This window comes from Ornithodoros turicata, chromosome 6, assembly GCF_037126465.1.
Source record: "Ornithodoros turicata isolate Travis chromosome 6, ASM3712646v1, whole genome shotgun sequence".
NCBI lineage: Eukaryota > Metazoa > Arthropoda > Arachnida > Ixodida > Argasidae > Ornithodoros > Ornithodoros turicata.
Window position 1 is genome coordinate 72,711,553 of NC_088206.1, and position 273,006 is coordinate 72,984,558.

Sequence of the window (273,006 nt, forward strand, 5' to 3'; positions counted from 1 at the left end):
GTGTATTGTTTTGGCTAACGTTCTTGCGCTGAGATAGGAAGACGTCCGGCAATGCGACGAGGGAAACCGGGATGGAGGGGGGGGAGGGGGGGTTGCGACAGGGTCGTCTATATTTTTATGGGGCGCGGGACGGCGAAGTTTGGGAACCACTGGCGTAGCGGATAAGGCTGGCAGACAATGAACAACAGCAGCAAAATATACGCCTTTTATCCGCTCCTCATCCGCCACGGGTTTTAGAGTGTATAGCACTTCGCGGTGCCCAACACGGAAACCAAGAAAAATTCTTCCTCGATCGTTGCTTCCTTCCGACAACGAACGCAATCTCCGAGGGACGTTCCCGAAAGCACCGATTCGTCTTGCCGTATTTCCCTTTCTGTCTCCTCGTAAGTCCCTGACCTTCCCTACATCCCGAATTCCACAGTTGTTACCGGAACTGCCTCGTGACGTACCGTTCGAGAAAGTAAACTGCCACTATTGCCTTTTCCCCAATCGGCATAAGCAAAGCGTGCTTTCTCCTTATATGACATACCCCCGGCCAGACTGTAATCCCTCTTTCGTTTTCTTTCTCCTCGCGTCTTCCCGAAAATACAGAGGCAGTGTTGCCAAACCCTCAATCAAAATTTTTGTTGTTGACGCGGGGCAGAAATAGTTTTTTTCCAGAACGCCCTCGAGAAACAACAAAAGAACATAGTACTCGTGGCAGATCGCATTCCATGCGTCTCCCATCTGTTCCCTTGCAGTATCCCCGAAAGAACCTACTTCCCGTTCTCCTCGACTTCAATAAGGAACCTCCCCGTGGTCGCATTCAGCAGAAACACACATCTCCTTGTGCAATAGCGCTGTAGCGTATATATTGGCCCCCCGCCAATACAACTTTGAAATTGCGATTTTTATAAGACCCGTTTTCGCTTTATTCGCACCAAGTCGCCGTGTCATTCCTGAGCCGTACCGGTCTGAAGCGGTTCCTGTCCGGTTGAAACCGACCAACAGCTGCCTGTCTGCTGGAAATTCAATGTGACACGGGATGTGAAGGGATCCCCCGGCGGGGCTTTGACCTTCAGGACGGCGGTAAAATTTTATTGCTCCTCCTTTCTAATAAGGCGCTGGCGGGGTTAGGGAGCTCGTTAATGGCGGTCGTGTTTATTGGAGCCGAGTAAACGTTTGATTAGGATCTCGTCAAATGTGGGTCAATTTGTAATCTATGTCGCCAGAAAACCCTCGGTGGTTTGCTTACGTGCTTTATCTTTTCGTGTGTATTGAACTGGGCTGATACTGCAGTTTTACCGGACATGGTGCAATGCTTTGTGTTCTTCGTGCAATATCAGTTGTTGCTTCTTTAGGAGTGTGTGAAGGCGGGGTAGTTGGTGTACATTCATCGTGATAAAGCAGCACAAAGACGCGGACAAAGAAGGAAGACAGGACGACTGCTAACTCTCAACTGGCAGTTTTTACTAAACAAAGCATGTTTATATACACAAAAGAAAGGTTGGTGCCTGCTCCTAGTCACATGACACCATCGGGTTACGCTGCAACGTGTTCCCGAGATAACTTATCTCCGCGGGGGAGAGGCTCAGTGACGGAGCGCTTATGCATTCATCATCGTCGTGTTTCGTAATAAAATTTCGTTCGTTTCGTTTCGTTTCATAAATAAAATTCGTCGTTGCTTCTTTAATAAAGTTTCTGGTATGATAGATACGTACCTTGCGGAAACAGGAAACACACACACATCTTTCACTTCTTATATCTCCCTCTCTTCATACTTGGATACTTATCTTTATTTTCCCTCAGAAGTATGTCTTTATTCCATACACTTTATTCTTTATATTTTTGTATATTCTGCTGGGAAACAGGTGCTCTCATCTACAAGTCATTTCCATAGCTTTTTTTTGCCTCACGTTATAGATGGTCATAATTGTTGACAAGCGTACAGTAAGGTGCACGGGTCAAGATGAGACGTCGGGCAAAACGCGACATTGTTTGAGTTGACGCCATCTGTCTCAAGAACGCAGAGCTTGATGAACTTGACGCTTTACTGAGAGGTGTCTTTACATGCGCACCTTATTTGGCTTGGGAATTGTCGTGATCGGCGCATGCGTTGAAGAGAGAGAAAATCTTCTTTTCATGGCGGGAGGGTGAAGTCTCACGAAAAAGGCGCCAGTTCCTGTGGCTCTTTTACAGCGTCAGCTGTATAGTGGACACTTTCCCGAGATCGCCCAAGCAGCACAATGTACTGAAATTCGAGTGCAATAGGGGTGGACGGGTAGGTGGGAGGCCTTGAACAGAATTCTGAAACTAAAGAACTTTGATAAGACACATACCGGCCACCCCTATTGCACTTGACTTTCAGTACATTGTGCTGCTTGGGCGCGTCGGCGGCGGCGGCATTCGCATGTCCGCACAAAACCCTTATCGCATGTGCGCTAGGAGTAAGGAGGAGAATCCCGCCAACCGCTATATCGATGGAAAGTGAGATAAAAACCAAAGTACGCAGCAAAGCTTGCCGATGGCGTGGGAAATGTTGCGCGGCGCTTTATCGTGTATGTTACTCGCGCCTTACCGCACGCACAAGCTTCTCGTCGTCGGAGACTTCAACGTGGCCGTTTCGCTGACCAAGAACACCACTTTCCGATGTCCGAACGTCTGGACCTTACGCTGTGCACCGACATCCGCTAACCCACAACTATAGACATGACTCGTGCATAGGCTTGGTGTTCCAGAACAGCTCCCTCGTTCAGGACACCACTCACCTCGCCAACCATTTCAGCGACCACAAATCAATACTCATCACGCTTAAATAAATTTGTCTACACACTTTCATCCGGCCTCATTTCACCACACGCACAGCTGTCGCTGAATTTCGCGTTACACGAGTCGTAACCGTGCTGTAATTTATTTTATTTTTATTTTCGTGAGTGCAGCGGTTGTAACGCGGCAGTGCTTCATTCCGAAAGGCAAAAGCCGACCATCAAGTGGCTTCCTGAGGTGTTTCTTATTCACTCATTGTCTGCGATATTTCGAACATACGAAAACAAACAAACAAAACAAAAAAAGATTTTGCGGAGCGAAATATGAGGATGAAGCAAACCAAAAGCACCAGCTCCCGTGGCGTAGTAGTTAGGATGACTGCTTTCCACGCCGAGAGAGTTAAATGAGGCAGGTTCGAATCCCCGCACCGGGTTTTGGGGTCCCTGGGTTTTCCGCCAGACCTTCTAGACGAATGCCGGCACACTTCCCCCGAAGTCGGTCCAGGGCGCGCACTAACCTCCCACTCCTCCTTTGCTGTCTTCTCTCCATCTGTGCATGTCTGTACGCCGCACATAGCCACAGTTGCTTCGCGGCGCTAACACAGAATACCAATAAAAAGCCAAAGGCGCCCAGCTCGCGGAGAATGGGTTCATCAAGGTTGCGTTGTGGGGTCATAAACTTCACTTAGCTTTCTTGCATTGCAAGAACGAACGGATGCGGGTCATTTTGCTATGTTGTCGCATTTTGGCCCGAGTGTCAGTGCAATATCAGACGATTATATGGCTTTCAAATCTGACGCCATATTTTTTGTGTTAGACTTAGTCTACCGCTTTTATATTTATACGTCGGAAGCTAATAAGGGACCCCTAAGAGCTTATAAGTAGATCGTGCCCTTCCCAGCTGCGGACGGCCGTTTCGTTCGAGTTGGAACTCAGGTCTGCACATCGCAGACGACACACAAGAGAGAACCAGTCTACAGACAAACAGTCGACACAAAAAGAGACGGTCAGTAGATACCAAAAGACACGGGGCTCAGATTCAGCGTTATCCTAATCGTGTTAGCCTAATCAGCCTACACGGTGAACCGTTCTTTCTCTTTCTTTCTGCTCTCAATTATTATTACGCATGTACCATATTCATAACCCCGACGTCCGCGCGAAAGTCGCGCAGACGAAAGAGTGATCCTCGATAAAAAAATAAAATAAAAAATTACGTGCTTTGTACGGAGCGCCTCTATCACTAGAAATATCACTTGGGGAAGCATCACTACGCGGGAATACGAAATAAAAGCGCTAAGATCATTGACAAAGGCGCATACACTCAACGTATACTGCTTTGTGTGTGTTGTTTATGTTTTCGCCTTTGTCAGGAATCTTAGCGCTCTTATTTCGTATTCGTGATGTACCAACAAATTCGAAGGAACGTTTTGCGGTTTTACTTCACTATTGGGGACTGTGAGTAAAGTAAATTACTCGTTATTTTGTATGAAAATAAGTATCAGCGAATAAAGCTCGACGAAGCTGTCGTTATATGTATCATATAAATAACCAACCAGAACTTATTTCTCGGTGCAGCGGCGTTAAGAACGCATCCCGCGTGTCCCGTGCTGCTGGTCCTATTTCACGGGATTGAGAAAGGAAGGCTCTTGAGAAAATGAGAACCACACTTACCAAGACTCTATACGTGTAGGGGACCATCAGGTTTGAGCCCGTCGCTGCGGTGGTTGGAGAGATTTTCATCTTTCCCACGCGAGTTCTTTCACGTAGTATACGCTTTCAGATGAGCCAGCGGCAAGTTGGCTTTGCCCGCACAACTCCAGCGCTTCGCCGGAAAGACCGCTTTACAGAAGAAGCTCGAGGGGAGGAAGCAACACGTGGTTTTTAGGAACAGCGAAGGCAAGGAGGACAAGGGGGAAAGGAAGGAGAAAAAAAAAAGGAAGGGGGATTGGAATTGATCGGTTCGTATGTTCTTTATTTCGAGATTTCGAGACGCCGAAAGCGGATGTCGTCTGCTAAAGGGATGTCGTCTGTTCGTTTTACTTTCGATGGTGTGTCAGATTTCGCTCTAGAATGTGTGCATTTTTGCCACGTGGTTCATTCAAAGTCTATTTTTAGCAGGCGAGCACGGCTTCTACTGAACGGTAGTTTTTGTTATTTATTCGTTTTATTTAGAAAAACGGAGTGCCTACTCAGCATTTTTCTTCGCTATCGAGAAGTGCTATTTTTACGAATATCCGTTTTAGCGTACACGCCTTGGTTTTCCCATCGCTCGAAATACAGTTTCGAATATTCTTAGCAAAATACATGAATGACACGGTGCTCATTAAACGAGTAATTTGAGCATAGGGGTCGTAGAGCTGTTTTTTTTTTGCAGATCTCTTAATTTTACAAAATACTGCGTGTCTTTTGGACGCTGACGACAGTCCATGCATAGTGCCACAGCAAAAATGTGCTCTATCATTGGGCACCAACCCGTAAAAGCTGTGGAAGACCTGTGAGGTACATGATAGAGTATGTTCAGAAAAGGGCAGAAACTGGCAAAGGTAGTCAGTTTTTTTGTGGCTTGATGTGGACTGACCTTGTGCATTCATTCTTTGTAAGGGATGAGAACATTTCCTACAAATACTTCCACTAAGCCCCACGCATTAGTGCTTGAGAAAGATACGTTTTCCCAGTATCTGCTCAGTTTGTTTCTCTATTAAGTAAATAAACAACATTACTGACGTTACAGAAGGATTGAAATGACTCAGAAGGAAAAGAAATTAGTTTTTTGCTGCAGCGTCAAACACTAAGGCATATTTTTAAAACTAAAAAGCTTGGGCTAGTGAAGGGCTTCTATGCACAAGCCAACTTTTAGGCGATACCTTGTGTTTAGTCTCCAATAGACTTAACACTCGTTTTTCTCTAAACACCTGGATTTTACGAGGCAAGATTTATTTGGGTGATGCATTTACAAATAGGCAGCAGCAGTAAAACCCTTTATTACACATACAATTGCGTACATACAAATTCTGTATGTACACGGAAATAGGAATGATGTTGCAAGGACTGGATTCAGTTCTTACGAATAAAGTATAATATAAAGTCATGCACATTTTTTTTTAGACAGATCACATACCACTCAACGTGACAGCAATCTATGCATTCTCTTATTTGTACAGCTTCGTTCTTCTATGTACACACTACAAAGTTGATGCACATATGTGCCTGCTCTCTCATTTACATATCAAAACCACAAAATGGGTGTGCTGAAAGGAAGGAATGTCCATGTCACCGGAAAATGGGATATGTTCCATATCAGTGTGAGCCTTTGCCATAAGGGCCCAAATAACAGTATATAGTTATCTAACTTGGTGGAGAATCGCGGAACATGTCAGATTCTGGTTGAAGTAACGAAAAACTAAGTCGCGTTACATTTTCCCAATTTAACCCGAGTAGATATAATCACGTGTAACCTAATCAAATGTAGACTAAATGTTGCGCGGGTAATCTTGCGCAACAAATAATTTGAAATGTGTTTTCCGCTACGCTATGCAGTTTGTGCTCGTCCGTTAATGAGCTAATAAGCAGCGTTGCCAGCATTAGTCTTATTCGCAATAAGATTGTTCTCAAACAAAAAAGTACAATTCCTCTTCTTGTTCCACCAGAAACTCAGTTTTAATCAAAATGACGTTATGTCACCAGTTTCACGATTTTATGTACAGCTGGATTTTATTTCTAGCACACAATGAAAGATGATGCGGAGTTTAATGTGGTACGCTTTTGAAGCACGTTGCTCCTTCCACATAACATGCATGCATGTGAATGTATCTAACTAGAGCTGCGAAAACAGTCATTTTAAAACCAAACAGAACAGAGCATATGGGGAACTTTGTAGCACTGACTTTGTTGTACCCTCTCTTTTGGTATTTTCAGGCTTTTCTGTGCCGTTCGAAAGAGACTTTCCTCCAATTCGCCATTGTGACGCACAGTTCTTCGCTTTGGTATTAAAAAAATATGGATATCAGCACAGCCCCATATTTAACGCAACATATATTACGTGACAAGTAAGGCTAGACACATAATTCGTATATCAAATGTCTATAATGAGTCCAACACGCACATGCACAATATGTTGAGCCTATCACTGCTGTGTCTCTAAAGATCCGCTCTCTTGTTGCACTTGTCGCACACCCTCACTTCACCCTCCCATCCACGGGAGGGCACGGGCCGCTTTGACTTTGAGCAGTCGTCGCAGACGCCCATCCCGCAGCCGCGGCAGTGGTGGAGGGATAGGCGGGGTCCGAAGGGCGTCGTGCAAACGGCACACTCTTTAATTTCGATGTCTGGTACCCAGTACGCCGGACGTGCAGAGTCTTTGATGAAACCTGCAATGAATCGTATTAAATTAATTAAATTATTACTAATTAATTAAAATTAAAAATGTTATTAATTAATTAACTAAAATTAAAAATATTATCAATTAATTAAAATTATTTACATAGTTGCTGCAAAATACAAGGATAAGCATTACTGCCTCGGTTTTGGAGCAAACTATTCCTCTACATGATGCTGCAGCACAGAACGTGGAAGATGAAGAAATTCATTTAGCGCGGACCCCATGACAAGCGACATGCTACAGATTTTGTGTCGCTGTCGCGGGTGCCAGTGCTGCTGTTTCCCGACCCATTTGAGCGGCGCCAAAAGTGAGCTGCGAAACAACATTTCAGGAAAAAAAAAAAAATCTGCATTTCCCAACGTAACACCTCACGACGTCAAGTGATTTTAGTTTATATACATACTGAACCAAATAGAGTCATCAATTAATAGCGCCAAATTATGTGTACATGTATTTTACAGGGCCGGCTCTTGGGGCCGGTGCCTGGTGGCACTGTGGTTCCCGCGCTTTCGTTGTCATCTTTTATTTTATTTTTTATTTTTACCCTTTTCGCCACTTTTACTTTCGAAAGGCCGCATGCTTTTTGACTATCAGTTTTGAAATGTCGAAAGTCGAAATGTCGAGTTGTCCTTCTCCGCTCTGCCACCAAATTTGGCAAAATTGGCCAAAAGGCTGGCAACACTCTTTGAGCGACACGCTACAAACAGTGCTTTTTTTTTTTCTCTCGCACGCGTGGCACCTCCACCATCGATTCTCTCGCTATCGCTTGTTATGGGGTCCGCGCTTTAGAAGGAATGTCTGATCACTGCATACGTCAGACATGCATATCACATCTGCAGAGTTCATGTTCTGGCTCTGCTGTAACATTGAGAGGAGTTTAGGTTTGGTTCAACACCAAAAATGCTGTGGGTGTTTTGGTCGTTCTCCGTTCCGTAGTGCAAGCTGCATTGTGCTTACGGGTGTTTGCACCAGACTGGGCAAGAAAAGACATTTGCATTGGCAAGTTTAGAGATGCGGATATGTTTTTTTTTTTTTTTTTTTAGTTTAGAGCAAGCTCGATCGTGTGGGTTCTTATTTTGCAAAACAATACGTATATGATTTGGGGCCAGTTGCAGGCTTACTTCGAGGCGTGTTTGTAAGGACGGAATATTTGTTTTTGTAAACACAGGGCACAAAATAGTTTGAACAAATACAAAGAACCAGGTGACAGGATGAGTGGTGCGTCATTGGTCATATCCTGTGTGCCGTTAGAGTTACCAAGGCAACATGGACAAGCTGTCACGGCGTTTTGCGTTTCAAAACACAGAGGAGTCTGAACAGAAAGTGGACCTCACCTATTGGATATTCAATGGCTGACGCCACAACACCTAATGTACTTCGCAGCACTTCCCCCACTTTGCGCGCTGTCAGATCACGCTCTTCGGCGCTACCCGCTTCCTCGACAGTTGTTGTGCCGTCTTCTACTGGAAGGGAAAAGATATAGCTTATAAAATTTGCACGATGCATGTATGGAGCGCATACTCAAACAGTATGCTTGAAGGCAAAGTTGGAGCAGAAACAAACCTTTGGAAAAGCAGTCGTCACAAACTCGAACGTCCTCATTGCCCCAACCGCGTTCGGGGACGGGTCTCTTGCGCGATGAACAGTCGTCGCAGAAGCCCTCTCCGCAGGCTCGGCAGTGATGTTTCGTGTCCTGTTGGTGGAACTCCTTCTCACACTTATGACACCTCTGAAAAAAAAAAGAAAGAAAAGAAAGTATTTCAATGTTTTGGTTTGTATTGTATTTATATTGTATTGGGTGAAGGGCAAATGGAGCAATTCATGTAGAATCAAGTTACACGTGAACATACGTATGTTTGTATAGCTCCAGGGTTGTTGCTTGGTCCAAATTGATCCAAATGACCTTAAATTATTATGTCATTACCGTAACAGTAGTAATTTTCACAAGGTCCCGATATTTACGAGTGTCACGACCGTGATTTTCCAAGAACAGAAACAGAAAAGTTTGAGTGCTGGAATTTGTGAGGAATATTCTATATGACTTACAGAGTGTAAAGCACTGTAGCACTCTATTTTACCACACGTGTACCACGTTTCACAACATTTTTTCACTGCTTCCCACTGCTGTCAATTCCCCCACTCGTCCCAACATCATTTCGCGCTCGTTCTCAGCTCTCGAATGTAAGTCTCAACATGGACTTCAAATTCATTAACGGAGACTCCATTTGGGTGTTACGGAAGAACAGACAATTTTGCACACTCTGACCAAGCCCCGGACTTCTAGTCTTGTGACGCATATGAGCCGTACGGCAAACACGAACCGCAAAATAAAGGTCCTCCGATGTATTCCTCAAACTCAATTTCAATCACCCCCCTTGTGGACAGACACCTCTGTCGTTTTCTTTTCTGCTGACTCCATTTGAATGCGCAAATTATTACGGCAGCAAAACTAACCACTTTTCAGTATTTACGTACGATTAGAACTATACAAAAATATGACAAATAAATTTATATTAGGAACTGCACCGCATATGACAATTACCAGAACTTTGTAATTGGGCACCCAATACGGTGGAGCAATCTGGTCGGCCATCCAGCTGCTGATCGTCTTTGCGGGAAGCGCGCTGTAGCTCGTGACCGTGTCCGTGATGATGTGAAAGTTGTCTATCACCTTCCTCGCAGTGTTGGTCACTTCTGCCAATGGCGGCTGTTGCTGCGAGATTATTATTGAGCGTAAATACGCGAGTCGTCCAGCATACGCCACACACTTACTTCTGGCCAAACGTGAACAATCTCTTTACGCGCTACGGTCTCTGTGGGGTCCTTATTTCCGTACCAATACTGGCGGCTTCGATAGATGACGCCACACCCAGGACACTCCAAGACATAACTGTCGAAAAACCCACATAACATACTTAAAACTGTGATGTTTTTGACGTGCATTGCTTTTTAGTTTTATGTAACATGCGAAACATTTTGGTCTGAGTGTAAGGTGGAAAAGAGAAAGTACAAAGAGCTGCTGTGCAATCCTTTGGTGCAAATGCATAATGAGGATGCTCCTTATGCTACAAGGCACTGCAGTGCTGTGGGCGGAGCTCAGTGACCTTATGCCGCCAATGAGAGTACAGTTACATGTTGAGGAACATGACCTTCAGCAACCAACGATAGCACAGCAGTTGCGAGAGATAAACATTTTAGAAGTTAAAAAAAAAAAACATTTCACAATGCGCATCAAATGGAAGATGATGACATTACTGTGTTTTACTGTGTATTGTGTACTGCTGGTAAGGCTTTAGGCTGTTAGTAGACACATAAATAAATAAATAAATAACTTAGCGAAGCATAACTGAATGTGATCTGTGTTATGTGCACTATAACATAGAGATTCTACAGTATATCTCCCAGCATTCAAATTCCAATAAAAAAAGCGGACACTTACCCAGACCAGGCGTAATATGCGGCTCCCATCCAGGGGGAATCCCCTTTAGCTGCTATCTGAGGCTCTAGTTCCACCTCTTTCCCCATTTTCTCGTAACAGGCCTGCAGTAATATTTCATCATTTAGACGAGCGATTGCAGTGGGTCGTTGAGCTCACGTTCCACAAGACGTACCTTGCACTGAAAGACCTTGTTCTCAAACTCATGATTGTACTGACACCTGGTTGAGCACTGATGACTGTCACTGTGGTTCATGCTCTTCGTACATCCTGCACTGTAGTATGAAAAGAGAAAAAGAAACACAGAGTACTGTAACGGCATCACTTGACAACAATTTCTGTTAAGCTGTTTCTACAGCTTTTTCTCCCACCTCCAACATCTGTAATAGATGGAAATACAATTCAATTCAATTCAGTTTACTGCACCTTAATAGAGAAGTGCAAGACACTATGGAGACAAATTCCCTTTGTATTACGGAGGAATGCCTGTTCACTGCATAACGTTGTCACGTAAGACGTGCATGAAAAACACTGCACGTTACTTCACTGATGCATGATTGTTGTATTGCAGAACAAGCATATTTTATTTATGCTATGTTGATACTTGGAAAATCCAGCAACTAAATTTTAAGATCTGAGGGCTTTGGCTTGAATGTTTCTGTTACGTTCTTCACAGCAATGTTGCAAAAATTCTTTTTAACAATGGCAGCAACTTACTTCTAGTTGGCGTTGCTGGCAAAGTGCCAAATACCAAACCAGTGCACTGGTGTTTATCAGCCGTCAGAGCAGAAGAATGGCACATTTTTGTTCACCCTCTAGTATACATTTACTGTGCAGTACCTTACTCAGTACTGTGCTCTGTACCAAAAGTGTACCATTCCTACTTAGGCTTCTCCATTCCTACTTAGGCTTCCAGGAGGAAGCCAGTAGTATTTCAAATAAAAATAAAAAGGAAGATGCAAAATTACCCGCACGACAAGCACGTGGCTCGGCACGTGAAGTACTGGTCGGGAAACGTGTTTGGAACGGTCCGGTCCAAGTCGCCACTGAATTTCTCGCTGAGAAGCTGCAAGACACATGGGTTAGCACGTTCGTTCAAATTTGTGGGTCATTTCTCTGTACCTTGAGAGCCTGGTAAATGACCTCCACAGGCCTCACGGAGCGCACGGTAGAATTCTCTAGGTTCTGGGTGACCGCATCCAGTAAGTCCGTGAAACGTGTAGGTAGGCTGACAGTCCGTATGCCCACGTACACCAGTGCACTGAAGGCATCGATGTCTTGATTCAGCTTCTGGAATCGGAGTTTGAGCTGGTCCAGCCGGCTGTGGTCTTTTTCTGAAGCGGGCAATGAAGTTTTGTCATCTTACGAAATCAAAGTGCCTAGGGGCCACCAAAGTGACAAACTGGAAAGTAACGCGACCTTTCAGCATATTCACAAAGAAAGATCGGCTTAGGTTCAAGCAGGGTTGTTCGAGCTGTGCTGGAGTTAATCAAAAGCATCGCCTACATAACATAACGATAATGTGTATGTCCCTTTATGATGGAGCACATCCACGACATACTCACGTGAGCATGCATGGGGCCTTGTGTTTTCAGGGTAGCACCCGATTTTTACCCTCCCGATTTTCGAAAAACATCGAAACCGAGAATACACGGCCCTAAAGCACCTGCGTAACGAACAATTTCCCAATTTAGATAAATATTTTATAGTGTCCCGAATTAATCCGAAACATCTCACATTAAAATGTTTACACATTCAGGTGCTCTACATAGTACATCCATGTAGCAGAGCAAGCGTTTGGGCTGGTTGGTTCATATTTAATTAAAAACAATTAGCATCTCATCTTATAATAACACTTGTACATTGATGACAATAAATTTGGCACCTTATGGTGAATTCATACGTTAAAAGGACAGACACACACATGACACACAGGACATACACACATTCAGGATTGCGGTTTTTTTTTTTTTTTTAAAGCACTTTAGAAACTGTAAAATGGTAAAATCGTGCAATATGGGTATATATCGGTTGGAAAAGTAAACTTTTTGGCGGAGATTGCAGGAATTAAATTAAGTGCTCGTCTCGCATTTCACACGAACGGTGAGATGCACAGTGGCTGTGCTGATTGTGCAGTGCTTAGCATTCTCCAGCGCCTGTACTGGTAGCTGACTTTGCACTTTGAAAAGTTCATTTCTGGCTACTGTCGGGTTTTACCCTAAGTGATGCAAACGATGATGCAAATCTGGGGGGTGAAAATGGATTTTACCCTAAGCATATTCATGACAATCGAATCGATACCCTGTCCTTTAATCTAAGGGTCGATTCACACGATGCAACTTTGCTCCATCAATGGTTACGCACAACTGAAGTTGCAGAGAGTAGGCTTCTGTCACACAGCGAGCAACTTCCCGCTTCGTAGTGTTCCATGAACTCGTGAGATCAATCAAATCAAATTTTTAAAAAATCATCATCTGTCCTGCAACTCTTGCGACCGGGTGGCGCAACCCGGTCACATGCTGCAACCTAGCTGCGCAACCCAGTGGCGTACCACTAAAGTTGCATCGTGTGAATAGACCCCAAAACATTCACTTCATGGCATCATCGTAACATCATGTTTAGAGGCTGAAGTTTTCGGGAAATATTTTTTTCTAAGTTCGGGGGGTAAAAATCGGGTAAACAAACATGTGCACTAAATTAATGCAAATTTGGGTGAAAAAACTCCCGGTACGCTAAATTCGGGGAGAAATCGGGCTCAGTTGCTCAAACTAACTGTAATGGTTTGGTACAAACGGCGATGTAACTGCATTTGCTGCCAAACAAGTAAGTTAGTGCATTCCTACGGACATCACAGTGAGGGGAATTTGCCGGGTAAAAATCGGGTTTCACCCTAAAGGGTGGACCTTCAATTCGGGGAAGAATCGGGTAAAACCCTAAAACTTCAGGCTCTAATCACGTTATGCCCACGCTAAGACATCAGAAAAAAAATGAGAATCCTACCATCAACTAGAGGTTGCGTATGTATTGTCTCGTGAAATATTATGACGGCAGGTCCGAGGGTCGATATGGGGCCAGCGAAGTTGCACCGCTCCTTCAAGGCTTTGAGCTCCTTAGAAAAATGGAGGATGTAAGCCCGCGACGCATCACCCAAGAACGAGAACAGGTCGTTGTGAAGCCTCTCTGCCCTCGTCCGGTAGATCACGATGTCTGACACTGCCAGGACCTGCGCAGATATACGTAGGGAACAGTTTTTAGAGGCCAAACAGTACATTGGCCCGTACATTCGTGTTGCAAAAGGTAGGGGGCTAAATCACCTCACTTTAGTGAGGTTAGGTTAAGTTAGGTTCTACAGGCACGCACTAGGCGGTGCAGGCGTCAAGACTGTGCCTCGGGTTAGGTCAGAAAGTCCTCATCCAAGATGGCGGATTGCCTCGAAGAAACGAGCGATAAAATTTAATTTTTGTATGTTTGGTACGTTATACAACGTTGATTTTTGTTTCATTTCATCCGTAATTTTCTCATCTTTCTAGTAAAATCATCCGTTTGTTTAAAAAAGCCATAAGCCCGGCTACGGAACTACATCCAAGATATGCTGCGCACCGAATCTCTCGAGAGCTCTTACCTTGAGTAGCAGACGTGCCCTTTGGTTCTGGTTATCTGCCAAACCGAGCAAGCCCTCCGTGTCGACGACAATGATCCGCAGCTCCGAGCAGTACGCGGCCCACACTCCGACCGTGCAGGAGGACTGGCGAGAGGAGGTCTTGAAGACCTCGCGTCCACCGAAGAAAGTGTGGTTAAGCGTGTGAGATTTGCCCTCTCCCGTATTTCCAAATATGGAGACCACCTTGACTGGTATGGTAGACTCGCATCCCAGCTTAGTTAAGAAATCTTCGACGGACGATACCTGTTCGAAAGCAGCAACGTGTGGCCTTTAAAGGTGAAGCACACACTTCTGATTTTGGACGCAACATATTTCACGACAAACGCGATAAACCTCTACCCGAGAGACAGACTGCAACTGAAAGAAATAGGAAGGAGAGAAATTCGGATAGGATAGGAATTCATCAACGATGCAGCGCCGTGTCGTAGTCGTTTGACGCCTCAGCAACGTCAGCATCAACGTCGCCTTCAGCACCGACAAGATCAAAAAAGGTGGAAGCGACGGCAAAGACAAGGATGTCGTTGATACATCCCCCCGTCCACATCGGCAATCCTTGATGCAATGACTACACTGATGAACGTGTACGAGGATGGTACTGCACTCGCTGAAGTTCGCCACGGTACGTCGTTCAGCGTTTGCGCAGTCACATTCTAAATGTCACTCTAAATGTTCCGAGCGAAGGCTTTCGGAATAAAATGGACTCGCGTCGTTCACTCAAAATTCGAACAGACTTCATGGCTCCTAGAAGTCCAAAAAATCGGTCGGAGACTGTGGTAAGGACGGGACGGATGCGGGCTCCACCAGTGTTGCCGACATGAAATATGTAGTGCACCTTTGTGTTCCTCTCAGTCGGGTGGTGTGGGGAAAGGCCTCATGTACCTCCGTCTCCGGTCACCAAAGCTGTGTGCCCCCAATCGAGATTCGTAGTTTCTCAAAATTCCACATAAAACTTCAGATTCAGTACTAGCACTTTGCTATGTGAGGTCATCGGCTATGCTTATCTATTTTCTAGATGGCATGACAGACACACACTGAAAAGAATCCAACCTGCAGAGCCTCCTTGTCGTCGACCAAGAGGAAACTGCCCGAGACTTCTTTCTTTGCATCCAAACTGTCTCCACTGCGGGTGCTGCTGACGACATCCGGAGGTATCGAGATTGGTTCCATCATGTCGTCTCCACTTACGTAGACGCTCTGTTCAGGCTCAACGGAAAAGTACTGATCTCCTTCCTCGTCTTCTTCTTCAGCTTCTGGTTTGAGGTGGTCGAGGTAATGCTGGAAGCGCACCTGGAGCATAGTGTATGTATCTACTTGGTCAATCACAGATTTCTTGAAACGTTTCTACAAACAGCCCTAGCACAAAGACGCGACTAGCCAGGAGGTCCCACAAAGAAATTTACAGCCCACACCGCACATGCAAGGTGACCCCGTGAGGCGTGAAGGAATTTACAGCCTCACAGGTTCACCGGACTGTGAAGTTGTTGGGACAGCGAAGGAAGTTGGTTTCAGCAAAACAATGACTCAAGCCGCTAGCTTTCCGCGGAATTTTGTGAAATTGGTTGCGGCTCGCGGAACCAGGTGTATCCCTCGGAAACTCGTGTGTTGCACAGAATATTCGATATACTATTACAGAATTACGTACAAATTTCAATCTATCCTCAATATATTCGGGGGTTAAACACGATCAGTCATGATCATGGGGCGGATCTAGGATTTTTCTGAGGGGGGGGGGGGGGGGTCCTGCCTTGGACAACATCCTACTACGCTACTTATGGTCAATTAAAACTCTTATCTAAGGACAGAAATCGAAAAGGGTGGGGTCAGGACCCCCAAGATCCACCCCTGGTCACGACTGCAATGCTTATTAGGGCAACTTGAATTGCATTATGCAACTGATACTTAGGGCCCTGTGTTTTCGGGTTTTATGTCTTTTGAAAATTTGGGGGGAATCGGGGTTTATTTCAGGTGCCGTAACATCGGGTGGAAAATAAAAAAAAAGAGTGCTTCTTGTATTTTAGATTGAGAGAAGATGCAGAACAGCTGTGCTGAATGTCCAATGCTTAGTGTTCTCCAGTGCCTGTATTGGTAGCTGAATTTGCACTTTTCGAAGTTCATATTCAGGTTTTTTCAGGTTTAACCCGAAGTGATGATGATGCAAATTGGGGGGGATCAAAATTTGTTTTACCCTAAAACACAGGGCCCTACTGATACTGCTGATACTTGCACCGCTGAATGTGCCATGACGAAAGAACATTTAATGACAGGAATGCCCGGAGAGAAGTTGTCAGACTTTAGTCTTTTTGCGTAATTTTTAGTAACTTTTAGTAATTTTCTTTGCGCACCGAAAAGTTACAAAAGGCCGGAAAAGCGTGCAGTATGAGTCGGTAAGCAATGTTGGGAGAATGTTGCACCATCCGTTTCTTGCTCGTTTTCTTTTGCCCACCGATTTGTAAATCCCACTTCGTGCAAATGTTAAATCTTCCGCTGCAGGAAGTTGGGAGCTTTGACAATGACTGTGAGCCTCTTGGCTACTGACCAGCGAATTGAAGGCAAGGACGCCTACCTTGATGTGGGCAAAGCGCCGTCGAAGAAGATGGGCGTTGCGATCGCAGGTGTAGCAAAGATTCTTCTTGCAAGTGTGACAGCGGATGTCCGCAAGGTTCTGCTCGGGGCAGGGGCCCTCGCACAGGGACCTGGGGTCGGGTGATGCAACGGGCTCCCTGGGTGGGTGCTCTTTGAAACGTGCCTCGGCGTGGATTAGCAACTCACACGCTTCACACTGGTTAGTGCCACACTCGGAGCAGTACAGCTGGGCGCTACCAGGGGACATAACATTGTAGCGGATGAGGCAATTAAACACAGGGGGACAAACACACAAGCCTCACAATACCCAGTTGAAGAAAAGGCACCAGCAGTGGGATTCAGCAGCATTCAGCAGCGGGTAGCATCTCCAAACCGGCAACCAGAGAGTGCTGGTTCAAATCCCACTACTGGTGACTTTTCTTCAGCTGCCATCACTCTATTGCGAGAGCAGTTGGAACAAATTGCTAAATAGAGCTTGAAGTTTTCGGGAAATATTTTTTCCTACATTCAGGGGGTAAAAATCGGGTAAATAAACTTGTGCAGTAAATTCATGCAAATTCGGGTGAAAAAAACTTCCGGTACGCTAAATTCGGGGAGAAATTGGGCTCAGTTGTTCAAACTAACTGTAGCGGTTTGGTACAAACGGTGATGTAACTGCATTTTCCTGCCAAACAAGTAAGTTAGTGCATTCCTACAGACATCCCAGTGAGGGCAATTTGCCGGGTAAAAATCGGGTTTCACCCTAAAGAGGCAACCTTCAATTCGGGGGTGCAAATTCGGGGAAGAATCGGGTAAAACCCTAAAACTTCAGGCTCTATTCATAAAGCAGAGCTGACAGCGCATGCCAAAACTGCTTATCGTGATTAGAGGCGAGCATGCGTAACATCGACACTATTCTCATCCGCGTGGGATCCCCATTTGCTGGATCTGCAACCGCACTGCTCTTCCATTAATGGTAGTCGAATGTGCAGCGACGCAACGGATGACGTACTTGGACATGCCATATTGGCACCACTGGGTACTCTAAATTGTGGTGGCTCCATCTTGGGGATGTTGGGAGAAACACTAATGCTCACTCGTAGATGGGAACGTGGATCTCCGCAGAAAGTGCGCGCATTTTATCTGCACGGATCTCAAACCGTTCAACTCCCTTTCTCAAACGAGGAAGTTGTGAGTACATAACTGCACCTGTGCACCTCGCTAATTATGATAATCAGGATTATGATAAGTAGATCACCTGGGGTTGGGTCCTCTGCAGGCAAGGCGTTCTCCACACGAAGGGATTGAGGACCTGGTGGGCAGGTAGGACTGACGATACTGACTAGACGGCAAGTTGGCAACTACGCGTAGTTTGCTCATGGGCTCTGGCATCTCTCTCTCCACACCTCCCTGCTATAGCTCCCCCTGGTGTGCACTGGCCACGTGAAAAGAATGCAGAAAATTAAAATATGTATTTCATGTAGAAGCACAGAAAACTTTGGGTCACTCTTGTACGTTTGTCACCCAGTTTCTCCAAGTTCAGAATCTAGCAAGCCTATTTTGAACAGGTCCTTCAAACCAGTGTGATAGCATATTGAAAGTAAAGTCAACATACGCATGAGACACTTTCATGCACGCACATTCATTTCATTAGAGCTGCGTATGCAGGAATTTTAATTACAGTTTGAGGACAGGTTATAAATACGACACTTATTTGCTTGGTGAAGATACAAATAGATAAATAAATTGTGAGGCACACCGCTTCTTGATCTGCAAGGTCAGTTTGTTCTTTTTCTACAAAACAGGGAATGACATTATAGCAGACAAGCCATTTAGGAGAGGGAAGAAAATTCCACACGGAATTTTCTACACGCTTCTTGACTACATGAAAGTCATAGTACTTTTATCACCTACAATGCTTATCTGACTATAGGGGCAGCTCGTCGACACTAATCTCCTATAAACTAATTCATACCACGATAAACATATACTCACGTCCACTCATGTTAATTCTAGTTCGAAGCAGTGTAAAAAAGCATGCGATCTCACGCAACTACACCACAGCACAACTCAGATAAATCAATGACATTCGCAACACGAGCACAAAGAAATGTGAACACATGCATGTTATTTTGGTCGACTCTAGCCAGCTACCGCTTTAGCAGACACGCAGGCAGTGAAACAGAAGAACTGACGCATGAAAACCTCACGACAGCAAATCTGAAATGTCACCACTCTCTTTCCTTCGACGTTATATCCGAGCTAATCCTGGTTCTCAAAAAGCTTTCTCAACAATATGAAGCTTACTTGTTGCTACTCCACACGAGACCGACATGAGGCAATGGCGATGACTCACACCACTCCCGCAAGGGAATCAGGCGATCAGCTGCACGATTCGACGGGCTCCTCACGCTCAGATTTCCTGCAAGCGGTGGTGCCGTTCTAAGTAAATTATGCACAGCTTCAAGGATGTCGAATCTTTATCGCGTCCTGTCGGCTGTTGTGATAACAGGTAGGGCTATACATGGGTCTATACTCGCATATGTTGTACGACGGCACGCACGGATCTGCGTCATTCGCAGACGACTTCTGTTGCACCCTATCGTCTGCTACGTGCACATAACCACACGAATTGCTGACGTCATGTCAGTGTTATTTTGCCTTTGTAGGTTGACTTCCGACGCAAGAGCAAACAGCTATGTTTTCTCTGTCGAATATTTCAAGATCATTCCTAACATCCATACCGAATATGACAACGGATGATAAAAGCAGTTCAGTTCTTCACCAACTGATCAGTATCTCTGTGTCGTTATACTGCCAAACGAAAAGCAGAACGAGCGGATGACTTACCCATGGAGGAAATTTCTGTATTCGTGCTCTGATGTGTATTTGTTGTGAGAGGGCACAAATAAAAACATAATGAAGGAAGTGACGTACAGGGGGATGAGTTTTTGGCTACATGTGGCTACAGACCAATCACGTGAAAGGCCAACAAAAATATGTCCGACGGGTGGCGCCATGCAGTGTCCGTAGAGCGAAATTCATTTTTGGGCACGTTGTGCAACGTTGTGGCATGAAGTGATTATCATAACGAACATAAAGCGTGTTTAATATATACGTGACATAATGAAAAGATATAGGAATTTAGAATTTAGTCTCGGTATAATGGATGGATGAATACCGTGGCTTTTCTCTTTGTAGCGGGCGGTAGCTTTCGCCACCTAGCCTAGAATTGACACATTACTGAGATTGAAATTACTTCAGATGATCAGAACTATTCATACTGCCGGTGTTCGCATTGGAAACAACTACATTGTTCCTATGCCACCAATCATTTAGTCAGTCCGTTGTATAATAATTTTAATCTTAACGCCACCTAGCGGAGGTTTCTCGCGTTCTATCTGCGCGCTCCGTGTTGTTTGGTGGCCATTACCTTTTGGTAGGTCTTCGTTGCTCGTCTGTTGTTTGTGGATTAACGCGTTTGGGATGATGGCAGAGATCGCCAACTACGACGGCCACGCGGCTAAACGACAAAGAACCGACGAAGGCAGAGTAAGTGTTCATCGACAAATTACACTTCGATATTCATCAACTTGAACCGCAACCCTTCTTCGCGGTACCTTTTTCAGCATGCTTTAATAGGCTTAGTGACGCCTCTGGGTGCTAATGTTTTCGGCATGTCCGCTGATCGCGGGTGTTTTTCTAGTCGTTGCAGATGTGCGACTTGAGGTAAATTGTATTTACGTAAGTCACCGTAAAAGTTTGTTATCGAGGCGCAAAACACATTCCAAAGCCAAGACAGTGTTTCGTGTGCCGGTATTAGGCTGCTGGATGAGTTGGTTGTCAAATGCCGGTCCGATGCGTTGTTCGCGACGGCAGTCCTGTGTGCGGCGCAGTTGTTCGAGGCCGTTCGGAGTCATTTGTTTATATATTTGTATTCGCAGCTGCTTGTTCGTGATTGCCGACATCGAGGAAGAGTATCGTGCGCACTCTAGAGATACGAGTTAGACATGTGGGTGTGCGAACATTGTGCTTTTTGCTTTCTGTTGTGTGTTATTCTGACATCACATTCAGTTTTTTTGCCGAATTTTCTCTTCAGGTAGCTCTTGGTCATAGAACGGGGAAATCATTGTGGAAATTGCGACCTTCTTCCTATTGTGTCGAGCTCTTGCAAACTTCAGCCACCAAGCTTGGTTGGCTATGTTGTTTGGTTGATGTGGTTCTGCTGTAATAAGGAATATAACGACTGGAAGTCACGCATTTGCCAAGCTATGCAAATAGTCGCCTTCTAATCGTACAATAGGCGTGGTAAATTTAACACTTCAGTGTATAAACAGTGAAACTGAGCACTATCATTCCTGATATCACCTCATCTGTGACGACCTTGTGGCTTGCGATGGATTGTTTGTCGGCCACGTCTACCTGCCAGTTTTGAGCAAAACAGTTGGTCAGTCAACTTGTAATTCCCCCACTATGTCTTGCCACCCTGTAGCTTGCAGACGAATTTGCATTGTAAAGTCGGATTTGGTCGAGCATCCTATAATCCTCCTCCTGCGCCATGACTTACTGGAGAAAAAGAAAAAAAAACTGTTGTTCCTTTTGGTGTTTATTACTGTAGCTGTGTATTGCGTGCTGCAGCCCTACAAATTGACATAACGTGTGTCCAGACCTCTGAAAGCCAGGTGCTCTCGAGATGTCTTCAAACTATGTCCAAAAACATACCCCTGGCAGTCTCTGCCGTGTGTGAGACTAAAGCTATGCAACCATTGACCAGAGTAACTCATAAAATAGCATAAATGCAGGCAAGCTGGTGGATTGTAGATCCATTGTAGAAAAGGTTTGAGCTCAGGCTTTCTCTACGGTGGGTGAACGGAGTACCATTCTATAAATAACAAACTACTTCCTGACAGATACAGTAGTTGCTGTATGATAGTGCTACAGAAGTTGCAGAAGGGAAGCACAAAACCTGCCATCATTTTTTTCCGATGCAGCCATGGGTTGGAACGGTGTTCAATCAAAGGGTTTTCACATTAACCCAATAACACCGACATCCGTTGGATTTTTTATTTTTGAACAAGTGGTTTCCTCCGCAAGTGTGTAATCGATTCCTTGGTAACGTGTGGCACAAATTTTTTTTTTTTTGTCTACGAGAACATGTCACATTTCTTCTGTCTCCATATGTCTTTACTTCGATATTATCTAATCAAGCGAGGCCAATTTCCCATCATTACAACACCTCGATGCACTGCTCTAGTGGGGCATTCACGTTCACTGTCTGTCCGGATGTTTTTTTCCTCATCTTGTCGTAGAACGAGGTCAACGGAAGTTGATTAGATTGAGATAGAGTTGTATTAGTACCGTAGGGAGAAGTGTCTGATATCGAAGGTGCCCCTGTTATGACTCTCGTGACCGTCGTGATTTTATCGGAGCTGTTGTAAAACGCTGTGGTTCACTATGTCCCTTTTCCATTTCAGGAGCGTGGATATGGCAACAACCAGCAGAGTTACAAGTTCTACAACAACCAGCGTGGTGGCAGAGGGTACGTTCCTTACAGTCTCTGCCTTTTATTTGTTTAGGCTAAAAGGAGAGCTGAGGTAGAATTTAACTTGACTCGACTCGACTTGGCTCGTTGTTTTAATAATAGTAACAAAATAAGGAGCCAACAATACTAATGGACGAAAAGGAAGATATGGTTGGAAGAGCTGCTGATATTTGGAACAGAGACCGTTATTCTGGGCCAAGTCTTGTGTTCCTCTTATTGGTGGCTCCTCGTTCTGAGAACGGTATACAGTTGAACCTCGTTAATGTGGCCACAATCGTTCCCGCAGATATTGGTAAAAAAAGGGAATTTATATATTAACAAAATATGATATGATATGCACTAAAGATACATACAAAGAAAAGCCTGCACGTAACACACTGCTGCGTTATTACTAGGGCCCTGGAAATTTAGGCACTAAAAACGACGGAAATAGGGCAGGTGTTTGGGCCCTGAAAAACACCAAAATTGGCAATAAAATGCAGAAATAGGCACGTTAATCTGGTACGCTCTTTTGCATTTGTGGGTGTGCTCCTTCCAAGAAAGCTTGCTCTTTTAAAGGTTACGATACCACACGCGCTTCGACTTCTGGAACACAAATGCTGACACCACGTTATATTGAGTAATATTCTGAGTTATCCGCCCTCGAAGATATTGAACGGTCAGATCTTTTGATCAAACATGCATGAATCCCTCTAACTAACCAAGGAGCTGAAGGAAACGAAACGCAGAAAGGAACAAAAAACGCAAACGTGCAGAAATGAAGAGGAAATCGCTTCACTCAGCATTAGGCTGAAAGGTGCACTTACACTTCTGTAAAAATGCTGTTATGACCTTTTTAAAAACGTTTCAAAAGGCTACAGTCCAACAGAGTCGATAAAAAGGCAAGCAACCCCGAAAATGCTGACTTTAGATCTTTATATAGGCATTTATAGGCAAATGCCCAAAAATCCAGGCCCTAGTTATTACAGAACACATTGTTCAAGAACATCTTACAGTTTATTTGTGGAAAACATACGGTAAAGGTGACTACTAATAGCATTTTGAAGCTGTAGTTTTCCCAGTGATACTACTGTTGCATGCCATTGCACTATCGTTTGACATTGGTCAATGGTAAACATATTCTGCACATATGATGACAAGACCCCAGAGACTAGGGAGACTACAAAAGACGAACACACACACTAGCCATTCTTTCAATATTCTGCGCGTCTTTCTTTTACAACAGTCCAATATGAACAGGTGGCCAAGAGCACTGGCCTTCAAAGATTATTTGCCGGTGCCACAAAGAGCATCATGCGTCACCCTAAAGCTGCGAACGTAGTTTTGACATGCGTCATCAGAAACCAAAGGCTATCCGTAGGTCAGGAGGACCACTCGTTCAACCGCAGGCGGTAATAATATTGAGAATAGAATACACGCATTCTCACTCTCATTTGTGCAGAGAATCTGTCATTGTCGGATAAGCAAATTGTCATATTAACGAGGAGGAATTACTGGGTGCCGGAATGGTTCCCGAGCGAAATGGCCATAACACGAGGGTGTCAGATTAACGAGTGTCATAATAATGAGGTTCGACCGTATATGTACAGTGAACCAGTGTACAGTATGACCACTGCCATTCTCTTGGCTTTATATCAATGAAGCGAATTGTCATATTAACGAGAAACACACCCTTCCTGAACCAGACACCCACACCGTTACCCACAACAAAAGCCTACATAATTATACTTTGTTGGCTTCAAACAGTTTTCAGTAAATAACTTTTCTGAATGGACAATAGCAGCATCAATTACGGACACATTATCAGTGTCCTTTCTTTGCTTAAAAACAAGTAACGGGGCAAACCCCTAGGCAGGGCCAGCGAGAGGAGAAATTACAGGGATGGGTGATGCCCGGGCCTACGCCTCAAGTCACCTCTGCAAATCCCCGCCGTTAATATGACAATTCCGCATTATGACCAAAATTTTCGGGAACGACCATGGTCATAATAACGAGGGTTCACTGTATGTCAGATTAACGGGGGTTCACTGTAAGCTGCATGACCAGTGTCAAAGAACCTTGTATGCCTTGTAAGTGGAATGACTAGCGCATAAACTGGATGGACTTGCCCTGTCTCACGCATAGTCCTCTACACAGGCCAGAAGAAGAGAATCCTAATCACATTCTTCTGATGACAATCCTGAATCCTGCATATCCAATCACAGTGGTGAGTTATATCTCTCTCTCTTCCAAGTCCTGTACCCTTGCGGGACTTTAAAATGAAAGGAGGGCTTTGTTTTTTTCCATCAGGATGTCATCCACACCATCAGTTCGCCCAGTGGGAAGGTGTTGAGGATAGTGATCTTCAAGAAGAACGGTGTTCAGGCCATGGTCGAGTATCCTTTTTTTCGTTCGGTGTATACCTGCAGAAAGGTAGGACATGCCCTCTCTGCCCTCTCAGTGCTGGCTCTATTTTAGCGTAAGTGGCCAATCCGTGGTTTCACTAGGGTGTTACGGCTGTAGGTTGGCATTGTACGTGGCATAAGAGTCGGTAGTATGAAAAAACGCTCTTGTGTTCTAGCTAGTGGGACCAGACGTCCCGATTCAGGCGGGACAGGTCCTGCTGTCCCACCGGCCTGCTTGGGGACGGTGTTTTGTCCCGCTTTTGGCTGGAACGATCCCCGAATGGGAAAAGAAGATGCGGCTAAGCGAGGGTTTTCCAAGCCTATGTGGCCCCGTTCCGGTTCTCATATATTTCCACGATCTAGCCGATCACACATAATGATGCGATGGCTAGAAAGCCATCCTCTTGGCAATACTCTGTGGAAAGCAAAGATAGCACGCTTTGCTCATAAAGTTGTCTCGGCGGGAGGAAGAATGGTCTCGATATAATGATCAATCGTGGCGATAATGGACCGCCGATGTTTTTGCACCAAAAAAGATCGAGTCGACAATAATGACAAAATAGAACTGCAAGTTCGGGGGCAAGATTTTTTGTTCGTGTTTACAAGCATGAAGACACACAGTAAACAGAATACATTCCAGCCAAAGTATTTGATGTGATGTGTGCACTTGGCAGTATGTAAAATGCTAATAATAAAAAATAAAGAGAATACTAATTGAAAATCACTTAAAAAACAGCATTGGCAAAGCGAAATGCATACGATTTGTTTTCGGACAGCGGCACTCCCCCCCCCAATGTCCCACAGGAAGGGGGGGGAGGGGTCTGAGGAATATGGTCACATTAGTTCTAGCAAAAGTTGGCGCAGAACCCAAGAACCTAAGGCCTAACAAGTTTTACGCGATGATTGCATCACACTTGGGTTCGGAAATGCTAATATAAAGCGTGGTAACAATATGTGTGGAGGATGGTAAAGAAGATACAACGCAAAGGAGACTAACGGCCTTTCTCGTAACTGCTGCCGGTATCTGGTATCGCAGAAGTTTCGCCGCGTGTTATATTGCAGCACACGGTACCGGGAATGGCGCACCTAGCGGACAACACCATCTTTTCCTGTCGTCTGCTACGGAATTGTGGCTGCGTCGCAGGATATTTCCAGCAGTTAGCAGAACACGAAAAGACTGGACGTTATACGCTCGCGCTTACGTGGCAGGCAGCAGGAAGCTATAACGTTTTCCGCATCTTCCGATGGAGTATTCTAGCAAATGTCGCTCGTGTGTCGACACGTTTCCGTTGCAGACGACGCCTCAACCCTCTGGCGGTGCGAGCAACGTCTCAATGCATTCGCCGTAGCGTCGTTCCCGTGCCGAGGAGATAGCAGCGCCATAATCACTCACTGTCCTGCTCGCTTACGAGGGGGCTTCGTGAGAAAAAAAGGGCTATTGATTCCTCCATTACCGGGCCAGATTCGTTCACTTCCCTCCTGTAACGTCTGAAAGAGTTTCGTGTCGCGGACGGAAATATTGCTGCGCAAGAACGTGATTTGACTGTATTGTTTCGCCTTCGCCACCGTCGCCTAAGTTTAAAATAAGAAATCGACGGGAGAGAGGCTAAAAGAAAAGCTGCGGAGAGAAATGGCGGAAGCCAATGATTTGTAAGCAGGTGTTTCACTGGCAGTGTGCTCACGAGGACCAGTAGAGTTGGTAGACTCCTGTGACGTCTCAATTCCAGACAGAAGTGTATTCGCTGCGAGATCGACCTATAGGGGGCGACACTGTCACCTTTCTATTGTGGATAACATGAGGGCCAATGATCGGAGTTGAGTCTGTGTATAAAAGCAGACGACGCGTCCACACAGTACGATAGTTCTTCGTTCTCCGCAGCGCGTCGACACCGTTCGATCTCGGAGCGAGTGGATCTGTACCTCTCTAAGAAGGACGCGTAAGAACTCGATACACGCAACGGACTGTAAATATCCGGAGCTCCTTGAAATTTTTTCGCTTTTCCACAGCAAAAACGGCGGGAGTAGACAGCACTTTCGGTACCTGCAGGTACTTTCGCCAATGACGGGTTCGAAGAAACGACTCTATCGAAGACGTTCTTTCGTCCGTGATACACAAACCCTGATACATTCGCCGAAGCTCATGTACTGGTGCCTCTCACGCGTGTCTGCGCTGCCGCCGGCTCTAACTCAATTACAGATTTAAACAAAAGTGGAAGCTTTTTCCCGCTTTCTACGATAATAGGGACCGAATAGGTCGCCGAGGGGCAACTGCGCGCTATGGTTTACCGCTCTTCGGAGAGCGACAACGGGAAATTGGGGATATGGGGTTGCATAGTTTCTGGCACTTAACTGCTCTTGGCAGGATTTCTGTAATTGGATTTCGGAACAGACGATTGTAGGGGGCGTTGCGGGGAACTGCAAAGATCGGAGGGAAAATTGGAAAAACGATTGTGATCTTTTTGTTTGCGTGTGGCGATTTGGGTAGGGTAATTACATCATTAGACGGCGTAGAAGGTGCGAAAAAGCGCGTGCACTGCCCAGATAAAAGGAAGAACCGTTACTTAGACAATATTCATCAGCGTAGAGTGTGTAGCACAATACGATTCCCCTACTGACAGATGATAACCAGGAATGCCATGTTCTGAATTGTTGTAAAAAAAAAAAACCCGAACAGCAGAAAGAACTGTACGGCCGGGATCGCTCAGCACACCCCAATCCTGTTCTCGCAAAACAGTTCCGAGATTAAATTCCCTGGTTTACGTAAACATCCCCACTCTGGTACGCATGCGTCATTATCTTTCCACATCCCTGTTTTCAGAAAGAGACTAGCTTTCTCTTCTTTCCCAGTGTCGTTCAAACTTGGGGCTGCATTTCTTTCCCATACTCATACCGAGAAGTCTACTAGGCGCTGTCGTCTGCTAGCTTGAGTGAGTCTGCTTTCTGTGGCGGCTGTCGTCTGCTTTAGGAGCATGCCATCTCGCTTTTTTTGTATTTTCAACCGTCTATTTCGTCGCGTTGCTTATTATCGGAAACGAGGTGGCCATCTTGTCGACGTGTCATCCGTTGTCGTTTGTTTGCTTTCCGCTGTTGGATGTCGTCTGCGTGTTGCCGCATTTACGTCGCACACGTTCTGCGCTTGTTTCCGATTATTTTTAAACCCGGTGACTGCGTTCACGGGTCCCGTAAAGGATGCTCTGCCTCATGCGCAGTCACCGTGCAGTGAAGCATGCTTCGGGTAAACGCCACGTCCATTCGGATACGGGCGTGCACGTTTCCGTGTACGTTTGGGTCAGGTGTAACCGTGTAGTAGCTGAGTATTTGTTTTCGTGAAGTATTTGTTTCTTCTCTGGTTCCGATTTTGCGGTGACGTGAATTCTAAGATGCCGCATCTTGGTGTAGAAGTAAATGCACAGTCGTCTTACAAACGCAACATCCACACTTCTAAAATGATGACATTTTATCTTCTCAGTCGTTCTTCGTTGACGCACCCGGTGAGCGTGACATTTAACGAAGCTGCGAATCTGCACCAAGAAGGACTCTGCCATGTCACGGCTCGTTGGTATTTTTTTTTAACGTCGCCATTTATTTGATCCGCACATTTGCTTTCACTCAATGTTCTGACGAAAGTAAATAAAGTTAAATGTAAGTTGCGAAGCTTTTTTTCTGTGTCGCGTGAACGACGGAAAGTTTTGCTTCTCGGCAAAGCGAGAGAGACTGCGACAAGTTACTCCCTCTTTTCGACTTCCGAAGGGAACCAAAAGGACGACAGCAACATCATTAAGTCATTTCTTCTTATTTCTTCGACTCTTTCCTCATTCGATGAAACCACGGCACTTCCTTCGCCTCTCTACGTTTCGTCTTTTACTTATTCCGGCTTTTCTCTTCGTGAGCGTACTACTGCTTTTCAGACTGTTCCTACCTTCGGCTTTCAGGATGTACTTTCCGTTTCACCTTTTCTTCTCTTCTCGTTTTACTTTAATTTCGACCGTTTTCTTCTTCTATTCCACCTTCTGTTCTCTCTTCCGTGTCCGTCGTTTTTCTTTTCTTTTTCTTCTTCTGAGTTTCGCATCCATTTCACGGTTCATTCGGGTCGCTCCTGCTCGACATTTATTTAAGGATATATTTTTTATATCTTAATTCTTTCCACCCTTAACATTTTATCTGAGCTGAAAATTACCGTGTCCGTCCGTTCCGCGTAAGATCCCCGTTTAATGCTCCCGTCCTCGGAACTTTTTTTTTCTTTTGATCCTCTTCTTTTCCTTTTTTTCTTCTTTTTTCTTCACTTCAAATCTGAAGTGAAGTGACGGTTCCTTTAATGCGAGCGGGTGTTTGAGAGCGAAGTGACAGGACTGTCGTGCCTAGATAACGCCCTCTGTCAAAAGTGTGCGAGAGAGACTGGTAATTGCCCGGCACAGGATGAGAACACCGAGAAGAATTTTGATTGCTTGCACGCTTCGCCTCTGTGTATCCTTGCATATCGTCAAGAAGCACAGGGGTGACCGTTGCCTATCATAACACAAAACAAGAGAGAAAGACACAAATGTTGCGGGATAATCTAGCAGTCGCTCGTTGTTCCAAGGTGTGCGCTGCTGATTACTGTGCCCTCTGAGCGAGCCTTTTACATGGCTGGCCTCTCTGCCCATAGGGATCCGTACTAACTCTTCCACCCCTTCCTGCTGTCCTTTCTCCGCCTCTGTATACAGCAACAGTTGCTTCGCGGCGCTGACACGGATCTTAGAAATGGTACGCAACCGACTTTGAGCGCTACGAATTGCGGTGCGCTGCCTTTCCAATTTTCGCTCTATTTTCCGTTCGCTAGCTGCAGCGCTGTGAGAACCAGAGACCTTCTGACACGCATAAACTCTGAAACGAATCTGAGCGATCTCCGTGGAATTTTTTTCCGATGGCGGTTCCCGTTCTGGTCGCGTCGTTCGGGAGCCGCGCAACGTTGCCAACGCGTCACCCATGGAAGCCTCGCTCGACCTTTGAAGCAACGAAACAATCCCTCCGTCGTGACCCCCCCATGGTGGCTTTGTCCGTATACTTGGCAACCGCGTAGGCCAAAGAAAGAGGACAACTAAAAAAAAACAACTCTCCCTTCCGTCGCGTGGGTGACGCCAGGAACGTCTGCGCTTTTGTCTACCTTTGTTTTGAGGCTGGGATTGTTGTTGCGTGTGGAGACCCGCGCACGGCCGGGCAGCCGCCAACGTCGACAAAATCAGCGCACCGAAGAGAAAAGGCCCGACAAAAGAGAGGGGATCATTGACTGGAATGACGGTGTGCCAGTAGTCAGCATTTTTTTTTTTTTTTTTTTCAGGTTTCGTATGACACGCTACTCCGGCCCTTTTGCTTTATTTCTTCTTTGGACATTGCGCTCGAAGGTGTCCGGATTGTACTGTGTTCCCGTAACCCCCACGAGTTCGTGGGTTCGCGTCCAAAAAGGGCTCCAAAGGGCTGCCTGGTTCGTGTCCCACTTTATGAATTTGGAGTCGATTAATAGACTCGATTCGGCATTGCCAGTATAGCATTGCAGTTCGATTCGGATAAATTGACTTCGATGTGGCGTTATCGAAGAAGCGCTCCAGAAATAACGTCAGTACGAAATAAGAGGGACAATAGGAAATGAAATGAGCGATAAAAGAGAACAATAACGGAGGCGACCACAGCGAGTGCGAGCCTAAACCATATTGGGCCGACCACACCGAGTGAGCCATGTTGGGCTCAAAATTATGTTTCCGATGACAAATTCCTTATGGGATTGCATTCGCTATTTACTCGCAAACGAAAACTCGATGCAAAAAAAAGGGGGAGGGGGGAGAGGGGTCCTAATTGACAAGCCCGGATGAAGAGCCGTGGAGAGCGCTCCCTTTAGACGTTATGCCATATTCTCTTTGCAAATGATACAAAGGTGGAGTGTTTATCAGTTGGCGAACGACCCTTTATTTTATTTTTTGTAACTGTACCGGGGTGGAGGAGTTCTATTTTTTATATATTTTTTTAAGTTCTGTGTCAGCGCCGCGAAGCAAGTGTGGGGTGGAGGAGGTGGGTTTAGACTCCAACAACGGTAATGAGTTATACCCCTGTCACACGGGCATTTCGATCCTTCTCGAATCCGATCTGCATCGAACTTCCCGAGCACGCTCGAGTTTTGACGCTGCTACACGGCCACTTTCAATGCGCATTGAATGGTTGACCTGTGCAAATGAATAAACGGAACTCATTAATTTCGCGTTTCCTGTATAACAGCGATATTAGTGGTAATTTATCGTATACCGATGTAAGCATCATTTGTAGCTTCGCGCGCATGTCCGTCTTACGTTATGACAGTTCACAGGGGTCGAGAATGCAAATGGCGGCCGTCGAGCCGTCTTGAAATTCTCAATCGTGTTATGGGAACTGTCTTGAGTCAAGCAGGATCAAAGTTCGATCCTGGTTGGAAGCGGCCGTGTAGCACCATCCGATCTGCATTGGGTTCAAGCAGGTTCGGTCGAGCAGGATCGAAAATGCCCGTGTGACAGGGGTATTATGCGACCGTACTGTTTGTACCTGGTACCTGGTGACCGTACCTGGTACTGCGAGTCTCAGTTAAACACGCGCGCCAAGTTTTTGAGCGAGCAGTCTCTATACGCAACCAGGTTCCTCGTATGTGTTTTGCTGTATACTCGCATACAGCTCGTTTCATGCCTGTCCGACTCGGTTTCTCGGAGAGAGCCCACTTCTTGCGCTGACTTACGATAGGCAACAGTGCACGCTGCGTATACAGAGGTTTCGGGAGCACAGCGTCGTCTCGAGAGAAGAAGCGTCAAGATTTACGAGGACTTCATATTTTTTTCCGCTATATAAATTTTGCTGTCGGGTCTCGGAGGCCCCGAATACGGGGACTATTGTTTACCTTATCGTGCGTTGTGCAGAAATGCGCGTGAAAGCTTCGTGATGCGCGCGCGATCTATGGCGCTTTTTATAGGATTGTGTCCAGTTAGTTTGCGTCGACAAATTACTCGTCGTAGGACGGCCTCTAGCGTTCCGGGGGTTTAGCGCAGTTTCAGCTCCAGACGGGGGCGACCTGTCAGTCCCTGACACTCTGATATATCCCTCTTGGCCATAATGTAAACAAACTTCTCTCCCCACGAGCTAACCTCTTACTTTTCAGTCGTATACTTTAATTGGAATTGTTCTATACATTGCGCCGTATTTATCGGTCGTATCTTTTCCAATTGAACCTCTGTATGCAATAAGGGGATAAGTCGAATTATCCCCTTTTTTAGTATTTTTGTTGCGATGACGTCTACATGCCAGTATGCACCTGTCGAAGAAAATTTAGGACCGTATTTCAATTTATTGATTCGCTATAGGAGGATAAGAAGCGGGAAATGCATGTATGTCAATGGGATGCACCACAGCCAGATCATGCCCCTTTTCTACACGCGCATGCAAATGGTGTAGCTCATATTTTGCTACGATGCGGAAATGAACTTCGTCTTCCACTCGAAAAACATGTTCTTACTACCTCACGTGACCGTGCCACCAGTGCTGCTGAGTGTTGTAATCGTGAAAAAACATGTGCACTATGCTAATAAGTCATATTTTGCTGGCCATACAGAACATTATTTTCAATATTGTGCTCGTTTAGCAGCGCGATAATCGCGCCCTATAGGCTGCACCACTGCACAAAGGTAACTTCGCCTGTCCTGGCGTCACCATAAAAGTCCGACTCGTGAAAAGTGTTTTTTCCTGCACGAAAACCCTGTACGTGCGGTGCTATATAGAAAAAGGGGGTATGTCACGATGCTGTGTTTCGTTCAATTTCTGCCAAGTCACACACCCGAAAACGATGCTAAGGGGACAAGCATGTAGAGTTGACACACGCATATATGTTACACATTTTGCATTTGGGTTATTCGAGGAACCTCATCTGCAATTATTTTACCAAATATTCACTCGCAGTTTTCTCGGTTCGTGATTTTTCGACCTATCCCCTTATTGCATACAGAGGCTCAATTGAACCTCTGTATGCAACAAGGGGATAAGTCGACTTATCCCCTTTTTTACTATTTTTGCTGCAATAACATCTACATAGCAGTACGTACCTGCTAAAGAAAATTTAGGACTGCATTGCAATTTATTGGCCCGCTACAGGAGAGTAAGAAACGGGAAATGCCTGTGTGTGAATGGGACGGACAATCAGATCAGGCCTCTTTTCTCGGTTTGGGATTTTTCGACTTATCCCCTTACTGCATACAGAGGCTCAATTGTGGATGCCATATTCGGGTACGCATAACTCCGCTTTTCGCTAAAGCTTCCGGGGTGGCTTTGTGGATCGTCGTGTTCGTCTGCTCGCTTTGCTGCTCGCAAAGCACGCGTGGATTTCTTTTGTCCGTATAAACACCTGCGCATACCGATCATCAAGTGCTTGTGCACACTCGTGAGATTGTTTCGCGCAGACAGGGGCGTTGAGCCTCTCGAACATTTTGGGAAGGGACTCTTCCTCCGTTACGGATGGCCGTGGGCGTGACAGCGAGAATCTCTTCTGTTCTCGAAATAAAGGCCCCGCCTGCCGAGGAACAAGCGTGTCCTCTTACACATGCTCTGTTCGGAGAGACGTCGTGTTATGGAAACTGCCCCTCCATTCACGGAACCCTTCTGTCCGTATCTGGTTTTGGCAGGCTATGCATCAAAGCGCGCTCTTGTTCTTCACAATGCCGCTCGCGAAGTTGACGGGAGCCAGTTCTTGTCATTGGTGGAAAAGATGTTGCTATGGTAACGTCGCGGTCGGACATAACTGAGCAGAAGGATTATGGAAGCAAGCTGGTGTACACTTTCCGTAAGCAACATATCCCCGAGTTTGGTTTGAAGACAGGGGTCGTCCCCCTTGTGTTCAGCCCAAACTCGGGAATATGTTGCCTCCGGGAGGTGACTAATTTTGCTCGCATTTAATGCAATTTAATTCAGTTTGTCACGTTCATAGTGGGACGAAAAATCTCGAGCCAAATCCTCGTTTTTCGCGAAATCGTGTTCATTTTTCTCTTCGAAATATAGAGTGAAAATATCTGACAGAGCGAGTTCGTGTCCCGTCCGTCCGTCCGTTCGTTCGTTCGTTCGAGTCCCTCGGTAATTTGCAGATAAGATCCTATCAGCTTGGCTTCATGGAAAGAGCACTTGACATAAAATCAGCGAGTGTGGGTTCGACTCCCGTTCAGTAGCTTTTTGCAAACTCACTCTTTTAGTGACTGCCTTTCTGTTCATGTGACTTGTAGTGGTTCTAGTCGTTCGAAAGGAACAACCACAGCACGCATCGGTTCAACCGCCCGTCACCTCCTCCTTACCTTCATACCGCTCCCTTTCCCGCTCTCTCTCCTTTTTTATGTAACTATAATTACGTAGCTGATCCGTCGAATGTCACGCGGTGCTTTGTCTTCGGAGCCCGTCGTCTCCTCTTGAAGGATGGAGCGGCTATATCGGTGCCGCGTAGAAGATTGAGTGGGAGGCACGGAAGGTATTTTGTTCGCCGAGACAAAGTGCAGGCAGCTGCCGCTTCCACGTAGGCTTACGTTTTCGTTCGCGGAGAAACGAAAATTTTGACGACGGGGCGGCAGTAACTCGAAGTATGGTCTCGAAATAGAGGTTTCTTGAGGTCGTTGCCGGCGCCTTCAATGTGTCTTCTGTTTGAACTGTATTTGTAGCATCCCTTAGTATGTGTCGGTTGTACGGTAGGTATTTTTATAAACCTTCCAATGATTGCTTTCCTCCGCCAGGGACTTTAAGGGGGGCACTAAACAGGTACACGAGGTGCGCTTTGTTTTCATACGCTGTTTTACGTTGCCGACGGCGAACGTCTTCCAGAAATTATTGGCGCAAAAAAGTACATAATGCGCCCCACACAATATTCGCTGCTTTCTTTCGTGCTCGTGCCCTGATGAGAATAGCTATGTCATTTTTTTTTATGAGTTCACGTGCCGTCAGGGTCCGAACCCAATGGGTCACGCGTGACGTCGCGTGAAAACCGTTTTCTTAGGCCAGGTTCTCAAATAAAACGTTGCAATTGGCCTTCGCGTGGAAGTTGATGACTGATCACGAGGGAAGTCTCTTTCTTTTCTCGATCGTGAATATCGACGAATTCGAGGCCCGAAACCCACGCTATGTGTATGAACACGTGTAGCAGCTATCGTTGGGAAGGAAGGAAGGAGATTACAAAGGCAACCTCCTTTATAGCACATATCTCTGTACGCTTGCTTCGGCGGAGCGTAATCTCATAGACATCCCGTAGTGGCATAACTGGGAGTGCGCATTAGTGCGCAGTTGTTGGCGCAGTGTGAGGGACCGTCCAATAATACTTCCCGCTGCCTACTTATGCTGACATCCATATGATAAGATACGGGCGTTTATCAACGTACGATTAGCCGTTGGCTCTCCAGCCGTCACTCACTTCGACTCACTTCGACGCGGTCGTAATAAGAGGTGTGCAAGCTCGTCCTATCAATCGTCCCCTATATGTTTTCATAAAACATACGGCACACGACGGGTCCTCTTTATCCTCCTAGTTTTTCTTTATCCTCCTAGTTTTTCTTTATCCGTACCAGCACACACACACACGCAAAAAGAAAAAAAAAAGGGGGGCGATAATGTGCCAAGCTTGGAACAAATCGCATCTCGACGCTGCTGGAAGGGACGTGCTCTATCGCATCAAGAATGATATGCGAACATCACGTCGCTTCGACGCGAGTCGGACGATATATACATACCCCCCCTCTACCATGAATAATTCAGCCGCCTCGATACAGTGCGCTCTTACGAAACATATCAGGAAAGAGAGAGAGAAATCTCCCTTTCCTTCTACCACCCCCCATCCTTCCTTTTTCCCTCGGGTAGGCGGTAAATTATTTTCCCCGTTTCTCGACGTTGGAAATTTGAATCTGCCGGGGAAACTGCGATGTAAATGGGGTAAATGTTCATCGGCTCGTTCGCAGGCCGCTATTTCTTTCGGCCGGCGTTCATTCCGGCGACGAGGCAACTTTTGCGTCGGAGATGGATGGTTAAATGAGTGGACCGGCAATTAGCGCCATCCACGTCTCTGGTGCTCATTATGATCTCGACAAAGTTTTGTCGCAAAGTGGGACACACGCGCATTCAATCCTCGGCCTGCGTTCTGTATACGGTTGCCAGACTGGCAACTCTTTCGACCACTTTTTTTTCTCGAGTCTATATAGGATTGAGGACGGAACTGACTTTTAAAAATGCAATTTAGACGCAACGTTGTTAGCAAATGGCTTCCTTTCGGGTGATTGATTTTTAAGTGTAAGTACGAGTTACAAAAATTCGCGAAGGAACGCAGGGATCGACTTTGGGCTATCGCGAACGGAATTTTTATGATGAAAGGTGAAAGTCACTGAAAAGGTTAGCCAGCTGTATTGGTTAGCCAATTGGTAGAGCCCTGGACCGGCAATCCAGAAGATGTGGGTTCGATCCCTACAGCTGGCTAACCTTTTCAGTGACTTTCACCTTTCATCGTTGATTTCTTAGGCAATTTGAGGCCTTGTTTGTATCTGTCCCTTCTATGTTGTTCCAGCCTCAGAACATCAGTTTATCACTTGGAATTTTTATGTTTGTAATGAAACGCTCGTGAAGACCTTTTTCTTTTTAAATTTAATTTATGTACCTAAAAAAAGCGAGCAAATGTCTTGCAGACTCGCGGTTAACTTTTCGATGCATATCCCCGACTTTAGGTGAACCGACGGGGGAAATACCGCGACCCCTGGGTGACAGTTAGGGGAGGGGGGGCTAAGAACTTTCGCTAACGTGCGCAATTCGCAGCCTCCGTCAGCATTGCAACTAATTTCCTTAACTCGATTATTGCCACAGGGAGTAATTTTGTGGGTTCGATGGCGCCTATCCCCCGGGACACGAGGTAGTGAAGCCTGCCCGAAAGAGAGAAATTCGTTTGAAGGAGACTTCTTCCTAGTTTGCCTTAGTCGCCGTTGACGTAACTTTCAGTTGCTCTCCTGCGATTGGTCAGTCAGGCGCGACTGACCGCTCGAGAGGACGTCGCTGATTGGCGCCTGTAATTGAATGTCTCTCGAAGAAGCAAGTCCAAGAGGCTCTCATCGATCCCTGCTGGCTGACTTTGCTGCTGCTTGTATATAGATGGGGATGCGATGGGATGGCTGTTCGCCTCCTCAGGGAACCCGTATCGAGGATGTAAGGTCTGTCTCTGTCTGGGTTGACAGCTTACGTGTGGTAACTCTTGTGGCTCTGTGGTTGAAAGCAGCGAAGGTCACTCAGCGTTGCTCGCAACCCTGTTTCGTTGGTGAGGCAGCCTATATCAGGAACCACCATGCAGAACGTTTTCGTCATCTCGTCAGTACGCAGTTTAAAGGAAGGCACCTCGGACGTACTGATGTATATTTATTTATTTATTATTTACATATACTGCAGTCGGAATAGACTATTGCAGGAGTGCCTGAAATAACTGGTTAGAAGGTAGCTCGCGAGCAGAACCTTCAAGAGCATTCCAATCGTCAACACATCTTGGAAAAAAGCTGAACTTAAAGCAATCAACTCTATAGGAAAATGGAAGGATATTCAACACATGCGCACTTCTTAAGAGGGGAAGGACCAGCCAAGGTGAGATAAAGATCAGTCGGAATTCTTACGTTCTGTTTTACAATAGGCGTGAAATGTCCTCATACGAATCGCACGGAATCTAGTCTCGAGTGGACTTAGAGAAAACCCCGGAAGCGCAGCACTGGGTGAGAACATGCGATGATACCTAGACCTACCTACCTACCTTCTTCTGTCCTTACTGCGTCATATGTACATACTACCTTCCGGAACAGTCAAAATACTTCTTTTGGGAAGCGCACATTTCCTGAGAACATCAGTTTGCAAGAACGCGCCGATCTCTCCCCGCTCCTTCTGACGTATTGTGACGTCAGATCAGCGGGGCACTTTTATTGGTCCGGAAGAAGTAAGGCGACTGTTCCGCTTCAGACGCGGCACGGGCGGAGCCAAATATAACCACAAAGCGAAAGGGAAAAAAAAAAGCGGTCTTCACTATTGGTCGAAAGACGTGACGTCACATACTGCCAGCCGATGGAAGGAGCAGACCCCTCTCTCCAGACAGATGTCAGCTATGATCACAGCCGCGAAGTCTGCCCAGGACTCACGACCTGATCCCTGGCCGAACGGCATTTCAGATTCCTATTTGGATGTCTTGGCGGAGGAAGATCGGAGTTAGGGGTCGCTTTCTCATCTGGAAACGTCGTACGCAAATTGCAGGGAAAGGTTCGGGTGCAACCATAGACAACATGGAGTGGTCGGGGTAATGGTTCTCTGTGCTAAATGTGGGTTCGAAGGTGAAGAACTGGAGTGCCGCTCTTTAACAAAACAGAAAAGAAGGAAAAAAACATGTCCGAAAATCGAGTGTTACTTCCGCAGTCGGTTATTATCGGACAAAAATGACCGTTTTGGTCAATATCGCATATCTACGCATGCATATTGGTCCTGGTTTTGAATACAGTTTTCTTTCCGCGACTTGGCGGCTGGGGTGATTCTGAACATCTTTTTCTCTCTTTCTCTCTGCTGCAAAGTTAAAAGGTGAACCGGAGGAACGTTGATTCGATCAGCATACATCGGGACGAATCTGCTTTCTTTCTTGTACGAAAACAAACGGTCACTCTTACGTGAACTGCGGCCGTAAAAATCGACCGAGAGGAAAATACAATTTACGGGAGCCAAGAGACGTATCACCCAAACGGGCTTGCGAAACATTAGTGCTACGTTTGCCACCAACTCGTTGCAAAACGCTCTCCGAAATTCCATCGCTCTTCGGTGATTGATATGAATTCCGACAGCCTGAAACGGCAAAAGACTTCAGGAAGATATTAAACGAGTTTAGGTGTCAATCCTCTCGCAAAGAAGGAAAACGCGCGAGGTAAAAGAACGTTTTGCCGTTTTTGAACACACCGTCGGATATCCGACGACCATTTATTTCTCTTTGGAGTTTGTGAGATGTGTGCGAATCGATCTCGATCTATTAAACCCGATTTTCCCGCGCCTTTTGATTTTATATTTGAGGCGCTCCAGTTATCTACCAGCGGTGTGTGCCTGCGCAAAGGTCCTGATTAGGACTGAGAACTCTAATCCCGGCATCGGATGTGCCTGAGGTTTTCCCTCGGTTATCCGGCAGACTTTTGGGGCGAATGTCCCCCAGAGGTCGGCCCAGGACTTATACTGTCCCCCACTCATTCCATCTGTGCACCACCCACTGCCACTGTTGCTTCACGGCGCTAACGCGGAATTAAAATTCAAGTGTGCTCAGGACGCATACTAACCTTCCCTCTACTCTCCAACAAAAAATAACTAACAATCCGAGTCTCGTTATAAACCCAATTTTTGCAGAACCTTTCAAAAGTTGGACACGAAACTACTCGCACGATAGATTTTTCCACCCGTCCGTTGTAATCCGAGCGCGCAATATACGGAAGGGAGCCCCCTTTTGTCTCTCTGCTCAGCCTAACTAGCGCAATGTTAGTCACAGTCAGTCGGAATTCACTGCTAATTGGCCTGGAGTTAACTCCCCCCGCGGCAGTTGGTCTGGGTTTTCTCCGAGCCGGAGGTCTCGTTGAATGTCACCGGATTGAGAATGAGTGTTACCGCGGGATTTTGTGCGTGCGCTAGTTAATCACTAGCTGCGCTAGGTCCCTTAAAGGGGGACTATCGCACCCGGGAACGTGTGTATAAGGTATATTCAGTAATGTTTGGCACGCGCCGCATCGCAAGTCTACTTTCGCTTCCGAAAGTTAACGGCTTACATATTAACTGGACGAGCTTCATTAAAGATTCGCGCCGGCTCTGCGCCTAAGGAAGCCCCAGTGATATTAACATAATGATGACGTAGGCCGGGCACACCAATTTGAGTCGCCACCGCACGAGCACACCAGGCGATTTTCTCCGTGCTCGTCCGCTTGGCGTTCGCATCGCATTGTACTAAGTGAAATGCCCTTCGTAAATCCGCCGATTTTCGCTTATGGATGTGAGTTCTCTGAGGCGACCATGTTCGCCTCACGAGGGGAACACGATATTTCCTGGCTGTAGGAACACGTCCTGCGCTAAACCAGCAACGACATTCCACGAGCCTATCACACATCTGCGCGACTTGCAGACGCCAGCCCGCCGTTCGCCAAAGGGCTCTGCCTGACTGAACTTCAAAGTTCAGGACATTATTGGCATCCAGTAACCAAATTGCCTGTAACAAAGTACCACGTCTCTGGCACGTCTTCGATCCGAAGCACTCCTATAAATCATCCAGCGCTTTTCACCCAAATCCTCTTTCTTCGTAGACGCCTAAACGACGAAACGGCGTCCTTGTAACTTCTTCAAAGTCGCTACCTTACTTTCCCCGAAAAAAGAGATTTTTTCCCCCGTTCCGTTACCTCGGGAAGAAACTCTTCTCTGCTCATCGCCGTGGGAATTTCGGGATAGAACGGGATGCCGTCTTGCACGCCAGCCATTGGCAAACAGCAGCAAAGTTTTTTTTTTTTTTTTGCTTGCGGGGCAGTTAGTAGCAAAAATGGCCGTTTTCTTATCTGTATGTGTGACTTTTCGGCGATCGTCTGAAGTGATACCCTCCGGAGAAGGGGTGGTGGTAAGGGACAGCAGAATGGTCTCTGCGGGAGACGAGCCAGCTGGTACCGCTTCCTTTTCTTACTGGTTTTCACTCGTTTTGTCTTTGCGTTCCTTTCCAAACTTTTTCGTCTTTGTTTTTATCTTCCGATCATTCTTGCCTTTCTTAACTCTCTAATCATCCGTCATTTCGTTTCTGATCCTGTTTTTTCTTTTTTTTTCTTCTCGTTCGATCCTGTTCCTCGTTTTTTTTTTTTCATCCCGTTTTTGTTCGTTTTTATGGGTAGGGATTTACGGCTGGCCTCTCTGGGTAGCTTTTATGGTCTCGTCCAGCTGTTCCCCTACAAGGTCTAGGCGAGGGCAGTAAAAGAGGGATATTGGACGCGTTGAGTAAAGGTTAGAGTGGAACATCCTTCGATGAATTGTTGCCTAGCGGGAATAGGTGAATGTATAGGAGAAGGTGGGAGCCCAACGACGGTTTCTCACACCCGTGTCAGGCATTGCCGGGACTCGCTTAAATGGTCTGCCACCACGGACTAAATTTAAATGGAATATTCACTCGAGCCCAGCGAAGCAACTATAGCTATTGAGCGGCGCCGAGACCGACGGAGAAAGAGCGTATAGGGCTAGTAGGCGTCCTGGGCCGACTTCAGGGAGAACTGTGCCGTGATCGATTTGACCACCTCCCACCTGCTGCTAGTCAGCTGTTCAGGGCTCTGAAGAAGCATTGCACACGGGGAAACTCTGGCGGGACAACAAAATCCTCCATGCCCACAGTCACCCTTTCAATTCCTAATCTCCCCCTAGGGAAGCAGGCGCTGACTGCGTAGAGGGTATGACGTCACGGTCTTCATTCTCCTCCTTGTTACACCCCGGTGGGCGAGTCGAGAGTGAACGAGGGCTCCTTTGTTTGTGTACGTTTATTTATTTTTTCTGGGGAAAAAAAACTGCATGCATCAAAAACCTTTTGTGCTGTTCGGCAAATTGACGCATATACTTTAATCGGATGTTCTGAACTGAAAATATTTTGGACAGGCCCTCTGTACTCCTTTAAAGAAGCAATGAGATGACATTTAATGTCCCTCGAAATCCTGCCTCATCCGTCAAGCTGTCCACCAGGAGTCACCATGCAAAATATTTTCGCTCTGCGGTGCGTGATAGCTGTGTAATCAAATTTACGAAAAAAAAAAAAAAGCAGTCTGAGAAAGCAGCCGCAGACGGCCGACACGATTCTCGCGTGACGTATTGGAGGCTCCGTACCTTGTTTCTTTGTTTTTTCTTCGCAGCTCACGCGCCGCTTCTACATGCTTGAGCTGTGCGTCACTGGTCACGTGAGGGGAGTAGTATACGTCACGACGTCCTCTCGTTCTGCCCATGCGCTCTTTTCACGAGGAGGAGAATTTTTCAAAGGTGCGCGGAACAGAGCTCTGTAGGTCACCTACTCTCGCCATTCTTTCGCACCGAACTAGTTTTATTCGTTGGAGAACATTCTGCACCGAAAAACGATTTTTTTTTTTTTTTGCGGTTGGGGGGGGGGGGAATTCCGCACTCCTTTAATGGCTACGTCACGTCGCCTACACCGCTGATAGGCACCGTTGCTTCGCGGTGCTAGAGCGGAATAATACTTAATAGTAACCCCGGGTTTCTTTATATAACGCTATTGTTGGGGCTACATTATTCCAAATAGCTCCTTCCTTTCGACTGAAAGAAGATAGAAGCTGAATTTTTCGCCAACCGCGTGACATATCCAATTTGGGACGTCATCGTCGATGTTCGGAATCCTAATAAACGTCGCCCTTTCGTTTTTGGGTCTCCTCATGTCACTTACTCTTTTGATCTAGAAGAGCGATATATATATGACACGAAAATGCGATGCTGTCCGGTGGTGCGGAACGCAATAAAATGTCTGCCGTTCCTGGCGTGACGGAGTGGGCTGTCACGTGGAAAGTAGAAGTCGTGCCAGGTTTTCCTGAACATTCCTCGCCAGAAAATGTGACACGGACCGTCAAAGGCTGTTGCGGCTATCTGGCCCAGGCCGGTAGATAGAGGTGCAAAAATGTCGCAATATCCTCAAATATCGATAGAAAACGTCGATAGTTTCTTGGCGCATCGATATTTTATCGATAAAAACGTCCTTCCGTTCAACTGGTATATCATTTTTCGCCGTACGGTGAAACGAGGATCGAGACTGTGGTTGGTAATAATGTCACTTTGAATGTTCCAACTTATTGACATGTAAGGGCTTGCGATCATATGACGTGTGTGGTTGTTGACATGGTGCTTGCTAGAGTATTGAGGGAAGACATCTCTCTACTCTGCGCATCTCTCTCTCTCTCTCTTCCTCTGACCCCCAAAATTTATTTAGTTTTTGGCTGTGTTCTGCAACGAAAAAAAATGAGCTCCTGCGAAAGAACAATAAACGCAGGTGACCTACAGAGCGAGCGCGAGGTCTCTGTTCCTGCTGTTCCGCACACCTTTCAAAAATCCTCTCCTCGTGAAAAGAGCCCATCGCTGACCGGGAGGATGTCGTGACGTAACATGACCCCCGGCACGTGATCCGTGACGTACAGTAGCTGAGAAGAGGAAAAAAAGGCTCGGGGAAGACTCTCCCCGTCACGCGAGGATCGCGTCGGCCGTCCGCGTCTGCTTTCTTCTGCTGTTTCTGTAAATTCGAATACACCGCAGAGTGGAAATATTTTGCACGGTAATTCCTGGCGGACCGCTTGACAGATGAGGCAGAGTTTCGAGCCACGTCACCTCATTGCTCCATTAAAGAGACTTCCGCGTCCAGTTGTGACGTCAGAGGGGCTCGGGCCATTCCTATTGGTTCTCGTAACAGAAGGAATTCTATGATTCTTTCGGTGGGCCAAAACGGTGGACACGATTTCGCCGAGAGAGTAGGGACGTTATGAAGGCTCTTATTGTCTGAGAAGAATCATTCGAGAGCTCCATTGTAAAGACTCAGCATCTCTGGCAGGATGCGAAGGGTTTCTACGACACAATTTTAATAAACTTTCTCCTCCATCTTTTCATTTTTATTGCTCTCGTCGATGCCGGCGTCATTGATGCGCTCACCCTCCCCGGAAATACGGTCGAAATTGGAATGCGGGTCTTGCACATTTGGTTTCTGAGGTATAAGGCTCATGTTTACGAGGTTCGAAACCTTTCGTAACAATGGAAGCGTTTTGGGTGAATTCGGGCGTGGCTCTCTGATCTTTCGGGGTACATTTATCGCGGTGCCGCAGTGCGTCGCTCGTGTAGCACCTGCTTTCCTTAAGCGGCGTGCTTATATCAGTGGGTCTTGACAGCTTCTGGAATGCGATAGTCAAATTACTCGCTGGAATTCTGAATATTTTGATGGCAGCGGTGAAACGCCGTTTCCAGAGGCGTTATCACACATTGCCTGGTGCCGCTTCTTTCTACGCACGCACCTATCTCTGTCCATCCAGGACACTATACCATTATTATCCCGCGCGACACGAAATGACCCCCCATTCGATCCTATCTGCTTCGCTTTTATCTCTGCTTTAGCTCCATATAATCTTTGCACGATCCGATATGATGCGCCGCATCGATTTCTTCTCTCTCTTGATATTCATGCGGCATTCTGTCGGCAGTGGGAATGCGCCGGACGTAATGAAGTGCCGCTGTCCGCTTCTCATGAATAATTCCGAGCGCGTCCAATGGAAAGCGGCATCTGTGTTGTGCATCCTCCTTTTTGTGTGTGCCCTCGTTTGTGGTGCTGAATACCTCTTTCGTACTTATAGCCGTCCCATGACGGAGATTACAAAGACATTCCTGTCCAGAGGTCGCTGCGTTCATTCCTTATGGTTCCCCCTCCAGAGTACTTATTTGCCCTGCCACCAAGTTGACTGGATACATCATTCGCTTCCTATAGTCGTGTGTAACTTAAGAAGGAAAAGAGATCTAGTCCGTCAGCGCACAGTATATTACTGCGCCGCGGATATGATGGAGCAGAGAGGTCACGCTCGCTCTTCCGCAAGATAATGTAACCCATTACGCTCACTCTGCTGCCGTATTGGCTGTTAACAGTGGCCACGTGACACTACGCTGTGTGGTGGCGCTGCAGTATTTCTCCTGGCGCGCTATTGCGTCTCTTTATATACCGACGGCGTATGTATACGACGGACTAATTTCTTGAATTGAACACGACTATAGTACTTCAAGGTCATATCGAAGACTACGAGGTGCTGGGTTCGAGCCTTGTCACCGGCTGAGGTTTTCTCCGGATTTTCTTCCGGAGAAGTGGATTCTTGTGGATTCGTCTTCCGTTGGTGTTCCAACAAATGTATGCACAGTTCCCTCCTGAAGTCGACCCAGGACACAAATGAATCCCCTCTGCCTCCCGGTCCTTCTATCTCTTAACGCCTGTACACCGCTCATAGCCAATGGTGTTTCGTTGTGCTAACACGTCTCTGGTCGTCTGGTCGAACCCGCGACCCTCGGTACCAGTATTCTCCGAGGCCTTCGCAAATTCAGTACTATCGAATCCCATTTAAATACTATCCAGTATGGTTCCTACGTGCGTGACTTCGTGTTATTGTAGCAGGGGATGGCTTCGCGTAGGGATAGCCGCGTAAAACGGTCATTGGCATCGAATTGGATGTGCACCACGTTTTATAAATTTACGATAGAGCGCTTGCGCGGGCATGGCTCTAAGGAGTCTGCGTAGCATCCCTGCTCGGAAATCAGGAGGCTGCTTGGTTCCATTCCTTGCGTCAGCACCTTTCTCCCGAGTTATAAGTGAAAACGAAATACTTAAAAAAGATAGAAAGCAAAGCGAGCTGGTGGCAGGTACCCATAACGAAAACCCGAGACCAGGGGAAAATAAATTAAAAAAAAAAAGACCCACACAAACACACGTCTTCTGTTTGTGTGCGTCCTTTTTTTTGTTATTTTCCCCTAGTCTCGGGTTTTCGTTATGAAATATTTAATCGAAAGCCCCGTTGGCGGATTTCAGAACGGATTTCAGAACGGATTTCAGGCGGATTTCAGAACGGATGCTCCGCCACTCGATGCTACCCATTTCCTGCTTCTGAACACCAGTAAGACGCACCATCGCTCATCACTGCGACTCGCCCTGACAAAAGGCACCTCGCTAACTTTTTAGGAGCTTTTTATCTGGTTGCTGCGGCTCGCGTAATGGAATTACCCTGTGTCCAAAGTGTCGCTCTAGTATGCAGCGGAGGCGCTTCGAGGAGCGAATTAATTCGGTCGCCAACGGAAGGTAAGTTGGCAGGAGAGTTGTACAATGTTACCTCCTTTCGTTAATGTGAGCGAGCTAAATTCGGGACAGCGTGGACGCCTTACTTTCAGAAGCGTGTGCTTTTCAAAGGAGGACATACCGTGTCATTCGACACGCAAACGCGGTCCGCTTTTAATTAAAGCCGGTAAAAAGACGCGTTGGCTTCGCGAATTTGTGTAAACGTTAATTAGGGAAGCTTTTTAATAAAGAACGCGCGGGTGAACGAGCTGCTTTCAATCTGAAGATGGACACGGATGGGCTCCCAAATGTCAGTTTCCTTTGTTTGTTACCATTTATTTATTTATTTATTTATTTATTCTTGTACCTCAAGGGCCCAGGGGCATTACATGAGGGGTGGACAAAAAAGTGGCGAGTTCAGTAAGTGGTACAAAACCAATCTACAACAACACCCGCGAGCTACAATTATAGCACAAACTTAAAATTATACAATATTTACACATACTGTTATATAACATGTTAGAAAGCAAGGGGGGGGGGGGAAGAGAGACTGAAAAGAGGAACTTTCCAAAAAGATGTTCACTGAAAATATGTACATAGTTCGTCCCGGAAAGCACTGGGATTAACAATGTGTACAATGCGCTGTGTAAGACTATTCCAATCCGATATTGCAGATGGAACAAAAGAATGAAGAAAATTATTTGTGCGGCAAGGAACTTGTATTTTTTTTTTTTTTTTTTGGAGTGGTCGATGCGGTTAGAAACGTAGTCTGGGTTAAGAAACAACCCGTGAGAAAGTGTGGGATGGTGGTACATCTTGTGTATTACTTGAGAACGCGTGTTTTAAATTACTTAACTAAATACTACAAAGAAACACAACACAAGCATCGAGTTGGCTGACAAGAAATATGTCAACCATTCCGCCGCTGTCTGGCGTTTTCGATGACTGCCACGCTTCAATTATCCTGTTGGTACAGCGCACTATCAACGCAGTTTGGGCGCCATCCTTGTAGCGTTTAAATTACTATTTTCTTTGCTTTTTATTGCTTTTTTTTTAATGCGCTGAACATCCCTGCCTTTTGAACTCTTTCTCAAGTTAAACAAGACCGTGACTTCGTGAGCTTTTATTTATTTATTTTGTCTTTGCTGTCGATGGAGATGAATAGCTGACAGGGAACAACCCCTCAAGATGACAGCGGTTTATATTCGCTCTCCCGAACATCCTGAGTTTAGCCCATTTTTTTCGAGGCGTTCGGGGGTTGAAGGGGAACCAATCCGTCTCGCACGGCGCGTGCCGTCTGCGTAGAAGCTGGGGCGTGGAGAAAAAGAAAGGGTTCTCGCTTGTTTTCCTCGGCTATTCTGAGTTTTGGCATCTTGAAATAGCCAACTACCAGTATGTGATTCACCCCCGTCATTATTATTTTTGACGCGCTTATAAGTGCTCTCCGTCGGTCGCACGTGTTGTCGGATTGTTTTATTCCCCACCTTCTGTTTCCTTTCCCACTTTCATTCCCTCTCTCTGTGGATAGCACTCGTGGCGCTTAAAATGCTCGGTTGGCACGACATTAAAGCTGTGTTCGACCGCAAGTATCTTCGTATAGCTGCGTGGCAGTGAGCATTCCATTCGGGAAAATCACAAACGAAGGTAAACGAACCACATATATTCGCTTTTGCCTCGCAAGTTTCGTGACCATCAAACGTGAGGAGTAATGCGTTACATCTTGACTGAGTAATGAGTCACGGCATCTCTTTTACTTGATGAAAGTAATAATGTTAATAATGCGTTACTTCTGGGAAAAAGTGACTAGTTGCGGTAATGTATTACAAAACAAAGGTGATTTCCCACCCCTGGTGACGATTAACGGGCACGCGCTGTCTGCGAGACCGAAACAAAGGCGATGCGATGTTGGCGACAACTGCTGCGACACAACGAACAGCTTTCTGTGGCCCCTATGCTTCGAACGGCAAAAAAAACTGGAAGCAGTCGGTGGTGACGTCACGGTGACTGCCGGCGAGACAATTCCAGGGTGAAGTATATGGACCGCGAATTTTAATCAACTTCGTTGCAGTTTGATTTCAAGCAACGCGGGGACAGCGCTAGCGGGCTTTTGTAGCTTTTGGTTTGGGTCAAAAGGATTTCCGCTACCCGGCACTTACGGGTCGTTTATTCGAAATTTAATTTCCTCTCGTTATTTCTAAGCGAGCAGCATCGGTTCTTGCCAAGTCCGAGGTGTCGTCGAGGCATGCACTTTTTAACGCGCCAGCGGAAATAGTCTTTTTGACGATGACGGATTGGAATCATTCACGGAAGGAAAGCTTTGGAAGGGATCGCCAATTTTCGGCTCCTTAAACTTGGCGGGGTCATTATAGGGGAAGGGGGCATCACTTCGTCCTTTTATTTCTCGAGAATAAGGTTTGAAATAGCACGGTTTGCGCGGGGGCTTTGTCCGCCTATCTCTGTATTCGAAGGAGTAAAACTTCGTCGCTTGATTGTCTCGTTTAAAACTCTGTTGTCTTCCGGAGTGGGTTTTGGTGTGCGTCTGTTTTGACACAAAGTACCGCTGCCGCAACATATGTTCACAGTAAAGTTTCTTCCGTTGTTGCTGGAAGGTGGTCCGTTGATGTGCTCACAGATCGGAGATATTCCCAAGAGACGTCCGACAGGCGGTATTCCCGAACAATAACTGGGCTTTATTTACATAGTTATTTACATAACTATATACAAGACAATACTAAAGCGACTGAAGTCACGGGGCTTTCGCCTCGTCTTCATCAAGTCGTTGCGGCTTCCACACACGAATTTTCGTGTGTCCTCCGCTTAAAAGAGTGACATCTGAGACACAACCCCCCGCCAGCAAACACCAATCCCAGAAGCCCGGTTCAAACGTTTCCAACTCATGGTTGGCCTAGTTTGAATTTAGAACGAACCAGGCACCCCCTAATTGTCCGCCCACTACTCGGTATTTATGGGTAACGGACCAAGCTGTCAATCCGTGCACCATGCAACTTTGGACAGTGCATCTTCCTTGGCCCACTCTACTGATTTATTGCCAGCGAGCATCTGGTCGCGAAGACCCCCTGAGGCGTCAAGTGTCCCCAGTCCAACGCGCCTTCCCCGAAGCTCTGTCGGGTGGCTATTCCACTGAGTTGGAAATGTACAATATTCTCGAGGTTTCTAAAATGTACAACTCTTACATTCACCTAATTGATTCTCGACATAACCCACAATATCTGTGCGGCAAAGTTACAGAACTGGTCTTGTGCACAAAATGCGCGTGAATTTTTCCTCGTTGCTGAACACCTTTTCATACAATACCCCGGAAGCATAAGTACCGTCCGGTTTTATCCCGAATCGTACATATCAAAAGTAGCGCTGAATTCTTTTTTTTTTCTCTCTCTCTCTCTTCTTTAACGCCATACCCTATGTAAAGAGCGCTAAATACCGCTTATACTGCCAATGACTACTGGAAGAAATATTAGGAGTCAAAGCAATCGCCACGGTCATCGAAAGAATGTTGGCACGTGTACCTACGGACACGTACGTCATGTGGAATTTAAGACTAGAACACCTTTCGAAATATATAGCGGTAAAAGTATTAGAACCATCCTTTATACACACACACATTGTAAAATGCGTTTACCCTCAAGTTTTTATAGTATCTAAGTCATCTATCACTGTTGTTAAATTACGAAGCTCGAATTCGGTTAAAATTCGGAACAGTCCTCTTGTTGCGCCGAACGCCCGCTCTGCCCGCATCTCGTGGCATTTGGAACTGTAAAGCGTGCTCTGCCACCGAGACAATAGGCTTGCGGCAAAGCCTCCCTGCGGAAATGTCGCTCGCATATAGCATTCCTTTTTTTCTCGTTCGTCGCACGGCGTGAAATTTGCATATTCCCACGTGTTCCCTTATGTGTTCCAGGATGAGTTTGGAATGTCTTCCGTGGAGCAGTTTTCTTACTCTTTTCATTTTTTTTTACTTTTGCACCCCCATGGGTGATAGAACGACGGCAGAGTTGATTTTCTAAATATCAACACGCGTTCTTTTTTCGTGTTTCTGTCCATATTGATATTGGGTGAAAAAAAATTTTTTTAGTCCTTTTCGATCATTTTTCGTTCACGTTTCGACGCCTTAATCGTCATACGGCGAGTGCGTTTTTTCTTTTTTTTCTTTTTTCTTCTTGACTTTCAGAGAACAATTTCGATGGGTTGACTCTGCGAATCTCGAGGAACGAGAACATGTAGCGAACGTGTTCGTGTTGCCAAAAAGGGCCCGTGATTGAGAAGGAATGAAAGAGAGGGGGAAAACGGTACTCTTCTGCGAGTGCAAAGTTCACGGGGGCAAACTTTCCCCATCATTTCTCTCTTTTGTGCAGCGCTATAGCGATTGAGCAGCTTCGTTGCCGCAGTGTATCTAACGCCAAAGAAAGAGGAAAAACTTTGCGTACAATGCGAAATGTCGGTCGATGGAAAGAAGGAAAAGGTACATTAAGAGGGAGAGATTGTTTGCGTTGGCGGAAAAGGCCCGCAATTTTTCCGCTTTGCTCTTTTTGTGAGCGGCAGCCGCACCCCTTCTGGTCCAGTCGTTTAGCCCGAGTGGAATCAATAATACGCTTTTTTATCGCTCTCTCCTCTCTCTCTCGTTCGTGTGTGTGAGAGAGAGAGCATATTGAGGGATAGCGTTGCAGGTAAATGTGGTGGGTGTGGTTCGGGAGTGATAGTGCTTGTTCCCCGATGGAAGGTTGTTTTGTCGTTGCCAGCAAACTCTAATACCGAGCGCTCTTTGTGTATCGTGTGCCTCTGACCTGCCAGTAGCGCCTGTACAATGGCAAATGCCATCGAGGGACAAAGTGGAAGCGAGGCTTATTTGTTTCGGCTTTCAAAGTTGCAGCTTACGTTTCCCATACAACGTCATGTTCTTGCGACAAAGTGCACAGGCGAAGTTACTGCGTTCGTTCCATTCTTGTTCATTCGTTTTTCTCGTCCCTCTTTAATTGCCCCGCGCGAAAGGCGTTTGTTTGCAGAAATGGGCTCGTCGACGTTGCAGCAGTGTTCGTTGCCATCGGCTAATGGCGCACGTTGGTTCGAGGGTGGGGGTGTTAGTGCGACGAAATGACGCACGAAAGTGATTAATTTTAGGAAAAATCGTTCGCAGCGTCGCTTCGCTCGGAAACTTTTGCACGTTATTTCGTGTTATTTGCGTGCGACGCACTTTCCTGAAGGCTGCCCGCGCACATGCTGATTTTCATTGCCTCCGTTTACACCAATAGGAAACCTGAGAATCCGTTTCAAATTGTCGGAACCTCTGTCGTACTGTGCTCACAATTTTGACGTAGCATTAGTAGTTACTGATACTGTAATCTCGACTCGTAGCCGCAATCGTTGTATAGTTTGTTCATGCTTGTGAAGGCTACAACCAGGGGCCTCCGCACCACTACTACTATTACTGTTTGCGAATAGTAGGTTGATCGACATCGCGTGGCATAGTGGTTAGGATGATCATCTTCCACGCAGCGACGGGTTCGAATCCCGTCACCGGCAGGCCTTCCAGGCACAGTACCCCCTGAAGTCGGCCCGGGACGCATACTCCTTCCTGTTGTCCTCTCTCCATCTGTCGACGTCCGTACGCCGTTCATAGCCACAGTTGCTTCGCGGCGCCAACACAAAAAGACTATCGGGTGAGCTCCGCCAAAGGGGAACTTTGCAGGTCACACCAGGTGCAGCGTGTCGCTGGTTGCTTCTTATTGTCGCTAGAGGGCGGCCCGCTATTAACCTCGTAGCAAGTTGTAAATAACGGGAAACACGGTTCCAAAAACACTCAACTTCCGTCCCCTTCCAACGCCTCTCTGGAGCCGGATGTGTTCCATTCCCTTTCCGGGAAACCTTCAAGCTGAGTAAAGGGAAGGAAGAAAATGCGTCCGGTTCAGGAGATGCGGTAACCGTAGCCAGCCGTGCAAATGTTTGGCTCGCTATCTGGCAACTGTGGTGGACGCTCTACTCTTTCGCGTTTTATTTTTGCGCCTGTAGCCCTTGTCGCTCTGTGGCACCGGCCACTGTTTGTCCACGCGAGATGGATGCTGTGTCAAGTGGGGGGATGTTTGCGAAAGGGAGGAAACATGTTACATGGGCCTTTTCCTGAGAGCTTCTGGTGCCACAGTGGTACTCCTGAAGGAAATGGAGACGCAGTTTCTTCTTGAGGAAGAGAGCTTTTCTTTTTTTTCGTGCGAGACGCGGTGTGGAAAATGTGTGAACGATAAAGGCCTGTTCCGACATAGAGCAGCGCGCTGATATCGCGCTACAAAACAGCGCCTAAAAATAGCGCTCACTGTTATCGGACGGTTCACACTTGCAAATTCACACTGGCGCTATAATTCAGCGGGAGTTCGGTGGTTGTTTCCGGTCTCTCCCATCATGGCACCTTCGGAGTTCGACAGCATGGAAAACGAACAACTTCGATCAACTGACTAAACCAAAAACTACCAGATAGTTTGGATGACAGACTCGCCGGTTCTAATACGGTCGCCGTGTCGTGAAATCTGGAAGCGACTTCCGCGACGTCATCATTGAAGAGCCTCCTCATTGGCCAACGCGAATGTAGGGCTAATATTAGCGCTGAAAAAGTTGACACGAGCACAACTCCGGCAAGCGCTAATTTTTAGCGGTTCGGAGTACTGTGAGGAGGAAAATACGCGCTATTTTGTAGCGCTATATAGCGAAACGTTATATGTCGGAACAGACCTTAAGAATCAAAAGAAAAGACTGAGGGCGTGCTCCAATACCCGGTTTAGACAGCTTCTTGGTGGTCTAACCGGATGTACCGCCATTTTGAGTCTCGTTCCAATTCCTGCCCAGACTGCGATTAAGATGGCCTCTCGCATAGTCTGCACCGATACAGACTAGCTGTGCAGACCAGTTGACGGACGGCATCCACGGAAATTGTCACGCCTGTCGACGACATCGAGACTTCCACGTCTGGCGAGTCTGCGGTGTTTTATTTTAGGTCACGGGTATTGATATGTCGGCGCTAACTGACCGATTGCAACTTTTATTGGGGTGCGGGACGTAGTTCCTGCGTCTTACCTAGCTGTCCAGTCAGACTTCTTTTCATAGAGCCAAGTGTCGGAACACATACACTGAGTCTGGGAAGCCGTCAACGGATTCGAGATTAAAGTCATGTTCGATTGTGAGGTACGTGTAGACTCCGTGTGGAAAACTTCATTTCCTCGAAGCCGCCAACATGTTGAGATAGTGTGGATATCCGCTTACCGTTTTACGTTGACGCGAACAGGAAGAGACAGCCCTTTTGGCTACGTCACAGGGACGTGTGCGACTGAGGACCGTTTTGATATTCCCTAAACTGCTCGGCGCCTGTAGGCGCATGTACTGGAAATGGCGTCAGCTGCTCGATACCGCGTGCGTCGTACGCTATCACCCTTGCGTACGTAAAGGATAGCGTTGGTGCTTACGCTCACGCGCAAAACATAGAGAGCTTCGCGCATTGCGCAGAACCACCACGCTATCCCTTACGTACGCAAAGGACATAGCGTCCGATGCACCAAAACTCTTTAAATATTTTGCTTAGTGTGCCAAGGTCGTGCTGGGGCCGTGGGAGGGTGGCGGGTTCGAATACTACTATCGGCTGTAGGTTTTCCCTGGGTTTTCCGGCAGATTTTCCACACGAATGTCGGCACTATTGCCCTTGAAGTCTGCCAAGGACGCGTACTAACCCCCCCATTCCTTTCTGCTGTCCTCTCTCCATATGTCCACGTCTGTACGCCCCTCATAGCCACCGCTGCTTCGCGGCGCTAACACGGAATTTTAAAAAAGAAAGGAGCTTGCGAGTGCTGTGTTCTCCCGATGCGTGATGTTATTTACGGCTCTCTTCCTGCCGCTTTGGTCAATAAGGGACAAGAAAAGTTTGCTCGGATGAGACGGAAGGGAAACCGCGAGCCAAACACCCAAGAAAATGTAATATCCACGATTCTGTCAGAACAGCACGTCTCTCTCACAATACTCCCCTTGTTGTCCGTATACCGGCCAGGAAACAGCTCGCGATATCTCTCCTATATTGATCTTGGTGTCTGTAATTCCATCCCCACATATATAGCCAGCGTCTTCCTGTTTGTCTTTTGCTCTTCGAGGAGACGCTGCAAGAAGGAAGATTGCTTTCGAGGCTCAATTCGCCGTCTTCGCCGATATTGACGAATGTTTGGCCCTAATGCGCTTTGCCCGGCTTTATCGGCGACGTCAGCGAGACGTTTCGTCATCGTCTCGCGCCTTTTGATGCACGCGTGGGACGCACGGGGATGATATAACGACCGCGTCTTTAGTCGGGAGTGCTTGTTCATCACAGACTGCTCCGTCTTCACTCCTGTCGCTTTTGAAGTGACAGACGCCGTACCCAAATAGACTGTGCCTGCATTCAGCCCTTGATACGCTGTCGCAGTCCTCAGTAGACCGGTGAGATGCTCACCGAAGAGTGCACGCTGTCTTTGAAAAGGCCCGGAAAGCGTATACACAATACCTAGGGAGTGACTTTTTCGGGTTAAACCCGGTTATTCCCCCCCGAACTGACCTCCGACCAATTCGGGTTAAACCTGATTTCTGCCCGAATGCCCGTCACTATGAAATCCTCGAGTGACGTTTCCACTGAAGACGAACAAAGGTCGCCACGTGTGTAACACATGTAAGAACGGGTCACTTACGTTCCCAGCAATACACCCATATGTGTCTATTCCTTCGGGGATTTCCGCTGGAAGGTCACGATCCCGAAAAAAACAAAACAATAGAGATTAGGAAATGACTTAATAGACGAGAGGAGAAACAAACACCCGATAATACCCGAATGCACAATTATCGCCAGATTTCTCCCCGAATTACAGATTTAAAAATAGCGCCCGATCCCCCCCCCCCCCCGAATCTGAGAAAGGAATTCCGAAAAAGTCACTCCCTAATATACCTTGTACATTCTCGACCGATTTCCCAACCTTCTTTGCGAGCGTGGACACCTTATCGGAGCATATTTCCAACAGAGAGACCGCTCTAGCGGCAAGTAGAAAAACAGCCTCTGCTGGAAATATCCCGGCCCTTTATTTCTATCGGATAACGTCGATTTTTCTTTTAAATCCGGCGTTATCGCCGCGAAGCAACTATGGCTATGAGCGGCGTCCAGACGTGGACAGAAGAAAGGAGTGGGGGGACAGGGGAGTTAGTGTGCGTCCTGGGCCGACTTCACGGGGAACTGTGCCGGAGAACACCCAGGCAGCACAACTGGTGCGGGGATTTGAACGCGCGTCGCCTCCCATTCTCGGCGTGCAAAGCGGTCATTCTAACCACAATGTCGCGGCGGCTGGTAACGTCAATCAATCACGCGCTGTTCCTTCGCCAAACACATTCATCCCGAGAAACGGCATCTCGGGTGCTGAACGTGAACTTTATAAAATATTCTTATTACGTTTAAGTACGAAAATGACTTTTGTTCGAACAGGAGCATGACGCGAAGAAATTCCATCTGGGACGTTTCAAGGGGGGAGAGATGGCGTTCTTCGGTTGAATACGACAGTAGCCAGACCTAGCGAGATGGAATATACTTTGTCTCGCGCTGCTTTCATCGCATCGTAGCTTCCTTCCGTTCCCTTCCAAAGGAGCGCTTTAACCTATACCCATAATATGTGCGATATACCCGTATAGATAGCCATCATTGCGAGCTTGTTTCTTTTCCGCGCATATACACGCGCACGCAGTAAACGCATAATGCTTATTATGTGCCTCTCGAGGTTTACGTACACATCGTGATTGCGAAAGGAGGAATCTGGAGGAAAAGAATATGACGTTTTTCGTTACGGGGAGAGGTTTCCGATAAGGGGCAAGGGGAACCCGGTCTCGTTTGGAATCAGTTTGGAAAGAATCTCATTCTACGAAACGGGGTTTTTCTGTTTCCTTAGCGACGCATACCGGTAGATTGTCAAAATGGAGATTACGTGCATTTGTAACTACTGAGCGTTTTCCTCGTTTTTATAGCGTTTTTTTTTTTATCCTTTTCATTTTTCTTTTTTCCAGTAAGCGAGGACTCGCAGATAAAAAAAAAAAGATTTAACTTTGGAATAAAAAAATATTGGAGTAAAAAAATGACAACGCTGTAGGTTTAATCATGTAGAGCGCTATTTGCCTAATTTTCGTGGGTTCTTTCTTCCTCCTCCTAAACGAAGTCGCACGAGTCACTCTTTTTGTTCTTTTTGCGGGTTACGAGCGGTCTGTGTAATGCTTGCCGTGTTCTCTATTTAAATGAACTTCGAGTGGAGGCTCCCACCCGTAATGTCGTTATCTCGAAGTTGTCAGTGTCTTTTTTAGTCGTACGTGGTTTCGTGTAGTAGTAGATTGTAGATAGTCCATGTAGTATATAGTCCATTTCGACGGTACCACCCACAAATACCGGCGATGGTTCTATTGCTCGTCCACCAATTTGGTGCTCTCGCAGCTGGGCAACCCTGTTTTCGTACTTGTCATAATCGTGTAATGCCAGCAGCGTGGTCTTGAGCCTTAACTGCTTGCTTCGTCAGATTCGACAGCGTAGATTCTGCGACGAGAGCCAAGCAGTCGCTGCACGGAGCGGACATCTATTCCGGCTGTTGCACGCTCAAGATTGAATACGCCAAGGTGAGTTAATTTGTATTACTTGGAACCGGCATTGTCTGTGAATATTTCTTCTTTGACTGTCATCTTTCTGTTCCGCTTTTTTACTCTTGCGGGAGCGAAAGTGTGTTAATTGGGGAAGGAGGCTGTTGCGGAGCCGTTACGAGGGGGGGGGGGGGGGGCATCTGCCCCGAGCGCTTTCTTCAGAGGGGGCGCCGAACGACGAGGGGGTGATAATAAAGCGATAGTTGAAATATGCAAAAATGAAATACACATACTAAATAATATATTTACGCTATAGTGAAATACTATATACAGTCAAACTCCTTTACAACGAAACTCAGGGGACAGCAAAAAAAAAACACACACAAAAAAAAACAGTAAAGGTATTTTCGTTAAAAAGGATGTGTATTAGTGGACCTATAGGCTCCAGTGGGACCGCAAAAAAAATTTGCTGTATTGGTATTTTCGTTAAAAAGGTGTTCGCTATAAAGGAGTTTGACTGTATACTATTGAAATAGGAAGCACTTTACGAAGGTCGATACGATAGGTTGTGAAATGAAAGCAATGTGATGTGAATCACTTCCAAGGAATAGCGTCATTGGTTTTCGAAAACTGGTATCGTGAACGCATTCCCGTTCCTAAAGTTTCCAAGACGGTAGCTGTTCCAAAGCCACGATAAGATGATCGTGCTATTCCTTTCAGATGGCTCAAAGCGCATTGATGAAGTTTCGTTTGACGTGACCGTTTATCGTATCTTTGTCGTACAATGCCTCAAATCTACTGAAGCTAACTACTATCTAACGATGGCACATTTATTGCATTTGTGGCGTAACTAAAGTAAATCCGGGGGTTATCTGTAGCCAGTACAAGATTAGATGTGTGTCCAACCGTCTGGTGTAAGGGTGGCGAGTAATTTTTAGGATTGTGTTGTATGTTACTGATTATCAGTTATCACTTTCACTCTGAAAAAGAAGGTCGTACTTTTTCCCTGTGGTCAAATTCTGGCTTCTTCAGTATGGACTCCTCCACCAGCTCGCCTACATTTATGCCTTATTAGGGCGTTTTAGGAAAAAAATTCACGATAACGTTTCTGAAAACATGATAAGCCAATTGGCCCGATTCCTTTGGAGTGGGTCACATCACGTTGCTGATATGATATCTCATTGACTGACAGCCATACAGAATCGGATGGCACTTACGATTTCCTAAAACTCTCTATCAGGGACATACTTTTTTTTCACGTTTGTGTGTCCTAATAGATTACTCCGAGCAGATCGTTAAAAAAAATCATTCGAGAGAAGCGAGGTGCAAGATTGCTTTTCGTAGTAATAGGGGGACTTGTCCTGTAAGGGGGGGGGGGGTTCTTCCTCCCCGCATGCGGGACTCGTTTCCTGACTCTCCCCTCAGTGTTTCCGATCGGCAAACGAACATTTGACGCTGCTCAGTCCATCGCATTTTACGATACCCAGAGTGGAGGCCCAAAAGTAAACTAAAAAGAGAGGGCGGGTCCTTACCAGACAGTCACTGGGCCATCCTTTTATCTCCCTTTCTTTTTTTCTCTCTCTCTTTTTTACCCGAGCGAAGCAGGTGTGTTGTTTTATGCTTTTATGGTCATAGCGTGGTTTAGCTATTCTTTTTTTTTTTTACCGCCGCTCCTTCTTTTATAGACCAGTGCGAGGGTATCTGTTTTTTCGCATTTGAGCGGTGCGTACGGAAGTGCCTTTTATATACAATGCAGACGCAGGGATGCGAAAGGAAGTAGCCGGGACCAAGATTTCTCGGTCCTGCTTGACTGCTCCAGTTTCCAGGAAGATGGCATCGTGTAGTTCCTTCCTGTTTCAGATCGTTCGGGGTTAGAGAAAGTGTGCGGTTGGTGGAGGCCAGCATCGATAAGCCGGTGGCTTTTATTAAACTATCCTCCTTCGTCACGCGGTCGCGTATAACGCAACGCGAATCGGGTCCTACCGAATGCCTCCTCACTTTCCTTCTCCACGTAGACGGCGTAAACTGTCGTCTGCCACAACGAATGGCCGGAGACGATTTGAAACACTCAAAGCCTCTGGCTACGATTGGCTCCCTGTGCTGTCGTTGGCGGCTCGTGTGTATGCTTACGGCCGCTCAAAGCAATATTTTGATTGGAAGGACTCGAAATGATTACGCCGGGATTAGTTAGCGGTCCGGGCATTTTTAGCCGCCAAGTCTCACTCCATGCTTCGGCGGGTCGCTACGAATTATGATTTCGGGCGCAGAAAACTTACGACTATACTGTGTGTGATAGAGAGCGGCTCGTTTTTCATAATTACAGCGGTTATAGGTCTTAACGTTTTCGGGTTAAACCCGATTTTTCACGATAGTTCCCCCCCTCCGAGCAAGTTTTCAAGAATTGGGATACAAGTCGATATCTACCCGAAATCCTCGCGGCGCTTCAACTTGTCGTTCTATGTTCTAGGAAAAATGAATCGTAATATCAGCAAGGAGAGCTATTTGTGAAAACCTTTTATAATCCACTCCTGCAGGAATCAAAGGCGAGCTTTTGTGGGGCTCGGACAAGTGTTTGAGTACCGCGGTCATTTACTGCCCCAGTTCTAAGCGGAAATATAAAAATTCTTGGTTCTCGTCCGAGTGTCGCAGCATTGGCTCGTTTCATATGCCTTTCGTTTCAGCCGAAAATTCCCCGATCACGTATCAAACAGAGATCGTAGCGCCCGAGTTTTACCCCAATTCTCGTCTGTAAATAGAAGCCGATTTTTCCCTCCCGAATTTGAAAAATAATAAAACCCGAAAACGAAGAAACCTAGTCTTAAATAGCCTATTTTCCCTTCCCCCCCTCTTTTTTTTTTTTTTTTTTTTTTCTTCTTAGGCCTAGGGTCGGCTTTTCGAATAACGTAAGCATCGGTGGGCGAACCACTGCACGCCGCAGGGATATTTGTTTTTATATTTATTTATACAATGATATATTACTTTATTTGTTTTTTTCGGCTTTGGGGCATCCATGTAGACCAGTAGCGATAAAATCCAGTCGTAAGCTCGGGCCGCTAAATTTATTACGTCTACTCGCGTATTAAACGTCTAACGCGTCGCGTTCATTCTAATTCTACTAGGGAATCCAGCGTCGGTATTTAAAAACCGCGTTGTAAAGAAATGATCGTCCTGCGGGTTGTGGCCTACAAAGAACGGTTCGTGCGTGATAAAGACACAGCCGACAACAACGTCTTATGCACACTCGAAAACTCTTCAAACTGTGCGAGATGAAATTTCCAGCTCTGTCGAATTATCGCGCGACAGGGCTCTCCAAGCGGGCCGCAAAAATTTCTACTTTTCCTCTTCTCGCATCTCCGTGGCTTCTTACCTTTATTCCCTCGCGCGCGTTTTATTTGAGGGACTGTTTTTGTTCTCTCTTGTTTCCCGTCTGCCGGAAAAAGGCGGTTTTCGATTTCCAAGGCGCCTTTTGGGGTTTAGGGGAAAAGGAAGGTGACCTTGTAAGGAAAGCTTTTGGATGATTACTAGGGGAGCAATCTTTAAATCTCGTAACCGGAGCTTCTTTTTTGCGATTTTTTTTTCTCGAACCCGGAGGAGATGAAGGTTCGGGAAGGAGGATTGGGTAAAAGAGGCACACATTGAGAAGCTGGATCACGTGACCAAATGTATGTTTTATATTTTTGTGAAACTTTGCTTTGGAAATACCGCGGGATAATTAAATGACTCGATTGTGTGCAAATATTTTAAATATAATTTCTCGTTCTGCGCTCCGTGGAATTGTCTGACATGAACTTTGGAACGGTTTTGTACTGGTAAGCTTTCTGGATTTCGACGCAGCATCGCCAGTAATACTTCCGTATACAGTGAACCCTCGATATTATGACCATGGTCGTTCCCGAAAATTTTGGTCATAATGCGGAATTGTCATATTAACGGGGGCATTTGCAGAGGTTTCTCTAAATTGTTCCCCAAGAGTATGGTCATAAAGCGCGTATGTCAGATTATCGGAGGTCATATTAACGAGGGTTCACTGTATATAACGTTATCGTGCCTGTTCCTCCTGTTCGACTTCCGGCACGATCCGAAGTACACAAAGGGATGTGAACGGAAGCCGAAACGTGTTTCGGAGGATCCGTTCACGTGGTGTCGCGAAAAACGGTGCATTTTTCGAACTGGAAATCGCGACGAAATGACGCTCCGCAGGTACCTGGAAGGTAGGCTACACCGCAGCAGTCCACTGTAGTGCGGCGAAGCCCACCGATTAATGAATAAGTTTATCGATCCATGATGAAATAGAGATAGAAAACGTCTGCGAATAATTAATGTGCCGTCAGTTAAGTCGAGGGTTGGTCAGCTACGTTCATAGTTATGTTGCTCCTTTTCGTTGTAGAACGCTAGAGTCACTAAATAAGCTTATTTAGTGACTCTATAGAACGCGTATGTAGCAAGTCCAGCTGAAATGTTACCAGACTCAACAGGTCGTATGGGATCCGTTGATGTCCTACATTGTGTAAGAGGAGGCTTAGGTTAACTGTCGTACAATAATGTGTTCCTAACCTGGCATACCCTACAGAAAGCCGTAGCCTGGTAACTTGCTCTGAACCATGAATCGGAGCCATGTGCTTTTAGCTCTGCCTCCGCAGTGATTTTTCACTCTACTTCTGTTTCTACTGGCCATGGAAATAGCTAAACTCTCTCTCTCTCTCTCTTCCCCTCTCCTTCTTTTAACCGTGCATTCATTTGAGACGTGCTTTCTTTGGCCTGGCGAAGGGACCTCAAACCATTCTCGTCCTTTTATTGCCGACGAGACGTCCATCCCTAATCCCGTGTGGGTTGATTTCGCATTCAGCTTTCATCGTCTTTTCCTTATATCCCCTCTTTTCTTTCTTTCTCTTTTATTCGCCGAGTAATCAGGAAAGGATAAAAAAAATCTTTGCGCGGGAAGTCTTCATTAGATTTGCTTCCCTCGCAAGTTCCTTTCTTGCTGTGGCGACGAAGGAAGGTTTACTTCTTAGGATTTCATCCCTACTCTTTTTTTTTTCTTTTTTCTTTTTTTTCGTTCTCTCGTCGGAATCTCTGGTGGTTCTCGCAGCGGATGTTGGTTGTCTCTCGGAACGCGTTATTTCTGTAGCGATACGGTGGCTTATTTGTGGTAATTTGTGACACACTGGGGCCTCTGCCTACGGTGGGGATTTCTTTGAAGCTCGTACCCCGGTACGTACTCTTTGATTCCCTTGTCCTTGAACCGTGTGTTTTTGTTCGTTCCTGTTCGCCTGTTCGTTCGTTCGTTCGTTCGTGCGCCACGTTAATTTGGAAGTAAACCTCGCTTTGACAATTCGCGAACGCTGTTAGTGGGAATAATGGGGGGGGGGGGTCACACGGTGTTCTAGCAGATTTCAGATCGCCGCAGTGTGGTGCTAGTGAGGGAGACACATTTCTCTTTCGCTGCTTAGTTATAATTTTGCGTTTTCGCGTTATATTTAAAATATTGTCAATGTTGAGACCCTTTTTCGACGTTGACGCCGACTGGAGAGAGCACGTCCCGCCTTTATCGCGTCACCCACGCGTGTGCGGGAGAGGAGAAAAGCGCGGTAAGACCGAAACCGTAAATGAAGCGGTGACGTAACGTGGCTGTTGCTCAATGGACCTTTTTCACATACGCGTCGTATCCTAGCGGCACTCCAGTGAACCATGCTCGCGTCGAAACAAATCCGCGTGGGTAGCACAAAGGACCAAAACCGGTCCGGAGTCGGACCAACGAGCTCGCGCCGTTCGTGCGGTCTCCCCACTTCTGTCGTCCCCATACTGCGCCATCTAGTGAAGACCGAGATAACCCTCTCCGGCGCCTCAAGGTCATGCGCATAGGCCATGGTCAAAAAGATCCATTTGGGGCCCTTCGGAAAAACAAACGGCGATATCAACGCTGCAGTTCGGGGCAATGCGAGCATTTTAGAATTCATCGGAAAGGTGGTTACGTAAAGGTCGGTGTCGATCTGAAACGTACTAGCCATATTTCGGAGCGCCGAGGCACCCCGCGCAGATCTCCTAACTGTGTCTGGGCAAATACGTTCCTCGTTTACCGCTGGTTAAAGCCAGCTCCCGTGGCATAGCGGTTAGGATGATCGCTTTCCACGCCGAGACTGGGAGGTGATACGGGTTCGAATCCTGTCACCGACTGTGCTGTCTGAGGGTTTTCTTGGGTTTTCCGAAGACTTTCCAGACGAATGTCGTCGCAGTTCGCCATGAAGTCGGCCAAGGACTCATACTAACCCCGCTGACCCCCACTCCTTCCTGCTGTCCCCTCTCCATCTGCCCACGTCTGTACACCGCTCTTAGCCATAGTTGCTTCGCGGCGCTAACGCAGAATTTAAAAAAAAATACTGCCGGTTAAACGTCGAAGTTAAATTGACTCGTAATTAACGAAAACTCCATTAGTTATTCGAAACTATCTTGGGCATGACGCGCGTACAAATTTAGTAGCCGCCTCAACGAGTTCCGATAGTCTGGATTCGCATCTGAAAATAACTCCATCTATGAAGCTTTCAACTCCACGCTATGGCATCTCGGGGTTCCTAAGCTTTCTTGTCTACCCTTCCTTTTCCAATTAACGACGAAGCGTACGCTTCAAGAACATCTCGCAAGAACATCCCGAGCTACGCTTAAGGAACGCAACTGGAGATGAAAAATTCTATTAAGGGCGACATCTTGCGGAATGGACTGTAATAATAAGGTTGGAATTGGACGAGGAGGAATAGCGCGGATGTAATGGCGTCCTCCTGCTGGCAGAACGTCTCTGTTCAGTTCAGACAAGCTCCGATAATAGTGGAATTTTGAAAAAAATCTATCGATATACCCGGTTCCAATTACTTGCCCCCCCTCCCCCTCCAAGGAAAAAAAAAACATATCGATGAATCCTAATTCTTTTTAACTACGTCAATCCTCTAATCTTCATTGAGTTTTAGTATAACGTACGCTGTCACCTTTGCGTACGGTATACTGAAAATCACTAATTGAACGCGATTGTTTTTGAGGCACACACGTGGTTGGCGCTTGAATCTTTAATTTGAGGCTGTTTTCTTAGCGACGTCTCCTCGAGTCCATAATTAATGAGCGGGAATGGTCCCCGCCTAGGTGGCGCTACGACGCGTTAAATGCGTAATTACGATGGACGACGAGGTTCACGCGAGGTTCGTTACGCGTGTGTTTGCGCTCTTACGCTGCATTACGAATACAGGAAGGGGGGTAAAGTGCAAACGTTGCGCACAAAGCCAGCTATAGAACGATAGAGGTTCCAAAGCGTAGGCGAGTCTGGTATACTTGCAGTCATTGACCCGTATATACGCCCGTCTGCGTGATGTAACTCCTTCGGGTAATACGCGTTGTCTAGAGACGCGCGCTTTTTCTTGCGTTCGTCTAGCTTACGTCACGTGTCAGAAGCGTGTACTCCACAGCATGACGAGCGATGTGAATACATATAAATGTAAGGTGAGTGGGCCTATTTGTGTGGCGACATGCTGTACGTGCCGCAGGGTAGGACTGCAGATAATTCGGACCACGTGGGGTTCTTTTGGCGTGCGCCAGAAATCTCCGACACACGGTGCTGAAAGCAGTGTTTACCTCCCCCGCATTGCTATACCGTCCTCGGCCGGGATCGAACCCGCGATGTAGAGCTCGGCAATCATCATGTTCGTTGTCTGCATGCACGTGGCCGAGAAAGAAGACGAGGGAGAGTGTGATCGGCCTGCCAGCGTTGCGTAAATATAAGCGTACTTGCACGGCAATCGATAAATGTAGGTGGGACTGCCGCCCTTATCCGTGTATTCACAGGAGCGACATTCCCTCAAAAGCAGAAGATGCGAAAAACTCGTAGCTTTCTGCTATCACGTGAGTGCTCGACGCTGTGGCTTCACTGCACTGCTAACCATGGGGAATATCCTGCGACGCGACCACAAGGTATTCCGTAGCAGACGACAGGAAAACACGCTGACGGTGTCGTCTGCTATGTGTCGTCTGCTTAAATGTGCAGTACGCCACTCCCGATATTCCGCACCGCGTGAATGCTCAACGTAACACGGGTCGGAACTTCGGCTCTGTGAGGCAGTGTTTTCGCTTTTTCTTCCACTAGAATATTCCGCGAGGCTGTCGCTCGTATGAATACACGGTATCTGGCTCTTCGATGACTTCCCTATTTCGATTGGGGAACACTTCGCTGCCCCTTTAAATTTGTACAGTGCTGGACAAAAGTTTACGGTACACGCTCCGGCGCATTCCTTCCTCGACACGCTAGCAGCGAATGGGTAACAGCCTAGGTAACCCAGTCACCTGTTTGCAAGTCCGTACGTTCCCATTCGCTGCTAGCGTGTTCCATAAACTGTTGTCCAGCACGCGGCATATTTTATGGGTTGACACCAACGAAAGCGAGACTCTACCCTTATTATTCGATGGCTATCACTTAACACGTTAAACAAACCACGTCGCTGTCGCCACCATCAATCACGCACGCGTTTGACTATTTTCTCCAGCCTTAAATACAGCTGGCGATGTGACTGGCAACCAGTCCCAAGCAGAATCTATCAGGTGGCGTGTCTGTCGCTCGTTCCGGGCCCTCGTCCTCGTAATATCGACGCGATCACGGGCGGTACCTGCCCTGTTCTTCCACCTGAGTCGGGAGAATTTGGCGCCTCGGAAGTTAAAGCCCCGCTCCGCGATGGGGACTCGTCACGCTAGCGTGCATTGTAGGTTGGCGTGAGTCGGAGACCCCCGCAACAGGGTGCGGTCGTCGCGGATATGCCGGGGCGAAGACGGCAAAGTACGTGTGTACCGTGATGTACCGGACTCGGTACGTGTTGCTGCATTAATTCTGTACTTGTATCGGCTCCCAAGTATGGGCGTCGGAAAGGGGGGTGGGGGAGGCAAGGGGGCGTTGCCCCACTTTCATGCAGAAGAGGTCGGGTAGGGTGCTTTATATTGTCTCTTATAATGCATATTTTTATAGGATTTGCGTGTCTCCCTCTATGAATATTGATTACTCCAGATAGCATTTTTTAAGTGAGAAGAATTCGTTTATGTTGGCGAAAAAAAATATATAATAGGGAGAGAAGAATAATTCGTTATTTGGCATTAACACATTGACTAGAAGCGTCACAACACCTGTGACAGGAAACACATTCCTAACCTAAATATGAAAGACTGGCCATTGCCTCAGTAACTAAAGCGTTTGCGTGAAACTGTTTCTCGCAGCAGCATATTTAAGTAATTGTCACCTTACTTACGTCTCGTTCATTTGTTTGTGCTTTAATTTTCGTTTTACCTATTTACTTTTACACGGAACATCCTTACCCCCTTTCTGTCGAGGGACCTCCGGCGCCCCTTCTCTGTAGTGTACTGTTTAGATGTTACTGTCTGTATAGCACTGCAACATTTGATTGCTGTGCTAATAAGCACGTAATGAAACGTACCGGCGTCCTTGCACTTGCTACCTTGAGTACTCGAAAATTGTGGCCTAGTGTTATACCTCCCTAAGGCTACTTTGGAAATTATTGCGTTAGATAATACTGGGTTTTAGTATATCCGAAAGTGTTCACAATAACAGTTCCGAAAACATAAGCCAATCACCCCGTTTCTTTGGAGCAAGTGATATCACATTGCTAATGTTGGATTTGATAACTTCCTGTATAGCTTTCGTACAGTTCTTCCGATGTACTAAGGCTGGCTAATGCGTGTTTAGAAGAGTGAGTTTTAGTATATCGTACGCTATCGGCCCTTGCGTACGGTGCACTATTAGTGAGCTTTAGTATACAGTTGATAAGGTTATCGTGTCTATCGGAACCAATCGTAGTCGCGCGTGACTCAGATTCTTATCCACTGATTGGATCCGGTTGATACGGTTCGACGCAAGCCACGTTATCAAAGGTCTGCTAAAACTCTGTTATCTGTAGAGATTTTTGCGCTACCTGACGCGCATTCGCCGGTACGTTTCGCGCTTCGATGAAATCCCAAGCAGCACAATGTACTGAAAGTCGAGTGCAATAGGGATGGACGGTATGTGTCTTATCAATGTTCTTTAGCTTCATGAGTCTGTTCAAGGCCTTCCACCTCTACTGCACTCGATTTTCAGTACATTGTGCTGTTTGGGATGTGTTACTTGTGGTGATAGCTAAGTCTTCTTCCTTTTTTTTTTCCGAGGTGCGACCCGAGTTTTCCAGCTCTGCCGGTTACTGAACCGGACTGATTGTCGAAAATGACTTAGGCTAACTTTTGTACCGGGATGTACTCGTTCCAGCTCAGATCTCCATGAGAAGGGTTGAGGATTGGGCTAGTTGGTAATGAGACATCTGAACTGAGAGCGCAAGATACACGGAGAAACAGACAGGACGGGCGCTAACTTCCAACTAAGTTTATTGAAGAAAACGAGCAAGAAAGCAGAAACCCCCTCACAGCACACGTGTCACTTTCTGTTCGCACCGGTTCTGAGCACACCGGTTCCCTTGTTAGTTTCCCATTAGTTCAAGTTAGTCCCATTTTCCTATCAAGGGAAATGGGACTCCAATAAACTTAGTTGGAAGTTAGCGCCCGTCCTGTCTGTTTCTCAGTTCAGATGTCAGATCTCCAGTTCTTTTAATGGAAGGGTATATTGGAGCATATTTTCTGTATAAGCCTGCTTCATGTGGCCGGCACACCCACTAGGGACGCATCGCAAATCGGTGGAGCGAAATCCAGCCATTATTTCCCAGCCATAATAGGATCCCGTTTCTGCCCAAGTCGACGAACGAACGGCTTAATTAATATGTGGCTGCTCGTTTGGCCCCGGCCGCTCGGAACGTGCGTGTGACGGGTAAGTGCCGTTGGGTGGGTGCTGAGTTAGTTTCCCGTATTTGTTCTTATGCTCATGCACCGCATATCCTGACTGCTATCGAGGCTATGGATTCTACCGCGCTGAATTTGTCTCGAAAGATAACATCTTGAAACAGTAGCTGCAGTCCGACTAGTGCTCGTTGCACTACTATATCCATCGTATCGAAAAACAAAGTCGCGAACATGACCTTCACGAGAACACCAGTTATGTTAGCGTCCTCTCGTCTAACTATTTTTTTTTTTCGTTTTCTCCCGTTGTGGGCAAATAATTTATGGTTCGACCGCTTTGATTATGAGTTGGGGAAATTACTTTTATGTTGTAATGCATTACAATTACTAGCCGGTGCTCCTACGTCTCCTACGTGGTGTTTGAAGCTCCCGCTGCAAAGTGGTGTGCTTAGTCGTTTAGTTTCTTACGCAATTCCGATTATATTAATTAGAATTTCTGCAAAATCGCAATTCACGAAGGATTTCGTCGACAAGTGAGAGCGGTATATATATAATCTAAATGAGCAACCGTGGATAAGATTACTATGTGATGTACCAGGCAGCATTTGTAACTGATTGGCTTCAGACAGTGTCATTACCCTGCCAAAATGCCCATTACCGAGATGTAATGCATTACTCCCCATCTCTGCCATTGATGTTAGCTGCTGCCACACACTCAAGAAGCGCGCGACAGCTGTTCTCGCCTTTATATCACGGAGGAATCCGTCCTTTGTGAGGTCCTACGGTGACGCTATTTCTTCTTGGCAAGGCTCCAGAAAGAACGAAAGATGTAGGAGCATTAAACTGCCGGAAACTGTGGCGATTTATGAGTGAGATTTACTACATCGTACGCTGTCTGCTTTGCGTACGTAAGAGATAGCGTTGGTGTTGATGCGCACGCGCAATAAATCGGCTTTGCGCATTGCGCAGAACCGCAACGCTATCCCTTACGTACGCAAAGGCGATGGCGTACGATGTACTAAAACTCACAATTGCCTCTAATGAAGCAAGGGGATCGCGACATTAGCGAGTTTTAGTACATTGAAAGAATTCTACGAAAAAAAAAAAAAAGAACTACTATAAGGGAAGTTACCAAATCCAAGCTAATCAGATATCAGCAACGTGTCAGCCACTCGAAAGGAATCGGGCGATTGGCTCGTCATGTTTTCCGAAACGTTATCGCGAAACTTATACGTTTTCCTAAAACTCCGATACAGCGAGGAGCGCCTCCCGTAATTGCGAACCGGTGTTGAAACCCCGGCAGCTGTTGCGAACTAACGACGGATCCGGCTGGAACGCTCGCGAGGCAATTGCTATTCGCCGTAATCCCAGTCCTTTCCCTTCAGTGAGACAAGCGGGCAGTACTCCCCCATAAATAGGCGGCTTCATCGAGGGCAGGCTGAACAAGTAATACCACGTGGGTCCATCGCTTTAATGGCGGAAGACGCCACGCCCATTTGCGTCCACTACCTGTGTCCCGGGAGATTTCCTAGCTCGGGAGTAACTGTCGACGGGCTGCCACAGTTAGGCACGGAGGTGAAAGCGGGGAAAGAAGGGCAAGACCCCGTTGATGAGACTGACGAACGCGTCACGTCGCCACTGATGAACCGATTTCTGTTCGAGAGTTAGTTTTGAATTCGTCCATACGTGTAAATGGGACCTTGACGTGCGCGTCGTATCCTAGCGGCTGTGCAGCGAACCACCTTCGGCGCGCGCGCGCCAAAACGAACGGCTGCCACATTTCAAAACCCACGTGTGTCGTACAGAGGATTAAAACCTGTTTTGGATCCCCATTGATCCCCACTCTCGTCCGCACCATTTCGCTTTTTGTAAGATGAATGTTACGTATGTTTGCATCATTTCATTAATAACAATTGACCTTTACCGTGAACCCGGCGTATGAACTTTCGAAACTGCTCCCGTCGGCAGCATCATCTATTGATTACGGAGATAACCTTGTCCGGCGCCCTCAAGGTCATAAGCGCCGCAGCGCACGCGCATACGCAGTAGTAAAAAGTGGTGTAGCCTGGAGGGGGGGTTCAACCCCCTTCGAAATCGTACCTTCGGTACTGCATTTGGGAGAGGGAGACGATGGGGAATTTCTCGTCCCCCACGTAAAGTCTCCATAGAACCCCTTCCAAAATATTTTGCTGTCAGGTCCTTTCCAAAGGAGGTTGCGAAAACACATCCCACTCAGGGATAGTAGAAAAAGATGAAATCGGCGTGGCTTATCGCGTCGGGCTTCCGCTGGGATCATGCCTTCCCTCTCCCAATTTTAAGAACTCACTTTTTCTGCTATCCCTGTGTGGGTTGGGTTTAGCCACCCCAAGCAGCACAATGTACTGAAACTCAAGTGCAATAGGGGTGGACGGTATGTGTCTTATCGATGTTCCTTAGTTTCACGAGTCTGTTCAAGGCCTTCCGCCTACCCGTCCACCCCTATTGCACCCGACTTGCAGTACATTTTGCTGCTTGGGACCTCCTTTCGTCGGACTTCGAAACTCGTGATGTTTGGCTATTTTTTTTCCGGTGGGATAGCTCCTCAATGCCCTCAATGTCAATTATCATGAACTCGAATAATTTTATTTATTTACTCTCAGGGCTACGGCATTAAAGAGGGGAGGGTCTTGAATTTTGGCATGTGCTTCACATTGGTGGGGTAAAAAAGCGGCATTTCCTTGGCAAATTTCCAAGTTCAGATTGTAAAAACAAATTATAAAACGTCAGTTACGACATTCGCATAAAGGGGTGGCAAAAACATAGTAAGAACAAATGCCGTTGACTGCATAATTCCACGTGCCATTGTAGTTTTTATCATAATTTAATGACACATGTAATGGGATATCCTGTATACATACGACACAAGTATGAGGCAGTGGCATCTGGTGAACATGATGAGGCTCGTGCTGTGTTTGTCCCTCTGTATGTTCCAGCCTCAGAACGATGTACCTTTCACATTCTAACAGATATCCAAATACACATATACAGCCTTTCCGAGCAACGGTACCATACCGTGTCGTCAGATGAGTCCCAATCTGTCTCCCAGGGACAATGAAGCCTCCCCTGCCCAGTAGCCGAGCAAATTTCAGTCCACGTGCACTTGTGCAAGCACTCGAAACTGGACCTCCGGACTTTCCTCTATTTAAGATTCAAACGGTTGGCAGCGTTGTCTCACTTTGAGTGCTGCGTTGACACGTGTTTGTAAGAGAATAACTTGTTGCTGGGGGAGAGATCCAGAAATAGTTAGGTGCAAATTTGGTTGGCTAGCATTACATAAAAACAGGAGATAGTTAACCCTGTTGTCATACCAGCCAAGTGCGTGACACATGCTTTTGGCAGCTGGTGCTTCTTGTCAGCCTGAACATCAGGGCGCGTGCTTGCGTGGGACACGACAAATATGCGCCTTGTCGCCAGTTTCCTGATACATGGGTCCTCTCCAGTTAGTCTTATTTTATCTACAGGGTGAATTTAGCGGAGGTTACACATTTCAATCGAGTCGTAAAGATGTAAGATAACGTTTCTGGGGCTTCAAGCCTTGCAGGCTTGTTAAAAATTCGGGCGAGTGACTATCGTTATTTTTTTCAAATGCTATCGTTTTGTAGAAGAAAAGTTATAGGCAAAGCAAATTCTCACCCCGTGCATTTCCTATGGCCTATATACTGCCCGCAAACCGCCATTTTGTTCCTCTTTCCGCTTCGCGTTCATATCACCACGTATAGGTGGTGCTGCCTAGAGACTAAGCAAAGCCAGAACCTATGGAACAACCAACAACCAGATGGACCAAATGAAGGGTTTCGAGGCAGCGCCACCTATACGTGGTGACGTGAACGTGAAGCAGAGAGGAGAAAACATGGCAGTTTCGGGCGTTATAGGTCATAGGAAATGCATGGGGTGAGAATTTGCTTGGTTTCTAACTTTTTCTCTACAAAATGAACCATCTGAAACAAACATCGATAAAACTCGAGACAAATGACTAAGTGTGCAAAGTTTGAAGCGCCACAGACGTCACCTTCTATTTTTTACGACGCAATCGAAATGTGTAACCGTCGCTAAATTCACCCTGTACATTACTTTAATAGTAGTTCTGGAGAAATCTCCCCGGGAGCAAAGAGGGCTGTGACGCCGCAAGCGAGAGCCCCATCTCTGAGTGGCAAAAGATGAAAGAATGACGGCACTGTCCCTATAACTAAACTCGCACTGCAAAAATAATCAAAGCACTGGCAATCCAAATGCATCATGCCAGTGCAAACTGCTTTTTGTTCATACTCGAGAAACTTCTGCTCCGGCAACATCTGACAAGAATAGTCTGGCATGACACGCACTGAATGATCAGTAGAACATGCCACGTGAGGAGCCACAAGGTGTGAGCGCATTTTGTACCTTACGTGTTCACTCTCGCCGCACACTTGGACATTGCTATTAGTGCTTGGCTTGTTTCTTAGGAGCGGCACAAAACTGCATTCATAAAATTTCTTCAATGTCCCACAGTGTCAGCTTTCTGAAATTATTTCGCTGCGTCGTGAAAGTGGAGAAGCTTCTACATGCTGTGGTTGTAAAATGAGCAACCTTTAATTTCTTTCAGCCGACGAGATTAAACGTGTACAAGAATGACAGCGAGAGCTTTGACTACACCAACCCAAACCTTGGTATGTATTTGCGACCATTTCCTTTCCTTCTTCAGTTACGGGGGTAGTTTTCTAATCTTTCTGGGTTCTGCATTATACTGTGTCGTATTCGGGAGTGATGCTACTCTAGGATGACACAGTCTAGTCATTTCGTAGCTTGTTATACCGGTCCCGTTTGCTTTTTTTCACATTTCATAATTTGTTATATATACGATAATTCATTGCACGGGTGTTCGTTGGAAACGGTCATTCGTTTTCACTGCGTTATGGTGTTTGCTGGGTACGATAATTCATTGTGTGAATTTTCGCTAAAAAATATAATTTGTTCTACGGGTATTAATCTTCGTCAGTTTGCTGCATCGGACAGTCCATTGCCTGCATGTTTCCCACGTGGCATAGTTTCTTGCACAGTTGTTTATCCCCAAATAATTTTGTCTCTCGATCCACTAGTTATGTCTGTAGCAGCAACTTACAAAAGAGTGCTGGCCCCATCTTGGGGGGCCTTATTTGAATGTCGCATAGCGTAGCATGTTCTTGTTCCCTCCCAAGTTTTCCCCCCCCTTCAGTACATGCCCATGTGACACATTTACATGACAAAACGCTTGAGTGCGGAACCTGCACATGTGTCCGTAGTCTTTGTATGGCTGTAGGAGCACAGAGCGTATACATTTTCCTAGCCACAGGACAGTGCGAAATCGGACCTCCACAACACCCCACTTTGACCGGCTGGTCCGACAATACATTGTCACTCAGTGAGAGCCCACAGACTGTCTTACACAACTGTTTTCGACAACAAGAAGACGAGGAAACAAAATGTAACAGGGTTGGCGAACAAGGACACGCTCGTTGCACTGGGACAGACGTCACCCACAGCACCAGAAACAGTACCACGAAGGCAGTGTCACAGCGAAGCCCGACCACAAGGGGGCCGACGGGACAGCGATTCTGCACCCACAACAAAAAACGAGCCATATAAGAAAGTCACATTCCCTCATCGGGAATATCAAAAAAAAAAAAAAAAAAAACACGAGAAGACAGGAAAACAACACCACAGTTGTTTCACGTCCGAAGAAAGACATTACATGGGGAGAGAGAGAGGACAGAACATAACCAACCAACCAATCAACCAACCCTGTGTGTGACACCACCCCAGTGCCTCTGCCCCCCCTTCGAGCAAAACCCCAGAGAGCTCTAACAGTTGTGTCGCATCCTTCAATTCTTCGTCTAGGATGTGGAGAGACTTCTTGTGATGGTGGACTGTCGGGGCATCGAGCTGCGCTCACGGTGATGATGGGATTTTTGGACGTGGACAGCCGGGACTTGGCGCAAGTGTGAGTGTGTGTGAGTGCTACGGGGATGGGAAAGGGTTTTTTTACCCGGGTCACTTCTCACACTCTCGTGATTGGCCTTGTGTGCTCGGTAAGAAGTTCGCAAAGCCCATCCCTTGCCCCTCCCCCCCTACATGTACACACACGTCTACTTGTACTGCCGCGACCCCTTTTCTGTTTTTTTTTTTTTTTTTTTTCTGTGTTTGTTCCTATGTGCATGTACATACATCGGTGTTCTGTGTGAAGAAGACTGCAGTCTCAGAGACTGTCTAAAGATTTTTTAGGGTGAGAACGGTAAAAAGAACGGTCTCGATAAAAATTTGCACAGTGCTGGACGGACCTGTTTCAGAAAGAGACGGTAAATTGCAGTTGTTTCTGCATCTCCCACAATACTTATGCATCCCTCAGCATCGAGCTTGTAACCATTATCTCATAAGGCGAGAAGGAAATCACTGGCTGTGACATTTCTGCGATCTTCCTTCGGCTGCATAACCATGTCCTTCCCACGTGCAAATCACGGCTGAACTAAAGAATTGGTCTCTCGCAAGATCTTACAGAGACAGTCGCGTCAGTTTTGGACAATTTTTTGGGAGACATTCCCCCCGGAAATTACTGAGTCAGTCCCAGCTATGTTATGATGTAACAAGCTCGCTGCAGAATGAAGCCACTCAAAATAAAGCAGAAAATCAGTTTTTCTTCACAAGATTGTCCAGAAGCAGCTTGCTCCCTTGACTTCAACTCCCTGTGTCCCCTCTCAGCCGCTTCAAATTTTTGCAAAACCCATTGGTACCTGTCTCTGTGGGAACCAGTTCCTGCTTGCTTTTCGGTATCCCTGTAGTAGTAACCCTCAGTACTAATTGTTGCATGCAAGCTCAGGAAGTGGAACGTAAACAAATTGGACAAGCACAACCGTAACGGCCGCCTCTGTAGAATCTGACCTAGTCAATATACACAATCCCGAGTCTCGTGCAGTCGAGCCTGTTTATGACGACAGTGGCGGGGATTCGAAAACAGAGTTATATCGGAGTATCGTTGTACACAATCCCATCGTTATCGAGTATATCGTAGTTATATCGAGTATCGTTGTTCATGAAATGGCCCGTCGGGATCACGTCAGTGGAGTAGAACGGTACGTGTAGAACGCCGTTGAACATGCACATTTGTTGAGAGCGAGAAAGCATTTTATGTAGCTCCAGATTGACGCAAGCTTTGTGTCTAAAGTTTTTCCCAAGGGCAACGTAACCACCGGTACCACGTGAGACTCCAAACCTCTTGACTACTACTGCATGACTACTTCGTCCATTGCTCGTCATCCAGTGCCCTAGTCATTGTCCTAGTCTCGTGTTCTCATTTTAATGCTCACTGAGGCTCTTGAGAATGACTTTTTTTTTTTCAGTGGGTGCGTTAAGTAGGTGCTCCTCTTTTTGGCACACCCAAACAGGTAGAAAGTGACACCCAGGAAACTGCTTTGTTGCATTACACTGCTCTCTTGGTGAGACTACTTCGCGTTGTCCGCTCATGCAGTGAGTGTCTGAGGGCGCAGTTACTTTGTTTGGACGACAACAGTTTTGAGGACATTTTCTCGCGATAGAAAATGAGACTTAAATGGCAGAAATTTGTAATAGATGCCAAAGCAGTAAGTTTTAATGAAGGTGAGTGCTTGGGCGTGAGTATGACCCCCGAATTAGCGCCGACATCTGTATGGAAGTTGCCCAGTTACAGGAAAGCATGATGGCAGTTGAAAACAAAAAAGGATAGTTGTTCGAACTGGCAGAATTATTGTACGTCTGTATTTTTGCTTCCAAGCGTACCATCCAGTACTGTCGGAGGCCTTGACATTGGATTGGATCGGTAATTGGAGTCCTAGGCGAAACTGCTGTGTAACTCCCGAACCGTACCTCTAGGTTTAAGGTGTCACGATGTCAGCTAATGCTAACGCATAATCTACCGCATAAATTTCATTGATCGTCCACATCAATTTTTGCCAGTGCCAGCCGCTTGCACCCGGTGGATCGCGTGCTTGACGGGAAATATGTCTCTCCAAACGTTTCGAGCCCCTAGCGCTTGTTGTCTGCTTCGGTGCGCAGTGGGAGCGTGGAAGAGTCGTTGGCGTCCAACACTCCAGGGTGCGCTGATGTGTCGCGTTAAACAAATGGAGTATGAAATGCTCTGGGGCACCTACTGTCCCCACACTCGCCCCAAACGGGCTCGACTGTTGCCCCTTTGAGTGGCACCGCAGTTGAACAATGTGCAGAATTTAGTTGCTGATCCCGATGCTGATGGCGTAGCACCTTCCAAACGTATCCGGATCAAAACGCCAGGAGCGTTATTCAGTTTCCTTGCTGAACCCAGCGTGCCCAAAGACACGTGCGGTTTTGCACACGTAGAAATTCACACGCGTTTCTTGGTCTTTTCAGCGGCTGATCCTTCGTTGTCACGCAGTCCTGCGAGAAAAGCTACACCCTTGATTGGTAATGGAAGCTGGAAGCCTTTTCTTTAGCTCAACATGTGGCTGCATTGTGAATCACCCAATGAAAATTGCATCGTCTCCAAGCACATGATACGACTTGATACAACTTGTCCAATGGGCTTTCAGTAGCTCCGTAGCATAAGGGATTTTTGGAAGTAGCGGAAAAACTGTGTACATTGGAGCTTTCCACCATAAATAGCTGGGAGCGACACGGTTGAGAGAGGAAGGTTTGCAGGGCTGGAGACTCTCATATATAACTAGCAACCCTTCGGGTAAATGTGCCGGTACCCAGAGGAAATATAAATGACATCAAGAACGGAGAAACCGTTGTCGAAAGGACTGCATTACGCCAGTAATTTAGATGCTTGTTCCAAATTGCTATTTTGTTTGCCTTTATATAGTCACATTCTTGTTTTATTATCTCGTTTTTCATTTTCCTCCTCGTGTCCGGTGTGCATGCGAACACCACTGTACGTGCTGCATGTTGCACCCCACCAACCCTTTCTGCCTCGCACCCTCCTAGGCAACATGACACGATAACTTCCCCCCTCGTGGGAAGACTTCCGAGGGAGGCGTCACAGTCGGAACATTTCTTTCACTGGTACCAGGGTCTTGAAGAGTGAAAAATGTGTTTGGACCTGTTGCACACACACACAGCCACACAGAAATATGCCACTTCCTTTCATCTCAGTAAAGCCCGTTTATTGGCTGTACAGTGTCACATGGGAGAATATACAGTTTGCGGTCGAACCGTCGTTGACTATAAAGGGCTATACACATGAAGTGACTGCTTCCCGTTCATTTGCTGATTTTTGCCTTCGTTGTTGGAGCCTTATTGCGCTACATGTTGAGAGAGTACGATACTGTTGAATGAACATTGAATGAACGTCAAATGAACGTTGTATGAACTGTTGAATGAACGTTGACATGTCATTGTGCTGCACTGGAGTAATTGTTTCAACACAAGTCTTGAGTAGTAACTAAATTGCGAGTAACTTGTGACTGTAACTGTTTACAGTAATGTTTCTGAAAAGTTAGGTAGTTACAACGTGGTAATTGTTAGTGTTATCGGTTACTAGGGAGCTTCCGGGAACGGGTGCACTGCATACGGCCGATCGTTCAGCCACTGTGTGGTGGAGCAGCAAGGGACCGGTCGGAGCCAGGTCAGAAAGCGCTTTCAGGAACCGGTGAAGGGAACCAGTACAGTACATGGGGTGCCATTTTTCCTCAGAAATAAGAGGGAGAGAGAAAACATTGTGATTCTTTCTCCAGCTCTCAAAAGTGCATTCTGGCCTGGCTCAGACTGCCTGTAGTGTGCCGGTTCTAGGAAACTCCTGACAGTGCTCACAGTAGCTTAGTTACTGGTCAACACATTGCGTAAGAAGTGAAAGCACTGTTGCGTTACAATGTGCAGTGCGCTAAAGGCATATTGGGCTTGATTCCCAAGCCTGGAAGTTTAAATGAGATGCTGCATTAGTAGTAATTTTTGCGTGGACTTAATTTTCAAAAATTTTGCAAAAATATTTTAAATTAATACTTTTAACATAATATTTAATATTTTTTATATATTAAATATTTTTAGTATACTTAATGTAATAATTAACATTTTTAATGATTTAAATATTTAAATTTAGATTTGATATTTAAATTTTGCAACAAAAAAATTCAATATTTTTAATTAAGGTCCCGCAAAATATTCCTGAGATGTGCCTTTGTCAGAGTTTGCGAATTAGTAAGACCGCAAAAATTAACCACTTCTACAGTATTCGGTTTGTTCATGTCAATGCTGGGAACATTGGACATCTTTTGCAGTGTAAACTGTGCGAGATGCCTAAGTGATGTTGCTTGGTGCTTTTGTAGGAAAGAGCAACAGTGAACGCCCCGCTTTGCTCGGTGAGCCCCGTGGATTTCCACCCTTCAGTAAGTGTACCTCGTCTCCCTGGTATCGCTGAATGTGTGTTTGAAACATGAAGGCTAAGTAATGGGCGTAAATAGCTATGTTCCAACTGCAAAGGGAGCGCCACGCACCTCGAGAGTTTTCACCATAGAAGTGTCACGTAGGAGGCTCTATTTGGTTCACAGCTGTTTCGTAGTCTCCTACGACGTCCATTTACCTTTTGACGATCAAACTTTACACAAAGCCTGTTTTTGGGCCTCAATTCGAATGGTAAGAAATGACGAGATAACTCGTTATCTGATAAAGTGGCAGGCAATTTTTGGGTAGCATCACCCATGGCAATGCTCAAGAATCCAGCTTGCTTTGTTGGATAACAAGGTCTCTCCAGGTTTTTTACCATTCTGAGAAGACACTGCGAAAAATTTGGCCGTCGAAATATAAGTGAACATTGCAGAAGGTGAAGAACACAAAAATTCCTCGTTGGAACTGTGGAACAGTGCTGAGCATTAACCACGCGATCGTTGCGTCTCTCCGCGCATGTGCTGCAGGAGATGGCAGGGGTCCCGGTTCCGGAGGTCCCGGTTTCGGTATGGATCGCAACAACTTCGGCTACGGAGGCAGAGGGGAAGGCCAGTTCAACAATCCCTCTGGCACCTACGATGACGGTTACGGCGTCCCTCCGAGTGGACCTCCGCAAGACCGTTACAACGTGCCACCTCATGACGGGTTAGTTGTCACAATTTCAAAGTCATCATTCGTTAGTTGATTTCATAATTGATTTCATTGGGTGTTGCTTATCGGTGCGAGTTCAAAAATTGGCACGATGCAATGAAAATGGATAGCTCTAGAGGGGACTATAAACAGTTGTTATAAGGTTTCGTACTTGGCATTTAAGCAATGCACATACCGGGGCGTGGGGGGGACATACCTGCATGCAGAATTGCGTGGAAGCGCTCCAGGGTAAATATCGCAGGAGCTCTTCCACATGGCTCCAAGAGATACTTTTTTTTTTTTGCTCAAATAGGTGTTTTTAAATAGTAATTTTCGAAGTTTGTAAAGTTCCTTGGGCCGTAATTGAAGTATGCTTTGAGTATTTGAATCACAAATGGATAAGTGAAAAGTTCAGAAGATCTTTCCATGCTCGCTTGAACTAACATTTGTGCCAAGACAGGACCTTATTAATGTACAGAGAGCCAGTGCACTTTCTGATACGAGGTCAAAAAATGCTCTCAAAACGAAATGTAGTGGAATTACTCCAATTTTAAATATATGCTAATATTAACGAGGCCTTGTGTATGTAAGCTTGGCTTTGCAGTGCACACATTGCTCAATAATAAGTAGCCAATCAGCTTAAATACACGCATTATAAATTACCAACAAATCCGCTACGACAGTGTGTTTCTGCGCATGAGGGGAGGGAAGAAAATCACATGGCCAGCCAAGTAAAGGTGCAACTCTGTCAAACATCTGGTTATTGTTGGGTCTGTTGCTTCATTCCTTCTGTTGCTGATGAAGACCATGGGGGGGACCAGCTCGAAATTGTTTCCCCCATATATGAAGCTCGAGCAATGAGGACATTGCCTTCATAAACGTGGGAGAGCTCGAAGCTAGAGGGATGCACATCCCTTGACCTGTACTTTCATAGCACATTTCTCATTCAGTGTCATGTGTACTACTTTTGAACCTTCTGATTTTAGTGCACCACCGTAGCAAAACGTCTCATTTTGTGAGAGCAGTACCCTGACCAGCACCCTGAACAACCTTTCTTGTTCTTTTCAGGGATATGGAAGGGTATGGAACTACTTCATTATTGAATGTACTTTTTTCATATGGAGCTCGCAGGAGAAGTTAGTGTGTGGTGGAGAGGTAAGCTCTGCACGTGTGTGTGGTTGTTCCAGGCACGACAGCTCCAACTATGGACCCGGTGGAGCCGCAGCCGCACCTCAGCCGACAGGTCCACACCAGGGCTCCGTACTCATGGTGTACGGATTGAATTCGGAGAAGATGAACGCGGAACGGCTCTTCAACCTTCTCTGCCTCTACGGCAATGTTGTTAGAGTAAGCACGAGATAACTTTTGTACGCGCCATGCAAAAGCGACTGAACCAAGCCATGCACATGTACTCCTTGGTTTGGTTAGCTTGGTGCGAAAATAAAGCCTCCTAATTTTTAAGATGAAAAGTACAACAAATACAGGGCTAAAAATTATGCTATTGAATGGCGAAAGTATTCAGCTAAAAATGTGTATTCTTCCACGCAGTAATCACAAACGCTGGTGTTGCATTTTCACCAGGGGCGGATCCAGACCCTCGGTTTGGGGGGGAGGGGGAAATTCAATGTGTAAACTGGCGTTTTGGGGGGGGCGATCCCCCCCTTGGATCCGCTACTGATTTTCACCAGTGAGCAAGCATGGAGAAATTCAGTCACACTCCTCTGCTTAGTAATTAAAAAAAAAAATTTTACATATGTCCATGAGAGCTGCCCTTTATAACTCACTTTCCTGCCATCTGAAGGACGGCAACGAAAATTTATGGCATAATGGTGGGAGGAGGTTTGAAACCTCAAAGAGCAGCCGCAAACTTCACCTTTGATGTTGTGACTGTGCAGAATAAATTAGGAGGCATTATTTTCTCAGCAACCTTAGTAAAAATAGCGTACCAGAACACCGGCCGTTCCGCATAAGCAAAGCCCCCTAGGTTTCCGCGAAGTTTCGCAGAATTGGCCATGTCTCACGGAACCTGCTGTTTCCCTCAGAATTGAGCGTTTTTTGCGGAATATTTGATATATTACAGAATTATGTAAGAATTTCAATCTATCTGCAAGATTTTCATGGATTAAACCCGATCAGTCGCAATGCCTGACGCAACTGGTACTGCTGGCACTTACACGGCTGAATGTGCCCCAACGAAAAAGTTTAACGACGGGAATGCCCAGGGAGAAACTGTCGGAGCTTAGTCTAATTTTTCTTTGCACATTGCAAATGCTGCAAGTATTTTTTTTTTTTTTTGCTTTTCTCTCGTCCGTGTATTTGTAAATTCTACGTTGCGGAAACGTTAACATTCCACCGCGGCTTTAAGTATAAGTAACCGCTTAAGAACAAGGCGAAATTTTGTTCATCAGGTGAAATTCTTGAAAAGCAAGGATGGTTGCGCCATGGTCCAGATGGGAGATCCCTTGGCCGTAGAACGTGCCGTCGGACACTTGAACAATGCTCTCTTCTTTGGCTCAAAAATGCAGTTGGGGTAAGTCCGCTTGGATACATTCCTGGTGCATTGCATGACGGCATACATCAAAAAGTGAGGTATGTTAGAACTGTGTTGAATCTGAGGTACGTTAAACTATGTGGTGACACTCTATATTAGGTGATACTGCTTGATTGGCAGTGGAGTGGCATTGTATCAGTAATCGGAGAAGTGAACAGTTCAACTGCATCACGAAAGACGGGTTTCCAGCGTGCCTCAAGCCCACTGGTTCTATGGGGATTGTCCGTGGCTCTGAGGAAGTTGATGGTGTCTTGTTCCAGCATAAGTGCGTGTGTTGTCCTGTAGTCGTAGATTAGGGAAATTACCTTGCCTTGGGTCGGGCAGGCCCGTGAAGAGGCTCGGGCCCTGGGGTTCCATAACCCCCCCCCTCTTGGTGGCGCTGAGGACAAACACAACACAAGCCTGACAGTGCCCAGTTTTCATACCACAAAATGTCTGTCGTCTGCAGCTGGAAGTGCCTTGACTTGTATTCCACTTCTTGAAGGTACTCCAAGCAGGCATTCCTGAACGATGTGCAACAGCCGTTTGAGCTGTCCGACGGAACTCCCTCTTTCAAGGACTTCATGGGCAACAGAAACAATCGTTTCACAAACCCGGAGGCAGCCAGCAAGAACCGCATCCAGCCCCCGTCACGGGTCCTCCACTTTTTCAATACACCCTTTGGCATCGGGGAGGAAGATCTCAAGAAGGTACTTCCCTTCAAGCAGTTTTCCCTCAAATATAAGCGTGTACAAGTAGCATTGTTCAGTTAACCTTTAGGGTCCAGAGGGATTCCGTACCTAAAAGTATTGTAGTACCCAACTGTTGATACATTTTTTTCTTTTTCCTATCTATTTAATGCGCGTGGTTTTAGGATTTTCAACCCAAATGCTTGGGAATATAATGGTAATTGAGTGTTCCTTTAGTGTTTAGATCAGCTCCCCGCTTTTTCCCTTTTCCTTCTTTCCAATAAGAGGCACACGACCTCTACGATGCTGCATCTTTGGTTTAAAAAAAACTCTAATATTGCAGTAAGCACAGTAATGAAAACGAGCGATACGGTGATCTCAAATAGTATGAAATTATTAAATATAGTAATATCGAGTGATGGATATAATTTTTAGAAAATCACCTACAGTCTGCGATTTTAAGAGCCATGTCTGTTGCGTGTGTTTATAGCTCTTTGAAGAAGCTGGCTGTCCATTTCCAAACACAATCAAGATGTTCACATCCAAGAGTAAGTTATCTAATCTTTTCTTCTTTTTTTTTTGCGCTTGATAAGTAACATGACCTGTCATAACTACGTTCACAGCGGAACGCAGCAGTTCGGGCCTCCTGGAATTTGAATCTGTTTCGGACGCGATCGAGGCACTCATCGTCTGCAACCACACCCCTATCAACAATCCAAGTATGTCGTGAAACCTCGACTCTTTTGGGCTTCATTGGGGAGAAAAGCTACACACTTGCACTTCGCATCATTCACAACTACACTTCTCAATTCGTCTTTTTTTTTTACATTAGTATAATTGCAAACATGTGATGCTTCGATGCTCTTGCCAACTGACTTTCAGACTTCAACGAGCAACAAAATAGCCTAAAAATTGGACTGCCGAAATTATTCGCACTGTTGGTACGGCCTCTAGAAGTCCGAAAAATCTGTCTCTGACCGTATAATCCCACGGAAAAAATATAGATCAATAAGAATCAGAGGTGGAGACAGTGCTTCTACAGGAAAAGGTATAAAAGGGGGACTTTATTAAAAACTAGGAGGGGGTATTCGGCATTTCGACAGCGACGCCCTCTTCAACAGGAATGGGGTATTATGGTGACGCACGACAATTCCAAAGAATGAGAGGGGAGTATGTACAAGGGGAGAGGGCAGCACACGTGCTTTGTCAAACAAAGGTAAAAGGGGGGGTAAAATGAATCGCAGGCAGTGATGTTCTTCGCTGGAGGGCAATGATTTCCTGGGGTATATGTACATATAAATTGCGGTAGAGTATCCTATTTTCTATAACTCCAGTATAAATGGCTATATAAACTTTCACCATCATGCTTAACAACAACTTTATTTCGTATTTATTTTTTCCACATTGTGTCCCAAGCATTTGTCTCATGCTCGCCCATGTACTCTGCACGCAGATGGCAAGTTTCCATACATTCTGAAGCTGTGCTTCTCGTCATCAGGGCCGAGGTACTAGGCCCGCCACACCGCCACCACTCCTCCGAGAGACTTCTGTCGGACGTTGCATTCATGTATAAACACAAAATATGTCACGCCACCACATTACTTATATGTATATCGTGTACAAAAAAGAAACGGAGAGACGTAAAAAAAAAAAAAAAAACACGGGCAAGAAATTCTCGGAGCAGACAAACCTCGCGAGGTTCCATTTTTTGTTTTGATCAGTTCATGGTGATTCTTGGGCCTAGCTCTACGTGAAACGTGTCTGCGAAATTGTTTGTTTGATACGCTCGTTGTGTACGATGCCTGCATTTGCTCAGGAACGTTGTTCATCGTCGTCATTAGGGACGGAATTCTTCCTCTAGCGGTCGTGTAACTGTGTCTTTTTTGAGAAATAAGGGGCTGCCCCTGTTTCCTTCTTTGTCTTGTGCGTTATTCAGGAAGTGGCCTTTTAAATGGTTCAAAGTAATATCGCAGCAACAGTTGTTTTACCTGGGAAGACATAGTGGATTTCTTGTTCTCGGCTGTTCTGTCTCTCCTCTGTGGTTTTAAAGCAGACACTTCATTTTTTGTGTGTATTGGGTGGTGCCATGGAAATAAAAAGTGTGGTCATATCAACTGCGTCCTCTGTTTGTTTCTGTTTCCTGTTTTTGTTTGTATTTTGCAGACACTTACAAGGAGGAAATGGGTACGTGAAAGTTTTGAGCAGTCACCATTTTTGGCAAGTGGTGCTGCCATTGTAAGAACGTCCAAAATTTCGGACGCCGTGCACCCCCTTTGCTTGATATTTCGAACTCTGTTTGCCCAGCCAGCGAATTTCTCTCTTGCGGTGACTAAAAATATTGGTATCATCCGAAATTCGTATCAAAACAAATCAACCAACTAAAATATTGAGAAAAAAAATAGGCAGTGACTGTTCATTTTCCATTCCTCTGAGTAGAAGAGGCTGCTGCTGTTGCTCCACGAGCGGGATGGCGCTTATCCGCAAGGGAGATTGGCCAGGACTAATGAGGTGCGGTCATCAGGATGGTAAAAACGAGTTGGAACCGGTTAGAGCTGGAGATGAGTGAGATGGTTTGTCGTAACGCTTTTGCGTCTTCGGTCAACGGCTTGATTCAAAAGGCCCAGAACGTGCTCTCTGCCCGCGGTGAAGCTCTCTTTACAGCGGTGTAAAGCGAGCATCACCTAAAGCACGCGTGCGTTAGGTGAAGCCGACTTGCGGACCTGATGACTGCGGTGCCTCTTTCGGTGTACAGTGACGAAATGTCGCTTCGGGAAATAGAATCTGATGTTATCGACAAATTTTTCCAGCCTTCTAGTGCTTAGTAAAATGAAAGCGAAATTTGTTTTTTCGGACTTTTGCGCGATCCTCGCGAAGTCCGAAAAATCGGACGGCGACTGTAGTTCTAAATGTTAAAGATAAGTTGCACGTGCTGACATTACTGATAAACAGCATGACTGCTGTTTGTTTAGTAGCTTTGAGTTTGACAGGTGTGCACTGTGTACCTTCAGGACAAATCTTTTAAAGTCATGGGAGGTTCAAACACATTGTTTGAGCGATAGCACCTCAATCTTTCAGAAAAGGCATACTTGCACTGATTGCATTATCGCTCATGGTGCTTATGCAACCTGAAGTGTGAGTCACACTGCCCACGTCAAGTTCAACTCCCTCAGCGATGCGCGGTGAACGCTACAAATTCTGTTTTGGCCGTACATTAGGAGACTTGGGTGACAGAGACAAGCAGTGTATTTATAATGACAGGGGTCACTGTGTGTTAAGATCAAAACTTTGGGCAGTTCTACAAAGTGCGGATAGAGACTCATGGAACCTAAACTTTCAATGCCTGCTTTGTGTGCCGTTGAAGAACCTTATTACGAGATCAAAATCGTCCAATGCCTCCCTAAAGAAGTACATAGGCACACTTCTTTAGTCTATCAAACAATGGTACAGTTTTCATATACAAAATTATTATAAAACTTCTGGCACTGCTCACCGTGAGATCAAGATCTGAATTAAGTGTAGAAAGGTAAAGTACAAAAAAATGTATATTAGGTAACAAGTGGCTTGATAGTAACATTAAAGGGTCCATGAAGAGATTTCCAAAAAATGGGTTCTCCGTGGAGAACAGCTCAAGGCCTATTATCTCAAACGTATCCTATTTTGCCCAATTTGCATTAAATGCAGTTGACACAGTTCACACACACACACAAAAAAAGAAAATCATCGAGTGGTCGCCCGACACACCCCCTGCAAGTGCCCTGACATCACTTACATCCTTTACTCGCTCCAGGGTTGCACCAAGGTCGCCTGCTTTTGACGTAACAGCCAGTTTCTCCGTCGTGCCGGCAGTAGTGGCGTCGAAGCAGTCTCCTTTTCTTGGCAGTGGTTTTTGGTTAATATCTCCATTCTTCTAACCAATGTTGGGTTCATACTCCACATGGTGAATGGAATAGCAGTTAGGAATGCATTACATATGCTTGGAGACGTTTTTGGGACCTCTTCATTGTCCCTTTAATCAAAGAGATGGTGTGGGCTGGTTGGTATATCATATTGTCCCCCTGCACTGGGGTTTTTAAAGAGTGTAAACCAAGTTTAAAAGTAACTTTTTACCTTTCCAAAGCTGTAACTTACATTTTTTTGCACAGTAACCTAACTGGAAAAGAGTTCCTTTTGTAGAGTAACTTCCTCATCTCATCTATTTTTTTAAATATACTTTTGCAATATTTCACTGCGAGGTCTACAGAGCCTTCTGAAATTTCACAGCCTATTTATGTCCAAAGCCCAACAGTTGTGCAACTGTGCCGGAATAGTGTGTCCATCCAAGAGATGCAGAAGTCATGGCTACTGCCCTGACTTAGAAGTTTTCGAGATTTTAACCAAGTCAAGTTCACCATGAGCATGCGCTCCAAGTCGAGGAGGATTTCTGTTGCGTGCTAGCTCAAGATAGCCGAAAGTCAAGGTCAAGTCAAGGCGCATCTACGAATTCGGGGGGTAAGTACGTGAAGCAGTTAAAAAGATATTCACAAAGAATGAGCATGAAACAGGACAGAAAAGGTCACTAGATTTCAGTCATGAATTGTGCAGGCAGTAGGTTCATTACGTAGATCCAGTGCTAAATGAAGACACCACCTGATTAAACCTATCCGTAGAACATTGAAACATTTTATGTACAGAAACCTCCGGTTATTCTACAGTGCACGCTCCATGCTTTGTTTTGCCTAACGTCACCATAGTCTCTGCGCAAGCCTTGATTAAGTTGCATAACTGTATACACACTTCGATGCTCTGGCAGCCTTCAAGCTCTCGAGACGCCCACGTCATTTTGTTCCGCACGCTCCGCAACGTGCTGTCCACATCTAGATGATCGCCTTCTTCATCTGTCGTCCTTCGAGGACGTTTTTCTGGTAACGCCGGCGCACAGTCAGTCTCTTTAGGTGGCAGACTGTTACTCTGCGGAAGTGCAGAACTTGTACACTGATGCAGAGGTGCAGATGGTGGTGACGGGTGCCTGTCATTAACGACATTGCTGTCACGGGATTCCGTCGCATACTGAGATTCTTCCACGAGGCGACGGGCGGCTGCTTCGGAGAAAACTGGACGGATGCAAAGGAAGATGAAAAAGATAACTTGCACTCGCACCTCAAGCGTGTTCTCATTACACTATATGTAGAGCCTGAAGTTTTAGGATTTTACCAGATTCTTCCCCGAATTTGCACCCCGAATCGAAGGTTGCCTCTTTAGGGTGAAACCGGATTTTTACCCGGCAAATTGCCCTCTCTGGGATGTCTGTAGGAATGCACCAGCTTACTTGTTTGGCAGAAAAATGTAGTTACATCACCGTTTGTACCAAATCGCTACAGTTAGTTCGGATAACTGAGCCCGATTTCTCCCAGATTTTAGCGTAATGGAAGTTTTTTCACCCCAATTCGCATGCATTTAGTGCAGATGTTTATTTACCCGATTTTTACCCCCCGAATTTAGAAAAAAATATTTCCCGAAAACTTCAGGCTCTAACTATATGCACACATGATCCTATGCGAAAATCAGAAAGACAACAGCTTACGTTAATTAAATGTTTTTTGCGTTGTTTTTTTTTTATTCTGTGTTAGCACCGCGAAGGCAACTATTGGTCTCGGAGGGTTCAAACTGAACCCCGACCCCACACCGCCAATCGTACCTGAGGTTGTGCATTTGGGAGGGTGAAACAAGGGTGAAATCCTCCTGCCCCATGTAAAGTCTCCAGTAGAACACACCCCGAAATATTTTTCTGACTGCACCACTAGTTGGACATATAAACTGGCAAATGGGGTTTACATGCCTTGAACTGATCTTGCATTTAAGATGTCCAATGCAAATTTATGCGACACCACCGTGTAATTCCAGGTGCATTTCCAAAGGGTGGTCAGGCAGTTAATTAACTGATTACTCTGCGTTTGAACAGCTGTTAGAATGCGTGATTCTATATTGAGGTTCAATAGCAAAATATTGCGTACCTGGATTATCTTTCACATTTTCTGTCGTATCGACTTCGCAACAGGCAATGCAGTAGGTGTTACCCTGGCGGTCTTCCATGAGAATCGTCTGCAAATAAAGCGGCACGTTGGTGTGACGCTGTGGCATTTCATCTACAGCTTACCTCACACACGTCGCACAGGTCACTCAGCATTTTGTAGCCTTTGAGTAAATAATCGCCCATTATTTTGCTGATCTTATCCATCCGTTCGCGCCGGGCCTCGTACACCTTGAGTTCTGCCTCTGTGGGAGGCGTCCATGTGTCGTCTCCCGTCATTTTTCAGTGCAGTATAGAAACGGTATCTCTTCTACTTTCACAGTATGCTTCTTAGGATCACTAATACACCAATTTGTAACTATTTTCTCTCACGTCTGACGTTGACCATTCATGAGCAGCAACCGCTGTGAGCACGTCGCACGTGTTTTTGATGGTTTTTGGTTTTTTGACTCTACGCCGGCTACGGCGGCTTCGAATATGTGCAATCATTTCAATTAAATGCAAAATACTATCGCAAACGTGCCGGTTTATTTTCCACGCAGAACAAAGTTGGACAAGAATATCAGTGTGGTTGTTCCTTAATTTGTGACGAACCGGTAAACCTCTAAACTTCCTTCCGTAGTGCTCCGTGTCACCTTTTGGAGGGGCTTTTAAAGTTGGAACCTTCCTAGCGTGCGCGGTAAACTGTGTATGCGAATTTTATGCGCTTTTAATCGCTGCTATAATTTGTTACACTGCCAGTTGGTGGTGTGGTGACCTTTCAAATATTCACCATGATGTCTACACCACGACGGTCCGCACGGAGAAGCACGTCGTTCTTCAACACACCACTGTCTTCTGCAAAACGGCTCTCCAGTGCGTCTTTTGCGAAGTCTCCTTACACTCCGGGGTTGGTGACAAAGACATCTAAAAAATGCATGCGTTGTCACTGTGTACACATAAAAAACCCGAAGATCAATTTCCATCTCTTAAGCATGATTTTACGCTTCGTTTTCAGAGCGTCGTCATTCAACAGTCTGTCACTAAACAGTTCCGTTCTCGGCGAGACTCCGGATCATGTCGTTGAATGCTTTGGAAACGTTGTCCCGGTCTTCGTCAGCGATGCCCTGGTTTCTGCCGAACGTAACATAATTCTTAACTGTTTGCCGTTGATAATAAAGCGGCGTTATCTCACGCAGCTGGAACAGAAATCAGCGCCAAGATATCGAGCGCAGGATGGGCCTGGCTGGTGTGCGGCAGAAAATTGCTGGTGTGGCAGTACAAAAACGGCACGAGAAACAGAAACGTGAGCCCACCTTCTGTAATCAATAAAGCAACTGCTATCGACAAACGTGGTGATGTAGAATGATCGCGCTCTCCTGATAGTGCCAGGAATTGCTGCTGCCCCCAAGTGACCTGGCCCACCGAGCAGATTTGGCCCTCGTTCTACTGAGAGAGCGAATGGCTCCAGCTGCCATTGCAGTCTCCCCATCGGGTATTGTTCGATATTGGCCCAATGTCGCGCACGAGGGCTCTTCACTCGACACTGTGGCTGATCTCCAGGGTGAAGAATGCTTCTCTCTGACTGACGCGCAGGTGGACTCCCATTTTTTTCCCTGTTAAATTTTTTTTTTTTTCAAGTCCCTTTTACGTCGTTCTAAGTTCCTCTGACTTTTCTCTGTAGCCAATTGGCTGCATCCTGGCCACCACGACAAGCTCTCTGATGCTGATCACGCCACAGACAGTAGATGGACAAGTAAGAGCTTTTTGGTACTTCTTTGTCGAGGTGTTGTATCACCGCTGATATAAATGTAATGTAGCGTGCGAACGATAAAAACAACCTTATTTTGTTGGTAATAGCGCGTATTGTTTTGAGGTGTCTTATATCCCCTTTGTTATATGATTGCAGACGATATTACAGTGCAGTGCTTTGCACGCCCAGCAAAGCCTCCTTCTCGGCATCGGCCGCAGGGTGTCCTCCTTCATCTTCGGAGCTATGCCTGCACAGTCTTCGGAAACTGTAAGCTGCAGTGTCGCATTGTTGAAGACAACACAACACAACAACAACAAGGACAACTACTTTATTTTAATGGTGGTGTTTGGGAAGTTTCATCGCCAGGGGCGATACTCTACCCCCTTGCGGGTGGTAATGTGGTGAAGTGGAATAATGACTCACCTCACGGTGAGGACCCAAGTCCTAGGGTGTCTAAAATGTTTAAAAGTGCTTTTAGGGCAGAGAGTCGGTAAGCTGGAGCTTGGCCATGGACCAAGCCATTTTGACGTATGTAGTGAGAGGGCGAGAGTCCAGCTGACTTAGACACACTCTGAACCTACACACGCCTAATGTATTTAATACGGCTGTTCCATATGATTTTTTCCTCTTTCAGCATCACGTACAAAACAGCGCTTGTCCAACCGGTTGCCTGCTAAATTTTAAAGCCATTACGGGGAGTCGCTGTAGATCGTAGTGAGACCGTGGAATACCGTAATTTCACGTGTATAAGCCGCAGGACCCATTTTCAGGAACATTTTGAAAATTTTCGGGCAGATAAGCAGATAAGCCGTGGACAATGCGACGCGACTGATTTGTGCGACGAAGGAGACCATAGAGAAGGCTATAAACCTTGTGGTCCATATACTCCGTGGTCGGCATGGTGTACAACAAAGGAGGTCAGTTCGAGTGTTCTACCAAGATTGGATTGTTCCCTTGCTGCGTGTTTTTCACAGTTCGACGGGCCAGTGGCCTCCCAGAAGACACAAATCACTGTCACCACTTTCTTTAAAGCTGCTTGGGGGGAAGGCAGCAGGAAGGACAGTCTACTCGAATGTGGACGCGGCCACATTAAAAAATTGTTTATGCATCGGCAGGGCGGTACTGTTCCAGAGATACTGTCTGTCTTTCGCTAAAACTGGCCTATGGGAAAAATACCAGGGAAAAATGGTCATCAGATAAGCCACACCGGTAGATAAGCCGCAGAGCGCCTGTGATAAAAAAAAAAATTGCGCATAAGCCGCGGCTAATCCGCGTGAAATTACGGTAAACTGACATACTTCCATAGTGTGTGCATGGCAGTTGCTCCTCAGACCACGACTTGGCCTGCACGCGTGACACAAACCTTGAGGAGGTGTTACAATATGAGGATGAAGGGATTGTTTCCTTGTCCGCCTGCGCAGGCATTTAGAAACGACCGTGCAGTCTAATTCCCCATCTTCCGTCCCCGCAGAGGCCCCTGGTGAAGGTGCTCGCGGAGCCGCAGGAGGAAGACGACGAGAAGGTCATCTACGTGCTGGTTCGAAACAGTTTGCAGAAGTGGTTGCTCGAAGAGGCCGGCAGGGAAAGGGTGGGGGCTGTCTTGTGCGGGGATAAAGTGTTCCGATTTTATTTAATAAATATGGACACACTTTGCAGCTCTGCTCAGAATGCGACTTAGATCGGCCAATGAAAGAACAGTTCCACGCCGCGTTGTGGGTAAGAAATGCCCTCCCGATATTTTATGTTCACGAGTTTTTATTTGTGTGTTTGTTGCATGTTCCTGACTCTTTTTTTTTTTTTTACTTCTTCTTTTTTGTTTTTTACAAGGAAAGAGAAAATACTCTTCCGTCTCAACTCAAAGCCTGGTGCATCGACATGCAGCTCACAACGTAAGGCGTTCTGTAGATTTGTGCTTGTGAAACTAAAACTGTGTCTCGGTCATTGTTTTTTAAAAAATTCGGATGAAACTGCTTCTAGTCATATGTAGCCCGTAGCGCAGACACGAGAAACATCCCGACCTGGGTGGCTTTTTCAGGGATGGTGTCATGGTTTTGATGGCTGCCCTCAATCCGCAAGTGTCACAGCAGCTGCACTTTGCTCTGGGTACGGTGGTCATATTCACTTCCTCCCGTTGTTGCTAGTCTTCAAATTGTTAGAGAATTTTAGAAAATCGTGAGTGGCTCCCAACCCCCTACGTGTCTCGTGAATGGGATACGGACTTTCTTCCAGCGTGTTTTAGTGCAACAGACACCAACCAAATGGTACAACTCTGATTACGTTATCATGGCAACACTCATTCTGTGGATATAACTTCCCCCAAAGCACATTTTGAGACAGTTTTGTCCAGAAATTCAAAAACATTCTTCGTACCATACAGAAAAGGCTTCTACATGATTTCCACTTGGTTAGTATATGACTCTGATTGGGTGGGCAGATTCTTGTTTTTGGACAGTCCCATCCGATTACATTTTGTGCCTTGTTTCGATGTCATCCTGCACCATGATGTTCATAATACGCTCTCTTAATGGATTCGACAGGAGTTATTGACACCCATTCTCCCACTTCCGCATCGAGCAACAAGCCCTGCAACTTCGAGTTGTTCTCTGTACTCAAGTTTGTGGAACAGTACACCGTAAGTCCACTACAAACATTCCATTTCTCTCGTATGCTACAACATTTTTCGCATTCTAGAATCAAACGTGACATGATCCAAGCTTGTTTGCAGGAACGGGACGAAGAAAGTCTTTTGAGCTACAAGTTTGTGCTGCCATCTGTGAATCGTCGGTCGAGTTACGTGTACAACAGCAGTAGGGTCTTCTGCATTGGGTGTAAGTTTCCGCTGGAGTAATCCACATCCACAGCATACTTACAGCACTTCCCTCGCATGACATGTAATCAATAGAGCCTGAAGTTTTAGGCTTTAACCCGATTCTTCCCCAAATTTGCACCCCCGAATTGAAGGTTGCCTCTTTAGGGTGAAATCCGATTTTCACTCAGCAAATTGCCTTCATTGAGACTGAGGTGTAGGAATGCCCACTAACTTGTTTGGCAGCAACTGCAGTTACATCACCGTTCGTACAAAACCAGTACTTGAGTTAGCTTGAGTAACTGAGCTCGATTTCTCCCCAAATTTAGCTTACTGGAAGTTACTTTCACCCGAATTCGCATGAATTTAGAGCGCACATTTATTCACACGAATTTTTACCCTCCATATTTAGAAAAAATATTTCCCGAAAACTTCTGGCTATAGTAATAAAAGTTTCACGAGAAATGTCATTTATTTTACAGCTTTTGACGGTTCGAGCGACATGGACATAATCGATTTCAAGCACGACAGGATTCTGGGTGCAGGTGCGATCTCGCGGGACTAGCGTCTCTAAACGGAGTAGTTGGCATTGACAAACAGACGCAGAACGGAGGCGACAGCAAAACTGCAGGCTCACATGGGTGACCGCGCAACAGTTCTGCTGTCGCCTGCGTTCTGTGTCTGTTTGTGCTGCGTTTACCAGATGTTCTAAGTACCGTGTTTTCCACGAACCTTCGTGCAGGTTCTTACGAAGGAACTCCGCTCTTCCACTCTTTCACAAACGGAATTGTTTGCGTGCGTTCAATTCACGCACCCGCTCATGACATCAGGTACGTGTAAGAAAGAACAGTGCAACAGTCTAGATGTATGTTCCATTTTGCAGCGCTACTCCAGAGATATTGATGCAGGAACCAGTTGCTGCAGACCCAGAAGTACGGATTTTTATTTTTAGTTCACCCTTTTCTTCTTTCTTCTCCTCTATCTTGATTGATTGACCTCGTGCGTGATGTTGACCTAATTTTCTCACAGAGCGAGACTGTTGAGGAAAAGCGATACAGCAAGTTGAGGAGCGCCTTTGTCCTGTTCTGTCGGAGCGAGTTGGTACGTGAGATAACACCAATGATAAGTAACAAAATCTGAGAATATGTTGTCGTATATGTAAGCTCCTGTCAAATACTCATTCAGCTCAAGAGTGAAGCCATCATCGATGAGATGTTTCCATCTGGCGAGGGCAATGCAGCGCTCGACCAAAGCGTGGCCACCCTGAGCGAGAGGTTGATCGACGACATTCCAGTTTCCGATCCGCGGTGGAGTCAGTCCGGACATGCCGGTTAGGGCACTGATTTCTGCCTCCCCGAGTTTGCTCGCTGAAGTGTTGGACCTTCATTGCGTTTCTCTTTGTTTTTTAACAGTGGCGCCATCTACTATGTCAGTGATAATCCACCATCAACTTGAAGACAAGCTTCAGGCTCATAAGCTTCTGCTGAATTTTCTCAAAGGTGTCGGACTGTGGGGCAGGGTGGGTATCGTAAAAAGGAACACTCCAGCAAATGCATTGAACCAGTTAGTTATGTGTGCTCCAAAATACAGCCATTATATTTGATGTTCTTACTGCGGGGAGCACACACACAGAGACTCAGAACGCTAATTAACTTCCCAGTTAAAATTTAAGCTAATGAATTTTCTTTTAATTTAAAATGTGGACACTTCCCTAATTACAGAGTTATTGGTTACCACCGATAGAATGGAAAGTAACTGTTCTGAGGCCGAAACATATTTCAATTGACTGCCAATAGCTTGACAATGCACTGTAAGGACATAATAATAAAGTTAATTAGCATTAATTTTCAATTAAGTCACCATTATCGGTGTAACGAGGACAACAACAACTTTATTTTAATGATGATGATTGCGGAGTTTCAACATAATAATATACGCGGAATAAGAACGTAAGTTAGCACAGAGTACCGTATTTGTTTTCTCTTTCGTTTCTCTCTTTGTTGCATGCTCCACAGTGACAACTCTTTGGAGCGTCACACGATCATGATATCTCTAAATGTCCATCTATATTCCCGTAGCTGCGTACCATCACTGTCCGCGGGACGCCCATGGCAACCAGGCTGCTTCTCAAGGAGCATGCAGAAAAACTGGTGGCTGCAATGCAACTGCGGTCCTTGCAAGTGCAGTAAGACATGGTTTCGCTACGAACAGTCCTCTGCGTAAAGCTGCTTTTGTGTCTCTGGGACAGCATTTGTTCTTTATTTCCAGGCACATGGCACTCGTTGATGCCTGCATAAAACGGACGATTCAGGACCGTACCCTAATGCCGACGGGAAAGCTCACGGCGACGGATCATTTCTTCCAGATGGTAAGCACTCGATTCGACAAAACTTGATGTAACTTCTCTCGAGGCTGGCCATATACTGCACTTTCCATTTAGTGCACATCGTGAATGCACTTTTCATGCTTTCTCTTCTGTACCAATAGAGCCTTCTGTTTTGTGGTTAAATGCGGAAAAGCCTGTACCCCAGTGGATACCTCATAAAAGCGGATACCCCATTTTTGTGCACCCTCCAAAAGCTAGGGCGTGAAGAGCAGGCTCGCGTACAAAACTCTGAGTACGAACGTAACCACTTAACGGTAGGAGTGTCAAACACTCGCGCTCCGGAGCAGCCACTTAACGCGCCCATTGTCTCAAAAAGAAAAGGATTCACGTTCAGTATAAGATGTTGGTGGTGCCTCCGCCAAGTTGGTGACAGCATGTGTACTTGGAACCAACTTAGAAGTGCCACTCTGGATTAGATTTTCGGAGTCCTACGTAATTCATGCCGTTTCTTAGGATAGTGCTCCTTTTATTTCATTTAATATACCTGAAGGACCCATATGGGTAAATGGGTTTATGGGTTTATATAGGTTTCTGGCCTGGACAGCATATTTCCTGCATTCCTAGACGAAGAAGAAGAGCAGCTTAAAAAAGACTGCTCGCCAAAAGAAGAGTTCACGCTCATCACAACCGTCAACAACATCTTTGTGGTGAGACTCTTTTTAAGAGACTTTTGCATTTGTCGGTACGTTAGGATGATCGGCAGATCTTCTATGTGACGTCTTGCCGTTGCAACATATGGGGGAGTCACCGTGATGCTATTACACCTCTTATGCCTGTGGCTTTGATGGAGCAAAACAGCTCAGCGACACAAATACATCCAAGTGAAATCAGGATAGATGGATGCCGCTATAGGGGTTGCGACACTTCACCTCTAGTATTGTCGGATATTTTTAAAAGACGGTTACAGGCATTGATGTGAACCTGCATACTAATTTGAGCATAAAAGGTACAAGGGGACAAACAAACAAACTTACAAGACAGGACGAGACTCAGATCTTGTCCCGTGCTGCACATTTGTTTGTTTGTCCCCTTGTCTTCACTCCAAACCCGGGCGTATGTTGCCCGCTGCATTCTAAGTTTCGCAGCAAAGGGAGACGAAATAAACCCATAAAAAAATAAAAGAAAGAAAAAAAGGAACATTATTGTAATGATGATGATGATTGGGGAGTTTCATTGCCAGGGGTGATACTCTACCCCATTGGAACAATGAGTCGCCTCGTGGCGAATCAAAAGTGAAGCGATGCATTCTACGTTTGCTATGGCACGTGGACAAGTTGAAGATCTGGGCCCTGGTGTTGGTTTGTGTCTTTGTATCTCCTCCTTGTCTTACTTGTATATCTTTACACGCAGAAAGTCCTTCAAGACGCATGCCTGTTTCGGGACAAGGAACGTTTTGCTTACGAGGCGGAACAGGAGACGAACGTGGAATATTTTCCCTGGACAGCCTTTGCGGCAGATACGCTCACAAAACAGGTATGTATGCGGAACAATGCAATTTTTAAACACCTACACCAGTTCTCCTCTTTATAAGCTGCAAACATGTAAACGTTCCACCCCAGAGATATACTCAAGAAAATGGCCGTTGACAATGTACAGAAGTGAGCAGCTGTTACTTTTCCTGTACTTTACAGAAAATAAGCTCCATAATTTAATGTTGTCTAGCATCCTGTACGCTAGGAGTTTTGATGTGTAATTAATTTGTAGGGTTTTCGTTCGTCAGTAGTTGGGGTATGCTTGTCGGAGGTTTCAATTTCTGCAAAATTTTGACTTTTGGGGAGATACCGTTTGGAGACCATCCAGAAAATTTGTAATTTTCTGCTAATTGAGGGCTCCATTGTATGCCTCCCAATTTTTGACAAATGAAAACTCCAAGGAGTCAGAACCATCATAATGGTTTACACCACGGCGTTAACATGGTGAACCATGGAGGTTTGCACGCACGAGAAGTCCAGTGTGAAGCCACTGGTCCAGCACTAACAGACCATCCATCCATCCATCCATATTCAAGCACGCCCTGACTGTGTCGAACGCTGTCCCGTTGGCGGATGACGCCCCTTCCAGAGGCCAAGTATTCCAGCAGCTGACTGACCTGGCAGACCTAATCCTCCACGGCTACAAGGTCCGTCTGGACTCTCTCTCGCACAACAGCATGGCGTACGAAGCCCTGGAACTCAAGTACCAGCAGGATCGCACCAGACTGATAGCACCTCTAGGTTAGAGAGCCTTTCAGCAAGAATTCTCCTCATCTTATGAACTGAAACGCCTTTGATAATCAGCTTATCGTTCCTTTTCTCGGAGTATGTTACTTTTGTCATTTAGACCCGTGGAGGTAACCTTTAAATGGACTGTCTCGTAGATCATGACCTACTCAGAACATTCCATTCTCTGTTGTTGACAATGCAGATTATTTTTCCCCAAGAGGCAGCGGTTATGTGAAGTGCAAAACTTTAAAGATGCCATTACCTTGACATCAACACAAAAGGAACAGGATTAATCCGTCGCATCATTCGTGATTTATGAGCAAAAGAAACGGCAATTTAGGCTATCCCTCTCCTCCTCAAGAAGGCCGACAATGCGAGGCGGGCTCTTGTTGGTCTCCTCGAACGATTTGTCCAATAATCGCGGGTGACCATCTGAAGAGACCAATCCAAGACTTCTCCGAGAGAGGGGGGGAAAGCGTACATGGTGGTTTCTTTCACTCATAAACCTAGAACGACACAACGGATTAATCCTGTTCCTTTTGTATTGATGTCAATGTAACGTCATCTTCCATTCCATGAGGAGAAATTTTTGTATTTCATGCCTCCTTTGAGTAAAGAAATTAAATTAGTAAGAGCCTCCCACCGGCTGTGCTGGCAACAACATCTGCTACGTCTCCCTGAACAATTCTATGGGAGTCTACAAAAGAAAGTTTAGAGCTCTCTTGGGCTGCCTAAAAGAGATGACCCCTAAACTGTAGCAAGTAGGGTGGCTATGATCCTTCAGTGTCCCCTCCTCAAAAAGCACAGGGGATAAACAAAGACAATCGCTTCAGTGAATTTTATGGAAAACTTGGAGTATGAAGAACCGGCACATGCCATATATTTCGAGATTGAAGTTTTCGGGAAATATTCTTTTCTTAATTCGGGGGGGTGAATATCGGGTAAATGAACGTGTGCTCTAAATTAATGCGAATTCGGGTGAAAAACTTCCAGTATGCTTAGTTTGGAGCGAAATCGGGCTTAGTTACGCAAACTAACCGTATTGGTTTGATATAAGTGGTGACGTAACTGCCATCTGCTGCCAAACAAATTAGTGTGCATTCCTACAGACATCTCGGTGTGGGGAACTTGACGGGTAAAAATCGGGTTTCACCCTAAAGAGGCAACCTTCATTCGGGTTAAACTCTAAAACTTCGGGCTCCAGCATTATTCAGAGTGGCTGTGGCGTACGCGTCGGTTGACTGATGTGTACAAATCCGTCCCCTTTAAATCGCTGCTATTTACTTTTCCTCTACGGCGCGATATATTTTTGGCTCTGACATAATTGAACCTCTGTATGCAATAAGGGGATAAGTCGAAAAATCCCAAAATGAGAAAAGGGGCCTGATATGATTGTCCGTCCCATTGACACACACGCATTTCCCGTGTTTTACGATGCTGTAGCGGGCCAACAAATCACAATAATGTCCTAAGTTTTCATTGGCAGGTGCATTCTGGTATGTAGATGTCATTGCAACAAAAATAGTAAAAAGGGGATAAGTCGACTTATCCCCTTATTGCATACAGAAGTTCAATTACAGTTTTTCTGCTATACTATACTTGTAAAGTGTCTCCATGCAGTAAAAGCGAGCCAGTACGAACGGGCCACGGCACTCGCCGAGAAGTACTACGACTTCGGCTCCCTGGTGGAGATATGTGAGGCGACCGATAACCAGACAAGGTTACGAGGCTACATGACCAACTTCGCCGGACAGGTACGCAGCTGCGATACTTGGACATCTTGTTGCTAATAGACGCGTATCTTGCAGGATTTTCCCGAATTTGTCTTCAAGTGGTATCTGGATAAAGGTGAGACCCCACTCTCTTTATCATTGTAATCATGAAAGCGAAGACCGTATCTAACAGTGTCATAATCAGAAACAACTGGAGGAGACCGGCTTGCGCATTTTTACCGTGGAAGTCCGTTTGTAGTATAGTACTTGCATATTCGGTGCCTGTTTTGTGCACCTTTCAGCTTAAATGTGGAAGCAGAGTTCCGATGATTTCTCTGTCTGTCGACGAAAACTTTGCATGCAGTCTGAACAAGTATTTTAATTTGTACGTATATTTATTTCGTTTCATACGGATGTGAGGGACAGGTGATAAAGGGGGAGAATCCGTGACAGGGCATATGAACCCCTTACAGCAGTCCAGCAGGAATCATACCATTAAATGACATAGGACTGATTTTTATAAAGATTCAATCAATTCCTTCATCAAGAGTTAGAAGTGCAATGTGACCAGAAAGAAATGCAGTGTCTTTCGGATTTCTGGAGAATGTGGAAGTAAGCGGTGCTTCGAATACAACCAAAATAAACGAAAATAATTCACCATTTGAAGGGCACACGGGAAAATTGCTGCAACAGCCAGTGGCGTATCACGGAGACCTAAGTAGGTTCCTCAGGGGCCATGACACTTTAAGCTGGCTTCACAACATTCAAACGGGAGATTTGAGCTCTGCGGCAAAGACCCTCAAGAACCTGGGTCTCCAAGAAGAGAGGCACCTTTCCAAGAAAAAGGTACAACCGTTTCTGACATTCTTGGTATTACAGTACAGTCGAGGCAGTTTATAACAACCGGCTTTGGGAGGGTCAGTTTGGAACATACTGTATTTACTCACGTATAGAATTCATCATATTTTTCACCTAAATTCTAAGCTCTTAAGCTCTAAGCTAAGTTAGCTGTTAGCTTAGCTCTCTTGGTAGAGCCCTGGACCGGCACTTCAGAAGATGTGGGTTCGAGTCCTGCAGCTGGCTAACCTTTCCAGTGACTTGCTTCTTTCATTGTGCTTAGGCACTTGATGCTTGTGTGTTGTTTTGTCCTTTCTTCCGTGTTCCAGCCATAGAACATCAATTTTCGTCGTGTTCGACTGATATATTCATCGTCAGACAGTTTTTCTGCGGAAAAATAGACGTTTTTGCGTAGAACTGCTGTACTTGATGAGTGTGATGTTGAGACAGTGAAGAGGTGGTTGATTGCACCAGATTTTGTGGAATAGAAAAATGGCGTGACACAAAAAAAGAGCCCATATAAATTTAACACGGTGAATAGCGCACGGGTGCAGTATTTAGAGAAAAATGAAAGAACAGTTAGAAAAAGCATTCTGTGACAGTGCTAAAGTTAAGCGCTTTTATTGCAGACACTCCTGAGTCTCAGCAAACTGGCGTCGCTAGCAAGCGAAGAACCGTTCCAAGTCCGAAACGCCAACGTGGAGAGTAAGAAGAGCTTGTGCTTTCTTTCTTTTTTTCGTTAATTAACGTTGACTGATTGATTGATTGATGTCTGTTTCCTACAGATGTGAGCAGGGAACACGATCTTATTATGTACCAGGAAACTTTGCCAGCTTCATTACTGGAGGTATCATTCTTTTTCTTTTTTTGTGCGTTACTACGCTATTTCTATGGGAAGTGTCGTGAGAGTCAAGGCAAAAGTTTGCCCTAAGCAAGAAACCATACTCTTCCTGCAAAGTTTAACAAATTCATCAGAATAATGCGACTCGGATAAATTCATCATAAGCTGCGACTGAAATCAAAAGTTGCCAGAGTAGCAGCAAACTGTGTGACCCGTAATCATATGACAGGGGGCATGAGCTGAAGTATTGAAAGCATGGGTGGGGAAAGACTTCACCCTGCTGACTATGCGTCAGAACTTATCTGATCAAACACCCAACCTTAGGCTAGACAGGGGAGAAACGCATTACTGTAACGTGCCAATATTTGTATTTACACGTACTTAAGCACGTTACACACTTTTTCAGGCTTACTGTATGGATCCAGACGACATGCGGGTCTTGACGCCGGAAGAAATGATACAGGTCCGTATGACTCACCACTATCTCGGAGGGGGAAAAAAACAAAACACAAATCTCTTTTCGCAGATGTACACCAGCGAAGATAACGTGAATGCCGACGAGTATGACTTCATGAAAGCGCTAGAGCTCATAGATTTCCTGACCGCCGACTCATCGCGCATGGAAGAACTGCGCCTGCAGATTTGGTGTCAAGCCATCCTGCGTGACCAGTACGTTAGGCCTAATGCATTTCTTTCCAAGGCAAACGGTGACGTTTCATTACCGAGTATTAACGGTGACAGTGGGTAGGATGATGGCATGCAGGAGACAATGAGCTGCAAACGGGACTATCTTTCGTGCGGTTTTGATGGTAGTCCCAACTCTCAGGTCTTCGCCATACGAAGTATCGGCAGTCCCCTGATTTGTAATGTTTTACAGTCAAACTCCTTTATAGCGAACACCTTTTTAACGAAAATACCACTACAGCAAATTTTTTTTGCGGTCCCGCTGGAGCCTCTAGGTCCAATAATAGACATCCTTTTTAATGAAAATACCTTTACTGCGAATTTTTTTTGCTGTCCCTTGAGTTTCATTGTAAAGGAGTTCGACTGTACACAGATCTAAGCACAGATCTAAGATCATGTGTAGCAAGCACTGAACATATCTGTACACAATGTGTCTTTTTCTTTCTTTTTTTAATCATTCACAGTTTTTTTTTATATAAGAAGATATGGAAGCAGCACAGATATAGTGGAGTTACACGGCAAGGCGGACTTCATCTCGAAGAGAGTATGTAACTACAAGATGACTGATTACCTAAAATTCGTTAAGTGTTCAATTAGTGAATTTTGGGCAAAAGCGAGATAGCAGAGCAGGAAACAATCCTCGTTGAAAGCCATTTTATTTTTAAAAAATCCCGAAAAGATCAGCACCTCCACCAATCATCTCCATAGCTCCAAAACGTGTGGCCCTCTGACGTGGAATGTCTTCCCTGCGTTCCCAGTCGGCGCGGTTTCGACTCATCTGCTTATCAAAATTTGCCGATAGATATTTCAACGCACGTGCACGTTTCAGGATTTTAAAAAAAATTTAATGCTCCTTCAATTTCGACGAGGATTGCCTCCCATTGTGCTATCTCACTTTTGCCCGAAATCCTCTAATTGAAGAGTAATTTATTGAACCTCAGGTAACTGGTGATACTCTCTTCAACATGATGTCCGCATATGTATCTTTCATGTCAATCTTCATCCTGCTTTCTACCGACATATTTTCCTGGTCTTCTCACTGAAAGAGACCCGCACTGAGTGTGCTGCAGTGACTCTAGTGCTGAGTGTACTGAACACTTGCGGAAAAATAATGCTAACATTATATCTTGACGTATTACACAAATAGTAACTCTCGCTTCGCAACATTTTGGTCAGTTTGAAATCGAACCCCTTTATCATTGCCTGTTGGTGCCCCCTTGCGTTTCTACTATACTGTTGTTTATCGCGACTGTGAGTGACACTTTAATCACAAATTCTCGCAGATGGGAAGACCTTGACACAGACAACCCGATCGAAACTATGAAATCGCTCCTGTTCTACAGAGTGATCGAACTTGCATTTTCACAAGGTATATCGAACTTTCTAAATTGATCTTTTTTTAATACTGCGTGACACTTTCGGCATTTTTTTTCGCTGTCAATTTTAGGCGCAAGTCTACAAGAATTCCTGCCGTCCATGAACGACCTTCTGACAGCAGGCCAGTTAGAAACCCTGTCCGACAACGACAGCTTCAAATTTCTTCTTAGAGCTGGTTACGAACACATCCAGCGTCTCATTTCTTGAGTGGTTCCATTGATCCCCAGGCATGTCCTTCTTTTATAAACTGTGTACATAGCAAATACGATGCACGATTATATTAATAAAAATTCGTTTCTCACATTCCTGGTGTGAATAGAAATGAAAATGAGAAAGGAGGACCATGAGGTGCTTTCTTTAACACATTTTATCTTATTCTTCTCAATACATTTCATTGTCTTACGATTTTGTTACTGCGACAGAATCAGATGCGGTGCCAACGATGCTTAAACGGACGCTTTTCGCGAATATAAAATCTAGAGTCAACATTGGATAAAGACGACAAATTAAAGTTCGTATACTTAGTCCGTATACAATCGAGTCTAAACGTTTTAAATCTGTTTATTCGACAGACTGAGTTCTGTTACATATTTGAATACGCCGTGTCCATGTTCAAAATTGGACATCCGTTTGAGACGACGTCTGCGGAAGCCGTACCTTGTCGTAGCAGACACCTTGCAGGAAATTCCACTTTCACAAAGCACCCAATGAACCACACGTAGTAATCCTTCAATGAACTCCTCGTATGGTTTCTAGGAAGAACGAATTAGCATGCGGACGTAATGTTGCGAAGTCTTGCAAATAACTACTTCCGCTGACCTTCCCCTACAAATGCGGCTGAGAAAAACACCAGCTTTTCGCGGAAATGGAATCTCTCTCCTCTCCAATTCGCCCAACGGCGTTCCTGGTACCGTGGTTACCAACATAAGCCCTTCCCTCTTTGCTCCGAAACCTGTGACGAAAAACGTGATTCATACCTTACCTTATATGGTCATGACAGCAATATTGACCATTTTTCTCTCTTTAATCTTCCGGATTTCATTTATTCCCACATAAAAGTTGGTGAATACCGACTAAAACACATTTTGAATGCGGATATCTTATTTAGTTTTGTAGCAATGTAAGTTCGAAACTGGGCTTTTGCAGACGGAAGAAGTAACACGTCATCACATTGTGGCTACCACGTGACCCGATATCTGACGTCGTGTCTCCTATTTTTAGCGGAAAGGATGATGTCACCATTTGTATAGAATTTTGGTAGGGCTTCCCTCAACCTTCATCCATCGTTGATGATTCATCCGTTGGTTTGGTGCGGTGAACACCATTAGTACTGTCCCAGCACTGGCTCCGTCCGAAGTGATAAAAGCAGGACTTGGTCATCGCGGACCTCGCAACGATCTTCAACATGTACTCCACAACAACGACAAACAGTGAATCGTCGGACTTGCGTATGTCCGTCGCCGATATTTTATCATCGATGGCGAACGGATTACCAGACACGACAGTTACGACAACGGTAAGTGATTGGCTTGTTTTTGTTACCTTATCGTATCGCGATTTGATAGCACGTAGCTAGGACTAGCAAACGTTGTGCTGGCTCCGGGTGGGGGACCGATTTTTGTTTGCTATGTTGTTGACAGCGTGCAGTACGTGGTGCAGCGGAGACAACTTTTTTTCGTTTTCGCCGATCAGACGTCACTTCTGCCAAAAGTTGTGTCGTAGTTCTGTAAGTTCGATCGCGAGTATGCGTTCTGGAAACATATCTGTCTGCGGGAGGCGAATAATGAGCTGTAAGTAGCCTACCTTGACAACAGCTGCATTTCTAACTGCCATTGACATTAGATGGCATCTCGCACGTGCTTTGCTCAGCACGTAAACACCTTCATATGATTTGACGGTTGACACGGCACACGTGCTCGCCGTCTCGCGTGCAGCACATTCTCTTCATTGCATTCGATATTACCAATAAAAGTACCAAAAAGTTGACCAATGGTAACTGGGGCGGGAAGGTCGTTGTGGCACACGTTCGTGTGTTTGGCTGGTGGGTGGGGTGCTTGCAGCAGTAATTTTTGCGCGAACTCTCCCTAAAACAGAATTTTAGATTTCTCAGTTTCATTTGCAATATGATATGGCTGTTGCTCGCACGTCGGGTGTCATCGCAGTTGCATTGTGAGAGTTTCATTGTTCGATATCATAGCAAGACGATCTCTGGAAGAAAGGAAAAGTTCAAGGACATTGCGAAACGAATTGTTGTGTGCGGTTGCCAGGGGCACTTTGCGGAGGGACGCCTTTCTATTTTGAGACTTGGGGCAGCAATCGCGCTCATTTGCAGAACGCAAGTTCACACAAGCCGTTTGCAGACGACAAGGTGAAAGCAGTGGTAGCAAAGCGGCGCTGCTTGTTCCTTGCACCTGTAGCACACGTGACTTTGGTTGCGAATTTTGTCAGTTAACACATTTCCGTTTTTAAAAAATGCAGTTCAGTGCTTGGGTAACCGCGCTCATTTGCGGACCGGGTTTCAGAAACCGGACACCATGTATCGGGTGTAGCTCTTGCATCTGTTGTACGTGGATTCTGAATCTCATATTTTACCACAGAAGGAGCCGGAAGGAGTCGGGGGCGTTGTAATTCCTTTTGTATGAGTTCAGAATTCGTGAGTAATTGCCAAGTGTACACCAGATGGTTTTCTTGAGTCACCCATTTTCCGGTGACACTCTCCTTCCGGTGAAGTGTTGGGGGCGAGGCAGTGCTGTAACCCGACTCATCCGTGGAGTTTATTATTTTGTCGTTATATTGCGTCTCCTCGCCAGGAAGAAAGGGACATGTCTTATGTTTTCTCAACAGTTACAACATACAGCTGCCATAAGTCCCAATCCAAGATAAGCTCGCTTGTCCCGATATTTACGTTTTATCATCTGCCCGGGCAGTTCAGATACCGCATTCCACGCGTTGGACCTCCCAACGCTTTGTGGAGTTTCGTAGATTTGCACGTCTTTGAGCGTTGCATGGCATTTCCATACTCGAGATAAGCTTTGCACAGCAATGTGCAGATGTTGTATTGTTTCGCTTCAGTGGCTGCTGCTGACCAAGCTGTCGGTGGGGGAAGAATTAAGCTGGCGCTCGAGCGTAAATTAGGGTTGCCCCTCCCGATGGGGCCCGTCCCCAATCCGGGACGTCGCTCTTGTGGGACGGGGGAGCGCGCGGGTGCTCGGTGGGGGATGGGTGCATCTCTAATCGACCACCACGACGGTCTGAAAGCAGTTTTCTTTTTTTATGTTTTGCGATTGCCTTATCTTGGGCTGGGGTATGTAGATCACGTTCCGCTGGACAAGTAATCCAGACAATTTTTCTAGTGTTTGACATCGGGAGACAAGGACGAATGAACATCGGGTTTATAGTAGTTGTGTAGGACACTTTTTTTTTTCTTATCATTCACGTTACTTCATATTTCAAAATGCCCTTCACACTTATCCCAGCAACATTTCAGCCTACAGCAACAAACTGTAGCTGGGCAAGTAATAATTTAGTTTTCCCCTCAAATTATTTGGTAATTGGGGGACCATAAAAACACTTCTGGGTCATGTCTCCTCAGTATAAACTGCCATATTTCCATTGCGACTGTTCTCCAAGTGCAGACATGTCCTTTGACGGTACCGCTGTGACACTTGCTCGTGCTGTAGCGTACTTTGGCCTGCGAAGTAACATCTTGCCAACACGTCTCGGAAGTTGCTGTAGCGCTCAGCAATTAGTGCAAGCAAGGAAGCGTGCCCGGGCATCATGCACGATTGTTTACGGGCAAGATCCCATTGCGTCATCCGACATGAGATGTCGGTGAAAGATGAAAGTCACTGAAAAGGTTAGCCAGCTGTAAGGATCGAACCCACATCTACATCAGTTTCTCTCTTGTTCATGAGATGTCGGGTTCAGCTTTCACTTGTTTTTTTTCTGTCCCGTTTGTTGTACACGTCGCAAGGAGGTACCTGTGTACCCGGCGCGGCAATCTTTTTCCTTCTTTTTTTAGTAACGCGCCAGAATGGCGATTAATACGGCACGATCTGGTTGCTGAGACGACCCATTGCGTTTCTTTCTGTTGCCCCGCGCACAATCGTTTGAGCGTATCAATCGCAGGACTTGCCCGGATAGCGAAAACCGGATTCTCCTTATCGAACATTGTGGTATGGGAGGTCATGTGACTTATTACACGTATTGTTCGCTTATCAAATCGTGGAAATGCGGGGTGGACCGTTGCAAGTGAGTGGTAATTTAGACGACACCTTTTAATGAGAAAGTTCGACACGTCACATGTGCTCTTGTACCGCGGGGTTCTTGTTCTTATCGGAAGACTCGCAGATGGAGTAATGTGTGATATCGACTCTCAAGTGTTTGCCGGGATACATGACCATAGAAGGTGTTGAGTGGCCCGCATCTTCGAGCCCGTATAAGGTCAGTATTTGACCATCTCTCACCTACGTCTATCAGCATTACCATCGAGGGAAGTTTTTTTTTCTTTTTCGTTTTTTTTACGAACCGCTTATTGTATTCGAATTCCGCAGCATGACTACCGTAGTACCGATGTCTGACACGAAGATTACTGAGTAGTCGTTTAAAATACCGTTCTTAAAAAGAAAAAAAAAAAGCATGTCGCCGCATGGAAACTAAGTCCTACATATCACCATAAGCGTCCACTGTAATCAAAGCCTGAATGAGTATATTTTTTATCACGTCCGTCACGAATGCGATGTTTACTCGAATCTGAAACTCTCAACAACCCGGGACTTGTCAAGTGAGTTGAGGACCTATCTGGGTAAGTGTGCGATGGACCACGGTGTTTGCCTACGAGCGGCTGGAAAATCTGGGATTTACAGAGTGTTGCCAAATTTGGCAACTTCACTCCCAATTGGCTACTTTCCAACTGTTGTGGCGCATAAATTTGGGCGATGGCTACTTGGCTATTTTCTCGTCTGGCTGCTTAGCGGACAGCATTTGAGATCCATGTTGTTTTCCACTCTATGGTTGGGCTAGTTGGTACATATCGACTTTTACGGGCGTTTTAGCGCAAGACAACGGGAGGCGAGTAGACAGAGCGAGCGCTACAGTTTACCGATATATTTGGCGCGCACCAAATTTGAAGGCTATTTCCATGCGCGGCGCTGGGCGTCACTACACGAGGACACGCATACAGATCTTGCCCTCACGTTGAATAACGAAGTATGGTAGGTTCATTTCTGTCCTAACATAGTAGTGGGTGACACAATTAGACATAGGACAACCACAAGGCCCGTTTGCATACTTCTCATTATTTCATCTCACTTTTCCGTGGATTACATTTCTTCAACTGCCATCATTCAATTCATTTCTCTCTCTTAATGATGAACCTCCTCTCAGTCGGTATGATGTCCTCCGGATTCCTTTCTCCTTTTGTGCTGGGGTTGTAACTCTCAGGTGGGTAAAATTACCCCACCGACCCAATGCTGGGATGCCGATCATTATCGCAGTGGTCTAGTGGATTCACATTACATTAATTGCCACGAGCTTTGACGTGGCAGTGGTCATGTTGTCTTTTCTGCTTATGTTCCGCGTAAAACGACTTAACTACTCGTTCGTAACTATGTATCGGATGCGTTCTGGAACATACGTGCTAAATTTAGCTTACTGAAGCTTCTTTCATATAGCGCGATACACTAGCTACTGAGGTAAATTTGCTGTATAGCAATACTGCGTGTGCTCTACGTGGTATGGAGCTCTGCACAATTTTCGTGCTGTAAAACATCACAAAGGAGCTGAAAAATGAAACACTGACCAAAAGGACACAGGACTGGTATTCCCCGAATAACGCGAATGAAAAATGTGTTCCATGCGTGTATGTGTCTACTCTACATGCATGTCCCGTTAGCATCGTTTTAGGGTGTGTAACTTAGCAAAAATTGAACAAAAGGGGGAAGAATTAAAGAAAGGGGAGGAATGGCTCCGGATAAATCGCTGGTTATAGGAACCGCTCTTCGAACTCTGTCCTCTCTATTCAGAACTCTAACCTCTTATCGTACTCTCAACGTCGTATTTTCGAAACAGTACCTCGAGCTTTAATAGTGCGCCGATGATTATCAAATAGCGCGAGTCGATAAGAACGCCGTCGCCTTGATCTGCAAGTTCACTTTTCCCCTCCACATTTGATTACATAAACCTCGAGCAGGAAGCAGCGGGACGAGTAGTTTGCGGTGCTCCACCAAAAATTACCCGCCTTCCACGATAATAAATCCGTCCAACTCTAAAAAAGAAAAGCCTGTGGTTGTTTGTAATGATAAACGGCGGCAGGTGAGTGGGTTTAGCCCCGCCTCGACGGGCCGAACCCATTTTATATTAGGCGAAAACAAGATAGAAAAGAAGGCGTTGGTCCCCGTTTTGTAAGGGCAGGAGAGACGTCGTCGGCGTCGAAGAGATGTGGCGCCGGACGGTTCCGCGAAATCCATGCGGCGCGACGCCGCCGGTGGCGTTTGGGACGCGTCTGACGGGGCCTCGAGAATCGATCCAGGGCCTGGGTCTTCGGTTGACACTCTCTGTATGCGGCGCGTGTGGCGACGGCCTCAGTACAGGTGACTAAGCTGCAAGTACAGACGAGTTTTTTTTTTTTATTATTATTGTTTTTTGTATCAGTGGGTGTCATACCTGCTGTGATTCACTCACTCTGCTACCTGGGTCGACAGTATTCTTTTCTTTTCTTTTCTTTTTTCATCTTTTTCATCATTTTTTTTTAATACAAACGACGTGTCCAGAGTGGACACGGTATTCGTGGTGGCTGTCATTCTAAACGAATCCTACCACCGGTATTAGTGAGTTTTAGTGTACCGTTGATAAGGTTATCGTGTCTATCGGAACCAATCGCAGTGGTGCGTGACTCGGAATCTTATCCACTGATTGGTTCCGGTTGATACGGTTCGACGCAAGCCACCTTATCAACGGTCTGCTAAAACTCTCTATTCTCTCGCTTTTTTTTTAAGGCTGTCTTCCCAGAAGGATGTCTACATAGTTCTCCCTGTAGTCGGACTAAACGCGTACTACCCGTCGGCTCAAACACACGGTTGCTTCGCGGCGCTAACGCGGTAAAAGCGGAAATAAAATATGTCTGTCGTACGTTTTGACGTCCTAGTCATCCTCAAACTCAAGGTATGAATCCTCAGTCTTCGTCACACCCAGCTGGCTCGCCTTATTCTACTTTCAACTGTACTTTTTACGAAGGTACTTTCATAAATGACTTCGCGGAAAATGATCGATAGTGCGCTTGCATCGTAATTAAGTATATCAGTGGGGGCACTGTTTCAGTCGGATAAGAGCTCAATCACATTAAATGATTTCTTGATGCTGAGGTTGCGGGTTCGAATCCGGCCGAGGATGCCACGACCCTGGTGGTCGCATGCAGGGGACGAGACGCTTGGGCTTGTAGAACGTATCCACGGGTCGAGAGAAATCGTACACTCCAAAGGGGGAGTAATTTTGAAGATTGTCATAGCCGTTAATTTCTTCCTGGACTAAATGCGAGGAAGTCTTTTGGAGGCTATTCGTGACGTTGGGGAATAATTTCAGGGACCGATGGCGAAAAAATAATGAGGGAGTAACTTATCGAGGTAAAATCATAGAGGCCCTTTCATTTGCTTACAATGTATCGTTTCGACTAGCTATAATGTGATACTTTCGTGATTGCGTTAGGATGTTTTTGTCCTTTTCCGAGCCTCGTTTCCCGCCCCTGGTTTATGTTTGCTTATCCGATAAGCCCATGCGCAACAGAAAAGGAGGAACTGCTGTCACCAAAAAGATGCGAGTCGGCGAGCATAGCATCCGTTCGGAAGCGGGTTCTATCGGCCAGTGAGGATGTGAAGCTGATAAAAATTGTGTCTCTACACTGTTTTTCTTCCTTCCAATATTGCTCTTTCTGCGTGCAAAAAGTTTAGAGCAACTTGCTGTTCAGCTTCAAATACTTTACATATCGTGGAAGCAGAACTTCTATTATGCTTCCTGACCGTCACGTTGTTTAGTATTTGTCCCTGGTAACCAGTGATTTGCCCCTACACCCCCTAACTTTCTCACCTGTGTACCCCCTACAGGGGTTGCCCTTGTGATATGAGATTTAGACATACTTATGTCGGTAATGATGTGTTAAGCTGTAATGACGTAACTATAATAATGACCCCCCACAATTTCTTCCCACACCCCTCCATCCTTGGGGTTCTCGATAAACCACTGCTGGTAACCACGAAATCGAGAAGAGTGCTTGTTTGTGTGTTCCTTCTAAGTTCTCTTGACTCGTTGGCTTTTTCTTTTTTTTTTCTTTTTTTTTTGTTATGAATCCTTGTTACCAAGCTTATCCTTATCCTTGTCCCGAAAAGCCGAACCACCGTACACGGTGCTACACTACGGGCTTTCCCTTTTTCCCACCAAGTTTGAGCAGTCCTCGTATTCGTTGTCCGCCGTTCGTTCCTGCATTCCTTAAAAATAAAACCAGCTACGGAATATGTTGTTGAGCTAAATTGCGCGTAAAATAACATCCAGTGTCACTGTGAAGCAACGGGGCAACTTTTTCTCCGTCTTCCGCGGCTGTTAGGTGTCCGGGAGCAGAGACCGGGATTTCCCAGCAGACCCCAATTTGTTCTCCGCGATCTCCTTTCGCGTTTCTTCCGTCACTCGATCGAGAGCCGGACGTCAAAATATTGTCCTTCTTCTGGCTGGGTATATCGCGATGCCCCCCCTCGAATCTTTTTTTTTTTCGAAGTTTTGGATCGTCAACCACATAGGTGAATCCAATAACGCAGACACAGGAACGCGGAAGTGGGGCACTATTTATACCCCCGAAATTATGAAAGGTGACCAACGCCACAAAAAAAACAAAAAGAGAAATAAAAAGAAAGAAAACGGGACTTTCTCCTATTTTAGAAAACGCTGAATATTCCCTGGAGGTCCTTCTTGTAGGGGGAGGATTTTTGTAGTGTCCCAGCTGCTCCCGAACATGTAACTACGCCCCTGTCTAGCGTAATATGTTTGAAAGCGCGTTGCAGTCGAATAATAATAATAATAATAATAATAATAATAATAAAACCTTAAGCATTCCCATATCAGCAGCGGGCTGAATACGCCCAGCTAGATGAGAGCGACAGAAAGAGACAAGATATGCGAGAGACGATAACCGAATCGGTGCGTGACAAAACATACACCTCCGTAAACAAGGAGATTTCCCTGAAGCAGGCCACAAATATGGGCGACACAAACACGGAAGCCGCGAACGCCAGAAATTAACGAATTCAATGAACTCAAGGAAAATGTGCTAACGCCTGGAATCGAACCCGGGTCGTCTGATCTCGGGTCAGACATGCTAACCACTACAAGTGTGACTCGTGGTGTAGCGGTTAGCATTCCTGGCGTCAGCACCTTTTCTTTGAGTTACTTGAGTACTCCTCTGTGTAGATAATGTGGAACAAAAAAGTATGTTCGGAGCAACGATGTTTAAGTGTCCTTTAAGAACGATTTGTGTGTTTCATGTTATGAGCGTATGACACAAAACTTCTACTACTACAAGCTAGATGCATTGTTGTTCTTCGAGACGCTGTTACTCTGCACGTTCTTACGCGGCGTTTCGGACGAAGTAGAAAACCGCGCTGCCCCCCCCCCCCCCCGCCCCCGCCCCCGCCCCCGCCCCCCAAATCATGTCCCATACACGTGCATTCGATATCTGAGTGCGTGCACCACTATATCAAAATCACGAGCTGTCAGAAGCGATCGCAACGGAAACGCGCAATCCAGGTGCAATGTTGCCAGCTTGGGATTGAATTTCGTCTAGGCCGGCTGTTCTCAACGTAGTTGTTGCATCACACCGGTGAGGCAGTTGAACTGAAGTGAAATACCTTGTGGAGATGATTTCTCTGTCTCTTTTTTCTTTTTTTATTACGGCCGTGTTACTGGTGTTACTATCTTGTATTTACGTGTTTCTTCACGGGCCTTGGTCAACAACTTGGTGTGTATGTTGCTCTGAAAGACGATATAGTTGATGAAAAGTCAGCGAGTGCTGACATGGGACGAGGTCACCATCAACTTGGTAGCATTTTACTAGTTGCACGGTTGCGTCATCATCAGCGAACGTTGAATCCTGCCGAATCCTCGGGTGGTCAGAACTTATCCTCGGGCCATAGTCTCGCGACGTAAAACCGCAAATTATCAACGTCATCATTTTCCGAGTTTTTATAGCACTTTCTTCGTCTATTTTCGCTCATGTCTCGCGAACTGCACGCATCATTTTTGCCCCTAGTGAAAAATCTTGGGCCTTGAGATTTCACCTTCACAAACACGTCTCATTTGTTTGCTAGGTGGTCGTTTCCGGATTACCGAGAAGGATGAGAAATCTCGAGACCCCGCAAGTATTCTGATCCCCCACGAAGCGGCCATCCGGATCTCTGAGCAAATCTGTTCCGCGCGCAAAAGGCGACGTTCGCGCGGAATGACCACGTGCAGGCGACCACGCAGCAGCACCGCTACGCTACGCGCCTAACGAACGTACCGTTCATCTTGACCGCAAAATTATTCTTGGAATCGGTCGATTCTTTGTGACGCGCTCCAACAACCCTTTCCTAGAACGTACCGATCCTCTCCTCTCGCTAACGGCAGTAGTTGTAGTATATGAAAGCTCCGCACTGCGTTTCTAAAAAGTACAAAAAACGCGCACGCACACACAAAAGAAAAAAAAAAAGCCTTTTCGGACACTCCAGTACCGGTTTTCTCAAGGAAAAAGCGCAAGGGAGCAGAAAGTAGGACTCTGACGTCAATTTCCTACGGCTTCGTCGACGCAACGCTGCGCCTAGCGGCGAAGCGGCGCTTATCGACCGAGTTTGTTTTTAAAAAGGCATAGCCGCCGCATCGCGGCCCTTCATCACTTGCCTACGAGGCGTCATGGAGGACGAATGGGTTTTCGGTTCGTCTGCTATGGATGACTTCGTGTTGCGCGACGGCGACTTCTACGCCCACAGTGAAGTCCTCAAACCGACGTCCTTCGACGATGTCGAGGTATGTTAGCGTATCGCGATGAATGAAATTTTCGGCATAGTTTTGGCATGACTCCGTCACGTGACCGAGGCGGCTTGTACTTGGGGCGAGCGGAATAAACAAGCAGACGACGTGATTGCGCGTTTCCGCTGCAATGCTTACGCAGAAGCGCCAACGTTTCTTGGGAGTTGCGTTCAAGTGTCTTCCGGACTTAGTTTAGTTTGTCTCGTGGTGTACGGTGCTCCTGGTACGGAGATAATCTTTGATTTTTCTGTGAGAATTTTAATTTCAATCGGAAGTACTTTACTCGCGGTGTCGGCTGTCGCACAGGAGGTATGTTCGGTTTGGTCCGGTGTGTGCGTCATGAAGGTTGTTATTCATCGTTACGGGGAGTTTCGCGGTGCAATATTGCGATGGGCCGTGTTCTGGAGGCTTCCATGAGATTGTCTATGTGAGCGTAAAACGTGTTGAGGCCTGTTCGACGGGGTTCGTTCTGCGTGGGATTGCGCGCAGATTGCAGATTACATGCCTTGCTCGCGGTACGGTCTTTTCCCAATTGATTGTTTCAGTACTTCGCAACTCGATCACATTCTTCATTTCTGTTTTATTTGTCGAGTGCCAGTTGTCTCTGGAGTTTGAAATCAGATATAGTTGTTTATCTTGCTGACGAACTTCTTGTCAAAGTCTAGAGAGCCGTTCGCGTTCCGTGCATTCCTTTGGGCTTTGTTTGTGGAATGTAACGCTACATCCTGCATAAATCGCCGTCAACTGTTTCTCATTCCCGGCTTACTTTTCGGCTAACTTCAGTAAACATTTGAAATCCATACTCCATATTTTTCCGGAAGTGTGCTTTAGTTATCATTATAGCACTATGCATATTGTATAGTTTTGCAAAGATTATGCTCGTTTATTTTGCTTACGCACATTTTCCACCAACAGTATTCAACATTCAGCAACGGCCTGACATCGGGCATTCCGACACGTACCACAGCTACGCTGACTCCAACGACTCTAAAGAACATCGAAGAATCTTTCCTCGAGCTCCAGTCCATTCCTCCAGCTCCGATGGAACACCAACACCAAGCAGGCTTTGTGCCGCCAGTAGTCAACATTGCTCAGTACCAACAGCAGCAGCAGCAACAACAACACGTAGCCGTGAAGCAAGAGATGGATGACGAGTGGATGCCAGCGTGTGCTCAGCACCTCAACAATGGAAGTGGAATCTCTCTTCCGACGACGACAGCATCTTCCACGGCCACACCAGTTACAAAATCTGGCAGGAACGGAGGGCGCAGGCCTAACAGAAACGAAAAGGTTGGTTTTCTCTGGTGATTAGCGTAAAGCTGAGTCATAGACGAGCTTCATTTTGTTCCCATCGTTGCACAAGTACGGATGAACAAACTAGAAATTAGAACCAGCAAGTTTGAACGCGTTTTAAGCAGGTTTTGATTGAAGGCAGACCCGTCAGTTTGTGCAATATTCTTAGAATTGAATTTGAATAAAGCGAAACACTTTGGTGACAACACTTTTGGCTTTGTTGTTTTTCTTGCTCGTGTATTTTACCGTGTTCCCCTGTTTCGATCCACACTCATTGTTGCACCCGCTTTTCCACTACTTCAGCTGAGCCCGGAAGAAGAAGAACGTAGACGTGTGAGGCGAGAACGAAACAAACTGGCAGCTGCACGGTGTCGAAAGCGCCGCCTCGACCACACCAACCTTCTTATCAAGGTATGCAGTGTGAGATGTGTTGGTTGTGATAGTTAAGAAAGTAAGATTTTCACGGGTGCTCGTGGTCCTTAAAGATTACACAGCGAGCATTCGACTAGCATCACCAGGTCAAATAATGCGCTTAAAAGGTGGGACAGGTTGGGACGAAAGTTTACGGAACACGCGTGCGCCGTACTTTTTCTTCGGTGCAACACCCTAGCGCCCACCGGAAGCGGGCGAGTTCACTGTTTTGGAGGGGTGGAAAGATGCGCTGTTAGCGACACACAGCGGTAGCTTCGACATCCCAGACACTCCCAAACCACACTGGAACTATCGCTAAAAGCGCATCCTTCCACCCCTCCGAAACAGTGAACTCGTCCGCTTCCGGTTGCCGCCAATAGTGTCGCACCGAAGAAAAAGTACGCCGCTCGCGTGTTACGTAAACTTTCGTCCCAACCTGTACCTGCAGGAACTATCACAAAATATAGTCCCGCAAAAATTTGCCTTATAAGGTGGGATACAAGACACCCTGCCCATTATCAATGCATGAGAAGGCTCCCCCATATTCTGATTCCCCCGTATGAACTTGTTGTATTGCACCCCCATCTTACCCAATCACCTCCTCATCCCCAAAAAGGAAACTGAAGGACTGGAAGAGAAACGCAGCTCCCTCCAATCTGAAATCCAGCAACTCCGCAACCAGAAAGAGGACCTGGAGTTCATCCTGGAAGCCCACAAAGCCACCTGTAAGGCTTTCCAGTCCAAGGGCCAACTACAGACCTCCGACAGCAGCAAAGCCCGCATGAAGTTCTCTCGACCCAACTCCCTCCCCGTGTCTTCGGCTTTTACGAACTTTGACGGCAGCAGCGCCCTCAGCATAGCGCCCACCACAACATCCGTGACGTCGATCGCCAGCGAGGTAGCGGGCGTCCCGATACAGACGCCTTCCGCCGGAATGTTCAGCTTTGAGTCCCTCGTCGAAGGCACGGGGCTGACGCCGTCGGGGACGACGCCCGTGGCGGGTTTTTCGCCGATGATCTCGTGCGGAGGACAGCAGCGGAGTTCCAGCAGTGACCTGTCGAGCCCGGACACAATCAACCCACCAAAACTAGTCTCGCTCTGACGTCCGGAACGTTGGTTGGCGTAGTTTCTGTTGTGTGTGTCTGGTTGAGTTCATCTCTGCTTGGTTAATAACTTGATGGAATCTGATCTAAGGTACTGGCGGCGGCTGCTGTCTTCTCGGGCTTGGTTGTGATAGTTTTGGCCCTCGAGTATAAAAATTGTCTAGGTAAAAGAATCTTGACTTCCGTGATGAATGTCGTCGTAGGCGAAATGCAGTCCGTCATTTCCCTTTTGCGCTGATTTATTTTTTTTTTTTTATTTGTCTCTCGTAAAATGTGTAACATTCTTTTAATAATATGGATTTGGAATGTTGCTGTAACATTTTTAGTGTTGTAGAAGGAAAATTTGGACAAAGGAGACTCGTGGTTCATTCCGCATGAAATTTCGCGTTCAATCGTATTATGGGCATTTTTGTGTAGGCTGTCCTGCTTGGAGGAGATAAATTACCAGACAGATTCCTACTGGACTTAATTGCACTTTGGATTTTGTGCAGATTAAGTAAGAACTGTGGAGCCCCTGGCTTGCGATCATAAATCGTAGACACTAGCCCGTTGCTCTGGAAAGACAGCTGCCGCCCAGGCCTCCAGCTGCGATACTTTTTATTAAGACTTCCCCCGTCCCCTTAGCATTCGTGAGTGATTGTATACTGCTATCACCATCATCATCAACTCCCACAATCATGTTCTCACAAATGACTATCATAGGCAAAGGAAGTGATATCATCGTTGGCAGCCGTTCTAGACAGTGAAGCACTTTTTTTTTTTCTTTTACTCTACGTGCCTTGGAGAAGTATTGTCGGCAGGCCCCAGCGAGGCCCACCATTCCGAGGCTGGCATTCTGAAAGAGTACCGTATTTGACACAGCCTTCGATATTGGAGAGCATTTTGACGAAACCTCCCAGTGAGACTGATATCATCATGTGTGTAACACTAGTCGACGATGCAGCAATACAGGCGCTAGTTGATGACTGTAGCTATTGGGGAAAATTAGCGATATTTGTGAGCATATATAAGCTTTTTGATTCTTATATACTATAGGAGCAGGGGTGTAACAAGTTGGGGTGGGGGGGGGGCTTGTATGTATGGAGCCATTTCTTCACAATGGCTCAGGTTGATTCGCTGAAGCGCTGAAGAAATGTGATCACCATTTTGCCTCGTTAATGTCGGAGCAAAGATAGTTTCTTTTTTTTTTTTTTTTTTGTGCCACCCCTGTCACCCCCTGAAAAAGCGCTCTAGCCATGCCCCTCAATAGGAGCAACGTATTTATTTCTATTGCATCAAATCTCTGAACCCAGCATTGCTTTATCTTTCCAGTACGAACAATGGCGCTAAATTCATCATCCGTAAATAAAATTACGTTGCATATTATGGCCGGTAGAGCCAAGCTCAAGTATTTCTTTTAGTAACTTCTTTATATATTCCTTATAACTTCCATAAACCCGATAATAAATTGGGAGTGCACTGTCTCCAGTACACTTGGTACTTACATGTGTCTCCGACTAAAACAGTGTCTTGAATATTTCCCACGTCTGGGTGCTGCGTAAGCCAAACTTGCATCCCCATACCAGCAAGATGCGAGATTCTGTACCTTTACCAGTACAATTCCCCAATAGCTACCAAGTCAATATTGAGAAACTGCTTATGCTCTGATTGTGTTTTTGAAGAACACTGCGCAAATGCTTTGCTGTGTTCAGCAACATATATTATTGTCTACATAAATATACATGCTATAATAAGATGCTCTATCCAAATGTGTACTATGCAAGTACTAATGGAACTGTTGTGCCATTGTCAAACATCTATGACAAAGCTACTTTATTGTACTATATTGCAAATGAACGTAGGATAATATATTGCACGTTTTTTATAATAGATCTTGAGCAATAATGCAGCAAAGGGTGTAAGTTTGATCATGGTTGTGCATCTACTTCGGAAATGAGTGTCACAATGCTCAGGTGTGTATGCGTTGAAAGGTGATTTTGATTGATTAGTTCCGATTAATCATGAAAGACAGAGGCACTGTTTTCTTTTCTTTTTTTTTTTTCCTATCTTGCCAAAGATGATGTTTTGTGCTAGGTTTTGAGAAGTGAAGTCACTGTCATACTAGGCATGTGGTGCCCTTAACTTATTTGTGGGTAATTTTTACGAGGCTTGTATGTCATTGGCCAGTTCAGCGTCATTTGGACAAAAGGAGTCTGTCCAAGCTTTCACATTGCATTTAGACATCAATTTCATCTTGTGCTTGATTGCTACAAAGAAGTCATATTTTTATACATGCACACGTGTGTATGCAACTTGAAATTCATGTTCAGAATAAAGCTGATGATAGTGTGCATTACATTTCGGTTCTGTGTTTTTATGCAGGGACGTCGAAAGTTCCTCACAGCAAGGGGGGATCCCTAAATCTAACCCAATTTAACCTAACCAAGAGGAGCCCTTGATGTTCTTATTAGAAACTACTCGCCATGCAATCCGACGTCCGATCGAATAATCTTTTCCCCCAGTTCCGATGACGAGCAATTGCTCGAAACGTTAACAGATGCTTTTAACATCTTTTTCCTTTATTTTTTTTGCCCCCAAACTGTTCTCCCCCTCCTTGGTACATTAGTCCTTTCGTTGTCCAGATGGTACAGATGAGAAATCTGGTGTCGGGACGCTCAGAGGGAAAGTTTAGGGTGGGGGGCGACCGCCCCCTCTGCCCCCACCTTGCGACGCCCCTGTTTTTATGGGATTTTATTCGACTTTGGAGTCTTCACCGACTAGGGAATTTCACCTGTGACGTCAAAGGTAACTTGGTAGTGTTGGTTTAGCAACCATTTTGTGGTGGTTATTCAGCTTCATGTTCGGCTTGCTGCACTTGGCATATTGCACGTTATTGTGCGCAAGAATAACAGACGCCCGTGTGACAACGAAGAACATGTACAACAACCTGACAAACAACTCAACTTTCTATCCCGTGTACTAATTTAGCATGCTATTCTGTATATAATACAATATTTTAAAACAGAAAATTGCGTTCCTCACCTAGCAAACGCGTTTGTATATGTTCGTCTGCAAACGTTGTGTGAGTCATCTGGGTTTTCCAAGATGGCGCATTGGCTTTCGTTTTGTTGATGGTTGATAGGTTCTTTCTGTTTCACATTACGCATACACACAATGTAGATATCCTATACCTAATATCTATGTAATCACAAATAAGTATACACCTGCCCTACCTGTAATAACCTCCTATTCGACCTAAAGTAACCTCTTCCGTGTACCTCAACCACCACAACGCTTCAATGGACTTCACCGAAGGGTGGGACGATACTTGCTCTACCGTTGGACTAGCTGCGAGATCTGGTAACTTAACAGAGCTTAGACGTCTCATCAGTGAAGGGAGGCCCGTCGATGTTCAAGACAACCGCGGTTGGCGGCCCCTGCACGAAGCTGCAGCGAAGGGCAACGACGTCGGTGTCGTCAAAGAACTTCTAAAGCATGGTAAGCGTCTGTCTGCGTTGCACAGTTTCATGCCGTGCTGTGATATACGTGCTGTATTTTTACCCAAGAATCAACGGACGTGGACTGGGTGACCTACGAGGGCGAAACTGCGCTTTTGCTGGCTTGCAAGAGACTCAAAGGAAACCTGCTCACTGAAGTTATATCTGTCTTGCTTGAAAGTGGAGCCGACGCAAGCATTGCCGATAATGAACGAGACAGCCCTCTGCTTGCAGGTGAGTACCCTAAGCCTGCGTTTGAGAGATAGCCGCGCTTGCGTTTCTGCGTTTTCCCCGTTGCAGCGCTCACATAAGTGACTATTTTAGCTCTATCGATAGCAGAAGCTTTTTCTCAAACCATCGTCTGTTGTGGTTATACATGTTTCACTAGGATGCACGTCACTATACTTTGTCTGGAAGCTCTTGCGTCTCACCTCTAGATTCGTTAATCATCCCTGGTAAATAATTTAATGTTGCATCATTCATTTCAGCCTGCAGAGCTAAATCTGCCGATGCGGTGCGTCTCCTACTTACGAAAGGTGGTGCCGACCCAAATGAAGGAGACTGCGGAGGATGGCATCCCCTTCATGAAGCCGCTTCCCAAGGGGACTTGTCGACTCTTCGTTGTCTCATCGGGCAAGGATCGGCCGTCCTGGATGTCCAGGACGAATGCCGTATGACACCAGTCTTTGTGGCGAGCCAGCACGGTCACCTTGAGTGCTTGAAGTGCTTACTAGGGGCGGCCGAAGAAGCTGGTACGAGCAATGCTATGGCAGCCGTAATAGCGAAATCGCAGCATCCCTTTTTATTTGATGCAATTTGCCAGGAAACAAATCTCTGGTGGACGTCGGGGCAGAGGACGGAGCGACGCCCCTTATGATTGCTGTTCAGAATGGCCACCTCAACTGCATGAACTTCTTGTTGTCTCGGGGAGCAGATCCGGACAAGAGGACCACTGACAATGTGACGGCGTTGCACCTGGCAGTGCAGTCGAACGCGCTAGAGTAAGCACTAACTAACAGCATTGGAAGCCGGTACAAACTTCGTTGTTTCGCAGTTGCTTGAACGTGCTGCTAACCCGAATGGACGTGCAGAAGTTCATCAGCGGTTGCCTGCTCACGTTTCAAAAGCGGAAACGCCCCTACCCAGGATCGCCGATGTTATCACCCCTACACTTGGCTGTCGATTGGGGAAGGTAGGTGCACAGCCTTTAGAAGCGAATTGCTACAGGGACCTGCAGTACTATCCATTCCTGCGTTTCACACGTAGCCACGGCTGTCTGCAAGCGCTTCTCGACGCAGGATTTCCGGTGGACGGCCTCCTTTTGTCAGCAGACTTGCCTGCACAGCGGCTGCCTCTCGGCGGACCTCCCCGTTATGAGACGGCTCTTTGCTACGCGGCGTTGAAACAGGAGATTGTCTCCATGGAGATTCTCCTCGCGGCTGGAGCTTGTCCCAACGCGATTTCTTCGGAAACCATCAGCCCTCTCTCTGCTGGTGAGAGCCACGTGGTTTAGCGCATTCTTGGATGGCGACCAAGTTATAAGAAACTTGCGTGTAGTTACTGCTTTTTGTAGAAGTACTCGTGAAAGTTTGAAAAACAACTACTCCTTGCGTGTGATGTGACTGCTGCGGATGAAGTTGTAAGGAGTCGCATTTATAGGTCTTTATTTCATAAATGGCGACCGTAAAACAATAACAATAATACATAGAGCCTGAAGTTCTTGGGTTTAACCCGATTCTTCCCCAAGTGCTCTTCTTCAGTGCTTGGAACGACCTTCCCCAGTCTATCGTAGCTAACTCCGACCTTTCAGTTTTTCGCAGCCAGCTGGCTGCCAGTTTTGGTGTCTAATTTCCCTATCATCGCATATGTTTTCATAACGTTTTCACATAAGTGTTTTTTTTTTTTGTTTTTTTTTTGCAAAGTGTTCAATTGCTTGTGTTCTGTATCATATCTCGCTGATGTAACCTCCCCCTCACACAACCCCTCCCCGAGGGCACGTGAGGTATTGTCATAAATAAATAAATAAATAAATAAATTAAAGGTTGCCTCTTTAGGGCGAGACACGATTTTTACCCAGCAAATTGCCCTCGCTGAGACATCTGTAGAAATGCACACTAACTCGTTTGGGAGCAAATGCAATACAGCGTCACCGTTTGTACCAAACCAGTACAATTAGTTCGAGTGCAAATATAGCATGCTACAAGTTTTTTTCACTCAAATTCGCACGAATTTAGAGCACACGTTTAGTTACCCGAATTTAGAAAAAAAAAAAAAAAAACAATAATAGGAACTCGGTTACTATTCTTGCGAGCTAGCTGTAATTCAGTTACTTCATTGGAGTAACCTACCCGTGAGTGTTTAAAACAAACTTTTTGAGAATTTCCCCGTTTTCCCTTACTCCAAACAGCCCTCACCAGTCCAACAGGCAGGGAATTAAAGCTCCTCCTCGAACACGGAGCCGAGCTGAACTACCGTCGTGAGGGGTGTGTTCCCACCAACGAGTGCCTCCTGGTTACGATTGGAGACTACAACTGCCTCGTGAGAGCCCTGAGGCTGGGGCTAGACCTGAGACTCTGTTTCGGCTCTGACGTCGACGACGACACCGAAGCTGCCAGCATAGCTCCCTTTCTCAAGTGCGTAAGCGTATTAAGGCTTACCCTTCCGTGCACGACGACATTTCGCGTGTTTTCTGTCTTTCGCAGTTCACTGTTTCATCAAGGCCAAAGTCAGGAACACTGCTTGAGGGTATTCTGGGTACTCAGGGTCTTCATGCAGTCGCAGCCTGTCCTCCAAGACATTGCGTCTGTAGCATTTAGAAGAGCGAAAACTGCATTTAGGTCCACGGTAGACACTGCGGCGTGGGTTTCGCTATTAAACAGCCTCGGTAGGTACCCAAAGACTAGAGACGGAGGTTATTTCCGGGGGCGGCTCTTACCCCCGCTCAATTTCTGTGGTCGAGTAGCGTTTTAATTGGCGTTAGGTGGTGTATACATAGGGCCTGACTTTTTCGGGTTAAACCCGTATCCGCCCAATATTTACCCCCCCGAACGAAATCTGTAAAATTCGGGTTTAACCCGAATCTACCCGGAAAACATCCGGGTCGTGTGGCACGCTCATAAGCGTGCATTAAAATAAAGTTTGATAACATTACTAAACATTAGTTTCATGTTAAAACAAATTTTTATTAAACTGAAACAAAAAATCACCCGAATTCCTGATGACAGAATATGCTGTAACGGGATTTAACCCGAATACACCCGAATTTTCAAATGAAAAATATCACCCGATATTTACCCCCCGAATTTGGCCAAAAATAAAACCCGAAAAAGTCAGGCCCTATGTATACAGTATGCTCTCCAATGCGAGAACCCCTCAGAAAAATCCTCGATCCACCCCTGGCTATATCGTGTGAGTAAAGTTCGTAACTTGGACATGCCCATAAGCACAGCGCATTGAGCAGCTCTAGCAGCCCCAAAACACTGTCCAAGTGACTGTGTGTAACCCGTGTTACTTTGGTATTCTTTCATGTGAACGATCACGTGAACCTATTACTGCGTATTAGCGAGGCTCGCATAAATCTTGCTTGTGCGCTTGCACTTTGAATATGGGGAGATCCTTTCAACTCTTTGCTCACCTCCTTCTCATCCGATCTTGGTATGACGTAGTACAGAGCACGCAACGGAAGTGTGTAGTTTCCCGTTCCCATGACGACGCCTGTAAACAAGGACGTGGTGCAGCGAAATGCTCGGAACGGAAGCGGAAGTGTTATGGCGTAGAGCTGTAGAGCAGCCGGTCACTTCCCGCCTATTTCATAGAGCTCTCCTCGGCACCGCTTGACGCCACTGTCGCCTCGAAAATAAGGTTTTTAGAACTCGGTAGCATAAAAAAATATTAGGATGAGTGAGGCAGGACTTTTCATACGAAGTGCGTGGAGCGACACGTACGAGCCCCGCCAGAGAAAAAAAATTATATCAGTGCGGTGTCTGGACCCACGTATAAAAAAAACAGCTTTTTTTTTTTTTTGTTCTGGTAAGTTGCTATAATTTCTACAAAGTCAAGGGGTCATCAGCGTCAGAGCCGTCTTCTAGTGTTTACTGTCGAGAGCACGAGTAGGATATTATTTTTGGTTCTACCCCTGACATTGTTGTGTGCGGATTCCTCGCTGCTTTGCAGACAAAGTGATATCTGCAACCTTGTACTTCCAGAGCAGCCACTGTCGCTTGCGTGTCAGTGTCGCATCACCACTCGGCGCCACCTTCTGTCCATCCATGGCAACTTCTTTGAAAGTGCCTTTTTGCGCATGAAGCTTCCATCGAGAGTACACGATTTTCTCATGTACAGCGAGCTTGGTTTGCCAGATGTCTGGGCATCCGGTTAAGTCAAAGTGCCCACACACGTCTTCGCATTGTGTAAGATATGTGTAATTCATGTTGCACGTGGCAGCTGACGAGTTTATCTTCGTTACGACGTGTTGTATAGATGTGATGTTATTTTGTAGATTTTGTACATATTGTAAGTCTATAAATGATACAAGTATCAGTGTGTGTCTGTTATGTTGGTCGACGGTGTCGTCTGATGTGCTGTGTGTGGGCGTGCAAAAAAATTGGGCGTGAGAACAGTTGAAATATGGCAGTCGCCGGAGAAGCTATGTAGATATCGGCAGGATTTGAACCATACATGTCTCGATTAACAGTCGAGTGCCTTGACCAATTAGACAGAGAGATGTGTGGTTTAAATCCTGCCGACTGCCATATTTAAACTGTCCTGTCCGCAGACAACTTGGCAAGTACACTTTTCACGACACTTTTTCTGTGGAGCTTTGTAGTGCACAACACTTATGCAACAAAACAAATTACCTGTGACGTGTGCATGGAGGGGAAACATACGGAGAGCACATATATAAATTTTAAGCTTGATTTCAAAAATATTTTTAATGTTGTACAGTCTCTTTAGACAGTGCTTCTGGAAGAGGGGGGGGCTCACATTTACCCTCCCCCAGGCAGAAGTCAACCTCGAGACGGCTGTGCTGGCATGTGTGTGGGTGTTAACAGAGGGGTTGTTAATCAGGGATTGAGCAGACCTGTAAAAATTGCTCTTCAGAAGTAATAACTGAATTACAATTGCAACTACATGCTCATAAATAAAGTTTACTAAAAATGTGATAGTTCAAATGAAATTAGACGGAGATAAGCAGACTACAGCGGACGAGCGAGAGACGAGTGGTGGAGAGGAGGAAATCGGGACGGAACGAGAGAAGAGATCCATCGGGTGGCGAAAGCGTCGAGACGTTTCGATGCATGTTTCGATGAAAGTTTTTATTATTTTCTATCTAATCTTTGGACACCCCCATGTACCTTCGCGAAAATAAACGTTTTTTTTTTCTTTTTTTGTAAATCGACCACGCTAACAGTAGACATGCTGAGAGAAGCACGCACACAACGGGAAGGAGCGTGGAGCGTCTCATACCGTCGCGGCTGTCGTCTGCTTGCTCTAATTTTGTACACGTGCAGTGTGGTTCTGGGGCTGTTCTGAGGTATAATGTTTGATATCTTTCGAGCTTTTGCAATTATTTTTTGAAATACTTACAATATATGATTCGATTATTTGTCTGTACAGTGCATGAAATTACGAGAAAACGATATCGATAACCGGCCGCAGACGAGAGGACCGCATTTGGTTGTGTCATGGCGGTGTGTTTGATATCGAAAGTGTCTGGAGTTCGCGCCAACTTTGTAATTTCACAACGAATACCGCTAAAAAGGCTTCTTTCTGCCGGAGACACTGCGAGTATAACACGTACTTTTAGTGAGGAGGATGTTAAAACGTTTTGTAAGCTAACCGGTGATAACAACTTCGTGCACACAAGCTTAGACGCTGCGCGCCAACAAGGTTTCGAAAAGTGCATCATTCACGGGGCCCTAATTAACGGGTGAGGCATTTTTTTAGTGTTTTGATGTAGTGATTTTTAGCGTACGCCACATAAAACGTGTAGTATATGAATCAATATTTGCTCATGAATAGGCTCGTGTCCGCTCTGTTGGGAACTAAACTCCCCGGGCCCGGCTGTGTTGTGCTGAAAGAAGTGCTGGAGTTCCCAAATCCTTGTGAGCAACTTAGCATGCATCTGCATGGATTCTGCCCAAATACTCACTATTGCTTCCATTTCTAGTGTACGTTGGAGAGGAGGTTACAGCGTTAGTGAGCGTCACCTCTGTCAGGAAATCGATAATTTCCTGTTCGTTCAGATGCAACGCAACCGGTAATAAGGCAAGTTTCTTTCATTTTTCAAAGAAGTGCTTTTCTAACGTGAACGGATGTGTTGACAGCGAAGGCTTTTGATTGTGTTTAGGAAGTTATGCACGGCGAAGCTAAACTTTACATGACCAAGAAACGGGACGACATCTAAATACAAGGTGAATATTTTTCCGGTTTCTCAACATGCGTTCACTTTCACTGTGCGGTGTCGGTGCTCAATTTGTGTTTGTTTTTTGTTGTAAGTTTTGTTTCGATACATGTACACCTTTTACTGCATTGCAAAGGTGGGTAACTAGAGACGGGGGAACCCTTCTGCTCCGTTACCTGTACTCAGTGGTACTGTTATCCATGAGGGATGCTAAGCATTCTATGTACAGATGTCGCCGCGCCTAACCGTAGCGTGGGAGTGCGTGGCCTGCTTGCATGCAAGCGTCACGGTGGATGGATCATCCGCTGTGGAGTAGCACCTAACGCTCTCGCCCAAGAGGCACGCCAACTGTGTGCGTGCGTTGTCTACCACGCTTGATCTAAATGGCGGTTTGCGGAAGGGCGAGCTTGAGGGGCACAACATTAGGAAATAACTCTGAGGCGTACGGAAACGCTGTAAGTGCACCCATCTTTGCTTAGAGCGTTCCGTTCAGTATGATGTGTGCTAGAGCCCCGCACGGGCCGACTTTACCCAGCCTGGGCGTACCGAAAAATGGCTGTCGACAAACTCTTTATCCCAGTTCCTCCCCCTGACCTTTACCTCTTCTTCTTTTTTTTTTTTTTCTGCCAATAAATCCCCCCCCCCCCCCCCCCCCCCCCTCACCAAGCTTTGCGAACCTGATTGTGAAATACATGAGGAGCAAGGTGAAGTGGCTTTGAGAATGTTCTAGAGGGTTCAATCATACACATAAGGCAGTGTCCTTTGCTTGTCTTTGCAAATATATGCACAGGAATGATGCAAGCGTATGGTGATATAAACTAATAGTCGTCCATTGTGTGGAATTAGCTGCGTGACCCAGCCGAGCACGACTCTCGGAAACACGTTTGTCGGCCCCGCGACGCCCCTGGTGGCGTATTTCGACAGCCCGAGGCACATGGCCAATAACAAGCCCGGTCCAAGGTCCTATCAGTGAAAGATGAACATGTACACGCTACGTCTAGTAGTTTGTACCGTTTTTTTTTTTTTTTCGTGCGTATAATCTGCAGCTTACCTCTTTAAAAACGTTCGTTGGAAGTCCACTGCAGCTTATCTGAGGAAAATTTCTCCCGAAGCTTATCACCCGGCATAAAGGAGCCACTCGTACGCGACTCACATGCCTTTGAGGGTGATTGACCAGGGGTTCTCATCTCTCTTCTTTCTTGTGCAAGGTCAGGGCTGATCCAATCACTAAACATGCCCTACGGGCCCTCCCCCATGTCTTTCTCGGTCACCAGGAACCTCCTAGAGTCAACGCTCTACAGTATTTGGGACTTAGTCGTTGCTGGGAGTCTAATAGATCACCGATTACAGGAGTGTGCACATGACTTCTGTGCACTGGCACAGCTACAGTGTTGAAAGTGGCTGTGAAGGATAGTCGTTGCTATCAAAGCAGGACGATGTTAAATGCAACATGCATATCTGAATGTAGAGAATTTGTGGATTTGCGCAAATAAATCTTCGGCCGATTAGTGTACCTATCCCGTTGCGTTAATTGCAACATATTTCCGACGTACAAGCTGCGGCTAATACGCGTGAAAATATGGTACTTTAAGTACAGCTTTGAGATGCTTTGCTCATCACGCTGAAACGTGGAAGGTTATGCTGTATGATATTGCGCGATATATATGTCCCCACACGACGTCGCGTCCCCTTGAGCTTCGAAGAGGATAGACAGCAACGCTGATCACTCGAAATCTCTTTATTCTTAAATAAAATCAGCAGCATATGTAAAGTCATTCCAATTAACAGCATTATAGATATTCTCTGAAAAGGCACTTTGAAAACAGGAGAAAACACTGGAGAACAACCAACATTCTGCAATTCTTCGTGGAAGCACGACAGCTCAGTCAACCACACTGCTAGCATGGAGAACGCCGGTTAAACGTGTAATGAAAGTGATATCATTAAAAATACGCTCCAACTTCTAATGTTACTGAATAATGGAAAAGATGCGTTAAAATGTCGTAAGCACAAACACTCGAAACATGTACAAACTACTTTGTCCCCAAAAGTTGTGGAGTTGAAGGCAAAAGCTTTAACAAGCAGCCACAGAAGCACTTGGAAAGCTTGTGTAAACAGTAGCGTGCACGAAAACGCGCCAGCCCAACAAGGAGTTTACATATGTACATGTACTTGGTCAGAGTTCTACGCTGTTTATTGGCACGCACCATTTTAAAAGTGCAGTGAAATCAAACATATAGTAGTCTTTGTCGTGGTCACGGGAGTCAGATAGGTTAAAGACTAAAAAAAAGTCGTACTAGAAGTGCAATTTGGCAACAGTAGCTCGTACAGGCACGTAGTCGTGCTTATACGTAAGCTTAGACGCGTTTAATCCATGGGGAAACCCTGAGAAGTTACACAGAAGGCAGACTGCTAGAAGACCATTGCTACTACAGCTACGAAACATTTATAGGCTGCGTAAATATACTCTGGGTATGCTTAAAAAAGTATGAAATGGAGTCTCATAAGATTACTATTTACATATAGCGTCCTATGGATAAAAAATGATAATGGCAGGTCTGCCGATCCCGTCGGAGGCTTCGTTTTGATCCTCAAACGTGCACTCATCAGAGCAAAGGAGGCTCAAAACGAAGGTCAAAGTAAAGGATCAACTCGAGACACGCAATCTTTACCGCTGCATTATCTGCGTGCGCTAATTTAAAAAATAAAAAAAATAACACGCGCTAGCTAAAATTTTGGGCAGTAGCAGTAATCTTCCACAGCATCATAGTGTGGAGGAAAGGAAAGAAAGGCCTCCGACTCAATCCCACCCGCCCGTGAGCTTGTGGAAGAGTTCCTCGTTTAGCGCCTGGTTTTGATCCTTCGACCTCATGCTGAGGAAGATGTATCCCCCGATGAACTCGTGCACGGTCTTGCAATCCGCACTCAGGCATGAGAAGGCAATGTGGGCATCCTCCTCAAACTGCACCATCATCTGCTTCACTTCCCAATTGACGTTCCAGGCCTTCATGGTGTTGAAGCGCCAGGTCTTGATGTGGTCACCGGTGGAGAGCTCCATCCGCATCAGCCGGTTGGAAGCCACTCCCAGCAGTTCCTGCGCCATTCGGATGGTTACCAAGAGAGCTGAGATGTGGGCTTACGGCCGCAACTTACATCTTTCTTGCTTCCGGAGAAGCGCACCACAAAGAGGTGGACGCCAAAATCCGGGAGGGCTTGCCAGGCCTTGATGAAGCTGAGCTTGGCATCGACGAGCGTCAAATCTTTGACGTTGCCGTGGGCCTCCACGATGCGCTGCACAGTGCCCTAAATCCAGAAGCACGCGTTATGCCTAAAGCCTCTAGCTTTACTGTGGTGGAAAATTAACATTTCTGCAAACTGATATTTACAAATCCGCGGTATTCCGCAGGCAAGAGTAAACGAGCAAAAAAAGAAAAAGCTGCAGCATTCTCCCAAGATCACTTGCCGACTTGTCCTGTGCACTTTTCCAGCCTTTCGTAACTTTTCGCAAAGTTACGCAAAGAAAATTAGAGTCAACCCTGACAATTTCTCGCCAAGCACTCTCGTCGTCAAATTTTCTTTCGGCGCGAGACATTCAGCCATGTAAGTGCCAACAGTATCAGTCACGTCAGGCTTTGCAGTCGTGACTGGTCAGCTTTAACCAGCGAAAAAAGTCGCAGATAGATTGAAATCCTTACATAATTCTGCAATCTATCGAATATTACGCAAAAAAAACACACGATTCTGAGGGAAACAGCAGGTTCCGCGAGACACGGCCAATTCCACGAAATTTCGCGGAAAGCTATAGGACCTAGTCATAAGTAGATGTTGTGCGCGAGAAATGTTGCCCAGCTACTATGGACCTACATCATCTACGCAGCATCTACAAACGTACCGGTCTGCCTTTCAGCTTCTTGAGAAATCGCGGCGCAATGTAATCCTCCGTATTGATGTCCACCTGGGACGGGCTTATGGCTGGTGCCGGTGCTGGACGCTGGAGCTGGAGGAACTGCTGGATGGACTTGACTTCAGCTTCGTAAGAGGCATCCGCCATGGTTTTGCCCTTTGCTGCCAGGCGGCATCCAGCCATCCACTGGGCGTACTGATCTTCCTGGAATTGATCGATTGAATTGGATTGATTCTACCATGCGGATCTGTTTCTGCCTCGAAGGATGTGCAAGACCTACCGTCTCGCATCGGAGCCAGTACTCCGTCATGCCTTCTGGTCCGGGCACTTCGAGACGGATCCCATACTTGGCTTGTGCGAGCAGAACGTCTGGCGTTACTTCCGCACCTGCATATTTTTTTTAGCCCTTCGTAAGCCACTGGTACACACTGGTTGACGAATTCGAGAACTTTTACTCTATGAAGATGTTTCAATAGCCAATCTATTCGATGCTGCCACTAGAGCCCTGCACCATCCGCGGATGGAAGCGGATGAAAATTTATCACTTTCTGCTGTGTGCGGATCAGATGCGGATGGCTCGAGGTCGGATGCGGATCGAATGTGGATGCGAAGGCAGCGGGATGGATGCGGATATACCGAGTGCTGTAATTTTTCCACTAGCAATTTATTTGTATTGCGCGCCGACAGCGAGCGCACGCTCGGCTTCACCTTTGACCATGCACGGCGAAGACGGGAGAGGAGGCATTCTGGCATCTCGAACCACGCGAGCACCGGCGAGGTAGCGTTCCACGCGTTCCAGAAGTCTCTGCATATCGCGTTTGTTGAAAGGTTTACCTTTGCTTGTCGTCCTGAGTCCTTCCGCGACAGCATGGAGGCATCCGAAATTATACCAACATTCTTCCGGCGCTATTTACGCGTCCTTCGAAACTTGCGGATCAGACGCGGATGCAAATGGCTGTGTATGCAGTGGACGCGGATAATGTGCGCGCGGATGCGGATGCCAAAAACTCATCCGCGCAGGGCTCTAGCTGCCACATCCCAAAATACCAATGCTTTTCTCACCCTTGAGGCTGATGACATACTGTGGGCTTCCACCACCCTGATAATCTTCCCTGGACTTGTAGATGCACATGCGAGTCTCCTTGAACGTAACAAACATGCGCTTGAAGCCCTTCAGTGTGAATCGCTTTGGCCTTGGAGGGAAAAAAAAATAAATAAAATTTCGATGCAACGCTGATATTCACAAGACAGTGGCCGTGTTGCGGATATATTGCTCACTTGAGGAAGCGCAGGTAGTTTTGGAGCTCGGGAACCTGAGTGATACTGGACGACTCTCCCGTAAGCGCTGTCCCCTCTAGGGTCACCTGGAGTTCGGTCAGCGCAGAGTCGACGTCGTCCTCGTCTCTCATGTAGCCGTAGTTTCCCGAATTGGCTTGCAAGTTGACTTGAAGCTGGAATTGAGCAAGGACAACTAATGGCAGTATGCTGGACACTGTTCACAACCTGAGGCTTTACCTGACTCGTTCACAGTTTTGAATCGAGTGAAAAGCCAGTGACATTACCTTTGTGGAACACACAAAAAAAGGAAAAATTTGAAGGAAGTCCCAGGGTGTGGCTATAAATATGGCAAATATTGGCTATTGGCCCTAGTCCATCGGTGGGATATCGTGGTGGTAACAATTTGGGTACAAATCATCTCCTTACTAAGTGAGGTTGCTTAGCAGATATAGTTGCTCCCTGCTGCAGTACTCACTCCGAAGGCTTCGCTTTAAAGAACTACACGCACTACAGCTACAACGTTTAACGTACACTTGGGCAACTATAAAAGGTCTCAGTTCAAAACTGCGAAGCGCAGCTATGTTGAGCAGACGACACGTAAAGGTCCATGTCGTCACAGAAGAGGATGTCACTTTCAAGGATTGCAGAACTCACCTGGAGTCCAGCAAAGAGCATCATCTCTTCCTCGGTGCAGTCCACCTCTTCCGTCAGGAGGGACCACCTGGCCTGCTCGTAGATCTGGTTGATGCGTACAGCGTCCTTCTTTGGGTTCAGGTCGTAGAACGAGTAGAACTTGAAGCGCAACTGCAGCATGTCGAACTCGCGGACGTCTTGTTCCATGAGTGACAGTGAAGAGTCCAGCCATCTGCAGGCCCCAAAGAACTCCAATTGTCATTGCATTAACAATATGGCGAGACTTCTAGATCTCCTACAAAACCATGTCTGGCTTTTTGTCTAAAAGGAGTTGTGAGACCGATGTAAAGACCCTAGCTTTCTGCGGTGGAAAATTTGCTTTTCCGTGAAGTGGGATTTGCAAATCCGCGGGTAAATGAAAAGCGGCAAAAAAAAAAAAAAAGTGCAGCATTCACCCAAGATCGTACACCGACTCATCCCGCACGCTTTCCCAGCCTTTCGTAACTTGTCAGTGCGCAAAGAAAACAAGACTCAACTCTGTCAATCTCTCTACAGGCGTGGCTGTAGTTAGATTTCCTTTTGTCGCGGCATATTCAGTCGTGTAAGCGCCACCGTTATCAGCGGCATCGGGCATTGCAGTCGTGACTGATTGGGTTTAACCCGCATAATCGCAGGTTGGCTGAAAGCTTTACATACTTCTGAAATATATTGAATATTCCGCGAAAAATGGACGATTCTTACGGAAACGGCAGGTTCTGGCGAGACATGGCCAATTCCGCGTAATTTTGCAGAATCGCGGAAAGCTTGGGCTCTACACTGATATATCTCGTTCACTGCATCACACACATTTTACTGTACGGCAGAGTATTGAAACAAAAATACTAGTCACTAGTTGCTTCGTGGTACTAACAAAGGGGGCACAACACTTCAGTTACTAACTAATAAACGACCTCTTTCCATTAATTGCATAATTAGAAAGTCTATACATCTAGGTCGTGAAACTACCGCTTATTTACGCGTACTACTTTTCTCCTAACTTTCTGTCCCAGTCGTGCTTGTTGTTACAACAGCATGCCGGAAGGGGAACCCAATTTCATTTTGCCCCACAGCAGTTTTGGACCAAGCAGAGGGCTGTTCTTGGCACAGTTCCAGTCTCTCAAGGTTCCCGTTTCGCAATACCCGTTGCAGTACGCTCCCAACACACCTGCTTCACTTGGCACTGCTTCGGACTTTATACTATCATCTTTTCTAATCCTTATTGGGTATCACGCTGCAGACGTTGGGAATCCAGTTTGTGTAAAGTAGGTACTTCTACATGAACTACTTTCTACGGTGATGCGATGTTACGCGACGATATGTTCAAGTCCCCCGCAAATCGTACTTTTCGTAGTGCATTTGGGAGAGGGAAAACGAGGGTGAAATCCCCTCCCCCACATAAAGTTCCCGTGGAACCCCTCAAGAAATATTTTTCTGGCTACGCTACAGTTTCCACCCCTTAGAATGGATTCAGCACCGGATTTATCGAAAGAGTTACTGGTAGCTCTGGTTTGAAAGATTAGACGAAGGCATACCTTGAGCTTGAGGGAACGATAACGCACGAAGAAGTAGACAAGACGAGGTTCAAAACCAGCAATGAAAACATTTATTGATCAGGAAAAGAGTCAGGAGGGAGATCAATAAATGTTTTCATTGCTGGTTTTGAGCCTCGTCTTGTCTACTTCTTCGTGCGTTATCGTTCCCTCAAGCTCAAGGTATGCCTTCGTCGAACCTTCACCAGCTGGCTTGCCCGCTCACCCTTATTTCATTGAAAGATTATACGTTCCATTATACATTCCTCTTCGTCCGAGAGGCTGTAAAGTGTGAATTTCAAATAATTTTCTGCAAGAGGAACGTACCCAGCATTCAGTCGTGCTCTCTCAACCAGGGTTTTCGGGCGAAGCAGCGCTGCCCTAATTTCATTGGCCGGCTTGTTGGGGCTCTGCGCCAGGGGCAGCTCGTGCGGGGAAGACCCGCTCCCGTCGCTCATGAAGCTCGTGTTCAGACCGGGCAGGGATCCGTTGTTGAAGCTGGTTGTGTGGTTCCACGACTGCAACATGGGTGGAATTTCGTTACCACTAAACGATGTCGTCGAACAAAGCAAAATGGGCGTACGGTGTTCAGGAGTGATCCGTCGAGCGTCCCGTTTTCGCCCGCCTTGCTCTTGTTGAGGTTGATGCTGTCCGTCCCTTCCCTCGGCCTCTGCCGCGGACTACATCCTACGGCGCGGTGGTTCCGTTTCAGGTGTTCGTGGACGAGTGGTCTGCAGAATGACATTTCTTCCGGATGTCGTATGCCTGGTTTAAGATGGTTTACGTTTGTCTTAATAACGGAGAATTAGCCTTACACAAGAGGGACAAAGTGGGGTAGTTGGTACAGGTTCATATCTGCTTACTGCAGCGATAGATGCGGACAAGGAGTTAGAACACAAATGGAATGAACCACCTGCAGACTCTCAACTAAGTGAAGTTTATTCGAAGTTATAAATACTTCCTGTATGAATAAACTTCACTTAGTTGAGAGTCTGCAGGTGGTTTGTCCCATTCGTGTTCTAACTCCTTGTCCGCATCTATTGCTGCAGTAAGCAGATATGAATTAGCCTACCACCTCAGCATCATTTTATCGTTAATCATTTTCGTTTAGTACAAAAATTCTTGGGATAGTGGTAATTGACGTATAATTTATAACTATTAAATGCAGGCAAGAGAAGCACACGCTGTAAAAACTTGAAACGGGCACAGAGGACACATGGAACATATTATATTATTTTACCGTGGGATGTGAACACACTACCTTCAGGGACCGTCACGGAAAATATTTCGTTTGGGATAGGCAAATTTCCTGGGAAAATACGTTTACAAGAGCATTAACGATCAGTGAGATTGAATGCTCTCTTGCACACCAGGGCTGCGTACTGCTGTCATACTTTTTGTGCGAATATATCCGTATCCCAGCAGGGCTTCAAGCCCCGATCCCTACTTCTCATCAAGCACACACACGATGGCGCTGTTTTCAAGTGCGGTAGGGGCAGTCTTGGGCGCATCACGAAATAAGCTGGTCAAGCGACAAATTGTGACGAAAAATCGGGACTGTGAAGCTGGTGGGTTCCGCAGCATGACAGTGCCTCTATCTGTTTAGTTCCCAATGTACGAAGGCAGCGCGTAAGTTGAGAAGATACTCACCTAACTCTTTGCACACCTTGACAACCGACGCAAAAGTCTTTACCGAGAAGTCTGTGCGTACATCCAGGATCCTCAGGTCTGGGAACTGGACCCGGAGCGTCTTGTGCATCGGGGTGAAGTGGAGGAGGGCATCGGCTGTCACCCCACATTGGTCCAGTGTGGACTTTGTGCGCGTGAGCCAAGTATTTCGCTCGGGCCACCATAGGGCATGGTCGGACCAATCCGTTGGTACGTCTGAAAGAGATTAAGGGGCTTTAGTGTTATCATCTCACGAGCAAAAAAAAAAAAAGAAAAGAAGGAAAAATCGTCTCGTCTGTCCCACCCTCATCTTTTTTCTGCAAGATCCTCTATTTTCCTGGTACTCTGTGGAGCACTTCCTGAGCCGATTTGTAAATATATAAAATTTGAAAATTAAATAAATGTAAATTAAACTAAATTCAATTAAACACACAGGAAATAAATTTATATATAAAAAATGTAAAATCCCGGAACAGGAATTTGTGGAAGCCTTTTCATTTGAGGGAGCCGTTAATGTTTAACAAAGCTTGAGGGTGGGCTAGTTGGTATCAATGACTCATAATTCTCTGCACTGCACACTGCAATAAGTCTGCACAGAAGTAAAAAAAACAGGATGAATAAAAAATGACTCTGAACAAGTGTCACTGGCACAAGTGTTCAGAAGGAACAGAGGAGCATGAGGGGAGGAAAGGACATTCCAGTTCTTCAACGCCCGTTTTGTAACTTCTCTGCAGTGCCTAGACTTTGAATTATGAGTTAACGTTGTGTGTGTGAGTCAACGTTAGGGTTTGGGGGGTGGGTGGGGGGGTGATACCCACCTGAGCTGCCTAATGCCAAGTACATTTGTGTAAGTTGGGAAAATCCCCGACTACTCAATTTTTGTCAGTTTCCTATGTTCACAAAGTGTAAAACTTACGAATAGCGCTCCTGCTTTTCAGTTGATGAATACATGAATGGCACATTATCTACCATCAATACGCGCTACAATATTCTGCTCAAGTATTTTCATACTGACCCATTTACTACGGGTCTCAATATGCGACACTGATACAGTTACAATTACTTCTCTGCCTCAGTTTTGGTTGACTGTTCCATACCGAGGAATATAAAGAAGCACTTGCTTCACAGCATTACCATTGTGTACATTGCCAAACACAGTGGGGTAGAGTGTGCACAAAGAAAGGTACACAGTTCATAATTGTGCACTGCCATCTTGCACGCAATGTTATGCCAGCAGAATGGTGTATCCGCTATCGAGCAAAGGTCCCGTTTGCGCTAGTCCGTTTCCTGATCTCGCACATTAATTGAGGCTAATGTTCTAACTGGCACTGTGCCACATTCTTTACTTGTGCGAGAGACATTCTTCTGGCCATGAACATTAATTAAATGGCTTTTCGTTTCTCAGTTGTCTTTTCTTCGTCCACATTGTGATTGTTCCTAGTTTACAAAATACAAATTCTGTACCTGCGTTATCGAAACAATTGCACTTGCGCAAAATGGCAGTAGTACTTTAATATGTTTAAAATAGCTTTTAAAATATCAGTAGCTTTGCTTCCCCACTGACCTGTTTGGAGTAGAATTTATTAATTTATCAATATCGCGTATCGATATATATACGCATATAATACGCCATAATTTATCGAGCTCGCAAGGGAGCTCATCAGTACATGTCAACTGGAATATTGACCGCAGACGAACAAGACACAGGGACAGAGGATACGAGCGCTTTTGACCTGTCTCTGTCTCGTTCGTTTGCGCTCGGTATTCTGGTTGATATCGTGTACTCATTGAGGGAGTCTCTCATTGGCCTTTTCCACAGCCCATGGTACTCTCATTGGGTACTCTCATTAGGTACATACGACTTTTATGTAATTCGTAGAGGGGCATCCTTTCAAATATTGTTGTCAGCAGTTCAGTGTCGGGATACAAGTTCTCCGGTGGTACCATGCATTCCTACACATTATTTGCAACATACAACGCACAGCATGTAAATGCTACATACTTGTGTGGTCACATACTACAGACGTAAAGTTTGATGGGTCAAATAGAGCTCACTGCTTTTACTCGGGAAAAGTCTGCCCCTGGTTAAGGAGACACCCAAACTATGCCAGTAAGTGCTCTTGCCTCCTTGATCTTAAAAACATAGCAGAAATCATATTCAGTCTGACACAACGATTCAGACCGCAATTAATCTGCAGGATAGATTTTTGGTCGGCTTCGTCCAAAAGATCCCGGCCCACGCATTTACGACATTTCAATACCCAACACCTCATCCCACATGTCACGGTCAAACAATCTGGGGCATCCGGGCCATGTTCTGGCAATCATCTCCGAATGAACGATGTGCAGGAGATATCGATTCTAAATGCGTCGCGTGCTCCGTCGGTGTTTATATAACGGCCCCCGAGGAGGGCTAAGTTTAGCCCTCCCCAACCCACATAGAGAAGCTGCCAAAAACACACAGCCCCAGCTTGCCTCCCCCCCCCCCCCCCCCCCTCCCCCTCAGTGGCGCCTTGCAGTGGCAGAAAGGGCTAATTTTGGCAGACTAGCACAGCTTCCGATTCTGCACGACGCTAAGAGAAAGGTTAGCTCATCAAAGCTTGCTGAGCCTTATCAATGTTTATGTATCCATTTGGGTACTGACACAAAACAAAGGCAAAGCTGCACAAAATGTTAGGAGTGCTTGAAGTAATGAAGTAATAGCTTTACCTATTCTATGAAACAACCGCGTTTCTGTCTGGATCAAGTTATCGTGGACACATGATTGCTTTAAGTGACGTACGTATCTCAAATGCAATGGTTAATGATGGAGATTCACAAATTCAAAGCTTGTATGCAACATAGAGTCACAGGTGCACCTGCCTTACAGAAACATGTGCAGACGAGCATGAAGTAATAATTGGGCTGGTTGGTACATACTATTGCAATGTGGCAACCGAAACAGAGAAAACTACAACACAACACAGACAAGCCACAACTTTGAACCAACTTTTACTCACAGTGAAAAGCACACATACAGCAACCCCAGCAAGCAACCAATGTGTTTTTTTTTTTTTTTTCCTACCAAGCGTCCTCTTGCTCTATGTGTGCTTTTCACTGTAAAAATTGTTTGAAAATTTGCGGCTTGTCCCTGTTGTGTTGTCGTCTGGTTTCGGTCGAGTATTTCAATAACAGCAGATGAGCATGCCATAGAAGTCTCGTAAACGACACCTAAAGTTACACGATGTCTTTGATGCTCACTTAAGAAAGAAAACGTGACACAGTGTCACACTACACCCAAAACATGTTTCAAAGGTGACACCGATGGTTGTAAAAAAAAAGAAAAGAAATGCCAGTGACTTCCTGAAAGTGAGGAAGTTAACAGCAGCTGCACTGGAGACGGTCGCTCCCAAAAATAGTGGCACCTAGGCACACAGACGGTGACACGTGTTCAAAAGCATTACTGTCTGGACACCGCAGTGTCAGAAGTGACGAGGATGCACCTAAGATTTATTTCTGTACGTAAGAAAGTGGTTATGTCTATATTTTTGTGCTGTTGCTCGTAACTAACACATTATGTCACAGTACATCTGCGACGTATATTGATAGTGACACGTCTAGACTTTACGGAGTATGTAATACAATTGTAATTAAATAATCCCTACATTTTGTGACGTGGGAGCTGTGAAGGCGACAACTTTCCAACGTTCTGACCCGAGGGATAAAGGAGGTTTAGCCTCTGTGGAGCAGGAACAAAATGCTGTTTAATTGCATTTTGTTTTTGTTTTTTTTCCTGGCTAAGTTTACAAATTTTATCGGCAAAGGGACCAGTTGAAAAAATATCTACCAGCCCTATCTTTCTCTCGTAGTACAATCCTCAGGGTGGACTGAGCTGACAGTAGCAGCACGTTATAATTTAGGCACAAGAAAGCGAGGACACAGCGAGGAAAAAAATAAAAAATACTCACTGAGTAGTTCTACGAGGTTGAGCATGACGCCCCCGATGTGGGTGTCGCCTTTGACCCTGAGCTTGCGCTCAATCTTCAGGTCTGTCACGTAGATGTGCAGCTCCCATGAGCCATCAATTTTCACACCGCCTGCAATCATTCTGCTGTCTCCTGAAATGAGAAAAAGATCCTTATTGCGACGCGTACAAAAAAAGGGGTTACGTATATCGCCCTCTCAAAAACTCCAACTGCATTGTTCGCAACAACAATACAGATGATAATGATAGCTTAGATATGACGTAGCAGAACGGGAAGATAGTACTGACAGTACTAGTACGCGCAGCACTACACAATGCGTTCTCAGTAATTAAGAATGTTAGCGTTTCAGAGTTACGGGACATCAGTTGAAGGTGAAGCACGCAGATACACACAGTAGTATCTGCAAATACAATATGAGCCCATTGTACCCGAAGATACTACTATTGATATTTGCATATAGTGCATTTGGTACACATTTGGTAAAAACTTTAAATCCCCCCAGTGCCAGGGAACGCAGCACTGATCTGTGCACTTTTCTGTGTTCCCCGACACTAGGAGGATTTAAAGTTTTTACCAAATATGGTCGACTTATCAGCCCACATCATCTCATTATTTAAAGTTAGCTACATTTGATAACCTGTTTATCCAGGTAGTGGCCCGTAAGTACTACTGGACGGATAATTTTAAAACGTGACTGGTTGGTCCATGACAAACCAGATGCCCCGAAATATACCTTTTAACCAGAATTTTCGCATCTTTTGTAAAAGGGCTATGTCCCCTGTGTTTTCCCTTTGTTTACATGCAGATGCATTGAGCTTATCATCTGTTGCCTCTCTCAAAACAATGTTTCTTTCCTTGTTTTGAAGCGGAAGAGGTACCTTGCATGCCTATTCTGCGTTTACGTTGTTCATTGTTTCTCCTACCGCTTCGATCCCAAGTTTTAGTTCTGTATAATACAATAACGCCCGGAGGGTATTTAAATAAATAAATTTGGTTCCTCGTGTGAGCCAAACCGTGCTTACATGCCCCGATTGACTCAGGCAGGTCCTTACGCTATTATCCGTTGTTAAAATTAAATGAAATTATTATTCTCGTTACAGATAGTCGCAGGAGCAATGAGTAGCGTTCCCTCGGCCTTGGAGCTTCCTCCTCTTGCCAAGAGCAGTCCCACAAAAAGCAAAAGGTACTAGGGTGTGGCCGTTAGTTTTTGAATGAACTGAGTGTGCTCCCCCAAAGTAGTAACGCTGAAATCCTCGGCGTCAACTACAAAACCCTCTAACACCATTACCTCTCGACGGGGAAGTCCAGAGCACGTCCTCGAAATAGTTTGGACTCCTGCCACCATTTTGTCTCGTGATCGGAACACTTTTTAACGAGTCGAGAGACGCGCCAGCTGTGCACGTACAAGCCTACCAACTGGACTCAATGGAGCGAGAACGTGTGCATGTGCAACTAATGTGTCACGGCTATGTCCGGAGCGGAACGTTCACGTGTGGAGTGAATTACAACATATATTGCTTCATTTGACTTGCGAAGACAAGGTAAAAAAAAAAGATGTCCGGGTGAATTATCGTGCGGAACGTTTGGCACTGCAGACACGGGGGCAGTTGGTGCCCCGGCTGTATAGGCAGTACCTATAGGTTCTTGTATCTAGTAACTAATGAGCAATTAAATGTTACTTAAGCGAGCAAATCGCAAACAAACAAAAAAAAGAAACCAAAAGCATATCTCGAGCTCAAATATAGAAATGTGGCATTTTATATAAATCTGAGCAAGTTTAATTGATTAGGTGCAAATAAGACAACAAAGTAGGAACGTCACGTGACAGCAGCAAGATCGCTGTGTTTTTTGGACGCGCCGTGTTTACTCGCGTAATTAACGCGCTCCTTTTCAGTCGAAACGTCGCACCGACGTCACTTCCGCAATCGCGACCTCGGTGGATCATGAGAGACCTGATGTTCTGTCCCTTCAGATGACGCACCCTGGAAGTCGCTGAGAAGGCGTGTTAACTTAGCTCAGTTGGTAGAGCCCTGGACCGGTAATCCAGAAGATGTGGGTTCGAGTCCTACAGCTGGCTAACCTTTTCAGTGGCTTTCATCTTTCATCGGTGGATCAGTTTGTAATGTGTGTGCCTACTGATCTCAAGGTTACGGGTTCAATTCCGGTTGCACAGTTCCTTAGACAGGTCCTCCCCCTCGAACACACGTCCGCGTCGCGCCCTCACGTCAGAGGATCCATATTCCTATTGGCTTTCGTAAGCACGTCACGTGTCCCGCGGCCGCCTGACTGGCGGATATACGCGTACGCGCCGTGACGCCAGAGACGGATGAGTTTCAACTTCCTACTCTTCTATTACACCCTCTGCTGTAACATTTTGAATGCAAGTTCACATCGATGCGTTTTTTTTTTTTTTTTTTTTTTTTCCTTTTACGTTTATCCCAGAAAACTTTGTACGAACGTCTGTGCGAACGTCAATTAAAAAAGGTGGGAAAACGGACGGAACACTGTGGCGTCGCTCATAGTTGTCTCGTAACGTGGAACCACCAATTAATATCGTACCCTGGTGACACGGCGGGCCGCAACCGCGGAACAATGGGATCGGCCTCTAGGCGGCAACGAGAACTGTCCATCACGAGACGTGGGCCACCATGACAGGGTTTCTCTTGCAGTGTCTCATTCCCACTATTATCTCGTGCAACGTACATCTCATTTCTTTCGTACTATTTCATGCAACAAAAACCGCCCAGTGGCATAAAAAAAAAAAGAACCCATAGGCGAAAGCTTAAACTAGCATGAAGGATGATGAAAGCGATGTGGGTTCGAGTCCTACAGCTAGCTGACCTTTTCAGTGACTTTCATCTTTCATCGTTAATTCTTAGGCACATTGAGGCTTTGTATGTATTTGTCCCTTCTATGTTGTTCCAGCCTCAGAACATCAGTTCTTTCATAAACTAGCATGTTCTGCAACAGACCAGACGGGTTTCTCTTATTCGTGAAACGGTTCTCGTCGCTTTTCTTCCCTGTCTCCTCGCGCCAGAACCCCTCAAGCTCAAGGAGTCCTTATGTCTGATAATGATAATTCGCGGCTTTACGCAAAGAAACTGTTGCCATGAACGGCATAGAGATGTGGACAGATGGAGAGGATGATCCTGCACGGAAGGAGTGGGGGACAGGGGGGCTAGTTTGCGTTCTGGGCAGACTTCAGGGGTAAAGGAATCGTGCAACATTCGTCTGCCGGAAAACCTCGCTGAGCTTTTTTTTTTTTTTTTCACACTTCCTAGCATGTATATGTGGAAATTATTAAAGATCGTCCTCCCCCATGAAAGGTTCCCTATAAAAAATATTTTTCTGGCTACGCTGCTGTTCAGGTTCCGTCTCGCCTAATCCTTTTTGAATGCTGCCACTGTGGTGGTGGCGAAAGGGCACGCCGTTGTCGGCCTCTTAGAGGTAGGCAACGTCACGACTGACGCCCTGGGGGAATGTGCGTCCTGGGCCGACTTCTAAGGGAACTGTGCCGACATATGTCTCAAAGCGTCTGAGGAAAACCCAAGAAAACCCCCACAGGGATTCGAGCCCGGGTACACCCCAGTCTCGACGCGACATGACCTGCACGCCAGCCACTAAGCTACAGGAGCTGGTGCTGCTGTCACTGACTGATCTACAGAGGTCGCTATCCTTTCTTATTCCGGTTCGTTTCGGTTTCGAATTCGAAGGTGAAATGCGCAGCTTTTTCTGTCACCTGAGCGTAGTCCCACAGTTGCTCAAATAACGTGTAGCATTCTGGCGCTCGTTTATCATGCTATCTCGAACCCTGGCTATATCTTCGTGTGCCCCAGGCGATCCCATAGGCTTGTGTACGCATATCTGGATGGTTATTGGCTCACACAACGGTCAGGGTACGGCGCTATCGAGATGTCTATTACACGCGATATCATATTTGTACTTGTGTATTGCGGGAATGTTCATCGCGTACATGTTGTAATGTACATTTGTTATGCGGAACAGCGAAAACGTTGAACCTGTTTGCCTCCAAGTTCAGATAACTCAGGAAAAAAAAAGTGGTGACGCCAGGATTCGAAGAAGAAGAACCTTTTCCCCGAGTTATTTGAATTTCACTGTTTCTTGGAAGCTTATGTCTTTGTACAAGAGAGAAACTGATGTTCTGAGGCTGGAACAACAGAATCATCGTTGATTTTATGCCTTTGTGTCGTCTCTGTTTGGAGCTCGCCTCGGCACATTCCCGTTGTTTACGCTCCATCACATCCTATAACTGTTGCCGAGTGTAGTTTGAACGTGCTGTTTATGGAGTAGGTTCAACTTACTCTGTCAACAAATACCCACGTTTAAAACCGAGAACAAATGCAAAATATAAAAAAAATCACGAACGAATATTGAAGAGAAAATGCGATGATTTCCACATGTTGTACGCGACTGCATTCGTTTTAGCAGGCAGCCAGTCTGCTTCGAACGATGCTGAGCAGGTGATAGCACCAACGACAATATTTTCAATTAGCATACCACAAAAGGAATTCGACACGCGTTGGTGTGCGTCCCCGGTCGTGAGTCATATAACAAACAAACAAAAATACTTGTAGCGCATCGTTGCTTGCTTTGCGCCCGCAAGCAACCACCTGCCACTCGAGTAAGGATGTCGCACCTACGAACTGTGTAGGTTAGTACTTTGCGTGGAGAGCCCACGCGACAGCAGTTGTGAAACGTGGAATGCGTCCGCGATGATCAATCATTCCTTATTCGATGTCCATATGGTAGCAGATGTAATTGCCGTCTAATGACTGAAAAGTACCCCGACCTAAAACATATCTTGTGGCTGGCGGCGCAGATTATATAGACTCATAAGAGATACACCGGTGCGTATCATTCTCGGTTTTCTACCTTTTCGGCAGAAAGGAATAGCAGACGACGTATAAACAGACGGCCCGGCGGATTGTCTTCTGTTTGCTAACGAATGCGCACTCGCGCAAACCTGCTTCCGCAAAATTGTCCGCTTTCTGCCGGAGCTGTGTGTGGAATGATACAAAAGCGCAGCGGACGTCCGCCCTCTTTGCAAACGAATAAAAAAAAGCATGAAAAAAAGAACATGTAGTGGTGGAAAAGTGTCACGGTTATCCGGTGCGAAAACAAAGGAGACCTTCGTCGTCTGGACCACGTCATTCGCTGTTTGGTCACCATCAACAGTTTCCGAGAGATTGATCATTGGGGGTGGGCCGTCCCGTCTGCACTTTGTCACGGGTCAAGTACGTGATCGTGAATGATCGGGGTAGACAGGGTTACAAGTCAAACTACGCACGTCGCGACGTGCGCGGAAAAGTGCGAAAAAAAAAATAGCTGGAACGTCGTATTTTCACCTTTATCGCAAACAGCAGGCACCCCCCATCAATTTATGCAGGCAAAATAGTAGTCCATAATCGTCACCCACGGTACGCGAAAGCTCGTAGGCGTCGAACATACCTTGACGTTACAATATCACGTCTTCATCCACAGTGTATTTACTGTCTTGCGAAGTTAACTGAAGCGATCTGCAACATATTTTACGTTGCGAAAACGAGTTCGAACGTCTTGGAGGATTACGTGGTCGCCTGAAATGGCATCCATGTGTTCCGTTATCATCCTGTCCGCCGATTTCGATCAAGTGCCCTTCAAAGACTGCCTCTTATGACCGCGGGAACAGAGGTGAAATATGACTTACTGTCGTTACGTTATCCGAGCAGAAACATCCAATCTTGTGCGCCGATCCCAAGTGACGCTATAAGCACTGATTCCTGGCAAAAGAGCGAGTTTGAATATGGCAATAGTCCTTGAGCGAAGTTTCACGACAACACGCTTCGTTCATCCGCACGCTGAACTCCACATTGTTGAAATGGACACATGGCAGTAGAGTACAGTAAAGGACGGGAGAATAACCAGACAGGACCTGAGCACGAAGCAAGCAGTTTTCGTGAAAGCTTGTAACGAAGAGAAGCCGACGCCAAAGCGTAGTAAAAATAATAAAAGCAGAACTCCCCATAAAAGGAAAGAGGCCGTGACGTCGTTGGTGCCCTCTTTCTCAATTCGGACGCTACGCGCTGATTGGCGGGAAGTTGTGTCTGCTTCAAAACCTGGCACGGCAGGTCGTCTGCTTTTGCTGGTTTGCTGCATCGGCTGCATCCATGGGGACATCGCGCGTGTGTTCGCATTGCCTGCGCCATATATCTCCCCCTCTAATATGTATAAATGCATTATTGTGAGCAATGTAGCCACGTAGAGTACGTCATTCGTAGTAAGGGAAGGGGAAATGGTAAGAGTTAATAATAGTAATGAGGGTAGTGACTAAGAAGACACGCGTCTGCTTCCGTTCGGGTAAGGGCCGTGTGCCACTCGTCTTTCGTGTAATATCCGCAGAATAAATGTGAAATGAATGCAGTTTACCTCTGTCACGACCGGCACATTTTTGTAGGTTGATAAATTTCGATCGTGTCGTCAGGGAAAGGAAGTGCACGCCGGTCGTGATTCAATTGAATGGACCGCGCCCCTGATTACATATGGGGCGAATACGAAACAAGCTGTGTACCTCTGGCTTCCTGTTATTTATGAGTGCTTATTTTGGTGTTCTTTTGCGTGTTAATGATTCAAGTCCTGTAAGCAGTCGTGAGATGTATTTTACGCACACTAAATGGGCTTCTCCTACCGTCCCTGAGGACATGTTAATACGTTTCTGTTAATGCGTTAATATGATTTCATAACAGCATATCATGTTTCATCCGATCATAATACTATCCCTTGCATCAATGGACGCTCTTTCAATCGATTTTATGTACTTCCATTTCCCAGAGATGTTTTCAGTGTGTTTCATTGAAATTTATATGTGTACGTATTTGTTTCGCGAGAATTTGTGCGCGTTTCTATTGCGACTGAAATTATGTGAAAATTATGTTTCACTGTGAGATGTGATATAAACTTTTTATGCAGGTAGAATATTTCTACATGGCACAATGCATATTGTAAAATTATAACGTACATAAAAGGACTTGTAAATACCACAATATTCAACTGTACACTGATAACAATCGCCGAAAATAATACGGGAATGCAGATATAAACAGTCTTTGCTTGACAAGGTCTGTAAACAATTTGTAAATGTGAAATACAGTTGCCAGTTTGGAGAAGATCACGCAAGCGTTGTAATAAAATACGTAATAGACACTGTAAAATTAATGAACAGAAGAAAGAGGAACACCTCAAAACCTTGTATATGGCACACTATTTTGATACGTATTGGGTGGTTATTTTGATAAGGAAGATTGCAGTGGGGATTCAAAGCATCGATAGCTGCTTAGGATAGGAACTACAGACGCTGTCCTTGTGGATTATGCTTCTAAGCTAGAGGAAGTTACATGTGCAGGTTAAATAGCGCTGCAAAAATAGTTCGATCCTACAATACATAGATTCACTAAACAGAGCTAACACAGCTACCGGATGAGTGCAAACACGTCTCCCTGTTGTTGGGGGGTAACTGCTGCAACGTAACTGTGCCTCCAGCCCACAACCTCACACCACACAGCTGGGTGGATGTCGCAGTATACCTGCTTTGTGAGCGATTCTTAAGGCAAACGTCCTCGTCAAATTCTGCGTGAAAAGAAATAAATGTGAAACCCTAAGAAACGCAAAAGAGAGACACCGACAGCATCCACTAGCTACAGGGTTATTGGGTTCACTGGGCCAAAAAGCCAGTTGCTAGTGAACACTGTCCGTATTGCCTTTACGTTTCTTCATCTTTCAAGTAAACAAACAATCTCTGCATCTTCTTACTATTCTGTCAGAGAAAATGCGTCCATTTCAAGCAGTATTAGTGACAGGTACTCTTACAAAGCCACTTTGACAACCCCGTAGCACATGTTTCTTAGACTATCAAAGACATCGAAGCCTTCTCAGAGAATGACACACCCGTTTCATGAAATGAACGCAGCACCTACAGTCTAAAATTACATAACGTCATCATACTCGATGCTCGAGCAGGATGACGCGCGCGGAGATGTCTTCTCGGGCACAGAGCACAGGTTACGTGGTCTGTGATGCGAGTGACGTTGAGGAGTTGCCACGGCGTGGCCCCGCGGATGAGGAGACGGACTGCTGTTCACCTCGAACGGTGACACCGAATTGCGTCCGTTAAGTTGACCGAGGAGTTCTTCGTGGGTGGGGTCCCACGTTGGGGAGCGTTCCTGCAGTGCCTGCTTGTATTCTTGGATTGACTCGTTGAGGGACCATAGTTGGCAGAGGAGGGACATGTCTAGCTGGCGGAGTCCGACCTGAGAGATTCAAAAGATCAATGAAGGGACACTTACCACTGCTGGAAAGCCACTTCGTTCATCAAGCATTCTATAAGGATCAGGGCTGCCAGATGTGGCTACTTTGGGCAATGGCGACTTGGCTATTTTCTGGCTACTTTTATGGTTACTTCTCCGCACTATATCTGAGACCCCTGTACGCCAAACTAGGGATAGTTTCCATCGTGCACCATATAATGCCATTTCGTTTCTGTTTCCCTTGACAGTTGACCCTCTCTCTCAGTCAGTACGATGTCTTTCGGACTGTTTTGTTTTTGTGCCGGCGTTTTAGCACTGGTTCAAGAGTCCTTGATTCAATGTATGATGCCTGCACACCGTTGGCTACAGGATTGGCTACATACAAGAGAAGCTGACTACTTTGGCTACTTTGAAACGCCACGTTGACAACTTCGCAAGGTTTTTGACCTGGCAACCCTGGTCAGGATCCACTGTGCAAAATATTTTCGCCCAACTACGTTTCATCACTGCACAATTTAATTTAGAAAAGCACGAGGCCCGGTCTCCAGGTGTGGCGTAATCAGATTAGTGTAAGAATGCAGCCGCGAGGTGTTACCTCTCACTGAAAATTTATTCGACTTCCACGGCAGCCCTTCTATTAATCAGTTACGGTGAATTGGCATGGTCATTTCCTGGCATATATTGTGTTGCCAGATTACAAGCAACTCCGTTTGCTTTGTCAAGACGTAGCAATCTCGTGCGTTCTCGTGGTGTTTTCCGAGCGCCAGGAATTTGCCGGCTAGCACTTTTCCACCCGGCCTCGAAGAGACCGGGCAGCGGATTGCCCCATTATATCCGGTGTCATCACATCGAAGTTCACGTGGGTTAGCAGCCGACGGAACCCGAAGACTGGCGACCGCAATGGTGAGCAACCATCTTTTGGTGGCAACGGTCACATGTGATCCAGCATGAGAGCCGACCTTGCAATTTCCGAGTGCTGGGCGGCGTTGCCACGAAATGGCCACCGAAATGCACCATTAGGAAATGGTGTGGGTGGATGAAGAGAGATTAAATAAATGATACAGTGGCACTGACTGTTGGACAGGGAAGCACAGTGTCCATTTTTGCGTTGTGTACTTTGGAGGGATAACACAGATCTCGAGGCCAAGATGTGCTATATGGAAGAATTTGGCAATTAAGAAGGATTCTCAATCTCTACGCTTATGGTCTTTTGTGAAATCAGATAGTAAAACGACAATCTTTCGGTCTGCGTTAGAATCATCATCAGTAAGATTGAAATATGTAGACACAAGATCCAGCTGCTTATGAATTAAATCTCTTGCGTCTCTAAAGCTTTTTGCACATGGAACTCGAAGGTTCATCAACATACTGCATATCACACCAGTGAATGTATTACAGTCCAATGAGAGTGTGATTTTGAGCTTAAAATTACTGGCATGACTATGGGAGAGGGGGGAAACAAATTTAAATCTCTGGCGGTGACGTCTTACAATGAGGCTGTAACTCAGCAGTCAGTGCCTGCAGGAAGATTTCTTAGAATGAAATAATAATAAAAATGCTGGTTATGTGGTGCTCCAACCATTATACTCAACTGAAATTCATGCTGTCAAGCGAGGAAGGAATTCATGAAAGCATTTTGTGACCCACAGCAGGGGCAGATTTAAGGGTCTGTCATGGGGGGGGAGGTCTTAAGGCAATTTCGTGCTCTGCGGCACAGCATCATCTAGAAGATAGGGTTTTTACATAGGGAACACAGCCGTATGGGGGGGGGTCGCCCCCCCCCCCCTTAAATTCGCCCCTGACCCAAGGCAACGTTGACTCTGAAGTGTCAAATGTGTCAAAAGCGTGCACAAATATGACAAGAAAACGGAGTGCAATCGAAATGGTACCATCTCTTTGCGGAGCAGAGCAAGCTGCGCATCGAGCCTAGTCGTTCGTGTCATCCGCTGATCTCCACTCTCCTGCGTCCCACGTCCGCTGGACGGTGGCACAACGGCTTGATCTGCATGCGGGGGGCGTTCGCCCCCCTGCGGGGCGATGTGGTGCCGTGAACGTCCGTGAGCAGAATTGTGGAGGTTGTGTCCAGGGGCGCTCCGGCTCAGGTCCTGTTGGATTAAAGTCCGCATTGTGTGCAACCTCTCTAGCTCTCGCCACTGGCTGCTGCTGAAGTTGAGCAATCCGCTCAGGCTCTTGGGTAGTGGTGGCAAGCCCTGAAGGGATTGCATGTCCATGTCCTGCAAAATGTGTGTGTTAGACTTCCAAGTACTACTATAGTAATCCATTTGGGGCATAGTGATTTTTCCTAGACTGCGTTGTATACAGCACATTGTGGGGACTGTGCTATGGCATAGATATTTTTCGTCTTTTAGTATAGAGCAATCACGACATTTCAATTTCTGCGTTTGCAGTGCTATTTTAAGTTGCTTGCGAGCTGTACTTTCGAGACACTGGGTTATTTCTGCGACAAACGAATGAGATAAGCTGTGCCCCTTGCGACAATGTGACAGTCAGGTCTTACGTACTACTATCGGTGGGCTGTTGCGATGTGTCTGTGTGCTCTTTTGATGTGGCGGCTGCTCGCACGAGTTTATACAACCATGTTCTTCTGCTTTGTGGAGGTAGGCTTGAGAGAACGCGATATTACGAATGCGTAATTTACTGTAATATCTTAAATAACTCGCGTTTAATGGTACACCCACCACTGACTGGGATGCATGCAGGGATGGGTGCTAGCTAGGGGGCTGGGGCGCTAGCAGAAGGAGCAGGAGGGTAGAAGCAGGAGTAATTCAACTCTCGTCTGCTAGATGCCGCTGGACACGCGGTGACTCAATCTTTTGTTTGTTTTGACTCAACTTCAGGCGCGTTCTGAACGGTGTAATTACACTGTATTTGTCAACGACGCAAAATTTTTTTGCGAATTAAATCGTCAAGCTAAAAATTCGACGTTCCTGTTGGTGGTACAGAACGAAAACAGCATTCCTGTTTCATAAACTTATCGAATGATGGCGCTAGGTGTCGTTCTTGACGTCATGATTTCTGCGCAGGAAGCCTGCTTACCCGCTGCACGAAGGCGACGGGATGTTCTCGACGAGGAATCGTGGTGTTGTAATGGATTGTACAGATGTGACCGAAATATGAAAGTTTGGATGCAGTGCGTGGATTACAGGGTGATTTCGATGGTTCGCGGACTGTGCTTTGAACAAGGAAAGGCTTTCGGCACGGCGAGTGCACTGGCATAAAGATAGGTGAGTCTCTCACGAAGAAAGCTCTGCCCAAATTTTTCGGGCATTTTCAGGCCTAGAACAAAAATAAAATGCGACGAAAATGAGAGGACGATGAATATTGATAACACAACGTACGGGTGCGCAACGTGTGTTCGTGGTTGCACATCTACTGGGTCGCGGTGTTATGGGAATTGTAACATGTTTCTTGTCTGAATATTGGAAATGTGCGCGATTTGTGAAAAGCATTCGGGGGAAGGGCGCTTTTTTCCCAGCTGCTCGTCGCGTAGCAACACCTCGGCGATTGTCACTGGTTTTGACAAGGTGGGAAGTCCGGCCGGCATCACAATCTCCAAATCGTATGCGAAACTTTACGCATGCTTCGTGCTTAGAAGAGAGACTGATAAAACAGTGCTTGTTGATCGTCAAACGGCGACATTGTTCGCTCGATCGTAGCCTGTTGTAGAACTTCTATCATCAGTACTCGCAGAGGTATATGGCAGTTAAGATTTATAAAGCACGCAGTTATCACGCGGTTAGCCATACTTCCTACTCCATGCTGTATTACACAATACCGCACCTCGTAGTGATAAGCGTTTTCTCCGAGCGATATCTGGAGGTGGCGCAAACGTCCTAGATATCTGCCTCGTCTGCAAGATCATCACGGTTGCTTTTGCAATGCCTCTGCCTTCTCCAGCTGCGATCGTTTGGATGCCTCAGCGAATATTGAGTGATGATACGATGAATATTATCGATTCCGGCGCCTTGAAAACGAGCAGCGTCCGTTAAAAGTATCTAAAATTAAAACAACCCGAATGTGACACAACAAATTATACTACTGTTAAACAAAACAGACGACATCTTTTCGCTTGGCAGCGTCATTATTTAGGAAATACAGACCCCGTACGGCAGCAAACACGTTTGTTGCCTTCTGTGTTTCACGTTTTCAGCCTTGTGCTGTTCTCAAGGCTACGCGAAAAACGTTCGTCCTTGGGCTTAATGAATAGGTGGCATTTTGTTGATTTGCGCATGGACAGGGGCTACGTGTACACCAAAGTCCGCAGGTGACATTGCGAGCAAGGCGCGGTGTGACTCGTGCCATTTCTTTGGGGGTCGTCGACTTGGAGGGCATAGTATGGGGAGGGCTTCTGGCAGGCAGGCACACGTCCAAAAGTGCTTACCTGTAGGCGCGCTGTTGCGCAAACAATGTATGGGAGGGCTGCGTTGAGAAATACTTGTAGCTTCGCCAACCACGTTCGATTTCACTGATCACGTGATGGCGTTTTGAAACACAATGAGTGGAGTGCAGGTGGCTCGACACCAGTGCTTCTCTTCGCATATGACAGAGGGAAGGAAAGAAAAAAAAAGTTACCCAGACAAACGTAAGATCCAAATCTGGCAGTCGTCGAAAAGGCTAGACAAAAATTATATTCTAAAATTCTTCGCAGACGAAAAATTTCTAATTTATTTCTGTCGTCATTTCGGCGCACATTATCGTTTTCGGCACCCACGCCACGATTTTTTTTTTTTTTTTTACTATCATCGTGGACTTCTTGGCCAATGTAATTTCCGGCATGTGGGCACAATGTTATCGCGGCATATTGACATCGACGTGGAAGACAAATTATCTCCGCAGCTATTGTAGTCTGCAGCGTCGCTGGGATCATCTGCTTCGAATGATGAGGCTGTTCCCGTAAAACGGGTTTTCTCTCAATGCTCGTCAGACAGGAAATAGGGCTGCCCAATGCCTAGCGTGACACGCCACATCTACAATGATGTGGCAGAAGCACGTTTTTAGGTCAACCGATCGTTTGCTTTGCACTTCACGTTGTGGAGGGATATACTCTCGACGCGGTGCTCAGTTGTAGATGTTCTAGAATCTAGAGAGTGTAGGTGTACTCTCCGGTACGAGGCGATTATTTGTCTAATTATCCAGCTATTTAATTTGCCATAGCGTTTATTATTATTATTTTACTTTAACAAAACGATTGCTGTAGTACGCAAATAAGGAACTTCTTGCATTTAACAATGAGATCGTGTTTAACGGTAGGCATCAAGGAGATCTCTACATTCTTATATTTGACGACGCGGGGATCAGTTGAATTATCTGTGTTGGGTAGATATGCTCGTGCATAGCATTTGAGCGTGGCCCCTGCACCACAGTCGGGCAAAGTAGCAGCTGTTTATCAGTGCTATCTTGTGGCTTCCGTGGGTCATTGCAACTGGTCAATATAATACCTCAGCAGTGAGCCATCGGTGCGTGGGGGCGATGATAACGTACAGTGTGATTGTTTTCTTATTTTTTTGGCTCCTCTGTGACGTTGGTATAACCGCGTCTCGGCCGCACAAACCGAAGAAACGAAACAAATTGGCGACGAGTACGAGTATAAGACGTCGTGTCCATGCACTTTGCCTGAACAATACTCTTCACTTTTCACACGAACAACTCCCACTGAACACACTCCTAAAGAACTGCAAACAAAGAGTTTGGGGAAAATCATACTTTTCTCTCTTTTTTTTCTCTCTCTCTTTTTTTAATCGTACTCCCTAGATCCACACTCTTAAAAAAATAGTTTCACCACATAGCACCCTCCTAGCCAACCATCATCCCGGATGACAACGTTCTCGCCCCTGATTTGTTGAAAAAAGGGAGGCTGAGCATATTTTGTAGCCATTATGCACGTTCATTATAGATACGAAATGGGCTCCGCCTCTCGTTTTCAACAAACCAGGGGCGAGAACGTTGTCATTCGGGATGATGGTTGGCTAGGAGCGTGCTATGTGGCGAAACTCATCTTTAAGAGTGCACTGGCCTCTTCACAACGGCGTGTCTCCTAGCAATCTTGGCGCATGCCATAAATACTCGCGTGCTTCATATATTTTTTTTCTCTTTCCCGAACAGAGGCTGGAAGACCCACAAAATTATTAAAGGGGTTGAGACACTTTCATAGATGTGATTCGCTATATCACGCACGCATTGTATTGCACGCCAGGACACAGAGGGAAAAAAGGATTACTCTTCTGCATGTCGTACTTAGCGAGATAAAAGCCCTCGAACGCACTCCCGAGCAAAGCGCAGACGTCACAGACCTCCGAGTTTAGTCCATTCCCATTGGCAGCCCTAAGCACGTGACTGCCCGTGCGCTGCCTCACTGGCGGCGGTGAGGTCTGTGAACACAATGGGAATTGACGTTACGAGGCTGGAACACACAAGAAAGGACAGAACACAAGCGCAGTACACACAACGTCAGAGCCGCATCAGTTCCTCTTACCTTCTTAGCTGTGAAACTGTCAATGCAGGTTAGACGTTTGTCTGCGATGACCTGTCGCAACCCCCTAAGTAAAGTTATTATCATCGGTATCACACTCTATCGGTAGAAGTGCAGTCAGATATGGGATTACGTTGAAGGTCGTGGATCGTCTGTACCACTTTTTCTTGCATCCTTTTCAAATATAGTTCGTTTAGGGTCGCCTTTCTCTTACAGACGACATTTCGTCCTCCCATTCGCTTAGTGTGGTTGTCGCCTGTTTTTCTTCCTCTCTCACCTGCTTCCGAAAGGTCCTGTCGTCTGTCTTCTTTCCGTGTTAAATGGATTGTCTCGACTCAATTTCCTCTGTCTTGTTCACTTCGGCAGGCCTTCTATTGTTATTCTATTTCTTTCCACCCCCCCCCCCCGCCCATTGCTCTAATCGTCTTGTCTTCAAATTCTGTGGCTTGAACCGCTTTCGTCTGTGGTGTCGTGTTTTCCTCGTTCCTCTTCTCGAAATTTCTTTACCGTGTCCTTCTGTTTCGCCCCATAAATTCAGTCGCAATCGATTTTTTTGCAATCAGTCTTCGAACCTGTTCCTTTTATTTATTTTATTGCGAGGAAGAGCACGGAATTCCTATGTGTAATTCCATATTGTACATAGTTCTCGTATTAGCACAAAATTCATTTCTGCATCCTTTTTGCATCACACTTGCATTTGAGGTCAATTGTGACATATATGCTTAGATGATACTTCCTACACTCAGAAGCAGGGTGTCTTTATCGGCTCCACCTGCTATCCGAAATTTCTTTGAACTCCCTTCATTCTTCTGTCCTTTCTCACCTTAGCACTTATCCTCCAGGTTCAGTATTGGTAGATACGTTGATCGTATAATCCATGTGGTTCGTTGCGCTCCATTTAACCTGTAGTAGGTAATTCGAAACTTAGCACTTAGCCAATTCTCCCACGCAACAGTTGTCACTATGAACTACTAAAAAATGGGGTGATTAAATGCCTCGTTAAGAAACGCTCATTTGAAGTCTTGTTCCCATCGTGTTTTCGAGGCATTGGAAAAGCAGATAAACAGACTCCTCAGTGCAGGCTACGACCATAAGTTGATAGAGCACAGAGTTCTTGATCAGTTTACCCTTCGATCCGAGCACTTACCGCAGGAGAAAAAAGAAAGGAGACTGCGTTGTTATTCCTTTTAATCATTCATATTCTCTGGTCGAGTTGAAAATTGAACAAGTTGCTAGATTGAGCTGTTGTGTTCGTCCTGTCTCAGTGTTTTTCGCCCACGCTCAGAGTTTTTCACTAGGGGGCTTTCGACAAATTTGGTCGTCTGCTAACATTCATTTCTGCTTTCGACAAAGTTTGTCGTCCGCTAAAGTTCATTTCTGCTTTCTTCAAATTTGGTCGTCTGCTAACATTCATTTCTGCTTTCGGCAAATTTGGTCGTCTGCTAACATTCATTTCTGCTTTCGACAAATTTGGTCGTCTGCTTATCGTAAGAGGGCGTCGCTTTCAACCAGCACGATATAAAACGGAGAAAGGGTGCGGCCTAAAAAACTGGCGACACGGGATAACGCTTTCAAGTCTTCCATTCAAGCAAAAGACGAAGAAGAAAAAAGAAGCGTACAGAGCCCTTGTGATCTGCTTCTCTTCCCTATGCAAATAAAATGTCTCTGTTCGTGCGTCGGAAGAGAGGTCCATGTGCATCTTCGTTTTTTCCCTCCATTTCTTACCACCAGCAATGGGGTAGAGTATAGCCCCTGGCGATGGAACTTCCCTATCATCATCGTTAAAATGAATTTGTTGTTTCGACATAACTTTGTGTCAGTTTTCCAATAGGGCTATAGTTCCGTAGACGGGCTTATGGTTTTTAAAAATTAGTGCGTTTAAAAGTGAAGTAATGCGTGAAAGTAAAAGAAGGCGATATACCGAATCTGAAAATACGAGAATTGTAAAATTGTGTGGTCTAGAACCTTTTTTATATGCGTATGTAACACCGTCTGAAGCACTTCTATACAGCAGATTTGGTGAAAGGTAGATAATCGTTGGATCATATTATATTAAGTATACGTTAGGTTAGGTTAGCGCACCTCAGTGAGGTTAGTTCAGGCTAGGCATTAGAGGTCATCACTGCGCACGCCCAGAATGCAATCCTTATTCTGGGTTTTCGCTGGCGGTTGTTGAAAATAGCGTGGGTACGCAAACTCGCCGCAAGTGAACTTGCGTCGTCCTCACGCATGATGATGCGAGAGCCGCGGGAAAGAGGTGAAATAAACACTGTGTGTGTGTGTGTGTGTGTGCGCGCGCGCGCGCCAATTCACGCCAATTAACGCAAATTCAGCAACGATATTGGGACCAAAATTTGTGTGTTCCAGTTGAACGAATTTCGTACGCAAATCATGCACTTGTCACTGAGCAAAGCAGTTTTGGTTCTGCGTTTCTGTGATAGTATAATGTGCTAGGAATGTCAACGCAGCTGTACTTTGCGGACACACACACAGTTCGGCGAAATAAGGGCAGTACACAAAGTAAGGCGCGGGGGAAAGGGTGTGGCACTGACTTGTCGTCAAATATGAGCTCGCCTTTCATAATTTCCCCGGAGCGCTTTATTGGTCGGAGGCGGGTTTTACTGTGGGGCCAACGCCCTCTTGGGACGTGATAGCATTTTCCGTATAATATTCAAGATCGAAGGTCACTGTCTGCTGGGGGACTGTGGTATTCGCTTTAATTTTGTAGAACTCAATCGCGCTCGATTCGACTGCCTTTGCATGGCCAGGTGCATCTATAGGTATACGTGTGTGAATGAGGGCCGTAGTGGATACAACGCGTAGGAAAGAATTCGTGGCTAAGTTTTGGACGGCAATGGTACCCTGCCTGCGCTTTTTCCAGACAGACACGGCCACGGTTTGCCTTGAAGTCGGCCTAAGACGCATGTCATTCCCCTTTCCACCCAGAGATTTGCTCAGGATTTCGGGCATTTTTTTTTTTTTTGCAATTATTCTGGGACTGCCGTGGAACACCCCTCGTAGCCACAGTTACTTTGACGCTAATATGTGCTGAATTTAATTGATTCGCAGTATACACTGAGGGACTATGGGACAAAAAACCATGAGACCTAAATAGGCCATAAATACGGATCCACAATATGTATATTATTGTTTTCGAGCGTCAGCGTGACATGTCCAAAAGTGTATTGGAGGAACGGTGCGAAAATCTCTGCGCAGTTCTCCCTGATAAGTGTGTAAGGCATTAATTAAACCTACGTAAACTACCGTAAAAGTGGCGTATTTCGCGAGCGCCGAAAATTCGCGGCTTTAAGTGCCCGCGAAGTAGATACATTGACAGTTACAGAGAAACATGAGCTTGCGTTTTTCGCGAATTTAAGTTGCCGCGTCAACAGTGGCCTCCACCAAAACACGAAAATATGTTCCACGCGAAATGAACGACTTTTACTGTATCTAATGAAGCTCTTCACTGTCTGGCTCGCGTGACAACAAAACGTACGACAGAATACAATCCCAAAATGACGAGTCTTTGCCTGGTGCATGCCATCCCTTTCGGACCACGTGATGAATCAGTCAAGTGACGTCATCACATAGCGTAACCCGTGTTACACATACGAGTGGGAAACCTAATCACGGATCGACGTTGCCAGCAGCAGGGAAGCCTCGGTCACATGCCACGAAGTTGGACAGCACGTGTTGGTACATGTGGAGAGGGAGGAGGAGGAACATGACGTCACGTGTCGACAACCGGAAGTGATCGCGTCCTTGTTGCTCGTCGGAGTTGGAACGTGCGTTGAATTATGGAACATGCAGGATATTCCAAGTTGAAGAACCACATTCGTGAGGGGAGAAAAACGTCGTTTTGGACGCGGCATTTACTTTGGTGACCATCAATTTATTTTAATTAAAGTAAATGTTAATAATAAATTATATCAACTCGATTAAATCGATTCGATTAATATATTTAATCACACCGAAACGTAAGGCCCAGAACGTTGCTTGAAAATTTCAAATTTGCATAAAAAGGTGCTGACACATAAACGATCTCGGAAAGAAGTAAGTTCTACGTGAAAAGATCCTCTGTAAAGATAATGTGAAAAAATAAATAATAATAATAGTAATAACACGGTAATAATAATTGAAGTGAATATGCGAATGAAGATGCAATCAAATAGCAGCCTTCTATGCGGGCTTGGTCACAGTAGCACTTGGTCACATCAGTAGCAGTCGTTTTACTATTTGGAAGCATGATATGAACCTTTTCCTGTTTAAAATTTAGTAAATGTGAAAGTGCATGGTTCCCCGCGTATCAGCGACCAAAGTTTCGATGCATATAATGAAGTGTGCATAATAAACTGTTTATTTTCGGGAAGACCGTGTAAACCACGCGAAGACAGCTAAAAATCCTCGAACTACTCAATCCGTATGCGGCACTGTCGCCGGTGTGGTGAATGTATCCTAGGTGTCCTCCTCCTCCTCCTCCTCCATAGTGCGCACGTGACCTGAGGGAGCGATTCCTACAGGTCGCAGACGAACATCTGGTAGCAGACAAACAGACGACCGTCTGCACGCCATGGCTGTCAGCGCCTGGTCGATGCAAAACGGCACGCAACATAGAGCATCATGCAATGCTACCGGTGTTACGTGTCCACACATAAAAGCTGATATTTTTGTAGGGTGGTGATTAGACTTATTTAAAAAGAAAAACCCTCCTGTTTGTCTTTAGTAGACAACTTCTTGCATATGGGTTGCAAATCTTCCAGTGGCATCAACTGAATACTATCTCCGATTGTGTCAGTGCGTTTGAGTCGAGCAGAGGCACTGATCACCTCTGCCTCTCGTGCATTTTTAATCCTAAGATCAAGAAATGCCGGAAATAGAATAGAAATAGTGGATACGCTGGTTGTTGTGACTCGGAGGTCGCGCTGAAAACAGCCCACGTATTCGGTATTCCCGCGATTCGATTCGGTCCGAATCGTACAACCAGCTGCGAGGTTGTCTGTCAGTCGTCCATGACGCACAGACCATCTCCTATACTCGTTCCTTTCTCCGAGAAAGGCTGAAAGCCTCCCTGAATTTGTGTGAAATTGAGCGATGTCTTGCGGGTGTGCGTGTGAACACCCGCAGGAAGGTGTTTCCCGGCTGCCTCAGAATTGGTGTACCAGTCGTCAAAGCTTGTATGGTACCGTAGCCGTTAAACGAGCAAGTTTTCCTTGATGGAGCATTCTGAAACATCAAGAAGAAAGCCAAAGAGCGTACCACATTATCGTGCCTATTTTTGCTTTTTATTGCCTATTTTGGTATTGGGGGGGGGGAAGTGCCTGCCTATTTAGTGCCTAAATTTCCGGGCCCTACTGATAATCTCGGTGATTTTTGTTTTCGCAATTCTACGCCGTGTTGTTCACACTGAGAGAGTAGCCGAAATTACGTATATCTCTCGAACATCTTTCGTATATAATAAGACAGCCGAACGTCGAAAATCCCGTGTCTATCACTAATGGTGTCCTTCCGCTGAGATTTCCTTTTCTGCGAAGTCCATTGGTGTTTTCGGGGGATTACATAGGATTGGCGCATATTGATTGCTTTCGACCTTGCCACGCTTCGTCCCTTGGGCTCACTTTATCGTTCCTATAATAGAGAGGTACTATATATAGACTTCTTCTCAGTTGTTTGCTCCCGGACAGAAATTTTAATCGCGGAGTCAGTTGGCCTCTTAATCCGTCGTGCTCGATTTTTAGTCCACATTCGGGGGAGTCTGCTTTGTTACAATGTGTAAGCGTGGAACGTAAAATAATGATGATGGGTAAAAACGTTACGTCAGACATCCGATGGTGCCCTAAGCGATGTTACGTGACGGGCTCTAGCTGTGAGTTTGATGTGACGTGACTGACGCTTACGATATACTTGGTTTGGCCGGAGAGGGTGATGTTCCGTGATTATCCACCGACAAGTGGAAGACCCAGATTGCAGTAAAAGCCGCATGGTCATGAACCTTCCCTATGGAATTTCTCCCGTCGAGAAGTAAGCCCATATTTTGAACACAAACCGTTCTATGCTTCGTGATTGTCTATGATGTTCGGTGAAGGGCTGAACCACGGGTTGTAAAATAGAGAGACCGATGACCCCAATGGTAAAAGGGTAAAGTAAAGTAAAGACGCAGTTTCCGTTTTTTTTTCCTCTCTCTTCTCCCTCGTGTTTGCGTCCCTTTTCTGCTGCGTTCGTCGTATATTCCCCGCTCCTGTAATTTAGTAAAGTAAAACCTGTTACAACTAGAGGGATACAAGAGCGGAAAAATTTCTCCTCTTGGCGGACTGAAGGATGTCGTTACCTTGAGAGCAATACAAAAGGAATTCATCCATCGCGTCGTTCGTGATCGATGCGCCAGCGAAACCGCCCATTTACGGCTTCCTTCTCAAGAGGAGCGGCAATGCGGAGCGGCTTCTCGTTGGTCTCCTCAAACGATTTGACCAATCGCGACGGTAGGTCGTTTCAGGAGACCAGTGACAGGCAGCTCGGCATTCCCGCGTGTGCCAATCACATATTACAACAAAGATAGCGCCGTCAGCTGCGAAGGTGATGTGCGGCACGGTCTTCTGGGACGGCTTAATTTTGGTCCAGCAAACCATCCCTGCTGCTCGCTATATGTACAGACACTGCGCAAACTCCGCCCTGCATGACGCGACAAAACGTCAGCAAACTTACAGCCTCCGACTACCATCTGTTCGGACTCGTGAAGAATCAGCTGCGAAGACAACGTTACGAGCCAGCGGTGGCAATCAAAAAGCAGTGCGTCATCCTCTTCGGACGGTAGAAACACATTTCTACCTCAGGGAAGGTTCCAAGCTTCTACGGCTCTGGGACAAATGTGTACAGAGAAGTGGCGATTATGTAGAAAGTGTAGATTAGAATGGTGCATTTTGTTTGTCACTAGCAACGCATTAAGTTAAAAAGAAAAAGAAATCGGTGTGAGCGATTCTTTTTTTTTTTTTTTTAACGTTGCAACTATAGCTGTAATTCCGTTTCGATAACCTGCACGCGGCTATCTATATAAGCGTATCTCATTTCCCTTTTTCAATTCCCGTCGAAGCTCAATTGTTCGCTCTTGACAAAGCCCAGCCCCTTACGAAAATATGCCAACTCAAGCAGCCGTCTGCCACTGTCGTCGTTCCAGCTGTCATCGACCCGTATTTGTTGAGTACTCTATAGACGTCTACCTGAGTGTGTTGCGTAAAAGAGACTGGCATCTGCAGTATTGTCTAGTAGTATATGTAGTTCCGCCCTTCGACGTTCACCGCGAACAATACGTCGTGTGGGCTGCCTGCATACACGCCCTCCTGCGGATCGACAAGAAGAGTCTGCCTATGGTTTCTCTAAATAGGCTACCGTAGATGTGGCTTTCATCGTGATGCCCATGGCGATGAGTATAACCAGAATATCTGTCTCGTCTCCGAAATATGAAAAAAAATTATGCGGACAAATAAGTTTTGAACAAACATCGATCGTAGCCGAGATAAGATTAGGCCTCATTAGTTAGTTTTATCCAGTGATGGCCAGTGGTTAACTGCATGTAGTTAAATTGTAGTTAACAAGTAGTTAACAAGGTGAAGAGAGCTTTGAGGTTAACAGTTTTGAGCGTGTTTCTCTTATCAGCTTTAATAAACAGGACACAAAGAAGTAAACCGGAGAAGCCGAGAAAAAAAAAACAGCGGGAATGCCCCAAAACCTTGGGATTAGGCTTAAGAATGCCTTCCTCGCTTCGCCGTATTGTCTACAACTCCGGTAATACCGGTATTATGGGGTAACATAATAATACTATAATAATAATAATATAATGCGGTCAAGCAAGCCAGCTATTTTCATAAATCTAGCGGGAACTACTAGTTAAACTACTCTTTTGAGTAGTTAACTACAGTAGTTAGGTTACTGCAGGCGCCTACTACTTCCGATTTTGTCGCAAGCTTTATGGCACGATTGTGCTTCCGACTTTTACCTTGTGCTACTTGTTCGATGAGAACGGAGGTGCAGAGCAATTGTGCCGTGCATGTGTACTAGGTCTTCACTTTTATCGCTGCTTGTGATTCATATTTAGGTGTCCAAGAACACTGTAGAATGGGATTGATGATGTTGATTGATGATTGTTGATGGACAACGTTAAGTAGTTATATAGATGTAGTTAAAGAAGTAGTTTTTCACTACCCCCGAAAACTAGTTGAACTAATAGTTAGACTACTCCATCGCAAAGTAGTTAGTAGTTATGGTTAAACTACTGAAGTAATTGGCGGCCATCACTGGTTTTATCCTTTAGTAAAGCCTGTAAATGGCGGCCTCGTTCCGCTGGCTGCTCCCAGTGATGGGATAAGGACACCGGTGATGACTCATTCAGCCAATGGGACGCGCTCAGATTTCGGAGAAATTAGCACCAACGAAGCATACCCTCATCCTACGGTTTTGTGCTGGCAGGGAGTAACAACAACTTTATTGTGAGATGATGAACGAACTCGTCCCATCTCAAAAAGACACTGGCCAGCTCGCGTGGCATAATGGTTCGGAGGTGACGCGGGTTCGAATGCCGGCACCAGCTGTGCTCCCTATGGTTTTCCCTGGGTTTTCCGGCAGATTTTCCAGACGGATGTCGGCTCAGTTCCCCTGAAGTAGGTCCAGGACGCATAGTATTGTCCTCCATTCCTTCCTGCTCTCCTCTCTCCATCTGTTCACGTCTGTACGCCACTCATAGCTGCAGTGGCTTCGCGGCGCTAACATGAATAACAAAATGCTACTCTGACCAGGACAAGATTGTGATTTTGCCAGAACCAACCGACACAAAATGGCGCCTGTCCCCGTGTGTTCGCCTCCCTACTTTCTAAATATAGTGCCTCAAGCAATTAAAGTACACTTGTTTTAGTAGTTAGTTAGTTGACTCACTAACTGAACTAAACTAATTGACTCTGCTTCGAGATTTCGAGTGGACCTGCGAAGTGTCTGCTGTAATCCAAGTGAGATGCAAATGAGCAAAAGCAGAAAGGAATTGTTGTGTTGCAAGCGGTTTTTTTTTTTTTTTTTTTTTTTTTTTTTCATTTTTTACGGGCCTTCTGCGAAAAAACGTATCTCTCTTGCATCTGTCTTTGTTTTACGAGGGCGTACTACATGTAGCCTGTCATGTTCTGTCTGTGACAGGATATTGAGAAAGCGAAGGTTGCCACAATGACTTTTCGTAATGAGACGAAAATGTCACGTGATTTATCGGATTGTTTACCGTCCCAGCTCCACAGGTGTTCTGAACCTGCCCATTAATAACGACATCACGCGTACCTTGCGAGCTTCACTGCAGACGGCGCACTGCTTTACCTGGCATTTCCTCTCACTTACACGATAACATCAGATGAGAGGGGAGATGTCTTCAAACCTGTTTGCCATTCGGCCCAAGCGGGAGCCCGCGAGTAAAAACGAGAAAAAAAAAAGGCTTTCTGGAACGAAATTTAAATACCTCCAAAGAGAAATGTGCCCTTAGATTATTACGTAGTAAATTCTTGAACAAAATGATTCGTAGTTGTCAGCCTACGGTTTGCTTTCCCAAACGGCGGTTCTCTACATCGACACGTCGTCTGTTTGCGCGGGTCGGAGGTGTTTTCCAGTTGTAGTCGACGTCACGTCGTGGTCACGTGGTTCCGTTCTTCTCTCTCCGACCAAGGCCGCTCTTTGCACGACCGTCTTGGATCGCTTCGATTGCGTGAGTTGGGTGGTTTGGGATTCCGAAGTTTTTCGCAGACGATCGTCTTGCAGTCGCATTCCTGGCGACTTCTGCGTCACGAAGGAAGGAATTTGGACGTTACTTTCTGCGCCCAGAAGCGGATTACACGTGTGATGTGCCGTTGCGACTTTGCGGCGTCGCACAGTGCCGTTTATCGTTGCTAGTATCACATAGGGATTCGACGTTTCTTCTGGAAAAGCCACTGAACTGTCGTCTGCGAAGCCACCAAACTGTCGTCTGCGAGGGATTTTCTCGCCGTCTGCTTCACTGTGCGGTCATCCCGACCAGTTTTTCGTGCAGTGACCGTGTGTGCCTACCTGCCTGGGAAAAGGAGGCGTGTGAAATTTTCGTCTTGAGTGCTCAAGCGTATAATTGAAGCCGAGAAAATCGCTTTCGGCTACATTGTGTGTGCGCTTTTTGGTGTCCGACATTGTTAATTTTGTCGGCATCGACATCTTGATCGTCCGTTTTGTGTTCGAGGAAAGGGCAGTCGTGAGTAACGTTGACCGCTAATCCTATTTTAGGTCGTGACGCTGTACGGAGACCGTGAATATAAATCGCGATATGTCCCGAAGACGGCATTCGCCTTAGGCCTAAGTTTTATTTTTACCGGTGATGCTGCGACCACAGACATTTTCCATCGAGCCTTTGGATGTGCCAAATCTCGCAGTGTCGTGAACGACTTACTTCCGCTGGTGATAGTGGCGAGCGGTGACTCCTGGAGATAATGCGTCTAGGATTACCAGCCACGTACGGACTTTAGGTGTGTTATTTTGGACATTCCGTTTAGTTTTCTTCCGTTTGTGTTTGTGCGCGAAAAAGAAAATGGGAAATCAACCCAGCCGCGGTGGTTTTGGCTACAGTAACCACGGAGGTTCTCAGGAGCTGAGAGAGAGGAGGTACTCGTCCCGGCGAGGAAGACGAGGTGAGAGTTCGTTGTTCACGTTAACAAATAATGAGCCCATTTTTTACTCGATGCTGCTCGAGACGGGGAAGTTGCCACTGCTACTTTTATATTTCATGTTTTTATTAGTCCAAGAGGATATTGCTAGCTTTCTACCAGAAGTCGTTCATATCCTCCTTCCCCCGACTCACTACTACTACTACTACTACTACTACTATCGTTATTTTTCTTATTATTATTACTACTATTGAGGCTGGGATCTGATTTGATTTTGGAAATGCTGGATGTGGTCGCTGTAAAACAAAGGGGAGAGAGAAATTAACCGGGTCTAGGGTGCGTTCAAAATGCTGGTCCGCTTCGTTTGCAACTTCCGGTGCGATTCCGTGAGGTGGCTTTCTCATATAACGTTGTAGTGGATGAGGCAATTAAGCAATTAAATTAAGTATGGCGTAATTGGTAGCAACTGACCGGCAGTCAGAAGGTGTAGGTTCGATCCCCACTGCTGCTGCCTTTTCTTCAACTATCACTATTCAATTCCTATGAGGTGGTTCTGCGAATGAGACGCTGAATCTGCCTTTTTTTCCTTCTTCTTGTTCCGTTTGCTTTAAAACTCATTTATGTCGAACAGCGGCCTGCGCTCAAATTGGACTGCCAAGAGTTGTCTCCTTTAGTTTACGGTTGTCTACCGATCTTAGAGACGCCGCACGCATATTTTTTTTTTTTTTCTTCATCAGTTAACGACCCTACTACGTGGGACCTCTTCACAAGAATGAGGTCGGAGGAGGCACAAAAAAGAATGACGTATTATGTACTTTCTCAGCTGCCAGGGAAAAGTACTTATTCGAAGTGAAGCCGGTGATGCACTAATGGGTACGCGTATTAATTTACGGATGTTATTGAGCTAAAAAAAAAAAAGACCAATCTCCGTCACTAGCACGCGGTGTCGTATCTTCGCCGGCGGAAGGAAAATCCATTCCCAGTGTTCCAGGGTCGTTTGAAAGTTCGTCGCCACAAAGGGGATTGCGAGCTGCTTCTGGGATGCATTCAGCTTTAACACGTGCGGCTAATTAGGCGATGAGATGAACTAGTTTATGTTTGGAAATCGTTTTCTGTCCTTAGTGGCGGTACCAATGAATGTTTATGCCAGTTAACAGGTATTCAACGTTACCTGCTATAGACTAAAAAAATCGCTCAAGAAATGAACACGCGACTGCCGCAACAAAAAAAAAAAAGTGTCCCGTAAGTCGGCAGGGGGCACACGCCCTTTCTGCCAGGCAGGGCGTGTGCCCCCTGCCGACTCATTGCATTCAGGCGGTCTTCCCCCCCTTTTTGTACGACGCAATATCAGCATCCGCGTTTTTTGGTGAACGCCGTCAGAGAACGGCTATTCATCTCCACAGCTGTGTTCTATATGTGTGACAGCCACCTGGATTTCGAGTAACACTTCAACTGACGTGATCTCCCCGAGTTGTACACGCAGTGTATCACTCAAAAACAAACCGCTCGATTGACTGGACCATCTTCCAAACACTCTTGGCAAGCAGGGTTGCGGAATTAGGTGGTCCGTTCCGAGGAATTGTAGGTGTATGTGCTAGTTTCGTTCCTTTCAATTCCTCGGAGTGGAGAGCCACGGTCACCCATTCCTTCAGTTCATGAAAGAATACACGGTGCAATATGAACGAAACAAGTACAGTTTACTTCGCACGCCTGTTCGTCACCCTGCCGCCTGCGTGTGTGCCGGTGCGAATATGCGTCGCTTCAAGTAGCAGACGACAGACGAGCTCGTGAAGCTGGACAGGTGCGCTGCGTGATCGTGGGTTCAAGAGGCAGAAGGACACACAGCGTTGAACCCAAGATCATCGGAGGATCACCCAGGCCATTCAATTCCCATTCCAATCCCACTCCAGTAATAACTTCGTTGTTGCCATTCCATTCCGAGCTCTATAAAAGAGGAATGATTCCGGAATAATTCAAACTGCGTTATTTTCTACCTTCGTGTTCGCACTCGCAAAGCGAAGCGCACAGCACTCGGCAGCTCAAGCTCGCGAAATGGCGACTTGATTGGACGATTGATCTTTGGATTGGATCTTGATGGCGTTGATTCTTGATTCTCGTAAGCTATGCGGTCGATGCACAAGCTCAACTAGCTGCATGGGCATGACACCAGCACCATTTCACCGCGGCACAAGCACAACACTGCAAGATCAGGAAGCAAAAACTATCCCACGCGTTATGGTTAAAGCAGCCCCTTGATTGACCATCACGAACGAAAGCTTGGAATAAGCGCTTTTTTCTGGGACGTGGCGTAACACGCTGCGAGAACAGTCCCTAACTGTAGCTAGTTAATGCCTCTGGTGAAGTTAACAGTAGGGGTATAGTGCCATATCTTTGCATGCTCCGAACGACTTTCTCATCACGAAGACGATGTTTCTGACACTCCATACGGGATGTATTCCTTCCTGTTGAACTTTAGTCTGGCTACATAGTTACATTTAAAAAGTAACTGTCTGCTTCCAGTCAGATCTGGTCAGTGGAAATTCCGTACCCTTCGAACCACCAGTTTGTGGCTGTTCCATAAATACGGGAAATTCTCAGAGTCCTATCGAAATTTCCGAGAAATTTGATATCCTTCAAACGTATTCAGTGTACAAAGGTGCCTGGTGTACTGGGTGAGCAAACTCTCATTCAACGATCCCTTCACTTCGAATTACTGGCATAAACGAAAACAAAGAAGGCAAAATGTGTTTATTGATGTTGTCTCGCCCAGTGACCTCGAAATGGAACTCTTCGAACCTGCTTCTCAAGATGTCTGTCCGTCCGTCCAGTCACGAAAGGTATTGCGGGGTCTATTGCAGAATTCGCAGCAATATATTGTACTGTAGAGAGCTATGGTAGATAAGAAGGTGCTGCACGATAGCGGTTCCGGAAACACGATAAGCCAATCGCGCGGATTGTATCTTATTACCGTCAAAAGTCGCATTACGCGCAATAATCCTTTAATCCCCAAGTGTCTCGTTACGTTCAAAATCTCAGTCCGGTCAAAGGTCTCTTATTACGGTCGAAAGCCTTCTCATTTCGGTCAAGAAAAGCACCAGGTGAACCATTTCAGCAGCTCTCAATTTTCGTTCAATATTTCGCTTTTACTGCTACCCTGCGGCACTTGTCCGACATATCAACCTCTCCTCAATCTCAGTGTGCGGGGTTCGGGTGCATCGTCCCATCAGAGAGCTTTAGTTGGAACTGCACTATGGACCTACTCTATGCGCTTGTTCGCGGTCATTTCTCCCAGTTGCAAAGCAAGAGGAAAAAAAAAAAAAAAGAATAGATGTATAAGTTGTCACGTGATCTCCAACTCAGCAGTGAGACTATACAAGACTAATAGAGTATAAAGGCAATATGCGTTCACTCGAATTTGATGTTTTGAATCACGTTAAATGACGTTATAAACAACGAACCTTTATTTTGCTGCTAACGTGTTCCTGAGTCTGGGGCTATGAAGAAGGGACGAACACAAACCGAGGAGCATTTTTTTCCTCTGTTCTACAACTTCATTTTGCGGTCGGCATGTCATAATCTAAATTAAGAGTGATTCGATTGCATCTAACGTATACTATAAACGAATGATGGTTCTTGATTGGGTTGCCATGTCTTGGTGCGCAACTTCCGGTTTCGTGTATCGTACTTTATTATTATTTTTCTGGCACGTTTGTGGACACGGTGTGTGCCTCTAAAACGTGAAAAGTTGGATGGCCACGATGTAATAGGAGTGAGAATATAAACGGGAAGCAAGAATATTTCTTGTAGCAAACACACATGTGTGTTTCATGATCGTGAGAGAGAATAAAACTTTTCGAAGGATGTGAACACTGCGGTGGAAGCGCGCACGCACACACATACGGTCCAGAGCTTTTCTCTCTATTTGGCAATCTGCTTTCATTATCCAAACTGCGATTTCCGAATGGCTCTGCATATTGGGAACTCATCATATTGGGCATATCATCAGAATGTCTCACTATCCGAATTTAGTTTCCCGAGTGTTTCATACAACGGGCGTTATATGTAGTTATTCGAACGTATTCTAGCGGCTTTGGCGTAAGCAGCCTGTTGGATGACAACTCGGCACGGTGTTACACCGTAATTCTCGTTACAGTGAACCCTCGTTAATATGACCCCCGATAATCTGACATACGCGCTTTACGACCATACTCCTGGGGAACAATGCAGTGAAACCTCCGCAAATCTCCCTCGTTAATATGACAATTCCGCCTTATGACCAAAATTTTCGGGAACGACCATGGTCCTAATAACGGGGGTTCACTGTATACCTTATATTCGGACCAATGGTGACTTTATGCTCGACCTTATTTTTCAACATTCGAAAGTGACACACGCGCTAGGGGTTTCCCCCTGGCGGAAGTTCCGGACAGCTCTCGTTACCGTTGATAGCGATGAAGCCACATTCCCAGCCAAGTCCAGGAAATGATTGTCCCTCTCCCCTTCACTGTTTTCCGTGATTGGCTAATGGCTGGCTCGTCGCCAACGGCTGCTATGTGTAAGAACGTGTCGATTTTGAAACTGCTGTTGTTGACGGCGTTGGCACCGCTCTGTGAACAAAAGTTTCATTACAGTACTGACGGGGATGAACTGTGCTAGTTTGTTTTGTTTGTTTGTTTGTTTGTCGGACGCACCTTGCACCCTTATTTCCCAGACCGCCCACTGCGGCGTCGCTCGTGATCATAGATGTCTCGTGAGTCGTGACATAATCAGGAATTACAGGGCATAATCAGTCGTGGCTAATGCAAAGAAAATGTCAAAATCAGGGATCGGAACCGAAACTGAACCCGAACCGAAAACCGGAAAAAACCGTTATTTTCTGACGAACCCGAACCGAACCGAACCCGAACGATTTTTTTGCTTGTCCTGAGCCGAACCGGAACTGAACCGAAAAAAATTGATACGGTTACCGGTTCGGGAATGGGTTCAGAGGTGAATTAATTGTACTACTGACCGACCGTTTTTTTGCTCACCTGAACGGTTATCTCACACCTTTCTCTTACAATCGTGTACGGTGAGCGTAAGCTCGCTTGCATGTAGCAAAATTACTGCCCGTGGACCGGTTAAACCGAGGCCGAAAAAAGTAACTGTTCCAATCCCTATCAATGCCCCGACTGCTGACAGATTTTTTTTGTCTGTGTATGTGGGGGGGGGGGGGGGGGGGGGTTCTCCCTGAGCCGAACCCGAACCGAACCGATATACCTGAACCGGTTCAAGCTGATAATTTCGGTTCAGCGGAGCTAAACCCGAACCGAACCAATATGCATGAACCCGAACCGAACCGAAAAAAATACCGGTTCCGATCCCTGGTCAAAATACACTCTATTTGCCCGTAATTTCAGCTTCCACTCATCATATATGTGTGCGAACGATGCCTCCAGGATTTATATGGCCGACCTTTTTGTTTGGATAATTTATACATATAAATTGATAAAATCGTTTTCTGTAGGAAAAAAAAAACAGTAGTGAGAGGATGTGTTCTTGTCGAGTCGGAATTTTAGAGGTCTGTTTTAAAAGAAAGAAAGCAAGAAAAGTACGTTAGGACTTTCTTTCGCTCGCGAATACTTTCCGTCTTGCGGGTGTTTTCAACCTGATTTGATGTAAGTAATCAGCTCTACAGTCATGTCCGCATAAGTCACGTTTTTATCTGATATAATCAGTCGTATAATTTGTTATCTGCTGTACGTGGCAATATCTGTCCCCGTCTGTGCACGGCTTATAGCCGCAGGTGCGACGCGTTGACAACACTGAATAATGGTAATGAAAAAAAAAAAAAAAAACGTCTCGTTTCCGAGAAGGTTGTTGCTCGCTGTACGCGGAAAAAAACGTTGCAGCTGGTCGACACAGCGGAAGAGCTTTAGAATGAGGTAACCCAATGCAATTGGGAGTCCCATGCAGAACCCGATCTTTGTTTTTTGGGGGCGCACGCTATATTTCGAAAATCTCGTAGGTACCCAAAATCTCGTCTCAAATTGAACTTGCATCGTCCTCATCATCACTCTTAATACGGAACTTCACCACATAGCACGCTCTTAGCCAACTACCATCTCGAATGACGCCGTTCTGCCCCCTGATTGGCTAAAAACGGGTGACGTAGGCCTTTTTGTCGCACTTATATCACAAAAAGGGGTACGCCCCACATTTTCCACAAATCCGGAGTGATAACGATATCAATCTGTGGAATGATTGGCCTTCACTGTGCCATGTAGTGAAGTCCTGCTTTAAGGGTAGTGCACGCAGCGCAAGATGCTGCGAAGGGTACACTCTAAAAACCGCACTTCACCGCATAGCACGCTGTACTCCAACCATTGCCAAGAATGATAGGGTTATTGCTTCTGATTCGAAGAGAGAGAGAGAGGGGGGCGTACGCCCCCCTCTCTCCTCGCATCAAAAGCGATGACCCTATCATTGGCGGCAATGGTTGGCGCACAGCGTGCTATGCGGTGAGGTTCTGTTTTTAGAGTGTACCTTGCAAAAGAAATAACGCGTCGTTTAGCGTAATATAAATTGGACAGCAGTTGAACGTGTCTTCTCCTTGTGTTCGAGGGAATCTCGCCTACACTCTTGAAAATGAACTTCACCACATAGCACGCTCCTACAGTCAACCATCATCCCGCATGACAACGTTATCTGCCTTGATTTGATGAAAATGGGAGGCGTACGCCTTTTTTTTATCAATTATGCAGTACATAATGAGTACAAAATGGGCTCCGCCTCCGGTTTTCAACGAATCAAGGGCGAGAACGTTGTCATTCGGGATGATGGTTGACTATAGGAGCGTGCTTTGTGGTGAAGTTCACTTTTAAGAGTGTACAACAAGGTTCGCCTCGGCTCATTTGCCTAATCTGTTACTTACAAGTTATGACACCAGCACGCTTGCGTCTTACTTTGTTCAACGTGAACAATGTTTGGGACCAAAAGTGGAATACAAGTTGAATACTTTCTCGTTTGGATCTTTTATCCCGTTGGATCTTTCTTCAGCAAGCGCTTGATAGTGCTGCACGCGGAAAGTGCTTTTGTTTTTGGCTTGCGGTGGGTAAACCCTGTTCTAAACTCGCGTTGCCTTCGTTTGCGTCCGGTGTACGGCCCGTTTATTGGGCACGCTAAAATTGCGCCTAACCTAGCAACCCTGTTCCAGAGTACTATCTCCAGCATCAACCGTAGCCCTATTCCCCTGGGTTGCATGGAGATCGGAGAAGCAGCGATATGTGGTTGATCGCTTTGCTCCATTTATCCGGGTCTTATCCGATACTACGTTTCTTGTTCTGTAGAAACTAGCAGAACTAGATATGCCCCCGGGTAGATGACGTTAAAGGATAGATCGATATACGGAGGGAGGATACAAGAGGGATTTTTTGGGCAGAGGGCCAAGTCATTTTATTACCCCAGGAAGTATACGCTTCAAGGACACACAGTTTTCTTCCCATTGGACTTTTTTCTCGTTTGCCTTCAACCCTTTCGGGTTAGTTCAGTAAAGGCGTCTGGTTGTCAAGAGCGTGGTGCAATACGTGAAAGTAGGAAGTCACTGAAAAGGTTAGCCAGGTGTAGGACTCGAACCCACATCTTCTGGATTGTCGGCCCTGGACCGGCAATCCAGAAGATGTGGGTTCGAGTCCTACACCTGGCTAACCTTTTCAGTGACTTCATTCTTCCATTGTTGTTGTTGTTGTTGTGTTGTTTTGTTGTTGTTGTTCTTGGTGTGTTGTGTTGTCCTTTCTTCCGTGTTCCAGCCTCAGAACATCATTTCTTCTTCGTTGCAGTATGTGAGATTTCAGACGCGAGATTATTCGCATTACATTCGAGATGCTTGAAGCCGTTTTTGCAAGTCTTGGACAAGCTTACGTTTGCTCGAACGGTTGGGTGTGTGGAAGGTAGAGGTACCTGTGGCGCAAAAGATTGGTTTTGTCTGCGGCTGCATTACTTTGCGCCACAGAAATAGGAAGTTACTGACAATAGTGAGTTTTAGTTCATCGTACGCGGTCACGTTTGCGTACGTAAGGGGGTATAGCGTGGTGGTTCTGCCCAATGCGCAAAGCTCCGTTTATGTCTTTCGCGTGCGCGGAGTCACCAACGCTATCCCTTAGGTACGCAAAGACGATTGCGTACGATATACTAAAACTCACTAATGACGTCACGTCGCTTACCATAAAAATTAAATTTAATGGTAATATTTTGTGCGGTGACCGCGAAGGTAGTAAGAAATCGCGTGATTGCGTTTCTTTAGCTCTGGCTTAGGCCCTCTGGTTTAGAAATATTGGAGGAATAGCAGCGAGTTTTAGTGCGTCGTACGCTACCGCCTTTGCGTACGTAGCGTTGGTGTTTCTGCGCATGCGCAAAACTATACAGAGAGCTTCGCGCATTGCGCAGAGCCACGACGCTATCCCCTATGTACGCAAAGGCGGTAGCGTGCAATGCACTAAAACTCGCTAATGTTTGACGCGAAAGTATAGGCCTGCAGTGTATTGGTCTTTACCGTACGGATTGCGTCGATTGCCCCCTGCGTTAAACCTTTTTCTTTCTCTATGAAGTTTCGTTGTTCTTGGAGCTCGTCCTCTTACAAAAGCAAGCGCCACCTGTGGCACGCAAAGGGCTCATTGGAACTTATAGCGCCTTAGAGCGTTACGAGACGGTCAGAGACGAAGGTAGAACAACAACAACATTCCCGGTGTGCGCAGCAGCAGCCGGGGTAAACCATCATAACCCAAGCAGACGACGGAGCAGTGTCGCTAAAAGTTCCCATCCTGCTTTGCGCCGCGGGCTTGGTGGCGCGCGCATCTTCGTAAAATCGTCTATCCCTACTTATTTTCCGAGTAAATGTGTTCCGTTCCTTGCAGTATGCATCGTGTACTGTACTTAGACTGTACGGATGTTTATCAACCGGGGCATGGCTTTTCTTTCATCCGTCGAACTAGAATTGTACATACACGCTGGAGGAGAATAACGGTATCGGAAGGTGCACTACATAGAATATTGCAGCTCACCCGAGTCGCACTTTTTATTGTTATGGAGAGGTTGCAGTCTCCTTTTATCGGCGTTTTATTTTTCATTTTATTGGGCCGTCGCACGACGTCCTGTGCTGTGCCACTCTTTTTTTTTTGTCGTCGCCGGTTACAGGCCGACAGTGTTCCGTTCGCGAATCGACACAATTTCCCGTGGAATGTTGTCACTAGCACGCTCGCCCGTGTTGGATGGTTGGCTGCCGAGTAGGCCTCGAAAAAAAAATAGCTTCGTTAACTCGATATAAGAGAGAGTGTACGGGTATTGGGGCAAAGGATCGATGCCAGCGTCTTTTCGTCGTCTTTCAACTAGCAATGTTGAAACATTCGCGGCTAAGTTAATATTTAAAGGAAATACTGAGTTACGGTTGGTTACATTTTGCGAAATGTAATAGTGACATCTAGAGTCTACCACATTCAAGTTTTTTAACCTGAGTTTTGGTAACCTGAAGAAGTCTTTGATTTACTTTGAAGTAACTTAGGTACTATAAAGTTACGTTTTATCGAATGAAATCAATGCGAGTAAAGGCGACATTCAAAAGCTTGTACTATCGGCTGCAGTTACTTGTGGCACTGTATCCGAGTTACATTTGACCATTACTTTCACCAAATGCGGTAACCACTTATAGCTACGAGTCACCTTCCTGGAATAGCAGATGTCTACTAGTAAAAGTACAGGGTGTTTAGTTCAGTTCGATACAGAATTTTTATTAAACTAGCAGAGCACAATAGATGCCGTCTTTTGTAGTTGAGTTCTACTGCCAGGCTGACATATCCCCTCGAAGAAAGTATGCAACTACGAGACGACTAATTACCTAAAATTCTACCTAAATTTTACTTAATGTCGGGTACCTGGACGAAACATGGACAAGAAAAATCTCAGAACCCTTTTTGTTCGTAGGTCAAAGATGACACGTTGTACAGATCTATTGGCCCTTCTCGCTAATCTCAATCTACGGCAATGTTTGGGGCACATAGAGAGACTTATCGCGTTTCGTCATTTCCAGATCAAAGAGTACGACATTGCCACCTGCCGCTCACGCGCCGACTGACCTTTAATCCCCCGAAAATAAGCCACACACAACAAAGCTCTCGCGTTGTGCAAGCATCGTGAAACGATGCAATCGACAACCGACATATCGCGCGCACGATGTTTTCGTTGCATATGCATTTCGTTCACGCCGCGTATGTAGTATATTTAGTACCCACGGTTCCCACGTGCTTGCGTAGGTAGGGGACGGGGCGGACGGGTCGAGACCCCGCACCTTTTTTGCGTCGGCGAACGGGGAACGAGTTTGCGGGCTTTGCTTCGCGATGCATCTACCGAGTCTTTTGACGTTGCCGGCGCCATCGAGCCGTGTTTGGGCGGCAGCGCGCGTGTGTTGTGTGTGGCCTCATTTGAAGGCCCCTCGCGGAGCGCCGAGTACAGTGATGCGAAATTATATTTTTCATCTTAATTTTGGTGGTATTACGTTGTTGGTGCTGTTTCTAACAACAACAAAAAAAAAACTTTATTTTTCCGATCCGCAATCGGAACGTTTTCCATACTTGCTATGCTTGATAAGGGTCGAGAGTGGTCTCCTTTCAACCAAATTTAAACGCAACTCTTACCTAATACATTTCAAAGCTCAGTGTAGAGCTTTCATCGGAGTATAGCAGACGACAGTCCAGGTCGCCCGTTGCCGTGCCAGGTTTTCACCGTGCAGCGAATCTCGACAGTCGTTCTTGCTGATAAACTCCATATACTCCATTTTTCTGTTTCGTTTTTCGCCGTTTTGGAAGAAAACTAGTTTCTAAACTTCCGTCTGATGCATCGAAAGTTTGACACTCCACCGATGGTTTTAACTAGGGATGAGCCAGACGAATCCGCGCATCCTTGAATCCTTACACTCTTAAGAATGAACTTCACCGCACAGCACGCTCCCAGCCAACCATCATGTATGTCCAATGATATCGTTATGTGCTCTGATTTGTTGAAGATGGGAGGCGTACGCCTTTTTTGTGACACTCAATGCTGTTCATAATTGTCACTGCGGACACCTCCCGTTTTTAACAAATCGGGGCAGATAATGATATCATTCGAGATGATGGTTGGCTAGGAGAGTGCTGTGAAGTTCATTTTTAAGAGTGTAGGAAGGGAATCGAGATTCGGGAATCTGACTCCTAGTGGCCAAAAATGGCAAATCGAATCTTTCGAATCCACCAACCACGTTTGTTTGTTTCCTTTTTAAAATTGGCGCCGAAAGCCTGATTGGCCGGCGGGTGTTTTCTTGTTTTCTTGTTTGTTTGTTTGCTTGTTTGTTTGTTTGTTTGTTTGTTTGTTTACATTGCCCTGGAGTGATAGAGTTGAGGCTTTACAAGTTTAAAAGTAACACGGTTTTGCCTTTGATTGTTGCTTAGTTTTATGGAAAGAATTTAGACTCGAGAGAGTTCATGTATTTCCTGTAGTCGATGGACAACGTGCTAAATAAATTATATTTAAGTAGGAGTGACTTTTTCGGGTTAAATGCCTTTCTCGGATTCGAGGGGTAAAAATCGTGCGCCATTTTTAAATCTGTAATTCAGGGAGAAATCGGGCGATAATTGTGCCTTCGGGTGTTTTTGTTTCTCCTCTTGTCTATTAAGCCCTTTTACGGGATTGTGACCTTCCAGCGGTAATCCCCGAAGGCATAGACAGTGTTGACACACATGGGTGTATTGCTGGGAACGTAAGTGACCCATTCTTACATGCGTTATACGTGGCGACGTCTGTTCGTCTTCAGTGGAAACGTCACTGGAATTCGGGGAGAAATCGGGTTTAACCCGAAAAAGTCACTCCCTACATTTAAGGCGTAATGGGTGTTTTTTCTCCTGACAGTGAACTCTTTTATTTAATTAGTTTTTCAATAAACAAAGGTATGAAATTCTGCCTCAAAGCACTTTTCAGTAGAAGTGTTTTCCCCCCTGGGTTTCTAAACTCTTCGATTCGGATCCGGAAAATTGTGGATTCGTCCCATCTGTAGTTTTAACAAAGCGTATACCAAATGACCTTTGATATTTGAAGCGAGTGGAAACACACGGAGCGCGTAATTGGATTTACATCGCGGAGAATGCATTCCCATTGTTGTTACTCCCTTTGTTTCGAGAACGTTTATTTATTGACGAGGTCGTCCACTTGTTGCGACGCAGTTATTCCCACGATTGACCAGTTTCTGCTGCCGTCTGTTTCTCGTTCGGCAGTTATCGACGGAGATGGATATTATGGGACTTTGTAAGTGTCTTACAAGTAACGGCGCGTGTGGAAAAGAAGATTGTGGTGAATAAAAAGAAAATGAAACGATAGTATTGTTGCGCTGATCTTATTTGGCTATAGGGGTGCAATATCTTAGCACCTTCGGTGGACAGTTTGATTGTGCCTTTTATCGCTTGCTTGTATCGTTGTACGACTTCTGGGACAATGAGTTCTCGTTTCCTGGAAAATATTTTGAATTTCAAGTGTAAACCGTGAAATTTGTCGCAGTACACTGTTATATAGGATATCTTTCTTACAGACTACTTCTCACTACAGTATTACTGACGCTTTTTTCTTTTTTTTTTCTGTTTTTCACTTTAAACAGTGTTTAAACAGTCAACCATTACATGATAACCTGATCCTTGTGTGCAATGACATTTTCGTTCGTTTTTCCAGGGATGGATCGGTTACGGCGCAGCCTGCGAGAGAGCCTGCGCCGGGGCAGAAAAGAGCATGTACCAGAATGCAGTAAACCACATCAGTGGCAGGCAGATGAGGCGGCTGTTAGGGCAGGAACCTGCACCTTCTCGGTCAAGTACCTCGGCTGCGTCGAGGTGTTTGAGTCTAGAGGCATGCAGGTAAGTTAGACAATCATTCCGGTACTCAATGTTGGAGAAGTGTCAGGCAATCGGGATATTCCCAGGATTGTCGTCTCGGAGGGGGGGGGGGGTTCGAAGGGGGGTGTAGCACCCTTATTTGAAGCTTTTATGGCTTTTGTTGGCCTTTCATTGCTTTTTTCAGACAGACAATTTGGAGGGCTGTTGCGAGACTTTTGGGGGTGTCTTAGGGGGGGTGCTGGGAAAATCCTTGGTGTCAAGTAGGACTGCCGCTCCATGACTCGAAAAATGTAGACGAAGCAACATATACGCGCTTCGTCGAAAGAAGCGCTGCGGGACCCGGTTATAACGATATCGTTTTAAATTCACGCTGTAACATCTGTGTCCCTAAAAGGTAGCCAATGGTCTGTTTTGAGCGTCCATCACGGGTGCTACAGCTATACTTAATCGTTTTCTATTGAACGTATCGTAATATGTAATCGCTGGAACGAGCTTCTATGATCGATGTCGTACAAGAAACGAAATAAGAAAAAAAAACTGTCATTACTGCAGACGACGTTAGTGCATCGTACGCTGCCGCCTTCGTGTACGTAAGGGATAGCTTTGGTGGTTCCGCGCACGCGCAAAACATAAAGAGAGCTTCACGCAGTGCGCGGAACCACCACGCTATCCCTTACGTGCGCAAAGACGATAGCGTACGATGCACTAAAACTCCCTATTACCGAGTAGAGGTGTCACGATAACGTTTCTGAAAACATGATAGACAAATCGCTTAATTCCTTTGGAGCGGATGACGTCAACTGGCTGCTAATCTGATTGACTGACAGCGATAAGGAGTCGAAGGGCGCTTACGATTGTGTTTTAAAGCTCCCCGTTATTAGCGAGTTTTAAGACATCGGAAGGCGTTCACGATAACGTTCCGGAAAACGTGATAAGCCAATCGCTCCGTTTCTTTGAAGCCGGTGACATCGCATTGCTAAGCTTGGATTTGATAACTTTCGGTGTCGTATCGTATCGTATCGTTTCCGTAGACTTCTTAAGATGCACTAAAACTCGCTATCGTTTCAGCTACTATCGCTGCTGACGAATTTGTTGCAACGGCGATAATTACGGATGACGTTGTCGTAGCCGCGATCTCTACGAACGTTATCGCTATAACAGTGATCGTTGTGACGGCTATCGCTAGCGATAGTGGCGTTCTTGTGGTTGTCCCCACAGAGCAGAATTGTTGCTGCGATAGCAACGTGTGTGCACGCCCTAACTGCCGTGTTACGTACACTTCACCGCCGTATTCTCGCTTAGCCCCGAGGGATCCCTGTGCTATGAGGGATCCTTCAAGCACGTGTTATGCTGGGGTCTCATTGTCGACATCTTGTTTTCAGGTGTGCGAAGAAGCCCTAAAAGTGCTCCGCAACTCCCGCCGGCGCTCTGTCCGCGGCACGCTGCACGTCACCGGGGACGGACTCCGCGTGGTAGACGACGGAACTCAAGGGCTGCTGGTGGACCAGACTATAGAGAAGGTCTCCTTCTGCGCTCCCGACCGGAACCATGACCGTGGCTTCTCTTACATCTGTCGGGACGGCACCACGAGACGGTGGATGTGTCATGGCTTCTTGGCTGTTCGAGACTCGGTTCGTCACTCCTGTCAGTGAATAGTGCTTGAGGGACAGTTTGTGCTCCGAGCACCAGTTTGTAGATTTTTGTTGACGTGGGTAGTGCAATAGACGGTTACACGAAGTTGTGCACGCCCTCAAGTGAGCCGCGCAAGGCACTGTGGGTATCTCGAGGGGCGAAGCAGCGTTGTCTGCTTCTCCACGTGACAGTGCACGTGCAAAGTTGCAGAGTTTAAGACGTGCTTTCAGACTTTCTGAAACCATGAAAGCTTATAGATTCATTTTCGCTCAACGTTTCAGCCGCAGCTTGTTGTTAGTGCATTTCATCGAGCAGCTCATTTTGCCACTGCCTTTCTTCTTCTCCTTCGTTGGTGGCATGCCCTTGCTGATGCGTTATTCGTTGCCAACTCATCTTCCGCGTGCTGAAGCGAGAAGCATAGTTAACCATGTAGCAGAACAAGCGTCACTGCAACTGTCATCCGAGCAACTGGGCGGGCCCCATTCCTGAAATATCCCACAACACCTTGCCCCGACCAGTCGCGGAGCTGCTGCGTGCAAAATTGTCTATTCCTGACTTACCGAATCACTGCTTCATTTGCTGCCGACTTGAGTGGCATAATTTTTATTATCTGCATCGCAAATGACTGCAATTTGAGCAGTTTAGACCACATAATTTTTGTGCAACTCTGTGGAGATTACGTGCCGTGAGACATAGGTGTGGGAGGTGCGCAAACATGGCTGTTCTTTTGGAACACCAGCCGAAGGTCGCACGAATTGATGAAATTTTCTAGCTTGCTCCTCCCTCTGGGTCTGGTACCAGTACCGGCTGACACGACAGAAGACTAATAACTCTGGGAATATTTCGCTCAATCTCAAGTGAAAGGCCATACAGGAGAGCTTGGAATAAAATGTTCCCGACAGACATATTCACTTTAATTATGCTGTAAAGTACAGTGCTGGATGTACAAGATCGCAAAAAAAAAAAAAACTTTATTGTGAGATGATGAATGGGGAGTTTCATCACCAGGGGCGATACTCTACACAGGGTCGCAAAGATAAACATTGCAGTCTTTTCTTTGTCTCCTGCAATGTCCGCTTACTTAATGACGGTCAGTCTCGAAAGTGGCACAAAGTCTTACTCTCTGCTTTAAATTAAATGTTAAAAGCGTCTGGGTTGAGTTTTAATTCTGATCAAAATTTCACCATCAGAAGGTACACTCTTATGACAGAACTTCACCACGTAGCACGCTCTTCGCCAACCGCCATCCCGCATGACGTCGTTCTGCCCCCTGATTGGTCACAAACGGGGGTGGTGTACGCCCCCTTTGTGACACCTAGGTCCCAAGCTCTCCACAAATCAGGAGTGATAATTGTATCATTCTGTTCAGTGGTTGGCCTACACCGTGCTATGCGGTAGAGTTCCGTCTTACGAGCGTAGGTGGATGCTGCAAGAGGCAGAGAAACAACCGCGTACCTCTGTGTAGCCACTGCTGTCTGAACCTAGAACGCTCGCATTTACAATTTTCAGGGGGAGCGTCTGAGCCACGCAGTTGGTTGCGCCTTTGCAGTCTGCCTGGAAAGGAAACAGAAGCGGGACAAGGAGAGCGTCATGATGAATTTTGACCCCAAGACCTCTACCTTCACCCGCACGGGCTCCTTCCGGCAGACCTCCTTGACGGAGGGCCTCCAGGACCCCCAGGAGTGCAAGCCCTCTGAGCCCCCACCCGTGAAGCCCATAGTGAACCCGTTTGCCATTGAGCGTCCGCACGCGACGGCGTCGATGCTGCAGAGACAGGGATCCTTCCGGGGCTTCGGAGGCTCCCTCAGCCAGACGTCGCCCTTCAAAAGACAGCTGTCCCTGCGCCTCAACGACCTGCCCTCGACACTCGAGCGTCAGCGAGCCATGTCGCTCGAATCGGCGGAGACGCTCAAGCACAGCAATGGCTTCTCTGGTGAGGTCTTTTTGACGGTGGTTGTACCTTCAATGCACGACCGCCATAAGAACCAATCGTAATGTGCGAGCTGGGTAGGGGGTGTGAATGACATGGTTGCTACAGTGTAGTAGATGCAAATTTTCCGAAAAAATGGAAACAAAGGCGGTTACTGCTGAGTCGAAGCATTGCCGGCCAAACCACAGCATACAATGAGCTAGAAGCTTTAGTAGTGCTCATCCTCTAGGCATAAATGCAGAGCAGAGCATCCCATGATACTGCTGTCTACTCAGCGATAGGTAATTGGAACAACCCGTCCACTCCGACCAGAACTCAGACATTATGTGAACGCGAAGGCGATCGCTTTGAGCGATCAGACGGAGCTCCAAGTTGGTGGTTGTTGGCGAATTAGAGGCACCTAAGGCACTGTTGGCGGGTTGGAACGCGTCACAGGCACGAAAATTTACGTTTTTGAATTTTGTCGCCTGGAAATTTTGGGCTATTTTCCGGAGACAGGGCGAAAAAAACGAAAAAGCTTTTTTCCCAAAACAATTTCTTTTCTTTTTTTTTTTTTTTTTTTTTCGTAGTAGTAGTAGTAGGTCACTGCCCGCCCATGTCAATGTCTGCACTAGGCCATTGTGCTGAAACTACTGGGCCACTCTTACACCACCCAGCCTCTCATTCTGAACAACTATAAATGTTTATACAGTTCACCCGATCCCAGAATCGTCGCCATCGAGCGAAAAAGCTGACAGCATTAGTGCCATGTGCCAGCAGTTGAGCCAAGGTCTGACGATGCTCAGCAGCACCGGCAGCACAGAGGACCCTTTCCAGACACCCCCACCAACTGCTCAGCTACCTCCCTTGCCTCAGCCTCCTCCTGTCCAGCAAGGTAGGTTCACTGATGGATTCTAAAGTTAATATTGACAGTGAGAACAAATGGAGATGTTGGATTCTATGTACTCTTAACTTGAACACAGTGTCTGTTTGCTTGTGGGCTGTTCTGTATTAGGCAGAGTAAAAGATGTTTAAATGGCTGTGAAGGGGGCACGCACTAAAAGTAAAAAATAAGGATCATACATAGACCCTGATGTTTTAGGGTTAAACCCGATTTCCCCCCGAATTTGCACCCCAAATTGAGGTTCACCATCTAGGGTTAAACCCGATTCCTACCTGCAAAACTGCACCTAGGCTAGGCCTCTCAAGGCATCGACATACTAGTTTCTCACAAAATATGCGACTGCCCCTTACTTCTGGCACTCTGGATAAACGGTACAGTGAACGTTTATTCTACAATAATGCCCCGATTTCTCCCCGAACTCAGTCTGATGGTAATTTTTCTGCCCGAATTTGCACGAATTTTCGACATCAATTTAATGACCCGATTTCTACCCCCCGAATTTGGAAAAATATAAAACCCGAAAACTTCAGGGTCTAATCATACACCAGAAATTGTCAAACATCTTGTGGCGGAGTACTATTGTTAAAGTTAGATAGTCAGATCTGAACTGAAGGCTATTGAGAGAAACGCTGTCGATCCATTCCTATGGGAACTGCTTTAAGCATTTGGCTCGTCATTGGGGAGGTCGATAACCTGGACCTTTTAAATTTTGTCCGTCTTTCTAGTAAAGAGCCTTGTTTGAGACTCTGTCTCTCTGTGTGTGTTTTGTAGTCCCTAGTCTCTGGGTAGTGCATGTTACTAAACAAAAAAGGATATACTATAATGGTAGAAATTTTCGCTGGGACTTAATTTTCAAGAATTTCGCGATCGACCTGTTTTTGCAAAATCGAGGTTCCTCAAAATATAGGTAGCGGGGATGAAAAAGTATGAGCATTGGAATTCGCGCCGATATGAGCTTCGCAAAGACAAATCGACTTTATACTCACAAATTTGTCCTTGTCAAACATTTCTATAATCTAAACGCCACTTCAACATCAGTAGTTTATTCGCATAGTGTATATCAGTTGGCATTGCAGATACCTACTTTCACAAAACCAGCGCGTATGTCATTGTCACGGGATTGGAGTTCACGGCAGTGTCATGAACCCCCGGTCTCCATGATCCTGTGATTTCTGCTTCAGTCCGCTTCCGCACGAATTTGCGAATAATTAAGACCACGAAATTAACCACTTTTACAGTACATGATATGAAGATAAAATTCACACAGTTATCACATTGGAGGGAGCACATGTGCAGCTACAGCAGTACTATACCCTTTAAGTACAAGATCCCTTCTTTAATGTGCACTTGGAGTCTGTGTGTGAGTTAGTTAGGTATATTGCAACGATTAAATATTATTCAGTCGTCGTGATTTGGGCATGGTTCGCCCATGTGTGCGTTTCGGAAGACGATCATTATTATTATTGTCATTATTAGTTTAAGCATAAAGCCGGACTCGCTCCTCCTCTTTGCAGTGAACCCGTGGGTGGCAACAGACAGCTCCTCTTCTCGAGCGGACGCCTGGCTAGCCTCTCTGCCTACCTCTCCGAAGCTGCACGACCCTTCGCATCCCGTCGCCCCCTCACCCCAACCCCGACGCAACAGTCCCAACTTCGGTCCCCTCCGCAGCCAGTCTGTGGGGTCCTCCGACGCTCTCCCTGCTGCACAGAGAACTACCCTGCTGGAGTGGGCGCAGCAGAAGTCTGCAGCAAATGCCGCCTCATCCGCGACAGCCCCAGTGGCGCCAGCCGGCGTCGGTAACGCGGCGTCCCGCCCGGTACCGGGGTACCGGGACCCCTTCGACGCCGACTGGGCCGCCATTCCAGTTCAGAAGAGCAACACGACAAACCCGTTTGTGGGGCCCACTTCGGTGAAAGCGTTCGAAGTTCGTATGTGAAGTGGAGCGCACGAGAGGCATCCGAGAGGAATGTGTACAAACGCACAAGGATTTGTAAAGCGTACAAGAAAACGGGCCGTGGAGGTTCTTAAAGTGGGTCGTAAGTTAACGGGACGTTTGAAACTGAAACAGAAACAACAGTAGAAGTGTGAAACATCTCGTGTTTGATGCATTTTTGAGTGCATTGGAGAGGAGGTGATGCTTGTTACTCTTTTCTTTTTTTTTACCTATCCCGTTTGGAAGTAAGGTAATATTCGCGCATCTTGCATGTTGCCTACCCTTGTACATAATATATCTCACCTGGATTTTTTTTTTTTTTTCAGTTGTTTTTAAATTGGTTCCTCTATCCAGGCCTTCACAGACGCATTGGCCTGTTACGAAAGAAAGACTACGCAAGCGAGAAAAAAAAAGTGAATCGTGAAGATCGTTATCTTGCATTCCAACTAGGTGTTACCACAAGGACTGATCTTCATTTTGATCTTCAATGTGTGTGGTTTGATTTTTATTTTTTTCTTTAGATAGACTGATACGAAAGAAAACAAAACAAGCTGTTCTCATTTATGAGGAATCGTGCTGCTTTCAGTTGTGACGCGTGTGTTGTGTGTAAACGAAACAAATAATACTAACACTGACAAAATAGCGTAACAAACGCCATATAATGCAATGCCTTGGAGGTGAGCTTGAAAACTAGGCCGGTTTTTCAATTGCAGAAATATTGAAGCGATTTAATGGTAGACACAACAGCATCGACCTTTGCTCCGCGATGGGGAAGTTTCGTGCTGCTTAACGACCGCCAGAAATGTTGGCATCAACGTGACTGCGATCTAATCTGGTATCGTACCGTGAGAACTCTCTCATATCGAGTTGAGCTGGGCTATGGAAGACTTTTATTGCAACTGAAACAGGAATGAGCTAGGCAAATTCTAGTAACTTTTCATCCATATAGCGACGCATTTTTAGAGAACTGTAGCCAATTGGCTGTCAATTATTATTGGATACACAAAAATACCTAGAGGCAGGCCTCACTTCAGTGAGCAAGGTGAGGCTGCCAAGTTCATGTACAGAAGAACCAAATGCATTTTTGCAGTTAGTAGGCCCTGTAGACAGCGTAGTTACGGCTGCTTCTTGTTGTTTCCGCTCTTACGCGCGGTGCAGAGATCCAGTTTTGTTGTCATTTTCATTGGACGCAAATCGGGTACGTACATGTTGTGTAACGCTGACTACATGGTGTATCGAAAGGAATGTAATAAATATGAATGCAGAAGGAAGCCTTTCCTCCATTTGCGTTTACCTCCACTCACCTGCAATGAAATACACTCGAAACCAACCCGTACCCGCGCGCACCAAATTTTCGCGAATTGAGAAATTTCGGGCATGTGAAAATATCGAGCGATTGACGTTTCCAAAACAGTGATAGTATGATCAAACTGTATTTTCACACTTGCTGCCTTCAAGTGCTTAAAAGCACAAGAGTGTGCAATACCGCCTTAATTAAATATAGTACAGGCAGCGTAAGGCGTGTAACAAAGCTAGAGATGCAGGCCACGAACTTTATATATACGTATATCTTTATTTCCACAAGTCGTTTGTGGCGGGAACTGCGAAAGACGAAGAAAAGCTTTATCATCTAGATTTTGCGAAATTTAGTGGTCGTGAATATGTGCCCTATTCATGAAATAGGGCACATTCTCTTCAATTCTCCCAACCGTGACCTCGTATTAGTCATCCGGCAACTGATAATAGGACAGAGTCATACCAAGGTCAACATGAAGCACTCTCCCTCCAGGAGTAGTGCCTAAAGAACAGTAAAGATGAAAATATTCTAGACTCAGAATTTACGTATGTATGCACACGAATTAGGTCATTTGTTTTGTTGCACAAATGTATTTCAACGACCGACAGAAATATTGTCCGTGATCAGTGCAGAGCCTGTTGTATGCAGACTTTGTTTGCAGCATCCCGTCCTCGGAACGGTTGCGGCTACCGATGAATAGAAGGCACATCTGTAACGCGTTCCTCGCCATTTCGTAGCTTCGCAAGTTCGCTTTTGCTCCGCCTTTGCCTGCGCTGAGTGGGAGGCCGTCGAACGGCCGCAGATTTCGAAGTTTGTGTTCGCACGTGCTACACTTCGCGGGGTGAGCGCTAAAGAGCCGTTCCCTGCCAGCCCGCGCGCCTGTGGTCGCCGGGGCTGGGAGCAGAGATTCAAGGACGAAAATATGTTCGATGTGTGACGTTCGCGTTGAAAATAAATCTATGTGCTCTTCAATCGCTGATAACGATCCAGTGTGCAAATAGTGTGTACTAACGCGTTCATAGGGACTTATTCTGTTAGTTTTCTGTTAACACTAAATTTGTGCGCAACCGAAGTACGCGTCGTGCCATATCCTGACAAATGACACGACTGGAACCTGTATTCTTCCATGCAGTATTTTTGGGAAGCTTCAGAGGTCGCGAATAAAACAAGCAGCCTTTGATGATAAATGCAGAACAGAATGCTTTATCCGCACTCGCTCTCATGCAGCACGACTGTTGGGGACAGCGATTGAGCCACTGGTATTTTTAATGCGTTAGCCTTAGAGTCCTCGCTACGAAAGAAACACGGCGTGGTGAGTGGAGAGCGCGACGCGGCGCCGGTGCGTCGGCAGTGCAGCTGTGGTGGGCGACAGGTTCAGGCGTGTCTGCGTGGGCGCGCCATGGGTTGTGAAAGCTGTGCGGAGGAGCGGCGGCGAAAGAAGACAGGCTGCCAGACGGTGCCGCCAAGCTGAAGCGGAAGAAGCCCGAATGGCTTGTTCGACTGCGGATGCTGTTTTGCGTTAGCGTTGTGTAGGGTCGTGTGAAGGACTGTGCAGCGTTTGTGAAGTGTCGTTGACGGGTTGTGTAGCATTGTCAAGGGGAGCTACCAAAGACTTTTTGAGTTTTAATGCCAGCGCTTTCCGTCGGATCCACCAATGAATCGACCATGACCTTTTTCTTTCTTTCTTTTTTCACTTGCGCCATTCCCATTGGACGGCTCGTGACATAACGCTGTCGAAGGCGGAGCCAACGCGAGTTTGCGAAACTTGGTAGTGGCGAGGAACGCGCCCCTGATTTGTTTACTTCTCGAAGAGCAGTTCATTCAATTACTTAATTGAAATATGTGTTAGGCAGGAACTACAGGCAAACTGTGAACTACTTACTTCCTCTCGATGTGGGTCGTTGAAGTCGATGACGTATACGCTGGCCCTCACACGTCACGACTCGGACTCGCGAGTTGAAGAAGCGAACACATGTTGACGCATTCGTTTGTTGGACTTGAGAGTCGACTCTTGGTGAGCGAAAATGCCGCGGGGCGGCTCTTGTGACGTCAACCCCGTGTGAGTGACTCCACTTCTAAATTCGAGGATTCAACACCAGAGCTGCTCGAGATTCCACTCCCAACGACTCTCCTCTCGATGCGGGTCGCTGGAGTCGACATATATGATGACCTTCACACGTGACAACTGTGGATGGCAGAGTGTTTCGCGCTTGCATTCAGCTAGTTAGCTAGGTAGTCCATTGCAATTTATTCCAAAATATTTGACGTGGCAGTTGTTTCTTGCCATAGTTTGTATCTTTAGGCGCGCGCACGGATTTCCAACATCGCCACGCCAATGGCATATATCCCACCCCAACAAACAAAGACTTTGATGGCTGGTATGAGACTACTGAAAGGGCACCTGCGTGTGTCAGCTGCACATTCAAGTCGCGATTCAGACTACAAGGTGAGGTAGGCTGAGTCTTTGCATGCCTTTCTCTGCGTTGTATTGTTCCATGCAGATTTAATCTTTGTCCTGCGTGTTAGCCATAGAGCAGGAGCCTCATTCAAATCGAGTTGCAGGTCGTATTGACCGTTCTCTTTTGACCATTTCTCTTTTTTATTCCGAATTCTTCGTTAAGGTTTCTGAGAGAATAAGCTTCCTTCTGTTTGGTGGTCAAGGGGCTACAGAATAATTAGGTCATTGCGAGCCACATGCGTGTTTGAGACCCTATACCATAGAGTATTGGACCAGGAAGCGCTATTCCTCTTACCGTGTATTCACACGAGCGACATCCTCACGGAATATTCTAGTGGAAGAAAAAGCGGAAACACTGCTCACAGAGCCGAAGTTTCCTCCCGTGTTATGTTGAGCATTCACACGGTGAGAATATCGGGAGCGGCGTACTGCGCTCTTAGCAGACGACACTTCGCAGACGACACCGTCAGCGTGTTTTCCTGTCGTCTGCTACGGAATATCTTGTGGCTGTGTAGCAGGATATTCCCCACGGTCAGCAGTGTACGTGAAGACACGACGTTGAGTGCTCGCGCTCACGTGACAGCAGAAAGCTATGACGCTTTTCGAATCTTCCGCTTCTGGGGGAATGTCGCTCGTGTCCGTAGACCTACTTCAAGATAGAACTGATGTTCTGAGGCTGGAACAACATAGAGGGAACAATCACATACAAGGCCTCAAGTTGCCTAAGAAATTAACGATGAAAGATGGATGTCATTGAAAAGATTAGCCAACTGTAGGATTCGAACCCACATCATCTGGATTACCGGTCCAGGGCTCTAACACGCCTTCTCAGCAACTTCCAGGGGGCGTCATCTGAAGGGACAAACCAGTCACTCTCTCTTACTCATCCTCCTTTCACTCTTACATTTTTGCACACTCATACACACATTCATACGACAGGTATCGAGGTATCATCGTTACTTCAAGATGTTACGATCATGTGGAAACGATCGAAGGGAGGCTCGTGCCCGGAAAACAGCAACCAATGTTGTTTGGCACACAAATTTCGTGCCTTGAATCGGACGTTCACTCTACAATGCGCATGCATTCACTGTAGGGAGTAAAAATAGTTTTTATTAGAAGCGAACATTGCCTTCGAGTATTTACCATATATAGTACGCAGCTGTAAACATTTTCTAGCGACAGATATGGAGGGGCATCTCGGATATCGCCCTAACGAGCGGGAAATCTCCTTGGCCGCAGAGCCCAGGAAAGTCGTCCCGATCTGAATCCCATATCCCGTAACAGCCAATCCCGGTTCGGAACAAAATGTTGCAGACGAAATCTCGCAATTTCTCTGACGTTACGTAACTGATCCAGGTGGCGCCACACGTTGCAGACGCCAGAAAGGCTCTCTCGTCGTCGCGTCTACAGTCTGCGACACGGTTGCAGATTTCGTAATAGGCCAAGTGCCCCTCCTGCTTCGTAATTGGTCCTTCTGGTCTCCTGTTGGTTGCCAATTGGCTGGAACCTCCTCGTCTGTTCTCGTGTGTCAGTTGGAATGTATGTCCCGCAGCGGGCAATATGACGCAGACGCGGTCGTAGACGACTTTTCCTGTTCTCCTGGCGAATAACTGCAGCCTGGCGATGCTCTCGTCCGTGTAGTACCTGAAAAAGGAGCACGGGAAGGCCATAAGTTTTTCTTTTCTGACGGTTGTATCAAGCACAATGTTCGGAGCGTCCCGCTGCGTCGCTTGATCCGCACTTCAGATGGGCCGTGCGTCAGAGTGCATCGGGCCTTTGCTACAGGATCACGTGACTTAGCGCTTTTCTGGGCTCTTTAAATGAAATTTCACAATTGTAACGCATTTCAGCGAAAATATTTTCCACGGTCGCTTTCGATATTGAGATTAAATTTGTATTCAACTGCGTGTAGAGATGCGAAGTGCAAAATTTTCAGCAGAGCGTTGTAGGTTTTCAGGCAAACGAGAAAAACGACGCTCAGATCAAAATTCAGTTTTACGGTGACCTAAACCCAAGGGCGCGCGACCGAGAACTGTTTGGAGACATACATGTTACAGCGCAAACTTTTATCCCTAAGATCCGATCAAAACGATCGTCCGAGCCTAAGAGACCTCTCCCTGTTTGTACACAAATGACGTCATAGTGTTCGACAGCGCCACCAATTTGGTAGAGTTGAACTACACTTGAAACTAGGGACGAACAAGGTCGCGCCCGAAAGCCAGGGCCTTGAGGGGATTACGATGGTCCCTGAAAAGGACGCGACCTTCGGTCGTACTTTTCTTTCAGTAGGAGTCAGCGAACAAGTTCCCATTCGTGGAACGCAGCCCTCCCCTTCCGATTGGTTTCGGTTTCAGTCTGTCTACCAACGTCATAATGACGATTCTCGGGTAGAGGTCTATCGGTGGCTCAACTGTTTCACAGAACAGAAACCGGAACAGTCTATGCTGGAAAGCGCTGGCTATCAAATTCAACTGCAAATAATTTGCTGCGGATTTAATTGAAATATTTTGCACGGTGACTCTCAGCATCATAAGAAAGCGCATGACATCCTTTGTTTAGCTTTGACTTGAGTCCAGACTGTCGCCTCGATATGGTCTTCTCCCTTGCTTTCTCTTACCGATATGAAGTAAACTTGACGTCGTCGTAACGTATTTTGTAGTTTCAAGCCAGACTCACAAGAAAGGTTTCGATACGGTGTCTCCAGTTGCGTATCTAGGAGCGACAAGCAACAAGGGAGCGTCCGATCCAAGAAGTAACCGGCTGACGTCAAAGTCGAGGGTGCCTGGTTGTTGCTCTACGACCAGGCTCAGGAAGATGTTAGACGCTGACAGGTCCTTGCTCGTTACGTTAAACTGAGCAATGAATCCGTCTGCCATGATGGGATTGGATGACGGCCATTGCAAGTGGATGCCGTTGAATCTGTATGTCTCTGCCCACGTCTTCACGTTCTGGACGAAAGAACTTAATCTATAGTCATGGCAAATGATGTAGTCCATTCTATGAACGTTGCTCGTTAATATGTGAACGTGGAAGACTGCATGGAAAACATTCTGGCAGAACAACTCTCTGCGCCCATACGGGTATCCGAAATGCCCGCCACGACAGCTCATGAAACGATAGCGTGTGGAGCGGTCCTATTGGCTGCCGTCGAGCGGTCGCTTCCGCTCTTCGACGGATTTTTCTGTCCACCGCTGTTGTCGAGAAATCGGTGAAGTTCCCATTGCTCGCGTCGGCTCACCGGAAAAATGGCCGGTTTTCCGTCGAGAATTCGTCGTATGCGGTCAGCGCTTAAGACAAAGGCTATTCGGGTGAAGTTAGTGTTCTGCTTTTTAAACTGGTGTTCCGTTTTCACTCTGCGCGGTAACAGAGCTGAAAGCGAGTCTGTCTCGGACGACACGTACAGATGAAAAATGGCGTGACGGGACCCTCTGAGCGAAAGTTCGGGGATGGGGCAAATTCACTCATGATGGCCACCAGAAACATTATTCGCACCTTATTCATGATGACCCAAATCAAAAGCGACGCCACACGCTACTGTCCAGATTTTGGTACGTACCCTCGTGAAATTGACGCGAGCGTCCGTGTTTTTGAACACGTCCAGAAGCAGCGGATCATCCTCAGGACGTCCACCAACAATGGCGCTGGTCTTCACGGATGGATTCTGCGTGGCGGCCGAAGATCGGAATGAATGGATGGCCGTGTCGTCTGCATCGCGGGGCTCGAGGTTGTATCGCTCGTCCAAGGCTAAGCAGCAGTAGACAGCCAGGTGGCAGGAATGAAATGGAAAACGTGTCACGCTGTAGTTACTTTCCATGACACGGAGCTTCTGGCTTCGTGCTTGAAACACGCAGACGACTCTGTGGTTGGCCGCCTTGTAGAGGTCGCGGTTATCGTTGACGTGGTGCCGGGTTGTTCCGGTTTTGTTTGACTCAGCTGGATCAGCGGAGGTGAAATGTGGTTCATGCTGCAAATAGAAGCACTAGAGTGACGTTCTAAAAGCGATAAAAACCCAGTGCAGGGGACACGGACATATACTGACAAACACCTTTAATGGCAGAGACACCGCTTATAAGTACACCAACTGCACACAACCGACCCCTAGTGGTAGCCAAGGCCATCATGCTGCAATCACAACAGTTATCACAAAGTGATGATCACAGTTCGTGATAACTGTTGTGATTACAGCATGATGGCCTTAGCTACCACTAGGGGTCGGTTGTGTGCAGTTGGTGTACTTAAGCGGTGTCTCTGCCATTAAAGGTGTTTGTCAGCATGTCCGTACGTGTCCCCTGCACTGGGGTTTTATCGCTCTTAGAATGTACCACCAAACAGCCCTGTTTTTATCGCTTTTTAAACTAGTGACGTTCTCCAGCAGGATATGTGGTTCGCTTTCCATACGGATCCTGACCTACCTCGTCTTCAGCATTATGAGCATCAGGACCTTCTGAAGGAGGAAAATTTGTAGCTCCCGTGTAATGACCCGCAAGCAGAGACGTCACGATTATGCATATAGCCAGAAGAAACAAACCGAAGACACCAAAGCAGCATGTCTTCGCAGCCGGTCTTCGTTCTGGTGGTTTATGGGAAATACTTGCGGCGCGACGCGGTGGGCCGCCGACCTTTGCTGTCTTCTGCGGAGCTGCGATCGTGGTGGCGTACTCCGGGAATAATAATCGGAGTGCTCCAGCTGCTTCTGGAGTTTCCAACACGAGCTGCAGTAGAGGTTATAGGCGCATATAACGGTAGTTCTTTTGTCAGAACATTGAAAGGATTTGAAAAGGACCTGCAGTCCCCCTCCTTAGATCCCTAAAAGTTTAGGGATGGATGGAACCAGAAATTTGCTTTCTCTATAGTCGGTTGTATAGCTTTTTTTGTTCTGTTTGGGCATTGTAGAAGCAATCTCGGATGTTCGCGTGGTGCTTTCCGAGTGCCCGGAATTTGCCAGTTAGCACTTTTTTTTGCACGGTTTCAAAACGACCGAGCAGCGGGTTGGCCAACTATATCCGGTGCCGTCACAGCCGCACTGCAACGGTGGCGAGCGCCCTCATTGGCCCGCACGTTGAAATCACGTGGTTTGGCAGACGACGGAACTCGAAATAGGGGCGACCGCGATGCCCCTAGCGTGATCCAACAACAACAACTTTATTTTCGGCCTTGGAGAGTGGGGAGTTTCATCGCAACAGGCGATACTCTACCCCAGTGCTTGGTGGTAGCGTGATCCAAGTAACTACAAACCGCTAGATTCCTAGCACTCATGTTCGGGTGGCAACGGTCACGTGATCAATCTCGGCCTCCGACATAGCAACTTCCGAGCGCTAGGCCGTGTTGCCACAAAATGACCCCCCCCCCCCCCGCCACAACTTCCGGTACCACGAAGACTTCCGGTCCTTCCGTGACTATAGGTGGCGTGCATATAACACCGTAACTTTACCCGTGCTTTTTCCCTCTTTCTGGTGAACCAGCCCACATCAATGCACCCCACCTATAAGGACGCTCGGAGCCAGCGGCCATGCAGCCATATTTCCCTTTCCTGATTTGTTGAACTGGAGGCGTACGCCCTTTTTTGTGGCAATTTGCGTTGTATACCGTATACGACCGTCTCTGTTATCAGATCAGAAGCGATAACCGTATCAATCGGCACAGCGGTTGGCGCAGAGCGTTTTTGCTGTGGAACTGGATGTCGTTTTTGACACCAAACCGGAAGCGGCGTAAACGGTGGAAGCGTTGCGGCTCACCTTCTTGAACAGAGCTCGTTCTCGCTTCTTCGTAAGCGGGTCGTGTGCTAAGACTTCTTCGTCAAATGATTCAGAGAAGAATTTCTTCACGTTGGTGTGTTTGGACCTGCTCTGCTTCTTGCCTACATCTGGGTTCGCTAATTCCTGTGCCACCAGAGGACGGTGACTTTGGCTACGCTTTGTAGACGCTCGCCTTGTCCCTGCAGGGGTTCTGGGGGCTGCCATGCTGTTCAAATATCACATATATAGTTTCACTGCTGAGATGTTTGCCGAAGGGTCGAAGAGATGAAGCGCGCGCGTGCAGATGTTGATGTTGGTGTGGTGTGCTGGTGCTGATATCCCGGACAGTGCGTTCGTGTCGTCTTTGCCTGCGCCTAGACACTTAGAGTACAAGTATAGATGTTCTGTTCATCATACAGGGTGTTTCACTTAAGAGTGACCCCATGATTATTTAAAAAAATGTACTTGATATAAAAATTAGAAACCTTCTGCGTCATACTTGTGAGGTTTTTGCCTCCCAAACAGGTGGTTTCCATCAGTGTACCTCATCAATTTGTCTAAATTAGCTTAATTTAACTAAAAAAATTCTCAAGGAAAGGTAACTTTTTTTTTGCGCTAATTAGAAAGCCCATAGGTCACAACACCCCATTTCAGTCACAGTTACACAATCTTTCCACAAGAAATTGACACAAAATTTGTAAAAAAAAAAAAAAAAGTGAAGGAGTGAATGGTGTGCTCACACGCACACAACTCATACTCACCTCTCAGTTCTTCATATTTCTCGCACTAACTAATTTTGAACACTTAGAAACTGAAGGAATGTGGCGACCCCCGACGTTCGCAGAGGACTCGCGCGGTCAATCTGTATGCCAACCCGGCCGGATTGGCAGACAGATATCACGTGATATTGAAGTACTACGTAGAGCATTTGAGACAGGTTGCGAATATTCGAAAGTTGGAATACGATATTCGATTCGTATTCCAAAAATTTGACATTCGAAGTTTTCAAATATTTGTTAAAGTTCGAATATTCGGATTTTTTCGAATCTCATAGCAGCTTACTACAAGCTGTTGCGGGCTGGGCGCTGGAATTTGTACGTTCAGCGACGAACATGAATAGTAAAACAGTCGCAAAGAGACGCGCGGAGCTTCCGAGGTACGCTCATCCGCGAATGCGTCGCTTGCTACACGTTCGGTAACCGAAACCGAAACTAGTACACAGTTGTTTGCAGCCGCCATTAAAGTCCGCCCCATCCACCGGCGCTGTGCGACCGCATGTTAATAAAAGTGCCGACTAGGGCGACAATAACGCTGCAAAGTCATTTGAAACTGCATTAACTGTTGTTACAGGTGATTCCAAGACGCAAGGGATTATCGCATTCGTCGCGATCGATTCCGAAACTACAGTGTCATTTCACTCCTGGCAAGAGCAGACGACGGTTGTTGAGAGCAATCCGGAATTCCCTCTCTGTCAACGTCACTTACAACGTGTTCCACGGGACATGGCCACGTCAGCACTCACACTGGTAAGCGAGAGTCGGCGTATTTAGCGAAGTTTTTCACAAAGTATATTGCGAACGCGAAGCAGACGACCTCGGAGACAGTTGCCTGCGCTGCTGTGCTCCCATTCGTGTGCCCGGCTTACGTTATTCTGGCTTAGCTGCAGAGGGAGTGCGAATCTTTAAAACTCGTTTATTTAAGAAGTAAGCCGTTTTCGAAAGAGGAACTTGGCCACGTAGACCGTGAAACCATTCCGAACATTACCGTAGCGTTCTCTTACCGTGTAATCATACGTGCGTCATTCCCCGCAGACGCGGAAGACGCGAAAAACGGCATAGCTTTCGGAGCGCGAGCGCTCAACGTCCAGTGTCCACATACACTGCTAACCGCAGGGAATATCCTGCGACACAGCCACAAGGTATTCCGTAGCAGACGACAGGAAAGACGCTGACGATGTCGTCTGCTAAGTGCGCAACATAACATGGGACAGAACTTCGTATCTGTGAGCAGCATTTTCGCTTTTTCTTCCACTAGAATCTTCCGTGAGGATGTCGCTCGTGTGAATACACAGATATACACACGTTCTTTGCTAACTCTTTTGTCTCTGACCATGAACACAGACCTTTTCCTGGTCACGTGTATTACAGTGAGCAGGACATGTCCAGAATGAATTCTGTTCATATGGCTCAGTATCGCCTATGGACAGACATATGATAGGAAACCCCTGAGATTTCAGCTACACCCCTGGATTTGTCAATGTTGCCATACGAAAAAGACTCATTATGGATGCCGTGCCTTACCACTTCTAGGTCACTTTCATACATATTTTCCCATTTCACGCACAACAGCCTGACACAGACGTTGAGAACAAAAATGTGTATATTTTAAAATACCATGTGCTCCTAGGGTATGCAGACATCTCTAATCATTTCAACAGAAACTGTCTACATGACTAGTCTTTGTCTGGAGGTGATAAATCTAGAGGGTCCGCGCGGATCGGGAGCATTAATCTCGGAGAAAAAGGTTCTGGTCTCCAGTGTCGGGGCACGCGTCCCGCTCCTGAGCTGCCAACTTTCACTTGATCTTGATCTTGTGCAGCTTCAGCTTAAAGCCAAACAGTTCGGTGAGTGCAGCTGAAAATGCTGACAGACAGACTACTTTGGTGATGTTGTACAGGTAGGGATTTGCACAGAGCCCAGAGATTTTGAAGGGGCTTTCGAGTTCCTGTGAGGAAGAGGAAAAAGAAAAAGTCAACACAAGTTCATTGAGAGATGTGTTGACGCGTGACTATAAATGAAACCAAATGCTTGACGGAATGTCTATTGCTGGTGATAATATAGGAAAATACAGGTGTCACACAGAATTATACCCCCCCAAGATCAAATACTTTGCAAACACCTTGCTCACATCGTTAGTAATTATATGTATGCATAGTAATGAGAGTAACACGCATAGTGACATACTGATTAGTGATTAATAGCTGATAATTATTACGGTAATTATATTACTAATTTTCATTAGGACATCCCCAACGTCCTCACTTACACTATATCTTTTGTTAACCAAACCCAGTATGAACTGGAAACTTTCAAACTGACGTCAGCTTGCTTGTATTCTCAGGTTCACATTGAGCAAGCATGCGAAAGCTTCATCCAACCTATCACTCTGGTTCACTGAAAATAATGGTTTTGTATATCGGACGATCCACAGAAAGGTGGATCATCCTCAGCATGTGTGGATAGGCACCCACCTTGAGCAGATCAGCAGCTAATTTGAGGACATTGTTAGCTAAAATGAGTTCTTCTTTCTTGTGCGGTTTCTGCTCCATGTGTAAATACAAGTTGATCTGAAAAAGTAGTTCACATGAAACGCACATCATTTGGACGGCAAAGACAGAATATCGGAGACTCAAAATCCCATGGTCTCTCGTTGCTCTACACAAAAAAACGAGGGATATCAAGTGGAATATTTTCTATACAGCTACAAACATCTTCTCTACAAGTATATTTTCTGTTTGACTTTCATTTCACTTTATTTAAACTTATCTTAAACAAAGCAGGGACCACATGGAGCCATGGAATCATCCGATGGTGCAAGCTAGCACGCAATATCTTTTCCCAATTGCACGCGTTTGCCTCACTGCAGTGCTGCTGTGGTCACACACACAGCATACACGTACTTCCAAACCGAGGGACCGTTGTTCAAGCACTGCTGCTTAAGTATTGCCCGTGTTCCCAATATCAATCAATGGCAAAAATCACTCACCTGCTCCGTGATGAGTACAGACAGATTCCTGTACTTGTTGTTTATCTTCGAGCCAAGGATCATAAATCTCATGAGAAAAATACCCAGTGCCATGCTCCAGCATACCATCTCCCAACTATACAACCGCTCGGCAAACTGCTCATTCTCCTTGAGCCACTGCGGTCAGACGACAAGCCAGTGTTGACAGACAGCTCGAAATATCAGTCGGAAGTAGCGTGCGGTTGTGCAAACTTACATGGACGCAGAGCAGCGATAAAATGCACACCCCGATGATAAATGCAGTGGACACAATGACATCGACAGATCTTTGAGGACCGTGTTTCTGTAAAGTGTAAAAATTTTAAAACAACTGCCTAATGTCACAGCGAGCTCGATAAAGGGTGTTGCAAACCTTGAGGTAGGAACGGACGGAGAGCCAAGTCTTTATGTTGCGGACCTTATTGAGGCGAAAATGAGGCAAGTCCGACCTTAGGGCTCTCCTTGCAGACGTGAGATGACAGAAGTATTTGGCATAAAGGAACCTCTGCAAAATGTCGTACAAAGACGCATGAATTGAAGCACATGTCATCGGGGCTCACACCCTATGTATTAGCCATATGGGTGTTCATGTCACGAGGTAGAAACTGTTTAATGATTATTATTACCAAATATCCTGATGACTATTCAACACCTACCTGCTTAAAAGTCCTTTCAGCTACGGACAGTAAAAAGAAGAATACGGTGCCAAAACAAAACTGCCCGAGCAATGAGATCAGTGGCAGAATTGATGAACTGCTGCGAGACAGAAAATAATTCAAATTAACAGACAACCAGCAAAATGAATCACACAATTAATGTAACACGATAGATTTGAACAACGAACCTCCAATGTGACTGATAAAGAGCATCGTGAAGAACCTCAGGCAGACGACGGACTTCCCGAGGTAGACTTATGACGAGGGCGTCTGCATCGAGAACAACTCCGTCGAGTGCAGACGAGCTCTGAAGTCTGAACAGCAGCGGAAGTGACGATGTCACGCACGTCAGGATGAATCCGAGTAAGATGTATTCTGAACTGTGTTTCATGCAGTCCACCTGCATTCACATAAAATGGAAGAAAATTACACTGATGCCAAACGTTTAAGTAAAATGCACACACCTGCATTGTGCGTAAAAAGTTAGCCCTACTTTTCCCTATTTTAATGTCTTCAGATCCCCAGCTTCCCTATTTAGTATTTTACCTTCCCTAAATTAGCTAAAATCCCTATTTTCCCTAAGATCATAAAGGGGCTTCTTCCGCTGCTCGTTAAAGGCAGGACCGCCAGTTTTGTCGCTCGTAGCGTGTTACGAGATCTAGACTGCAGAAAGCTGTGGGAGTTGGTGAGATTACACGTACAGTGCCGTGTTGTGTCTGCTTATTTGTTTGTAATTTTTTTTGTGGAGAAGCTTAGCTCGTGAGAAAAATTGTAACGAGCGACATCGAATTATCAACGAAAACGTGAACTTTCATACTGCACTTTCGCAGAATTACTTACTCACCTTATAAATAATTGCCGACGCGATGTCCATGACTGATAAGTCCACTTTCTTACATTCGCCATGCTCCCAGATAGTGCAGCTCACTGAAGGTTATCAAATCATTTTTATATACGCACATTTAAAATTAAATTAAATTACAAACACTGAAAATTACCTTTATCCAGGCCGGCCTGTGTACCAGCAAATGCACCAGCATTCTAAAAGGGGGAAAAAAAAAAAGATGTCTCTGGAGATAGGTTTTTATTTCCGTATAAAGAAACAGAAATAGTTGTGCCAAGCATGACAAGAACCAAGTGTTAAATCCACAAATTTGCACTGACTAATTAAAATTAATGAACTAATCGTAATTAAAAGTATAATTAATTAATACTGACATCGTTAGCTGGATTTTCCTCACAGTCGTCAGGGCCGTCCTCTTCTATGCCTTCAGAACTGGAAGTGTAGCCGTTGCAATCTGTGTTTGACAGAAGCGGCCACTCGCTGTCCGACGCTGGAGGCTGAACCAAAAATGATATCAGAGTACTGCCACAATACTATGTCAGAGGGCACTACACTATTAGTAATACTATCTCATAAGCTGCACGACAGTTGCTTTTGAACCTGTAGCACTGTTTTTGACACATAAGCAACACCTACAGATATAAACCGCGTCGAGTACACTAGAAATGTTTTGTGCAGGACAACGACACCAATCACCTGGCTGGAAATCGACACCAGTGCAAACCAGGGTGTCAACAGGAAACCAGAACTGAACTGCTATGTCTTCCCGAACCAGAACCAAACAAAACAACCATTTTTGTGCAATATCGCAACTGAACCCGAACCACAACTAATGAAAAAGGGGCAGACTGTTCGGCGTTCGAACTGTTCAAAACATTTCCGGTTCGAACCATTGTTTCTGTGCTCCGGAACTGAACCGGAACCCAGTCACACACTGTTCGACAACCTTGTGCAAACTATAAGCAAATGACACTGTAGTTGATCTAACTCGTTTGCAGTAAGCATTCACACATTATCTGTAGAGAGAGTTTTCGGGAAATATTTTTTTCTAAATTCGGGGGTAAAAATCCGGTAAATAAACGTGTGCACTAAAACGTGTGAAATTCATGCGAATTCGTGTGAAAAAACTTCCAGTATGCTAAATCCGGGGAGAAATCAGGCTCAGTTACTCGAACTAACTGTACTGGTTCGGTACAAACGGCGATATAACTGTATTTGCTGCCAAACAAGTAAGTAAGTGCATTCCTACAGACATCCCAGTGAGGGCAATCGGCGGGTGAAAATCGGGTTTCACCCTAAAGAGGCAACCTTCAATTCGGGGTGCAAATTCGGGGAAGAATCGGGTTTAAACCCTAAAACTTCAGGCTCTAATTATCTGTTAGGCATGGGCCCTTGTGTTTGTCGGTTTCGTATTTCTTTAAAATCGTGGATGAGGTTACAGGGCAGGTCTTATGTCAGGAGTAGTAAAACCAGACACTGGAGGAGGTGCAGTACTTTTTCCAATCGAGTGGTCGAGCGTAGTGCAAAGGAGGCCGTGTACGGTTTGCGCTAATTTACAAAGTGCATCCTGAGACAGCTACAATCTGCATGCTGCATACAGTATGTACCTTGATGGGCGTATTAGGAGACGTGGTGTCCTTGTCCGACTCGCAGGAGCTGTTGGACTCCTGCCGCAGCAGACGCAGAGATGGTGGCGGAGTGAATCGGGCAACACGGGTTCGCCTGCTTCGCACGGTGGACGTCGACGGAGGGAGGTCCGGCGGAGACGACCTGCGCCGTTGGATCTCTTTGTCTTGGGACTCTTTCAAGACACAGTACAAAAGGCCCTGAGGTTGGGACAGTTCTGACAGGTGGCTGCCGGGCTCAGCGGTCGAGGAAAAAGGATTGGCTTTCCAGAAGGCTTTGGAGACAAGAAAATAGGCAAGTCGACAAATGAACTCTCTGAATGGCCAAGGCTGTTGCTCCTCTAACATCAGGGCTCGGTCCAGAAGCGTGTTCAAGGATTTGTATCTTCGAAACTATGACACGTAGGAAAACAATCATTTTCTCCTCCATACTCTAGCTTATATAGGGTCTGACCTTCTCGGGTAAAATGTTTTTGCCAGATTTGGTGGGAAAAATTGGGTGCTATCGATACGATCAGGTATTATTGGGTCATTTTTTCCTCTTTCTGTCCAGCTAGCAGCCTGTAGTTAGAGGTGCACATATTGGTCAAACATATATTCCTCGCTTATTATAGCCACAGACACCGCATGTTGTAACATTAAACGTGCTTCGCACGGTTTATTGTGGCACTCAAGTAATATTTTTCATCGGACCTGTGTACAGATTGCAATTAAATCGTGTATGTGACGCACGATACAATGTAATACGTGATTGGAATTCTGGGAGAAATCGGGTTTAACTCGAATTACCGTAATTTCACGCGTATTAGCCGCGGCTTATGCCTAATTTTTTTTCTCACGGGCGATCTGCGGCTTATCCACCGGTGCGACTTATCTGATGACTATTTTCCCCTGGTATTTTCCCCATAAGTGTCTCTGGAACAGCACTGCCCAGCCGATGCATGAACAGTGCGTAACAGGGACGGGTCCACATTCGAGTAGATTGATCTTCCTGGTGCATTCCCTCCAGCAGCTTGAACGAAAGTGGTGACAGTGATTTGCGTCTTCTGGAAGACCACTGACCCATCAGTCCACGACACCCAACAAGGCCCAACACGCCAAACAAGGACACAATCCGATCTTGGTAGAGCTCTAGACCTGACCTCCTTTGTTGTATACTACGTCGATCCCGGAGTACGGACCACAGGGTTTATGGCCTTCTCTGTGGTCTCCTTTGTCGCACAAGTCAGTCGTATCGTATTTACCGCGGCTTATCTGCGAGTGTGGCTTATCCGTCAGAAAATTTTCAAAACGTTCCTAAAAACGCGTCCTGCGGCTGATACGTGTGAAATTACGGTAGTTCGAAATTGATTCGGGAGGGAATAATCGGGCAGAATCAGGTAATGTACTACATGATGACGTATACACACGATGAGAAGCAAGCGTTATACACAAACTTACGGCGCTGGTCACGCAATGAATTCTTGCGTGCGACGAAAAACTCGTCGTCCTCCGAGCTGGGTAATGACTTTTCGTCTGCCAGACACGGGGACGATTTCCGGACCTGGTCGTTCGAAGGTACCTGCTGGCAGCTCTTCGGGCTGGACGGCAGCTTTGTCGATATATCCTGCACCGCAAACAGCTCCTCAGTGCCGTTGTGGTTGCCCAAGCTCTCCAGGCCACTCTCTTCATCCGAGTTCTTTTTGCTCGTGTGTTGTCGTTTTGGGGCTGGTAAGGAAAGATGATGATGATGAAGGTTTAGAGGAACGATGTAGCGTGTGGCACCAGTAAATATGAATTCGTAAATGCGAAGCCTCTCAGTGAAGCCTGAGGTTAAGATGGTTGGAAGTACTCATCAGCCCCTAGCTTTCCGCAAATCTGCGAAATTTTGCGGAATTGGCCACGTCTCGCAGAATCTGCTGTTTCCCTCTGAATTGTGTGTCTTTCGCTGAATATTCGACATATTACAGAACTATGTAAGGATTTCAACCGATCTGCGACATTTTCACGGGCTGAACCAGGTGAGTCGCGACTGCAATGCCTGACACGACTGATATTTCATTCGCTTAGCGAATGCCATTCGCATGTATTGCCATCTGGGTTCATTGTGTGACATCGAATGAATGTCATGCAGTGCAAATGTCATTCGCTGGGAATGTCATTCAATTTGTCGTGTGACAGGAGTATAAGAATCGTGGAAAAAAAAAAAAAAAAAAAACGCCACTGCCTAATCGGCTATACCTGTGTTTGAGCTTCTTTCCGTCGGACGGCGAAATGGTCGAATGCGGCGCTGCAGACGACATCGAAACCAAGTGAACAAGCGGAACTGAATGCAGAGTCATACTCTGCAACGCCACGTTCGACCGTGTCGCCATCTGACGGAAAGAAGCTGAAACACAGGCGTAGCCGTTTAGGCAGCAGTGTTTTCAAGATTTATCCCCAGAGAAAGAGACCGAGCAGCATTTTCGACATAAAATTTTGGGGCATAATACGTCCTGTAACATCTACTTTAGCTTTCCGACACTGTTCTTATTTGTTTTATCCTCGTTACAAACCCCGAAGTTTGTCTTTGCGAACACTGTACATTCTCTCGCAAAAAATAAATAAATAAATAAATAAATAAATAGTGAATGACACTTGCACTGTCCCTTTAAAGAACATAGATGTATGCAGCCATATACATAATGTCAACCTACATTCGTGCCGGGAATTGTGATGTGTCGAGTCGTGCAGACTCGAATTGATGCATCCCTGCACTGCGTGCCGAAGACTTCCTAGCAGATCCTCCTTTGTTTTCGTCCTCTTGGCATCGTTCCCTGAGTGTGCCGTCGTCACCCTCTGAGCATTAATCTCTGACCACTGACTTTCTGTCTTCTCTTCAGACGCTGTTCCAGGCGAGGATTTTCCTTCATAGAGAACGCGCGTCCGCGTCTTTCGCTTCACCCGTTTTTGTCGGCCTCTGGAATGGTTTTCGACGGAACTTTGTTTTCGATAATTATATTTCGGGGCATATGATGTAGATTTACTGAAGCATAATTCCTTTGTCGTATGTATTATAGGTATGATAAAGAATATAGACGTCATAAAGGTTATCATATTATAGATACGATAAAGAATATAAAGCACATAAATACCTTGACACACCTTTTAGACACAAATAACTTTGACAAACAATAACTTCATTTTGAGATGATGATAACTTTGACATATGCACATAGAAATATATAGTTTTCTCTTAAATATAGTAATTTTTATGAGTATTCACATACACACTCTCGCATAATGTAACGGAAGAAAAGAAAATTTAACATGAACTAAATTTCAAAAACTAATTTCATCCGATGATGATGCCCAAATAGGCACTGAAACGTCATATTAAATTTTGTTTTCTTCCGTTACGTAAAGCCAGTGCGAATGTGTATACTCCTGACATCCCCTCGCTTTTGGTCTATCTTCGGTAATTTTTATGTAATCAATATTCGTATATATACAGCTAAACAGTATTTTCTCTAGCACACGCTTTTGCGAGACTTTACAAAATCTGTCCTGCATTTTCACCTCTATTAAACGAATCTGAACCTGGAGCTTTTAACGATGCTGCTGAATTAAAAGCTCTTCTTCTTCATCATACCAATTTCGTACTAAGAAACAAGGAAACGGGACACATACGGCTTTGGTCTCCTGACTGTGCTTATCTGTCCATTGGTACTGTACGTAGCTACCACTTGTGCATGCATGATGCCCAAAACCAGCATCATGGCTATGGGCGTCAAAACTTCAGTTATAGTATTCTCCTGGAAGGAAAAATAACGAATGAAGCTCGGCGACACTGGAAAATGTAACGTACAGCACAAGGATGATGTGAACCAGGTCAATAACCTGCACAAGTTGTCCTGGACACCTTTGGTATGGTGTCTAAAACTTACCCCTATCTACAGTGTCACTGTTCTTCCTGCCTCAAAACCAACCGGAAGGAATCGAAAAGCAGTGAAATAGCAAAATGTGGTACGAGGATGGAAAAGCTGAGCATGAAAGTAATGTGTTCTGCAGAAATTCTGATGCTAATTTCTGCTTTACTCCTTGGAGGAGTCAGTCACTCAATGGCATATACAGCATGCGTGTCGACCTTATTTTCTACAACTCACAAACTTTTTGAGATAGGGTGTCGATATTTGCGGATATTAGTTCAGACAAAATTTGCCACATTTTGCATATTTTGGAATTTCTAGGTCGATATTTTTCTTCGAGATACAGGCATATCTACACGAGCTTTCTGTTGTTTGCGCCGATTTTTTTGTGTTGGAAATTAATTTTTGAAGCACGTGGATAGCTTCTTATCTAAAACTTATATGATTCGATAGGGCACTCAATTAGGTACAGTTTCCTCTACAGCAACCTATTCTAATACTACTGATTGTGATGCTGACAGCCACAAAAACTATATTTTTCGAACCACCCAAAAATTGTCCTTTCTGCCGTGGTAAGGAGATAGTTAAGCATCGTAAAAAGAAAAGGCGCACAATGGCCCTTTTTCTTTTTTTCTTTTGGGCCCAGACTCTGACTTCAAAATTCTAGTCTTGCTCTTCAAATCAGATACTGATAAAAAAACAAACAAAAAAAACAGCAACGTACCGAGACATAGGATTCGTCCTGTATGGAATGCAAATATATGGCCACGAGCTGCAACACGTAGAGGATGAGGAGGAATATCGATATTCCACCGCTTGTCTGCGTCTTCCACCTATCAGTTACCAGAATATAAAAAAAAAAAAAGAAGAAGATGATCAGCGAGGCACGGTTTGGCTTTGCATATTATATTTCCAGCCATGACAGCCGGTGACATTCGATATCGAATCGAGAGAGAGGGAAGAAGGCGACAAATTTCACAACAAAATGTGATAGGAGGAAAGTGGAAAGGGTACTCACCATGTGAAGTAGAGAGGAAAGAGGAGCACCCGAACGATTCCATTGGTTGCTAGGGCAAGCCAGCTATTTTGTGGCTTTGACTTTTTGAATGTAGATCCTGCGAGCGGTCAAGAGCTACTCTAAGCAAGGCTGAACCGGTACACAAACAGCACTGAGGAGCATTTTTGAATTTGATATTAAATACGCTTCGTTGCGTTTAAACATTTTTGCACTCCGCATCATCAAGGCTCTAAGGCAGCCGTCTTTGGGCATGGAACCGTAATAGGCCCTGGACGATGTCACACATAGCCTTCAGGAACAAGGCTGATTTTAGGAACAACAGGATGTATTCATCCAACAATTAAAAAATTGTTCGACTCTACTACTGTGATCATAGATGTCAAAAACCTAAATTTTAGTGAAAGTTATGCGGCACTTTATTCGCTATAATTTTTGCAGGAAATCATCTTACATCCGTTAAAACACATTAAAACGGACTTCTCCGAAAAGATCAACTGCAATCCGACAACTTCTAACGCTGCTGCCTGCGCAGGAAAAAGAGGAATTTACCTCTGACAAGGTCGATGTCAATCAGTTCTGCCTTAATTTTAGCCGACTTCTTCGGTATAGCGCTCACGCCCTGAAATCAAACGTGCGATTAACGATCACACATTCGAGAGAGGTATAGACGGAAGCATGAACAAGAGACGGAAGTAACAGAAGGGAAGGCATTACCCGCAGAATACGCTGCTCTAAGCTCTTGCCGCACACATCTTTGTCATATGCTCCAATCTGGAACATGGTGAAGACACAGAATTACAAGAACAGTTATTACAAATAATATAATGACTAGGCCCTGGATTCAAATTCACAGGGTGAAGATCCCCAGGCGGTAAATCCCACCGTCATTCAACACGAGATCAAGAAGCTGTATGCATAGGCACCCAGCGTTTTCGAACAAAGAGGATATCTTTGCACCGTCCACGTAAAATATCTGCGCTGATGCAGCGAAACATGATACAACATGAAGCAGTAAAATTTCTCCTGTTTACAAATTATGTGCTATGGCCTCTTCGACGTACTCATCCTTATACAGACAGGTGTTACTGCATAAAGTGGTCCTGCTAGCTGTTATTAGTTAAAAACTGATTTTTTTTTTAAAGCAAAGTTCAGGAAAGGTTGTCTTTCGTCCTTCATGGAGGTATTTAAAACCTAAGTGTAACCAGTTATGCTGCAGTATACCATACAAAAGTCAAACTTTCTATGCTACAACATAACTTATATATATATAGATAGATGTAAATATATATAGAGAGATATATAAATATACAGGGTGTTCGCTCTAACGTGTCCACAAATTATATTTAAAGCGAGCGATAAAAGAAAAGCAGGTGGTACTTTTCTGCTACTTGAGTAAGAAACAGGTACTGCTTCATTAGTAGAACCTGTTTCTTGTACAAGTAGCTGAAAAGTAGCGCTCGTTTCTCTTTTAACGCTCGCTTTAAATATAATTCCTGGAAACATTAGAGCAAACACCCTGTATATATATATATATAAATGTACAAACCTTCTTCTGATACCAAACCAGCGTGTCATCGAGCCCCATAGCATGCTCCGTTCAACTGCATTGAAGTCCTGTGGATATAATAAAATACTTTATTGCATAATCTTTCTGTAGTGCACATCCCATCGCGATAAAGCTGCTGCAACACAGCTTCTGAAACGTCGCCCAACTGCAACAACATGTTGCACAAAAAAAAAATTGGGGGGAGCAGTTACACTGTAACAGCAGTACACAAGGAAAAATTGGGGGTTTGCCAAACGCTGGGGGGGAGGGGGTCTGGATAAACCACTGCTCCTTGATACTGCCTGGAATACAACTGGCAAATCTCAAGCACCCATTATCGGCATCCTTTTCTTCAGTTGTCACACGCGTGACCTTGTAACGTATAGCAATCTTCGCGACGCGACGATTGTGCTCCAAATGTCAAGATTACGCCGCAGATTACGCACAACAAGAAATACCCCGTGACACCCAAAATTCCTGTCATTCATCTCTGCTCGCAACATGATCGTGACGCAAGGTTGCTTGGGATAATAACGGAATGAATGAGATATGAACTTGAAGATCGGAGCGTTGAACCTCTCCTGGATAACAGGTAACTTTCGCACAAGGAACGGTGAAATCGGGGCATCTAACCTTGAAAATGAGTTGGCCTAATGGTGTGAATGGACACCTCCGACAATATGGGAGCGAACCTTACCTGCTTATAGTCCCAATCGATAGACCTTTAAGCTCGTCGCTATAGCTGGCCGCCGGAAAGCGCACCACTTACTCGGTCTGCACTTCAAAAATAAGTATCGAGAGCAATTTGGGAACGTATTCAGCCGTAGGATCGCTTCCTGGTTGCGCTCAAGTAGTGTCTTTTGGTTTCTCCGCAGCTTCAAAAAGGCAGCATCCAAAATCCAGAAGCAAATAGACAAACAGCTGAAAGGAGGATTGAGTTGCCAGGCCAACCTCTCACATGCGGGGTCACGTGACAGTGGTGGAGAAATTTGTTTTCTCTCGGTCTCTCTCACTCTTCCTCGCATGTTTGTTTCCTTGCAAGCCTTGCCCTTGCCCTCGGTCTTTTTTTGTTCTTCCAGACGTGGAGTGCGGTGGTGCCGCGTACCGTTGTGTGGAAAGTTTTGGTGTACAATATCGTGCTGCAGTATTTGGTTTCCATCCAGCAGGGCTGCTCTGGTCTTTTTTGGATTTTAGTCTGCGTTAGCTTGTTTGGGTTTGGATTAGTTGGGCAAATTTGAACCAGTGTTTGAACGTGTAGCCACCACGACACAGGCCACGAAACCGCGGAGCTCAAAACCGAATCCTCTTTCTTTCAGAAAGCTTAGTCTGGCACAAGTACCACTTCGAACCTTTTGCGAACCTTTTCGAAAACCTGAATGCCTTTGGGAAAATTTCAGTGCGTTCTTTGACAAACTGTGTAGAGGAACAACTATAAAAATGACTTGTTTGTCATAAAACCATATGGGAAGCATTCTCGTAAGCAGTAGCTGACGAGCTTTGATGCGGCTTTGAAATCCCGCAGAAACAAAATCATGGAACGCAAGCAGATTTTTTCCCAGTTTATGGCTCAGTTTATTCTCGATTGCTCTGCCTCAGAAGACAATTTCAACTGAATTATCGGAAGAAATGCTGGGATACTGGTCACCAGTGATTGGCAAAGTACTGAGTGCCTGGCATCACAGATACTTTAAGTATAGTACAAAGTACCACACTGCAAATGCACTTACAGTAAATTAAGTACAAGGCAAAGTACTTTAAAGTACACAGAGTAAAAAATTTAGTTCGAATCACTTTGCGGTTCACCATTAACCATTAAATGGCTTTAAAAAGTGAGAAAGTATTTATGTTTATATTTAAGCATCAACCATTGTTTGGCAAGTGCTAATTATGAAACCCTACTAGCTAACTACTTACTTGTGAATATGACCTGAACCAGACGGCATACAGTTTGCAAAGTAGTTTGTATTATGTCCTGAGTATGACTGATTCTTCCCATCCCTCACAGTGCTCTGGCGGATATATAATCTGTGGATATATTATGCGAGGGGGCATGATTTCGTACTAAAAGGCCAATGGAGGTTACATATTTTTGAGTACTCCTCCCTGTTTTCTGAAATGCCACAGGTTTACAAAAAGAAACGAATAGAAACTACTTGAATAGAAGAACAAACTGCTATGCAATGCACTAGCACAACAATGTGCTATACAAAGCTTCTTGTCCTATGTAGCTTTGTTACTTGCAGCAAAATGATCCATGTTATGTAAGAAAAAAAAAAAAGATTCATTTTTGACATATAATAATTAAAGTACCAAATTTGATACCGTGAAACACAATGACTGAATGATCAAAAAAGCACTTCAATCATGCCTCGGAAGAACAAAAAAACACCAAAGTCATCGTACTGCCTATTCCAGCGTCCTAGCTTGTGCATCTTTTCATTTCCAACTTCAAGCTGCTGGATAACATAAAAGTACTTTTAGAGTTCTTAATAACTCGGCAACATCTCGAGCCTGTCAACGACAGATTTTCTCCTTCAAAAAATGTGCATTCGTGCGATATTTTCGAACTTTTGTCCCCAGTTGAATACCTGACTGGAAAATACAAGAAAGATACTACTAGTACTGGTACTGGTACTAGTTGAAGTGTACTTCAAATGCTGTCACTGCTGGTCACAGGCACCAAAGGCCAGCAGATACAGGTCCCATCGGAGTTCTGACACCGTAAAGGTGTCTAGAAAAAAACCCGCACATCAACAATAAAGAAAAAACAAGGCCCCTAATTTTGCGCAACGTTTTTTCGTTGTTTGCACAACATTTCCAACGTTATTAGTCCCGGGACCGGTTGATCGGCTTTCCCTCTGGCCTCCCCCTCAGAACAGCTGTGGGCGGTCGGATCAGATCTCGCTGCTGGTTGTAGGAAAGAAAAAAAAGCTGAAGCTCTTTGGCCCAAGGTGGAGTACGAGTTTAACGTCGCAATACCAGCACCGGACAGCTGTTTCGGCTTTATTGGGCAACAGTCAGCAGTGCGCAGGTTCGGCAACGTTTTGAGTGGGTGGTGCCGGAAGGTCATGTGGAAAGTGACACAGATTTCTTCCCTACGTAATTCACTGGCTTTGCACGGGGCTCTCTGTGGTGATACTCTCACCCTGATGGGAGGACATCACGTTCCATGTGACCTTCTGACGCAACCCACTCAAACATTGCCCGCTTGCGCACTGCTGACGATGGCTGCATAAGCCGAAACAGCTGGTATGGCGACATCTGAGTACTTATAAACTCACTACTGGTTTTGCTGTGTAAAGTTTGCCCTGGGTCTTCCACTGCTGTTCTTTTTTTTTTTTCGTTGTTAGTGTTTAGGCAAAGTTGCTTTAACGTGCAAATAGGGATTTAAAAAAAAGCTCGCAATAGCCCAGAAGCTGCCAGTATGGCTTGCGAGTAGGGATGAAACGATATGGATATTCTTATCAATACAAATATCAATACTGAATCGATAGAGATATCAATACACATGCTCAGGGGCAGGTCTAGAGGGGGGGTCAGGATGTCCTGACCCCCGTATAGCGCCATCAAGCGTGTCACGTGTTTACTTCTGAAAGAGCATTGAATACGATGTCCTATGATAGGTTGGCACTTTGCCCGCTTGGTGGCGCTACACGCATGCTCAATAGCCAATGGTTTCAATGGTCATTGAGGACGGCCCGTGAGGCAGGAGTATTAGAAGCCACTACTCAGAAAAGACTTGGTGAGTCCCGAACTTGTATCCTTTTAACGTGTCATTGCAGGGGTGGCAACGATAATTGAGGACATATCCCCATTGGCCATCGTAATGCATGTTGTTCATCGGAGTCCTCATCACATGCCTCAGCGCCTGCGGTAATACACGTGGAAGATAATAAAACCACGACGTGAATAAAACGAGGGCAACTTTTTTCAGTTGTTCGAGTAATGGTTTGACAGTTTTTCAAACATCGATATTTCTTTTCAAAATATCAATATTGTAATCAAATCGATTAAAACATCGACATATCGGTATTTTGAAAAGAAACATCTTTTTTACGATGTTGATATTTATCGATATTGAAAGTAGATATTTTTGCATGACTACTTAAGCTTCCAAATGGCTGATGACGATTACCCTAGACGAGACCCTGGTTGTACATGCAGAGTGACTTCATAATGGCACACATGACAACTGTGATGATGTCGGAGTGAATGACGTAACATCTAGATGATCCCCGTAAAATGTTCGCGGCACTTTGATGCTGCTTGATAACTTTGCTAGATTCCTTTACACTGATTATACCGCACGCTATTCCCTCCTCCGCAACAACAGCAGACGGCGCGTCAAACTATTTTGCTCCCCACTTATTTGCTTTTGTCCAAGACCGACCAGGGACAAAATCTCTCTGCACCACCCATGTCGATCTAGACATAAACGCATCTGCCTACCACCCGCAGTACAGACATCACTGCGTGCTACGTACCACACTCTTTGGCCAGGTCAAGCTGACGTACACTGAGCTTTCATGTGCCAATACCTTCTAGATTAATGGGGCAATAAACAGGTATACGAGGCACACCTTTTTAAATGCATCGTGATATGTTGCCGACGGTGAACGCTTTAAAAAAAAATGTTGTCGCAAAAATGTAAACAATGGCTCTAAACTAACTGAATATTCGCTGCACTCTTTCGCCCTCATGCCCAGCCCTGCGATATACTGGCAACGACACATCATTTCGCCGTCGCTCATCGTCAGCCATTTAGAATGCGGGACGCTTATACATTAATTTTGTCGTAATATCGAGGCGTGAGGTCAATTCTAAACATATTGCCACTTGTCAAATCCAAGATAGTCAGTTCAAACGGTACCAAAAACCCTCAATATTCTATTTCACGTGCTCACTATGTTTTCGGTGCTGTATTGCTCCGCGAGGTCACCTCGACCGGTTCCCTTGTGAGCCGCAGCTCGTCTCAGCGGGGCCACTCATTAACTAGGAGAGCGAAATCTCTCCCACCTCCAGCGCCTAGAATTCGGTGTTGCTATACGTTGGAACATGGTGACGTGACCTTGTTCCGAGGATAAGCAGAGACTCATGAGCGTTATGCTCCTTGAATGGCATTGGTTTGTGTTAAAGACGCTTGCTAGAAGCGTCCTGGTCGATACTCGATCGTCATGTGATCTTCAGCATCCACTCCAATCACCATGTTCAGCCACCCCTAGCCATAGATTTTCTCAGTTTCAAATCGTGCGCAATGGTTGGCTCAAGCAAATCACACCTATTTTTTTAAGTCCATGTAGTGAAAGACAGAGGCACGGAGCAAAGACTAGTTTCACGGTCTGTTAGGACAGCATAGTTAAAACAGAGACTGTATTTTTTCAATGAAGTCGAGTGCACACTGTGGTATCAGTATGTCAGGTACATTTACAAGTGCCCAAGCACAAGTTTGGACAAACACTTACTCGAGTAAAAGAATGCCAGATAACCCGATGTGAGACACAACCCAGGGGTGCATAAAGGATATTTGGTCCCCATAAATAACGTTGCTACGTCGCTTCAAAATCGCTGGCATCTCGTTATTCTTTGTACTACTTGTCTCCAGACGATATCTTTCGAGTCTTACCGTTTTTCATCTTTGACAACTGACTATTGAAATAGCAGAGATTCCGCGATTCCAACTAGAGTCACGACAGATTGTGGCCGTCATTGTGTTGGCAGACGTTTTTTTATTCCCCGCTAATTTGAGCTGCATCAAACACACATTCGTTCAAGAGAGTTTTTTTTCTTTCTTTCTTTTACTGTTCATTTTTTTCACAAATGCCTTTTCTTCATTTTTTTTTCTTCTCTTTTTTTCCTTCATTTCCTTCTTTTTTCTCATAGGATTGTTGTCAGCACTTTTCTTGCTTCTTTTAGCTCTGTCTCTTTTTTTCTTTCAATATTGCCGTCTTCTTTTTTTCCGCCCACACGAATAAAAACTCGTCGCACAAATATCACGAGAGAGAATGAAGAAAACGATGCTCGGCAAATGCAAGAAAAAAAAAAAGATATTCCCGGACGGCTAGGACGACAACTACCCCCCCGAGTCCCGAACAAACAGCGTAATTGCAGAAACAGAACGAAACGATTCCTTAGGTCATCTCGGAAAAAAGAAACGAAAGTGCCGCCAGCACCAGCCAATCTGACAGAACAATGCGAACACAGTTTGTCGACAGACACAAAAAAAAGAGAGAGAAAATCCCTGCGGAATCATAAAAATACGGAAGCTGTAACGCGTAGCTCGAGTGTACTCTCGTGTGTGCTATATGTTGCAGAAGACATGTTCCTTTTTGCTTCCCGCAGTAGTAGTAGTAGAGATGTGAATGATGAAGTGGGTTTAAAGGGACTCTTTTTTGGGGAGGGGGATCTAGTAGGGATAGTACCAGGAGGCTCGGCGCGGTCGGTACGCTCTGCGCGGGAACCGGTACCCACCACCGCCACCGTAGAAACCGCCACCGCGCGCAGCGCGGCGGAATCGACCCCTGGGCGGTCGGTTTGTCGAACTGATCCCGGGCCTGTTAGTGCGCTTCGTCATCACTTTGATCTGCCTCCCTCTGAACAAGGATTCGTCCAAAGCCATGGCTGTCTGTATGGAGTCCTTGTCCGAGAACTCGATATACGCAAATCCTTTGGGATGCCCCGTAAACTTATCGCAAAGTATGGTTACTCTGTTGATGGAACCGCAGCCGTGAAAGTGTTGCTCTAATTCTTCGGCCGTGGCCCCGTAGTCGACGTTTCCCACGTATATGGACCGGGCATCCACTTCCATTTTCTCTTCAAGTGTCAGGCCTAACGAACCGGTAGGTGAACTGATGCTCATCTGTTTCTCTACTTCGCTCTGCATCTGTTTCAGTTTCTCGGCTTCTTCTTCCATTTCGCGGACGCGGGCTTTGATGGCTTCGAGTTCCGGGTCGTCGAGGCCGTGTTCGTCGCCCAGGGTCTCGTCGAGAAGTTCTGTCGTCGAATCCTGATGTTCCCCATTTTCTTGCACTTCGGACAGGCTATCTCCGTTCTCCACCGATGTGTCGCCGTCAGCCATGATTAATGCAGGATGGCTTTACGGGTGATTCTAAATGCGATAAAGATTGTTTGGGTACACTGACTCACATGCAACACGTGAAACTGGCTTGCCACGCACGTCAAAAATATCATAAACTTGAAGCGAAGCGTTACGCGACCTTTGTCTATTTGATGGCGGTGGTTGATGCTGCTGGCGATGCCAGCTCACCTTTCGTTTCGAAACTGAACAAAATTTAAGAAAAGACGACATTTACCGAAAATATTGACAACCCCACCAATATAAGTTCATTAATGCTGCATGGAATTGCTCATATTACATATTTTTATGAGAAGTCGTCGTGACTACTGCTATGGAACAAACAAAGCAGGGCTTAGCAGCGTAAATCAGCGTTTCCGTGGCGCCGTGCCAGGCTCCAACAGGTCGCCATAGCGCCCATAGTTTGAGATAATTCACACAACACTGGGCACACGACCAATGAGAGTGCAACGTTGTAGAAATTATGCAATGCCAGTCGGCCAATCAGGAGCCTTAACTTTGGCTGACCTTTCGACCGGTTCTGGCTACCATCGACTTCTACCGGATTTCACGCCTACCACCGTTACCCGATATTCAAAATAACTGAAGCTTCTTTTGGCTAACAGAAATATTTATTTGACACAAAGCACTGATTCAAAGATCTGATACATGGATGCACTGTGAATACAAAGTCCGTTGCTGACGCACTGTAACTAAGTTCGAACTTGAAGCAAAACGAACACAGCTCTCGAAATCCGACGGGGCCCGCGCTTGTTCTTCACTCTCCAACCGCTCCAACTCACGAAGCATTCCAGTTCCGGAGTTGATAGACTGTTCGTCGGATAATAGTCGTGCCCAGGAACAGTACAACACATGTTGAATCACATCGACGCATGAATAAACCAGCGAACACTTCTACAAACTGTTCTGCCGATTGACATCACCGAAACACGGAACACAAGAGGACGCCTTGCCGGCCGATTTAATGATGAGCATCTTCTTTCGTTGTTTGCAGAGCGGAAAAGGCGCTTGTGTGGCACGTAATCGTAATCCTGTCTTTGTTGTCAGGCCTCAAAATCCGACGGCGCTCGAACGCGTTCTTCACGCTCCAACCGCACCAGCCCACGAAGCATTCCAGTTCCGTAGTTGATAGACTGTACGTGGGATAATAGTCGTGTCCAGGAACAGCACAACACGCGTAGAATCACAAACTGTTCTGCCGATTGACATCACCGAAACACAGAACACAAGAGGACGGACGCCGTGCCGAACGATGCGAGCTATTTCGAAACTATGCTATGCTGAAACGGCCGCCGGGACGCTGCACACACATGCGCGCGTACAAAATGCGATTTCAAAACGTTGTCGACCAATCGGAGCGCGCACGCAGCCTGGGCCAATGAGCTTGCAACGTTGTAGATTGGCGCAGTGGTACATACTCTACAGCCGCATCCTCGGATACCTGAGGAGGACTGGCCGTGCTGCGGATTTTTCGTGAAGCTGAAGCGCCCTTTCACATGTCTGTTAGCTCTGTTTTGCAGCTGTTTCGGAGCGGGAGTAAGGTGTTTGTGTGGTGTAGATTGAAACGGGACATTGTTAACACGCTCTGTCACATATGAAGCCATCCTAAACCACAGGTTAGGGTTTCGCTAATATAATTCTGACGGACGAACTATTAGTTCCATCTTGCGTGGTCAATTCGTTGTTTTGAAATACTTGTGACTACTAGCTTTCTGCACATTTCTTTCTGTAATTATATACCACACTGACATCGCTGCTGCCTTTCTGAAATGACCTATGTATGCTCGTGTTTTTTGTTTTGCTTTTCAAAAATACCTATGTGCTTTCGCTGCGGAACTCGATGTTGTACACACTGTACCATGGGGGGTTTCGGGGGTTCAACCCCCCCTCCGAACTCGCACCTTTGGTAGTGCATTTGGGAAAGGGAAACGGGCCATAAATCCCTCTCCCCACGAACAGTTCCCACAGAAGACCCCACAAAACATTTTTCTCGATAAGCAACTGCACCGCGATCAGTTATCATTGACATAGCTCTCCTGAAGGTTGTCTAATATTTGACATATTTTTCAGACGATGCAGCTCCTGCTTATGTCAGGCAGCAACGTAGGGATCTGCTGAGTGAGTCAGTTTTTCTTCTTTATTTGTAGTATGTTTACATTACCATCCAGAAAGAGAAACACATACTTATACTCCTGCATTCTGATGCATTTATGAGTCTTTCGGTTGTCAGTATCATTTTCTGAGGCGAAAGTTTTAATCGAATAGTTTCGCCTTTTGAGCGAAGTCTTCGCAGATAACACTCTGCATGTTGTCTGTATGCACACTTGTATACTTGCGTGTCTTGATAACGCTTGGGTAGCACATGGAAAAATGTGACTTTGACCGCTGGTCTTGTTGATCGTGATGACTCATTTATCTTGCATTTTAAACATAAGGGTGCTAATAGGACAACACACGAAGATAACCTGTTCAGATACAAGTATGATATTTAATATCAACAGCAAGCGAGGAACGTAAACATAATGTTGATGTTTCATAAAATTCACATAATAACGCTCATAAAAGAGGTGCAAATGAAAATAAATTTTGGTTCAGTAAGGTTTTGATTTTGACTTTTATAACAGGAAATTTATGCTGTTTCTCGTTTTTGCATACATGTGTTTCCATTGATTTGTTCTACATTTTGTTCATATGGGGTGTGAGTAAAAATATTGCATATATATGTATATATTGTATATATATATGTCAAGCTGGGTGACTTACACACTACATTGCATTTCATTGTGATATGTGAGAAAATTTAATACGCAGATTAACAAACAGAAATACACAGAAATCTATAAAAAAAAAAAAAGGTGTCACGTCCAGCATATTCTGACCCCAAAAGCAATTTTACCCTTCAGCTCTGACCTGGTTCCATATCCAAACTCTTAAGTTGCCCGAAACTAGTTGTACTAATTATACTGCACTTAACCTAAGGTTACCACGTGCATCACCTCAGGGTTCGAAACATCTTGCAGGCCTTGCACATTTTTCCACGTAGCCTAACTGGTGCCACCCTGCGATTACAGTGCAGTTAGCGATAGCCTTGTCGTAGGATGGATTTCCCTGCGAGCTATGTTTCTAGGTCAGGGCTTGCCGGAGATTGCACAGAGGGATATACGGGTCATTTAGTGCCACACTGTCTGTGAACATGCTGGTCTGCCTGCTGTGATTTGTACAGTTCGCGTGCCTAAATATGCCTAAATAGAAACGGAGGCCCCAAACTATTAAAAGCCATCATAATAAAATTATTTCAGAACACATCTAATTCAAAAGTTAATTAACGAGTTTAGGTAATTAGTTGTCCAGTACCTACCCCTCTTTCCCACAGGACGCCCACCTCGCCATGTAACCCGCCCGCAAAAATGGCATCAGTGGTGGTCTCACAGCTTCTCCTCTATATCTGTAACGAATAAAAACAAGAAACAAACAAACAAACAAGAACGCCATGAATAACATGAGCGAGCGCATAAATAATCATATGGTACATCTTTAAACATACATTGAAAACATCTACTGCACCCCTATATTTGAAAACAGAGAAATGCTAAAAGCAAGCCAGCTGGTGATAATCTGGAGATGAATCAGTCTCAAGCGATAACAGTGAAAGGGCTCAGACTATGAGAGAACTGATGTTCTGAGGCTGGAACAACATAGAAGGGACAAACACATACAAGGCCTCAAGTTGCATAATAAATTAACGATGAAAGATGAAAGTCACTGAAAAGGTTAGCCAGCTGTAGGACAGAAGATGTGGGTTCGAGTCCTACAGCTGGCTAACCTTTTCAGTGACTTTCATCGGCTCAGACTAGGTCGTTCATATAATGACAATTATTTCCAGAGAAATGCCTTTCGATCCAGTTGGAGCAGGTGTTTCTAAGAATGTCTAATTTGTATCCGTGGCTCCGGTGCCGAGATAGGCGGTTTCTTTGAGTGCTTTTGAGTGCGCGTGTGTGTGCGCGCGCGCGCGTATGTGTGTGTGTTGATGGAGGAAGAGATATTAGTGACATCATTTGGGAATTTGTTTCACTTCGCTTTCTCGCAGTGAAATAAACTATCGTAATAAAGATTTGCATGTGCTTTCGTTTACAAAGGCGCCGTAGTCCCCTTGGATAGTATTCCGCCTATTTTACAGATTTCTCTCACTCCTCTCATTCCTTTTGCACTATAGTGCACGCAAGTAGCCAATCGCAAACGTGCTCCCTGAAATCCCGTCCGCTTCCGTCGTCTGCATTCGGTAGCAGGGGACAGGACGTTTGCCGTCTGCTACGCGCCACGGCTGGCTTGTTTCGATTTCGCTTTTGAAACTGGCTTCCGAAACCGTGAAACCCTTTTAAGGGCACGTGTTTCGTTTCGTGCATTTGGGTGCAAATTTATCTAGTACAGGTATGTGTTCTTACGCAAGATGTGGCGTGATCACCGTTGAGCGAGGACATCGGAAGTGAACACCTTCCTTCCGTATCGCAAGTGAGCGGGGCCTCATGTTTTATTTATATTTTGCTTTGCAAACAGCCAGGCCTGCTTGGTGCGATATAAGGAGAGCGATTTGCCTGTCGTAGGATGGCACACGAACGAAGGTCGAAAGTGTGTGTCGGGGAGGGGGGAGTAGGTTCGAACCCATTCAGGATTGACAAACACGTTTCGTTTCCAAGTAATCTCTAAAATGCCCCGAGACAGCTTGTAACCTGAGGCTATAGCCCGGATGTTACGAAATAATGGTAATTGTGGTAATAGTTCCAAACATACCTACTGCTGGCAGTTGCTTGCTTTTGGATAACTATCTGTACTAAAACATGTGGTCAGCATCTCCGTTTTGAACGGTGATTTGCATTATTACTTTACAATTTTTTATTGTTATTAAGTTGGTGATCATTCTCTTACTCAATTTCAAGTAAAATTTCCGCAAGGAGCCAGCAGTATCTTGAAATAATAAAATAATACCGATTAAATATGTGGATCATAGTTTCCAAGGAACCCGTACCTCCTTTATTTGGTTGAAAATTACCAGAATTGCGGGCGTCGTTAACGAAGCACTTAGCGATACGTAACAGAATCGCTGTACATACTAATTTTGGCGTTTTCTCTTTCAAAAGTGAATATCGATATAGACATTTCTTACACTTACGCCCGCTGTATTCTAACTGCAGATGGAAGGTAAATGAAATTGTAAACGGTAATTAACTTTACAGCTAGCTGATATTGTGCCAAATTGTTTCGTCATTTACGATCTCTATCGTAGTGCTTCGGTTTCCGCTGGCGCCACTGCTATTGAGCTCCAAGAAAGGGTCAAAAAAGTAAAGAAGCTTTTGAAAGCCAAAGTAGCATACGTACCATTCGCTGATCACGCGTTCTTACACGAAATGCTCACGTGTTACCCATCTGTTTGTGACGTCACATGCGTGCCTCCTTTTCTCGGACGTCTGTAGGTCAGGGGGTGGCGGCACGGAGGAGTGTCCATCACGTGATACATGAGAAATAGAGAAAGGGAGTTTTGTTGTCGCTTTGATTTACGTGGAAAGTGCAAGCAACGCTGCTCTAGCAGATACCACTCAGTCTCTCTGCTTTGCAGAAGACAGCTGTTGCAGACGATGACGTGGGGAGGGGTATCGACTGACTTCTGCTAATATTTTGATGAGTTCCTTCGCGGTATCTGATGTTTTGCGGGTCTTCGCTAAGGTTATCGGTATGTCGGTACCGGAATTTCTGCGCTATTTGGCTACAGTTCTGTCCTTTCCCGGTTCAGCCGAGTCAAAGGTCAGTTCTCTCGTTTCTCTTTTAAAACAGTTTATGGGGCTTATGTAAACGTGACGTACCTTGGGCCTTGGACTTTGCTTGGTGCAAATGTGGACCTTGGTAATTTCAAGTCGGGTTATTTTCTTCCTTTGCATGGCTGTGTTATTCTGCGTACTTACAAACATTTCGCGAGTTAGGGCATGCAGATTTCTCTATGGGCAATTTCGTCCGTTCGCATGTTAAAATAAAACATACGCACCTGATGCTGAAAGCTTTGCGGCCACCGACTCATTTTTGTGTATTTATTTATTTATTTATTTGTTTGTTTGTTAACTAAAAATATCCCCTCAAACAAAGACGAGTCAGTTCGAAAGGAAAGTGCCCGTGAGAAATTTGGTTTCGGTTTCTGTTTCGGAACGGTGGCGACGCGACTGAGGATTTCCGTGTTCTGACATCACGATCGCATCACACACACTATCACATAAACGTGAAGCTGTACTGCACATAATATGCCTATAGTAAGAGAAATTACGCGTCTTTTGCACGTTTCGATACAGAAAGAACTGCAGGAAGAAGTTTTTGAGCTGTACCACCATAGTTGGACTACCGCGCGTTTGTACTGACAGGTATTGCACGTGCCTCGTACTGAACATTGCCGGTTCTTAAAAAAAAATATTTTTACAATCTTTTTACTTTATTTATTAACGAGCATACCATTTTATACGACCTAATATCACGCTTCTTTGAATTTATATTCCTTTAGCGAAAATCCATGTCCGTCGTTATAATATCATTAGCTTTCCCGAGAACAGGCACAAATTGGTCTAAAGCGCGCGACTTGCGTCAGTCTAATGTTGGCAGCCCGATGTCGCCTTCGGATAAATGCTGACTTGGCTAGATTCCCAATCGCGTTGCTTATGCGCCACCGTGAAAAATGCGCATGTATTAGACGAGGAGGTGAAGGAAATATCTGCACATGAATCACCGTGTATATCGTACGTGCTAAAGAATGTTTAGTTCTGGATTGCATCTGTCAAAAATATTTTGATATGTTTGGTAAATGCTTCATAAGTGCCTTTTGTTTTTAAACTGGCTTGAGGGGATCAGTCGACAACGTGTATACGCTCACCCATAGCAAGGACAAGGTTGTGTGTTCGAACCCCGCTGAGGGTGCTAGCAACTTCATTCACGGGCCGATCGTTCATAACCGTAGTGCTGTGCCACTCATAACCAGTTGTCTCGCGACGTAAAAAAAAAAAAAGAGTACAAATAGAAACTTTTTTTCTACATTTTGATCATGTTTTCCCCATTACAGTATATTGTCCATCTACTGAGGACATCGAGTCTCTGGGAAGTGACTGGAAACATAATTACTGTAGTTCATGTCCCCTCTTACGAGCATCTTTGTAATATACGCGTGAAATACTGAAAGTACCTCTCAGGTCTGATGTGGTATGGGACCTCTGAGGCTAAAAGGTTATGTTGTTGCTTGCGTATACCACCTTACATCTCGAATACTTCAGGCATCCCCAACAACACCGAATGTCCTCTGGATGTACAAATAATGTCCTAACGGATTCGTACGTCCGATGGATATTCTCAGGATATTTATTCTCGTCTCCGATATTCTCGGGATATCCATCGGACGTACGAATTCGCCAGGACACTATTCGTACGTCCAGAGGATATTCGGTGTTGGGGTGATATGGCTGTGTCCCGGCGAAGGGTAGAATAAATGGGCTCACACATTTCCCTAAAGGTCCTCTCGCAGGCCCTTCAGATTTTCTTCAGAGGTCCCCTATGACAAAAAATAAAAAATAAATAAAAAAATAAAGAAACAAAAAAGAAGACTCTTGTTACAGAACAGCTTGTCATTGCAGAGAAAAGCGTTCGATACCAATGACAGCGTTCTATTTCGATAGCCCAATGTGGAGCTCGCAATAAGTGGCTGTCAATACAGGGTTCATGTTGACATGGAGCCAAGAAGTGTTGTCCTTACCCCGCCCCGTGTCCGTCTCGCTCCTCCGGTAGCATTGTGTAACCGTGACATTTTAATTGTTTCAGGATCAAACCGCGCTAGGTACCTTTCCATCGACAAGCATTGCCACTACGGCAACTTATACTTCACGGTTGAACGTCACCTCATTATTTTCTTTTATATTTTTTTTTTTCTTCTTCTTCTCAATCGTTTATTTAGTCGAAGGCCTTGCAGTTGGGAGCTCCCCGGATGTCGTTTCTATTCGCCTTCAAAGCGGCAGTAGAACTGACTAAGGACGATCAGTGGACAAGGTCGCAAAACGGAACAATGTAACCTTGCTGATCTCGTTCGGCTGAGCCGCGATTTTTACGCAGGAACGCGTTTTCGCTTTGTGTCCGTCTGAATGTCGGATAATTGCCATTGCAGAAAGTCGTCGGCTTTTCTATATGCTCACGGAAGTTTTGGGCCTCAAAGAAATACACAGTCGTCAACTGGGCGTATACAATTAAAAAAAAAAAAAAATCCAACAAAGACACCTTCATAGAGACTAGATTGGGCTTGCGCAACACCTACGCAACTTGACGATCGCTCCATCAGTCATAAGAGTCATCTTACAGAGGTACGCGTTTCCAGCTTGCAACGCGGCCAATAAGCGACCTCTAAAAATCTGTCTCACCTTCAGCAGATTCGCGTCACTGTTGCCAAGCGACAGTGATTGCGAATTTGCTCGAGTGCGTTTGCCGAAGGCGCTGCAACTTCTGTTTCCAGAGGACATGAACCGCACAAATGTACAGATTGCCTGTTTTGCTAAGGGGTTTAGATAAGCAGAATTTTGCGAGAAATTTTCCGCGTGATACATAACCACCTGGCGAATAGCAGCAGAACCTGTGCATTGCGTAACTTATAGAAAAAGCTCCGAGAAGCGCTTGAATCCATCTCGGAGAAATTGAACACGATGTGCAAGGTAACCTAGACTATGAACAATCGAAATATGGCAGTCGTCGAACGGCGGGTATGGCATCTCTTGATTGATGGTCTGTGTTCCGTACACTCTTAAAAATGAACTTCACCGCATAGCACGCTCCTAGCCAACCATAATCTCGAATGATATTGTTATCTGCCCTGGTTTGTTGAAAACGGGAGGCGTACGCCTTTTTTGTGACACTTATACTGTTCATAATTGTCACAGAAAAGGCGTACGCCTCCCGTTTTCAACAAATCAGGGCAGATAACGATATCATTCGAGATAATGGTTGGCTCGGAGCGTGCTATGCGGTGAAGTTCATTTTTAAGAGTGTACTGTGCTCGTCGTCAGACATGTACGAAGTACTGCGCAAAAAGGTATTTAAAATAGAGTACAAAATACTCAAAACTGAAAGTAACTTGAGTACTAAATACTCCGAGAAGTATTTAAGATACTCTTTAAAGTATTTTTGTATTAGCAGTGTATGAAACGCGTATTCTGAATATATATATATATAGGTACAAATGAAAGAAATAAACCTCATCCGTCATTTATTTGCGAGGTCTTTTGTGTCAAGTAATGTTCGGTAAACTTTGGTGACACGTTCTGACCCAAAGCTTCGTAATTCCTCCTGTATGTCAGTTCGGCTAATGTGAATAGGAACCGTCTTCTGACGAAGGGGTCGGGCCATTGACAGGCAAGGCCAAGCGTGAGACCGGCCTATTGCACAGGAGGATAAATGACAGATGCGCGAATTCGCAAAAAAATAAAAAATAAATAAAAGAAAAAAATAACGAAATAAATAAAGTAAAGATAAGTGGGGTTCCTGTGAGTCGAAAATCTGGACACGGCGGGGAAGTGTGCTGGATACGGCTTGACGAGGAAGGAAAGTATTTTGAGCGCTGAGTAGCAAATACTGAAAAAAAAAAAAATCATTTTGAATACTTTAAAAATACTTGTCGCAAAAAGTATTGAAAATACTGTATTTTGACTACGTACTCAGGATACGTAAAAGTCTGCTCACCGCGTAATTGCTTTCCCTCCAGCTCGAGGACATATGTTTTCTCCAGACGTACAAACCATCTCTAACCGGAAAGTGAGAGTTGGATTCCAACTGATGTTCTTTCATTGATGCTTTGACAGAACGTCTCTTCGAAAGCCTAAAAGTTAGCGGCGATAATTCGGGGATTTTACGTCGCGAGACAACTGTGATCACGATCGACGCCACATTGGTCGGGTCTGTGGATTACTTTTGCCCACCCGAGGGTTCTTTAACGTGCCCCGAAATCTCTCCACACCACATTTAACGTCCCTCAAGGCGTGTCTGAGCAACTTGTACCCTGCCACCAAGTTGCCACCGTCCTCGACAGGGTTTGAACCCGGTCCTGGAATCTACTGACAGAGAGCCACTGAGGCCGGCAGTTAGCGGTGACGTCTTTCTAATTTGAGCACCACTTTCCTCCTCCTCTCATTCCTTCATTCGTTCCTCCGAAGACGACCTCTATAGCTGGGGGTTCATCCTGCACGCAATGCACCGTATGAGAGAGTATTAACGAAATATATATATATATATATATACCGGGTGTTTCAGTTAAATCCCCGGGCTAAATAATTCGCGAACGGGTGCACCAATCCACGAACTTTCTTTTTTACAAGTATCTGTCCGATACCACCTACAAGCTGCACACCGTGTGAATGAGTGGGAGGCGCTCATTATTAAAATAAAAATGCAAATGAGTTTCGTAAAAAAGCGTATCTTCTAAAGCAGGGCGCTGTCGGCATTATAATGGGTACTACCCCTTTTGGGACCTTCAGTGGACACCTTTTAGAGAAAAATCTGCCACCGAAGCGGGCCATTTGTTGCAGTAATTAATTGGTTTCGGTTTACGTATTTTTGTCGCGGCTGGTCGCGGCGAAGCGCAAAAGGGCGTATTTCATTGGTGTAATTCATTGGTGTAATTCATTAATGTAAGGACATAATTTATTGATGGATAAGGGAGTGAAAGAGCGTCCTTTTGGCGCTGCGCTGCGACCAGCCGCGACAAAAATACGTAAACCGAAACCAATTAATTACTGCAACAAATGACCCGCTTCGGTGGCAGATTTTTCTCTAAAAGGTGTCCATTGAAGGTCTCAAAAGGGGTAGTACCCATTTTAATGCCGACAGCGCCCTGCTTCAGAAGTTACGCTTTTTTACGAAACTCATTTGCATTTTTATTTTAATAATGAGCGCCTCCCACTCATTCACACGGTGTGCAGCTTGTAGGTGGTATCGGACAGATACTTGTAAAAAAGAAAGTTCGTGGATTGGTGCACCCGTTCGCGAATTATTTAGCCCGGGGATTTAACTGAAACACCCGGTATATAAAAGAGAGAGACGCAAACCCTTCACCAATGATGAAAGAAGGAAGTCACTGAGAAGGTTAGCCAGCTGTAGGACTCGAACCCGCATCTTCTGGATTACAGCTAAGCTGACACACCTCCCCAGCGACTTCCAAGGGTGCGTCGTCATCTGATGGGACAAACCAGCCACTCTCTCTCTCACTCATTCTATTTTCACCCTTGCATGTTTTCTCACTCATACACACAATCGTATACGACGGGATCGACGCAAAACTTGGCCATGGAGCTATTCCACCCTTTGCCGTATAACTTGGAATGCGGGTTAACGTGGATGTTCTCTTCCACTCGTCCGGCATATAACATGAGGTCAGTTTCTTTTAATTATTATTTTTTTCTTACGAATCCTTCGAAGTCCATAGGAACAGGGTTTTCCTGCTTTTCTGGTGCGTCCAGTTCGAGGTTACGGACAAACGTCCTATTACAAAAAGAAGAAGAAAAAAATAAAGAGAAAAAGAAACAGTTCGTGCAGTGAATACATTACCCGTTTCACCGCTAGAGGTCACCGCTCCTTGGCTGGGTGTTGTTGCTATAGCCTAACAACAACACCGACTCAAGAGGCGGCCTTAGGTAGTCTATAAACTACCACCTCCATAAACCTCTCCCTTCAGATAACGGTCACTGTATCGTGAAGGAGAGGTTTATTGACTGCACTCTCCCCCATCAGCTGATGATAACGGGCCGCTTTTATTATCATTTGCCTCGCGCTTGCGTGGTAATCCGCGTTAAATGGGAATGTTACTTCTTCTGGATTGGGTCGGATTTGCAATTCGTTCACTAAAGCAATTACAGTAAAATAAGTATGGGAGTGGTACAGATTGACTGACATTTGAGCAGAGTTATAGAACGAGCGGTACATGACATCGCTAGAACATTCATTTTATTTTATTTTATTTCAAACCTCCCTCGTCAACACCACGAAGCAACTCATGTCATGACAAAGACGATATGTGTATGTTATCAACAGAAGGGAATGTAATCTATGATTTCTTACCTGATTTAGAATTCTACGTGGGAACGTAGATTGGGAATGTAAAGGTCGAGTTTAAACCTAAATGCGAGTTAAGAAATCTAAAATCCGCACCGTGATCGAAGTTACAATTTCTTGTCCGATATCTGTTACAGATGACGTTGATCGCGATCGTCGAATAAATTGTCGACGAGGAAACAAACTCAGACGACTCAGTAATATTCGCAACCAACAAACAACTGTATATTATAACCACACTAGGAATACATAAATGAAGCTCTTGATAACAAAACTGAATACAAGTACGTGCTGCTCGCACGAAGCACAGAGTCCAAGTCTCCCCTTTTCGTCATGAGCATTCCCCGTTTTCTTTTCCTGGAAACGGTAGCCTCTCCCTGTGACCGGGAAGTCGGCCACCTTCCCCATTGGAAGCTTCGGACCAGATCCCTGGGTCATAAAAGTGTCGAGTGACAGTGACACAGCTCTGTCTTGCTTCCCAGCGAAATGGCCTCTGCTGTTTCTCAAATTTCGTTATTTTCTTTAACATCCTCCCCCCGAATGAGCTTCGCTCATTTCAAGGGGATACAGGTGTTGCACAGCTCTCCTGAGTCGGTGGCTGTTGTGCAATTCTACCTCGCAAGCCCTAACGTTGTTGTCACGGCCGCGATACAGGTCGCAAATTCTTCCCATCTTCCAATTTAGCTTAGGGGCGTTACTGTCATGGACAATCACCACATCTCCAATTTTTAAATTGTGGTTTCCCTTGCGTTTGTCCAAGTGCGCCGATCGCAACTGAAGCAAATACTCGCGTTGCCATCTATTCCAAAAGTGCTCGCCGACACGTCGGCGATGCGCGAGACGGCGTCTCATATCCTCTGCGATGTTTGCACCAGGAGGCACGGGTAACGGTAGAGATGGAAGCATGGAGATGCGCTTGCCGATTAGAAAATGCGCTGGTGTTAGCGGCTCCATCTCCGTCGCTTCGGCCGATATAGTTGTCAATGGCCTAGAGTTGACAGCCGCCTCAACTTCCTGAAGGATAGTCTCCAGTTCCTCATAATTTACCCGTGATCTGCCTAAAGTCTTGCGGAGGCATGTTTTTACGGTACGAACCATACGCTCCCACCACCCGCCCCACCAGGCGGCTCTCTCAACAATGAACTTCCACCCGATGCGGTGGAGGGAACAGAAATCGCGCACGGCTGGGCTGCTCAGAAGCTCCCATAAGCAGCGTATGTCTTTCGCCGCTCTTCGAAATGTCAAAGCGTTGTCGCTGTAAATGACTTGCGGTAACCCTCTGCGTGATATGAAGCGACGAAATGCCATGAGAAAGTTCGTAGTCGTCAAGTTTGACACGATCTCAAGATGCACGGCTCGTGTCACTGCGCACGTAAATAGGGTTATGTAACTCTTGATCTCTCCGTCCGCTGTCTTAACATAGAGGGGTCCAGCAAAGTCAATACCCACGATAGCAAATGGGTCTTGCTTGTTGATTCTGTCACTGGGTAAAGGCGCAACGGGTGCTGTTGCTGCCTTCAACTTTTGCCTGTGACACAGGCTACATCTTCGAATTATTTTTTTCACAAGTTGACGGCACCGTGGGATCCAAAAGCGGTCTCTTATGTCGGTCATCGTCTCCAATACTCCGCCATGCAGTATACGCCGATGTGCACTTGTCACGAGGAGCTCCGTGAAGGAATGATCTGGAGGGAGTACGATTGGGTGTTTCACTGCTGCTCCCATTTCTGCGTGCTCGAGTCTGCTCCTCATCCGTAATAACCTCTCATCGTCGAGGAAAGGATTCAGTTCGAGCAGCTTGGATTGAGGAGGAACTGGACATCCCTCACGAAGCTTCTTGATCTCGTGTGGGTAGGCATCGCGCTGTGTTTCCCGCAACCAATAACTTTCCGCGGATTGCAACTCTTCGGCAGTGAGCGGTCCTGTAGTATCCATGTGGGTACGTCTGCATCTATTAATAAATCGTAGCATCCACGCAGTCACCCGTAGGGCCCTGGACATGCTGCTGTAGCGATCTATCTCCAACAGCGATTGCGTTCTGTCTGACACTTGCAGCACGACGTGCGGATCTGTGTCTTTGGATGTTTTCCGCTCTTCCTCTGTCACTGGCATTTCACTGTTGTTCTCTGGGGCTGGAGTGTATGATTTGGGCCAATGTTCTTCGTGCTCTCGCAACCATGGCGGCCCTTCCCACCAAAGTGAGCTACCAACGAGGGCGTCTGATGAGATTCCTCTTGTGACCAAGTCAGCCGGATTGCAGTGACCCGGACAATGTCGCCATCTCGATGGGTCTGTCAGTAATTGGATTTCCATCACTCGGTTGCTTACGAAGGGTTTCCATTTCGATGCGGGTGAATGTATCCAGCAGAGTGCGACAGTAGAGTCCGACCATAGGTAGCACTGAACTGGTCCTTGAGCGACGATTCCTGCCACACACTTCATTAGCCTAGCTCCCAGCAGTGCACCCATCAGCTCCAATCGAGGTAGTGTCAGCCGTTTAATAGGAGCCACACGTGATTTCGCTGTCAGTAAATTTACGAAGACGTGTCCCGTTTCTGCTTCCACTCGAAGATAAACTGCGGCGCCGTAAGCGCGCGGACTTGCATCGGTAAACACATGAATTTGCAAGGTGTATCCTGAATGCTCAGCAGTAGGAACAACGCACCGCGGCACATTTAACAAGCATAGTTTCTGAATGTCGTTGCACCAGGCTCTCCATTCTGCGCACAAGTCACTTGGAAGTTCGTGGTCCCAGTCGGCTCCGAGCTCCCAAAGTTTTTGGAACAGTACTTTTACTCGAATCACGAACGGCGACAGAAATCCCAGGGGGTCGAATATTCTGGCGGAGGCCTGGAGGACGCACCTCTTTGTGTTTCGCTGGTTTATCAGGAACTCCATGATGGTGGAAGGGTTGAACCTGAAGTTGTCTTCGTCTCTGTGCCAAACAACTCCAAGTACCTTCGTCTCCTCCTTTTGTCCTAGAGTTAGTATCGGATCTGTTGGTGGACCAAAGACGTCTTCAAGCTCTCTACAATTGGACGACCATTTGTCCAATATCATTCCTGCCCTCTTCATTATTTCGGTTGCCTCAGAGTGGATTCGTCGGGCTTCTTCCAATGTCGCAGAACCGGTGATGAGGTCATCAACGTACATAGACGTGTTTAGCATAGACGCGGTTTCAGGGAACTCCTCTTTCATCTTGTCCAGGTGATGCGAAAGAGTGGCAGCGAGAAGGAATGGGCTCGCAGTTGTGCCAAATGGCACTCTAGTCATCCGCCATTCTTCCAGCTCGCGTTCTTCGTTGTTGAGTGCAGGCGAATTGGCGAACCACAGGAATCGAAGGAAATCTCTATCTTCCTGTTTTATACCTATCTGCAGAAACGCCTTCCTAACGTCTGCTGTTATGGCAATCCTGTGAAGCCGGAACTTTAGGAGAAGTTGCACGAGGTCGGGAACCATGTTTGGTCCTTTCTGCAGGAAGTCATTCAATGATCGTTTCCCCTCCGCATGGCTCGAGGCATCGAAGACGAAGCGTAGTTTTGTCGTAGATGACGACTCACGAAGCACAGGACGATGTGGCATGTAATATACCTGTCCTGTGTTCTGCTGTTGCCCTGAAGGTGGTACCTTTTCCGCGTGTCCGTCTTCCAGATAGGTTCTTATGGCGTTGTCATACCGTTCCAGAAGATCAGGATTCCGATGTAATTTCTTCATTAAACCGTGAAGTCTGTTGTATGCTACTGCTTTGTTGTCATGGAGGTAGCCACTTGATTCCTCTTCGAAAGGCAGATTCACGTGGTAACGTCCGTCCTCGAATTTGATGGATTTTCCAAAACTGTCTAGCAGTTCCTTGTGTCCTTTGTCTTGTTTTCCATCTTCTGTGATTCCAATGTGTTCGAGATCCCAGAACCGCCGTAACTCCACTGAGGTATCATCTTCAATTTCGACAGCAGTACGCAGTACGCATACCAGGGAATTGCTCTGGCTTGAAAGCGAGCTCTTTGTCATAGTTGGTCCTTGAAGCGTCCAGCCAAAGGTTGTGTTGATGGCCACCATTGCATTGTTTTGCGGATTGTGCTGAACATCAGTCTTTACCAGTTTCCACAACTGGTCTGAGCCAATGAGCACGGAAATTCCATTTGCGGTGCCTCCATTGGGGAACATCACTCTGTCTGCGAGGTTCATTCCACGTTCGTTCAACTGCTTGACGAACGCGTCGTTCACCGGAATGGTAGCCATGTCCTTGCAGACTATAGGGATTTCGATGGCTTCCAAGACGCATTCGGATTGATCAAACTGGCTTCGAAGCCTCAACTGCACAACGTTCCGCCTCTGGCTGGGTGTCGACGTGTCGTCAGCGAATGTGCTCAAGCGGAGATCAATCTTTCGGATGAAAGGCAAGTTAAGTCTTCGCGAAACGTCTTCTTTCACGAAAGTCCGCTGACTACCACCGTCAATGATGCCACGTACATAGTCGCAATCACTCTCAGTCACAGCCCACGCTCGAAATGTTTGAAGAAGAACATCACAGTCGAATTTAGAAACTGTGTTCTTGTTAGTAGCAAAGAGGTTGATGCTTTCGACTTTGTCTTCTTGTAGCGCTGGTTTCCTACGCGATGGATCGCACATGGTTGTGGCATGGCGACCTTTGCACGTTGCACACGTGATTTTCCGACGGCAGTCCCTTGATCTATGTCCTCGCCATGTGCAAATGAAACATCGCATGTCGCGTGAGAGCCGGTTTCTTTTTTCCTCCAAACTCAATGATGCCCTGCAGCTCTCGGTTGAATGGGTCTGTGACTTGCAAAAGAAACACTGAGGGGTCTCTTTCGCACTGGTATGGAGCACTGCTGCAGTAGGATGTTTCATCTTTTTATCTTGGCGCTTGTCGTATCCATTTCTGCTGTTATTCCTTTGTGGGTCACTGCTAGTGTCGCATCTTTCGCGGCTCTCTACCTCCACACAAAGAAAATCTAATATTTGGTGCAGTTCTGATTCGGAGGACAGTTCCGCTTCTACTGATGCCTGAGCAGCACGAACTGCCTGCTTAACACTTCGGTGATAATCAACAACGATGTCGGGTGGCATGGCCTTCAGGAGTATATCGCACATCATTGATGAATATGTGAGAGGGCTTACCCCGAGTGCCTGCAGACCTCTAATGTTTCCTTGGACGTAGTCATACAGGCGCCTCAGGCCTTTCACGTCACTCGACGACTTGACTTGGTTGAGCAACCGCAGTCTTGAGAGATATTGTTGCTCAATTCTTTTCTTGTCGCCGAATCTCTTCGTCAGGATATCGATGGCGTCGTTGTAGCAGGCTTCGGTGGTCTGCAGTCCTGCCACTGCCGCTGCCGCTTGGCCGGTCAACCGAGATCGAAGATAGTGAAACTTCTCGGTTGTGTTTAGCCTTGGATTCTCGTGCACGGCACTGCGGTATTGCTCCCAAAATGGTTGCCAAGATAACATATCTCCACTGAAGGTGTACAAGTCTAATTTCTGCAATTTTATCCCGCTCATGGTTCCTGCGGATGTATCTTGTTCAATAACAGGCGACCTCTGCTGAGATTCGGGAACAGGACTCGCGGTCGTTGTCATGACCTGTTGTGGGGATGTTCCGTTTGTGCCTGTACCCAGTCTCTTAATTGCACACTTCAACCTGGCAAGCGTATGTAGTGCTTGGTCTTCATACTCGGCAATTACTGTATATTCCTCTTCAATTTCCTCACTGGGAAGCAGTTGCTCTATATCTTCATTAATCTTGTCTAGCTTACTGTTGCTAGCCTCTAGTCTTTCCATGAAAATGGCTAGCTCTTCTACAGTGACATCAGGTCTCTCAAGAGCGGAGCTCACCTCGTTAACGATTTTGGTGTTCCGCCCTCGCTGTGCAGCACGCTTCGGCTTCAGTCTCTCGAAGGTGACACCTTCTGATGAAGTGCTCATGATTCTTCCGTGGAGTATTCCAACTGTGGTCACTCACTGATCAGTTCGAGTCACAAAGTCCCGGGTTTCGGCACCATAAATGTTACAGATGACGTTGATTGCGATCGTCGAATAAATTGTCGACGAGGAAACAAACTCAGACGACTCAGTAATATTCGCAACCAACAAACAACTGTATGTTATAACCACACTAGGAATACATAAATGAAGCTCTTGATAACAAAACTGAATACAAGTACGTGCTGCTCGCACGAAGCACAGAGTCCAAGTCTCCCCTTTTCGTCATGAGCATTCCCCGTTTTCTTTTCCTGGAAACGGTAGCCTCTCCCTGTGACCGGGAAGTCGGCCACCTTCCCCATTGGAAGCTTCGGACCAGATCCCTGGGTCATAAAAGTGTCGAGTGACAGTGACACAGCTCTGTCTTGCTTCCCAGCGAAATGGCCTCTGCTGTTTCTCAAATTTCGTTATTTTCTTTAACAATATCTACAACCTTCTAGCTTATCGGCGTGCGATAAGACTGCGAAATAAACCCGGGTTTATTTCGCACTCCCCCGAAGGCCCCTGAAGTCTGCCCAGGGCTTCCTTTCATTCTGCCCTCTCTCCATCTGTGTACAGCGCCACCATTAGCCAGAGTAAATTTTTCGAGGTACCAACACCGAATACCCGAGTGACATATTAGCGCCCAGAGAAATAAAGGGGCTGTACAGCACACGCCCAAAACCCAAACAGTATTTTGCGCAACATGCAGTGGCTGCTCCTTATCTCTTGGGGCCCCAAAACGCTTGGGTATCCCCGAACTGTATTCTGCTGTCTGGCAGAGAGACCTCGAATGTGATTGAGAAAGTTGAAGGCGGATATGTCACCCCCCTCTCTTCTCCCTGCCACCTCGGATGTCTCGGATATCTGTTTCGGAAGTGCCTATCTTGCGTCTGGGCAAGCCCATATGACGTCGTTTTCCTCTTTGGTCTATCCTTCTCCTATACGGGAGGCATGCCGGGTTGATCTGCTACTTCATTCTAAAGACTGGAAACCGAATTTCGCACCCGCTGTGCTCTCTCTCAGGTTTTCGTCCAAGATATGTTCAGGAGTAATTGAAGGCAGAAGCACAAAGTGGAAGTGGTATAACCGCCAGAATGAGTGACGAAGTTACCCCATCTGTAAAGGGACTGACGGGGGAACCTCGGTGCGCGGGCAGAGCGTGTGCATTGTCACGTGGTTTCCTCTCTTTCTTTTTAGGAGAAAAAAAAAAGTCACTCAAACCGTTGTTGGGAGCACACAGGTTGTGTGTCCACAGCTGACGACGTAACATTCGTTCGCGTACGTTCCGACTTTTTCTAAGTCTTGGGACACCAGCCGAGATGCGTAGAACCCACGACTATGGAACCGCTGTTTTAGTGAATCTATAAGCTCACTAGCTCCACGGCTTATGTATATCATTATGTGGCTCTATTGGGGCGGAGGGGGTAAGCAATAAGTTATTTGTGAAAAGAAAGAAATTTGTGGTGAAATTTGTGTGGTTTGTGGTGTCCTCGTTCGAGAACACTATACAGGACCTGGATGGAGAACATGTAGTGGATGGCAGATTTCTTCACCAGAATGTATGAAATAACTGGGATTTACACTAGAGAGTTTTAGTTTTACACTAATTAATTAAGTTTTACACTATAGTGTAAATCCCGGTTATATTTCGTACATTCCGGTAAAGAAATCTGCCATCCATTGCATGTTCTCAATCCATTTTGTGTATAGTGTCCTGGAAGGAGGAGAGCTGGTCCACGTGACGCCACTTTTTATTTTATTTTTTCACAAAGATTTTTTGCCCCCCCCCCCCCCCCTCCCACCCTCCCCCATAGAGAGCCATGTAATGATATATCAGCCGTGAAGCTAATGAGGGAAGACGTTTGCCTTTCGAAAAGCCGAACCAATTTTCTGCGTATTTTCTCCCTTCTTGCACATTGTAAAGCAAAAGCCATAGAAACCCTTTTCTAGGTAGCGAGCACGCTAGAATGATCTGTGCGAAAACAACAATCTTCCTGCGCACTCTTCGTGACCGTGGACACTTCTAATCGTTCTTTTATTTGCCCGTGAAGTGACATTACCGTAACCAGAAGAAAACCTGTCTGAAACTGAGTTCTATAATATATGGGGAGGGAGACAATATATAAGCAGAGCCGAGCAGAAAAGCACACAAACCATCACAGTGTTGCGTATGGCAGACCCAACGAGCAACAATACAATTTCGCCACAACACATCAATCACGAGGCTCGATCAATATAAATCATGCGACACCGCAAACACAATCCTCTACTGAGGAAAATGTTTCAGCGTACCTCACGTGAGGGGGCCAATGTTGTAACGCTAGCGTTCCACACACCGTCGCTCCTACTTTCAAGGCCGGGGAAGACCCTTTCAAAACAACATGTGACGTCACGAACCAGGGTTCGCTTCGTGCTTGCGAAAACCGCTCTTTCTTAATGGATCGCATCTGGTTTCCCACTTCAGATGCGACCCGTCGTTCGAAAGTGTTGTTTGTGAATGTGAATCATAATACATGGAACTACAAACGATCACGCGCTCGTCCAGTCCTACGCTACCGCTCCTGGCGTTTCAGTGTTTGGAAGGCCTCATCAGGAAAAAGGATCATGTGGTTGGATTGCTCGGAAAGGTATAGAGCTTTGTCCGCTTTTCGAGGGTCGTTGTACGCCGTAAATTTTGCATTGTTGTTAGTTGTGCGCCGAAAGAAGCGTTGTTAACTACTTTGAAGCACGTAATTTTTTTTCGTAGTATGTGCCGTTAACTTACCGAGTCTGGTGCGGTTTGTTTTGTATTCATGTTTGTCTTTGCGAAGCGTGTGTAATGTGCCGACCCTAAATTGTCAACTCGTATCGGTCGTAAGTAATTTCTTTTGCGCGTAAATTGTCAGAAAATATGAAAAACGTTCCTTTAGGTTGCCCACGTTGACTTCTTGTTTTGCTCACCTGTTGAGCCCTGGGCTTCAGTTTTCATATGATCTCACTTTCTAGATGCGAAAAAAAAAAAAAAAAAGGAAAGAAGAAAGGCGCAGGTTATCTTCGGTTATCACCACACTCTGGGCTCCTCAACCACTCTACACTCTTGGAAATGAACTTCACCGCATAACACGCTCCTAGTCAACCATCATCTCGAATGATATAGTTACCTGCCCTGATTTGTTGAAAACGGGAGGCGTACGCCTTTTCTGTGACAATTATGAACAGCATTAGTGTCACAGAAAAGGCGTACGCCTCCCGTTTTCAACAAATCAGGGCAGATAACGATATCATTCGAGATGATGGTTGGCTAGGAGCGAGCTATGCGGTGAAGTTCATTTTTAAGAGTGTAGATACATCTTGAAAGGATCGAGACAACACCACCCTTCTCGACAAATATGAACAAAACATAAGGAGGCAGCTGAGGCAGGAGGGAGCTGGTGTGTAGACGAGGCGAACGAGGGTTTGAGGACGGGAGAACGGACAGAAGTGGACACGGTGACCCTCCGTGTCCGCTTCTGTCCAATTCCCTCGTCCTCAAACTTCTCCTCGGCTAGACAAATATGGTCGCGGGACGTACCTGACATCTGGCCACCGTGTCACGCGATTTCTGCGAAGCGATGTCTAGCAGACGACATGAAAGTTTGCCAAGAAAACGAAAACATACGTTAGAGGTGCCCCCGTAGCTGTAAGACTGCACTGAATCGAGCTCTAAAAATAAGCACCCCACCCTCCCTTGCTTTTCATCCATTCACTGTCAGGTGCCTGATTTTGTTTTTCTGTCTGCGTTGGCAAAATTATTGAAACAGCGCCAGCTCACTTGTGAAGTGCGTAAATATTTCATGACGGAACGTTTTTCTCGACACCCATCATGAAAGCGATCTGTGAACGGAGTTCGTCGTCTCCCCAAAACACGAGTCGATCACGTGAATGCGCACGGACCCGGAAGTATGCAGCTTTGAAGATACATGGTAGCCTTGGAAGTATCCCTCGGCGAATTCCGTCCCTCGAGTTATTTACAGAGTCGTACGAGTTTACACAGTAGAACGATAACATGTTTTCCTAAAAGAATGGGTTGTATCTTCGGTATCGTTTCTGTGTGTTCCTTAGATTGAATGGATGTTGCTTGCTTGAAGCAGGAGTTGTGAGAAGGTGCCGAAACTACTCGAGTAACAGTGAATCGAGCCATGTAAGAAATCTTTTTTGATCCAAGTTTCTTTCTGCTTGTTTTTTTTAGAGAGAGAGAGTGAGAGAAAAGACATGTAGCTGCGTGTGGAATAATAGCCATTTACTCGGAAACAGCGTGACCCCGCGTGTGGTTGAATAAAATACACAAAGAGAACTAGGACGTTTTTCATTGTTTTTCTTCAACAAACTTCGCTAAGCTTTAACTGAACTGGTAACGGCTAGTCGCTTCGTCAAGAGCCGTATTTCCCAGGTGGAAAGAACATCTGCGATTCGAAAGCGAAACGAGCGAACGTGTCGTCTGCTAGCTTCCGGTGATGGCGTCCGCTTCGTTGCCTCCCTCATTTGCTCTTTAACTGTTTGCTAAGCCCGTAAGGGTTAATGGAGCTCTATCCCAGCAAACACCTTCGCAGTACGCCGGTCAATTCTTTCAAAGCGTGCAGCTGTATCCCAATCGAGGTCGTGTTTGCCCACCATGTGATCCGACCACCGGTGGTGCGATACGAAGTTACGTCACCGCCGCCAGTTGACGTCACATATGACGAACCCCCATTGGTTGATAGCGTCGTCTGATTTCTGAGAGTGCCGATCGGACGATGGCGGTCGGGAGGATTTTCTATTCGCGCCGTTGAAACAGATGTTCATACACGTTTTATGTTGCGTGCTGCCCTTCGAGAAGACTTCTTAGTGCTCCCATTTGTGTCATTGTCTTCGGATTCCACATTGAGTGAGGAAGCTTGTGCAGTTTCTCTCTCGAATCACACAGTCATCAGTGAAAGTTGTGTGGTGGTGTTGCTGTGTTGCTCTGAGTAGTGTGGAGTGTGGTCATTCACTCGCCTGGTTCGTTTCTCTTTGTGACCGAATCTGTTTGTTGCTATGGCTGCAGAAGCATGAAGTTGTACAACTTTTTGAGTTTGTGGTTACCATAACTTGTAATTCGTGTCCTCGCTGTTAAATATTGCGTAGTTTTGCGTTCGTCGGGCGGTCGGCTTTTCGTACATGCAGATCTTTTCATTCCGCGCTATTTGTTTGTGATAAGCGATATACCTTTATGCCAAATATAGCCGCACAGAAATTGCCTTAGTGTAACTGCTTGACGCAGCTATGTAGCAGATCCCTATTATTCTTTCTTTCTTTCTTTGTAAACGCTAACGATGTTGACTGATCAGCTGATCAGTCATGACGTCATTTTGCGGGTATTCCGCGTTCAGTAACCGGTTTCCGTTTTGCTTTGCGAGGTGGTTGCGGTTTGCTGCCCGTAACGCTGGAGTAGAACCCGGTGCAAAGTTCCACAGGTAGCCCCCTATCTTAGTCTCGTGAAGTGCATCTACCGGGTACTTTGTATTATGAGTCACTAGTCGTATCTCAGTGCACTTACGCACAGGACGTAGTTCAGAGCTGCACTTCAATGCTATCGTGGGCGATTGGTAAACATTTCCACGCTGCAGTATTACAGATATCGCATGGTAACACATGTCACACACTGTATATCACACACATAGTATCACATAGGAAGTCATGTTTTCTTTGCGTTGAGAAAGACAGGAACTTTGTAGGTTTTGACTGTCAATGTTTTTATGGCAAGGCCTATACAGCATGTTTCTCCTAACTTGTCCCAAAAATATATTTAAAATAAAAAATAGACGTGTCTGAAAATTACGGGGTGAACGGTGTTTAGCTTTCGCAAATTTTTCCCGTGACGTTGGAGCACTTTGACGAATTTTCAGTTGCGAGAAATTGAATTTCCCGAAATCAACTCTGAAATTGACCCTGGCCCCGTCAGTTTCCTCTTCCATGCTTCTGCTGACAACAATGGCAAGGTTCAAACGCTGCAGTTATCTAAAAAAAAACAGGAATGGGATGGTCTAGATTCTTTTTTAAATATTTTTTTCGCCACTCGTTGCATCAACGTGACGGCAAATTGAGAACGGCTGGACGATTTTCAAATTTTTTTTTCCAGTCATTACCACGCTAAGGAATTTATTTTGTGATAGAATGGTCTAAATCTGACATGCTCTTTCTGTTCCCGCCAGAAAGAACGTGACAATGGCTTGGCAAGCTTCGGAGTTAAGTTCAGAAAATTCAATTTCTCTTGACTGAAAATTGATCAAAGTACTCCTACGTCATGACAAAAGTTTGCGGAAGGTAAACACCGTGGATCCCATAATTTTCGGAAGAGTAGATTTTTAAATATATTTTTGCGATGCGTTAAGGGGAATAGGCCGTGTGCATTCCACGAGCGAGAAAATTATTTGCAGCACTTGTTACTATTGCGAAGCTCATTTCAAATTCTCTCCGCATTAAACTTTCTGTTGCTAATCGCGTTCGAAAAGTAAAAATACTGAATGCGCGGGCATCTTGCGAGGTTTTCTAAACCAGGCAACACAAAAAGGCAACAAAAAAAATTGTCTAACCTGCCACCCGCCCTGCATCACCAGGAACACGTTTCCTATTTTTTTTGTTCTGCAGGTGAGGGGTGCGTTGCCTGCACCTTCTCCCCCCAGCTTCTCCAGCCAGATGAACTACATCGGGAGGATAATTACCAATGTGCGTGACTTCTGCAATGAAATCAATTCCGCTACGCTCACGGGGGCCATCGACGTCATCGTCGTGGAGCAGCCGGACGGGTCCTTTGCCACATCACCCTTCCATGTCCGTTTTGGAAAGATCGGCGTCCTGCGGAGCCGGGAGAAAATTGTAAGCCTCGGACTTGACTCCAATGGGAAGGGAGAGTTTAAAGTAGTGCAGAAGTGATTTTTAACACCCTGTTTTCTTCCTATAAAACTGTTAGGTAGGCCAGTAAGATGCACCATGCGAAGTAATTCACACCACAGAGTCATAATTATCGCGGAGAATGAATTTAAAATACGGCGCAAAAAAGCGACCGTTGCGCAACGGTGATGAAGAGCAGTACCAGCCTGCGATCTGCCTGGAACCTCGCGCTGACGCTATAAGGAGAACGCTCTCTGATTGGTCTAGAGAAATGTTGTCCGCTGCTTGGCTGTTTGGGGTTCCAAAAAGCCTTTCTCCTGGCTCGGTAATGATTCGGCCGCTCCTTCTATCTCCAATTCACCGGGAGAACTGGCAAAACTGGTTTATGGCGGTAAAGGGACACGGCGCTGACCCCCACTGATCGACGAACCAGAATGAGTTCTCCTTATAACGTCATGTTTATGCGAGTTTTTTTTTTCTGGGAAACAAGTTGCGCGGATCAAAACCTTTAGCGCCATTCGGTAAAATGACACACACACTTTCATCAGACGTCTCGATCTGAATAATTTTTGGATGGCCCTCTGTACTCCTTTAAAGGAGCAGTGAAGGCTCCCCATTTCTCTTTCTCTCTCTCTTCTTTTTTTTTTCTGTAGTGGATTGTGCAACAAATACTATGCGCTGTTGCGTAAGAACAACGATCGTAGCTGAGTCTCTCTCTCCTTTGGAGAGCCTGTAAGTGAGTGAGTGCAAAGTGCAATACTTCATCTACAGGATGCAACTGTGTAGGTGCAAACAGTACCGCTGTTGTTTTATGCGGTCTATCTGCATCTGATTGCTTATCGCGGAACTAAATAATTAAATAAAATATTTCAGGTGGACATAGAGATAAACGGAAAGCCCGTTAACATCCACATGAAGCTCGGAGAATCGGGCGAGGCATTCTTCGTTGAGGAGGTCCACGAGGAGAAGGATTTGGTGAGTCCCTGTTCGATGGTATTGAAATCAGGCTTCTTGTACAAAGTACTCCCTGAGTCGAATACTAAGTACCCAATCTTGAAGTATTTAAGATAGGGTATTAAATACTCACAGTCGTGGCAGTTGAAATTTGCTATCAAAGAAATACAAAGAGCATTACCAAAAAGCTTTTGTCAGCTTGCAGGAACAACTGCTTTTTAAAATTACTATCCCATAGCTTACTTAAAGGGAGACTTCGCGAGGATTCGAAAAAAATTAGGTGAGCATCATACCCAACACGGACTGCTCCCCTGATACTGAATACAGCATTCGCATTCATTTTGTGCGAGTAATTAATTCGTAAATGATGACAATACCGAAACGAAAATGCAAAGTGCACAGTGGTTCGCCCGGAGGAAGATACTGCGACGTCACCCGGCATTGTCGTCTGCTACGAAGCTTGCATTCTTCCATGCCGGGTGACGTCGGCAGTGTTGCTCTCAGCGCCCTCTTGCTTCACGGAGGCGAAGCGCTCACTTCGTAATAATTCGTTTGAATGAAATCTGCGCACTTTGGAAATGCGATATTTCGTATGTATGTTCCTGACACCCTGTGGGTCACTGCTATGTCACAATCTTTGTGGTGATTTTGTTGCGCAGTCCCATTTTAAGTTAGATTACTAAACACTGACCTTCGAAAATATTTGTAAGATACGAAGTTACTCGCAAAAGTGTTTAACATACGTCACTTAAATACGGTACTCAAGGTATCGTAGAAGTCCCCTTGAAATCTGCGTTTGAAAAGAAATTTAAAAAATCTGTCAGTAGTACTAAACCTCGTACTGACCTCCGAACCTTTGCAGGTACCCACATATTTGGCAACATCACCCCTGCCCACCCGCACAGACATTGGCGAAGAACTCAATAAGCTGAAAGCCTCGTTCGAACAAATGACCATCGAAGAAGAGCGCATGCGCGTGCCCGACGTCACCAGGTCGACTCCCGCGGGCACGTCGCCCGAAGCGCCCGTCACGGTCGCCCCGTCACCCGTCTTGTCCGGCCTCATCAGCCCCATCGCATCCGCTTGTCCCTCGTGCATCGATAGTCCCAGCGGTACGGTCACGCCCACCGTCGAGCCACGTCGGCCATCCACGGCGAGGGCGCACAAGCCATCGCCGCAGACGGCAAAGAAGCCAAAGGAATCCATCGGAGTCCAGACGGAGCCGTCGCTCACCGGTTGTGAAGAGGTACATGATTGAGCCTTTGATTCGGCGCAATCGCTGTGAGAGGGCTCTTAAGCGCCGCCTCGAGTTTGTAGGGTGCACGACCTACTAGATTATAGCGACCACGTCATAATTAGACCCTGAAGTTTTCGGGTTATATATTTTTCCGGATTCGGGGGGTAGAAATCGGGTCGTTAAATTGATGTCGAAAATTCGGGCAGAAAAATTACCATCGGACTGAGTTCGGGTTGAAATCGGGCATTATTGTAGAATAAACGTTCACTGTACCATTTATCCAGAATGCCAGAAGTAAGGGGCAGTCGCATATTTTGTGAGGAACCAGTATGTCGATGCCTTGAGGTGCTTGGCCTAGGTGCAGGTTTGCAGGTAGAAATCAGGTTTAGCCCTAGATAGGTGAACCTCAATTCGGGGTGCAAATTCGGGGAAAAATTGGGTTTAACCCTAAAACATCAGGGTCTAGTCATAATCGGCAAACCCATTGAGGGGCCCGTCCGCGCGATCCGCTAGGGGCGCTACTCATCGGCCCACGAGATCTCCATCACAGTTGGACGACGGAAATTTGCACAGTTGGCGTAGCAGACGACGGCGACAGTTTCTGCGAAAACATGTAGAATGATGATGATAAATCAACTCTAGAAACGAGCGTCTCTCGTGGGACAGCCATCGCTTGTACAGAAATACTGAGGTAAGCTAAAGTACTACAGAATACTGTAGAAATTGAGGCAGCAATATAAGCAACATGCGTACTAAAAAAAGATCTTCAAACTTTCTTTGTTAAGAAATGGAAATGTTATTTTTCACCAGCTATTGCACACTGTTATTGCATTTCCCACACTCGATATAAATAGTGATTGCTACTTTTAGTTTGTGTTGATAATATGTGACATGATGTATGCTGCCGGAACTTTGGGCGGCACAGCCTTGTCGAGTTACTTACGGAAACTTTTAGCTTCGCTGTCCCACCGTGTAATGTGGTAAACCAATTGAATTGAATTGAATTGAATTGAATGACCGAGCCGATGAGTAGCGCCACCGCTACCATCCAAATGCGGCGTTGAGAAGGGGCCCGTACGACATGGTCGCCGTAATCTAGTAGGTCGCGGTAGAGCGTGAATCGTAAAGTATTCGTTCCCCCAGAATTCCGAAGACACCTTTGCGGAGGACCCGCGGCACCCGAAGCGGAAGAAGAAGAAGCTGCGGAGACGCTCGAAAGCGAGCGAGGAGCCTCTACGAATGTCGCCGCTGGTGCCGGACGACGAAGACATCTTTCAGATGGACAGCGACTATGACGTTGATCACATAATCACAGCTATATCAGTGACTGGTGCATCGAGCTCGTCGCATTCTCCTACCCCGCAGCCAATCGTACACCCGACCCTCCTCAGTCGATCCGTTACCGTGCCCATGGGAATCGGCACTCCGCGAGAGGACTGGCAGCAACTGGTCACTCCGAAAAGGCTGTCCGCGACTTACTCTGGCGGCGGAATGCATCCATTCAGTGACGGCGACCTCACCCCACCTCATAGGTAATCTTTGGGCATGATGCTTTGTTTCGTAGATTATTTTGGCCGTTATGATGAAATGCTTGGGCACTTGGGAATAAAACTGAAAAACACTGCAAAGTACACCCCACTGTGTTTTGGTTTGCCTGTACCACAAACTGACTCCATTATCTGCTTCATTTGGTTTGTGTTCATCATAATGACAAAATCAATGTTAAGGCATGTACATTATGCCACCAAGAATTTGTGGTACGAAAACAGAGAAACGAAGCAGATGACATAGCCTCGTTTAGTAGCTTTCGAGCTGAAACGAACAAAATATACCGTGAAACATGTATATATAGAGCCTGAAGTTTTCGGGAAATATTTTTTCCTACATTCGGGGGGGTAAAGATCGGGTAAATAAACGTGTGCACTAAATTCACGCAAATTCGGGTGAAAAAACTTCCAGTACGCTAAATTCGGGGAGAGATCGGGATCGGTTATTCAAACTAACTGTAGCAGTTTGGTACAAACTGTGATGTAACTGCATTTTTCTGCCAAACAAGTAAGTTAGTGCGTTCCTACAGACATCCCAGTGAGGGCAATTTGCCGAGTAAAAACCGGGTTTCACCCTAAAGAGGCAACCTTCAATTCGGGGTGCAAATTCGGGGAAGAATGGGGTAAAACCCTAAAACTTCGGGCTCTATGTATCGGCTAACATTCAGCGCAGGATCCTAGCTAACTAAATAATCATTACCAGCCCTCAAGTTTCACGACCTGCAAGTCCAAAGTCGGACACGGAATACGAGAACCGCATGATGGACGCCAACAGCCAGACAGAGGACAACACCATTAGCTGGACGTGGGGAGAACTGCCGCACATTCCGCAGAAGTCTCGCTTCAAGGAAGCGGAAGAAGCGCGCGATGCGGAGACGACGTTGAAGGGGGAGCCGTTGTCGTCGGATGACGAAGAGCTGGTCAAACTCAGTGAGTATAAGAGCGTGCGAAATGTGTAGACTCCCACTTTGTCCCAGGTTGTGTTCTGCTGGATGTGTTAAAACCGGTCATTCTGTTATTCTTCACAACAGGTATGATAGTAATTTGGACACCTGTCTCAAATGCGTCACACAGTACTTCAGTATCATGTGGTACAGCTTGAAGCAGAGTTAACTTGAATGCACGTCCAAGAGACACCCTTGCGGTACTTATGGGAAGAAATTAGGGGAAAGAGTGTTTTGGACTATCCCACTTGTGTTACAGGGGTGTCTGTCGTCAGCCGTGCGCTGTGAATGGCTCGATTAGGAGCATTGCCTTCAGCTGTGGTTCTAAACACTGCGTTTATGGCGATTACGCGAGCCGATATTGCCGATATCACATATTGTGGTCCCGTTGGCACCTACCTATTAAGAATCTTGTGCGCCCGAAATGATCATCAGTAGCGTTCTATAGGTGAATTAAAGAATGAGTGTGTGTTGCTCGTCAGAGCGGTTGCAGTAGTTAAGTTGACGTGCGCTATTACGTCAAAAGTATATCAGATCCGCGACCGGGTTCGTAACCGCGCTAGTTCAAATAGGTGTATCAGCATTGTAGCCATGCAGATTTCGGATAGTTTATTTCTTGTCCATTTATTTCTTATTCCCAGCTTGCTTGCTGGTTTATTCTCAGCTGAATAAATATGCATTCACTTACGTTTATTCTCATTCCTTTTAATTCTATTATGGAACGCTGCTGATGATCAATTTGGATGCACGAGATTTTCCCCTGTAACACGAGTGAGATAGTCCCAACACTCTTTCCCTTTATTTCTCCTAAGCGTCTCTGCTCTGCAGCGTGAAGCTGCGTTCAAGTTAAGTCTGCTTCAAGCTGTACCTGTCTGCTAGTCCGGGGCGGGCTCCCAGTGTTTTCCTCGGTGAACGTAGAAGGTCGCCACCGTTAAGTTTCTAAAAGTGTTCAAAATTAATTAGCACGAAAAGTATGGAGAACTGAGAGGCGATGACTACTGTGTGTCATGATGAAGACAAGTTCTGCATGATGGTATCTTAAAACGTGGTGGTTATATTTCACTTTACAGTCCCTTTAAACGCAAGGAATAAGCATAAGGTGGATGGAACATGAACATTTTTTTTCGCACAGATCACCCGAAAATGTTAGCACGAATGGCCGATTTAAACGCAAAGTCTCGTAACCATAATTTACAAAGTTCCTTTTACTAGGCTTTTAAACGAGCATGAAAAATGCAAACTCTATTGCTTTCACAGAAAGAGACGTAGCCAACCACTCGATGCTGGGAGGTGTGCTCAGCTTCATGAAACCCAGCACGAAAAAGGTGAAGGAAGAGACGATGACCGAAGGAATCTACCTGGATGACATCGACCCTCAAGACTTGGACCCCGAGGTAGCTGCGCTGTACTTCCCAAAGTATAGGTAAGCCAATTCCTCCCATTCTTTTGCACATTAGCCGTCAATGATGTAACTGTAGCACCTCAACGAGCGTCTTCGACCAGATCTCGACAGTCTCCGCGGCAGAGGGACGACGACGTTGAGTCTGGCAATGGCCCATCCCTTTCTCAGTCGCCCATCAGCGATGGGGGAGCGGGACAGCTGGCTGCGCTGCACGCTCTCGACAGCGACAGCGAGGAACGGCACAGTGCATTTGAGCCTCCAAGGTAGGGGACGTTTCTTTGATTAAAGTAACGAAATAATTATGAGGAAAAATAAATAGTGACCAATAATAATAGTATGCAGGGTGTTCAAAGATTAAGCTTTCACGAGCGCTACACAAACACAGCGGTGACAGGAAACCGGACGATAACTTTACGCTCCTCGTGTAAGAAACAGGTGCTGCTAATTATGTAGCACCTGTTTCTTACTCAAGGAACAGAAAAAGTAGTGCCGGTTTTCTTTTGTTCCCCTATTTATAAAGTGCTAGTGAAAGCTTAATTTTGAACACTCTGTAGCGTGTCCCAGAGGGAGTGCAAGATTGGAATTGTTGCTAGTTAAAGATGTTAGTTAACAATGCTAGTTAGCTAGACAGCACCATTTTTTTATATGTTGTTTGTGCGGCGTTGAAAATTTTCCAGCTGCGGTGCAGACACTTTGTGATTTGTGGTCGTGGGATGCTACACGAAGAACCTATTACAAGATAGGATTAAGATTAATATGATTAAAGCTCCTAGCTTTAAAAGTGATAATTTCTAGTGTCAGTGAGTAACTGAGTGATATGCTCTGTATGTCTGAACAGTATGATTATGATTAGATCCCCTAGCTGTCTACGATTCCGCGAAATTTTGCAGAATTGACAGTGTCTCGCGGAACCTGCCGTTTCCCTCAGAATCGTCTTTTTCGTGGAATATTTGATATAAAATTACAGAAATCATGTAAGGATTTCAATACAGTCAAACTCCTTTATAGCGAACGCGTTTTTAACGAAAATACCACTACAGCAAATTTTTTTGCGGTCCCGCTGGAGACCTATAGGTCTAATAATGGACATCCTTTTTAACAAAAATACCTTTACTGCGAATTTTTTTTTGCTGTCCCCTGAGTTTCGTTGTAAAGGAGTTTGACTGTAATCTGCAACATTTTCACGCATTAAACCCGATCAGTCACGACTGCGGTGCCCGATGCGACTGATATTGCTTTCACTTGCGCGGCTGAACGTGAAGCGACGAAAGAAAATTTTATGACAGGAACGCCAGGAGAGAAATTGTCACAGTTGTCAATTTTCTTTGCGTTCTGAAAAGTTTGGAAAGGCTGGAAAACTGCTCGGGACAGATGACACCCCACTGTTATGTGGATGATGTTATGTTGCAGACCATTGTTATTCATTATTATTCTTTATGAGGACAGCGGTCAATGGAACCCCCACATCCCAGTTGCACGAACTGCCTTCCTGTTACCTTTTTTTTGACACCGAGCATCACAGAAAATCTTCCATTACTCACGAGTGACTTGAAGGTACAGTCCCACCCACAAACTCACCCATGACCACACATCTACTTCGCTAATTTTTTTCACCCTAAAGATGCTCGGATTATTACATTGAGTTTTAAAGGTGCTGGTTCCGCAGCTCCCGCAACTGCGGAGGCTCCGGCGACTCTCCGGCGGAATTCCGGCATACTCTCAACATCCGGCGACTGCTCTTGTCACGTATTCCATCGAAGAGCATTCAAACTGCGCCCCTGTTTCACGTGGGATTTTCGATACTGTGGTCAGTGGTACAGATGCAAAATTTCCGGAAATTTTGAATCGCTCGAAAAAACATGGTATTTTTCGTTTTTTTTTTTTCGAAAAAATTGGAAAAAAGGGAAACAAATGTGGTTACTGCTGAGTCGAAGCATTGCCGGCCAAACCACAGCATACAATGAGCTAGAAGCTTTAGTAGTTCTCATCCTCTAGGCATCAATGCAGAGCAGAGCATATCATGAGACTGCTGTCTACTCAGCGATAGGTAATTAGAACAACCTCGTCCATTCCGACCAGAACTCTGACATTACGTGAATGCGATGGCGATCGCTCGGAGCGGCCAGATGGAGCTCTAAGTTGGTGGTTGTTGGCGGACTAGAGGTACCTAAGGCACTGTTGGAGGGTTGGAACGCATCGAAGGCACGAAAATTTACATTTTTGAATTTTGTCGCCCGAAAATTTTGGGCTATTTTTCTGGAGACAAGTAAAAAAACAAAAAAAAACTTTTTTCCCCCCAAAAAATTTCCGGGTTTTTTTTCGGGGCTTTGCATCTCTAGTCAGTGGTCAAGGAGGAGTAGTAAAATTACACCGTAGTTTCAAAATACAGACTGGAAATGATGCGACCGTCCCTCTAAGTTGGACGGGGCACTGCACGCACTATCAATCAAATCAATCAATCAATTAATTTATTGACCTCCCAGAAGTCCCATACGGGCGTAACGGGCACTAATTTACTAACTTTGTTCTTGCTTCCACTAAAACGCTTTTCTCTTCGAGACATCTTCTGACAAACGTTCAACTCCTGTCTTGGTAGGAAATTTTCCGACCTGGCCATGTCGCTCTGTGGCGGCCTGGTTGACTGCGACCATTCCATGATGGAGGAAAAGTTTTCGCACTTCATGGTTACCTACGACCAGTTCTGCGAGAATCCCGACCTGATAAACAGCCAGGATTTGGTCATTAGAATGGGCGGAAAGTACGTCTCTCTCTCTCTCTTCTCTTGCGCTCTTTGAATGCATATCCTTTTCTGTCTGCATTGTCATTGGTAGGGCCCCAGATTTTTACGCACTAAAAAAGGCCGAAAATAGTCGGGCATTTGAGCCCCGAAAGGCACCTAAACGGGCAGTAAAAAGAAAAAAAATAGGTACGTTCTCCCGAGGATGTATTTGACTTTCTTGTATAGCTTTTCACACTATGCCACGCTGGTGCTTGTGCTAATTTAAACATGATATTTTCTACTCTTTGTACAAAAATACTTCTATGGCTGTCACGCATAGCCGAGCCGCCAGCCTGTAAACACGCCGTTGCTACGTCAAGATTGTACTGACACTTCTAACTCCCTTAGTCCAAATTTACATTGTGAAGCATTTCTGCTCGCATTATCAACCGTCGAGACAACAGGCGTGAAACGATATGAGACAGGTGCAGAGAAGGAACAGCAGAAGAAGCCACACACACGTTTACCTGTCGGTGACTGACACACGTGGTCACACTGAAATCGTATTTATTTTCCTTGATTCTGCGGTTTGTGCAAAGTTCCAGCTTGTCATTGACAGCTTAGGCAACAAATAAGTTATGGTGACAATTCACTTACACGGTCTCGCCAAACACGCACAGAAAATGACAAAAGATCCCCGTGCAGTATTGCAGTTTTGTTGGGAAGCCCGCTGGCGGCAAAGGAAACCACCTCTGCCCCTCCGCGAGCAATCAGATTGGCTGGATGAAAAGCGTTTGCAGATTTGCACTCTGGAAATGCCTCGCGTCAGGGGTGATGCGGTGCCCCCTCGAAAAACGCGCTTGTGCACTGATATCTTAGCTGCTCATTGTCCTGAATCATGTTTTTAGTATATCCCAGCAGCTGGTTTTGAAGGTTTGGAAATGCCAAGAGAGGCTGCATGTCTTGATCCCTTCTTCTATCTGAATAACTTCTAGCTAACCCAAATACCGAACAAAACCGACGTACCGAACAAAACTGTAGAGCCTTCAGCTACTGGTGTGAAACCCACAGTCGTTAGTAACAAAAAGAAAAAGCACATAATTGCACATAATGGACATGTGGACATAATAGGGCATACTTGCACAACGCCTCTACCATGCTCTGAGGTCGTCGGAGGCCAAAGACAGGACTTGCTGCACGAGCAGTGTAGAGTGGGTGACGAGAAATGGAGCATAGTTAGCACCCTTGTTTTTAGTTTTTTTTTTTGTTTTTTTTTGTGTGTGTGTGTTTGTAAACATATGTTAAAAGCATGAAGAGGTGGACAAAGAGGGCCTGGCAAGGTTAAAAAAACAGCGATTATGGAACGAGATCGAGAGAAGGGCACGCAAACTGGAAAGTGTTGTGTCTAGATCCTGGCCCTGGTTATTTGGTCGCCTGCACCAGTTTGCAAACGTGCTAACATTTGTGTTAGACGGTGTTTGCACCTTTTGTGCATCTGTTTTCTCTTTGTGTTCCTCTATAGGCTATAGATAGCTTTCATTGACATTTTGTTTTTATTTCTTTTTAGATATTACAACTGGAATGCCATATCTCCGCATCTGCTATCGCTCGCAATGTATCACAGGCCGTTACCCGAAGTAAGTTGAAGCATATTCTACTTACGTAAACATGCAAAAAGCTACGTACGTAATAACGTGTTGTTCTTTTCTTTTACTTGAGCTTGAGACTGATAAAGTTTTTTTTGTGTTTCTTTTATATAGCTAACTCTGTTGTGGCTGCTCTAACAGGGCCAACAAAATCATCTGATAACACATTTTTTTGCCTCTGGTTGACTTAATCGGCTACTTTTGTGCGCTACTAAAATGTGAAATGTGTGCGAGAGAAGGAACAAAAAGGCTAAAGGAACGCGTTGTTGCCATTGCAGAAAACATTAAACAGGCTGGCAGACATTCACATGCCAAAGAAGAAGAAGAGGTCCTACTCCTGGTGGTCTTGGGGACGAACGGAAGCAAAAGCTGATGGAGTAGAAAAGGCTGGATCACAGGTCTGTACTAGTTGAGTGCTTTTTTGTGCGTACACTGCCAAAAATAATCCACTCATGGGGCAAGACACACAACTTTACATCTCCACCATCGAGCTCAAGATGCTGCTGTTAAGCATGTGGTACATGACTTAGAGTCATTAACACTTAGGGCCCTCAGTTTTCGGGTTTTATTTTTTGTGAAAATCGGGGGGTAAATATCGGGTTGAAAATCAGGACCTGCCAAACAGGGTAAAATCGGGTGATATACTGAGAAGTGATGTATTTTCGGGTGAAAAAAAAAAATATACTTTTATGTGTTGAAATTCATTAATTAATAATTGGGGGGTTACATCACGAGACAACTGATGTCATAAGTTCAAGATGGCTTTCCCGTAACACAAATAAATGAATCGAAAAGTTCCGCTAATTTTCTACAACCGTACATTTAAAGCAACACTAAGGATTCGTTGAAGTGGGCTTGACCGCAATACACGGAAGTGTTAGGTGAAGCCAACTTTCAAATGGTGACGCCTACCAAAGGAACATTTTTCACGCTAGAAATCGGGCCTGCATGCAAGCGTCCACAAATCCAAACCCGTAGTGTTTTGTTTACTTCACCAGCAAGACGCGGCGCGGTCGGGAGCAAGTCGGGAGCGATCACGCGATTGCCGTAGTTCGCGCGTGTGCGGATCAAGTCCTTGGTTTGCACTCTCGCAAGCCCGGTTTACAGGTTTTATAGGGTTAAACCCGAACTATTTTGATATAAATCGGGGGGTAAAAACGGGCTTTATCGGGTTTTACCCGAAAACTGAGGGCCCCATTAACACTGCATCAAATACAGTCTGCCCTCGAGGAACTTAACCATCAGTGGGGTACACCCGGAACAGCTGCAGTATAAATTGCCCAATTGGAGTGCGGCAACATCCTTCCATAGTTCACGCTTTCCTACATATTTCTGCGGTTATCAGTATGTATTAGACGGGGTTGCTCGACATTATTATTCGATTCGATATCCAAAGTTAAACATTTGAAATATTCGTGTTCGACATTTTTCCTATTCGCACAGCCCTAATTTATCTACCAAACATCGGGCATTAAAAGTGAATCTTACGCTTCAAAACTTCTCAAATTCATCAGGATAAATGTGGGTGAAAATAAAATATGAAAAAATAAATGAAAACCTTCGTTTCGTTTAGGCACCCAAGGTTTAGTACGGGCCAGGTCAGCATGCGTTAATATTGACGAATTTAATACGAAATAATAATACCAACTCTAAGAGCATTCACGCATCTTTCAACGCACTGTTTGACTCGGAAGCGGACTTTTTAATTGATTTTCACCCAAGTTCAAATGTAGTGCTTCAGCTTAGCAATCCCCGTACTTCACGCTGTTGTTAAGATAAATGTTAAGATAAATTAAGATAACATTCGCCTTATATTCAAGCCTTATTACTTGCCTCTTACGAACAGCACAGCGACGAAAATCTCGCGACAAGCGACGGCAGCGACGGCTCGGACATTCCCGCCATGGTGAAAGTTCCGGAGCTTGGCAGCGAGGCCACGGTGCCCGTGCTCCGGCTGCCCAACTCAACAAACCTCACAAAGCTGTGAGTAGTCTCTTTTCTGTGCAAAGCTGCTAAGCGTTTCTATTCAATCCGTTAAAATTTTGTGCCTATCAAATGAAATCATTTATCTTACTCGAAAAATGTTACGAAACAGAAATGTGTCGAGGGAGGCGAAGGAGGACCACTACACCACGTCCGCCTCGAGCGACACCGATACGCACGACAACGTAAAGGTGTCGCCCCCCCGCGAGATATACAAAGATCGGGACTTCGAAGATAAGCCGAGGTGTGAAAAGTACAAGAAGACGCTCAGGCTGTCGTCTGACAAGATCGTAAGATTCAGTGTTTTTTTTTCCCGCACCTCCATTTCTGCGCGCCAGCCTCGGATTTTTCGGTCGCTGTGAACCGCTCGAACTTTTGAATCCTTTCAGGCGAGTCTCAACCTAAAAAGCGGTGCGAACGAAGTGGTGTTCAGCGTCACCACTGCCTACCAGGGAACAACCCGTTGCATGTGCCATATCTACCTCTGGAAGCACGACGACAAGATCGTCATCTCCGACATCGACGGCACGATTACAAAGTGAGCGGACCTTTGGATCCGTTTCCTTTGCATTCGCCTAACAGCTGTTGCCCCCCCCTTCTTGTAGGTCAGACGTCCTGGGACACATCCTTCCAATCCTGGGCAAGGACTGGGCCCAATCTGGTGTGGCGAAGCTCTTCACCAAGATTCGAAATAACGGCTACCAGTTCCTGTACCTGTCTGCTCGCGCCATCGGACAGGCGCACCTGACGCGAGAGTACCTGCGTAGCATTCGCCAGGGTGACCTGTGGCTGCCGGACGGACCCTTGTTGCTGTCGCCCACTTCTCTTATCAATGCATTGCACAGGTACTAGTTACAGGAATTGCATTGCCGGAAATTAGAAAATTTTTCATAGGCAAAAGAAATGTAGTCGGTGAAATTATTAATCCTAATGTCCGTGAGGACCCTCGGGGTATTTAGAAATTATTTAAACAAATAACCCAACAATAAACAAACAATAAACCAACCCACAAACTAATAAATGCTCCTTTTACATATTCCCCCTCTCCTCGGAAATCTGTCTGTACATTAGAAGCCTTTTATTGCAAAAAAAAAAAAAAAGAAAACGATTCACTTCTCCATCTCTGTGTTACGCATTTTGCAGGGAAGTCATCGAGAAGAAACCGGAAGAATTCAAGATCAGCTGTCTCCGCGACATCCAGACACTCTTCAACAGCATTCCCGAAAACCCGTTCTACTCTGGCTTTGGCAATAAGATAAATGTAAGCGTGCCGGCAACACTGTTACTGCGAATGAACGCCGCGCAGTTCCACGAAACGTGTCATTCTTAGCCGGGCTTGTTTCCGTAGGACACGCTGGCCTATCGTGCCGTCGGAATCCCGGTGTCGCGCATCTTCACCATCAACCACAGAGGAGAACTGAAGTTGGAACTTATGCAAAACTTCCTTTCATCGTAAGCGGTCTTGTTTGTGTTTGACTGATCGGTTATTGACTTTTGTAATAAGCTTGAGGTAGTAGAGAACATAGATTGAGAAGTTACCCGTCAAAAAGAACTCGTTACAAGTCAAGTTACCGTGTGCAAAATGTAACTAAGTTAATAACGAAGTTCTTCAGCCTGAAATGTAACTCGCAGTTACTGAGTTACTTAAAAAAAAGAACGAGTTACTTCCAAGTTACTTCGATTTGTTTCGGTTTCAGTCTGTCTACCAATGTCATGATGACATTTCTCTGGTAGAGGTCTATTCGAACGCTAGCATCTTACTCCGTGTGGGCGCACAATGGGTCAGCTTCATTTCAATGGCAGCGGCTCTTACTTCCTGAATAAAGTACCGTCATTGATTGAATATCACGTTTTACGGTAAAAAATGCCATGGAGGAACCGGAGAGAAAGCAAGAAAATATGTGGACATGAGTGAAAAGCGAGTTAAAAGTAACTCGGAACTTAACTTAAGTTACTTTGGCAAAGTTACCCGAAAAAGGAACGAGTTCCTCTGAAAGTTGCCACGGCGCAAAAGTACCGAGTTAAGTTACAAGTTACCAAAAAAAAGGAACTTAGTTACAGTAACAAGTTACCTCGAACTCTGGTAGAGAATATGGTAGAACATCTGTACAGTAAACCTGCATATATAGTAAAGGTATGGATATAGTAAGGAGAGCTTGAGGTCCAGATTTAGCAGCCGGACGCAGCGACATCTTTTGATCTTTTTTTTTCTCTCGACAGTAGAGACAATTCACAGAGAAATGGATGCAGTAAAGAAAAAGGTTTTGGAATAAAATACCTAGGTGCTTCAAAACTAAACTCTCACGAGAGAAGACAGGATTGCAGGAGACAGATAACCTGTTTGAGAGTCTGCACACTGAATGAATCTTCTTGTGCCACCTGCTGGTCATTGCAGCTTGCATGAGAACTTTGGCATGGCAGTTTCAAGGCTTCAAATGGTTGCTTTGAGTGCTACAGTAAATGTATTGGAATTTTGTTTCGCAAGTAATGCGCAGATAATGTCACCTTATTGGAATGTAGTAATAAATACAATTACGGAGGACGCTATAAGTAGAGCTCCTAGCTTTCCACAAATTTTCGCAGATCCGGCTATGTCTCTCGCAACGTGCTATTTCCCGCAGAATCGTCTGTTTTTTTTTTTCGGATTATTCGATATCTTACAGAATTATGTAAGGATTGCAATCGACCTGTGACATTTTCATTGGTTAAACCCGATCAGCTACGATTGCAGTGCCTGACACCACTGATAATGCTGGCACGTACACGGCTAAATGTGCCGTGACGAAAGGAAATGTAATGACAGCGGCACGTGGAGAGGGATTCGTAGAGTTGAGCCTAGTTCTTTTTGCACACCGAAAAGTTACGAGAGGCTGGAAAAGCACCTGTGATCGGTCTGTATCGGATCTTCCGAGAATTATGCGCTTTTTTCTTTCTTTTTTTTTCGCTTCTTTCTCTTACCCACGGAGTCCCACAAATTTCTAAATCCCACTTCGTGGAAAAGTAAATTTTGCATCACAGAAAGCTAGGGGTTTTAACTACAGGTAATGTACAGGGAGTGACTTTTTTGGTTTTTTTAAACCCGATCCCGCCCGGTTGTTCCCCCCCCCGAACTGACCTCCGACCGATTCGGGTTAAACCCGATTTCTCACCAAAAATTCCAGTCACTATGAAATCCTCAAGTGACGTTTCCATTGAAGACGAACAAAGGTGACCCCATGTAACGCATGTAAGAATGGGTCACTTATGTTCCCAGAAATACACCCACGTGTGTCAGCGCTGTCTGTGCCTTCGGGGATTAGTGCTGGTAGGTCACCAACAACATTAACAACAACAGCAACAACAAAAAAAAAAGATTAGGAAAGGGCTTAATAGACAAGAGGAGAAGCAAAAACATCCGAATGCACAGTTATCGACTGATTTCTCCCCGAATAACAGATTTGAAAATGGCTGAGAAAGCCATTTAACCCCCCCCCCCCAAAAAAGTCGCTCCCTAGAATTATGTATGATGGAAATTCAACCACTGATATAGTGAAGATGCTGATATAACAACGACCTTTAACGGTTCGAACAACTTTGCTATAAAGACGCTGTAGCCCACTGTCATAGAAATTAAAAAATTTTTTCGTCGTTGTTGTCTCGTCTTTAGGTACAACTGCCTGAGTGATGTAGCTGACCACGTGTTCCCACCCCTGAGGCGGAGGGCCCTAGGGGACGATGCGGGGAAACTGGCGACATCTTTCCTAGCCTGCGAAGAGTTTAGTTCGTTCACGTACTGGCGTGATCCCATTCCCCCAATTGAAATCAAGATTGAGAGTCCCACACCCAAGTGATGTGCACCTGCTTTGAGTGCTCAATGTTCTAGTCTTCAAGTAAGCATGACCTCTAACATACATCATTCATTCTGCATCATTTTACAGAATTGTGCATTCCTAACATCATTTTACAACACAGCGCATCACTCACATGATTGGCTTAGCTTTAGCTTACATCACAATGCATCCTTCCAGTTACGTAGTACTACATTATTAACATAATTTTACCTCCAAGTGCATTATTTATGTAACAATCACTGCATAACATCGTTTTTTTTTTGTTTTTTTTGTCCGAGTGGTGCCTTAATAATGCAACATTTTCGTGTTTTTTTTGTTTTTTTTCATGGGAGTCAGAGCAGCAAAATATTTTTCTTTAGTTGCACAGTAGTACGAGGTGATGCTGTTGTACTGCAGCATTTACAATCAATTTTTATTCTCGCTCGCAGCTGTGGAAATTTTCCTAGGTGGCTGCCAAAACAATATGAAAATCAAAAAGTGATACTATACCATTTTTAAATTACGAAGAAAGGAATGATTCAGCCCTACGGGGCACTTGCGATGTGTTTACCCTCACGTAACAGATGGCGTTAGCAGCGTCTATCACAGTGTGCGCATGCGTTGGTACATCACGACACAACGATAGTGTGCGCACTCCCGTCAATATCATAATACATGGGCTTGACTGTGGCTAAGTGTCACAGCCCACTCCAAGAGAAAATGTCTCCAAAATGGATCATTTGCTGCTGACTTTTCAGTTGAGTACCTCATTGTAATTTTGTTTGTTTGAAACACAATGAGAAGTGCACGTCTGCAGTGAAACATGTTATGCCTTTCGCGTGTAACCGTCAGAGATGTCAGTAACCAGAGATGTCAGTATTTTTTTTTTTTTTTTGCACATGATTATATTTGATTTCAATATCTGCGGTACCCACTTTTTTATTTTGTTCGTAACATTTAATGTCTGTTCTGTGACTGCCCTGCGTAAAACGACCTGTCAAAGCATATTGTACTGACCATGCCATTACTTACTGAATGTTAAATTAACGAAGTATCTTTGCTAACCTTTTTTTTTTTCCTACCCTCACGTGCCCTCTTTTTCAAATATTTACTTTCGTTTCCTGACTTTAAAATTGTTCCCAAGCCTTCACATTCCTTCCATTGCCTTTTCTTTTTACTTCCTTTTTACTATCTTTATTGCTTACTGCTTTCCTTTCTGTTATTTTCCTAGTATGCCTGTTCCTTTTTTATTTCGTAGAGCTGTGCGAATGTTCGGAATTTCGAATACGAATCGAATATGGGATGCCATTGGAATGCTGTTCACAATTCGCAATACTATTCGCACAGCCCTACCTTTTAGCATATTTACGTACGACTTTCTTTGTCCTTCCTTGCCTTCCTTTATTTCCCTAATCTCCCCGCTTCTTCCCTAACCTTTTACTTTTGTTTTCTTTACCTTCCCTTTCATTTATACTCTCAGTCAGTGTATGCCCCAGATGTTAAAGACTCGATGTTTTAAAATCTTTTTCTCCATTTTCTCTGTTGGCTCTAGCTTTCACTCGTGTATTGCGAGAGTTATAAGCCCTGTCGGCACTAAACTGGGCCGCCTTTCATTCGTCTTCCACTTTCAGGTTGATGTTCTTCTTCCTGCCGTCTGGAACGGTGGCGGAACACGGAGGCCTCCGTACAAATGCCAAAGAATAGCAACTGCTCCCCTTAGTCATCATGACAAACCACGCACAAACATTCACACATTTATAATTGTAGAATATAGCCAATACCACGACCCGATGTGTCCGAGGCAGCGTCCTAACTTAATGCCCGGGGGACATCGGTTCCCGGGTGACATTTGTGTGTCATCTGCCTCCTGAATGATTCTTGCAGAAATGCTCAGTTTTTTTTTTTTTTCTTCAGTGATCTCATCCTGTACATGTATCATAATACGTGCTTATGCATCATAATGCCTATCTCGATGTACCAATAATGGTGTCATTCCACGTTTCTCTGTGCCAATCGTGAGCCGAAAAAAAAAAGAAAAAAAAAGCTGTTCAGTAAAACTCTCCAGACACAGCCTTTTTTTTTTTCCGGATTTCACGAAGTCGTTAGAAAATAAGTGTCAATTTGAATGTATAGTCATGATGTGCAAGATGGCTCTCAAAGAGAGTATTTTGGATTTTTATAAATGAGAAATTGTGTAATTTATGGTTTGCTTCGTGCTTTTGTTTAGGCATCTACGGTGAAATAATGTGTAAGTCTTGTCCGTAGACAGTATGGGTCTGGATTGTTACGGTAGTAGTGTACTTATAACTGTTGTTCGGGACCGCGGAGGGAACGCACCATGGATACGTTCCTGGACAATTTTCATAAAGTTTCTGTACATATCTGAGTGGTTGATACGATTTTGCGTAGCGTTTCCCCAATCTCCCTCCGGTGTCCTTGTTCATTGGACAATGGTGATTTCTGCTGGAATTATGGCGTTTTGTACGAGAAAGTCGTTTCTTGTGATACGTGTTAGAAACTAGCCATTTTGTGATGGCAATGTGAGATGCAGTACATTTCTGGATTGGTTGGAGAAAGTGCAGAATGATAGTTCCAACAACTACTTATAGAGGAATGAGTATTATACGTGTTTCCTTTTGTTAATAAAAATGTTTTAGTACAAATGGATGTACGCCAACTGTGGGTGATTGTTTGACCGAACCGCACCCGATTTTTGCGCCTCCGCAACCACTTCTCCCCTCTTCCACAAAGGACAAACACACTAAAGCAGTATTTTATGGGTACTCTACCAGGAGTACGTTTGAAACATGAAACTTTTTACTGTACTTCAAGTACTAATGATGCACCCAACCAGTTGTGAGGAAAGTACTTAAAATAATGATCAAAATTCTAGTTTCAGCTAGCTGTGAAAAGAGCTACTCCCACACTATTTTCATGACCTGTATCATGAGAATAGTCATGGAATATCATAGTGACTGTTGTCTGTTATAAAACACTACATGACACTGTTTGAAGCAGCGGTAGTCGCATAAAGTCAAGTCATGGCACATATGAAAATACTCATGGAATGTCATAATGACTGTCAATTAGCATAAAACATTGCATGGCACTGAGACAGCGGTGGCCTCATAATATCAAGTCATGACCGATATCATGAAAATAGTCATGGAATGTCACACTGACCGTCTGTAGCCGTGAAACACTGTTTGCACAATGGAGGTCCAAAAGTCGAGTCGAGTCATTGCACATATTGTGAAAATAGTCATGGAATGTCATAATGACCGTCTGTACATAAAACACACTGTTTGAAGCAGAGGTAGTCGCACAAAGTCTAGTCCTGAATTATATCATGAAAATAGTTATGGGATGTCATAATGTCCGTCGATAGTCATGGAGCACTGTGTGACAGTGTTTGAGACCGCGGTAGTCGCATAAAGTCGAGTCATAACGCACATCATGAAAATAGTCATGAAATGTCATACTGACCATCGGTAATCGTCAAACACGAGGTGACACTGTGTGAAGCAGCGATAGTCTCATAAAGGGTCATGAACCGTATCATGATAATAGTCATGGGATGTCATAATAACTGTCGATAGTCGTGAAACAGTTTGAAGCAGCGGTAGTCGCGTAAAGTCGAGTGATGACCTTTATCATGAAAATAGTCTAGCAATGTCGTAATGAAGTCGGTAGTCATAAAACACTGACACTGTTTGAAAGTGCAATAGGCATGTGTCGATTCATGAACAGTATCATTAAAATAGTCATGACATCGTAATGACTGTCGGTAGTCTTAAAACACCATGCATCTGTTTGGAGCAGCATATGGCAGCATGGGCGTACCGAGAGGGGGGCTATGCCCCCCCTGCAACTCCAAGGTCGTTTGTGAAAATACTGCTCTCTATTCATAGGTCGTAATGATTATTCGCATATATCATAACCTCTGAACACCCACACAGTGCGCAACGTCCGCTTCCAGAAAAAGATGTGGTAGTGGGTGTGGGGGTTTGCACACTTGCCCCCCTGTAAGCGCCCATGTATGGTAGTTGCATAAAGTCGAGTAATGGCACACCTATGAGCATGCAGTCATGGAGTACCATAATAACAGACAGTATAGTCATGGATAACCCCTGTTTTGCTAATTAAATTAGCAGTAGACTTCTCATATGACTGGAATACTGATATTTGCATCGCGATTTCGGTCATTAAATTCGATTAAATCGCTGATAAAATTGGATAGTGTTTGGATCAAATTGTGTGGCGCCGGGTTCAGAGGAAGTGACCAACAGAAAAGGAAGAAAAAAAAACTAAATCCTAGAGTGTTTCCACAAAAGTAATTACCTTTTAAAAATTAGGTTAAAAAATTTCCTTCCGACGCCGGGAATCGAACCCGGGCCTCCTGGGTGAAAGCCAGGTATCCTAGCCACTAGACCACGCCGGATTTCGTTATGTGGTGTCAAAACTACTTTATAAAAGAATACATACTCTTCTTGTCACTTTCGGTTTGGGTGCCTGTTTCACTATGGTCAAAAGTTGCCTAGGCTACCGTCCGACCGCCGCTCTCCAAAGGAGGTGGCAGCCGTAGCAGCACGCAGCACCGTAGATGACGTCACAGATGGCGCGAGTGAGCAGCAACATCAGCGCCCCAAAATATGCAACGCGTGGTAGTTTAGCAGACGACGGCGGCACTTTCAAATACTCACATGGTCTCGAGTTGAAACACTATGCAGAACCCGCTGATGAAACTTCATAGTGTTAAAAAAACCACCTGTGCGACTTGCGCCCGAAATGGAGCTGTGCGAACTATGCTACAACTAAAACACGGAGCGCACAGCTACAAAACCTCAAGTTCCCTGAAGGGGACGCCATGTCTTCAAGGGAGCGACAGTATGTGTTTTGCACCTGGTTGCAACTCGGGTATCGTTCTTGCAAGACAGACTTTGGCACACTTGACACAGGTAAAACTTATACTTACTACCTCCTCATGCTAAAGGAAATGACCGTCCACGGAGTTTATTCGTCGACGTAGACGTTGCTATGTTTGGTGTTCCTCTCGGGACTGCGGTGGGTCGAAATTCGAACCACACGGGATTTGTGGGCCGCGGCTCTCACGGTCTATATCACAGCACATATACATGGTCCGTTTTCGGTTTCGTTTCGTTGTGCGTGGCTGCCGTTTCTTTAGTCATTTGTTGCTCTGTTCAGTCACGTGAGAGTCCACGTGGCACGTTATCGGAGCACTAATAGCGTCACGAACAAGCATTTATTCGGAAGAGGCCGACTTCAATGGGAACCATATAGCCATACCCATCAGCATTGCAAAATGTGAATGTCCGCGAGGATAATAATAATAATAATTAATAATAATAATGATGGACCTCTACCCAACAAACGTCATCATGGCGTTGGTGGACAGGCAGGAAACCGAAGGGGGGAGGGGGGCAGGGTACCATTGGTACCATGGGTACCACGTGGTTTCACGTATGGGCATTTGTTCGCTGCTTCCTTTTGAAAGAAAAGTAGGACCGAAGGTCGCGTCCCCTTTCATGGTCCCTCGTAATCCCCTCAGGGCAGTGGCTTTCGAGCGCGACCTTGTTCGCGTCCTGCCCCAAGCGTATAGTTCAACTCTACCAAATTGGTGGCGCTGTCGAACACTATGACGTCATTTGTTTACAAACAAGGAGAGGTCTATTGCGATACAACTGCGATCACGAACGACACAACAGTGGTCGGTTTGTGGATCAGTTTTGTCCACCTGGGGGGGTTCTTTATCTCAGCACACCGTATTTAACGTCCCTCGAGGAAGACGGCGTGTCAAAGCTACTTGTACCCCGCCACCTAGTTGGGTTCGAACCAGCTACCAATTGAGCCACCGAGACCCGTGAAACGAATGTGGAATGTACTGTGCGATGCATTCGAGGTAACGTATTCGTCGCTGTGTGCCAAGAATGTCTCTCGAGAGCCTTCGGTTTCTTGTGCGCAAGTATACAGCGCACCAACGCCATCGAGGTCCTCTGGCGTCTGTTACACCGTACCATAAAATGCCAATAAAAGCATTAACGCAAACGAGTAGGTATGCAGTGCGACAGGCATTTTAATCGATATACTGCCGTCCACAAAAAAAAAAGAAAAAAAAACTCGCTTTAAACATATTGTCTCCTTATCTAATGTTTTCTTCCAAGTACACGGGAAGTGCTCTTTAAAAGTGTACACAGCGACCACCTTCATAGTTCATAGACATATCACTCTATAAATGCGCCGACAACACGGTCATCCATCTTCCAGTTGAGTAAAAAAGTGATAACGTTTTATTCTCGACGATATAAACTGGGCAGAGATTGCCATGGAAACCAGGTAAATGCGCAGAATTGGTCCACGGCTCAGATGGGAACCTTATCCTGAAAGGTAAGGGTGCCTTCTTACATTTGTCCTTTGCACCAGAATTGAAGTACGATTTTTTTTTTTTTTTCACTCTGTCAACGAGCGATATAAAAAGTGCATTAGAATCTGTGAAAAGGTGCCAGCAGCTGTGGAAACATTTAATTGGGAGCTCTTTTTAAAGAGCTGGACTGTTCGACAAACAAGTGTTTTGAATGTACAGCGCCAGACACGAGTTTTAGCCGTGTGAGGTTTTCATTTGAGTGATTCCAAGTGCGCTTCAACAAAAGCTGGAAGAAAAGAAGTTTTAGTTTGACGAGTTTCCACTGCACTCAACTTTCAGTACATTGTGCTGTTCGGGTATCGTTATGTTCATGCCTGCTACAGTTATGAGCCGTTCCCTTATAGCGTTTTCGTGCTGCGAATTACCGGTACATATCGCTTAGCACTTACAGGACTGCAATCGGACACGATGCAGCGAGTATTCAAGTACGAGAACCTAACCCTTCGCTTTACGGGACATCACGTGAGTATACGCTTTTGACGTCATTGGACGGAAGAGCTGTCTTTCGGGGGCTCCGAGTTCACCCTCAACGGGAGGCAGTTGACAAAAATTACTTCAGTTTTTTCATATCCTTATTTTTTAAATCTATCTCCGATCTCAAGATGTTTCCGATGTCCGGCATTCACACAGCGGAAAACGGCAGCATCACTTTCACGGGCATCTCTGGTTACATGTTCAGCCTCCTAAAACGGGCGCTCCGTTTCAAGTAAGTCTATAGTTCACGTTGTAGCCACTGTGGTTTCTTTTGTTGCTAGTTACTACATACGTGTCTACTGCCCTCCGTTGCAAAGAAAGGGTGGCGCTGTATTATACCGTCTGCATTATATGTTCTCAAGACACGTGATCAAGCTTCCTCCGGAGTACAACTGGGGAGGTCGAAAGGCAGACGGCACTTGGGGAGGCCAGTTCGGAATGGTTGTTCGAAATGTAAGTACCATTACACAGAGACGTATAAGTGGGGGAGACCGACCACTGTTGATGATCAAAGAATATCTCTCGTTGGCGGCGCTAACTACGAGGCCGTGTTCTGTGATTTCAGTGGACGTTAAAGGTACTGTAAAGCAGCAGGCATACAATTTTATATTGTTGGCTCATTTGACAGCCTGGGTGCTCAGTGCACAAACGCCACAAATTTCGTTCAAATCCAACCCATAGTTTTTTAAGAAAATTAATTGCTTCAATATTACGGGCAACTCTGTGTCTAACACCCGACACGAACTCCGCAGTTCCCGCCATGTAGGGCGGCTGACATAAACATGCAAATAACAATGGAGCGTACAGCGACATCTGTGGACCGCTACCATCACCACACCGGCTTGCCGGACGTGCTGCAGTTTTGCGTGGTTGGCTTTCATGGTGATTCTGCTGGCAGGTTGTTACTCATTTACACGATGTACCAATGTTCTTGCATTTTGAGAGACAGCAACTACCTCTTTTGAACGAACTTTTAAAAGAAAGTTCATGAAGCCGGCTACTTAGCCTATGACTTAGCCGATAGAGGGTTGGGGACATGTAACACTGTTGCTCGACGAATAGGCGATTGTTTCCCACCAGGCGTCGCACCGCGTCCTTTCACCGCAATTTCGGAAGTGATTAAAAATATTTAGAATTCTCTGTCGCACATAAAATTTGCACTGTGGGTTTGTTTCGGCATAAGCTTTCAAATGCCGCTGCCAATATTAACAGCTTGCCTGCTGCTTTACAGTACCTTTAAAGTGCCGCTCTGGACTAAAAAGTTATAACTGAAAATCGCTCAAAGCTTCATTACGCAAGTTGCGTTGTTCCGTCCGTCCGTTCTTGACATGTCGTTGGGAGAGTCAGTGATTTATCCAGACCCTCCTACACCCCCTAACACCCCTGAAAATCTGGAGGAGACCCCCTAAAATTTTGTGAGATTGCACAATATTTCCTCAAAAGCATGTAAATACACCCCCCTGCGGAACCCAACACCCACTCAAGGACGAAATCCTGCAATCGGTGACTCACTTGACTGACAATCAAGAAGTGTGGATTGAAATCCGACCCTATCTGGCTTTCTCGACGGCTGCATTCTTTCATTGCTTGTTTATTTGCTTGTAAAAAAAACAAAAAAAACAATGATCTTGTAACGATACAAAAAGATAGAGAGCAATCGAACTGGTGGCAGATATCCATAGCGAAAACCATAGACTAGGGGAAACATAAATAAAAAAGGACGTACACAAACGCAAGTGTTGTTCACTTGTGTTTGTGTACGTCCTTTTTTTTATTTATTTTGCCCTAGACTCGGGTTTTAGTTATGGGTGGTCTTGTGCTTGCCCTCTTTGTGTACGTGCAAGCTCCTGTTGTGTACGAGTATGTTGGGCGTAAATTCCCAGGAATGCGATATCCTCGTGGGTCCCGTAACCCCGACGGCGGACCGGGTCTCGGCGTTACAGCCTCTGCCTCAGTATTTCTACGCTGATGCTTGCCATTGCGGAGGCAGGACCGAAAGATACGTGACCGACGTGTTCGGCTACGTCAACGCGTTTGACCGAGAGGTAAGCTCGCAACAAAGGCCAATGTCTGTTTCCGCAACTTGTGTCTCTATAAAACTGCTCTGTTTCGGTTGTACCCCTAATTTTGCCTTATTTATATTATTTATATGCTTATATTTTTCATTTATTAGGTTTTTATATACACATAATTTATTACTTATTTTTATATATATATATGTTGAAGATGGACCAAAAGCCAGGCGACATGTTTCTTTAATAGTATGGAGTAACACTGGCTTGCATAACAAGTTGTAAAAAGAAGAAAAGCGTGAACGTTTCGACACCTATTCGGGCGTCATCATCAGCACAGGAAAATGAAACGGGGGCTTAAAACGGGAATCCTTTTAAACCCTTGTAACAGACTGGTAAGGGCCCCTTGTGACTGTTACAGGCATTTATCTCGCTATGAATGTGCCAAGATTCAAGGAATTTTCTCACCCCCCATCTGTGTTCAAAGGTCAATGTTGTCGCGTTTTTAAAATATGTTTCGTGGAGACAAAATGTTAACAAGGATATAACTTCGGTCACGGAAAGTGTAGTGCGTTCAGAAAGGGTGTCGTCACTGTTCAGGCGATCTTTGGCCACGTCGATAACAAGAGCAATGGGGACATTCGTGAAGAGTGATACAACGTCAAACGACACCATGGTTTCATCACTGTTGATCACTACATCACGAACACTGGAGCAAAATTCACGTGAGTTCTTTGTAGAGTGACCGAAGTTATATCCTTGTTAACATTTTGTCTCCACGAAACATATTTTAAATTCGACAACGTGATATATAAGCAGATTGAAGGTTGCCCTATGGGAAGTCCTGTCTCGGTCTCTGCCGCGAACCTTGTCATGGAATACATTGAAGAACAGGTTCTCAGCTCCCATATCATCGATGTTAAATTCTACAAACGCTATGTGGATGACACTTTTGTAGTTCTGAAACGCAATGACGTCCCATTTCATGCATTACTCAACAGTGTTCACCGCAACATCCAGTTTACCCTAGAGGAGGAGGAGAATTCACAGCTTCCTTTTCTTGATGTTTTAGTATCACGTAGTGACTCAGGTGCAATTAACACCAGTGTCTATCATAAACCCTGTGATAATGGATCGGTTTTAGATTTTTACTCTGACCATGCGCCCGAACACAAGCGTGCTGCCATCAGGTTCCTTTTTAATCGTTCTGACGAGATACCTAGCACGTATCAAGCTAAGAAATCTGAGCAGTTTTTAGCCACTAACATTCTATCTAAGTGTCATTACCCCGAGCGTTTCATCAAAGACATGGTCTCCAAAATGTGTTCCGTCTCAGATAACCGACCTGCCCCCGACAATATTGTATGCATTCCTTATGTACGTGGCCTATCAGAGTCAGTACGAAGGCTGTTAAAGCCATTTGGTATTGTAACCACTTTCAAGCCCCGTCAAACATTACGCAACATTCTGTGCCATCCCAAGGACTCTGTGCCCCACATGTACAAAGCAGGGGTTGTATACAAACTGGAATGTCAACAATGCGACACGTGCTATGTAGGGGAAACTGCGAGGAAGAAGGTCACCAGAATGAAGGAGCACAAGGCACAATTGACAAAACCACCAGCAAAGAATCAACGCACCGAACTTGTCGATCACGTGTTAAGAACAGGACATACTTTCAATTTTGACAACGCGACAACATTGACCTTTGAACACAGATGGGGGGTGAGAAAATTCCTTGAATCTTGGCACATTCATAGCGAGATAAATGCCTGTAACAGTCACAAGGGGCCCTTACCAGTCTGTTACAAGGGTTTAAAAGGATTCCCGTTTTAAGCCCCCGTTTCATTTTCCTGTGCTGATGATGACGCCCGAATAGGTGTCGAAACGTTCACGCTTTTCTTCTTTTTACAACTTGTTATGCAAGCCAGTGTTACTCCATACTATTAAAGATATATATATATATATATATTTATCTGCTTCATTTCACGCCTTAAAGGGACGGTTCCATCCGGAAACACAGCTATATGAAGCAGATACCACTATGCCGGCCGACAATATACTTGGCTAATTTTTTTCGTTCGAAAGTTAAATTAACGAATTTTAAAGATGAGCGCTGCTTCCGCCTCTGCAGAGGCTCCGGCGGCGTGACGTCACTCCCTAACCGGAGGAGTGAGAGGGCGGCGCTCGGAGGAGGAAAGGCGCCCTCCAAGACGGCCAAGGAGTTTCCGTTTCTCAAGGCTGTGCTCTGATTGGTGGTGTTAGGAATGACGTTTTCGCCGTTTTGCAGAGAGGGATTTCCGGCATACGCTCGACATCCGGCGTCTGCTCTTTTGTCGCGTATTCCATCGCGCATAACTGTCAAACTACGGCATTATTGCGCGTAGGATTTTAGATACCGTGGTCAATGGTACACGAGGAATAAAATGACATCGAAATTGATCGGAACGGGTGCAACTGTTCCTTTAATTACAGTTTCAATAACGCGGAAGCTATATTTTCAATTTGGCTCACTCGAGCAGAAATTACACGGTGCTGTCTGAGAGTAATCCAACGGGGAGTAATTGAGTAGTAACTCGCGAATTCACCAAATAATGAAGGATTAAAGCTCGTCTCCGCTCCTGCTCTAGAAGAGTACAGATGTCCCAACACGGTAGCAAGCGGCTCGTGAGTTGATGAAATAATTTTTGATTGACGACTGCTGCTTGACAGTTTGTTTCCGCTTCGTAGGTGTGGCTAGGAGTGTTCACAGCCATGCTGGTGGTCGGCCTCGCGCTCGCTCTGGTTGAAAACAACTTTCGCTGCTCTGGTCTCGCAAGAGCCGTTTATTTCGCTGTTTTGGAGCTCTTCTCAATATTCCTCATGGAAGGTGAGTTGGAACATAGGGAAGGAAGTAACTTGTTTTCACTACTGCCAGGGTAAGTCACATATATAGCCAACGAGAGCGAATAGTAGCCACTACAAGTGGCCAAAAATATTAGCAAAAAATAGCCAACAATAGATGCACCAGTAGTGCATGGCCAGTAGTAGCCGAGCCTATATTACTCAGATAACGAACGTTCGAGGGTAGAAAGGGTATGGGTAGCCATACCCTAGCCATGTGCTAATCACGAGCGATGACATTGCAGCCTCTCCACGAGTGACACACGGATCCGTGAAGCGGAGCCTGATTGGCGTTTGGTGGTTGACTGCGTTTGTAATGGCGTCTGCCTTCACGGGTCACATGAAGGCCAGTCTGACCCAGAGGGACGAAGCACCACGCATGGACCGCATCGCAGACGTCGTCGCTAAGCGTCACGTGGCGCCCGTCATCATCCGGGGAACCACGTACGAGGAAGTGTTTAAAGCAAGTATCATTCACCGGATTACCACAGTAGGCTATGTACAGGGTGGGTGCAGGGCGGTTACGGAGCAGTTGCGTCTGGCTACCGCTAGGCGTACCAGATCTCGTTTTGTTTCTGTGTAGGTGGCACCCCTAGCGGTAGGGTGATGCGGTTTCGTCAACTGACCCTAAGAACGGCGTGGTTGAGAAGGAAAGCGAAACGGAAAGCAGAGAGGGGACTGATGACAGCGACGCTGTTGCATGCAAGTTTAACGGATTTGACCAACTGCGTTTCAGATATAGCATATGCATATATATGATGCACCGCTTTGATTTGTTGTGCATACTGGTGGCAGTACAGCGGCTTGTATCGCACCATTGCGGTGCGCGTTATACATCGAATGTTTTTCAAATTCGGCCCGTTCTTAGGGGTGCGCGTTATACACCGGAAAATACGGTAGATTCTGTATACCCGCTCTCGCGTAACTTAAAATGGTCGTAGATTATAACTAGTATACTTGTAAAAATAGCCCACAGATGGTGCCACAGTTCTCCGGAGAAGCGTCAAGCAGCCAAACACGTATCCCTCCAAAAGCAGCGCCGCAGCAGAGCTCGCGAAAATTCAAATCGAGACCATCGGACGCACTGGTGCGCCCATACTCTTCAAAGGGCTAATGTTCCGCATGAATCTAATATGTCTAAATGCTAGTAGAGAAAACTCCCTCTTCATCCATCGGCCGTGTAATGCAATACTGTGCTTGCGCTCAACCTTTTGAAAAGCCTATCTATGCAATATAAAACTGTCTACAGAAGCTGAACGACAAATAGCTAAGCCCTAATTGAATACAGACAGCAAGCGCTATAAGGTTTGCGAAGGTTGGTATAAGGCGACAATGCAAATTCTTACAACATTCACACATTCACATTCTGCGTTGACTAGTTTCTTTCTTTTTTTTTCGAATGTATGGAGGGAGATCCACAACGTGCACCGCGAATTTTAGAAGGAGACACCATAAACAATACAGTAAATCGCGATCATGCCAAACATTTCAGACATCGAAAGACGACGATGTCTGCTCGATCGAACGGTGACGATCGAGGACGTGATCCTACTTTCCACGTCAGGTATGCACTTCAGACAGGGGCATCGAAAAAAAAAACTATCAGGAACTGTCTCGTTCGCTCGAAATCCAAATTCAATACAAGTCAATCCAATCAAATTTCAGAACACTCATGATCGAACCCAACAGCAACTCTGGGCCGTTGTCAAGCGCATGCGCAGTGTGCTTCCGGCTCGACAAGTCTTCACTCGAGAGATTTTTGACGATGTGCTGGCTGGCAAAAAGGTGCAACTGTCTCACACGTTGTTCATTCGTGAAAAAGACTACAACTTCGATAGCACTCACCGACTTCGAAAATTCCTGTTTTCTATTCAGGTCATATTTCTGGAGCCAACGCTATTTTTTCACGCCGTCTCGACTCTGTACAAAGAGGCACCACAAGGGGAATTTTATCTCGCACGCGAGAAAGTGGCCTTTTTTATGATGGGGATGTTTGTGAATCGAGACCTGGATCCAGATCTTCGAAAAGCGCTGCACGTCAGGTAAGCCTACTTTCACTCCAGGCATGCATGTTTCGAGGGGCTTTTCCAAGTGAAGCGTCTGACAGTCTAAATGACCCGCCGAGTAATTCAACTGATCTATAGGCACTGTCCATGAATTGGACAGGAAATTACAAGTTCTAACCAATGGTGCTTACCTGAAGTGATAGCTGGAATTATAAGATGTATAGGGAGACACTAGCTATCAGGGTTAAGAACGGCGTGTTCAAGTGTGACCATCCGGCCCTTGACAACTGAAAACAGTAACTACCCACCCCGCGATCACGGCCCTCCGGCATCAGCGTAGCTGTCGGCGTGTTCAAGTGTGACCATCCGGCCCTTGACTCCCGAAAAAAGCATCTACTCAGCCCGCGATCACGGCCACCCGACCTCAGCGTGGCTGTCGGGATGTTCCAGTGTGACCATCCGGCCCTTGACACCTAAAAACAGCATCTACTCAACCCGCGATCCCTGTCATCCGGCCTCAGTGTGCTGTCGGGATGTTCCAGTGGAACCATCCAGCCCTTGACACCCAAAAACAGCATCTACTCAGCCCGCGGCCTCAGTGTGGCTGTCGGCGTGTTCAAGCATGGCCATCCTGCCGTTGACGCCCGAAAACAGTGACTATCTAGCCTGCGATTCTGCCATTCACATAATCTCCACCAGGTCCCGTGGCGTAGGGGTTAGGATGATCCACGTCTGTACGCCGCTCATGGCCACAGTTGCTTCGCGGCGCTAGCACGAAACAAAAAAAAAAACAACAGATGCCGCTTGCGTCTCCCCGTCGTGTGGATGTGTGTGCGAGAGAGAAAACATGTAAGGATGAAAGTGTGAGTGAGTGAGTTTGTCCCTTCAAGTGACGCACCCTTGGAAGTCACAGGAGAGGTTAGCTTTGCTGAATTGGTAAGTGCTCTGGACTGGTAATCCAGAAGATGTGGGTTCGATAGGACTCGAGCCCACATCTTCTGGTTTAACCTTTTCAGTTAACCTGGAGGCTAACCTTTTCAGTGACTTCCTTCTTTCAGCAGAGCAGTTGTAAGTTAGGTCCCGTATAGTCCCAAGACCCCAAGATGGAAAGTAAGTTGAGAGGTCGGTTGTCACGAGACCGGCAGTAGGTGTCACTTTCTTGTGTACCTTCAAGCAGGTACGCTGAGAACAGCATAAAACGGAAACCATGTGCATGATCTTAGTTGGCTGGTCTCCATGGGGCATCACCTTTCTCTTCTCGGGAATGGGGCTTTCCTTATTAATTATGAGACACGTTCACCTGTTGTGTGTCCCACAGGTCCCGTTGGATCATTGAGTCCGGCATGCCAGAAAAATTCCGCCTGGACACCATCGAGAAGAGCCGTCCACGCAGTTCTGACGACGGTCGCTTTCAGCAGATGAGCATCGACGACATGTCTGGGCTGTTTTATCTTCATCTGGCCGGCGTTGGCGTCGCAACTGGAGCCTTAATTGCCGAGCGCCTCGTCTGCTGCTTCGCAAGGATATGTTGCCACCGTAACAGTCGCTCCGCAAATCACGTCACGGCAACGTGAAAACGCTTCAGAGTTGCACGGATAGTGCAGTTTTTCAAATGCCGAAGCGAATAATTGAATAGTCCTATCGAAGGAATAGCAGCTTCATTCGTAAGCTCAAAAGCGGCACCAGAGAGGGCATGATAAAATAAAAGTGAGCGATGCTTCACATGATGCGAGTGTGTCTTTCCTCTTTGTTTGGTTCGGTTACTTAATTAGGCGCTTCCCCGGTTAAAAAACAAGTTTCTATAATGTGATTCAATTCGGGGAAATATTTATGTAGGTAGTACTACAAATAGCACCCTCTCCCCCGGAACTCTTGTGTACTGTGGCCCCGCTGTGGTGCTAAACCACGCGAGGGCCGTGGACATGGACGTCAAGGGCGAAGGGCTCGGATAGCTCCAAAGTCAACATGACTCTTGTAAGAGTTCGGAAGGCCAGGCTTGACCTGAGCCACGCCCACGCCCAATTCTTGTACACTGTTAACTGGTCCTGATTTAAGGATTGCTAAGGACTGAGGAATTGGGCTCGAAAAAATTCCGATTCCGAACCCAATTACCTGCTTAAACTAAAGCGCAGTTCCTGCTGAGTATCTGTCCTTAATTTCGGCTCGATTGGAGCACTTTTATTTTTTCTCCAAGAACGCCAAAAAGTTCAGCCTTACTCCAGCAGGAACTGCGCGTTAGTTTAGGCAAGTAATTTGGTTCAAAATTGGACCTTCGAATTTTGACCTTAAAAAACACCCAGCGCTTACCTTTTCCGCCATTTTTGGCGAAAAAATGAAAGGACATCACGTTCTACGTGACCTTAATAAGGATAAGTAATGAGGATAAAGTTAAAAAAAGAGGGTGTGGGAACTACAGAATATACGGAGCAGGGGCAGATTTAGGAGGGGGTCCGGATGTCCTGACCCCCCTCAATTCCAGACTTGAACATAGGGTTCAATGGACCAATCCCAGCATGCACCTGGCACTTGTCCATAGCGCACCCCCCCCCCCCTCGGAAAAATCCTAGATCCGCCCTTGATACGGAGTACGCGGCTGCTGTACTATGGTCTCATATAAGAATTGACAGTTGCTCTCTGTACATAAATAGTGGAAATTAAAAGAAAAAGCCCTGCTTGGGGGTCCAGGAGGCTATGCAGCGAGCGCCATCTGTCATGCAAAGAATTAAGCTTCGCGATACAGGCCAAGGGTTGCGTTGATAAGCCTCAGTTGATAAGGAATTTGTGACACGGTTGCGCTCGTGGGTGGGTAGCTCAGTGGGTTCGGCGTTTGCCTTCTGCACAGAAAGACCCTGGTTCGAAACAGGATCTCTCTGAGTAAGGTTCGGGGGTAGAAGCTGGTTAAATGTGAGGGTTAGATTTAAAGGAGGGGTAATGGGGGACAGGAAGGATCCTAGGAGAGAGGGTGGGTCCGATAGGAGGAGGTCTGGCGGGAGTGCTCGCGAGGAGGCCCCGGGGGTGTGTTACGTGACCCTCGGGGCCACCGATGACCGGGTCCCCCCCCGGTTAGTTGCCTCATCCGGTAACTGGCCGCGGCGTCGTTTCAAGGATTCTCACCACGGTTATGGAAACCTGGTGTGCTCTTTTTTTTTTTCGCTGCAAAACCAGAAGATACTACACGCCTAAAAGGACCGTCAGATTCGACCGCTTGCTCCACGACATAGTTGGCCTACTGCCACATTCTTCTGGCCATCGACAGATTTACGCGTTGGCCAGGGTTGGACGCCTCTCTATGAGGTATCTTTGTTCTGTGTCCCTCCCACTGTTACCACCGATCGTCCGAGGTGAATCCCCTTCACACCCTTTCTCTCTAAGTTTCCTCTGGTTGGACGTTTCGACCGCCAGCTCAAGGCTGCCATCGTGGCTCACGAAAATTCTCCCCACTGTTCTCCATCCACCGTTGTCCTTGTGGCACCTCTGCACCTGCCACCGTTCTCCTAGCTCCAGCAATCCCGTGCTTTGGTTCGGACAAGTTGGTCACACACCATTGACCTCGGATTGGGACGTCAGTTCGTCTGGATTTTCATCCATCGACCGAAACTGAGCACAGATAACACCAAGCACCAAAAAACATACACGCGAATTTTTGGCTAATAAAAACTAAAAAATAAAAGTGCTCAGATCGAGCTAAAAATGCGCACAGATATTCAGCAGGATTCGCCCTTTAATTTGAGCCCAAAATTTGTGCAGAAATAGGACTTTCGATTTTTGACCCGAAAAAACCCCAAGGGGTTAGCTTACCTTTTTTTCCGGCCAAAAAATAAAAGTGCTCAGATCGAGCTAAAAATGCGCACAGATATTCAGCAGGAATCGCCCTTTAATTTGAGCCCAAAATTTGTGCAGAAATAGGACTTTCGATTTTTGACCCGAAAAAACCCCAAGGGGTTAGGCTTACCTTTTTTTCCGGCCAAAAAATAAAAGTGCTCAGATCGAGCTAAAAATGCGCACAGATACTCAGCAGGAATCGCCCTTTAATTTTAGCCCAAAATTTGTGCAGAAATAGGACTTTCGATTTTTGACCCGAAAAAACCCCAAGGGTGGCTTACCTTTTTTTCCGGCCAAAAAATAAAAGTGCTCAGATCGAGCTAAAAATGCGCACAGATATTCAGCAGGAATCGCCCTTTAATTTGAGCCCAAAATTTGTGCAGAAATAGGACTTTCGATTTTTGACCCGAAAAAACCCCAAGGGTTAGGCTTCCTTTTTTTCCGGCCAAAAAATAAAAGTGCTCAGATCGAGCTAAAAATGCGCACAGATACTCAGCAGGATTCGCCCTTTAATTTGAGCCCAAAATTTGTGCAGAAATAGGACTTTCGATTTTTGACCCGAAAAAACCCCAAGGGGTTAGGCTTACCTTTTTTTCCGGCCAAAAAATAAAAGTGCTCAGATCGAGCTAAAAATGCGCACAGATACTCAGCAGGAATCGCCCTTTAATTTTAGCCCAAAATTTGTGCAGAAATAGGACTTTCGATTTTTGACCCGAAAAAACCCCAAGGGGTTAGGCTTACCTTTTTTTCCGGCCAAAAAATAAAAGTGCTCAGATCGAGCTAAAAATGCGCACAGATATTCAGCAGGAATCGCCCTTTAATTTGAGCCCAAAATTTGTGCAGAAATAGGACTTTCGATTTTTGACCCGAAAAAACCCCAAGGGGTTAGGCTTACCTTTTTTTCCGGCCAAAAAATAAAAGTGCTCAGATCGAGCTAAAAATGCGCACAGAT

General features: G+C 45.8%; 15 protein-coding genes and 1 non-coding gene across 36 annotated transcripts; 7 read left to right on the plus strand and 9 right to left on the minus strand.

The window, feature by feature from the left end:
- Positions 1–5,709: 5,709 nt before the first annotated feature.
- LOC135397310 (zinc finger FYVE domain-containing protein 1-like) lies at positions 5,710–19,732 on the minus strand. 4 transcript variants are annotated; one of them, XM_064628802.1, is made up of 16 exons: positions 19,632–19,732; positions 19,089–19,203; positions 18,040–18,216; positions 16,783–17,035; positions 15,267–15,506; positions 14,181–14,462; positions 13,559–13,781; positions 11,681–11,892; positions 11,527–11,624; positions 10,734–10,833; positions 10,562–10,662; positions 9,895–10,012; positions 9,665–9,835; positions 8,686–8,851; positions 8,457–8,582; positions 5,710–7,111 (listed from the first exon to the last, which is right to left on the minus strand). In XM_064628802.1, the coding sequence occupies exons 3-16, from the start codon at positions 18,171–18,173 to the stop codon at positions 6,882–6,884; spliced, it is 2,454 nt and encodes an 817-aa protein (XP_064484872.1). In that variant the 5' UTR covers positions 18,174–18,216; positions 19,089–19,203; positions 19,632–19,732; the 3' UTR covers positions 5,710–6,881. The 4 variants fall into 4 exon arrangements, with proteins under 4 accessions (XP_064484872.1, XP_064484869.1, XP_064484871.1 ...); XM_064628799.1 differs by having other exon boundaries at positions 8,457–8,585; positions 19,632–19,731; XM_064628801.1 differs by lacking the exon at positions 19,089–19,203 and having other exon boundaries at positions 8,457–8,585; positions 19,632–19,728.
- A 443-nt stretch (positions 19,733–20,175) lies between these two features.
- On the plus strand, positions 20,176–83,362 carry LOC135397311 (heterogeneous nuclear ribonucleoprotein L-like). Of its 5 annotated transcripts, none has more exons than XM_064628803.1 (16): positions 20,176–20,333; positions 22,256–22,320; positions 24,460–24,529; positions 24,613–24,698; positions 56,106–56,202; positions 71,585–71,648; positions 75,373–75,426; positions 77,286–77,345; positions 77,862–78,048; positions 79,102–79,113; positions 79,221–79,380; positions 80,442–80,563; positions 81,069–81,273; positions 81,743–81,800; positions 81,876–81,971; positions 82,706–83,362. In XM_064628803.1, exons 1-16 carry the CDS (start codon positions 20,268–20,270, stop codon positions 82,762–82,764), a joined length of 1,461 nt encoding a protein of 486 aa, XP_064484873.1. In that variant the 5' UTR covers positions 20,176–20,267; the 3' UTR covers positions 82,765–83,362. The 5 variants fall into 5 exon arrangements, with proteins under 5 accessions (XP_064484873.1, XP_064484874.1, XP_064484875.1 ...); XM_064628804.1 differs by having other exon boundaries at positions 77,871–78,048; XM_064628805.1 differs by lacking the exon at positions 79,102–79,113.
- Positions 83,363–85,891: 2,529 nt separating this feature from the next.
- Positions 85,892–87,718, minus strand: LOC135397314 (protein ZNRD2-like). Its single transcript, XM_064628809.1, has 3 exons — positions 87,386–87,718; positions 87,243–87,330; positions 85,892–86,342 (listed from the first exon to the last, which is right to left on the minus strand). Exons 1-3 carry the CDS (start codon positions 87,536–87,538, stop codon positions 85,933–85,935), a joined length of 651 nt encoding a protein of 216 aa, XP_064484879.1. The 5' UTR covers positions 87,539–87,718; the 3' UTR covers positions 85,892–85,932.
- Positions 87,719–87,882: 164 nt separating this feature from the next.
- On the plus strand, positions 87,883–102,138 carry LOC135397313 (nuclear pore complex protein Nup133-like). The gene is made up of 32 exons (XM_064628808.1): positions 87,883–88,148; positions 88,257–88,381; positions 88,438–88,544; positions 88,625–88,834; positions 88,923–88,994; positions 89,148–89,258; positions 90,463–90,579; positions 90,648–90,707; positions 90,819–90,880; positions 91,027–91,094; positions 91,529–91,623; positions 91,717–91,819; positions 92,280–92,342; positions 92,540–92,627; positions 92,681–92,729; positions 92,827–92,898; positions 92,983–93,127; positions 93,210–93,316; positions 93,876–93,982; positions 94,066–94,165; positions 94,711–94,830; positions 95,534–95,656; positions 96,192–96,396; positions 98,005–98,138; positions 98,193–98,232; positions 98,764–98,942; positions 99,563–99,638; positions 99,719–99,780; positions 100,181–100,237; positions 100,301–100,443; positions 101,742–101,827; positions 101,906–102,138. The coding sequence occupies exons 1-32, from the start codon at positions 88,033–88,035 to the stop codon at positions 102,040–102,042; spliced, it is 3,339 nt and encodes a 1,112-aa protein (XP_064484878.1). The 5' UTR covers positions 87,883–88,032; the 3' UTR covers positions 102,043–102,138.
- Positions 102,139–103,046: 908 nt separating this feature from the next.
- On the plus strand, positions 103,047–118,022 carry LOC135397315 (transcription factor kayak-like). Of its 3 annotated transcripts, none has more exons than XM_064628812.1 (4): positions 103,047–103,351; positions 113,794–114,168; positions 114,475–114,582; positions 115,199–118,022. In XM_064628812.1, the coding sequence occupies exons 1-4, from the start codon at positions 103,241–103,243 to the stop codon at positions 115,682–115,684; spliced, it is 1,080 nt and encodes a 359-aa protein (XP_064484882.1). In that variant the 5' UTR covers positions 103,047–103,240; the 3' UTR covers positions 115,685–118,022. The 3 variants fall into 3 exon arrangements, with proteins under 3 accessions (XP_064484882.1, XP_064484883.1, XP_064484880.1); XM_064628813.1 differs by lacking the exon at positions 103,047–103,351 and adding an exon at positions 106,070–106,278; XM_064628810.1 differs by lacking the exon at positions 103,047–103,351 and adding an exon at positions 112,700–112,875.
- Positions 118,023–118,752: 730 nt separating this feature from the next.
- LOC135398327 (ankyrin repeat and SOCS box protein 3-like) lies at positions 118,753–123,700 on the plus strand. The gene is made up of 9 exons (XM_064629744.1): positions 118,753–119,162; positions 119,231–119,395; positions 119,650–119,913; positions 119,985–120,162; positions 120,216–120,353; positions 120,428–120,654; positions 121,569–121,794; positions 121,864–122,045; positions 123,367–123,700. The coding sequence occupies exons 1-9, from the start codon at positions 118,964–118,966 to the stop codon at positions 123,537–123,539; spliced, it is 1,752 nt and encodes a 583-aa protein (XP_064485814.1). The 5' UTR covers positions 118,753–118,963; the 3' UTR covers positions 123,540–123,700.
- A 1,808-nt stretch (positions 123,701–125,508) lies between these two features.
- Positions 125,509–184,546, plus strand: LOC135397317 (protein numb-like). 3 transcript variants are annotated; one of them, XM_064628816.1, is made up of 8 exons: positions 125,509–125,574; positions 139,681–139,763; positions 149,925–150,125; positions 176,737–176,918; positions 178,280–178,528; positions 180,039–180,462; positions 181,151–181,333; positions 182,857–184,546. In XM_064628816.1, the coding sequence occupies exons 4-8, from the start codon at positions 176,739–176,741 to the stop codon at positions 183,276–183,278; spliced, it is 1,458 nt and encodes a 485-aa protein (XP_064484886.1). In that variant the 5' UTR covers positions 125,509–125,574; positions 139,681–139,763; positions 149,925–150,125; positions 176,737–176,738; the 3' UTR covers positions 183,279–184,546. The 3 variants fall into 3 exon arrangements, with proteins under 3 accessions (XP_064484886.1, XP_064484887.1, XP_064484885.1); XM_064628817.1 differs by lacking the exon at positions 149,925–150,125; XM_064628815.1 differs by lacking the exons at positions 125,509–125,574; positions 139,681–139,763; positions 149,925–150,125 and adding an exon at positions 163,072–164,040.
- Positions 127,285–144,592, minus strand: LOC135397316 (unc-112-related protein-like). The gene is made up of 12 exons (XM_064628814.1): positions 144,288–144,592; positions 138,563–138,712; positions 134,598–134,831; positions 133,531–133,712; positions 133,275–133,465; positions 131,401–131,611; positions 130,747–130,919; positions 130,531–130,661; positions 129,749–129,855; positions 129,457–129,672; positions 128,718–128,867; positions 127,285–128,658 (listed from the first exon to the last, which is right to left on the minus strand). The coding sequence occupies exons 2-12, from the start codon at positions 138,699–138,701 to the stop codon at positions 128,365–128,367; spliced, it is 2,028 nt and encodes a 675-aa protein (XP_064484884.1). The 5' UTR covers positions 138,702–138,712; positions 144,288–144,592; the 3' UTR covers positions 127,285–128,364.
- On the minus strand, positions 145,522–149,685 carry LOC135397318 (leucine repeat adapter protein 25-like). 2 transcript variants are annotated; one of them, XM_064628818.1, is made up of 3 exons: positions 149,403–149,685; positions 148,770–149,114; positions 145,522–146,883 (listed from the first exon to the last, which is right to left on the minus strand). In XM_064628818.1, the coding sequence occupies exons 2-3, from the start codon at positions 149,109–149,111 to the stop codon at positions 146,560–146,562; spliced, it is 666 nt and encodes a 221-aa protein (XP_064484888.1). In that variant the 5' UTR covers positions 149,112–149,114; positions 149,403–149,685; the 3' UTR covers positions 145,522–146,559. The 2 variants fall into 2 exon arrangements, with proteins under 2 accessions (XP_064484888.1, XP_064484889.1); XM_064628819.1 differs by having other exon boundaries at positions 149,580–149,663.
- A 3,577-nt stretch (positions 184,547–188,123) lies between the features above and the next one.
- On the minus strand, positions 188,124–193,080 carry LOC135398328 (probable chitinase 10). 2 transcript variants are annotated; one of them, XM_064629745.1, is made up of 5 exons: positions 192,769–193,080; positions 191,446–191,745; positions 190,590–190,997; positions 189,710–189,981; positions 188,124–188,677 (listed from the first exon to the last, which is right to left on the minus strand). In XM_064629745.1, exons 1-5 carry the CDS (start codon positions 192,991–192,993, stop codon positions 188,206–188,208), a joined length of 1,677 nt encoding a protein of 558 aa, XP_064485815.1. In that variant the 5' UTR covers positions 192,994–193,080; the 3' UTR covers positions 188,124–188,205. The 2 variants fall into 2 exon arrangements, with proteins under 2 accessions (XP_064485815.1, XP_064485816.1); XM_064629746.1 differs by lacking the exon at positions 191,446–191,745 and having other exon boundaries at positions 192,769–193,078.
- Positions 193,081–195,129: 2,049 nt separating this feature from the next.
- On the minus strand, positions 195,130–207,105 carry LOC135397321 (protein PHTF1-like). Of its 2 annotated transcripts, none has more exons than XM_064628831.1 (20): positions 206,825–207,105; positions 206,128–206,195; positions 205,296–205,352; positions 205,131–205,200; positions 204,582–204,678; positions 204,288–204,396; positions 203,325–203,449; positions 202,352–202,614; positions 201,117–201,383; positions 199,659–199,951; positions 198,426–198,548; positions 198,206–198,248; positions 198,052–198,134; positions 197,396–197,607; positions 197,208–197,304; positions 196,925–197,056; positions 196,769–196,855; positions 196,534–196,689; positions 196,019–196,114; positions 195,130–195,492 (listed from the first exon to the last, which is right to left on the minus strand). In XM_064628831.1, exons 2-20 carry the CDS (start codon positions 206,164–206,166, stop codon positions 195,343–195,345), a joined length of 2,499 nt encoding a protein of 832 aa, XP_064484901.1. In that variant the 5' UTR covers positions 206,167–206,195; positions 206,825–207,105; the 3' UTR covers positions 195,130–195,342. The 2 variants fall into 2 exon arrangements, with proteins under 2 accessions (XP_064484901.1, XP_064484899.1); XM_064628829.1 differs by having other exon boundaries at positions 197,208–197,307.
- LOC135397320 (phosphatidate phosphatase LPIN3-like) lies at positions 206,699–257,082 on the plus strand. 7 transcript variants are annotated; one of them, XM_064628824.1, is made up of 20 exons: positions 206,699–206,719; positions 215,291–215,338; positions 237,932–238,159; positions 239,048–239,149; positions 239,991–240,374; positions 241,509–241,897; positions 242,616–242,842; positions 244,114–244,279; positions 244,360–244,521; positions 246,855–247,016; positions 248,545–248,614; positions 248,902–249,021; positions 250,470–250,606; positions 250,719–250,896; positions 250,996–251,144; positions 251,212–251,451; positions 251,750–251,867; positions 251,955–252,058; positions 254,253–254,475; positions 256,047–257,082. In XM_064628824.1, exons 3-19 carry the CDS (start codon positions 237,980–237,982, stop codon positions 254,434–254,436), a joined length of 3,072 nt encoding a protein of 1,023 aa, XP_064484894.1. In that variant the 5' UTR covers positions 206,699–206,719; positions 215,291–215,338; positions 237,932–237,979; the 3' UTR covers positions 254,437–254,475; positions 256,047–257,082. The 7 variants fall into 7 exon arrangements, with proteins under 7 accessions (XP_064484894.1, XP_064484893.1, XP_064484892.1 ...); XM_064628823.1 differs by lacking the exon at positions 206,699–206,719 and adding an exon at positions 214,678–214,836; XM_064628822.1 differs by lacking the exons at positions 206,699–206,719; positions 215,291–215,338 and adding an exon at positions 233,806–233,934.
- LOC135397319 (polyadenylate-binding protein 2-B-like) lies at positions 211,834–213,378 on the minus strand. The gene has a single exon (XM_064628821.1). It carries the CDS (start codon positions 213,200–213,202, stop codon positions 212,531–212,533), a length of 672 nt encoding a protein of 223 aa, XP_064484891.1. The 5' UTR covers positions 213,203–213,378; the 3' UTR covers positions 211,834–212,530.
- LOC135398725 (uncharacterized) lies at positions 225,848–231,268 on the minus strand. Its single transcript, XM_064630109.1, has one exon. The coding sequence runs from the start codon at positions 231,266–231,268 to the stop codon at positions 225,848–225,850; it is 5,421 nt and encodes a 1,806-aa protein (XP_064486179.1).
- A 1,702-nt stretch (positions 257,083–258,784) lies between the features above and the next one.
- Trnae-uuc (transfer RNA glutamic acid (anticodon UUC)) lies at positions 258,785–258,856 on the minus strand. The gene has a single exon. It is a non-coding gene; the product is annotated as a tRNA-Glu (tRNA).
- Positions 258,857–259,359: 503 nt separating this feature from the next.
- On the plus strand, positions 259,360–269,959 carry LOC135397322 (probable glutamate receptor). Its single transcript, XM_064628832.1, has 11 exons — positions 259,360–259,373; positions 260,751–260,820; positions 261,240–261,319; positions 261,460–261,563; positions 261,694–261,784; positions 263,215–263,376; positions 266,074–266,212; positions 266,472–266,689; positions 267,892–268,011; positions 268,102–268,268; positions 269,551–269,959. Exons 3-11 carry the CDS (start codon positions 261,266–261,268, stop codon positions 269,804–269,806), a joined length of 1,311 nt encoding a protein of 436 aa, XP_064484902.1. The 5' UTR covers positions 259,360–259,373; positions 260,751–260,820; positions 261,240–261,265; the 3' UTR covers positions 269,807–269,959.
- Positions 269,960–273,006: the final 3,047 nt, after the last annotated feature.

Bases quoted from the DNA above. Each gene is read 5' to 3' on its own strand.
- LOC135397311 (XM_064628803.1), top strand. From the start codon at position 20,268: ATGATGGCAGAGATCGCCAACTACGACGGCCACGCGGCTAAACGACAA. The intron at 56,203-71,584 runs GTGAGTTAATTT...AATTTCTTTCAG, and splicing joins TCAAGATTGAATACGCCAAG to CCGACGAGATTAAACGTGTA. The intron at 81,801-81,875 runs GTAAGTTATCTA...CTACGTTCACAG, and splicing joins CAAGATGTTCACATCCAAGA to CGGAACGCAGCAGTTCGGGC.
- LOC135398327 (XM_064629744.1), top strand. From the start codon at position 118,964: ATGGACTTCACCGAAGGGTGGGACGATACTTGCTCTACCGTTGGACTA. The intron at 119,163-119,230 runs GTAAGCGTCTGT...TTTTTACCCAAG, and splicing joins CAAAGAACTTCTAAAGCATG to AATCAACGGACGTGGACTGG. The intron at 122,046-123,366 runs GTAGGTACCCAA...TTGTACTTCCAG, and splicing joins TTCGCTATTAAACAGCCTCG to AGCAGCCACTGTCGCTTGCG.
- LOC135397314 (XM_064628809.1), bottom strand. From the start codon at position 87,538: ATGACGGGAGACGACACATGGACGCCTCCCACAGAGGCAGAACTCAAG. The intron at 87,331-87,385 runs GTAAGCTGTAGA...CTTTATTTGCAG, and splicing joins ACCTGTGCGACGTGTGTGAG to ACGATTCTCATGGAAGACCG. The intron at 86,343-87,242 runs GTACGCAATATT...GCATCCGTCCAG, and splicing joins AAATGTGAAAGATAATCCAG to TTTTCTCCGAAGCAGCCGCC.
- LOC135398725 (XM_064630109.1), bottom strand. From the start codon at position 231,268: ATGAGCACTTCATCAGAAGGTGTCACCTTCGAGAGACTGAAGCCGAAG.
- LOC135397316 (XM_064628814.1), bottom strand. From the start codon at position 138,701: ATGATTGCAGGCGGTGTGAAAATTGATGGCTCATGGGAGCTGCACATC. The intron at 133,466-133,530 runs GTACGCCCATTT...CCCATGTTGCAG, and splicing joins ACGGATCACTCCTGAACACC to TCGTGGAACCACACAACCAG. The intron at 130,920-131,400 runs GTGAGTTCTGCA...GCTCAATTCCAG, and splicing joins TGCTCTTTGCTGGACTCCAG to CTTCAAGTCAACTTGCAAGC.
- LOC135397320 (XM_064628822.1), top strand. From the start codon at position 233,821: ATGGAACTACAAACGATCACGCGCTCGTCCAGTCCTACGCTACCGCTC. The intron at 244,522-246,854 runs GTAGGGGACGTT...CTGTCTTGGTAG, and splicing joins AGTGCATTTGAGCCTCCAAG to GAAATTTTCCGACCTGGCCA. The intron at 249,022-250,469 runs GTCTGTACTAGT...TCTTACGAACAG, and splicing joins TAGAAAAGGCTGGATCACAG to CACAGCGACGAAAATCTCGC.
- LOC135397310 (XM_064628799.1), bottom strand. From the start codon at position 18,173: ATGCCAGAGCCCATGAGCAAACTACGCGTAGTTGCCAACTTGCCGTCT. The intron at 13,782-14,180 runs GTAAGAGCTCTC...ATATCTGCGCAG, and splicing joins GGGCACGTCTGCTACTCAAG to GTCCTGGCAGTGTCAGACAT. The intron at 8,852-9,664 runs GTAATTGTCATA...TTTTTTTTTCAG, and splicing joins TGCCCAATTACAAAGTTCTG to AGGTGTCATAAGTGTGAGAA.
- LOC135397318 (XM_064628818.1), bottom strand. From the start codon at position 149,111: ATGGACATGCAATCCCTTCAGGGCTTGCCACCACTACCCAAGAGCCTG. The intron at 146,884-148,769 runs GTACCATTTCGA...TGAATCTCTCAG, and splicing joins CTCTGCTCCGCAAAGAGATG to GTCGGACTCCGCCAGCTAGA.
- LOC135397315 (XM_064628810.1), top strand. From the start codon at position 112,762: ATGGAGGACGAATGGGTTTTCGGTTCGTCTGCTATGGATGACTTCGTG. The intron at 114,169-114,474 runs GTTGGTTTTCTC...CCACTACTTCAG, and splicing joins GGCCTAACAGAAACGAAAAG to CTGAGCCCGGAAGAAGAAGA. The intron at 114,583-115,198 runs GTATGCAGTGTG...ATCCCCAAAAAG, and splicing joins ACACCAACCTTCTTATCAAG to GAAACTGAAGGACTGGAAGA.
- LOC135397319 (XM_064628821.1), bottom strand. From the start codon at position 213,202: ATGGCTGACGGCGACACATCGGTGGAGAACGGAGATAGCCTGTCCGAA.
- LOC135397322 (XM_064628832.1), top strand. From the start codon at position 261,266: ATGCAGCGAGTATTCAAGTACGAGAACCTAACCCTTCGCTTTACGGGA. The intron at 261,564-261,693 runs GTAAGTCTATAG...TATGTTCTCAAG, and splicing joins AAACGGGCGCTCCGTTTCAA to ACACGTGATCAAGCTTCCTC. The intron at 268,012-268,101 runs GTGCAACTGTCT...TTTTCTATTCAG, and splicing joins ATGTGCTGGCTGGCAAAAAG to GTCATATTTCTGGAGCCAAC.
- LOC135397313 (XM_064628808.1), top strand. From the start codon at position 88,033: ATGATGTCTACACCACGACGGTCCGCACGGAGAAGCACGTCGTTCTTC. The intron at 91,624-91,716 runs GTAAGTCCACTA...GCTTGTTTGCAG, and splicing joins AGTTTGTGGAACAGTACACC to GAACGGGACGAAGAAAGTCT. The intron at 98,233-98,763 runs GTGAGACCCCAC...CACCATTTGAAG, and splicing joins CAAGTGGTATCTGGATAAAG to GGCACACGGGAAAATTGCTG.
- LOC135398328 (XM_064629745.1), bottom strand. From the start codon at position 192,993: ATGGCAGCCCCCAGAACCCCTGCAGGGACAAGGCGAGCGTCTACAAAG. The intron at 191,746-192,768 runs GTGAGCCGCAAC...CCTCTACTGCAG, and splicing joins AACGAGCTCTGTTCAAGAAG to CTCGTGTTGGAAACTCCAGA. The intron at 190,998-191,445 runs GTAGGTCAGGAT...TTCTATTTGCAG, and splicing joins CTCATAATGCTGAAGACGAG to CATGAACCACATTTCACCTC.
- LOC135397321 (XM_064628829.1), bottom strand. From the start codon at position 206,166: ATGGGGCTCGATGACACGCTGGTTTGGTATCAGAAGAAG. The intron at 204,679-205,130 runs GTAAATTCCTCT...GACCGCTCGCAG, and splicing joins TGACATCGACCTTGTCAGAG to GATCTACATTCAAAAAGTCA. The intron at 202,615-203,324 runs GTATGTGTCCCG...AAACCATTCCAG, and splicing joins ACAGTCAGGAGACCAAAGCC to AGGCCGACAAAAACGGGTGA.
- LOC135397317 (XM_064628815.1), top strand. From the start codon at position 163,941: ATGGGAAATCAACCCAGCCGCGGTGGTTTTGGCTACAGTAACCACGGA. The intron at 164,041-176,736 runs GTGAGAGTTCGT...TCGTTTTTCCAG, and splicing joins GTCCCGGCGAGGAAGACGAG to GGATGGATCGGTTACGGCGC. The intron at 181,334-182,856 runs GTAGGTTCACTG...TCCTCTTTGCAG, and splicing joins GCCTCCTCCTGTCCAGCAAG to TGAACCCGTGGGTGGCAACA.